Raw genomic sequence first — 280,682 nt, forward strand, 5'->3', positions numbered from 1 at the left:
GACTCACCCAGTAGAGTCACTGGAGAGCAACCAGCACTTCCAGGCTGTGATTCATCCCATCCTGAAGTCAATGTCTAAATTAGGGCCGAGGAACAGTGCCCTCCCAGCATGTTTCTCTCTGTAGGGAACTGGCAGATGCTCCCAGCAGATATTTACAGGGTGCTGAGATAATTCCCACCCTTCAACGGACTTCAAGAGCTGCTTTTGGCCCAGCTGACGGTGGAGGAGTTGGCCCCAGCTACTGAGTCATCAGCTGAAAAAGCTTCACCTGAAAGTTCCTTCAAAAAACTCAGCATTTCGTCTTGCTTCTCTGGAGCTCATCCAGTCCAAACCCCCTGCTCCAGCAGGGGCACCCACAGCAGCTTGCCCAGGATCACAATGGCCAGGTGGGGTTGGAAGCTCTCCAGAGAAGGAGACTCTACAACCTTTCTGCTCCATCGCCCTCAAAATCAAGAAGTTTCTCCTGATGGAATTTCTTGGGTTCCAGTTTGTGCCCCTTGTCCTGTTACTGGGCACCACTGGAAGGAGCCTGGAGATAGAGCAGCCTGAGAAGGGATCTTCTCAGGTAGTGGAAGGTGCCTGGGAAAAACCCTCTGCACCAGTACAGATGGGAGGTGATCTGCTGGAAAGCAGTTCCATGGAGAAGGACCTGGGAGTGCTGGTGGTCAGTGAGGTCACCATGAGCCAGCAATGTGGTCTCATGGCCAAGAAGGCCAAGGGTGTCCTTGGGGGCATGGAAAACAGTGTGGGCAGTGGGTCAGGGGAGGTTCTCCTCCCCCTCTACTCTGCCCTGGTGAGGCCACAGCTGGAGCCCTGGGTCCAGTTCCAGGCTCTCCAGTTCAAGAGAGACTGGGAGCTACTGGAGAGAGTCCAGTGGAGGCTGGGAAGCTGCTGGGGGGCCTGGAGCATCTCTGTGAGGAGGAAAGGCTGAGAGCCCTGGGACTGTTTAGCAAGAGCTAAAGGATCTGTGGGGGGCAAGAGGATGTGGCCAGACTCTTTCCAGGGACAGGTCAAGGAGCAATGGGCAGCAACTGGAACCTCATCTGAACATGAGGAGAAATTTCTTTACTGTGAGGGTGGTGGAGCCCTGGAGCAGGCTGCCCAGAGAGCTTGTGGACTCTCCTTGTCTGGAGAGCTTCCAACCCCACCTGGTCCTTGTGATGCTGGGCAAGCTGCTGTGGGTGCCCCTGCTTTATCAGGTGGGGTTGGACTGGATGCAAGGTATGACCAGGATGGAGCAGTGCATGCTTGGGATGGAGGGATGCATAGCCAGGATGTGATGTGCGGCCAAGACAAAGCGATGCATGGCCAGGATGGACTAACACATAGCCAGGAGCTTTAGCTCTTCTTTCCACCCAGGAGGACAGAAACTTTGAGCCTGTCTCAATCTACAACTCCAAGAATATCTCCAGCTGGGTGGGATCCACAAGATGCATAATGGTTTTGGTTGGAAGAGATGTTCAAGATCAAGTCCAACCATTAGCCCAACACTGCCAGGTCCATCTTCTTCCAAACCATGACTGAAGGACTCAAAGGGAAATTGGGAGCAGCTCAATTTTCCCACCCAGGCTTCCACCAAGTCCTCCCCTCAATGACCAGGCAGCTTCTTAGAGCAAAGATTGGAAGGGGTTACCCCTACCACCAGGACCTACCTCCCTTCCTGAGGTGAAGCTCACCCCTGGCATGGATGGATCTGGACATTGAGGGGTCTACAGGCCACAAGGGAAATGACAGAGTGAGGAGCTATCAATAGCCACCTCATGAAACCAGGGCTCCAGGAGTGGATGCTCTTGCTCAAGCCAAACAGAGTTAGGCTGGTGGCCATTTCAGCCTCTGGCCCCCATTTCAGATTCACAGGATGGGTTTGGGTGGAAAAGGACCTTTAAGATCATGGAGTCCCACCATTAAAATGTCTGGCTGCACTTAGAAGAACATCAGCCAACAATGACCACCATGAGGAGACCTCAGCAGATATTTAAGACTCTCCCTGAGATACCAGCAACTCCACAGGAGAAGGTTAATGGTATGTCCTTCACTTTCTGCCCAGGAAGTTCTCCTTGATGAAAGTATCTCCACACTTAGAGCCTCCTAAATCTAACCCAGAGCTCATTCCTGACCAAGATGATCAGGAGATGATCTCCGTGATACACAAGAGCAGAAGAGGACTTCTCAGTCTTGCTTCTACAGATTTATGGCCTCTTTTTGGATGAGCTGAAGAAACCCTGATCTCCAGGTACCTCATCAAAGCCCTTTCTCCATTTTCTCCAGGTCCAACCAAGTGTCTTGGCTTTTGGAAGTTCTCAACAGACCTCCACAGGCACAGAACGAGGAGGACACATCAGTCATTAACCAGCTTTGCAGCCATAGCTGTGTTTACCTCGTTGTCACATGGCTTGGCCCGTGAAGAAGTTCAGGAGAAGATGACCCTGGGATTTGGATGGGGAAGAGGGAATTTTATCAGCCCATTGGCCAATCGATTGTCCCACCCATGGCTGCAGCTCTGCCAGGTCACGGACGCTGGTGAGGTGTCCAACCTTTGTGAGTGAGCCCCTTGAGAAACAGCTCTGGAAGAAGAGCTGTGAGGGTCTGGAGGAGCACCAACACCAGGAAGGAGCTGGAGAGCAATTAATGTCATGAAAGAGCTGGAGAGCTACAAATGTGATGAAGGAGATGGAGAACAACTAAGACCATGAAGGAGCTGGAGAGCTGCAGAGGTGGTCCAGCATGCAGACCTACAGTGAGGTTATTGGGACAGGAGGGATGGAGAAGCAAGGATGGAGAAACAGGAATGGAGAACCAGGCCACACAAACCTCTCGCAGGAGCAGTGTTAGTGGTGTCTCTGCTCTGAGGGAGGACCATGATGAGATGGGTTGAGGTCTCTCATCCTCAAGGTGAACTATGGGAAGCTCTTTGAGGTGGGACTGCAGCCCTGGTGACATGGGATGGGTGCAGGACGTGGAGCTACATGCAGGAAGTTGAGGAAGCGGGAGTCAAGGCTGGACAAGCAGTGAGGGCACAACTCCAGGACAACCAACCAGGGCCATCAGAAGGATTCTCCGAAGGTCCAACACTGAGGTGGGACAGACCAACCCACACCCTGCCTCAGTTTCCCTCTGCCCACGGGAAGATGATGCCAGGAAGCCCACCATGGAGCCTTCCCAAACTCACTCCTGATTTACCTCAACACTTCCATGCCTGGTCCTGACTCCAGGAGGTGACCTTTTGGGACTCCAGATGAGGTCACAACCTGGTGGTGTCCCCATGGCTGAGCAGAGCCAGGCAATGGGATTGAGCCCTTCCCCTGACACTCGTCTGACAAAAGCTGGACCTGAAGCCAGGTTCTCAGCTCCTCCCGGGGAAACCACATGGATGCGACCAACCCCATCATCAGCATCAGGCTGGATGGAGCCACCAGGAATGGTTGGGCAGCGACTCATCACCTCCTCATGGAGCTAAAAATAGCCTGGAGCTCTGAGAGCACTGCCAGGAGACACAGAGAGGGACAAAATCCCAGAGGAACCAACCAGAACTGACTTGGCAAATCCCTGTGGAGAGAGACACCACCCAATGGAGAAGGACCTGGACAGGGTTGGTCAACAGCCAGCTGGAGAGGAGCCAGCATGTGGCCAAGAAGGCCACCAGCAGCCTGGCTTGCATCAGCAATGGTGTGGCCAGCATGAGCAGGGCAGGGATTGTCCCCCTGGACTGGGCACTGGTGAAGCCACACCTGAAATCCTGGGGTCAGTTTTGGGGCCCTCCAAGTAGGACATTGAGGGGCTGGAGCAGGTCAAGAGAAGGGCAAAGAAGCTGGTGGAGGGTCTGGAAGATAAGGAAGGTCTGGAAGATAAGGAAGGTCTGGAAGATAAGGAAGGTCTGGAAGACAAGGAGGATCTGGAGAATGAGAAGAAGGATTTGGAGAACTTGTGAGGAGCAGCTGAGGGTCCTGGGGGTGTTAAGCCTGGAGAAAAGGAGGCTGAGGGGAAACCTTCTGGCTCTCTACAGCTCGCTGAAAGGAGCTAGGAGCCTGGCAGGGGTTGGTCTCTTCTCCCACGGGATAGGGTAAGAAACCACCTCAAGTTGTCCCAGGGAAGGATTAGGTCGGACACGAGGAACAGTTTCTTCATGGAAAGGGTTGTCAAGCCTGGCCCGGGCTGCCCAGGGCAATGATGGAGTCCCCAACCCTGGAGGGCTTTCAAAGCCATGGAGATGTGGTGCTGAGGAACATGGTTTGGTGGTCACCTAGCTGTGCTGGGCTAAGGATTGGACTCCATGATCCTTAAGGTCTTTTCCAACCCAACCCATCCCATGATTCCAAACAGAAACTGAGACTGTAAGATGTGGAGAAGCAAACAATTCCTTGATTCTGGGAAGAGTGGGGCAGGACGAGGAGCAGAACTCCTGCAGCCGTCTCCTGGTGAATCCCATCCCCTGGTGAATCCCATCCCCTGGTGTCCAGGATTTACTTCGGGGCCGAGCAGCCGGGCTCAGGAGCGGGGGGCACAGGAATGCCCCCAGCTAATCCCCCCCCACCCCGCTCCCATCTATTTAGGGAAGCGCCGGAGCTTCAGGCGCCCCTGGCTGTGCTCAACCCCCTGGCATCTCTCCACGTCCCGACTGGCTCCTCTCCCGACCCTGCACCTACCAGAGCACAAACCCATCCCGGATCATGCCGGGAAGCACCGGGAAGATCCGTGCCCTGCACCCCACAGGCACGGTGCTGGCCTCGATCTCCGTCAGGGGGGGTTGACTACAAGCTTTTGGTGGGCAGCCAAGAGAAGGTTCTTGCCGGTTCTCCGCCCTCCCGTGCCGCGTGTTGATCCGTGACCGGAGCTGGGAGCGCTGGGATGAGCCGAAGGGAAGGAATCTGGTGAGCTAAGGGAGCAGCAATGCGAGGGAGCTGCCAGCCCCCGGGCTGCTGCTCAACGTTTTGTTGGGCTGAACCTTGTCACCATGTCCTTGTCCCTGCACGCCGCTTGGAACCCGGCACCCACAGCTTCTCTTCACCCTCCTCAGAGCCCCAAATCTGCCCCCCACCTCCCCCCCCCCCCCAAAAAAAAGGAAGGGGTTTCCACCCCCCGGAGACGCTGCTGCCAGGTCCTGCTGGCGTTTAGCTCAGCAGACAAACTCCGCCCACTGCTGCTGAAGCAGCTGCAGACCCCACAGCAGGGCAGGGGGCTGCAGAACGATGGTGGTGGCTCCTCAGTACCCAGCAGCCATCTCCAGGGGTGTTTGCTGGCCACCAGGGCTCCAGGAGGACATTGGACATCTCCTCTTCCATCCCTGCAGGAAAGTCTGTTATCAGGGAATGGTCACCAGGACATTCTGGTACCCCACCACAGGGACCTTCTGTAGGTGGAAGTACCCTGAGGACCACCCTGTGCCCCCATCAAGTGACCCCTGAGGGCTCTGTTGACCACATCGTGACCCTGGTGACCTCCTGGACCAAATCCAGGAGGCCAAGCCCTGCTGGTGGCTGCGTGTAGCTCTTCCACCCTCTGGCTGAGGAGTAAGGGCAGAGCTGCTCTGGTCTCCTTCTGGAAAACCTCATCTCTAGCCCTCAGTCACCCACTGCCTGTGGTCACCCAAGCCTGAACACCTCATCTTCTCCTTGGTGGCTTCCAGCTGGTCCTTTCTGCAGCACCAAAGAGGCTGAAGTCCAGGAGCTCAGCCGGCAAACGACTCAGCCCCTCCTGGTGATCCCAGAGGCTGCAAACAAACTGTTCCCTGCCCATAAAAAGCCAAGGGCTCGGGTCTGGAATCCTCCGGGAGCTGACAGCGCATGCAAGCGGTGGGAAGAGCTCGCAGGAGAAGATGACCTCCAAAATGGGGCTTGGACCCAGCCCTGATCCCATCAAAGGTCTTGGAAAACACCCTCAGAGCTTCACTGCCTGAAATTGGGCTCCTCTGGCCTCCTGATTCCTACGGGAATCACTTCAAAATCCCAGCATGCTGGGGTAGGAAGGGACCTCTGGACATCATCCAATCCAACCCCCCTGCTCCAGCAGGGGCACCCACAGCAGCTTGCCCAGGATCACAATGGCCAGGTGGGGTTGGAAGCTCTCCAGCCAAGGAAACTCCACAACTTCTCTGAGCAGCCTGCTCCAGGGCTCCACCACACTCACAGCCAACAAATTGCTCCTGATGGAACCTCCTGGGTTCCAGTTTGTGCCCACTGCCCCTTGTCCTGTTCCTGGGCACCACTGACAGGAGTCTGGCCACATCCTCTTGCTCCCCACAGCTCCTTTAGCTCTTGCTGAGCATTGCTCAGATCCCCTCTCAGGCTGCTCTTCTCCAGGCTCACTAGCCCCAGGGCTCTCAGCCTTTCCTCCTCACAGAGATGCTCCAGGCCCCTCAGCAGCTTCCCAGCCTCTCATGGACTCTCTCCAGTAGCTCCCAGTCTCTTTTGAACTGGGGAGCCCAGAACTGTGGACTCCAGCTGTGGCCTCACCAGAGCAGAGCAGAGAGGAAGAAGAACCTCCCTTGACCTGCTGCCCACACTGTTTTCCATGCCCCCAAGGACACCCTTGGCCTTAAGGCCACATTGCTGGCTCATGGTGACCTCATTGACCACCAGCACTCCCAGGTCCTTCACCATGGAGCTGCTTCTCAGCAGGTGTCCCCTCCCATCTGTACTGGTGCAGGGGGTTGTTCCCAGGCTCCATCTCACTACTTGAGATGGGTCCCAGGTTTCATTCTCAGGACCACACCAGTGGCGGCCTTCATTGATTTCTCAGACACTCCCCAAATCCCTGACACCCCACCCCATAAGCCTTGGAGAGCAGCTCCAGACAAAGCATAGAGACCACACCAAGTGTGCCCAGGAGCTGCTCAGCTCCTGCAGAGAAGCCACCACCTGCTGTCCTGGCCAGGTCACCTCCCAGCAGGGGCTGAGGAACTCCACCTCCCAACAGCAAGCCATCTCCAGAATTGACAGCAGATCCCACCAGAGTTGCTCAGCTGCCCCACTGCCCAAGGAGAAGTCCTTCCTGGTGGAAAGCCTTCCAGGCAGGAGGAGGATCACCACCTCGCTTGGAGACACCATCCATGGTAGAAGCCTTCCCTTTATTGGCTTGGCTTGAGGTTGGTGGTTACCAAAATCCCCCACCCAGACCCAGTCCCACCAGTGCCCACACAGAGAGGTGGCTCCACCTTTCTCCTCACCTTCTTGGTGCCTCCTGGTGCCTGGAGTCACTCAGCTCCTCCTCCATTCCCAGCACTCTCCTCCTCCTCTTCCTCCTTGGCCACCCAAGACCCATCCTCAGCTGCTGCCAAGGTCCCTGAGATCCCTCCTCCTGCCCAGCCCCAGGTTGACCTCCACCAGTCTGACTGCACTCAGCAGCACAGCCAGCTGGGAGCAGACCCCAGCCAGGACCTCGAGCAGAGGCTCCATCAGGTCCCGCAGGCCACACAGGACCTTCCTCAGGAAGAGCAGCAGAGGTTGCAGGAGGCTGTTGAAGGTCACCTGCAGGAGAGGCTTCCAGATGTGCTCACCGATGGCAGTCAGCAAACCAACCACCAGCACCTGGGGGAAGGGGAATTTGGGTCAAAACGTTTGGGTTTGGTCACCATTTGGCAGCAGGTTCCACGCCGAGGCGTGGTGGGACCCTGTGAAGAGCAAGTCACCCCCGAGTCACTCTTGGAGACACCAAAAAGGTGGCCAAGAAGCAAAGGTTTGCCTGTGGGAGGAGAAGTTGGAGGTGGTGGAGCCCAGGAAGATTCTCCTCCCAACACTGCAGTGGAAATAGAGGGGGAAAGGAGAGCAGAAGGCTCCTGCTCAGGGTTGTCACCACACCTCACCACCTCAGCTCTCCTTGTCCCCATCTGGTGACCTCAGGCTGGTGGCAGGAAGGTTCCTGGTGGAGACTTTGGGATGGACCCAGGGATTTTGGGGAGCAGAGCTCCTGGGTAGGGATCCAACCCCCACGTTTCTCCTGCCACCCAACCTCCACCACCCTGGGGCTTGCTTTGCTTTAGGAGAACAAACCCAACCTCCCCCCAAACACATCCACCACTGAGGTGGGCTGAGCTTCACCAAGCCAGAGCTCCTCAAAGCAACTGGAGATGGAAAAGAAGCCACCAGAGATACTCAGATGCTCCCTTAGGGGCTGGAGAACACCAATGGCTTGTGCCACCTCTCCTCTGGGGTGGGAGGGCAGTGAGGTGGCTCACCTGGACCACACTGTCACCCAGGAAGGCAACCAGCTCCACCAGAAAGGTACTGAGACTGTTGAGCAGGAGCTGTAGGGTGACCAAGGATCTTCTCAGCTTCCTCCTGGAGCTGCTGAGGAGAAAAGGAGAAGGTCAGAGACCCAGAGTACAAAGCCATGGAGCTCCTGGATGTCACCAGTGTTGGAGCATCTCCCATGCCAGCTGGGTGTCAGCTGGTCTGGAGCTGCCATGTGGAGGTGCTGCAGGACCTGGCTGATGGTAGGACATTGAGCCATGGAGGAGAACCTCTGGAAGTAGGGTGGCCTTGTGCCTATCAAGCCAGGTCCCACCGGGAGGAGGCCACCAAAGGAAGAGAAGGAGCTGGAGCTCCACCTGCATTACCCCAGGGGCTGTCTTGCACTCCCCAATTAACCAATGACAAATAAATGAGGGGTCTGAGGTGGAGACCTGGAGGTGGGACATGGGAGGTCCCCTCCCTACCACAGTTTTGGGCCAGCTCTGGCTCTACCTGCTCCAGAACCTGGCTGATGGAGCCCAAAACTACACCCATGGAGGTGTCCAGAGCTGGGTGGGAAGGGCAGGCTCTGAGATGGTGTCAGCAGAGCTCCAGGAGATCCAATCCGACCTCATCTCAGGGGCAGCTGCAGCAGAGGGCTCCCTCCAGTAATACTGCTGAGGCCACAGCTTGAGAACTGAGTTCAGTTTTGGGCTCCTCACTCCAAGGACATTGAGGCGCTGGAGCAGGTCCAGAGAAGGGCAACAAAGCTGGGGAAGGGTCTGGAAAACTTGTGAGGAGCAGCTGAGGGATGTGGGGGTGTTTAGCCTGGACAAAAGGAGGCTGAGGGGAGACCTTCTGGCTCTCTACCAACTCCCTAAAAGGAAGCTGGACCCAGGTAGGGGTTGGTCTACTTCTCCCACGAGATGGAAGAAATTGGCCTCAAATTGCTCCAGTGGAGGTTCAGGTTGGACATGAGGAACAATTTCTGTCCTATGAGGGTTGTCAAGGCCTGGTCCAGGCTGCCCAGGGCAGTGATGGAGTCCACATCCCTGGGAAGGGTTTCAAAGCCATGGAGATGTGTTGCTTAGGGCCACGGTTTGGTGGTGACCTAGCAGCGCTGGGCTGAAGGTTCACTGGATGAGCTCAGAGATCTTTTCCACCCCAAACAATTCCACGACTGCAACCAGAAACAGAGAAAATAAAGAGTTGAAGAAGATCTGGGAGGTGGAGATTAGAGGATGGAGCAGAGTCCCAGACAGAGAACCGAGTTTCACTTCCCACCAGAAGTGGCAGGTGGAAAGTCCCCTCCTCCATGACTTCACGCCTGATAACCCCCAAACCCTGATTTCCTTCCCCGTTTCGATCTCGTGATGCCAGGTGGCAGCGGGCAGAGTTGAGGAGGAGGACACTGGTGGTGAAGTCCCCCCATGAGAACAGGGCCTAGGGAATGTGAAGCATCTCCAAGTCGTTGACAGAATGTCTTTACCCTGGTCAGGTGGTCTGTAGCAGACCCCCACCAGCACATCAGCCTCACTGGCCTTCCCCTTTATCCTTATCCACAGACATTCCCCCTTGGTGTGTCTAACACTGAATTTGAGGCAGTCAGGGCACTCCTTAACACACAACACTCCCCCTCCACCTCTCTTTCCTTGCCCTTCCCTTCTAAAGAGCCTGCAGCTGTCCACTGCAGCCCTCCAGCCACACAGAGCCCTCCCAGCACCTTTCCATGACGGCAGTGATGTCATGGTTCCCCTGCTGTGTAAGAGTTTCTAATTCCTCCTGCTTATCCCCCACACTCCCTGCATCAGTACATGAGCGTTTCAGAGAGGGAGTTAAGCCATTAGTTTTCACTCTTGCTATCTGACCATTCCAGGCCACTTCTGTGGTGACCATCCTCTCACAGAATCCCAGAACATTACAGGTTGGAAGGGACCCCCCGAGATCGTCCAGTCCAACCCGCCTGCCAAAGCAGGATCACTTTTGCACAGGAATGCAGCCAGGTGGCTTTTGAAAGCCTCCAGAAAAGGAGACTCCACAACCACATCCTTGTCTCCATCTTCATTCCCCTCTACCTCCAGAGCCTCATACCTAGTCTGTAAACGTGTGTGGGAGGGGGTAGGAAGGGAAGGGGGATGCCTGCAACCCCGAGCAGGAACCCCCCCCATCTTCTTTTTTGCTTTTGCTAGCCTGATGGCAGGAGGGCAGAGGACTCTCTTTTTCTTCATGTGTCTCATGATGTACCTGCCTCAGGGATGATAGAGTACAACTCACAGAATCGCAGGAACAGTCAGGTTGGAAGAGACCCTCAGGATCACCAAGTCCAACTGAGAACCGTTACTCTACAAGGTTCACCCCTAAACCATATCCCCAAGCACCACATCCAAACCACCTTTAAACACATCCAGGCTTGGTGACTCAACCACCTCCCTGGGCAGCACATTCCAATCCCTGACCACTCTTGCTGTGAAAAACCTTTTCCTAATGTCCAGTCTAAACCTACCAGGGTGCAGCTTGAGGTCATTCCCTCTTGTTCTATCACTAATTACCTGTGAGAAGAGACCAGTGCCAGCCTCTCCACAACCTCCTTTCAGGTAGTTGTAGGCAGCAATGAGGTCTCCCTTCAGCCTCCTCTTTTTCACACTAACCATCCCTAGTTGCTCTTCATAAGATTTATTCTCCAGACCCTTCCCCAGCTTCCTTGCCCTCCTCTGCACTTCCTCCAGCACCTTCACATCTCTCTTGTATTGAGGTGCCCAAAGCTGAACACAATACTCGAGATGTGGCCTCACCAGAGCTGAGTACAAGGAGACAATCACCTCCCTACTCCTGCTGGACACAGCATTTCTAATACAAGCCAGGATGCCACTGGCTGTCTTGGCCACCTGGGCACACTGCTGGCTCATATTCAGCAGCTTGTCGGTTAGAACCTCCAGGTCCCTTCTTGCCAGACAGCTTTCCAGCCACGCTGCTCCAAGCTTCCGCCTATCTATCTCCTCCTCAGACTCTCTGATACTTCGTAACCTTTCAACGCCACTATGTAGCTTAGCCACGACGCAGAGGAGGTCATCTCCCTGCTCACAGCTTGCAACCTGTTGTTAATGCTATCACCCAGTGTTGCAGACAGGCTGCGGCATTCCCGGCAGCCAGAGACCCGGACAGCCGCCTGCCTTCTGTGGCAGCCTTGTCTGGGTTGCTGCGTCCCCTCGCCCGAGTGGATACCATCGCTCCCTGTTTGCCAAACAAGGGAAACCGAACAAACCCGAACCTGCCCGCACCGAGGGCCAGGCGCTGCCGGCTGCCTGGCCGCGCCTCTTCCCTCCCGCACCCCGCTCGCTGCGTTCCAACCAGCGGGAAAGTCCAGCTGCCATTTTCACCTTAAACCGCCATTTTGGGCTACCCTTCCGTGGACAGGAGGCGCAGGAAAATTCCGCCCCCCTCCCGGGAAGATCCAGAATTTGGGAATTCCCTTCGCTCAGCAGAAAGCAACCTCCAGGCTCAGCCTTTCCCCCTACGCCTCCCTTAACTAAAAACCACCCTAAAAACCTTTACGTTCCCAAATTCCAGCGATTCTGCCCCAAAGCCAGGCCCTACCCCGCCTCTTCTCCCCTCTCGCCCTCAGTGGGGAAGGGGTGCCGGGCCCGGTACCTCCTCCGCTTCCCGGTGTCCGGGAGCCCGTGGCGGTAACTCCGCATGCCTGGCCCCACCCCTTCGCCAATCGCGCAGCGCCGCTTGAGCCCTTCCCCTCGATCCTAGACCCGCCCCCAAGTTGCCAGGCAACGGCGCGGGGAAGGGCAGAGGGGGTCGCGGGCGTGGTTATTGTGGCGGTGGGCGTGGCTTGAGGGCACGAGGCTCCGCCCCGCGGAAGCGCTGGGTCCTGGCGCCGGGGCGCGGTGAGTGCCCCGGGTGGGCACGGGTGGGTGCGCAAGGGGTGGGTGTCCGTGGGATAAATCCCAGTGGGGTGGGTGCCCATGGGGTGGGTGCCTGTGGGATTAGTCCCAGTGGGGTGGGTGCCCATGGGGTGGGTGCCCGTGGGGAGGGTGCCCAGTGGATTAAGCGTGGCATGGGTGCTCAGTAGGTGTCCCTGAGGTGGGTGCCCAATGGGTTGCTGGGGGTGGCTGCCCATCGGAGTGGGTGCCCTTGAGGTGGGTGCCCCTGGATTAGTCCCCGTGGGGTGGGTGCCTGTTCGGTGGGTGCCTAGTCGGTTTCTGAGCGTGGGTGCCTGTGGGATTAGTCCCAAATGGGGTGGGTGCCCCTTAAGTGGGTGCCTGTGGGATTAGTCCCAGTGGGGTGGGTGCCCATTGGGTGAGCGCCTAGTGGGTTTCTGAGGGTGGGTGCCCGTGAGATTAGTCTCAAATGGGGTGGGTGCCCCTGAAGTGGGTGCCTGTGGGATTAGTCCCAGTGGAGTGGATGCCCGTGGGCTGAGTACCCAGTGGGTTTCTGAGGGTGGGTGACCACGGGATTAGTCCCCGTGGGGGTGGGTGCCCTCTGGGTTCCTGTTCAATTAGTTCCCGTGGGATTACTCTTCGTGGGGTGGGTGCCCGGTGGGTGGGTGCCGTGGGGTGGGAGTCCAGGAGGTGCTCATGGGATTAGTCCTCGTGGGTTGGGTGCTCGCGAAATGGGTGCCCTGTCACCCCCCACCGGGTGCCCCATGGCACCCCCCTCACCCCCGCCCCACTATCACGATCTGTGCCTGAGCCCGGCAGGAAGGGGGCCTCTGGGCGTGTCGCCCATACACGTGTCCGTGTGCCCCCCCCCGTGTCCCCGCCACCGCCACTTCTGCTTTCGGAGGGCGGATGGGGGTGGCCCCAGGGGACCCTGCTCCCTCCTGACGGGACAAGGGGAAGGGCACCCACGGGTGTCCGGGCACAGCTGCGAGCGCCGGGGAGACATGGCCCCTCACACATGTCATGATAGGCACAGTCCTCAGCCCCTCACACATGTCACGATAGGAGCAGTCCTCAGCCCTCTCACATGTGTCACGATAGGAGCAGTGCTCAGCCCTCTCACACGTGTCACGATAGGAGCAGTCCTCAGCCCTCTCACATGTGTCACGATAGGAGCAGTCCTCAGCCCTCTCACACGTGTCACGATAGGAGCAGTGCTCAGCCCCTCACATGTGTCACGATAGGAGCAGTGCTCAGCCCCTCACACATGTCACGATAGGAGCAGTCCTCAGCCCTCTCACATGTGTCACGATAGGAGCAGTGCTCAGCCCCTCACACATGTCACGATAGGAGCAGTCCTCAGCCCTCTCACATGTGTCACGATAGGAGCAGTGCTCAGCCCCTCACACATGTCACAATAGGAGCAGTGCTCAGCCCCTCACACATGTCACGATAGGAGCAGTCCTCAGCCCTCTCACACATGTCACGATAGGAGCAGTCCTCAGCCCTCTCACATGTGTCACGATAGGAGCAGTGCTCAGCCCCTCACACATGTCACGATAGGAGCAGTCCTCAGCCCTCTCACATGTGTCACGATAGGAGCAGTGCTCAGCCCCTCACACATGTCACAATAGGAGCAGTGCTCAGCCCCTCACACATGTCACGATAGGAGCAGTCCTCAGCCCTCTCACACATGTCATGATAGGCACAGTCCTCAGCCCCTCACACATGTCACGATAGGAGCAGTCCTCAGCCCTCTCACATGTGTCACGATACGAGCAGTGCTCAGCCCCTCACACATGTCACAATAGGAGCAGTGCTCAGCCCCTCACACATGTCACGATAGGAGCAGTGCTCAGCCCTCTCACACATGTCATGATAGGAGCAGTGCTCAGCCCCTCACACATGTCATGATAGGAGCAGTCCTCAGCCCCTCACACATGTCACGATAGGAGCAGTCCTCAGCCCTCTCACAGATGTCACGATAGGAGCAGTCCTCAGCCCTCTCACACGTGTCATGATAGGAGCAGTCCTCAGCCCTCTCACACATGTCACGATAGGAGCAGTCCTCAGCCCTCTCACACATGTCATGATAGGAGCAGTCCTCAGCCCTCTCACAGATGTCACGATAGGAGCAGTCCTCAGCCCTCTCACACATGTCACGATAGGAGCAGTGCTCAGCCCCTCACAGATGTCACGATAGGAGCAATCCTCAGCCCCCTCACACATCACGACAGCAGCAGTCCTTAGCCCCCTCACAGATGTCACGATGGGATCAGTCCTCAGCCCCCTCACACATGTCACGATAGGATCAGTCCTCAGCCCCCTCACACATGTCACGATAGGAGCAGTGCTCAGCCCCTCACAGATGTCACGATAGGAGCAGTCCTCAGCCCCCTCACACATCACGACAGCAGCAGTCCTTAGCCCCCTCACAGATGTCACGATGGGATCAGTCCTCAGCCCCCTCACACATGTCACGGTAGGATCAGTCCTCAGTCCCCTCACAGATGTCACGATAGGATCAGTCCTCAGTCCCTCACACACACATGTCACGATAGGATCAGTCCTCAGCCCCCTCACACATGCCACAATAGAAGCAGCGCTCAGCCCCTCACAGATGTCACGACATGCCCTGTCCTCAGCCCCTCACACACGTCACGACATGCCCTGTCCTCAGCCCTTCCCACACGTCACGACATGCCCTGTCCTCAGCCCTTCCCGCACATGTCACGACATGCCCTGTCCTCAGCTCTTCACACACATGTCACGACATGCCCTGTCCTCAGCCCTTCCCGCACATGTCACGACATGCCCTGTCCTCAGCTCTTCACACACGTCACGACATGCCCTGTCCTCAGCCCTTCCCACACATGTCACGACATGCCCTGTCCTCAGCCCCTTCACATGCCATGACATGACCTGTCACACGGCACGAGCCTCCTGTCCTCAGCCCCAACACCTGTCATCAGCTGGCCAGCTCCCACCCCCCGTCACGACATGCCCCTTCACTCATGTCACGATATCTCCAGTGCTCAGCCCCTCACATCTGTCACGACATGACCCATCCCCATCCCCTCACACACACCTCACAATGCCCTCCAGGCTTCAGCGGTTCAGCCATGTCACTACAGGGCCAGGTCTCATCCTCTGTCACGCATGCCTGTCGCGACAGGACCGGTCCTCCTTCCCTCACACATGTCACGATATCTCCAGTTCTCATCCCCTCGCGGACACACGTCCCGACCCGACCACCCCCGCTCCCGTCTCACCTGCTGTCCCCACCCCTATCGCCTCAGGCAGTCCCGCCTGTCGCGACATGTCGGCGCCGCGGCGGGCGCGGCTGAAGCCCTGGCTGGTGGCGCAGGTGAGCAGCGGCCTCTTCCCGGGGCTGCACTGGCTCGACCCCCAGCGTCGCCGCTTCGCCATCCCCTGGCGACATGCGACACGCCACCCGCACCCCGGCGACAGCGACCAGCACAGCATCTTCAGGGTGAGGCGGGATATCGCGACACGGGGACAGAGAGACAAGGAGAACGTGGGGTGGGGGAAAAAAGGAGACATGGGATGGGGACATGGGGTGACAAAAGGGACGGACAGGGGACAATGGGATGACAAAGCGACCATAGGGACGTGGGGTGATGGGGGGACAGAGTGACAATGGGGACATGGGATGAGGTGAGGGGGGGGCAGCAGGGATTCAGGATGGAGGTAGTGAGGGGACAGAGTGACAATAGGGAAGTGAGACAGGGGTGATGGGGTGACAGTGGGGACATGGACAAGGGGGTGATGATGGCGACATGGGAGATGGGCTGACAATGGGGACATGGACAGGGGGGTGATGGGGTGATGCTGGGGCCATGGGGGGACAATGGGGACAGGGGGATGAGCTGATGCTGGGGCCATGGGGTGACAGTGGGGACAGGGGGGATGAGCTGATGGGGTGATGCTGGGGCCATGGGGGGGGGACAATGGGGACATGGGGGATGTGGTGGTGGTGTGCTGGGGTGACAGCAGGTCAGGAGACGTGGCGGTGAGGTGACCAGGAAGAAGCTAGGACGTGGCAGTGGGGTGGAGATGATGGAGATGAGAGATGCCAGCAGTGGCGCTGGGTTGGTGACAGCAGGGGCCGGGACGTCCCAGGCCCGGGTGCTGACGACCCCTCCGTGTGCGCCCCCAGGCGTGGGCGCAGGAGACCGGCAAGTTTCGGGCAGGGGTGGACGAGCCGGACCCGGCCAAGTGGAAGGCCAACCTCCGGTGTGCCCTCAACAAGAGCCGCGAGTTCCGGCTGCTCTTCGACGGCACCAAGGCCACCCCGCTCCAGCCCTACAAGGTCTACGAGATCTGCGAGGGGCCGCCGGAAGGGGCAGGTACGGCCCAGCACCCGGGGCTGCCGCGGGGAGTCAGGGCTGGGGCAGGAGAAGAGGGTTTGGGGCGATGGCAGTTCCTCAGAACCCCTCAAAGATCCAGCACTCGATGGGCTTCTACCAGCCCACACGGTCCGAGCACCACTCAAAGCTCCAGCACCCCACAAGGACCCAGCACCCATGAGCACCCCCACTCCCCTGAGGTCCCAGCACCCCATGAAGAGCCAGCACCCCACAAAACCCCAGCACCCCACAGGGTTCCAGCATCCCACAAGGTTCCAGCACCCTACAAGGACCCAGCACCCATGAGCCCTCCACTCCCCTGAGGTCTCAGCACCCCGTGAAGAGCCAGCACCCCACAAAGTCCTGGCACCCCCATGATGTCCCACCAGCCCATGAGGTCCCAGCACCCCATGAAGCTCCAGCATCCCATGACATCCCAGCACTTCACAAGGTCCCAGCACCCTCCAAAGCTCCACCATCCCATGAGGCCTCAGAACCTCACGAGGGCCCAGCAGCACACAAAGCCCCAGCACTCCATGAGGTCCCAGCACCCCATGAGTCCCTCACACCCCATGAAGCCCAGTTCATGAAGAAGCAGCACCCTATGGAGCTCCAGCACCCCACAAAGCCTCAGCGCCCCGTGAGGTCCCAACACCCCACAAAGCCTCAGCACCCCATGGAGATCTAGCATCCCATGGAGATCCAGCACCCCACAAGGACCCAGCACCCCACGAGGTCCCCATCCCTTCCCTCTTTGCAGATGAGGTGGCTGATGATGACTATGACTGCGGTGAAGAGGAGGACATGAACCAGGTACCTGAGGAAGGGGATCAGGGTAGGAGGTTTTCCAAACTGGGGACACCTCCAGGGAGGTCCATACCCCCCAACCCCATAACCACCTTGTTCTCCTCACTGCAGCTCCAGAAGATGACATCTCTGAGCATCAATGGTGAGCAAGGGACATGGAGTGGGTGAGGGTGGTTAGATGGCATGAGAGGACACAGGGTGTGCCCACCTGATGGGTTTGGGTGGCCGCGGCCACCTTCTGACCTCACATTGTGTTGCAGACACCCATCCTGGGGCAGACCTGCTGCCACCCTACTCTTGGCCCAAGGAGGAGACCCACCTGGGCAGTGGTTGTCCCTTGGGACCCTTCATGCCACCACCCCCAGTGCTGGGGGGTACCCATGGGACCCCTGAGATGTCCTCAGCCACCCTCACTGAGGTGGGACCTCCTCTGGGCACCTTGGGACCACCAGCTGCTTGTCCCATGGCACCCATGGGGAACATCATCCCCAACCTGCTCATCAGCCCCCACATGCTGCCCTGTAAGGACCAGGCTGGGGTGGGGTGGTCATGGGGTGGCTGAACAGAGGTGGCCATGGGTGTTGGGTGGCCATTGGCTGGTTGGATGGTGGTGGCCATGGGTATGGGATGGCCATGGGTATAGGGTGACTGGCAGGAGTGGTCTTGGGTGTGGGGTGACCATGGGGTGGCTGGATCCTGGGTGTGGGATGGCTGGATGGTGGTGGCCATGGGATGGTTGGGTGGTGGTTACCATGGGTAGGAGGTAGCCATGGGGTGGCTGAATGGTGGTGGCCATGGGTAGGAGGTGGCTATGCGATAGCTGAATGGTGGTGGCTGTGGGTATGAGGTGGCCATGGGGTGGTTGGATGGTGGTGGCTGTGGGTATGAGGTGGCCATGGGGTGGTTGGATGGTGGTGACCATGGGTTTGGGTTAGCCGTGAATGGTTGGCTGGTGGTGGCCATGGCACAATCCCTTGATGGTCATCTCCCATCCACGCCCCTTTGGCAGTGACTGACCTGGAGCTGAAGTTCCAGTACCGTGGTCGCCAGGTCTCAGTCCTCACCATCAGCAACCCCCACGGCTGCCGCCTCTTCCACAGCAGCTTGGAGCCCACCCAAGAGCAGGTGGAGCTCTTTGGGCCACTGACCCTGGAGCAGGTCCACTTCCCTTCCACCGACACCATCCCCAACGAGAAGCAGCGTTTCTACACCCACCAGCTGCTGGACGTGCTGGACCGGGGCCTCATCCTGGAGCTCCAAGGTCAGGACATCTACGCCATCCGCCTCTGCCAGTGCAAGGTCTTCTGGACAGGACCTTGTGCCACCCAGGGTAATGGTCCCAACCCCATCGAGAGGGAGAAGAAGACCAAGCTCTTCAGCCTTGAGGGCTTCCTCAACGGTGAGAGGAGAAAGGAGAGGTTGTCCCACGTGTCTCTTGGGGGACACTGGATGGGGTGGAGGGGAAAGTTGGGATGGAGGAACACCAAGTGGCAATGGTATGGGGAAGACTGAGCTGGGATGAGATGTGGTGGCATGGGGGGGCACCACCCACCACTCGGGGACCAGCTGGCATGAGGAAACCAAGCTGGGATGGAGGAACAAGCTCCCATGGGAGGGACACCAGCTGCCATATGGGGACCCAAGGTGGGACAGGGGGACACCAGCACGCCAGGACCTGATGGCATGGGTGGGAACAAGCTGAGATGTGGTGACATGGAGGGACACCCCCAACATATGGGGACTACATGGTATGGAGGGACAAAGGGACCTGATGGCATGGAAGGACCCACAGCTGGGGTGACCTGTGGTGGCATGGGGGTGACACCACCCAGGATAAGCAGATCAACTAAGACAAGGTCCCATGGGAGGCCACAACCTGTTACATGCAGACATGATGGCATTGAGGGACCAAGCTTGGATGGGAGGGACACCAACTAGTAAATGGGGTCCAGTTAGCACTGGGGGGGACACCAGGTAGCCAGCCCATGGGGACCTGGTGGCATGAGGGAATCAAGCTGGGGTGGGGGACAACCAAGGTGGGATGGGGGTACACTAGCCTACCCATGGGGTACCATGGTAGGACCCATCTGGTATGGTGGTGGGATGAGCTCCAGGTCCCATCTTGCCCCTCACCATGGCACTGGGCTCTGCAGGCCTCATCCTCTTCCAGAAGGGCCAGACCACCACCCCACCACCCTTTGAGATCTTCTTCTGCTTTGGTGAGGAGTGGCCTGACCAGAAGCCCAAGGAGAAGAAGCTCATCACAGTGCAGGTGAGGGGACAGAGCCAGCCCAGAGGAGACACAGGTGGGTGTCCTCACCCTGACTGACGTGGTGGCACCTCTTGCAGGTGGTACCGGTGGTGGCACGGCTGCTCCTGGAGATGTTCTCGGGTGAGTTGTCCTGGTCTGCCGACAGCATCCCCCTCCAGATCTCCCACCCTGACCTCAAGGACAAGATGGTGGAACAATTCAAGGAGCTCCACCAGCTTTGGCAGAACCAGCAGCAACTCCCACCTGGGCAACCGGGACCTGGCCCCACCACCATGGGACACTGGGTGTTGCCCCAATGACCAGGAGACACCCAAGTGGAGGTCCACCACCAACCCTCCCATGATTTTTTTTTGGGGGTGGAAACAAGAAGAAAAGAAGGTCCCCAGTGGTGGTGGGGGTTGGTGGGATGGGTTAGGAAGCACCCAAGAAGAACCAAGCTGGGCCAGGAGATTTTTAACTTATTTTTGCAGTTTTTTAGTTGTTTTTATTGTTCTCGAGGTGGCTCCAACACACCCCAGGAGAGAACATCACCCATTCCAGCCCTGCCCCATGCCCAGTCCTGTCTTCTCCTCCTCTTCTTCTTCTCCTCCTCTTCCTCCTCCTCCTCCCCCTTCAAGAAACAAATTAAAACCCAAAATAAAAACTTCCAAAAACCCAAAAAAGGCAAAAAAACCCCAAACCAAACCAAACCAAAAAAAGAACAAAAATTAAAATAGATCTATTTCAACTGTCTGTGTCTTCTCCAAGCTGGTGGCCATCAGGTAGGACATGGAGGGGAGGGTAGAAGCTCAGCCTCTGACTACAGGGAGATGAAGACCTCAAATTCTTTTCAGGGGGTTTGGTTTTTTTTTTTTTTTCCTTCTTTTGTTGCCTTTTTTGTTCTTTTTCCTCTTTTCATAGAAAAATTTCTGCTTCATGATCTGCTGCTGCTGCTGCGAGGACCTGGTTTGCTCCAGTGGTTGGTCTTCTGGTGGGATTTTGGAGGCGTTTGGATGGTTCTGATGGGTTTTGGTGATGGCTTTTGATGGGGTTTGTGATGGTTCTGTTGTTGGGTTTTGGTGGTGGTTTGTGGTGGTTCTGTTGGGTTTGGATTGTTCTGTTGGGATTTTGATGGTTCTGTTGGTGACTTCTGATGGTTCTGGGTTTTTTTTGATGGTTCTGTTAGTGACTGATGGTTCTGGGGGTTTTTTTGGATGATTTTGTCAGTGGCCTTTGAAGGTTCTGTTGGGTTTTGGATGGTTTTGATGGAGTTTTAATGGTTCTGTTGGTGTTTTTTTGATGGTTCTGTTGGGTTTTGGAGAGGTTTTGATAATTCTGTTGGGTTGATGTCTCTGTTGGGTCTCTGATGGTTTTGTTGGTGGCTTTTGATGGTGGTTCTGTTGGGGTTTTGATGTTTTTTGATGGTTCTGTTGGGGTTTTGGATGGTTTTGTTGGTGGTTTTCGATGGTTCCATTGGTGACCTTTGATGGTTGTTGGGTTTTGGATGGTCCTGTTGATGATTTTCGATGGTTCTGTTGGGGGTTTGGATGGTTCTGTTGATGATTTTCGATGGTTCTGTTGGGTTTTTGATGGTTCTGTTGGGGTTTTGATGGTTCTTTTGGGGTTTTGATGGTTCTTTTGGGGTTTTGATGGTTCTTTTGGGGTTTTGGATGGTTTTGTTGGTGGTTTTCGATGGTTCTGCTGAAGACTTTTGATGATTCTTGGGTTTTTAGATGGTTCTGTTGGAGTTTTGGATGGTTCTGTTGGGTTTCGGATGGTTCTGTTGGGTTTCGGATGGTTCTGTTGGGGCTTTTGACAATTCTTTTGGGTTTTGGATGGTTCTGTTGGGCTTTCCCCTCCTCGTTTGTTGACTGGGAAGCAAATCCAGCGGGAATCCTCGCGCAGGCGGCGCCAGCTCTCCGGGCTGGAGCGAGTGAGAGCCCCCTTGGCCGGGAGGAGCCTTGCTGATTGTGGGACACATTCTTGGTTTTGCTTTGTTTTCAGTCTTCTAACAAAAAGACATTCCTGGGAGGTGAGGTGTGGGGACACACAGAGGGGGGTCAGTCCTCTCTGCCACAGCCCCGTGGTCCCACCCATGGGGGAGGGTGATGGTGCCCATGGTGCCACCACTGACTCTTACCTGGGAGATGGGCACCGTGCCAGAGCAGGAGCTATCGGAACAAGCGGGTGAAGTCCCTCAGAGCCCAGCAGACTTGTTTACATTCTTCAGCACTGCAACAACAACAAAAGATGGAGGTGACAGCAGGGAAACATGAATGGTGTCACAGAGTCACAGGACATTAGAGGTTGGAAGGGACCTCCAAAGATCATCCAGTCCAACCCCCCCTGCCAGAGCAGGATCACCTACAGCAGGTCACACAGGAATGCGTCCAGCTGGGTTTTGAATGTCTCCAGAGGAGACTCCACAACCTCTCTGGGCAGCCTGCTCCAGTGTTTTGTCACCCTCACAGGATCACAGGACATGAAGGGTTGGAAGGGACCTCTGGAGATCGTGAAGTCCAACCCTCCTGCCAGAGCAGAACCATAGAATCTAGTGCAGGTCGCACAGGAACGCATCCAGATGGGTCTTGAAAGTCTCCAGAGAAGGAGGCTCCACAACCTCCCCTCTCTGGGGAGCCTGTTCCAGTGTTCTGTGACCCTCACAGTGAAGAAGTTCCTCCTCGTGTTGAGGTGGAACCTCCTGTGTATATCCATATTCATCCTCACAGTGATAGTTTTTCCTTATGTTCACATGGAACCTTCTAGCCAGTATGTGATGGTGAGTGGGGATCAGGAGCCAGGAGGTCGGTTGGGAGATGTTGGGGCAACCAGACAGGTTCAGAAGCCCATGGAGGAGACCCATGTGCCACTACTCCGGAGCTTGCCGGGCTGATCCCAGCCACAGAGGCAGGTCCAGGCAGGATCTGGTGACTCAGAGGAATGAGGAGATGGAGGATGGGTTGGGGGATGGCTTGGGAAAGCTCCACAGGGTTCAGGCAAGAGCAGAAAAACCAGTTCAGTGATAGAAAAGGCAATGTGTGGTCTCCAAAGCTCCACTTCCCACAGTTGTCTGGTGCTGGAAGCACCCCAGATGAGCCACCTGAGAGGATTCAGGGGTGACGTCCCACCAGCACACTTGGCTCTTGGAGAGACATGGACAACCCGTGGCAAGCAGTGGGTAGGACCAAACCTTGGAAGACACCACGGTGCCAATGGCCATGTTCTAGAGCCAGGTTCACCATCCTGGCTCCTGGCATTGTGTCATAGAAATATTAAGGTTGGAAAAGACTTCTAAGGCCATCAAGTCCAACCCTCTACCCATCCTCTCCATGTCCCAAAGTGCCACATCTACATGTTTTTTGAACACCTCCAGGGATGGTGACTCCACCGCCTCCCTGGGCAGCCTGTTCCAATGCTTCACAGCATCCTGGCCCAGCTCAGGGGGTCCAGCACCACTCACCCACCTTGTGACCTGCTTGTGGAAGTCGGTCAGTTGTTTGTGTGTGACTTGGATGGCTCCTCCCGTCGTTTCCTTTGGTAAACCCTTCAGAGAGTTCTCCAGCCAACGACAGAACGTCTGCAGAAGAAAGGAGAAGCTCAAGAGACGGAGCCAAACCCTCCTGACGCTGCCCAGGTTTGGGCTTTGGGATGAAGGTGCTGAGGTCCTCCTCGTCCCTCCTGCTCACCGGCCGGTCGATCTGCATGATCTCCCAGAGCACCTCGGCGACATCGGGCAGGGTGTAGGGCGGCAGGCAGAAGCAGCATGTGTGCAGGAGCTGGTTGACGAGCTGCTGGCCCAGCTGGTTCATCACCTGGCTGATCAGCTCCTTCCGCACCTCAAAGTCTTCTTCATGCTGCACGAGGAGGAAGAAGAATCACAGAATCATTCAGGTTGGAAGAGACCCTCAGGATCACCGAGTCCAACCAGAACCCTGCTCTGTAAGGTTCACCCTGAAACCATATCCCCAAGCACCACATCCAAACCACCTTTAAACACATCCAGGCTTGGTGACTCAACCACCTCCCTGGGCAGCCTGACCTACCCAGTTGTAGCTTGAGGCCATTCCCTCTTGTTCTATCACTAATGACCTGTGAGAAGAGACCAGCACCAGCCTCTCTACAACATCCTTTCAGGGTCTTGTAGAGAGCAATGAGGTCTCCCCTCAGACTCCTCTTTTCCAAACTAAACAGCCCCAGCTCCTTCAGTCACTCTTCAAAAGATTTATTCTCCAGAAGGGCAAAAGCTGAAGGGACAGGGACACATCGTTCTAGGAGGATGTCCCAGTTTTGAGCCAGGAGCTGCCTGGAGCAAAAGGATCGAAAAGACATTTCAGCCCTTCCCAAGGAGTCAAATAAAAATGTTCCATGCTGGATTGGAAGTTTAAAATGGGAATTCTATTTACAAATATATACAAAAGGTATCTCCAGGTAAAAGGAAGACATCCACAAATTAGGCTCAGTTCTTCACCTGGGACTACCAGGCCAAAACCTTCCAGAGCCTTCCAAAAACCTCTGACCCACTCAGCCTCAGCAGGCCCAAGATCAGCCAAGCTGCCCCCACACTTATACCCAGGGCTACTACAGGCTTCAACAGGCCCTGTGGTGCAGCTGGAAGTTTGCTGCCAGCCAGGGCCAGGAGAAAGCCTCTCCCCTGTGAACCATAAAAAGATAACAGCATCCTAAGCAGAGAGGAGAGAGAGCTTTGGCTGTACCCTCCCTGAAACAGAGAGATACAGGAAAATAGAACAGAATAACAGATTACAGTATCTGGAGAGAATCCAACAGGGAGCCACAAGGACGATTAGGGGACTTGAGCACCTCCCCTATGAAGAGAGACTGAGAGCCCTGGGGCTGTTTAGTCCTGAGAAGAGAAGACTGAGAGGGGATCTGATCAATGTCTATAAATATCTGAGGGGTGGGTGTCAAGGGGAGGGGGCCAGGCTCTTTTCAGTGGTGCACACTAATAAGACAAGAAAAAACAGGCACAAGCTTGAACATAGAAGGTTTCACCTCAACAGGAAGAGAAACTTCTTTACAGTGAGGGTGACAGAGCACTGGAACAGGCTCCCCAGGGGGGTTGTGGAGTCTCCTCCTCTGAAGGCTTTCAAAACCCACCTGGATGTATTCCTGTGTGATCCTGCTCTGGCAGGGGGGTTGGACTCAATGATCTCTGGAGGTCCCTTCCAACCTCTAATGTACTGTAATAGTGTAATATCCTGGGACAGGCTGCCCATCCCTCTGGGACTCTCTAGCCTCTGGAGGACTTTTCCTTGATGGTTATACCAATTATCTCTTGATTTCTCTTAACCTACAACAGAGGAGCTCAGAGGTGGAGCAACCTTGATTACAGCTATGGGACAACCTTGAGGTTGACCAATGCTGATGAGGATGGGTTGCTCCTCAACTCTATGGAGGAAGAAGCTACCCAACGAAGTGGAGTCCCTCAGGGGACAGTATTGGGACCGGTGCTGTTCAATATATTCATCAGCGACCTGAATGAGGGAACAGAGAGCACTGTCAGCAAGTTTGGGTGGAGTGGCTGACACACCAGAGGGTTGTGCTGCCATTCAGAGGGACTTGGACAGGCTGGAGAGTTGGGCAGGGAGAAATTGAATGAAATTCAACAAAGGCAAGTACAGAGTCTTGCACCTGGGAAAGAACAACCTCATGTATCAGTACAGGCTGGGGACTGACCTGCTGGAGAGCAGTGTAGGGGAAAAGGAACTGAGGGTCCTAGTGGGTGGGAGGTTGACCATGAGCCAGCAATGTGCTCTTGTGGCCAAGAAGGCCAATGGCATCCTGGGGTGTATTAGAAGGGACGTAATCAGTAGGTCAAGAGAGGTTCTCCTCCCTCTCTACTCTGCCCTGCTGAGGCCACATTTGAATATTGTGTCCAGTTCTGGGCCCCTCAGTCCAAGAAGGACCTCAGGGAACTGCTTGAAAGAGTCCAGTGCAGAGCCACAAAAATGATCAAGGGAGTGGAACATCTTCCTTATGAGGAGAGGCTGAGGGAGCTGAGGCTCTTCAGCTTGGAGCAGAGGAGACTAAGGGGTGACCTCATTCATGTTTTATAAACATGTGAAGGGTGAGTGCCAAGAGGATGGAGTCAGGCTCTGCTTGGAGATGCCCAATGACAGGACAAGGGGCACTGGGTGGAAGCTGAGGCATAGAAAGTTCCATGGAAACAGGAGGAAGAATTATTTCCCTGTGAGGGTGACAGAACACTGGAACAGGCTGCCCAGGGAGGTCGTGGAGTCTCCCTCCCTGGAGATATTCAAGACCTGCCTGGATGAGTTCCTGTGTGAGCTGGTCTGGGTGATCCTGCTCTGGCAGGGGGTTGGACTGGATGATCTCTCCAGGTCCCTTCCAGCCCCTACCGCTCTGTGAAGGAGCCCACTCACGTCATTGGCCACCCCGGTGTGGATCAGGTCGCGCAGGAACTTCATGACGCTGCAGTTGGCGTCCCGGTGATCCAAGGTGGTGGCGGCAATGGCCCACTGGAGGATGGGGATCATCACCTGGCTGCGGAGCAAGGTGACAGGACTGCGCTGGATGAACCTGGCGGGGCAGAGGACAGACAGACGGACGTTAGAGGTGCTTCTGGGGGCTTCCCCCACCGGCCCACGGAGACGGGAGGGGACTCTCGTGGGGATGTCTCTGTGAGAAGGGGTTGAGGCGACCCACGGAGCAGGACGGTGAGAAGGGAGCGTGGCTACCTGGCTGCTAGTCTGAAGAGGTCATCCACAGTGTCTGGGTGGTTCTGGAGACCGTTGGGCTGCTCTAGGAGCTGGAAGGTGGGGATGCACAGGGCCTAGGAGAAGGTCGTGGTTAGGTGTGACTGCAGCTCAAATTGTCCTGCTCTCTGAAGGATTCCCACCAGGGACCAGAGCCCAGTTCCTCACCCTTACATCGCTGGACTTCTTCTCATCTTGATGGGCCCTGAGGCACCAGTCCCTTCCTCAACCACCAGCTCCTCCACTCACCAGTTCTGCTCTAACCAAAGACTCTTTCTTTTCTTTGGTTGTGTTCACCCAGCCACTGATAGAAGTGCTGGCACCAGCCCAGGTCTGTGGGAACTGCTCTGTTTCATGCAAACCCCCTAGGTACCCAAGGAGAACCTAGTCCTGGCTTGGATCAGTAATAGTGTGGCCAGCAGGACCAGGGCAAGGATCATCTCCCTGGACTGGGTGTTGCTGAGGCCACACCTTGAGTGTTCAGTTGGGGGACCCTCACTCCAAGAAGGACATGGAGGGGCTGGACTGTGTCCAGAGAAGGGCAACAAAGCTGGTGAAGGCCTTGGAAAACAAGCAGAAGGGTCTGGAGAAATTGTGAGGAGCAGCTGAGGGACTTGGGGTTGTTGAGCCTGGAGAAAAGGTGCCTGAGGGGAGACCTTCTGGCTCTCTACAACTCCCTGAAAGGAGGCTGGAGCCAGGCCTGGGTTGGTCTCTTCTCCCAAATGATGGAAGAAGAGAAAATGCCCTAAAGCTGCCCCAGGGGACGTTCAGGCTAGACATGAGAAACAATTTCTTTCCCTTGAGGGTTGTCAAAGCTTGGCCCCCGGGCTGCCCAGGGCAGTGGTGGAGTCCCCAGCCCTGGGGGTGTGTAGCTGTAGTGGTGAGGGACACGGTTTGGTGGTGACCTGGCAGTGTTGTGTTAATGGTTGGACTGGATGACCTTGGAGGTCTCTTCCAACCTAATTCATTCTGTGATACCATGATGCGGTGACTCAGACATGAGGAACCCAGCCTGGTGGCCCTCAGGCCCTCACCTGCAGCATGTCGAGCAGTCCCTGCCTGCAGCCCTCCTCCATGCCATACTCATCCACCAAGATGCTGCCCAGGTAGAGGAAGCAGGAGTGCTGGTGTGCCCGGTACACATTCACCATCTGCAGAAAGACAAACACCACCTGCCACCACCAGCACTGGGCTGGTGGAGCATCTCTGTGAGGAGTAAAGGCTGAGAGCCCTGGGGCTGTTGAGCCTGGAGAAGAGCAGCCTGAGAGGGGATCTGAGCAATGCTCAGCAAGAGCTGAAGGACCTGTGGGGGGCAAGAGGATGAGGGCAGACTCTTGTCAGTGGTGCCCAGTGACAGGACAAGGGGCAATGGGCACAAACTGGAACCCAGGAGGTTCCATCAGGAGCAACTTGTGCCTTTGAGGGTGGTGAAGCCTTGGAGCAGGCTGCTGAGAGAGAGAAGTGGAAGAGTCTCCTCCAGAGAGCTTCCAAACCCACACGGCCATTGTGATCCTGGGCACGCTGCTGTAGGTGACTCTGCTGGAGCACTGGAGTTGGACTGGATGAGCTCCAGAGGTTCCTTCCAACCCCTAACTGTGCTGAGATTCTGGGATACCTCCCAAGCCAAATGCTCCAACAACCTACAGCTCTCCTCTGAAGTTCATAGTTTCATAGAATGGTTTGGGTTGGAAGGGACCTTGAAGATCATCTAATTCCAACCCCCCTGCTATTGGCAGGGACACCTCCCACTAGACCAGATTGCTCTCCTCTGAAGTTCCAAGGCTCCTTCCTCCTACCTCCAGAGGTCCCTTCCAACCCCTAACCATGCTGGTGTTCTGGGATACCTTCCCAAACAAACGCTCCACCAACCTACTGCTCTCCTCTGAATTTCCAAGGTTCCTCTAAGGCTCCTCAAAGATTTATGGAGGAACTCTACGCTGGCAGCATTTTCCACCGCCAGTTTCTGCCTACCAGCTGCCCACAAACCACCAAGATGACTTCAGCAAGCCTTTTCCACCACCACCACCTCCATGCAGGTGATGGAGAGCAGGTTTTTCTGCATACCTGGGTGACGAGTGGCTGCAGGAGAGCAGCAGAGCCTTTGCCCACGCAGCGGACGGCGAAGCGCAGGCAGCGGCAGCACCGCTCCACGATGCGGTTGTCGGCGCTGTGCTTGTTCAGGGTCTCCGACAGCACTGGCCAGATCTGAGCAGAGAGAGGCACAGGAAGGGTTAGAGGTGGACCTGAGGACACAGCAGATCCCATCACACTGAAGTCCTCCTCTCCCAAAACCACCCAGGGCCTTCCAATGGCTGGGAAGTGACAGCTGGGGCTCAGCAAGATGAGGTACCCCTGGCAGAGGAGGAGGAAATGAGCTTGGTGGAAGTGGAAATGAACTGGGCTTGGGAGGACATCAGCTTGGTGGTGGAGAAGGTCAGCTTCTGGAGGAGGACACCAGCTCCTGCAGGAGGAGATCAGGGGGTCTGAGGACTAAATCAGGGGTTTGGAGCAAACCAGCTTTTTTTGAGGAGTAAATCAGCTTTTGGAGGAGTAGATCAGCATTTTTTGAGGAATACATCAGTCTCTTGGAGGAGTAAATCAGTTTTTTTGGAGTATATCAGCTTTTTGGAGGTGTAAATCAGCTTTTTTAAAGGTGTAAGTGAGCTTTTTAGAGGCACAAATCACATTTTTAAGTAAATCAGGTTTTCTTGAGGGGTAAATCTGCTATTGAAGGAGTACTTGAGCTCTTTGGAAGAGTAAATCAGCTTTTTGAAGGTGTAAATGAGCTCCTTGGTAGAGCAGCCCAGCTTTTTTTGAGGAGCAAATCAGCTTTTTGGGGGAGTAATTCAGCTTTATGGAGGTTTTGGAGCAGCAGATCAGCTCTTTGGAGGAGTAAATTCAAGCACCTGGGACATTTCCAGAGTCAGGTCCCCCCCTTTCCAAGGTGAGGTTTGAAGCTCCAAATCCTCCCCCCTCCACAGCTCTTCCCAGAGGTTATGTTGGACACAGGGATCTGATGGGCAGCTGGAGATTGTGACCAAAACAAGATTCCCATGAATCTTCCCGCCCCCAAAAAAACCCCCAAAAGTCTCTCTGCAGGTGGCACTTACTTCCTGAATGACTTTTTGGCACGGGTGGACCTGTCCGTTTTCTACGATGGGGTTGGTGTGTCTGTGAAGAGCAAGCAAAGGGTTGATGGTCTTTTGGGGTTCAAGGATGAGGAAACAGGGTTGGGAGCTTCAAGAAGCTTCAAGCACCCTCTGAGGCTATGAGAAGAGGACCCAAAACTGGCTCAGAAGGGCTGAAGAACCTTGGACTTGGTGAAGAAGCAGCTTCCAGCCATCATTAGCTTGCTTTTAAGTCTTTGGCTGAGAAGCTTTGACCCAAGGAGCTCCTTCAGAAGTTGTCCCAACTCCACTTCCCTTACCTAAATATGACAGCAAGTCGATCCAGGGGCACAGTAGGGTCTGAGGAGAGGCCATTGCTTGGCTCCTGAGAGAGCAGCTGGAACAAAAGAAAGGGGAAAGGAAGGGTTTTGGGGAGTGTGAGCAGCCCTGCTGCTGAATAAACTCTGCCTGCAGGAGCCCACCGCATCTCCAAGGACCAAGACACCTCCCAGCCTCAGCCACATGCATGAAGGTTACGTTGAAATCATCTCCTCCACGTTCAGAACCTACTCAAAGAGGTCTCTGAAGGAGAAGGGAGTGGGGTCAGAGGTGGAAGGGAAGCTGCTGAGTGGTGAGCTACCAGCAGCAGGCAATATAGGCAGGAGGAGCTCTCAAGGACTTCTGACACAAGTCATCCTGAAAGAAGATGTGCACATCCCTTCCTTCAGGCTTCCTGTCATCTTCTGAGCTTTCTGCTTCCCATTATCCTGGATCTCCATGGAAGAGCCACTAGGACCACCACGGAGATGCAGAGTGACAAGCTGCTTGCTGCATCTGAGGTGGGTTCTGGAAGGCTCCTGGCACAGAAACTGGTTTCCAGGGACCATTTTCTTCCCATTTAACCCTCAGCCAGGAGAGACTTGGGATGGTCTCAGTCCTGGGCTCTGTGTGTCCTTTGAGGGAGAAGAAGCTGACAGCCCATCAGGCTGTGCTGCCATCCAGTGAGACCTGGCCAGGCTGGAGAGTTCAGGGAGAGGAACCTCATGTGCTCTCGTGGCCAAGAAGGCCAAGGGTGTCCTGAGGGGCATGGAGAAGAGTGTGGCCAGCAGGTGGAGGGAGGTTCTCCTCCACTGCTACTCTGCCCTAGGGAGGCCATATCTGGAGAACTGGGTCTAGTTCTGGACTCCCCAGTGCAATAGGGACTGGGAGCTACTGGAGAGAGACCAACAGAGGCTCCAAAGCTGCTGAGGGGCCAGGAGCATCTCTGTGAGGAGGAAAGGCTGAGAGCCCTGGGGCTGGTGAGCCGGGAGAAGAGCAGCCTGAGAGGGGATCTGAGCAATGCTCAGCAAGAGCTAAGGGAGCTGTGGGGGGCAAGAGGATGTGACCAGACTCTTGTCAGTGGTGCCCAGTGACAGGACAAGGGGCAGTGGGCACAAACTGGAAGCCAGGAGGTTCCATCAGGAGAAGTATCTTGCCTTTGAGTGTGGTGGAGCCCTGGAGCAGGCTGCTCAGAGAGGTTGTGGAGTCTCCTTGTCTGGAGAGCTTCCAACCCCACCTGGCCATTCTGATCCTGGGCAAGCTGCTGTGGGTGACCCTGCTGTACTGGATGATCTCCAGATCTTCCTACCCCCACCATGTTGGGATTTCTGTGATACACCATCACAGCAGCAAAAGCCACCAGGCAAAGACAGAGTGATGGTATTTTGATGGCCACCAATCTGCCCCATCCAAAACCAGGAGAAGGACATTCCCACAGCTCCAACCATGCCATACCTTCTTCAGTGCCATCACCTGGACAGCACAGAGCTCACTGAGGCATTCTGCTATCTTCTCCAAGGGGAGCCTGGCAAGGACCAAGGCTGTTCCTGCAAGGCAAGAGGAGATGGGTTGAGGAGCAAGAATGCAGTGTAGGAGTCCTGTGGGTGAAACCCAAACAGGAGCAAGGTTCCCAAACTGGCTCCAGGGCAAGAGCAGGAACCTGCTTCCCAAGCCTGGGAGATGTTCCTCTGTTGCTTGAAGGCAATTTTTGGGTTAAACCAGACACCAAAACACTTTCTGTGGGGTGGGAAGGAGGAAGGAATGATCTACAGGGACGATCTAAAGGCAGTGGAGGTGTTCAAGGCCAGGCTGGAAGAGCCATTGAGCAATCTGGTCTAGTGGAACGTCCCTGGCCATGGTAGGGAGGTTGGAATGAGATATCTTTGAGGTCCCTTCCCACCCAAACCATTCTATGAATGTATGAATTTGGGCACCCCAGCATGTCCATGTGGTCTCCTCATCCCTATCCCATAGCATCACGAGGTGTGAGGAAGCTTCTTTTGACCCTCACAGCTCAAGGACTTCAGGGTTCCCACCTCAGTGAAAGAGGAAGAGAAGCTGGAGCCACTCCCTGCTGCCACATCAGAGCAAAAGGAGGAACACAACCCACCCCACCACAGAGGTGGGACCACAGGGCTGGGACTGGCAACACCAAGAGGGAAAAAAAGAAAACAACAAAACCCAACTCCTTGGATCATGGATTTCTTCTGAAGGAGAAGAAAACACCTCATGGAGGGAGAGGAGAAGCTCAGAAGCATGGCTGATGCTGCTCACATAGGTGGGAGTGAAAATGAGTGAAAAAAAGAAGAGTTTTGTGTCTTTAGTCCCAGACCCCAGCTGCAAAACCTCCCTTTGCTGCTCCATCTGGAAAGGTTTCAGTAGCACCTGAATCCATCTGGAAAGGTTTCAGCAGCACCTGAATCCATCTAGAATCTCTGAGGCTTGGACACAACAGCAGCCACATTTGTTATGCCCATGATGCCCAACAGCCAAAGGGTTGGTGAAAAGCAACCAGGCTGAAGCAGGCTGCCCAGAGAGGTTCTGGAGCCTCCTTCTCTGGAGAGCTTCCAACCCCACCTGGCCATTGTGATCCTGGGCAAGCTGCTGTGGGTGCCCTGCTGGAGCAGGGGGGGTTGGACTGGATGATCTCCAGGGGTCCCTTCCAACCCCACCGTGCTGGGATTCAGAGATTCTACGACCTGCCTACAAAACAGGACATGGGAACGGAGGTGTGGAACCCACGCGGGGTGTCCTCCGTCCCAAACCGCAGCAGCCAAGGACAATCAGTTCCACACCCACCTTTCAGGAGCCCAACAGCAGCCTCTGGAGAGAGCATGAAGGAGTCGAGGGAGCGGGCGATCTCCAGCAGCCCGGTGAAGTGCTGGGCCATGTGGTCCCGGCACACCGAGCAGATGTTGTGGATGGCCTTGGCTGCCACCGAGGCCAGGCGCCGGTCACACAGACCCTTCATCAGGTAGCCCAGCACAGGATCTGGGGAGGAGGCACTGGGCATGAGGAGTGCGGCCTGGGGTGAAGGGACGGGGTCTTGGGACAAGGAGATGGGGTCCAGAGATGAAGGATGAGGTCCTGGGATTAGGGATGGGGCCTGGGATGAGGGGACAGGGTCTCAGAACGAAGCAGTGGGGTCCAGAGATGAAGGATGAGGTCCTGGGATTAGGGATGGGGCCTGGGATGAGGGGACAGGGTCCTGGGATGAGGGCCATGGTCTTGGGGTGAAGGGAGGGGGTTCTGGGACAAAGGGATGGGGTCCAGAGATGAAGGATGACGTCCTGGAATTAGGGATGGGGCCTGGGATGAGGAACAGGGTGTTGGGATGAGGGACAGGGTCTTGGGGTGAAGGGAGGGGGTTCTGGGACAAAGGGATGGGGTCCAGGGATGAAGGATGAGGTGTCCTGGGATTAGCGATAGGGTCTGGGAAGAGGAACAGGGTCCTAGGATGAGGGACGGGATCCTGGGGTGAGGGAGAAGGTCCCAGGGTGAGGAAGGTGCCATGGCAGGAAGGACTCACCCAGGAACTGTGGGTTCCTGTCCACCACCTCGCTCATCTCCCCCACCAGCTCGATGCTGGTGTAGCGCACGGCGGTGTGGACCGTCTCGGGGAGGTGAACCACCCCCTCCAGCACCTCCACCAGCGTTGGGTTGTTCTCCCTGGGGCAGTAAAAAGCAGCAGAGGTGAGTTCTGACGTGGCTCCCAGAAGGTTTAGACTGGTTTGAGCAGGCCTCATGGATTCCTGTGTCGCTCCAAACCAGCCAGGAAAGCCCTGCAGTTCTGGTGTGCTGGAGAAGGTCACGGAGTCACAGAAGTGTTTGGGGTGGGATAGACCTTTAAGGTCATCCAGTCCAACCCTGAACCCAGCACTGCCAGGGCACCACCAAACCACGGCCCTCAGCACCACATCTACACAGCTTTGAAAGCCTTCCAGGGATGGGGACTCCACCACTGCCCTACACAGCCTGGGCCAGGCGTTGACAACCTTCACAGGGCAGAAATTGTTCCTCATGTCCAAACTGAACCTCTCCTGGGGCAACTTGAGGCTGTTTCCTCTTGTCCTGTTTCCTGGGAGAAGAGACCAAACCCCACTTGGCTCCAGCCTCTTTCAGGGAATTCTAGAGAGCCAGAAGGTCTCCCCTCAGCCTCCTTTTCTCCAGGATGAACCCCAGGCCCCTCAGCTGCTACTCAGAAGTTCTCCAGACCCTTCTCTTGGTTCTCTAGACCCTTCCCCAGCTTTGTTGCCCTTCTCTGGATCTGCTCCAGCTCCCTAAGGTCCTTCCTGGAATGAGAGGCCCAAAATTGAATGCTGGATTCAAGGTGAGGCCTCAGCAGCTCCCAGTCCAGAGGGACAATCCCTTCCCTAGTCCTGCTGGCCACACCATTGCTGACTCAAGCCAGGATGCTGGTGGCCTTTCTTGACCACCTGGGCAGACCCTGACTCATCTTCATCTGCTGCCACCAACCCCCTACGTCCTCCTCCACCAGGCAGTTTCCAGCCACTCTGCTCCAAGGCTGGAGCCTTCATGGGGTTGTTGTGACCCAAGTGAAGGACCCAGCACTTGGCCTTGTTGAACCTCATCCCATTGGCCTCCAGCCTGGCCAAATCCCTCTGTAGATCCTTCTGATCCTCTAGCAGATTGACACTCCCACCCAGCTCGAAGTCATCTGCAAACTCACTGAGATGTGAGCTCGTGGGGGAGCTCAGGGCTGTGAGAGCTGGGATCTAAGTTCCTCCAGGAAGAAGCAGGAGGACAAAGACAACTGACCCTCCAGGGGCTGCAGAAAGCCCAGTTTGGGATGGTGCTCCCAGGCTCCGCACAGCCCACATTGATGATTCCTTGGCACCAGCTGCCCTCTGATGGCAAAAACAGAGCCGAGTTCAGTGGAGCCATGGAATGAGGAAGAGCTTTGTGGGACGTGCTGGTGGGAACAGCCTCCAGTGCTCCAGCAAGGCCATTGACACCAATAACAGGAGCAGGAAGCTAAACATGGTGACACCCCCAGGCTCCTGAGAAGGTTCTCAGCCTGGTGAAGGCCACTCGAGCTGTCCCACCACATTAGCAGGGCTGTCAGCAGGGAGAAGAACTCTCTGTGTTCTCACCACCCTGGATGTCAGCTCTTGATTCTTGCACTGCCAGGAAAAGTGAGTTAACCTTCCCTGAAGGTATCTGGGACAACTCTATCTGGAGGTGGAAGGAGATGGACAAAGAAAGATCTCCAAATAACCAGTTTGGGCAAAAAACTGATCTTGATTTTACTAGGGCTGGACTCAAATGCAGTCAGATTAGAGATAAAGAAGACATTTGGTATGCTGAGGGTGGTGAGACCTTGACCCAAGGCTGCCCAAAGAGGTGGTAGATGCCCCATCCCAGGCTAGGTTGTTTGAGGCTCTGAGGAAGATCATCTACTTGAAAAAGTTCCTGCTGACTGCAGGGTCCAAACTAGATGACCTTGAAAGGTCCCTTCTAACCCAAATCATTCTGTGATTCCATGAAAGTGCCCAGGCAATCAGAGGAGGCCTGAGAAGGTCCAACTGCTTCATGCAGGACCATATTCTTAGTCAGGGAGTGAAGATCTCAACCCTGGAGCTACAAGACCACTCCATCAGTGGTTTTGAAACAATCCTGTCTGGCAAAGCTGGTTCCTAGGAGCATCCTTGAGATACTTATGGTGTCTCTTGCCCTTGGAGACTACATCTGAGCCCACAGCCCTCACAGATATGAGCAGGGTGGTCAACACTCACTGGTCAACGCTCTTGGCTATGGAGGCCATGATGAAGAGAACAGCTTCTGTCACCTCCCAGGGGGGATTCCCATCCTTCAGAGTCGCATAAAGCTGCAAGACAGAGAATCGGTCACCAATGAGGTGACCACAATCCAGCTTGTGTGGTCACCAATCCCACCCTGTGACATCATCACCTGCTCCTCACCTCCTCCCATGGTTCCTGAAGCATCAGGCTCCAGGTGCTGGACCTGCATGAACCTTCATGCCCCAACAGACCACCCTGAAGTTTTGGGACCACAGAACCTTTCCTCATCCAGTACCCCAAATGTGAGACCTCCTGCTTCTCCCATCAGTCCTTCAAGGCATGGTTGCTTCCTTGTGCAGGAGGAGATGATGTGTGTGAACTTCTCCACACCCTGAAGGCCATTAGGGCTTGGTGATCTCTTGCATGGATTCCTCCTGATCCTCCTGCAAACCCACCTGAGCAAAGCACTCCACTGATCCCACCAGGAAGATCAGGTCCTTCACCAGGTCCGAGACCCGCATCCGGAACTCTCCAAAGTCATCTGTCTCCTCTGGGACACCCTCCTAAGAGGGAGGGAGAAGAAAAGGGTGAGAGGAGCTTGGAGAAATCCAGGATCCCTTCACCAACAGTTAGGACAGGACCAAGTGATTCCATTTTAGAGTGGGGATCCATCATTCCTGCCCTCTTCTCCCCAGATCAGGAGAACACCAACAGCCTAGACGTTCCTGCTCTGCCATGGAGATGAAGGGATGGAAATCAAGGAGCTGAGGTAGAGATGGGATAACGGGATGGAAACCAAGGAGGTAAGGAGCTGAGGTGGAGATGGGATGAAGGGATGGAAACCAAGGAGATATGGAGCTGAGGTGGAGATTGGATGAAGGGATGGAAACACAGGAGATAAGGAGCTGAGGTGGAGATGGGATGAAGGGATGGAAACCAAGGAGCTGAGGAGCTGAGGTAGAGATGAGAGAAGGATAAACCATTCCAGACTTCAAGGAAGCAGATGACAGCACTGCTGTTGAGCTGGGTGAGCTTTGTTCCAACTCAATCACCCCTGGGAAGGGGCTGAGGCATCTGCCAACATGAGAATCACTCAGGAGGAGGCAGGAGAAGGTCACCTTCAAGCAACTAGACACCAAAAAAGCTGTTAGGCCTTCACTCAAAGAGCTTCAATTGACATCAGTTGACTTCATCTTTCTGGAATTCAGCCTCAGAGAGCCACCAGCATGTGGCAGCAAGAAGAGACACATGGATTCACAGAATGGTTTGGGTTGTAAAGGACCTGAAAGATCAACTAGTCCAACCTCCTGTTGCCTCTAGAGGAAGCCAAGCAAACCACAGCCTTACGTGGTCCGAGTCGAGCTGGCAGTGCCTGGCCAGAGCGTGGAGAAGGCGCTGGATGTAGGCTTTGAAGATGCTGTGGATGACGGCGTCGTCTGTCTTGTAGAGGTGCTCCCCCAGTCTGTACCAGAAGTTGAAGGAGATTTCTACCACCTGTTTTAGGAAGAGAAATTCCACCTCTTGTTAGCACTGGAGAAGCTGGCTCTCTACGATGCTCGGTGCTACCGTGGGTTCCATCAACACTGTGATGAGGAAATGTGGTTCCTTCAGTGTCTCAGACCTCCTCCGTTCATCGTTGCTTCATAAGGGGTTTGAAAGCCACCCACCAGGTTTTGCCTGAGAAGCTGTCAGCAGCCCTCAGAAGCAAAGTCCCTTCTCTGCAAAATCAACACTGAAGCACAAGAACCATCTCTTGCTTCAGAATGTGGACATCACCTCGTCCCACATCAGCCACATCTGCCAGTGGTAAGCTTTAGAGGCTCTCTGAAGAGCACCTACAGAGCTTCAGGTCCTTCCAAACACCACTGGCATGGGACAAGGATAGACTGAGCTTAATGGACCTGGTGAGGGGACTGAAAGAGGCCCCAAATACCAAGTAAGCGCCACAGGGACCTGATGGAGCACAACTACGCCACCATCTCCATGGCAAAGGAGCCTCCAGAGGGGGCATCACCACAGCTGCTATTCCTGAGCTACCTCACCTTCTGGATCTCAGGTCTGATGGACTTTCAGAGTTCTGAAAGCTTCTGGAAGTCCCAGCCAGAAAGGACTAGCTCAGTCCATGACCACCTCTCATCCATATGCCCCTCAGCTGGACCTTCAACTTGGAGGGAAGGAGGAAAGCATGCCCCAGGAATCCTGCTGGCACTTCCCTGCTCCTCACATCAAGGAATCATTTGGGTTGGAAAAGACCTTTAAGGTCATCAAGCCCAGCCCTTAACCCAGCACTGCCAGGGCACCACCAAACCATGTCCCTCAGCACCACATCTCCAGGGCTTTCAAACCTCTCCAGGGCTGGGAACTCCACCACTGCCCTGGCCAGCCTGGGCCAGGCCTTCACAAGCCTTTTGTGGAAGAAATTGTTCCTCATGCCCAACCTAAACCTCCCCTGGAGCAACTTAAGGTCATTTCTTCTCATCCTTTGCTTGTTCCTTGGGAGAAGGAAGATTCAGACTAGAGATAAGGCAGACATTTGTTATGTTGAGGCTGGTGAGACCCTGGGCCAAAGTTCCCCAGAGAGGTGGTAGATGCCCCATCCCTAGAACCATTCCAGGTCAGGTTGTCTGGGGCTCTAGCTGCAGATGTCCCTGCTGACTGCAGAGGGGTTGGCCTGGATGACTTGGAAAGGTCCCTTCAAACCATTCTGTGATAAGATTTAGCAGGACAACCCCACTGAGAAGGCACCTCCAGCCACTGACCCCACACGTAAGTCAACCAGGGACCAGCTACTGGGATTTAATTTAGTTTGGGGAGAAGAAAAGGTAGTTTCAAAAGAGCCCACATCTTCAATAGGTTTGGGAAGGAACTAAGAGATGCCTTCAGATCTGAGGTGCCTTCATCTGAAGCACCATGACCATAGAGTGGGTGTTTTGAAGTCATCAGCTTAGAGGAACTGAAGCCTCTTGACCATGTGGGCAACATAAGAGAAAGCTGGGGAGGGAAGTTTGTGCTGACTCAACCCTGGGTGGATGAAACTTGGAGATGGAGCTTGAGGAACATGGGGGTCAAACCCTCACTTACCTCATACTGTGGGTGACCTGCACAGATCAGCAGCAGCTCCAAAGTCCTCAGGTCACCCAAGCCTTGACCTGGTGTGCAAACAATTTTATCTAGGAAGGTCTCACACAGCTCGGTGAAAACACGGCAGTAATTGAGCACCCTGGTGGAGGAAAACAAAGACAGCAGGTCAAAAAGATCTTCTGGGCACCAGAAGACCCACTTGGGTCTGGGAAGGTCTTCTCAGAAGACACCAAGTTCTGCTTTAGTTTCCTGTCAACAGTTAGGCAACACTGAAAAAGGAACTTCAGAAGAAGGTGAAAACGTTGAGTTGTGATAAATGAATCTTCAGAAACTGAAGATCTGAGCAAACTTCTCCAAACCCAACAGCGTTGTGCAAGGAGGTGCAGGGTGGTGGCTACAAACCAGCTCAGGTCCAAGCCAGGACCTAGAAGGTGCCACCTTTCAGAAGACAAACAGGCAAACCTCTTTTACAGAATCACAGAATCAACCAGGTTGGAAGAGACCTCCAAGACCATCAAGTCCAACTGATCACCCAACCCTATCTAATCAACTAGACCATGGCACTAAGTGCCTCATTCAGGCTTTTCTTAAACACCCCCAGGGACATCAACCTCACCCCCTCCCTGGGCAGCTCATTCCAGTGGGCAATCTCTCTTTCTGTGAAGAACTTCTTCCTAAGATCAGCCTAAACTTCCCCCTTCACAGCTTGAGACTGTGTCCTCTTGTTCTGGTGCTGGTTGCCTGGGAGGCCAACCCCCCACCTGGCTGCAACCACCCTTCAGGTAGTTGTAGACAGCAATAAGGTCTCCCCTGAGCCTCCTCTTCTCCAGGCTAAACAGCCCCAGGATGTCCCACGGACCAAGGGGCTCCTTCCCTTCTAGGCCCAAGCAGGTCTGAAGATGACTCACTTGTCGAGGTCCTCCCGTGCCACAGCCATGTGATAGGCACTCTCGAGGGTGAGGACACCCTGGAACAGCTGCAAGGCCAAAGGAAGGTTGGTCTCCACGTTCTCGATGGCGTAGAGGGCTGAGCAGACGCAGTCGGAGGCGGCCTCGTGGAGGTTTGATGACGTCTTGTCTTGCTGCTGCAAGAGAGAAGACAAGAAGAGCCTGGAGGACAGCAGATGAGAGTGGGACAACTGAAGTTACAGAATCACAGAATTACTGAGGCTGGGAAAGACCTCAGTAGAGATCATCAAGTCCAGCCTATGACCTAACACCACCACCCCAACTAAACCAGGCCACTGAGTGCCACATCTGATTAAAGACCTCCAGTGATGGTGACTCCACCACCTCCCTGGGCAGTCCATTCCAGGGCCTAATTACCCTTTCCCTGAGGAACTGATTCCTCATATCTAACCTAAACCTCCCCCAGCATAGCTTCATACCATGCCCTCCTGTCCTGTCACAAGTTGCCTGGGGGAAGAGCCTGACCTCCACCTGACCACAACTTCCTTTTAGGTAGTTGTAGAGAGCGATAAGGTCCCCTCTAAGTCTCCTCTTCTCCAGGCTGAGAAGTTTGTTGCTTCTGGAAGAGTTTGGAGAGGTTCTGCATAGCTACAGCCCCTAACATAGGTGGTGCTGCTTCATCAATGTGGACACTCATGGTCAAAATGGATCTTTCCCAGTGGGACCTCATCAAAGGCTTCCTTGGGTGAGGCAAACACCAACAGCAGGTCAGAAGAGGGGAAAAAAAGGGAAGTGGTGGAGTCCCCATCTCTGGAGGGGTTTCAAAGCCATGGAGATGTGGTGCTGAAGGCCATGGTTTGGTGGTGACCTGGCAGTGCTGGGTTAAGGGCTGGACTGGATGATCTTAAAGGTCTTTTTCTATGGTTGAATGAAAACCTTGCGCTGCTCAAACCTTGGCTGGGTCACAGAATCGTGTCTCAGGTTGGAAGGGACCCATAAAGATCCACAGGTCCTGGGTGAGGATGGAGATGAGGTCTCAAACCAGCATGTGTGAAATCTTTATCACTGTGATGGGCTGGGGACAAACAAGTGGATTTTGGGCCCCACCTGGTAGATGTTTGGGTCTAGAGCTCTTGTGAGGAGCAGCTGAAGGACCTGAGGTTGTTCAGCCTGGAGAACAGCGGGCTGAGGGGAGATCTTCTGGCTTTCTACAGCTACCTGGAAAGGAGGAGCTCTCTCTCCCTCTCTGCTCTTGAGTGCTTTGGAACCACCACAGAAAAACAGAATCTGGGTCCTGCTTGAGATGCAGGCTCTGGAAGTGGTGATGAACAGAGTAGGCATGAGGAGGAGAGATAAAAATAGAAGATGAAGGAGTCTTTGAACTCCTTTCTTGATGTAATAATGAGTTTATGGAGATGAAAGGATAACCCATGGTCCTGCAGAAAGGTTGATGTTCACCTCTGAGCACATTCTCTGGGTCAGGATAGAAGGTGGGCAAGAAAGAACAATTCTGATGGAGCTGCAGAGCCTCCTTCCTTCATGCAAGCAAACACACAAAGGCTTTTTTGTTTGCTTCTGAAAGCTCTGCTGATCTCTTCTGTCCATTAGACTTGTGCCAGCACATCACAAATCCTGAGCTAAGGACTAAGGAAACCATCAAGTGGCTTCTGGTTTCCCCCTTGAAGGACTGGCCAAGGTGAGGGGCTATTTATGTGCCATCTTCCAAACTTCAGGGGCAGGGAAGAGATGTGGGAACTTGCAGGGCAGCAGCCAGAAGGACTCTCTGAGTCCTTCAAGGTGGACAGCCAGTAAAAGAGCAACACAATCAGGCAGCAGAGATCTGTCCCTGCACACAGAGAGCAGAGAGTGCCAACCACTCTGTGGAGCTCACCAAAGGAGCAGGAGGGTAGCTACTCAAGACACTCACCTCCCACACCTCCTTGGACTGAAAGGTGACCCCCATCCCATCACCCTGAGGTCCTCCACCACCACCTCAGAGGTTTCCCCAGAGAAACACTCACCAGCACCTCGAAGAGGAGCGACAGCAACGTGCTGTTGGCCATGAAGGTGCTGTCCAGGACACCCAGGTTGAACCAGCTGCCCAGGCACCGGAAGATTTTGATCAGCATCTTCTCATCGTTGCCTGCTTTCTCCACGCACGCCATCTGTGGTAGGACAACAGGATAAATGACTTCTGGAAAGCCACCCAGAGTCTCCAGAATTAGCATCTACATGTCCTCCATCAATCTTTCAGGAAGATATTGGGGTGTTGAGACAGTCAGCAAGTGATGTTCCCCCAAGAGGCAGCAGTGTGGAAGCAGCAGGAGACATCTGAAGATGCCCACACCAGCAGAAAAAACTTCTGCATCCCCCTAGGGTGACCATGGGCCCACACTGGTGTCTTAACCAGGGATGTGATGGTTCTGCAAACGTCTTCTCAAGAGCATGTGGACTTCAAGAAGATGCTCAAAGCCCATCAAGAAGCACACTCAAGAAAGAAGATAGCTTCCACCATCCCCTGGAGCTGGTGAGATAGAATCATAGAATGGTTTGGGTTGGAAGGGACCTCTAGAGGTCATGAAGAGCAAGACCTCTGCTGTCAGCAGGGATATCTTTAATTAGAAAAGGTTGCTCAGAATCCCATCAAGGCTGATGGGGCAAAGCCAAGAAAGCTCTCAGCCAACTTCAGCTGCAGTCACAGAAGCCAGAGGAGCAGTTTGGGTGTTTTGGGTCATTCCCAGCCCAGCAGTCTTCTGGAGGATCCTACCTCAGGCTGGTGAAGCATGGACACGAACCAGTTTCAGATGTGACAGACTCCTAAACTCACCCAAATCTCAAGTCAATTTTCCTTGCCACAAAACAATTGTTACCAAAAACTGGTCCTGAAGGTCCAGGAGATCAGACCTGGAGAAGGATCCCAGACTCCCTTCTCCTCCTCAGACCTGGAGAAGGATCCCAGACTCCCTTCTCCTCCTCAGACCTGGAGAAGGATCCCAGACTCCCTTCTCCTCCTCAGACCTGGAGAAGGATCCCAGACTCCCTTCTCCTCCTCAGACCTGGAGAAGGATCCCAGACTCCCTTCTCCTCCTCAGACCTGGAGAAGGACTCCAGACTCCCTTCTGCCTCCTCTCCTGCATGTGAGAGTTTCTAGAGGACCTCACTCCTCACTTGACACCTTAGTCCTCAAGGCAGAATGTCCTATCTCATCACAGTCCTTCTAGAATGATCTAACCCTGCCTTTTGTCCCTCAAAAAAAAGTGAATTTAGCATCAAAAACTTGCCCAGAAAACTTCGTTTTGCTCCACAGGAAGGTGGTTGAAACATCCATGCTGGGATGTACCAAGAAAGCTCCAGGGAGCTGCAGAGAAGTCTGACCAGGAAGACTTATGACAGGAGAAACAAACCCTCAAGAGGCCCAATGCTGACACCTGGTGTCCTCTCCAGAGGGAGGTGATGTCACCTGTCTCACCAATGTGACAGCCAAGCTTCTCCCAGGCGTTGGATGAAGAATGCTGAAGGCTGGAGATGGTTTGGAGGGATGGAAGGGTGGAGGAAGGTGGAAAGAGCTTCAGAAGTGAGAACTTGCTCCGAGACAGCTAAGACTGTGGAAATAAAGTGGAAGAGGGCTCCTCTTACTGGTCATGGTGGTAATGACAGGGAGATGTCTTCTGCAGCATGGTTTGAGGTGCTACTGAGCAAAGGACTCAGCTCAACTCTGTGTCCTAGGACACAGGATGGGAGGAGATGGCCTCCAGTTGTGCCAGGGGAGGTTCAGGTTGGAGGGGAGGAGAAAAGGAGGCTGAGGGGAGACCTTCTGGCTCTCTACAACTCCCTGACAGGAGGCTGCAGCCAGGTGGGGGTTGGTCTCCCATGTGATGGGATGAGAAGAAATGGCCTCAAGTTGCCCCAGAGGAGGTTCAGGTTGGACATGAAGAACAATTTCTTCTTCTTGAAGGTTGTCAGGGCCTTGCCCAGGCTGCCCAAGGCAGTGGTGGACTCCCCATCCCTGGAAGGGTTTCAAAGCCATGTAGACATGGTGCTGAGGGACATGGATTGGTGACAGCCTGGCAGTGCTGGGTTAAGGGTTGGACTTTGATGATCTTCAAGGTCTTTTCCAACCCAAAATGGTTCTGAGTCCAGGATCATGACACTCCTCCTTTCTTTTGACTGCCCAGAGTAACTCTGGAGAATGACTCCTCCTTCCCAGGCCTCCATGGGAAGAGCCAAAGCCAGACATTGCCCAAACATCTACCAGAAGTTCCTGCCACACTGTTATCTCCATCCTAGGACCTCCCTGTGTCTTTCTTCACCACAAACCCAAAAAAAGCAGTGTGGAAACACAACATGGACCTTCTGTGAAGGTTTTGGACCAGGTGCAAGCTTAACCTGCTCCCTCCTCAGCTCTGTCCCAGCCTCTTCTCCAAATGAAACCAAGAAGAACTGCTGGGGGTTGGGTTTGTGTCAGGTCCCATCAGAGAAGGGGATTCAAGGATGGATGGAGAGATGGGGAAAGGACAGCAGAAAAGAGATGGAGAAGTATCAGAACATGGTCACAAGTAAAACCAAAGGGCCTCCAAGTTTGCTCATCAATGAGAAGGAAACCTCAAAGGTGATCTACCACCATTGGAAAACCAAGATGCTGTCACGTTCAGAGACATGACATCAAAAGGGACCTGTGGGTCCCCTCACATGGATGAAGAACTCCAGAGGTCAAGGTTCCTCCTCACTTCAGCAGCCACAACTCCTTTAACCAAGGAATGGTGACCTACAGGCTCACAGGACAAGATGGAGGTGGCTGGAAGAGAGATGAAGAGACCCAGACCTCATCCAAGCATGGAGAGATGGAGCTGCAGAGCTGAGAAATGAGCCCTGGTGAGACACTGCTATTAAATGTCCCAAAGCTCAGCTCCACCTGGAGCATGGTGACATTAACTAGCTGCCTGGTGGGCCTCCAGACCTGCTCCATCAATGTTCCTTCTCTAGATGAGCAGTGTGAAATGCTGGGCATCAAGAGGAAGCTCCAGAGGACATGGGACATGCTCTGTTTGAGCTCCAACCCCAGACACCTCCTGGACCAAGAACTCAAGCCCAGACACCTCCTGGACCAAGAATTCAACCCTGGACATCTCCTGGACCAAGAACTCAAGCCCAGACACCTCCTGGACCAAGAATTCAACCCCAGACACCTCCTGGACCAAGACTCCAGAAGGCTACAGACCTCCTGAACTTCAGGAAGCAGGAGACAAGGCTCCATTCTCCATCTCACCGCAGCCCTGAGGTGAGGAGCCCAGCTGAGAGGAGGAGGCTGAAGTGCAGTTTCCATACTCAGCTCTGTTTTCAACCCTGCCTGGCTGGGACTTTGACGTCCTCCAAACTTCAAAGCTGTGAAAGCAGCTCCCTTCCAGCTGCACCTTTTCGAAGGCGCCTGGGGCGGCGAGGTGGAGGTGCAGAGGGTGGCTGAAGCTGCCAAGCAGCTACCAAGGGCCTGGGTGGCTCCCCTGGTGCCCTTACCAGCAGAGAGATGACAGTGCTGGAGTAGTAGGCCAGGTCCTCGATGATCTCGGTGCGGCGGTTGGCTCCGATGCGCAGGGAGCGGCTGTGGACCTCCTCGGGGAGCACCGTGAGGATCTCCAGCAGGAAGGGCAGGGAGGTGACATCATTGCTGTACCTGCAGCCAGGACAGGGGGAAGGACAACGGCATCTGCACCTCTGCATGGCACCGGAGGCACCTCGGATGGCAGGGCGGGTCAGGTGGGGGACATCCGACCACAGCTCCATGCTGTGGCACTTGGAGGACACCTGGTAACACTTTGGTGACACCTGATGCCATCTGATGGCACTTGGAGGACACCTGGTAACACTTTGGTGACACCTGATGCCATCAGATGGCACTTGGAGGACACCTGGTAACACTTTAGGATGACCTGAACCTGATGCCATCTGATGGCACTTGGAGGACACCTGGTAACACTTTGGTGACACCTGATGCCATCAGATGGCACTTGGAGGACACCTGGTAACACTTTGGTGACATCTGATGCCATCTGATGGCACTTGGAGGACACCTGGTAACACTTTGGTGACACCTGATGCCATCTGATGGCACTTGGAGGACACCTGGTAACACTTTGGTGACACCTGATGCCATCTGATGGCACTTGGAGGACACCTGGTAACACTTTGGTGACACCTGATGCCATCTGATGGCACTTGGAGGACACCTGGTAACACTTTGGTGACACCTGATGCCATCAGATGGCACTTGGAGGACACCTGGTAACACTTTGGTGACACCTGATGCCATCTGATGGCACTTGGAGGACACCTGGTAACACTTTGGTGACACCTGATGCCATCAGATGGCACTTGGAGGACACCTGGTAACACTTTGGTGACACCTGATGCCATCTGATGGCACTTGGAGGACACCTGGTAACACTTTGGTGACACCTGATGCCATCAGATGGCACTTGGAGGACACCTGGTAACACTTTGGTGACACCTGATGCCATCTGATGGCACTTGGAGGACACCTGGTAACACTTTGGTGACACCTGATGCCATCTGATGGCACTTGGAGGACACCTGGTAACACTTTGGTGACACCTGATGCCATCTGATGGCACTTGGAGGACACCTGGTAACACTTTGGTGACACCTGATGCCATCTGATGGCACTTGGAGGACACCTGGTAACACTTTGGTGACACCTGATGCCATCTGATGGCACTTGGAGGACACCTGGTAACACTTTGGTGACACCTGATGCCATCTGATGGCACTTGGAGGACACCTGGTAACACTTTGGTGACACCTGATGCCATCTGATGGCACTTGGAGGACACCTGGTAACACTTTGATGCCACCTGATGCCATCTGATGGCACTTGGAGGACACCTGGTAACACTTTCAGGATACCTGGTAACACTTTGGTGACACCTGATGCCATCTGATGGCACTTGGAGGACACCTGGTAACACTTTCAGGATACCTGGTAACACTTTGGTGACACCTGATGCCATCTGATGGCACTTTGAGGACACCTGGTAACACTTTGATGCCACCTGATGCCATCAGATGGCACTTGGAGGACACCTGGTAACACTTTGGTGACACCTGATGCCATCTGATGGCACTTGGAGGACACCTGGTGACACTTTGGTGACCCCTGATGCCATCAGATGGCACTTGGAGGACACCTGGTAACACTTTGAGGACATCTGATGCCATCAGATGGCACTTGGAGGACACCTGGTAACACTTTGATGCCACCTGATGCCATCTGATGGCACTTGGAGGACACCTGGTAACACTTTCAGGATACCTGGTAACACTTTGGTGACACCTGATGCCATCTGATGGCACTTGGAGGACACCTGGTAACACTTTGGTGACATCTGATGCCATCTGATGGCACTTGGAGGACATCTGGTAACCCTTTGGTGACATCTGATGCCATCTGATGGTACTTGGAGGACACCTGGTAACACTTTGGTGACATCTGATGCCATCTGATGGCACTTGGAGGACACCTGGTAACACTTTGGTGACACCTGATGCCATCAGATGGCACTTGGAGGACACCTAGTAACACTTTGAGGACACCTAGTAACACTTTGAGGACACCTGATGCCATCTGATGGCACTTGGAGGATACCTGGTAACACTTTGATGCCACCTGATGCCACTTTGATGCAAACTTGATGCCATTTGATGACATTTTGATGCCACCTGATGATATTTTGATACCATTTGATGCCAGTTTGGTGCCATCTGATATGATTTTGATGTGGTTTTGATGCCACTCCACGTCATTTGATGATCATTTGATGCCAATTTGATGCCTCTGATGTCTTTTGATGACAATTTGATGACATCTGATGACTGCTGCTGTAATTTTGATGGCATTCTCTTGTCATTTGAGGACATTCTGATGTCACATCATGGCATTCTGATGCCATCTCACGTCAATTTGATGACAATTTGATTCCATTTCATGTCAAATGGATGTCTTTTGATGGCATTTGGTGCCATTTTGATGCCATTTCATGTCATTTTGATGCCATTTGTTGGCATTGTTGTCACTTGATGACATTCTGATGCCATCTAGTGCCACTTGATATCATTTTGATGACAATTTGATGACATCTGATGACTTCTGATGTAATTTTGATGGCATTTGATACTATCTCATGTCATTTTGATAGCATTCTGATGGCATTTCAGTGACATTTTGATGCCATTTGATGTCATTTTTATGACTTGATGCCATTTGGATGTCATTTGATGCCAATTTGATCCCATCTGGATGCCATTTTCCCCCACAGGACCACAAAGCCATTGTCACACACACAAAAAAAAAAAAAAAAAAAAAAAAAAAAAAAAAAAGAGCACCAAAACCCCAGCTGAGATCTTCAGGACACCCAACAGCAGCAGTGAGGGATGGACCTCACTGCTCAGTCCTCCTAAAGCTGGGAGGGGTTGAGGGCTCAGCAGGGAACAAAGAGAGGGATGAGGAGAACTGCTGAGGTTCAGAGATGCCACATCCAGGGTCTCTCTGTGACACCAAAGCTCCCCCTCTCCCTGCCAGTGATCCAATGCTCATCAGGAGAGAGCTTTCTCCTTATTGGGCCACCTGCTGTGGGGTTTTGGATCCACATCTACTCAGGAATTAATTCACTTACTTTTCAACCAGTGTTTGGACACAGCCTTTCCAAGAAGCCATCTGCAGGGCAAGGTCTGCTATTGCTAAAGCAAGCTGGAAGGAGAAGACACAAAACAACACAGCTAAGCCTGGGAAATGGATGAAACCACCCCAAAGCCACCAGAGAAAAGGGGGTTGTGACCATCAGAGTTGAGCTTGGAACTCCAGTATGGATTCACAGCTCTGATATGGATTCACCAACTGAAAGAGGGAGATTTAGACTGGAGAGGTTCTTCATGATGAGGGTGGTGAGACCCTTATGATGAAGCCTGTGTTGCCCAAGGAGGTGGTTGATGTCCCATCCCTGGAGCCATTCCAGGCCAGGTTGTTTGGGGCTCTGAGCAACCTGCAGATGTTTCAGATGTCCCTGTGCTGACTGAAGGGGGGTTGGCCTACATCCTGGTTTAGAGTGGGAGAAATTGCTCTGTTGCTCCAAAAGGGGCAAAAGAGCAAGGCTCACACAAATGGATTGGATAATCATGGAAAGTTCACAGGGAAAAAGCAATTCACAGGAGCTATAAAACCCACAAAGCACAGCGGTGAGCACAGCAAAGCACCTAAAGCTCAAAGAAATCCCCACCCTAATCTTAACACACAAGTTCCTTTACACCAGACCAAAAAAACCCCAACACTTCCCTTCTCCCCACCTGGGGTTCACCAAAACAATCCCAGGGCTACTTCTTCTCCCCACCCCTGGTGCTTGCTAGGCTGGTTTCAGGCTGGCCAGGCCTGAACTGCCCCCCACACCTTTTTTACCCTGGCATTAGGCTTAAACAGGCCAAGATTGCACAGTGGAAAAAAAAAAAAAATGAGTCAGGCCAAAGAGGCCTGGGATACTCCCCCAGTGTTACCAGATAAGAGAGAGTCTCTCTCCCACGGGAGCAGAGAGGGAAGAAAGAGAACTCTGCAGCCAGATTTATAAGGGTGCAGGATTTCTGGGCAAAAATACAACTAATTCCTTTGTCCACCCCCTGGGCTAGACACTCTAGACACTGGAGGTCTCAGCTCTGTGGCTTCTTTTTTGGAGGCACCCAGCCTAGATGACCTTGAAAGGTTCCTTCAAACCAAACCAGTCTGGCATCTCCTGATTCTCAAGGCTCATTCCTCATTTTAACAAGAGGGAATGGCCTCAAGTTACCATTGGGTAGGTTTAGACAGGGCATGAAGAGAGACTGAGAGCCCTGGGGCTGTTTAGTCTTGAGAAGAGAAGACTGAGAGGGGATCTGATCAATGTCTATAAATATCTGAGGGGTGGGTGTCAAGGGCTCTTTTCAGTGGTTCACAGTGATAAGACAAGGAAAAATGGGTTCAAACTTGAACATAGAAGATTCCACCTCAACATGAAGAGAAACTTCTGTACAGTGAGGGTGACAGAGCACTGGAACAGGCTCCCCAGGGGGGTTGTGGAGTCTCTTTCTCTGGAGGCTTTCCAAACCCACCTGGATGCATTCCTGTGCAGACTACCCTAAGTGATTCTGCTCTGGCAGGGGGGTTGGACCTGAGGATTTCTTGAGGTCCCTTCCAACCTCTGATATACTGTGACAAGGAAAATATTTTTCACAGCAAGAGTGATCAGGGATTGGAATGTGCTGCCCAGGGAGGTGGTTGAGTCACCAAACCTGGATGTGTTTAAATGCAGTTTGGATGTGGTGCTTGGGGCTTATGGTTTAGGGGTGAACCTTGCAGAGCAGGGTTATTGGTTGGACTTGGTGATCCTGAGGGTCTTTTCCAACCTGTGGAGTGGAATCTTTTCTGTGATTTCTGTGATTTTGTACTGGGAGACACAACAAAGCTGGTTGAAGGCATCAGCCAGTGCTGTTCTCCACACTGGTGGAAGAGCAACCAAGGGAGGGGCAAGGGCTTTGTGTCAGGAAAAGCCCCAGGTGTCCACACCTCAGATCCCCTCATTCCAAAAAAGGGCACTGAGGGGCTGGAGCAGGTCCAGAGAAGGGCAGCGAAGCTGGGGAAGGGTCTGAAGAACTTGTGAGGAGCAGCTGAGGCCCCTGGAGTTGTTCAGCTTGGAGAAAATGAAGCTGAGGGGAAACCTGCTGGCTCTCTACAATTCCCTGAAAAGAGGTTGGAGTGAGGTAGGCATAGAGGTCTTCTCCCAAGTGATAGGACAGAGGAAATGGCCTCAAATTGCCCCAGGGGAGGTTTAGATTGAACATGAGGAATAATTTCTTCCCCAGAAGGGTTGTGAAGCCCAGGCTGCCCAGGACAGCAGTGGAGTCCCCATCCCCGGAGGGGTTTGAAAGCCCTGGAGGTGTGGTGCTGATGGATGTGGTTTGGTGGTGCCCTGGCAGTGCTGGGTTAAGGGCTGGAGCGGAGGTTACCAAAGGTCTTCTCCATCCCACCCCGTTGTGTGATTCTATGCCAACCAGCCCGGGCTCCTGTGCGAGGGCAGCTCCAGCCCTCCCCTGCTCCGGCAGGGAGCAGCTGCGTGCAGCCCCTCTTGCTGAGCACCGACCTGGGTGACGATGACCGGCGACAGGTCCTTCAAGTTCTGGATGTGGGAGAGCAGAGAGTCCCGCAGGGAGGCGTGGGAGTCGGTGGGCAGCTCGTAGAAGGAGGTCTGGATCTTCATCTTCATGGTCTGCGCCGCGAAGTAGCAGGACTCCACATCCTGGCGGATCTGCAGCAGCTGGTCCGAGATCTCCCAGGCATGCACCTGCAGGGGCAGCGGGGCATGGTCAGGCAGGGCACCCGGAGCAAAGGGAGGAGCTGCCACTAGCACCCAGAGAAAAACCAAACCCCACCAGATGGAAACACCTCCCACCACACCTGTGGCAGGACAAGAGGTAATGGATAGAAACTCCAGCACCCATGAGGAGGTTCCACCTCAACATGAGAGGAGCTTCGTCACCGTGAGGGTCACAGAGCACTGGCACAGGCTGCCCAGAGAGGTTGTGGAGTCTCCTTCTCTGGAGACTTTCAAGCCCCACCTGGATGCATTCCTGTGTGACCTGTGCTGGATTCTGTGGCCCTGCTCAGGCAGGGGGGTTGGACTCCATGATCTCCAGAGGTCCCTTCCAACCCCTAACATCCTGGGATCTCCTCCAAGACAGCCCCAAACGTTCACCAGGAGTGTCCCTGCCATGTTGCCATCAGAGGCATGATGATTGGCTGATGGAGGTGCCAAGGCCATGACACTCCCCCAGGAGCTTGAAGGAGCAGGTGAGCTTCCAGACCTGGCACTGGTGGAGCTGCTCATGGTCTCAGCCACCACAAACCCTTCAGGAGAGCAGATCAGGAGCGGATCTGAGGTTCAGCCTTGCAGGGAAGAGCAGCAAAAGAAGCTTTTGGGCATCAGCCAGGGACACCTTCCACTAGACCTGGTTACTCATGGCCTCATTCAATCCAGCCCTGATGTTCAAGGAATGACTCTCTCTGGAGCTGTCTCCTTCCAGACAAGCTTCTTTGCTCTCTCACCAGGCTTTGCTCCATCATTTCCATCTCCCATGGTGACCATGAGCTGTAAATTTTCTCCAAGATGGAAGAGCGAGGAAGGCTTGAAACTATTTCTGAGGGACACATCCCTATGGATTTATTTCTACTCACAAAAAGCCTTCAAAGCAGTTAAAGAACCACCAAAAGGTCACACCAGAGCTTCTGTGACTGGTGTTGAAGACCTTCTCAACTCCATTAACGAGGAAAATATCTCCCACAGCTTTGAGAATGGAAGAATTGTGGACACGGTGGTAAAAACTGGACCTGGCAACGAATGGGTGAGGAAATCCCTCCAAAAAAAAAAAATACAAAACCAAAGCCCAAAATATGGAAAAACCCCAAGCTGGAGAACATCAGCTCTGCTCCACCAGCTCTAATACAACTGTCTGGGAGCTGCTGCTTCAACAAAGGCAGCAGAATTATTCATGGTTTGATGCCCACTAATGACTGGTGGGGACTGCAAACCAGCTGTTTGGAAGCTCCAAACAGGACTGCAGCGTGGTCAGGAGTTACAGAGAGCCTTCAAGAGGTGGTTCCTGGGGTCAAAAGATAGCCCCAAGCATGACTTTTTGGGTTGATCAGCAACTTAGAGAAATGAAATGAGATTAAATCAGTGTTTTTAAGGGTCTTTGTGGGACAGGCTGAGGGAGCTGGGGTTGTTCAGCCTGGAGAAGAGGAGGCTCCAGGGAGATTTAATAGCAGCCTGCCAGTACCTGAGGGGAGCCTACAGGAAGGATGGGGAGAGGCTGTTCACAAAGGCCTGCAGTAACAGGATGAGAGGCAAGGGCTTCAAACTAGAGAAGAGCAGATTGAGATTGGGTATCAGGAAGAAGTTCTTCACTGTGAGGGGGGTGGAACACTGGAACATCACACCCAGAGAGGTGGTTGAGGCCCCTGCCCTGGAGACATTCAAGGTGAGGCTCAACGAGGCCCTGGGCAGCCTGATCCAGTGGGGGATGTCCCTGCTGAGTGGATGATCTTTGGAGGTCCCTTCCAGCCTGGACCATTCTGTGATTCTTTACACCCCTTGCCAAGTTCAGTTCCAGCTGCACCTTGGCCTTCCTGACCTTGTCCCTACACAACCAGGCAATGTCTCTGTGCTCTTCCCAGGATGCCTGTCCCTGGGGTAACACCAAGGTTGGTGCACCTCAGCTTCTAAAGGAAGACAAAACCTGAAAGCTCAAGACTCCAGCAGGGACCATTTGCAGTCACCAGCTGGACATTTAACACTGGGGATGAAATCTGAGTTGGGTGTTGGCCTGGTGCTAAGAAGGAGAGATGAAGATGTAAACAAGGTGAGTCCAGGGACCTTTCTCCTCACCCCAAACCCAACGTTGCTTTGAGTTTGAACCAGCAGAAGATGAGGAGTAATTTGTTTAGAGACAACTTGTGGTGTCAGAACCTCCCCATGGTGCAACCTGAGGACATTTCCTCTTGAGCTATCACTTCAGACTCAAGCTTTGGCCAGCCAGAGTCTGAAGACCAACAAAGGGATCCTTCAGAAGTGGTCACTAAGTCCCTTCAGGGCAGAACATGAGGCACCAGAAAACTTGGGATGTGAATTCAATTCGATTCATGGAGTTTGGCCATGGACCAAGGATGTGGAGATGGCTCTGAGGAGCTGTGGAGATGGCTCTGAGGAGCTGTGGAGATGGCTCTGAGGAGCTGTGGAGATCTCAGCTGCTCCTGAAGCTCCAAAACTAGTTTAGAACTAGGTGGCCACTAGAAATAAGCAAGTTCCACCAGCATTTAATCTCCTAGTATGGAGCAGAAAAAGATAAGGGTGAGGGATTCAGTGCTGCACCACGGTGGGTGACAACACTGAGAGGAGTTGATAGCAACTTGGCTTTGCTCATTCCAGCCAGAACCCTCCAGTGACAAAGAAGTCTTTCTGGAGAAATCATCCTGGGAGAAAAGAGCAGCCAGCCCACTCAATCCCAGGTCACTCATGAAGACATTCAGAGAAAGTTTACTGCTCAACAGGACTTTGAAGAGGACTTAACTGTGTCCAGTTCTGGGCAGTGTGGAGCTGCTGGAGTGTTGGGAGGCTCCACAGAGGCACCTGTCCAGCCTGGATTAATGGGCCAAGGCCAATGGGATGAGGTTCAACCAGGCCAAGTGCTGGGTCCTGCACTTTGGTCATATCAACCCCAGCAATGCTCCAGGCTCGGGAGAGTGGCTGGAAACTGTCTGGTGGAAAAGGACCTGGGGGTGTTAGTCAGCAGTGGCTGGAGATGAGCCAGGATGGCCAACAAGGCTACCAGCAGCCTGGCTTGGATCAGCAATGGCATGGCCAGCAGGTGCAGGGCAGGAACTGTCCCCCTGGACTGGGTATTAGCAAGGCCACACCTCGAGTACTGGGTTCAGCTTTGGGGCCCTCACTGCAAGGACGTGGAGGGGCTGGAGCAAGTCCAGAGAAGGGCAACAAAGCTGGGGAAGGGTCTGGAGAACAAGAAGGACCTGGAGAATTTGTGAGGTGCAACTGAGGGACCTGGGGTTGTTTTTCCTGGAGATAAGGAGGCTGAGGGGAGAGCTTCTGGATCTCTACAACTCCCTGAAAGGAGGCTGTAGCCAGGTCTGGGTTGGTCTCTTCAGTCAAGTGATGGAAGAGTAAATGGCCTCAAGTTGCTCCAGGGGAGGCTCAGGTTGGACATGAGGAACAATTTTTGTCCTGTGAGGGTTGTCAAGACCCTGGCCCAGGCTGTCCAGTGCAGTGGTGGAGTCCCCATTCCTGGAGGGGTTTCAAAGCCATGGAGATGTGGTGCTGAGGGACATGGTTTGGTGACCTGGCAGTGCTGGGTTAAGGGCTGGACTGGATGACCTGGGAGGTCTCCTCCAACCCAAACCATTCCATGGCTCTGTGACCGTTCATCTGTCCCTGGTTCTCCACTCTGTCCCAGAGGCTGACCAAGAGCTTCTCTAAGGCCATTGTGACATTTATGTCCTCCAGGAACAGACCCACATTAGCTGCACAACTCCCCTTATGCTCTACCAGAGCACAGAAGTCAACGTCTTCACCCTGCTCTTGGCCAACCAGCCAGGAGACCTCACATAGCAAACATCAAGCACCCACCTCTGGACCAACAGATCTGGGTTGTTTCTGGCACAGGAACCACCTCTGAAATCATCATTTCCACCTTTCAACCAAAATGAGATCTTTGCATGAGCAGAACCATGGCCTGTGAAGCTCAGACCCCCCCAAAGAATCACCATGGGGTCAAAAATGAGCTTCTACATGGGACCAAAGTCCTCCCTCAAGAGCTTTCTGAAGGACAAAGTCACAGCCCAGAAGATAAAGCTGATCAGACTTCTCCAGGGAAGCCACCAAAGAGGGGGGAAGAGTAGAGAAGAAGAGACAAGGGGTGGGGATGGGGGGAAGAGTAGTGAAAAAGAGATGAGGAGGGAGAAAAGGGCTTTGGAGAGGAGGGACAACAGTCACAGCCAGGTTTCCAGCCAAGGACCAAATCTTGTTCCACCATGCCAGAAAACACATCTGCACTGCCAGGTTTAGCCTTCTGGATGAAGTTTGGAAAGAAAGACTTCACTATGTCTTGCTTACACACTTCAGGAAGGAGGAACAGGGCTCTGGCTCCATCACCAAACCCCTCTGATGCCTTTAGCTCCACTACTGAGCTTCTCCAACACCTCCACCACCCAGCCCCTGCAACACCTTTGGCTCCACCACTGAGCTCCTCTGATGTCTCTGGCTTCACCAACATGCCCCTCCACCACCTTTGGCTCCATCATGAAGCCCCCCTGATGCCTTTGGCCTCTCCCACCAACTGGAGGCCAAGAGGGCGATGCCTTCCTGGAGTCAGCTATGGGACTCCCACCACATCCCTCACCTCAAGCAGCAAAAGGTCAGGACAAGCCCCTAAATTCTTCCCTACCATCTTCACGAACCTTTTTTATCCTTCCCCGAGGCAGTGAGTGCTGCACCAACCCCATGGGGCCGTTTTTCCTGACGGGAAAACCCAAACCCTGAGAGGGGGAAAAGCAAAACCTGGGAGGGAAAATTCAAACCCTGGGAGGGAAAAAGGAAACCCTGAAAGTAGAAAAGCAAAACCTGGGAGGGAAAATTCAAACCCTGGGAGGGAAAAAGGAAACCCTGAAAGTAGAAAAGCAAAACCTGGGAGGGAAACTCCAAACTCTGTGAGGGGGGGGGGGGAAAAAAGCAAAACCTGGAGGGGGAAAAAAAGCAAAACCTGGGAGGGGGAAAAAAAGCAAAACCTGGAGGGGGAAAAAAAGCAAAACCTGGAGGGGGAAAAAAAGCAAAACCTGGAGGGGGAAAAAAAGCAAAACCTGGAGGGGGAAAAAAAGCAAAACCTGGAGGGGGAAAAAAAGCAAAACCTGGAGGGGGAAAAAAAGCAAAACCTGGAGGGGGAAAAAAAGCAAAACCTGGAGGGGGAAAAAAAGCAAAACCTGGAGGGGGAAAAAAAGCAAAACCTGGAGGGGGGAAAAAAAGCAAAACCTGGAGGGGGAAAAAAAGCAAAACCTGGAGGGGGAAAAGCAAAACCTGGAGGGGGAAAAGCAAAACCTGGAGGGGAAAAGCAAACAGTCGGAAGGATGAAAAATCAAAGCCAAGCCCTGGAGGCTCCCCAAAACCGCTCTCCAGGCGGCCTGACCCCAACAACCGGCCAAGGGAGAGCGGGGCGGAAGGGAACGCTGCGGGTGGAGCCCCCGGAGAGCGGCCCACGGCGAGGCCAGGCCTCACGGTGTATGTGGGGGAAGGAACCCCTCCGCTCGCATCGCCCCTAAAAGCCCCGCTTGATGCCCATCAGTTCTCACCGATCTCTGGAGCTCGCCCAGCCAGCAGCTCGCCCGTTCCTTGCCGCTGGAGTCGGGGTCGTGGTACAGGGCCTGCACCGCCTGATAAACCACCTGCAGGCTGGGCTTGCCGCTCCCCGGGCCGCCGTTGCCCTCCATGGCCGCTTCCCCCCCTCAGCACCGCCCGCCGCTGCCGCCCGCCGCCATCTCCTGAGAGCACCCCGAGAGCTGCGGGAGCGGGGCCGGGCCGGTGCAACCCAGCACAGCGGCCCCCCCGGAAACACGCCACCGGAAACCCGCGTTCCGCTTCCTGCCGGGCCGGTGTGACCCAGCACAGCGGTCCCCCGGAAACACCCCGCCGGAAACCCGCGTTCCGCTTCCTGCCGGGCCGGTGTGACCCAGCACAGCGCCCCCTCGGAAACAGACCACCGCTGCTGCCCGCGTTCCGCTTCCTGCCGTTCCGCTTCCTTCCCCTTGCCTCTCCCTCCCTGTTCTGCTTTTCTTCCTCCCCTCTTCGTCTCCATCCATTTCCTTCTGCTGCCTTCGTGGCCAGGTGGGCAATGGAGTTAAATCCAGCTGGTGTCTGGTCCTAAGTGATGTTCCTCAGGGACTTGGTCTGCAGAAGGGGAATGAGGCACCCGCAGTCAGTTTGCAGCCAGCACCAAGCTGAGTGGGAGTGCTGACCTGCTGGAAGAACGGGAGGCTCTACAGAAGGCCCTGGCCAGGCTGGATCGATGGGCTGAGGACAATGGGATGAGTCCCAACAAGAGAAAGTGCTGCACGTGGGTCACAACCACCCCAGGAATGCTCCAGGCTGGAGCAGAGTGGTGGAAAAGGACCTGGGGGCAAGGCCACCAGCATCGTGGCTTGGATCAGCAAGAGTGTGGCCAGCAGGACCAGGGCAGGGATTGCCCTGGACTGGGCACTGGTGAAGCCACACCTCAAATCCTGGGTTCAGCTTTGAGCCCTCTCTGCAAGGAGGACATTGAGGAGCTGGATGGGTACAGAGAATAACAAAGCTGTTGAAGGGTCTGGAGAAAAGGGCTGGTGAGGAGCAGCTGAGGGGCCTGGGGTTGTTCTGCCTGGAGAAAAAGAGGCTGAGAGTGGGTGAAGATTGACAAAGAGATGGTTCACAAGATAAAGCCTTAAGGAACAATAATGGGACATTAAAGCTTAAGAGGAGGAAGAGTCTTATGAAAGGAAGGGGATGGAGGCCTTATCACACCTGAGTAAACACCACCTGGGTGGTCCCAAAAGATAGCAGAATCTTTGAGATAAGGGGATGGTAAACTTCTGCTTCCATATGTAGAATTAGGAGTGACAAAATAGTAACCAAGGAGAATCCATTTGGGGGACAACAAAGGGAGACCTTAAGCTGGTGACAGACCTTTGTGCAGGGCCTGTTGTGACAGGACAAGAGGTGATGGCTTGAAAATGAGAGGGGGAGATTCAGAATGGAGAGAAGGAAGAAATTTTTGACAAATGAGGGTGATGAGACCCTGTCTCAGGTTGCCCAGAGAGGTGGTAGCTGTCCCATCTCTGGAACCATTCCAGGTCAGGCTGTCTTGGGCTCTGAGCAACCTGCTCTAGTTGGGGATGTTCCTGCTGAAAAAGGTTGGTCAGAGCGCCACACAACCTGATGGAATTCACCCAAAGCCACCAGAGAAAGGGTGTTGTGACCATCAGAGCTGAGCTTGGCAGGGTTGGAACTCTAGTGTGGATTCATAACTTTTGATCTGGATTCACCAGCTAAGAGGGAGATTTAAACTGGAAGGCTAAGCATGCCACTTTGCATACTGAAGGTGGTGAGCAGATGTCCCGGCTGACTGCAGGGGGCGTTGGACTAGATGTACTTGAAAGGTCCCTTCCAACCCAAGCCTGGCTGGCATGCTATGAAATTAATTCTGTGAGCAATGAACCCAAAAAGCAGCTTAGAAATCTGCAGGTGAATGAAGGAGAACAAGTCTTGTGAAGAGCAGCTGAGGGAGCTGGGGTTGTTGAGCCTGAGAAAAGGAGGCTGAGGGGAGACCTTCTGGCTCTCTGAAACTCCCTGAAAGGAGGCTGGAGCCAGGTGGAGGCTGGTCTCTTAGAATCATAGAATCAGTCAGGGTTGGAAGGGACCACAAGGATCATCTAGTTCCAACCCCCCTGCCAGGGGCAGGGACACCTCACATCTCTTCTTCCAAGAAACAAGTGACAGGACAAGAGAAGAGACCCTCAGGATGCCCCAGGGAGGGCTCAGGTTGGGCACGAGGAACAATTTCTGCCCTGTGAGGGTTGTCGAAGCCTGTCCCAGGCTGCCCAGGGCAGCGGTGGAGGCCCCCTCCCTGGCGGGCTTTCAGAGCCCTGGAGATGCGGTGCTGATGGGGATGGTTTGGTTGTGCCCTGGCAGTGCTGGTTTAAGGGCTGGACTCAACGATCTTCAAGATATTCTCCAGCCCAATGCCGTCCTGCGATTCCCCGCTCCCCGCCCCGGCCCCACGCACTGTTCCCCTCCACCACCGAAAGAGCTCCGCCGCGTCCCGGGGCCGGCGCTCACAGCGCTCCGGGCGCTGCCGGCCCCGCGCGGGAGGGAGGCGGCAGGGAGCCCAGGGTTCACCCCACGTTCCCTCGCCTCCCCGTCCCGCTTCCCTTCACCCGGCTTAGGAGGGGGATGGTCGTAACCCACCTCCAACAGCAACCCTTTCCCTGAAACCCCCTCCTCACCAGCACCCGTGGCTGATGGCTGCTGACCATCCCAGGCTCTTCTCCGGTGCACCCTGTGACAGGACAAGAGGTGATGGATAGAAACTACAGCACAGGAGGGTCCACCTCAACATGAGAGGAACTTCTTCACTGTGAGGGTCACAGAGCACTGGCACAGGCTGCCCAGAGGGGTTGTGGAGTCTCCTTCTCTGGAGACTTTCAAGCCCCACCTGGATGCATTCCTGTGTGACCTGTGCTGGATTCTGTGGTCCTGCTCTGGCAAGGGGATTGGACTCGAAGATCTCCAGAGGTCCCTTCCAACCACTAAAATCCTGTGATCCTGTATCATGGGGGACAACATAACCTTGATGGCATGCTTGCTGCTTTACCATGACCTGTCTTCATTATCCTGTCTGGAAAGGTTTTGGTGGCAACTGGGGTGTAAGCTCAACTTCAGGTGTAAATGATGATCATCAGTTGTCTGGACGAATTGTCCAGGTTAATCCCAGACTTGTTTTGCTTGAAAAAGACCTTTAGGAGCATCAACTCCAACCATTAATGCTCCACAATAAGACTTCTTCTGAATGTCTCTTTGAAGCCTCTTTGAGGTGGATCATGAACTGGCAAAACAACAGAGCTCAGAGGGTTGTGATCAGTGGTGAAGATGAGTGTGGCCAGCAGGTGGAGGGAGGTTTTCCCACCTCTCTACTCTGCTCTACGGAGGCCACATCTGGAGAACTGGGTACAGTTCTGGGCTTCTCAGTTCAAGAGAGATTGGGAGGTGCTGGAGAGAGACCAGTGGAAGCTCCAAAGGTGCTGAGGGGCCTGGAGCATCTCTGTGAAGAGGAAAGGCTGAGGGACCTGGAGAAGAGCAGCCTGAGAGGGGATCTCCTTAATGCTCAGCAAGAGCTAAAGGAGCTGTGGGGGGCAAGAGGATGGGGCCAGACTCTTGTCAGTGGTCCCCAGCAACAGGACAAGGGGCAATGGGCACAAACTGGAACCCAGAAGGTTCTATCTGAAAAGGAGGAGAAACTTGTTGGCTGTGAGGGTCGTGGTGCTCTGGAGCAGGCTGTCCATAGAGGTTGTGGAGGATCCTTCTCTGGAGACTTTCAAGACCCATCTGGATGTATTCCTGTGTGACCTGCCCCAGGTGATCCTGCTTTGGCAGGAGTGTTGGACTCAATGATGTCCGGAGGTCCTTTCCAACCTCCACCATTCTGTGATTCCACGAAGCTCCATATGGAAAGAGGTCAACCATCAGGGAACTGAACATCTTGTTTCTGAGCATCAGACAGCCCAACCACCTGTTACTCAATTTGTCTTCCCTTCATCCTTTATCCAACCTCATTCCTTATTTTGATTCTTCTTTGGCAACTAAACTGGAGACAAACCCAAGGTGTGGGCAGCCAGGACTAGCAGATGAAGAAGGATTTTGCAGGCAAAGTCTTTCCCATTCATGATTAGGTCGCATCTAGCAATGACAAGGACACTTATTCTCCTCTCCCTGGGGTGAGGTGGGAATCATATCATCCACTTTATGGATCTGATTTCTCTGGTGGGCAGTGAATTGGGTGTTGGGTTGATTGACCTCTGCAAGATGCTGAATTTGGGTGGTCAGCATCATGAGACCCCAAGGAGCTATGGTAATGACCTTCTGGCTTGCAGTCACACGCATCCTAAGCTGGACAAATAAACACCAGCTTCTAGCCATCCTCACCTGTACACCTCATGGACCTCTGATAATTAATCCTCAATTACAAATGATGATGTGCCCAGGTGGCCAAAAAGGCCACCAGCATCATGGCTTGTGTCAACAACAGTGTGGCCAGCAGGACCAGGGCAGGGATTGTCCCGCTGGACTGGGCACTGGTGAGGCCACACCTTGAGTACTGGGTTCAGTTTTGGGCCCCTCACTCCAAGAAGGACATTGAGTTGCTGGAGCAGATCCAGAGAATGGCAGCAAAGCTGGTGAAAGGTCTGGAGTAGAAGGAGAAAGGTCTGGAGAACTTGTGAAGTATGGCTGAGGGACCTGGGATTGTTCAGCCTAGAGAAAAGGAGGCTGAGGGGAGACCTTATGGCTTTCTACAACTCCCTGAAAGGAGGTTGGATTGAGATGAGAGTTGGTCTCTTCTCCCAATAAACAAGTGATAGGACAAGAGGACACAGCCTCAAGTTATGCTAGGGGAGGTTTAGGTTGGACACCTTAACATACTGGGGACACCTCAACATGTTGGTAACACCTCAGTGTGGTGGCAACACAAAAGATAGGGCTGAAAACTAAGCCAAAAATGGGATTTGAGGCTCCAGGGTGGTTCAGGAAGGGACCTGCTGCTTCCTGTGTCCTGTAATTAATGTAGTTAATTAATGCAATTAATTATGGTGTGGAGGAAATAGGGTGGAGTGTGATGATGGAGGAAGGGTCCATCCTCATCACCAGCTTTGATGGACACCCACAATAAAGGGAAACACAAAGAAATGGACCAAATCATCTCATTTTTATGCCGATTTCAGCAGCCCAGTGGAAAATTGCTGATTTTTGAGCAGCCACTTCCCCATGTCACCTAGTTCACACAGCGCGGGCATTAGCTGTTTTGGGCTGACTTCCTCAAATTTAGGGTCAGTGACTCAGCCTGGCCCTTTCAGGAAAACCCCGAATCTCCCGAGCTGGAGTCATCGCTGGCCCTTTAAGGCTGACTTGCGCTGGACAGGTGCGCCTTGGAGGGGGAGGCACCGGCGGAGGTTGAATGACGGGAAGAATTACCAATAGGAAGGCAGAATGGACCAGGAGGGCCAGTGAGCGGGCTGGAAAGGGAGGGGGGCGGGTCGTTGCCCTGCTCTGCTGCGCTGTGTTCAGGGGGTGCGAAGCGGGGTCGGTCGTTTCGGTGACTGGTTCGGCCGCGTTCGGGTGAGCTCGGCTGGGCTCCGCTCGGTTCGGGTAAACCCGACTGGGGTCGGCCCGGTTCAGGTGACTTCGGCTCAGGGGGTGCGAAGCGGGGTCGGTGGTTTCGGTGACCTGTTCGACCGCACTCGGGTAAGGTCGGCTGGGCTCGGCTCGGTTCAGGTGAGCTCGGCTGGGGTCGGCTGGGCTGGGCTCGGCTCAGTGATGGCGAGGCGGGCGGCAGGAGGCACCGGGCCCCCCGGGGACGATTTCTCCTTCGTGAGCCCGGCGGTGAAGTACGTGCTGTTCTTCTTCAACATGCTCTTCTGGGTGAGTGCCACCGCCACCGGTGGGCACACCGGGAACCCCCATCACCGGGGATACACCGGAACCCTGGGATTGTCTCTATCCTTTGACCCCACTGGGACACCCCATCCCCGATACCCTCCATTCACGAGGGTTCATTGGGGACCCCTAGATCCTGGTGATCTGCCTCATCCCAGGAGCCCCCCATCACCGGGGGATCACCGGGAAGTCACTGGGGACCCCCGATCTTCTCCAGGATCATTGGACGCCACTGGAACATAGCTCCCATCTCAGAACCCCACTGGGATCCCTGGATCCTGGCACTCCCATCTGCACGGATTCAGCGGGGCCCTCTGGACTCTGGGAACCCACATCCCAGGACTCCCCATCCCCAAAATCCCCGGAAGCCCTGAACCCCCTATCCCCGCATGTTCTCCAGGAGTCCCCATCCCAAGACCTCATCAGGATCCCTGGATCCTGGGACCCCCTATTCCTGGGGATTCAATGGGATGTTCTGGACTCTGGGACCCCCATTCCAGGACTCTCCATCCCTGAACCCCACCATCCCCAGATGTTCCTTAGGATCCCCCAGCCCAAGACCTCTCCAGGATCTCTGCACCCTGGGACCCGTTACCCCAAGACCCCACTGGAATCCCCAGAGCCTGGGACCCTCCCATCCCCATGGATTCAAGGGGATCTTCTGGACTTTGGGATCCTCATCCCAAGACTCTCCATCCCCAGAATGCCTCAGGACCCCTCATCCCTAAATCCCACCATCCCTGGACATTTCCCAGGACACCCCATCTGTGGACAGTCCCCAAGACCCCCTGTCCCAAGACCTCACCAGGATCTCTGAACCCTGGGACCTCTCACACCCCAAGATCCCACTGTGATCCCCAAACCCTCGGACTCCCCATCCCAGGACTCTCCATCCCATCCCCCAAACCACTGCAAGGACCCCTTACCTCCCGTCCCCAGATGTCCCACACAACCTCACATCCCAGGATCTCCAAACCCTCCCTAGACTCCTCATGGGCTTACTGCTGCATTCCCCCATCCCCTGAAGGTTTTTGAGGTGCACCCTTGCTCATGGTGTCATCCATGTGTGTCCCCATCCCAGGGCTACCAGGAGCCACCAGCACACAGGTGACACAGGAGGGACCCACCCTCCAGGTGCCATCACCACCCAAAGCATGGCCTTTGGGCCCAAATTTGACCCCATGCAGGTGGTGACCCCCAAAGTAATGATGAGGGGACACACACACAAAAAGACCTCCCATCTTGTCCCCAACCCAACCCAGGGACACCTCAAGCATGGAAGGCAAAGAATTTTCCACATTTTGGGGTCTTCGGGCATTTTATTTCAGTATTTTAGGGATAATTTGATGACGTTGGAGACTTTTAAGATGTTTTTAGGGGTTTATGTAATATTGTAAGGGATTTTTCTGAATGTTTTGAGGGGTTGGGACATTTTTGGGGACTTTTTTGTGTTGGGATTGGTTCTGGACATTTTTTGTGTTTGGGTTTTTTTGGACATTTTTATCCCTTGGGTTTATTTTTTTTTTTTTTGACCATTTTTATCTTGGCACCTTCTTGGACATTTTTTGTCTTGGTTTTGTGGTGGGCTTTTTTTGGACACTTTGGTTTGGGGATTTTGGGGCATTTTTTGCCTTGGGGTGTTCTTGGACATTTTTTGTCTCAGGGTTTTTTTTGACATTTTTTGTATTTGGATTTTTTTGGACATTTTTTGTAATTGGATTTTTTAAATTTTTTTTCGTCTTGGATCTTTTTTAGCAATTTTTTTGCCTTTTTTTTACTTTTTTATCGTGTGGGTTTTTTTGGTCTTTTTTTGTCTTGGGTTGGGGTTTTTTTGGTCTTTTTTTTTTTTTTTTTTTTTTTTTTTTTACATTTTGGGGATTTTTCTTGACTGCTCTTCCTGAAATCACAGTTTTGAGGAAGTTTCTTGCTTCCAAGAAATCACATTCTCAGAGTCCAGCCACTTAGAGCTGGTGGGGATGGAGGTGACCCCCACAAGGAGGAGGATGTTCACAGTGGGCTCCATCCCACCTGTGATGTGACACCAGGTCCATACTGGGGTGACAAAGGGAAAAGGAGGCAGCAAGTCCATCTCCAGTACCCAGTTTGCATCTTGGACCCTGTGCCATAGATGGTGGTGGCTGGGTGATGGGGTCACAACCTCCATGTCCCCCTCTGCAGATGATCTCAATGGTGATGGTGGCGGTGGGAGTCTACGCCCGGCTGCTGAAACACGCAGGTGAGGTGGTGGGACACACACCGAGGTTCCTTGGTGGTGCCTGGGGGCTCTGGTGCTGGGGTAGGGGACAGGAGGTGACATCTTGCTGCGGCAGAGGCGGCAATGGCGTGCCTGGCAGTGGACCCTGCCATCCTGCTCATTGTGGTGGGCATCCTCACCTTCCTCATCACCTTCTGTGGCTGCGTCGGCTCCTTGAGGGAGAACATCTGCCTGCTGCAGGCGGTGAGTACCCAGGGAATGGTGTCCCCACCCCACTGCTGGACTTCGGTGGCAGTCTTGTCATCCCACCACCACCGCCTTCTTCTTGCCCTCAGTTCTCCATCTGCCTGACCGTCATCTTCCTCCTGCAGCTGGCGGCTGGTGTGTTGGGCTTTGTCTTCTCTGATAAGGTACTTCCAGAGTCGGGGGAGGCTAGATGACCTCAAGCCTGTTCTGTTGGGTGATGACCTTTCTGATGTCCTACCCTTGTTCACCTTACAGGCACGTGGCAAGGTTAGCGAGATCATCAACGGTGCCATCGTGCATTACCGGGATGACTTGGACCTGCAGAACCTTATCGACTTTGGGCAGAAGGAGGTGTGTGGCAGGGGTCTGCCTCCTCCAGAGGACAAGGACATGTTCCCACTCATGGATCAAGTTTGGGGGTCTTGGGTCTTGCCTTAAGTGCATGCCCCAGGGTGAGAGCCCTGCATTGGCTTCTCTTGGCCCAACATTGGCTCTTGTCTGCATGCTGACTTGTCTTGGCCATACATTGGGTCTTCTGGGCCTCATGTTGGCTCTTCTTGGTCATGTGTTCCCTTGTCCCCGTGCTGACTTCTCTTGGCTCCATGTTGGCTCTTCTTGGTCATGTGTTGCCTTGTCCCCGTGCTGACTTGTCTTGGCTCCATGTTGGCTCTTCTTGGTCATGTGTTGCCTTGTCCCCATGCTGACTTGTCTTGGCTCCGTGTTGGCTCTTCTTGGTCATGTGTTGCCTTGTCCCCGTGCTGACTTGTCTTGGCTCCATGTTGGCTCTTCTTGGTCATGTGTTGCCTTGTCCCCATGCTGACTTGTCTTGGCTCCATGTTGGCTCTTCTTGGTCATGTGTTGCCTTGTCCCCGTGCTGACTTGTCTTGGCTCCATGTTGGCTCTTCTTGGTCATGTGTTGCCTTGTCCCCGTGCTGACTTGTCTTGGCTCCGTGTTGGCTCTTCTTGGCTGCGCTTTGTCACATCTTGCCCTGTACAGACCCGTTTCAGCCCCACACTGGCTCTTCTTGGTCCCATGTTGTCTCTTCTTGGCCACATCCACACATTGACTTGTCTTGGCTGTATGTGTGCTCTTGGCCATGTGTTGATTTGTCTTGGCTGCACAATGACTCATCTGGGTCACACATGGACTTGACTGGCCCCACACTGGCTTTTCTTGGACATGTGTTGATTCATCTTTTCCTTGCATCAACACTTGGCCACATGTTGGCTCTACCTGTTTGTGTGTTGACTTGGCCCCATATTGACATGTCTTAGCTCCATGTTGGCTCTTCTTGGCTGAACTTTGTCTCATCTTGCCCCATACTGCCTCATCATGGCCCTGCATTGGCTTGTCTTGGCCATGTGTTGTCTTGGCCATGTGTTGTCTTGGCCTCATGTTGACTTGTCTTGGCCTCATGTTGACTTGTCTTGACCCCATGTTGGCTTGTCTTGGCCCCACATGACTCTTCTTGGCCCCATGTTAACTCTTGTTGGTCCCACGTTGGCTCTACTTGGCTGCACGTTGGCTTTTGGCTCCTCTTGGCCATGCCAGCTCTTCTTGGTCCCAAGGATTTGTTGTCCATGGTTACACCCTGGTTGGGGAGCTCTGGATGAAAAGTGGGTGGAAGAACCCCCTCTGGGTGTCTCTGCTGGAGCCTGTGTTTATGTAGGGCCTACTAAAACTCCCCATGCCCTTCCCTGCAGTTCAGCTGCTGTGGGGGTGTCTCCTACAAGGACTGGTCCCAGAACATGTACTTCAACTGCACTGTCACCAACCCCAGCCGGGAGCGCTGCTCTGTCCCCTTCTCCTGCTGCCTGCAGGACACCAATGAGGTAAGGACAGAATCTTAAGGGAGACCCTGGGTGTCCTTGGGATGACCTCAGGTGTCCTTGTGGGGACCCCAGCTTTGCACCTCTCCTCCCATCCATTTGGGCTGAGCCTGGAGCCTCCTTCCCAGGAGAGGTCTCCCACCATCTTCAGGTTTGGGGACCTTCCAGGTTTGGGGATACCCAGCTGGGATGGGGGTCAATCTCTACTGTGGTGGAGGGAACCCCTCCCAACCCTGCCAGCCCCTGCTGTTGTCCATTTTGGGGGCTGGAGGGTGTTTAGCAATGGGGCTGGGGACACCAAGGGAGGGCTAGGCCTAGAGGGACATCCTGACTGGTGCCAAGGTGAGGGCAGAGGTCTCAACTGCCTCCCAGCTGCCCCTCTAAATGGCAGGGATCATCCCCCCACCAGCCCCTCTGTCTCCTGTCCCCACCTCCCAGGTTGTCATCAACACCATGTGCGGGCAGGGGATGCAGACCATGAGCTACCTGGAGGCCAGTGCCTTCATCTACACCAACGGCTGCATCGACAAACTGGTCAACTGGATCCACAGCAACCTCTTCCTGCTGGGGGGCATCGCCCTGGGGCTGGCCGTCCCCCAGGTACCGCAGGTGTCCCCTTTCTGGGGTCTTAGTTGCAGCCACCAGGGAGCTGGGGCAGTATCTGGGGTGGGGGGAGCAGTGTGAAAGATACGCACATTCTCACCTGGAGGCAGGTGGAACATGCTTGTAGGACAGCAAGGTGATGCTGCCTGGCATCCTTCAGCATCCACCTTTCTTCTCACCTTTCTTCTTTCCTTCCTTCTTGTTGTCTTCTTGCCATATCTTCTTGTCTACGTTCTCATCTTCCTTCTCATATTCCTTCTTCCCTTCTTCCTCCCCTCTTCTTCCTCTTCTTCTTCCCCTTCCTCTGCAGCTGGTGGGCATCCTGCTGGCTCAGATCCTCATCAACCAGATCAGGGACCAGATCAAGCTCCAGCTCTACAACCAGCAGCACCGGGCAGACCCCTGGTACTGAGTCCTGGGCACATCTTGGTGGAGTCAGAGTCCATTCCTGTGCCAAGCCAGAGCTTCCAAGGGGATTTTTCAAACCTGGATCCATAGGAAGAGCTGATGGAGGTTTACCAGAGGAGTTTGTAGGGGACTGTGGACACCTGGATCCATGTGTGGTGGCCACTGTGCCAGAGAGTGATGTGACAGGATGCTGGTGACTCTGCGTGCCAGGTTTGCTGGGACTGTGCCCTGTCTGGGGACTGAACCAGTCCTGGTGAACTGCTGTCTGTCTGTCCTGTCCTGGGTGGCTGCCAGCAGGTCACATGCAAAGCAGGTTTGCACTTCCTATTTTTCATGCTGGAGATGAATGTCTGTCTGTCTGTCTGTCCATCCATGCACCGAGCTGCCTTCTCCTGGGGCAAGGCTGGCTCCAGAACTGGGTGCCACAAACTCTTTTGGCTCCATCTTAGTGCCCTGAGGACATTGCTTGATGCCTGGGAGCAGGAGTGGGTCCATCCTGGAAGAGGAACAAGATGTCCTGCTCTTGGATGACCCGTGTGGGCTCTGCTAGATGAAGGTGGGGATCCCAGCTTGGCCCTGGGGAGCTCAAAAGGGTCCATGAGGTGCTGAGCCCCATGTGTTGCTTTCACAAAGAATAAAGAGAGATGAGGTTGGACCCTGTGATCTCTGCCATGGTGGAGCCTGCTCCTTCACCTGTGTGGGGACACAAATCTGTGGGGACAGTGACAAGGCCAGCCTGATCCCGTGCAGTGCCCTCTTAACAGATTTATGCTGGGTGGGGGTCAGCTGTGGGACCCCCAAAACACAGTGGGAAGAGAAGAGCAGCACAACCAAGTGGTAGAGAGCAGAGAAGTCCCTAGCATGGCCAGGGGGGACTTTGGACAGGGGGGTACCTAAATTCCCACTTTTTCTGCCCCACGGAAGAGCTTACAAAATTTTGGAGGTGCTGCAAGGCACTGCTGTTGCCGCTCCCCCCCACCCCCAGCATCACAGGGTCTGACCTTGGCGCTGCTTTTCGGAGCTGTCGCAAAGCGTGGGTGGAGTTGAAGGTTTTAAGTTGGTTGTTTTGTTTTTTTTTTTTTTTTTTTTTTTTTTCTTCTCGTCGGGCTGGGTGGTCCCTCTGCGCCTCCCCGCCGCGAAGGGAGCCGAGATACGGCCCAGCGCCCGGCTCTTTGTGTGCGGTCGGGAAGCGCCTTGGCTTGGTTCCCCCTGAAAAGCAACTTCTTTTCCCAAAAAGCACTTTCTCTTTCTTCAAAAGGCCACCTCATGCCAACCCTTAAATATGGCTTCTCACTTAAAAGAGGAGTTTCTCCCCCTAAAAATGAGCACTGCTCTGAAAAATGACACCTCCTATCTGAATAGTGACTTCTCCATCTCCCAAAAGTTAGGTTTTGTCCCCCCAAAAACTCTCCTCCAAAGGCCTGCTTGCCTCCAAAAAAGGAAGTTCCCTCTAAAAAGTACCTTCTCTCCAACAGTAGCTTCTCCCACCCTGCTCCAAACTGATTTTTGACCCCAAAAGTAACTTCCCCATCAAAAAAGTAACTTTTCTCTCCCCCATAAGTGACTTTTGTCCCGCAAAGGTAACTTTTCTCACACCATAAGTGACTTTTTCTCCCCTAAAAGTAACTTCCTTCTCAAAAATTGGCAAATTTTCTCACCCCAAAGTAACTGTTCTCCCTAAAAAGTAACTTTTCTCCCCCAGAAGTCACTTCCCCATCGAAAATTGCAACCTTTCTCCCCCCAAAAGTGGCTTTTGTCACCTAAAAGTGATTTTTCTTCCCCTAAAAGTAAATTCTTTCTCAAAAACAAAAGCAACTTTTCTTCTTAATAAGTGGCTTTTCTCTCCCCAAAAGTGGCTTTTGTCTCCCCAAAACGACTTTTCCTCACCCGAAAGTAACCCCTACAAAAAGTACCTTTTCTTCCCACAGAAGTGACTATTGTCCCCAAAATGACTTCCCCTAAAAGTAACTTTCCCCCAAATACTCTTTTATCCCCCAAATGAAACTTTTCTCTCCCACCGAGGTGCCTTTTGTCCCCCCAAACAGACTTTGCTCCCCCTCAGAGTTTCTCTTCCCCAGAAGCAACTTTTCTCCTCCAAAAAGCAACTTTTCCTCCCGCAAAAGTAAACCTCCCTCCCTCCAAGTGACTTTTTTGCCTAAAAAAGAAATCTCTCTCCCAATAAAGTGCCTTTTGTCCCCTCAAAGCAACTTTTGTCCCCCCAAACCGACTCTTTTCCCCTCAAAAGTGGCTTCTCTTTCCATAGGGCAACCTTCCTCCTCCCAAAAGTAACTTTTTCTCCCCCTAAAGCTGCTTCCCCCAGAAAAATTTCCTTTCCCCCCAATCCAACCTTCCTCCCCTAAAAGTGACATATCTCCCTAAAAAAGCAACTTTTCTCTCTCTCAAAAGTGACTTCTCTGCCCCCCCAAAAAACTTCATCCACCAAACGTAACTTTTTGCTCCCCAAAACAACTTTTATCCTCTTCAGACACGACTTTCCCCTCAAAAAGCCACTTTCCACCCTCAAAACCAACCTCCCCCTCCCAAATCTCCTCTCCCCCCTTCCACATCCAGCTCCTCTCTGAAAAACACAAACTTTCGCCTCCCAAACCAGGACTCCTCCCCCTTGCGAAGCAACATTTTTTCCTCCCAAAAGCAACTTCTCCCTCCCTAAATCAAATTTTCCCCTCGCAAACCCCCAAATTACCCCCCAAGCCTAACCTTTATTCCTCACAAAAACATTTTACCCTCAAAAATAGCTTTCCCCTTACTCAGAACCTCCTTTTCTCCTCTCTGAGCGCCATGCCCTCTCCTCAAATCTCCACTTTCCTCCTCAAATCTCCACTTTCCTCCTCAAATCTCCACTTTCCTCCTCAAACTCTCGTCCTGTCCGTCTGCTCCGAAAAAAAAGCGACTTTTCCTTCACAAACCTCACCATTTCCCCACAAAACAAACCCCAGCTTTTCCCTCAGAAACTAACATTTTCCCCAACTTTTTCCTCGCAAAAACTAGAATTCCGCCCCCCCGAACCCAACCTTTTCCTCAAAAAAAAAAAAAAAAATAAAAAATTCCCCCCCCCAAAGCAAACTTTTGTTTCCTCACAAAACTTGAAACTTTCACCGCAAACCCCAACGTTTTCATCACAAAATCTTCACATTTCACCCTCTAAAAGCAACTTTCCCTAACTCGGGCGATCAACGCTCCTCGCTAAGCGCCATTCGCTCTCCTCAACCCCCTCCCGCCCCCCACCTTTTCCTCCTCAAAAATTCGTCCTCTGCCTGGTTTCTGAAAAAAAAAAAAAAAAAAGAAAAGAAAAAAAAGTAACTTTTCCCTCACAGAAAGCCACTTTTCTCCTGCATAGTGAGCTGCCCCCCTCCTCCCGCCGCGCCGCCTCTCCTCAGCCCGCCCCGGCGGGGGGCGCGGGGCCGTGGCGGGCCGGGCCGGGCCGCGCTGAGGGAGGAGGAGGAGGAGGAGGTGGAGGAGGAGCGGCCCCGCTCCGCTCCCGGCGAGCTCAACAAAGGGCGTCGGGGCATGGCGGGGGCCGGGGCCGGGCCGCCCGCTTAGCGCCGGTGCGGGCCCGGGATGGCGGCTCAGGGCGGCGGGTGGCGGTGGGCGCTGGGGTTGGGGATGGCGCTGGCGTTGGGGCTGGGCGGCCGCCGCTGCTGCTGTCCCGCCGCCGCCGCCGCCCTGCCGTTCCTCAACGCTTCGGCCGTTCCCGAGCGCTGCCGCCGCCCCGCGACCTGCGAACGGCTCCGATACGGTGCTTGCCTGGGTTCGGCGCTACCTTACGCCGCTACCTCCACGCTGCTGGCAGCCGACTCCGACTCGCAGGAGGAGGCTCACGGAAAGCTCCTGCTCTGGTCCGGTATGGACGGGGCTGAGGGCTGGGGGGGAGGGGGGTGTGGGGTGGTGGTGCTCGGGCCCTGCGCGGTGCAGCGGGGATGGCAGTGGGGCGGTGGTACGCGAGCGAAGGAGGTGTGGGGGAGGACGTGCACACTCAGGAGTCCGGGAAGGGCCTGAAAAGGGCACTGGGAGGGGGAGTGGTGGTGGGCACTGGGCCTGAGGAGCACTACAGAAGGGCACAGGATGGTAGAGTATAGAGAGGAGCAGTATAGTGAGGGACGGGATGGGTACAGTCTGGAGGGGAGCAGTATAGTGGAGGGCAGGATGGGTACAGTCTGGAGGGGAGCAGTATAGTGGAGGGCAGGATGGGTACAGGATGAAGGGGAGCAGTATAGTGGAGGGCAGGATGGGTACAGGATGAAGGGGAGCAGTATAGTGGAGGGCAGGATGGGTACAGGATGGAGGGGAGCTGTACAGTGAGGGATGGGATGAGCATAGGATGGAGGGGAGCAGTATCGTGGAGGGCAGGATGGGTACAGGATGGAGAGGTGCAGTACAGTGAGGGATGGGATGAGCATAGGATGGAGGGGAGCGGTATCGTGGAGGGCAGGATGGGTACAGGATGGAGAGGTGCAGTATAGTGGAGAGCAGGATGGGTACGGTCTAGATGGGAGCCCTATAGTGGGGGACAGGGAACAAGCGTGGCACTCCAAAGGCTTTATAGAGGGATCTGGGCACCTCGTATGCCAAATTGAGGGGTGGGATGGTGGAGGGTGAGTTCTGCCCCATCCGAACCCTATATACAGTTGCCATGGGGACAGGGGGACATTGTGGGGTGGCAGGGATAGGATAAAACAGGGTGGGGGACACAGCATGACACAGACTGGAAGGGACAGAGTGACATGGGGTGGCAGGGACAGGATAACATGGGGTAGAGGATACAGGGTGACATAGGGTGGCAGGGACAGGGTAACACAGGATGGGGAACACAGAGTGACCTGGGGTTAATGGTGCTGTCCCCACAGGCCTGCGCAATGCCCCGCGCTGCTGGGACGTCATCCAGCCCCTGCTCTGTGCCGTCTACATGCCCAAGTGTGAGGATGGCCAGGTGGAGCTGCCCAGCCAGACCCTCTGCCAGGCCACCCGGGCACCCTGCACCATCGTGGAGCGCGAACGTGGTTGGCCTGACTTCCTCAAGTGCACACCTGACCGCTTCCCCGAGGGATGCCCGGTATGGGGGGGAGATCGGGTGGACACCCTGCAGGACCTGGGGGGTGTCAAGTGGGTGAAAAGCCAGCGATGAACCACCAATGTGTCCTCCCAGCCCAGAGCCAGCTGTGTCCTGGGCTAATCCCCAGCAGTGTGGGCAGCAGGTAGAGGGAGGGGATTCTGCCCCTCTGCTGCTCTCTGCTGGGACCCCACCTGCAGTGCTGGGGCCAGCTTTGGAGTCCTCAGGACAGGAGAGACATGGACCTGTTGGAGTGGGGCCAGAGGAGACCGCAGCAATGATGGGAGGGCTGGAAGCCCTCCACTGTGAAGCCAGGCTGAGAGAGTTGGGGTTGTTCAGGCTGGATAAGAAAAGGCTCCAGGGAGACCTTCTGGTGGCCTTTCAGGACTTAAAGGGGCTGAGAAGAAAGGTGGAGAGGGACTTCTGAGCCGGGCCTGTTGTGGCAGGACAAGAGGTGATGGTCTGAAATTTAGATTGGATGTATGGATGTAAGGAAGATGTTCTTTATGATGAGGGTGGTGAGACCATATCTCAGCTTGCCCAGAGAGGTGTTAGAAGCCCCATCCCTGCAACCACTCCAGGTCAGGTTGTTTGAAGCTCTGAGCAACCTCCTCTAGTTGTTGCTAACTACAGCGGTGTTGGACTAGATGGCCCTTGAAGGTCCCTTCCAGCCCAAACCATTCTATCACTCTATGAAATCCTCGCGGGGCAACAGAAGCATGGAAAGATCTCCAGCCCTCTGCATGGGACCAATGTCTACTCCTTCACCACGGAGGTGCTTCCTCCTCCTTCTCACAGCCTCTTTTCTCCTCTGGCAGAACGAGGTGCAGAACATCAAGTTCAACAGCTCGGGGCAGTGCGAGGCACCACTGGTGAGGACGGACAACCCCAAGAGCTGGTACGAGGACGTGGAGGGCTGTGGCATCCAGTGCCAGAACCCCCTCTTCACCGAGAAGGAGCACCGCGAGATGCACGTCTACATCGCTGCCTTCAGCTCCGTCACCATCTTCTGCACGTTCTTCACCCTGGTGAGAGGAGCTGGGGACACGATGCGGCACCTCCAAAAGGGGGGATCCGACACTAAGCTGTCCCTTTGCTCCCCCTCCGTCAGGCCACGTTCGTTGCCGACTGGAGGAACTCCAACCGCTACCCTGCCGTCATCCTCTTCTACGTCAATGCCTGCTTCTTCGTGGGCAGCATCGGCTGGTTGGCGCAGTTCATGGACGGTGCCCGCGACGAGATCGTCTGCCGAGCTGATGGCACCATGCGGCTGGGAGAACCCACGTATGTGTTGCCTTCATCCCCATCCCACTATGGCCGCCTGGCAAGAGGTGCCCCCCAAGGCCTAAGAGGGCTCTTGGGGTTTCTTGGGTGCATGGAGGATACACTCCACTCTTGGGGTGGGAGAGACCTTCTTCTTCTCTTTGTCCTCTCGTGGAGGTTGGTGACGTTCCTGTCTCACCTTCTCTTGTAGCTCCAATGAGACGCTGTCCTGCGTCATCATCTTTGTCATCGTCTACTACTCACTGATGTCGGGTGTCATCTGGTTTGTCATGCTGACCTACGCCTGGCACACCTCCTTCAAGGCTCTGGGCACCACCTACCAGCCACTCCTGGGCAAGACCTCTTACTTCCACCTCATCACCTGGTCCATCCCCTTTGTCCTCACTGTGGCCATCCTGGCTGTGGCACAGGTAACAGGACCATCATCATCCTGTGTCCTTGTGGCTCACTCCCATGGGGATGTTGTGGATGCCTTTTCCCTCCAGGTGTTCAAGGCCAGCTTGGATGAGGCCTTGAGCAACCTGGTCTAGTGGGAGATGTCCCTGCCAATGGCAGGGTGGTTGGGACTGGACGATCTTTAAGGTCCCTTCCAACCTAAACCATTCTATAAATGAACGTGTGTGGGGAGAGGTGGCCACAGCCAAGTGACCCACACCATGTGCCCTTCTCTGGCAGGTTGATGGTGACTCTGTCAGTGGCATCTGCTTCGTGGGCTACAAGAACTACCGCTACCGGGCTGGCTTTGTCCTGGCACCCATCGGCCTTGTCCTCATCGTTGGGGGCTATTTCCTCATCCGGGGTAGGTGTGGACTCACCTCAGCCTGGGGACAGGGTCATTGTAGGTGTCCCCCCAGCCTTCACCACCTCTTCCTTCCACCACAGGGGTCATGACCCTCTTCTCCATCAAGAGCAACCACCCTGGGCTGCTGAGCGAGAAGGCAGCTAGTAAGATCAACGAGACCATGCTGCGCCTGGGTGAGCATCCAGGCCCAAATCTGGGTGGGACTGGGGTCATTTTGTCCCCTGGACTGGGACAACTCCATCCCACCTTCTTGGGTGTGGCTGCATCAGGGGACAAAGCCGTAGCGATCGTGCTATGGCCTTGGTGAAGCATCTTTCTCCTGGTGTTGTTGAGGTCTGGCTGAACCAGGGATGTCCCACTTCTCCTTCAGGTATCTTTGGCTTTTTGGCCTTTGGCTTTGTCTTCATCACATTTGGCTGCCACTTCTACGACTTCTTCAACCAGGCGGAGTGGGAGCGCAGCTTCCGGGAATACGTCCTGTGAGTGGCACACTGGTGGCATTCCAGAACCTCCCAGCACATTACAGAGTGGAGAACCCCATGTCCCCAAACAGTGCTGCCACCGCAGAGCTGGTGAGTGGTGGTGGGTGTCCCTCTTTTCATGGTCACCATCCTGTGTCTGTCCCCACAGGTGTGAGGCCAATGTGACCATTGCCACGCAGACCAACAAGCCCATCCCAGACTGTGAGATCAAGAACCGTCCAAGCTTGCTGGTGGAGAAGATCAATCTCTTTGCCATGTTTGGCACTGGAGTCTCCATGAGCACCTGGGTCTGGACCAAGGCCACCCTGCTCATTTGGAAGCGCACCTGGTGCAGGTGAGACCTTGAGAATGTTACTTGAGCTCTGTGTGGCCCTTCCCTGCCCCATCCAATGTCCTGAGATGTTGGAGGTAGTCACCAATCTCTTGTCCATAGCATCAATGAGTTGTGGCCTCACAGCAGACAAGAAGGAGGTGGCCTCTTCCACTTTGCAGGTGTCTTATGTCCTGTTTGTGGGACATCCTCCATCCAAGGCCCTTGTCGTCCATGTTCAGAGGAAGAGTGGGAGATGGGGAGGGTCCCTGTGCCCCCTGCTGTGGTACCTGAGGTTGTGAGTCCCTGCTCTGACCCACTGTGTCCCCAGGCTGACGGGGCAGAGCGATGACCAGCCCAAGAGGATCAAGAAGAGCAAGATGATCGCGAAGGCCTTCTCCAAGCGCAAGGAGCTGCTGCGTGACCCAGGCCAGGAGCTGTCCTTCAGCATGCACACTGTCTCGCATGATGGCCCCGTGGGTACGTACCAGTGGGACTTGGGTTGTCCTGGGGCTCCTCACCATCATTGAATCATTTTGATTGGAAGAGACTTCTGTTATCATCAAGTCCAACTCTTAGCCCAGCACTGCCAGGTTGCCACTAATCCGTGTCCCTCAGCATCGCATCTATGCAGCTTTAACACCCCTCCAGGAAAGGGGACTCCACCACTGTCCTGGAAAGCTTGGGTTAGCCCTTGACAATCCTCAAGGGGAAGAAATTGTTCCTCATGTCCATCCTGAACTTCCCCTGGGGCAACTTGAGGCCATTTCTTCTTGTCCTGTCGCTTGTTCCTTTGGTAAAGAGACCATCCCCCACCTGGCTCCGGCCTCCTTTCAGGGAGTTGTAAAGAGCCAGAAGGTCTCCCTTCAGTCTCCTTTTCTCAAGGCTGAGCCCTACCAGGTCCCTCAGCTTCTCCTCAGTTCTCCAGACCCTTCTCCTTCTTCTCCAGAACCATCACCAGCTTCACTGCCCTTCTCTGGACCTGCTCCAGGCCCTCAATGTCCTTGGAGTGAGGGGCCCAAAACTGACCCCAGGGTTTGAGGAGTGGCCTTGCCAGTGCCCAGGCCAGGGGGACAATCACAATCCCTGTTCTGGTACTGTCCATCCACTCCTTCACCTGTGGCTCCCCCACTGTCTTTACAGCTGGTTTAGCGTTTGACATCAATGAGCCATCAGCTGATGTGTCCTCAGCGTGGGCCCAGCATGTCACTAAGATGGTGGCCAGAAGAGGGGCTATCCTGCCCCAGGACATCTCCGTGACACCTGTGGCAACCCCTGGCAAGTCCTTAGGGTCCATCTGGGGCACCTCTGGTGGGACAAGATGGTCTGAGGGGTGTTGGGCATATGGGGGGAGGCAGAGCTGGGGAACTAAGGCTGGTGGGAGGGGAAAAGGGCAGGATGTGGCTGTTCTCACCCACCCCATGTCCCACAGTGCCACCAGAGGAGAGGCCCAACCTCTGGGTGGTGGAGGCTGATGTCTCCCCCGAGCTGCAGAAGCACAGCAGCCGCAAGAAGAAGCGGAGGAAGAAGAAGAAGGAGGAGGTGTACCCAGGTCCTGAGCACTGCCTGGAGGGTTCTGCAGCACACCCAGCCCCCAGTGCTGTCCCTCGCCTGCCCCAGTTGCCCCCCCAGCCCTGTCTGGTTGCCTTTGCCCCTGATACCATCCCAGGACTCCCACCTAAAGCCACCTTCTCAGGAGGACCATGGGAGGGCCACCACAGAGCCAACGTGTTCCACCTCATCAGCAACCCCTTCTGCCCCGAGAATGGGTCCCCTGAGGAGATGAGCCCTGGCACCAGCAGCAGGCACCAGCAGTGCAATGGGGGGCTGTTCTGGCCCCCCAACCATGGCCCCTTGCCCCATGGTGGTGGTGGGTCCAGGACTCAGGGCCGACGAGCTGGCTTAGCCCCCATCCACTCTCGGACCAACCTGATGGACACCGAGCTGCTGGATGCCGATTCGGACTTTTAAGCCCTGATGGGACGATGTGAGGTGATGGGGACAGGTGAGATGAGACCCAAAGCCTCATCCAGCATGAGGAACCTGCAAGGGGACACCAAAACCACCTTGTCCCACTGTGAACGGCCCCAACATCTGATGTCTCCATGCAGTCTCTCCCCTGGGAGGATGGCGTTTCTTGCCGGGCAAGAAGAGCTTTGGAAGTGGCCTCCCGGCAACACCACCAGAAGAGAAACGACCTCACCCAGGTCCTGCAGGGATCTGAGGATAAGGGAGGTGGACAAGGACAGGAGCTGTTTGCCCCCATCCAGGGCTGGAAGGTCCGTAGTGCTTCCAAACACTTGTGCCAATAGTTGTATTTTTTACCTTATTTTCATTTTTGTAAATCTTTTTTGTAACACGTGGTGGCCAGGCTGAAACCCTCCCCCCAAAAACAGAGTGTCTGGGGGGGTCATCCTGGTTATGTGGTCATGGAGGTGTTGGGTAGAAGGTTGGAGTTGGTGATCTTAGAGGTCTTTTCCAACCTTAATGATTCTATGATTCTTACTATGTTTTTTGGGGGGTGCTCCCCTGTTCCTTCAGTGGTCCCAAAGTGCCTTCAGGCTCCTCCAAGAACTGAACCAGACTCAAACTGGGGAGTCGGTGGCATGGCAGTCCCTGGGGAGGAGCTGAACCAGACCCAAACTGGAGGGTTGATGGGATGGCAGCTCCTAAAGATGATCCTCGCCAGACCCAAAGTAGAGAGATAGTGGGATGTCAGCCCCTGGCTAGAGAAGATGGGTCTGGTGGAGCTATGTTGGGGTGCTCCTCAAGCCATGATGAGACAGAACCCCACAATGTAACCCCCTCCATGGGGTTGCCTTTGCTTTCTGAGTGCTCCAACCCCCTGAGCAACGCTGATTATTGCTTTTTAAGGGAAAAAAAGGCAATTTAGAGCACACCTTGAGGCAGGAGAACTTCAGTCCCTGCTGGCATCCCTCTCCATTTTCCCCCTGCACGTCTCCGTTCCATCCTGGGAGTCTCCTGGTTGTCTTCTTTATCCCAGTGACCTCCATGGGTGTTTTTTTTTTGCTGTATAAAGGAAAAGCCCTCCTGTATCAGTATTAAATTTGCCAAGTTTCCATTGCCAACATCTGCCCTGGATTTTTTGGGGAGGTCCCAAGAACAAAGTCTTTTCAAACCTCCTTTAAAAACTTCTTGAAATTGCTTAAATTGCTTTAAATTGCCTTAAAACTAGCTGTAGCCTACCCTGTTCCAGACATTTCACCAGTGGAAGGAGCTGGTGTCTGGGGGCTTTGATAGCAAATTTAGGGGGGAAGGGGGTGTCCTTTGCCAGCAGATGGCACCATGGGATTAAATATCCCCAATCCAGCAGTTGGGGTGGTCCCAGTTTGGGGGTGCTGCTGGTTGCCTTGATGGTTCCATGAGGTGTGCAGATGGTGTTTTGGGGCCAAACACTGCTTTTGGGGTGTCCTTTTTAATTTCATTTTTTAATCTGGGTGCTTGGAAAGACCCTAATCCCTCTAAAATTTGGGTGGAATTTGCCAGGGACTTGCATTTTCCAAATGGATTTTGGGTGAGCAGGGTGGGTTGAACCCATCAAGGGTTCTGCACTGGGGTGGGTGGGCAGCAGGAGACCAAGGTAAAGTTGGGTGCTTCTGGGGTGAAGCAAAATATTTCTCTTTATCCATCTTTAGTTTATTTTCTCTATTTCTCTTTATTTCTCTAAATTCCATTTTTATGAGCTGCTGTTTTTGAAGGAAGAAAGAAAAAAGATTGGAGATACTGCTCCCAAATGAGGTGGATTTGGGCAACAAAAAGCTAAAATACTTCATTTTGGAAGTGACAGGAGACATCCTGACCCCATCAGATACCCACAGGTGTCAAACCCCCCTTGATTTGGCAAAAAGTGGGCAAAAAAAAAGAGAGCTTTTTGGGGAAAATCCCCAACATTTGTCAATTTTTTCCTCACAAGGAGCTCAGGAGATGGAACCATCTCTGCTCTAGCAGAGGAAAATGGGAAGCAACCACCAAAGTCCACCATTTAACCAGGGTGAAGATTAACATATCCTGATTAAAAGGGACGAAAAGCCCAGAATGGAATAAATTCAGACCAATTTGTTACTTCTGGAGCATCCTGCCCTGGCACTGTGCTGGGAACACTGAAAATCCTCACCCAAAAGTGGCTGCTGGGTCCCACCACTGTGGGTCCTCACGGTGTCATATGCTGGTGGGGTCAGGTTCTGCAAGGAAAAAAGAATAACAGTAATTAATTAAGAATGATAATTAAGATTGGGAAGGCAGGGAGGTGCCTTTGCTTTGCCTCTCCCACCATTTTGGCTCCAGGGTATGAGGAGTGCAGCCACCACCCTGGTTTCCCTAACCAAAACCACAGCCAAGAAACCTCTTAACATGGTTGCCTGCAGCAGGACTGGGGACTGGAGAAGGAGGAGAAGATGTCACCTCCAGGGCAGGGACATGGCTAGGGCAGGATCTCCTCCATCTTCTGCACCCTCATGCTGGGGGTTGGGATGTTCCTGCTCCCCACAACTGTGTCCCATGAACCTTTCTCCCTTCAACTCCTTTATTGGGGAAAGTTTTAAGGCATTTGAGGGAACTGAGGGAACCTTCTGGTGACTTTTCAGTGCTTAGAGGGGTTGAAAAGAAAGCTAGAGACAGACTTTTTATCAGGGCCTGTTGTGACAGGACAAGGGGAGATGGTTTGAAACTTTTAGTTTAGGGAGATCTAGACTAGAAAGAATTTTTGATGCTGAGGGTGAGTAAACTCTGTCCCAGCTTGCTCAGAGAGGTGGCCCAAGTCTTATCCCTGGAACCATTCCAGCTCAGGTTGTTTGGGGATCTGAGCAGCCTGCTCTAGTAGCAGGTGTCCCTGCTGACTGCAAGGGACTCGGACTAGATGACCTTGGAAGGTCCCCTCCAACCCAAACTGCTCTGTGATTCCATGAAATCTCCCTTGAGTGACCCAGGTGTCACCTTCTTGGCTCCTTGGCTGGAAAATCCCGTTTAATTTCCCCAATGAAGATTGAGGATCCTCAGGGAAGAGCTCAAATGGCATTTCTGTCCATCAGGCATCCCTCCAGCACAGAATTTTGAGAGGCTGCAGACTTGCAGGTTAAAATTTCAAAGACAGCATGAAAATGGAGCAACATGAGGCCATTTCTTTTTGTCCTATCACTTGTTCCTTGGGACAAGAGACTAACCCCCACCTGGCTCCAATCTACTCTCAGGGACTTGTAGACAGCCTGAAGGTCTCACCTCTACCTTGTTTTCTCCAAAACGAACAACCCCAGGACCCTCAGCTGCTTCTCATAAAATCTCCAGACCCTTCTTCTTGTTCTCCAGGCTCTTCACCAGCTTCACTGCCCTTCTCTGGACACACTCCAGCACCTCAATGTCCTTCTTGGAGTAAGAGGCCCAAAACTAAACCCAGGATTTGAGGTGTGGCCTCAGCAGTGCCCAGGCCCAAGGGACAATCCTTGTCTTGGTCCTGCTGGCCCCACTATTGCTGATCCAAGCCAGGATGCTGGTTGCCTTCTTGGTCAACTGGGCACACACTGGCACATCTTCAGCTGGCTGTTGACCAACACCCCCATGCCCTCATCCACCAGGTCCTTTCCGACCTATGAATATGGCAGTTCATGGGATGAACAATTTGGCCATGTTTGATTTTGCAGCTCTTGTGGTTGAGAAAAACCTGATTTGTTGTTGTGGAAGATCAAAGCACAGGTGGTAGCTTCAGAGCACACTCATGTCTGCCTAGGTTCTCCTCCATCCTCTCCCCTCCATGCAGGGGAAGCAAATGGGACAGAGATGACTACAAAATATCAGATGTCAATGTTTAACTTTGCTCTTCCCTCAAAGACTAAGAAATGCTACATTTGGGGGTTTTGTGTTTTCCTGCCCCCTGCTTCTGCTCCATGGTCTCTTCCAAGTTAGGACACTGGGAAAGAGCTGGATTTGTAGAGCATGTTGTTGAAAAGCTGGAAGCAGGAGTGCCATCTGCAAAGGTTTTTCATAGAATCATAGAATTGTTTTGCTTGGAAAAGACCTCTAAGATCGAGTCCAAATGTCAGCCTAAGACCTCCATGGCCATTTAACCATGCCCCATCTTTCTGTCTTGTGTCCTTGGCTGTTCTGGTGTTCTGAGGTCTGCACAGAAAGCTGCTCTTGGAGATTCTTGGTCACCAGAACAAAATTTCTCACATGCGGACATGGCACTTTGGGACATGGTTTAATAACCATGGCCATCTTTGGTTGACAGTTGGACTCAATGATCCTGGAGGTCTTTTCCAACCCAAACAGTTCTATGATTCTCACCTTTCTGAGGCTCCTTCCTCCAAAAGTGCCCAACATCTGCCTTATTACCCAACTCTCATCTCTCCTAGCGTCCTCCCCACCTCAGCACTGGGAAGAAGCCAGCTCCACCCTCCTCTAGGCACCATCAGTGCTGCTCTCACTGAGCCCTGATTGTTCCCACTGCTCTGTCCTCCCATAACCAACCAGCTTCTCCCTTCCTCTCCTGATACCCCTTCTTTTGCCAGATAAACCCTTGGACTGTGGCATCTGTAGCACCAGGAGATGATAGCGTCTGGCGGATTTCAGCTCTGGGTCAGCACAAGCAGAACCTTGGTGTTGTAGGAGCTTGTGAGGTTTGTGTGGAGCTGCAGTGTCTCTGGAAGGGGAGGGATATTCATGGGCTGCAACTTCAAACTCCTCCCACAGCAGCTTGCCAAGAATTTTGTTTTCCAAGGCTTCAGAGGGGGAATTCTGCCCTCAAACTGAGCTTTCTGATCCTGGGGTGGGGTAGAAACAGACCATCAAACCCAGATGCAGGTCCTGATACCACCTTAGCGAGGAAATTGCTTTGATTCAGTGAAATTGGGACAAAATCTTTCTTTTGCTTTAACTTCAACCTCCCTCACACATTCCTTGTGTCCTCCTCTCTGTGCTTCAGAGCCCAGGAAATGTTTTACAGCCCTTTCTCTCCTCACCCTCATCCCAGGCATTTTTTCCAGTCCAGCTGCCACCCTCCTACATCACAACCCAATTTTCATCCTGCCCCCCATGAATTTTTACCAGTTCAGTGGGTCATCAGCTGCTGACCAGGTTCTTCCTCTCCAACCTCCTTCAGCTTCTCAGGTTTTCCTGCCCCTCTCCCTCTTTTTTTTTTTTGGGGGGGGGGGGGGGAAGGGGGAGGAGGCAGGGGATTCCTGTGGGCTCCACTTCTTGTGCCTCATCTCATAGCCAATTCATCACAAGACAGCTGACCCAGGATTTTGAGTGACTCAAAGGTTCTGGGCTGCAGGTGGTACTTGGGAATCAGTTCCTGAAGAACTGGGTTTGCAGAATGCAACTTACTGTTGGCTTGTATTTTATTTGTAGGCTGACCTGCAAAGGAGCTCTGTGGGCTGCTAGAATTATGGAATCACAGAATGGTTTGGGTTGGAAGAAACCTTTAAGATCAAGTCCAAGAATTAACCCAGCACTGCCAGGTCACCACCAAACCATGGCCCTCAGCACCACATCTCCATGGCTTTGAAACCCCTCCAGGGATGGGGACTCCACCACTACCTTGGAAAGCCTGGGCCAGGGCTTGACAACCCTCAAAGGGGAGAATTGTTCCTCATGTCCAACCTAAACTTCCACTGGGATGACTTGGGGCCATTTCCTCTTCTCTTATCACTTGCTCCCTGGGAGAAGAGACCAACCCCTACCTGGCTCCAGCCTCCTTTCACAGAGTTGTAGAGAGCCAGGTGGTCTCCCCTCAGCTTCCATTTCTCCAGGATAAACAACCCCAGGTCCCTCAGCTACTCCTCACAAGTTCTCCAGACCCTTTTCCTTCTTCTCCAGACCCTTCACCAGCTTTACTGCCCTTTTCTGGACCTGCTCCAGCAACTCAATGTCTTTCTTAGAGTGAGGGGCCCAAAACTGAATCCAGGATTTGAGGCGTGACCTCAGCAGTGTCCAGGGGGACAATTCCTGTCCTGGCCCTGCTGGCCACAGTCTTGCTGATCCAAGCCAGGATGCTGGTGGCCTTCTTGGCCACCTGGGCACACTGCTCAATATCCAACCTCAACATCCCCAGGTATAACTTGAAGCTGGTCCTTCTTGTCTTGCTGGCAGCACAGCCAGTTCTTGGGCTGTCAGACATAACGCTTTCTTTACCCAAACATCTTGGCTCCCCATCTGCTCAGAGGGCTGCAGCCTCTACAAGGACAGGCTGAAAGAGTTGGATTTGCTCAGCCTGCAGAGGAAAAGGCTTCAGGGAGACCTTTTTGCAGCCTTCTAGTACATGAAGGGGGCTACAGAAGAGCTGGAGAGGGACGTTTTATAGGGGCCTGTGGTAATAGGACAAGGGGCAGTGGTTTGAAACTAGAGCAGGGTGGATTTAGATTGGACATGAGGCAGAAGTTCTTCACCATGAGGGCGGTGAGACCCTGGAACAGGCTGCCCAGAGAAGTCGTGGATGCCTCACCTCTGGAAGCGCTTCAGACCAGGCTGGATGAGGCTTTGAGCGACCTGGTCTAGTGGGAGGTGTCCCTGCCCATGGCAGGGGAGGGGTTGGAACTAGATGATGCTGCGGGTCCCTTCCAAACCGTTCTACGACTCTGTCACCCGAGGTGCTATGAGAGGCCGCGCCGCCACCCTCACGCGCCTCTCCCCAGAGGGGCGCAAAGGGCTCGCCCAGGACTACATTTCGGAGCAAGCCCCGCGGCACGGCGCGCCTAGGCGGGTCGCCGAGGGACCGGCGTGGTGCCTGCTGGGAGTTGTAGTTCTGGGCGGGGCGGCAGGAGGGAGGACTGCAGGTCCCAGCATGCCCCGCGGCGGGGCGGGGGCGAGCGGGCGGGCCCTGAGGGAACCGGAGGCGGTGGCGGCGGCAGCGGTGGTGGCGGCGGCGGCGGCGATGTCGGTGCAGGTGGCAGCCCCTGCTGTGGAGCTAAAGGAGCTGAGCGGCCCCATGGATAAAGCGGCGGGGCCACCGTGTGAGCCGGTGACCGCTCACACTCCGGGGCACGCTGTGGCAGCCGCTCAATGCTCGCTGCCGGCCACCGAACGTGAGACGGCCCCGGCGGCGGCGTCCTCCTCCTCCTCCTCCTCCTCTTGTGGTAGTGGCGGCGGCGAGAGGCCTCCGTTGAGTGGCTGCCCCGGGTTGTCTGCCACTGGTTTGCCGCTTGGCGCTGCCAAGGTGCCGCAGGCTTCGGCCATGAAACGGAGTGACCCGCACCACCCCCAGCACCGGCACCGAGACGGCGGCGACAACGGCGGCGGCTGCACGGCCGAGGCGCTCGTCAGCCCTGATGGCACCGTCACCGAGGCGCCGCGCACCGTTAAGAAGGTAACAGGGAGAAACAGGAGGGGGACAAAGGGGGGAGCACCCTCATAAGGGCGTGGGGACACTCACCCCACACCGTGGCTTTGTCACGCTGAGTGGAGCCCCGCAACCCCACCGGGACATGCCCAGGGGACGCACATTCCTCCACCAGGACATCTGGGAGGGACACAAACCTTCCCCACCAACCCAGACGTCCCGCACACACACCGACACACGAAGTCCCACAGGGGCGTTCTTGGTGACCCTACAACCCCCCCAGGAAGGGGGCACCAGTCCCAGTGCTTGCAGACATGCTGCTGTCTCTCTTTGGGCAAGGACTGTGATGGTGTGGGGTCCCTGGTATGCGTGGATGGAGTGTTGGTGTGACCCAAGGTGCTTGTGTGGCCGTGAGGGCATCTCCCATGGCCACGGCGCTTCTGTGGCCCTGGAGCTGGTCCCATGTCCATGGCTGTGTTTTGGGGACACACTTGTCTGCCATTGCAGTGTCCCATCCACTCCTTGCGTCCCGATGGCCAAGCATGAGGTGCAGACACTGGCTGTGGACATGCCCATGGATGTTTGTGACGAGTGTGATCCTGTCCTGTGAATTCTTGTGAGTTGTACGTGTGCCTGGAGTTGTGGTGGCTTCATAGGATGTGTGCTTGTGTTCACCAAGGGGTGTAGGTACACGCAGGGGTGTCTGCTCCCCAGTCCTGCACACCCAGCTGCCTGTGGGTGTTTGCAGGAACCATGGGTGCCAGGTACATGAGCTCTTGGGTGTGTGGAGGTTCACATCAGATCCATGTCCCCCAAGGTTATCTGCTCCTGTGGAAATAGAACTATGTACCTGATAAGAACATAGACATTGATACCATTAGTGCTATTAGCATATCAGGTGTAGCCAGTATGGGTACGGGGTGGGTCTGTGTGAGGTACCCCATCCTCAGGGTGCCCCTCTCTTGCTCTGTGCTCATGGTGGTGGGTGGATGCTCACGAATAAGCATATGTTGGGCCTGTGCTGGTGGCCGTGGTGTGTAGATGCTGTCCTCTGGAGCGATTCCTGTGCTGTGGGAATGTCCCTCAGCCTGTGTCTGCTCCATGGCACTGCCACACAACCTCTAGACATGTAGGTTGTTGGAGTAGATGTAGCTCTGAGGTAGGCATGGACATGGAGGAGAACCTGTAGGTGATTCTATGTTGTGTTTGTGAGCTCTTCTGTACCTAGACTCAAGGCCTTCATCTGTTCATGTAATGGATATAGAAATGTGCCCAGAGGCACCTTGGGAGAAGTGGTGGCCCTTAAGGTGGTTCCATACAGGAACCAGTGCTGTTCAATGTCTCCGTCATTGATATACACAGTGAGGTTGAGTGCAGTCTCAGCAGGTTCGCTGGTGGTGCCAAGCTGGGTGGTGTGGTTGATAATGCTGAAGGATGGGATCCACCCAGAGGGGCAAGGACAGAACAGAGAAGTGGGCTGAGTAGAACCTCGTGAATTTCTATAGGGGAATGTGCAAGATCCTGCACCTGGGTTGGGGAAATTCTTTTATGAGATGAAGAAATCGAGCGCAGCCCTGCAGAAAGGACTTGGGGGTGCTGGTGGATGAGAAGCTGGACATGAGCCAGCAATGGGCACTTGCAGTCCAGAAGGCAAATGGCAGCACAGCCAGCAGGTTGAGAGAGGTGATTCTGTTCCTCTGCTCCGCTTTGGTGAGACCTCGCCTGGAGTACTGTGTCCAGCTTATGGGGCCCCCAACACAAGAAGGAGCAGGTCCAGAGAAGGGTCATGAAGGTGATCAGAGGGCTTGGAGCACCTCTGCTATAACGGCAGGTTGAGAGAGTTGGGGCTGTTCAGTCTGAAAAGGACTCCAGGGTGACATTTTGGTGGCCTTTCAGGACTTAAAGGGGCTGAGAAGAAATCTGGGGACAGAATTTTGAGCAGAGCCTGTTGTGACAGGAAAAGGGATGGTGGTTTGAAACTACAAGAGGGAGAGATGGAAGATTGCTCCCTATTGTGAGGGTGGTGAGACTCTGTCCCAGGTTACCCAGAGAGATGGTAGGTGTCCCATTTGTGGAACCAATCCAGGCCAGGTTGTTTGGGACTGTGAGCAACCTGCTTTAGTTGCAGATGCCCCTGCTGACTGCAAGGGGTTGCAGTAGATGAGCTTTAAGGTCCCTTCCAACCCAACCACTCTGATTCCATGAAAAAGAGGTTTCTCCTCACAACCCCCTCCCAAAGCCCAGCTCTGTCTGACAGAGGAGCTTGGTGTCAGACAACACATTTGCATCACTAAGCCTAGGAGAGAAGGGGCCGATGGATGGTGGGTGATGGGGTCATTATCTGGAACAGCTTGAAGGCATCTGAATCCCTCTCCCTGCAGGGAAGAAGAGGGAAGGATGCCAGGCTTTGGGGAGAAACCTTGCTGCTGGTGAAACCCCAAAGCTCTCCAGCTGGCTCCCTGCACTGATTTTGATGAGGAGATGACAATCTGGTTGCTAAAGGCAGCAAGATGCAGTGATGGAGGAGATCTGGGAGGACAGACTGTTCCTTCTTCTTTCCTCCTCGTGCTGTTGCTTTCCAGTGACTCCAGCACATGTTCCCAAGACGTGACTGGTGTCTTTACTGGATTTACAAACCCCAAGTCCTTTCCCTTCTGCTGATGCTTTGGAAGTCATGGTATTGAAGCAAAACACCAGATTTGGTGGCCATAAAATTGTTCCCAGCCCTGTGAGTGAAAAATTGGGCACATGGAGCCAAAGCATCTGTTGAAAGGAGGCTTAGGACAAAAATATGCCTCAAAGAAGCAGATTTTTTTATTCACATTCAACAGAAATTTGCTTTAGGACCTGGAATGAAGGTAAAGGTGTAGATAAGATCATTTGGATGTTAGTAGGAACTTCTTTGGATGTTAGGAGGATGCTGTTCATGATGAGAGTGGTGGAACACTGCAGCAGGTTGCCCAGGGAGGTGGTAGAGGCTCTATCCCAGGACACATTCAAGGTCAGACTTGATGAGGCCCTGAGGAACCTGATACAGTTGCAGATGTTTCTGCTCACTGCAAGGGGGGGTTGGACAAGATGACCTTCGAGGGTACTTTCCAACCTGATGCATTCTGTGATCATCTGCAGTGCATGAAGAAGACTGGGCAGCTGCTCGAGGGAGGTTGTTCTTCCCCTCTGCTCTGCACCAGTGAAGCCACAGCTGGAGAACTGGGAACAGTTCTGGCCTCTGCAGTCCAAGAGAGACTGGGAGATGCTGGAGAGAGTCCAGTGGAGGCTGGGAAGCTGCTGAGGGGCCTGGACTGTTGCTGTGAGGAAGGAGGAAAGGCTGAGGGACCTGGGGCTATTGAGCCTGGAGAAGAGCAGCTGGAGAAGGGATCTTCTAAATGCTCAGCAAGAGCTAAAGGATGTGTTGTGGGCAAGAGGATGGGGCCAGACTCTTGTCAGTGGTATCCAGTGACAAGACAAGGGGCAATTGGAACCCAGGAGGTTCCATCAGGAGAAACGTGTTGGCTTTGAGGGTGTTGGAGCTCTGAAGCAGGCTGCCCAGAGAGGTTGTGGAGTCTCCTTGTCTGAAGAGATTCCAACCCCACCTGGCCATTGTGATCCTGGGCAAGCTGCTGTGAGTGCCCCTGCTTTATCAGAGGGGTTGAACTGGATAATCTCCAGAGGTCTTTTCCAAACCCACCATGCTGGGATTCTGGGATCACAACAAATGTGTAGGGAAGCAAAACCTGGAGCTCCTAGTGTTTGCCTTTAAGAGCAAAACCTCAGCAGTGTTTCCTTTACTGTTTTTGTATGAAATGTGCTGGGGTTTCTGGTTGTTTTTTTCCTTTCCTTGAGGTTGTAACATGAAACCCTTGTGTTACCAATCACTGATTTCCTAGTGCTGCTGAGTGCTCACAGCTCTCCAAATCCTTGTTTTTATTTATCGAGGTGGTGGCTTCAGGTCGTTGTGATACCACAGCTCATGTACAAATCTCATTCTGCAACCTTGCTGGTAGGAGAATTGATAGTGCTCCTACAAACCCAGAGCTCAAAGCCAGATCTCATCAGATCTGGGTTGAAGATCAATGAAGGTTGGACTGGTTGATCTTTGGGGTCTTTTCCAACCTGGCGTTCTGTGAAGGTTCCTCTATGCAGCTTTTTCTTCTATTTGGATTCTCCCTGTAGATCCCAGGAGATGGCTGGAGGACCTTAGTTCTTATTACCTCAGACTTGGCTTTTGCAGTTAATTCTGACTAACAAATGTGGCCATGACCTTCATGTACATCTACACAGTAGATTTAGCATACTCTTGGTTGTCTTGTGCTGTGCCAGACTTGGATGCCTCTGAGAGGGCTGGTGAACAGGTCTTTGACCCATGACCTGGTGGCCTGTGCTTCAGGGATGCTTCAGATCTTCTCCTGCCTCTTTCCTGACCCTCTCCTCTTCCCCTCCTGCCAGGTTCTGATGTGGCCCCAAGATGAGGTTGCTCAAAGAACACAAACTGCCTAAAATCCTTCACTTTGAGTTAGTTTTCAGTCATTCCCTTCAACATGAGGTGAACAAAGAGCCAGGAATGGTGCATGAGAAGTGTGAAGAGGATGTTGGTGGCAATGGGATGGATGGAAAAGCCCCTTCAGCAGCAGCAGCTGGATAGTGGATCAGCGTGGTTGTGCTGTGAGTCTACATGTTGAGGTGCTGCCAGCATCTGTTGGGTGACTCAGGAGATGTGTGGTTGGTTCTGTTGTCCCTGCACCAAGGTGAACCATGGGGCTGAGGTGTCCTGGGCTAAACTTAACCCATGGATGTGAGTCAAGGCTTTGAGTCATGGAGAATTGTTTATGGTTTGGGGTTTTGAGATGATGGCTTGCTGGCTTTGGAGGGGTGGGTTTGTGTTAATTCTTCATGTGTTCCTAGCTCAAAGCAGCCCAAGGGTGCAGAACTTCTGGAGATGTTGTGGTGAGGGTGGGAACCAGCAATGAGCTGTAATTAAGACTCTCAGACTGAGACATCAGGTGGTGCAATGATGACTCTGCAGGGTCTGGTTGGAGGCCTGTAGCTTGTGTTCTCCAGAGGTCAGTGCTGGGTCCAGTCTTCTTCAGTGTTGTCAACAACTTGGATGAAGGAATAGGGTGTACTCTCAGCCCGTTTGTTGATGGTACCAAACTGGAGGAGTGGCTGACACCCCATCAGGCTGTGCTGCCATTCAGCCAGACCTGGCAAGGCTGCAGAGCTGGAGGAGGGAAACCTCATGAGGTTCAACCAGGGCAAGCGTAGGGTCCTGCACCTGGGGAGGAACAACCCCCTGCAGCAGTGCAGGTGAGGAGTGAGCTGCTGGGAAGAAGCTCTGTGGAGAAGGACCTGGGAGTGCTGGTGGACAGCAAACTCTCTGTGAGCCAGAAATGTGCCCATGTGGCCAAGAAGGCCAAGGGTCTCCTGGGGGGCATCAAGATATGGCCAGAAGGTCGGGGGAGGTTCTCCTCCCCCTCTACTCTGCCTTATGGAGGCCACAGCTGGAGAACTGGGTTCAGTTCTTGGCTCCCCAATTCCAGAAGAACTGGGAACTAGTGAAGAGAGTCCAGTGGAGGCTGGGAAGCTGCTGAGGGGCCAGGAGCATCTCTGTGAGGAGGAAAGGCTGAGAGCCCTGGGGCTGTTGAGCCTGGAGAAGAGCAGCCTGAGAAGGGATCTGAGCAATGCTCAGCAAGAGCTAAAGGGTGGGGAGCAAGAAGATGTGGCCAGACTCTTGTCAGTGATGCCCAGTGACAGGACAATGGGCAGTGGCCACAAACTGGAACCCAGGAGCTTCCCTGAGGAGCAACTTGCTGCCTTTGCTGGTGGAGGAGGCCTGGAGCAGGTTTCCCAGAGGTGTTGTGCATTGTCCTTTTCTGGAGAGATTCCAACCCCACCTGGCCATTGTGATGCTGGGCAAGTTGCTGTGGGTGACTCTGCTTTAGCAGGTGGTTGGACTGGATGATCTCCAGAGATCCCTTCCAACCCCCACCATGGTGAGATTTTGGGATTCTGTGCCCCTCTTTAGCCCAGAGAAGAGCTCACACCTGAACAAACACAATTACTCATTTAATGGTTGTTAACTACTTGGCAAAGGAGTCTCAGAAAATGCTCCTGCAGCATACTGAGAGCTTCAAAGGCCAGCAGTTGCAGTGAAGTTGCACACATGAAGCCCACACCAATTTTCCAGACAAAAGGTTGTCATTTTTTTTTTGTCCCAGCCACTCAGCTCCAAAATCTGCAACTCAATCCTTGGATTTCCAGCTGGCTCCTCAGCATCATTCAAAGGCAGGTTTGAGTGGTGGGAGGGGATTGGTTTGCTGATGGTGTTGGTTTGTTTAGTTGGCTGGACTGGAACACCTCTGCAGTGCCAGTGGCCATGGAGAGCTCTGGATTTTCTCCAGGGTTAGAGTAGGATGGATGCAGAGATTCGTGGTGATGAGCTGTGGTCCTTGTGCGGTGTCACTGTTGGAGCAGAACCCCTAAAACTCCTTGTTGTAACATTTGCTCTCCACAACTCCCTGAAAGGAGGTTTGAGCCAGGTCGGGGGAGCGAGAAGGCTTTCTCTTCCCTACTTCCTCCTTTCTCAAAGCCTCTTCCCACCCCAGAAATCACAAATTGTAGAATCACAGTGGTCCTGTGCTTTGGTGGATCATTGATCCCTACAAGGTCTCCATCGACTCAGTTTGTGTCTCTGGTGAGGCCACACCTTCAGTACTGGGTTGAGTCTTGGGCCCCTCACTCCAAGAAGGACATTGAGGTGCTGGAGCAGGTCCTGAGCAGGATGTTAGCAAAGGGCCTGGAGAACTTGAGAGGAGTGGCTGAGGGACCTAGGGTTGTTCAGGCTGGAGAAAAGGAGGCTGGCAGGAGACCTTCTGGCTCTCTGCAATGCCCTGAGAGGGGATTGGGGGCAGCTGAGGGTTGGTTTCCTCCCCCAAGGGCATGAGGAAACGGCCTCGAGTTGCCCCAGGGGAGGCTTAGGTTGGCCATCAGAACAAACTGCTTCACTGAGAGTTTCCAAACACTGGAATAGGCTGCCCTGGGAGGTGGTTGAGTTCCCATCCCTGGAGGTGCTGCAGAGATGTGGTGCTGAGGGACATGGTTTAGCACCAGGCTTAGCAGAGTTACGGAATGGTTGGACTCGATGATCTTAAAGGTCTTTTCCAGCTGAGACGATCCTGTGATTGGTTGGTGGAGGGATGATGAGGTCAAGCCGAATGCCTGGTGCTCAGCAGCCCGGCACATCGCCTGACTGCTGAGCTGTGCTGGGAGGTTTTGTTCTGCTGTGGCTAGAAATGACTCTCCTGAGGCTTCTCTCCACGCTGGCTCTGACCTTGACCCCCAGCAGCTGCTGTCAAACTGACCCTGACCCGCAGCAGATCCCACCACCTGCTCTCCAAGCTTGGCTCTTCCCTCCTCATCATGCCTCAAGCCCTTCCCACCTTCCCACCTGACTTAGTGGGCAGAAGGATTTGGTTTGCTTCATGATGGATTTCCTGTGTGTCTCTGTGTCTATTTTCTGTGTCTTCCTTCTCCTAACTCCTGGTGATGGCTGGTGCTGGGTAATAAATTTTTCTTCCCCCTAGGCTGAATTCCCAGGCGCTGGCTGTGCTCTGTAAGGAGCAGGGTTTGGATGCTGTGATGGGAAATCTCATCATAGGAAGCCATCTTCTTTTATTTCTGTGTGGTGCTCCTCATCTGTCTCCTTTTGGCTTCATTTTAGAAGGTGCCTGATGTGGAATTTTGTGCAAAGATCAGGATGTCAGCCTCTGGGATGGGGGCTGGGGAGGAGAAAGAGGAACAAAGGGGAAATGATGGTTGTAAAACAGGGCTGATGCGGGAAGGAGGAGCTGGGATGTGGGTCAGGAGGGCTCAAACTTTCTAACTGGGAGTGACAAACTCAGATTTAGCTGGGAGGCTGCTACACAGCGATGTTCTCTTGTGGCCAAGAAGGCCAAGGGTGTCCTGGAGGGCCAGGGCCAGATGATGGGGCCAGACTCTTGTCAGTGGTGCCCAGTGACAGGACAAGAAGCCAGGAGGTTCCAGCTTGTTGGCTTTGAGGGTGGTGGAGCCCTGGACCAGGCTGCCCAGAAAGATTATGGAGTGTCCTTCTCTGGAGAGATTCTAACCCCAGCTGGCCATTGTGGTGCTGGCCAAGCTGCTGTGGGTGCTCCTGCTTTATCAGGGGGGTTGAACTGGATGATCTCTTCCCACCCCACCATGCTGGGATTTCTGTGGGAGTGTGTTAAGGTGGAACCAGTTTCTCTGGGCAGTGCAGAGCCTCTGCCATGTACTTTGCACTGACCCAGCTGGGCTGGACTGATGGAGGAATCATCAATGGGCAATAGGCACAAACACTTCTTTGTGAGGGTGGTGGAGCCCTGTAGCAGGCTGCCCAGAGAAGTTGTGGATGGTCCTTGTCTGGAATGCTTTCAAACTGAGCTAGGCATTGTGATCCTATTGTTGGTGCCCCTGCTTTAGCAGGGGGGTTTGACTGGATGATCTCCAGAGGCTCCTTCCAACCTCTCCTATGCTGGGATCCTGTGATCCAACCTTTCCCTCCAGTCTCCTATTAAAGCACAGCTCCCAGTAATTTCATCTGGAGCTGTGGCTGCTCAGGTCTGGATCAGGAGCCGTGAGAAGATGATGATCTTACAGCTCATGGCCACATTTGAAGACATTCCTGCAGGTGCCTTGCATGCTGTTGCTGAAGACAAGCCCCAACAGACATGGGCAGCCCCATGTCTGGCTCTGCACATGCTACATTGGGCAGATCTGAGTCACTTGACCTCTTGTTCTCTTTGGGATGCATCAGCAGAGCTCCATGCGTGAGCCAGCACTACTGTTGAGCCGCTTCAGGACCAGAGCTGGCTGCTCTCCATCCAACTTCAGCTCCAGTCTGTCTGCCCCTGCCTGTGTAGACTTGCCTGGAGCAACCTTGGCAGGGAAAAATGCAGAATTTAATTAGATGGGGCAGCATTTTGCAGCCTAGCCCATAGCTCTTCTTCTTGAAGTCTCCTGCCTCTTTCTCTGGGCTCTTGGCAGCTTCCCTGTTTTTGAAGGAGCCTGTAGGAGAGCAGGAGAAGGTGACAGTATGAGGGGTGATGGCTTCAAACTGGAAGAAGCTTGATTTAAATTAGACCTTCATAGAAGTATAGAATTTTTTTGCTTGGAAAAGTCCTTCAAGATCATCAAATCCAGCCTTCAACCCAACACCACCTCAGCCACTAAACGGTGTCCCAAAGTGACATGTCCACATATTTCTTGAATACCTTCAGGGAAGGTGACTCCACCACCTCCCTGGCCAACATATTAGGAAGAAGCTCTTCCCCATGAGAGTGGTGAGGCACTGTAACAGGTTGCCAAGAGAAGTTGTGGAGTCTCCAAGCCTGTAAGTGTTCCAAGCCAGGCTGGATGAGGCCTTGAGCAACCTGGTCCAGTGGAAGGTGTGGGGTAGGGGTGTTGGAATTAAATGATCTTTAAGATTCCTTCAACCCAAACCATTCTAGTATTCCCAACGGCAAAGTTCAGTCCTAAAACCATGTTCTGTCAACTGATGGAGAGAGGTTCTTCTGAAATCAAGTTTCTGTGCACTTTTTTCACAGAATGAGAGGGGTTGGAAGGGACCTTTGGAGATCATCATGTCCATTCCCCCTGCTAAAGCAGGGTCACCTAGAGCAGGCCACACAGGAAATCATCTTCAGGTTGAGTGAACAATCCTCATCCTAGGACCCTGCATTTTTGGTCAACTTTCAATATTCCTCAAATAGCATCTTGCTGACTATACTTTAATCACCAGGGTGGCAGTGGTGGAACTCCAGGTGTTTGTTACTCCTGATAGGGCCTTAAATAGGCAGCTGGTTGCATTTTTTTTTATGAGTGTCAGAGAGAAAAGTCAATTGAAAAATGAGTTGGCGACCCAGAAGTGCTGAACAACTTTGAATTTTAGTCCAGAAAGCAAGGGTTTAAAATTAGAAGCTGTCCTTCTTGTTTGCTTCTGCAAGGTGAAGTGAAGAGATCCATGTTTGATCCTGGAGCTGGCTGAGAAAGCCCTGGGAATGGCCTGTTCTTGGAGAAATGACTCAAGACCCAGTTTAGGAGACTAACTTTCTGCTGTTCCTGCTGCTGTCTGTTCCCACCAAGCTCGTCCTCCACTTACCCAGCAGTTTGCTGACTCACAATTGGTGTTTTTCTTCAGGACTTTTGTTTATGGACAGGGGAAGATCTGCTTGGAGCCCTCTCAGTATCGACCAAAGTCAGATTTATTGTTTGCAGGATGCACCATCCTCTGTTTGGTGTGGATTTCATGTTGGGAAATAACAACATTCTGCATGCAAGGAGGTCACCATGAGTCAGCAGTGTGCCCCTGTAGTCAAGAAGGCCAATTGTCTTCTGGAGTGCATGATGTGCCAGCAGGTCAAGGGAGATTCTACTCCCTCTCTACTCTGCCTTAGGGAGGCCACAGCTGGAAAACTGGGTCCAGTTCTGTGGTTGTCAGTCTAGGAGAGACAGGGAACTGCTGGAGAGAGTCCAGTGGAGGCTGGGAAGATGTCATGGGGCCAGGAGCATCTCTGTGAGGAGGAAAGGCTGAGAGCCCTGGGGCTGTTGAGTCTGGAGAAGAGCAGCCTGAGAGGGGATCTGAGCAATGCTCAGCAAGAGCTAAAGGAGCTGTGGGGGGAGCAAGAGGATGTGGCCAGGCTCTTGTCAGTGATGCCCAGTGACAGGACAAGGGGCAACAGACACCAACTGGAACCCAGAAGGTTCCATCAGGAGCAGCTGGTTGGCTGTGAGGGTGGCAAAACCCTGGAGCAGGCTGCCCAGAGATGTGGAGTCTCCTTGGCTGGAGAGCTTCCAACCTCACCTGGCCATTGTGATCCTGGGCAAGCTGCTGTGGGTGCCCCTGCTTTATCAGGGGGGTTGGACTGGATGATCTCCAGAGGTCCCTTCAAACTTCTATCATTTTGTCTCTCTGTGTGTCTCCAAATGAAGGTGTTTTAATCACTGCTGTGAAGAGTTGCTGAAAATATCTGCAGTCTTAACATGGAAAATCTTATTTCAGGCTTAAAGTAGAGGACTCAGGAGGGTGGTTTGTAACAGTCTCAGCTTGCCTGCTGTAATCACTTATTTCCTAACCTAAGCTTCAATTTTAGCTGGTGAGGGCAAATAAAAAAAAAAAAAATCCCAACTCCAGGGAAGAGAACAAGCAAGCAATAAAATAAATAGCAGAAAAAATGCTGATATCCCAAATTCTCCCTAATTTTTTGTTGGCGGACTTTGGAATGTGTTTAAATAATGCAGAGATGAGCATAATTAGAACCAATTAAGCTTCAAGATGAGAAGCTTAGGGAGGGGAGCTGTGTTAAACTACATCTCCTTGCCTTCAAGTCATGTTCTGCCTTGCTGGATGACCTTTCCCAGCGCTGCTGGTGTGCACAATTTCCATCAAATTGGTGGTACTAGGAAGAAACTCTTTACAGTGAGGGTGGTGAGACACTTGAAAGGGTTGCCCAGGGAGGTTGTTGATGCTCCCTCCCTGGAGCTGTTCAAGACCAGGCTGGACAAGGCCTTGACCAACCTGGTCTAGTGGAAAGTGTCCCTGGAGGGGTTTCAGAGCCATGTAGATGTGGTGCTGAGCGACATGGTTTAGTGGTGAGCTGTCAGTACTGGGTTAATGGTTGGACTTGATGATCTTCAAGGTCTCTTCCAGCCAGAACCGTTCCATTATTCAAGTAGTCCTGCCTTCAAGATTCCCAGAGAGGGGATCCAGACTAGCTCTGTTCAGCAGGAGATGCTACATCCTCATGTGTTTGCTAACTGATTTGTCCTCCACAAAGGAATTGCTTTAGGAGTACAGATGGAACAGTATAGAATTTGTCTTCCCTGGACTTGCTAGATTAGAGCCCTTTAAGTTATTTTCTAGGCCTGAAGCCCCAGCAAAACACAAAACCAGCTTTTAGGGAATACCTGTATCTGGACTTAAGGTCAACTTTGGGTATTTCAGGTAAGTTTGGATTACTGGGGACCATCCAGTGAAGGCTGGAAAGATCCTGAGGGGGCTGGAGCATCTGTATGGGGAGGAAAGGCTCAGAGCCCTGGGTTGCTGAGCCTGGAGAAGAGCAGCCTGAGAGGGGATCTGATCAATGCTGAGCAAGAGCTAAAGGAGCTGGGGGGGAGGGGAGGGGGGGGCAAGAGGATGAGGGCAGACTCTTGTCAGTGGTGCCCAGCAACAGGACAAGGGGCAACAGGCACCAGCTGGAACCTAGGAGGTGCCATGTAGGCAACTTGTTGGATTGGAGGGTGTTGGAGCACAGGAGCAGGCTGCCCAGAGAGTTTGTGGAGTCTCCTTGTCTGGAGAGCTTCCAACCCCACCTTGGCATTGTGATGCTGGGCAAGCTGCTGTGGGTGCCCCCACTTGAGCAGGGATATTGGAATTGGTCTCCAGAGGTCCCTTTCAACCCTCACCATGCTGGGATTCTGGGATAAGAGAGACAGACTTCCAGAAACACTTCCCTGAAGAAAACAGGTTTTGATGGCTTTTTTTCATCCTTTTTTCTTCTTCTTTTTGGGTTTGTGTGTTTTTTGGTTTTTTTTTTTTCCCTTTTCTTTGGTGTCAGCATCCCCTGCAATAATCCAGGCTTTTCAGCCAGTGTAAATTGGGTTATTCAGCGCTAATGTTATGCAAGATTCCTGATTAGTGGTGTGGAGTTGTGAGTTGTGAGACTACTTGGAGCTAGGATGGAATTAAAGTCACCCTGGCAACCATTATAATTAAAATAGGGCCTCCTCTGGAAGCTGGGGCTGTGCCTGTCCCCTCTGCACATTGCCTGCATTCATCCCTGCCCTCTGCTCCTCACCCTCTTATGTAAAACCTCAAGTGTCCCAGCACTTGGGATGACCCTACTGGTTTTTGAGTGCATCCTTTGTCACCTCTCACCCTCCCCAGCATGCTCTCCTCTGCTGCTTTTTCACTCAACAGCCAAAGCTGTCAGTTCCTCAGGTTCATTCCTGAGATGTTTCTGAGCTGTTAGTTCTCTGATTTGTTCTTTAGATGTTTCTTTCCCTAATATTTGGCTCTTAATCCAAGAATGACATTGGGAGGTGGGGGATGTCATCGACCCAGCACTGCCAGGTCACCTCTAAACCATGTTCCTCAGCACCACAGCTCCATGGCTTTGAAAGCCCTCCAGGGATGGGGACTCCACCACTGCCCTGGGCAGCCTGTTTCAAGGTTTGACAAACCTTTTGGGGATGAAAACAAGGAGAAGGGCCTGGACAGCTTCTGAGGAGCAGCTAGGGGACCTGGGGTTATTCAAGCTGAAGGGAGACCTTCTGTCTCTCTCCACCTTCCTGAGAGGAGGTGGGAGCCACGCTGGGGGTTAGTCTCTTCTGCCAGGTAATAGGTGATAGGACAAGAGGAAATGGCCTCAAGCTGACCCAAGGGAGGTTTAGCTTGGACATGAAGAATAATTTCTTCATGGAAAGGGTTGCCCAGACTGCCCAGGGCAGTGGTGGAGTCCCCATCCCTGGAGGGATTTCAAAGCCATGTAGCTGTGGCGCTGATGGACAATGGATCAGTGGTGACCTGGCAGTGCTGGGTTAATGGTTGGACTGGATGTCAAGGTCTCTTCCAACTAAAACCAATCTGTGATGTTTATGCTGGCTCTGTCTGTGAATTCAAGGATGGGAGCCCATCATGTTTTTCTGCTGGAAGCTCTGTTCCTGCTGGGTGTGAAGGCACCATAAGGACACGATAACGAAGCCGTCAGCACTGGGAAATGCTCCACTCACAACCTTTAGTTTGTAAACACCTTGCAGACAGCCTGTAACCCATCATGTGTGAGCTGAACATGGTCCAAATCCATCCAGCAGTGGGAGTAAAATGAAAAGGAGAGAAGAAAAATGTCTAAAGGAGCTTCAGATCCTGCTTGAAATTCTTCTGTTGCTCAAAAGGTAGAGAAGTCCCAAAAAGTCATCTGTGTGGTGAATGCTGTTGGAAGAGGGCTTGTGTGAAGGGACAAGGCAATGGACCGGGCAGGGAGGAGGGAGGGGGAAGTTGGATGAGTCTCTGGGGAGCCTTCAGCAAGGAGAATGACGTTGGAGCACGAAGCAATAAAAGGAGGAGTGATGGTGGGTAGATGAATGTCTTTGTGTGGCTGTCACCCAACTCCGGAGCAGCCTGGTGGGTGCCAGAAGAGATTACAGCTGCTGAGATTACAGTAGAGCAGGCTTTTGGTGGTGGTGCTTCTTGGGTGATGTCCTGCAATCATCATTTTTCAGCTTCTGTTTTCTGCCACCTGAGTGACCACTGATAAATTCTGCTGTAAAATGGTGTCCCTAAAGCTGTGGTGTATTCAAGTGGCACTGAACATCTGCAGTAGCTCAGGAAGCCTGCAGAACTGAGCTGGAGAGTTGTCACACAGGAAAACAAGGAGCTGGACTTCTAATAGTTAATCCTCAATTACAAATGCTGATATGTCCAGATGGCTAAGAAGGCCACCAGTGTCCTGGCTTGGATCAGCAATAGTGTGACCAGCAGGAGCAGGGAAGGGATTTTACCCCTGGACTGGGCACTGGTGAGGCCACACCTGGAATCCTGGGGTCAGTTTTGGGCCCTTCACTCCGAGAAGGACATTGAGGTGCTGAGGCAAGGGCCAGAGAAGGGCAATGAAGATGGTGAAGGGTCTGGAGAACAAGAAGGGTCTGGATAACTTCTGAGGAGTGCTTGAGGGACCTGGGGTTATTTAGCCTGGAGAAAATGAAGGTGAAGTGAGACCTTTTGGTTCTCTACACCTCCCTGAAAGGAGATTGGAGCTGTATGGGGGTTGATCTCTTCTCCCTAGTGATGGGACAAGAGGGAACAGCTTCAAGTTACCCCATGAGAGGTTGAGATTGAGCATTAGAAGAAACTTCTTCTCTGAAAGGGTTCTCAAACCCTGGAACAGGCTGCCCAGAGAGGTGGTTGATTCCTGGAGGTGTTTAAAAGCTGTGGAGATGTGGTGCTGAGGGACATGGTTTAACCTCAGGCTTGGTAGAATTAGGTAATGATTGAACTCAACGATCTTGAAGGTCTTTTCCATCAGAAGTGATTCTGTGATTTTCCACCCCCCTGCCCCCTGCTTCCAGCAGCTCTGCCCGGAGAGGTAAAGCCCATCCTTCAACCCTCAGCCTTTACAAAGAGGGGAGCAGATGAGTGGGTGCCAAATGGGTCTTTCTGAAGAGAAACAAAGACCCAGGCTCTGCTCTCTGAAGGTTGTGTGGCTGCTCCTCTCCTTTTTCAAACTGTTTCTGTGGTTACCGAACAAACAAACAGGAGCAGACAAAGGCAGCTCACGTAAGAGAGCCCCGAAGGCTCATTGGTGCTCAGCCTCTGCCTACACAGGCTGGAGAAAAGCTGCCTGGCTGCAGATCAGGGCTTCAAATCAAGTTGGAAAAGATCTTTCAGTTCATCAAGACTGGCTGCAATAGTGGCTTGAGAGTAGCCCTGTAGAAAACGCCTTAGGGGTGTCGATTGATGAGAAGCTCAACATGAGCCAGCAGTGCCCTCTTGCAGCCCAGAAGGCAACTGTGCCCTGGGCTGCATCAGGAGGAGTGTGGCCAGCAGGTCAAAAGAGGTGATTCTGCCCCTGAGGGCTCCAAAACTGAATCCAGTACTCAAAGCATGGCCTCACCAGAGACATAAATCTTTGGGGTGGGAAGAGGCTTTCAGAAAGGGGGAAGTAGGGAAGAGAAAATCTTCACATGACCCTGAACTTTGCAGTCCCATGGTGTTGTGATGACCTTGGGCTAATAGCTCCAGCTATCAGTTCCTTTCTCTTATTGCCAGGAGGAGAAAATCTCTGTTATCTCCCAGGAGCACATCTGAGGGCAAGTCAATGTTTATCTCAAGCTCTGGGCTGGATTTGCACTGAGCTGTTCAAAGACCATTTGCAATTACAAGATAGACAAAGTGATAGTCCACTTGAAGCTCCAGGAGAACTTCTTGTAACTCCTTCTGCTTTTCCATCTCCATCTCCTAGAGCTCTTCTGTGTCTCTGCTGAATTATCCAAGCTCCCCATTGCTTCCTACCCCATCTTTTTGTCACCTAGCCAGCAGCCAGTTCTCACAGCCCTGCTCTTCTACCTCGTTCTATAAACCCTGGCCCAGTGTGGTCTTCGTGACTCATTTCTGGACATCCAAAAAGTTCAAGGGGTGAGTCAACACATCCTGAGTGAGAGGATGGGAAGGAGCATTTGGGTGTGGAGGCACTTTGCTCCCAACTGCATTGTGCTTATGCTTGGAGAGGCATTGGAATAGGTTGCCCAGGGGGATGGTGGAGTCACCATCCTTGGAGGTTTTCAAGAAACCTGTGGACATGGTGCTTTGGGACACGGTTTAGTGGTCATGCTGGTGTTAGGTTGATGGTTGGACTTGATGATCTTAGAGGTCTCTTCCAGTCTAAATAATTCTATGATTCTATGCTGCTCCAGGATGTCTTCTGAGCTTTGAAAAGGGAATGAGAAAGAGTTTAATTAGTTCTAAACTCGTAAACTTTTTATTTAATTGGTGTTGACTCAAATGTCTCAAAGGCTCATAAATTACCAGCTTTGAAGTTTATTAAGACATCAAATTTACCATGAGCCACCAAGGCCCAGTGGTCTCCTGGGGGGCATGAATAAGAGTGTGGCCAGCAGGTCAAGGAAGGTTCTCCTCTTCTTCTACCCTGCCTTAGGGAGGCCATGGCTGGAGTCTTGAGTCCAGTTCTGGGCTCATCAGTTCAAGAGAGACAGGGAACTGCTGGAGAGCGTTCAGTGGAAGCTGGCAAGATGCTAAAGGGCCTGGAGCATCTCTGTGAGGAGGAAAGGCTGAGAGCCTTGGGGCTGTTGAGCCTGGAGAAGAGCAGCCTGAGAGGGGATCTGAGCAATGCTCAGCAAGAGCTGAAGGACCTGTGGGGGGCAAGAGGATGTGGCCAGACTCTTGTCAGTGGTGCCCAGTGACAGGACAAGAAGCCAGGAGTTTTTCAGCTTGTTGGCTTTGAGGGTGGTGGAGCCCTGGACCAGGCTGCCCAGAAAGATTATGGAGTGTCCTTCTCTGGAGAGATTCTAACCCCAGCTGGCCATTGTGATGCTGGCCAAGCTGCTGTGGGTGCTCCTGCTTTATCAGGGGGGTTGAACTGGATGATCTCTTCCCACCCCATCATGCTGGGATTTCTGTGGGAGTGTGTTAAGGTGGAACCAGTTTCTTTGGGCAGTGCAGAGCCTCTGCCATGTACTGTGCAGTGACCCAGCTGGGCTGGACTGATGGAGGAATCATTTTGGATTTCATGTCATTTGATGATTAAAGGAAATTTCTGTCCAGACTACTGTCACAGGGTGTTCAGAAGCTGGTTAGGTGGTCACCACAGCAAAGATTCTGCTGGGTAACTCTCACTGCCAAGAGCTTTCTGTGCTTTGCTTTTCAGTTCCTTTTTTGCCCCTTGACTTTTTAATTTAAAGATCTGAAACGTTTTCTGGTGTCTCTGCAGCAGATGCAGCAGAGTGACCACAAATGAGTCATGGATCTGCCTGAACACGTGAAGTGTTTTCAATCAACCTTCTTGGTGATCCAACTTTATGTTTTCTGTTGTCTCATCTGACTGTTAGAGGGAACTTGGCTGCTACTGCAGTGATTATAACACAGGAAAGAAGCTGCTTCTCTGGTCAGTCACATGAAAAGGTCCAACCAAAGGGCAGTGTAGGAACCTGCATGTGGAAGGAGCAGATGCTGGGACCGCAACGCTCTGCCTGAGTCATCATTTTTGGATGAGATTTTTGGATCTTCTTCTTCAACCCAGTGGCAAAACTGAGTAGGTGTTTATGGACCTGCTAAAGCTTCCTGGCCAAAACCAAGCCCAGACAATGGTCCTTTTATGCCTGAGAGCTTCTAAGCTGCTTTTTCTCATGTTTATTTCTTCTTTGTTTCCTGCTCTTTGTTTTTTGTCTGAAGGGAGCAGTTTGGATTAGTTACTGCTGGTGGCCTTGATGAAATAGACACTTTGGTCCCCTGCTGGGGCAGGCAGCTTTGGGGTGGATTTACACACACAACCAATGTCCTGCATTGAGAAGAATTTAGCTTCTCCCCAAACAAGTTCAGAATATTGAAGGCTGGACAAGATAATCTTAAAGGTCTCTTCCAACCAAAGATATTCTGTGATCTTGAAATTTGTCCCTCGTCTTCATCCAGTGGATGAAGGTTGTTACGGATTGGATCAAGTGATGTTGTCTCTGAGATCAGATGAATTCTGCACTTTTAGTGCAGGAGAGACATGGACCTGTTGGTGTGGGGCCAGAGGAGGCCACAGCAATGATGGGAGAGCTGGAAGCCCTCTGCTGTGAGGCCAGGCTGAGAGAGTTGGGATTGTTCAACCTGGAGAAGAGAAGGCTTCAGGGAGACCTTCTGGTGGCTTTTCAGTGTTGAAAGGGACTGATCAAAAACCTGGGGATGGACTTTTGATCAGGGCCTGTTGTGACAGGACAAGGGATAATGGTTTGAAATTAAAAGAGGGTGCTTCAGATTGGATAGAAGATGTTCTTCAGTGTGTGGGTGGTGTGTGAGACCCTATCCCAGGTTGCCTGGAGAGGTGGTAGATGTCCCATCCCTGGAGGTATTCCTGGTCAGTTTGTTTGGGGCTCTGAGCAACCTGCTCTAATTGCAGATGTCCCTGCTGACTGCAGAGGGATTGGACAGAATGACCTTGAAAGGTTCCTTCAACCCAAACCATTCTGTGATTAATTCAGTGGTTTCTCTGGACTTCTTCAACAGGGTTTGGGAAGAAGGTCTTTTAAGGGTTGGTTTTTTTTTTTTTTTTTTAGTTCTTTTCATTTTGCAGCTTTGGCAAGGTAGGAAGAAAACATTCTGCGCTGCAAGAGTGCTCAGGCACTGGAACAGGCTGCCCAGGGAGGTGGAGTCACCATGCCTGAAGGTGTTCAAAAGACATGCAGATATAGCACTGTGGGACATGGTTTAGTGGGCACAGAAGTGTAGGGCTGATGGTTGGACTTCTTGATCTTAGAGGTTCTTTCCAGCTGTTATGATTCTGTGGATCACAGGATGTCAGGGGTTGGAAGGGACCCAAAGAGATTATTGAATCCAACCCCCTGCCAGAGCAGGACCATACAATCTAGCTCAGGTCACAGAGGAATGCATCCAGATGGGCCTTGAAAGTCTCCAGAGAAGGAGACTCCACAGTCTCTCTGGGGACCCTGTTCCAGTGATCTATGACCCTTATAGTAAAGAAGTTCCCCCTTGTGTTGAGGTGGAACCTCCTGTACTGCAGCTTACATCCATTGCCCCTTGTCCTATCACAGGGTGCAAGTGAATAGAGCCTGTCCCCTCCCTCCTGACACCCAGCCCTCAGATATTTATAAACATTTATTAAATCCCCCTCTAATTCTCTTCTCTTCCAGTCTAAAAAGCCCCAGGTCCCTCAGCCTCTCCTCACAAGGCAGTGCTCCAGTCCCCTAATCATCCTTGTAGCCCTCTGCTAGACCTTCTCCAGCAGATCCCTGTCCCTCTTAAACTGGGGAGCCCAAAACTGGATGTAATATTCCAGGTGTGGCCTCACCAGGGCAGAGTAGAGAGGGAGGAGAACCTCCCTTGATCTGCTGGACACACTCCTCTTAATGCACCCCCGGATCCCATTGGCCTTCTTGGCCACAAGGGCACATTGCTGTCCCATGGAGAACTTCTTATCCACCAGGACTCCCAGCTCCCTCTCTATAGGGCTGCTGGATATTAGACATGATGATAGAATCACAGAATGGTTTGGGTTGGAAGGGACCTACAAGATCATCCAGTTTCAACCCCTCTGCCACCTTCCAGTAGACCAGGTTACTCAAGGCTTCATCTAACCTGGCCTTCAACACCTCCAAGGAGGATCCATCCATGACCTCCCTGAGCTGTGTGTCTCACCACCCTCACTCTAAATGATCATCCACCAGGATCCTTCTAAGAGACGCTCAGCCACGTTTCTCAGAGAAGCTTTGCCTTTTTTTTGTGGAGCATTTAGCCTGTAACTGTCCATCACTCCCCCTTGCTGGAGGTATCATGGTAAGATGGATGTCTCCTAGCTGCTGTGATTCAACCCAGCCCATTAAGTTGGCATCATCTCTATTTTATATGAACTTAATGTGCTGCTGAAGTCTCCTGTGGGAACGGTGACCTCGGGCAGAAATCTCTACATAACAACCACAGTCTTCTGTCAGTCAGAGCCTTCTTCCCTCTTGCAGTTGGGCAAGACTCGTTGAGTCATCTCAACCACTTAGCAGTGCCTGAAGGAGATCTTCCTAGTCCTTGTGTGGTTCCACACCCTTCCTCCTTGCTTTGTCCCTCCTTGATTTTTACTAGGATGCCTTGCTAAAAAAAAAATCCAGCATTGGAGGGTTGGTGGTGGGGCTGGACTGAGTTGAATGTGTTCATAGAAGGATCTGTTTGGTGCATGTTCTGCATGGTCAGGAGAAGAGGAGGAGTAAGGGAGGAAGAGGAATCTTTCCCTTTTGGTGCCATGGAGCTGCTGGGTTAGGTCAAGCAGCCTCAGAACTTCATCATATTGATTTTTGTGGTATCTCTGAAGACATTTGACACCATCTCTGTGGTTTCCCTGCTGGCTGCTTCAGTAACTGGTGGTGAATTAAACCATCTCTCTTCAAGATGATGAAATAGGATGATGGGACTTAGGCAAATGCATGTTTGGGTTGTGTCAGAGTCAGAAAATATTGGAGGTGAATGTCAGTTTTGAAATGCTGAGAATTCTTATGCAGCTTTCTTTGGCCTCTTGTTGAAGTTCAGCCTTGACTCTCTTCTGAGGTGGCTTTTTAATGCCTGTGAAGTTCTCAGGTTGTCAGACTTCACTGTCTTGATTCCATTTCTAGGAAACCTTTGGAATAGAGGAAAAGAAATAAGGTGGAATCTATTTCAGAAACAAGTAACATGGAGAGAACAGGAACAGGAAACTTCTTGAGGCACCTCTGAAGGACATTCAAACACCTCAGAGTGCAACCTCAGTCAGATGCTGTAAAGACTTTGACCCCTTGTTTATCTTGAGGCTTTCACCAATCCTCTTCCTTTTATTTATTTTCTCATGTAAAATGCACTTAATATGTCACAGATCTGCACCTACCAAGAGCACCAGAGGCTTTTGGAATGCCCAGCAGAGACCTGCTGCTGCTTCTGCATGGGTCATCCCCAAGAAGCAGCTTCTTGCTGAAGCATCTTTGTTCATCAGCTGTGAAAGGAAAAACATCATAGAGTCAGAGAATGGTTTTGAAGGTCATCCAACCATTAACCCAGCACTGCCAGGTCACCACTGAACATAGCTCTCAGCACATCTTCACAGCTTTCAAACCCCTCCAGGGATGGGGACTCTACCACTGCTCTGGGCAACCTTGGCCAGGCCTTGACAATCTTCAGTGGGCAGAAATTGTTCCTCGTATCCAACCAAAACCTCCCCTGGGGCAACTTGAGGCCATTTCCTCATTTCCTGTTGCTTGTTCCTTGGGAGAAGTGACCAACCCCCACCTGGCTCCAGCCTCTTCTCAGGGAGTTGTAGAGAGCCAGAAGGTCTTCCCTCAGCCTCTTTTTCTCCAGGCTCAACAATCCCAGGTCCCTCAGCTTCTTCTCAAGACTCTGTTCTTCTCCATTCACCTGTAGATTTCTAAAGGTTCTTGTTGGGTTCATGGGTCATAGAACTGATTTCATAGCAACACAGCCTGGTGTGGGTTGAAAAGGACCTTTCAGGGTCGTCCAGTCCAACCCCCTTGCAGTCAGTATGGACATCTGAAACTAGAGCAGGTTGCTCAGAGCCCTAAACAACCTGACCTGGAATGGTTCCAGGGATGGGGCTTCTATCACCTCTCTGGGCATCTGGGGCCAGTGTCTCACCACCCTCCCTCATTGTCAAATATTGATGATCATGATCCATCAGCGTGGTCACCAGCTGTTAGAAGAAGCTGTGTGCTGAAGGCACACAGAGCAGTTACCCAAGCCAGTCACGTCTTTGCTTTTCCTGGGTGAATTCTTGGGCCATAAATAATTTTCGGGCCATAAATAATTTTCCAATTAGTAAAGGAGGCTGCCCACGTGTCACCTGGGGTTTGGTGGGTGAGAAATGCTCCTGCTTCCTGTCACTTGGCAGACACTGAAGAAAACAAACCATAAAAGTGTGCCTGCCAGAATGTTTTGCCCAGCAGAATCTTCTCAGACTTCCAGAACGTGGCTAGACGACAGCCCTGGTCTTCTGTCATCTTCATTATGAGGAATCCATCTTCTCATGCAGCCTTAACTGCCTTTAGGGCAATTAAAATTTGATTAAAGATGATAGGAGGAGGAAATAGAATCTTTAATTTGGACCTGGGGCAGCACCAAGTCCTCAGAATGCGATGGGAAACGTGAAGCTGGTTGGACGCAGCGTGGTATCACCCAAACTTGATGTCCTCCTTAGTTAATTTCTTCTAATTTGAAGTGTTAAAAACTTGGGAATGTGATTAAAATGAAAAGCAAGCATGTGGGGAATAATCACATTGTGCTGTCCCAAAGGAAAATGTCTTCATTGTGGCTAGATGTCCAGCCCAAGACACCCAAAGATGTCCACCCAAAGAGTGGCGGGGGATGGAAATAAATCCAGTTGGTGGCCAGTCACAAGTGGTGTTCCCCAGGGCTCACTGCTGAGTCCAGTTCTCTTTAATGTCTTTATCAATGATCTGGATGAGGGGGACCTTCAGGCAGTTTGCAAATGACACTAACTTGGCTGGGAGTGTTGGTCTGCTGGAGGGTAGGAAGGTTTTGCAGGGGGGTCTGGCCAGGCTGGATTGATGTCCTTGCCTTTGGAAACGACACTTTGCAGACCCGTTGTCAGAAATAGCTCCTGCTGTGTGGTAAATCTCAGCATTTTTGGCTGCATTTCTCACTGATGTGGCTGATAAGAAACCAAAACCATCATTTTATCTCTTCCTGGTGCCCACTGAAGCTGACAAGCTCTGCTCACTCAAAATAGATGTTCTTCTGGAATGATTGGTTCAAGGGTTGGTTTTAACTTGGTGGCCAGATGACCCTTTGCTACCCCTAAAAGAGGAAAAAAGTCAGCATCTCTGGTGCATTGAGCCAACATCCAGAGTTTGATGGAGCTCATGGTGTTTCACCTGGCAGCTGCTGATAGACCTGAGTACCAAGAGCTTTGTTTCTCCTTGGTCCAGTCTGGATGTCTCTGCTGAGCTTCTTCACCTCTAAAGAGAGTGGAAAACTGTATAGGTAAAGAAGTCCTCTAGGTAGGAAAACTCTTCTGGTTGTCTTTTCTAGAGCAGTTCCCATCTTGTCCGACTGAAGCTTAGAACCCAGCATCAGTCCAGAGCTCTTTTTATTACAAGAAGAAGGTTGTGAGGGATTGGGTTGGAAGAGACCTTAAAGATCATGTAATTCCAATCCACCTGCCATGGGCTCAGACACCTTCTGCTAGACTGGGTTGCTCAAGGCCGTGTCCAGCGTGGCCTTGAACATCTCCAGGGAGGGGACAAAAGCACCTTTATCACCATGCTTCTTGTTTCTGTGTGCAACAAAGAGACCTTTTTAATGGAGTTCTGAGCCAAAGAACATTTCTTCTTGAGACAGACCCACGAAAGTCCAGATCCAGGCCCTGCCCAACCTGCCCTTGAACACCTCCAGGGAGGAGGAATCTACAGCCTCCCTGGGCAACCTGTTCCAATGTCTCACCACCCTCACTCTAAAGAATTTTTTCCTAATCTCCAGTTTAAATCTCCCCTCTTCCAGCTTAAATCTATTATCTGTCATCCTATCTCTACAAGCCCTTATTAAAAGTCCCTCCCCAGCTTTCTTGTAGGTCCCCTTCAGGTACTGAAGGGCCACCAGAAGCTCTCCCTTGGAGCTTTCTCCAAGCTGAACAACCGCAGCTCTTGCAGCCTGTCCCCATAGGTGAGACTTCGATACGCATAGATGTTAAAACTTCCCTCCTTCATGTACTGAACAACATCAGAACTCCAAGAACTGCTTGTTAGAACAAGGATGGTGCCAAAAGCAAGAGTCATCTCTTGGGGAAGAAGATGAAAACAAAGCTGACAGACGTTGGGAGAGGGATTGGAGTGCGGTCGTTGGCACGCACTGTAACTATGGCGATGAACACGCTGAGGGATTCTGTGCAGGGCCTCTTAATTCCTCATTTAAGGCTTGATGGTTGGCAGCTCTTTGCTGCTCAGAGGCTCTGCTTGATTATATTCCCATGTTTCTGGAGATGGAAGATGAGGGTTTGCTGTAGAACAAGCTTTGGAGCTGTCAAGGACATGGGCCTGATGGAGTTGGTCCAGAGGACAGCCACGACAATGACTGGGGGCTGGAGCACCTCTGCTACAGAGACAGGCAGAGAGAGCTGGAGTTGTTCAGCCTGGAGAAGAGGAGGCTTCAGGGAGACCTCCAGTACCTGAGAAGGATACAGGAAGGGTGGAGAGAGACTGTTTACAAAGGCCTGTGGTGATAGGATGAGGGGCAATGGCTTCAAACTAGAGAAGAGCAGATGTAGATTGGATGTCAGGAACAAGCTCTTTACCGTGAGGGTGGTGGAGCACTGGAACAGGTTGCCCAGGGAGGTTGCTGGCTAACTCGTGTTCTTGCTTGGTAGGTGCAGGTTCCTTTACAGAAGGGTTGTCCTGCTAAATCTTACCAGACTGGTTTGGGTGGAAAGGGACCTTTCAAGGTCATGTAGTCCCATCCCACCTGCAACTACAGCAGGTTGCTCAGAGCCCCAAACAATCTGATCTGGAATGATCTGGGATGGGTACCTCTCTGGGCAACCTCAGCCAGAGTCTTGCCACCTTCAGCTTAAAAGATGTCTTCCCTATCTCTAGTATGAATCTCCTTTCTTCTCCCAAGGAACAAGCCTTAGGATGAGAGAAAATGGCCTCAAGTTCCCCCAGGGGAGGTTTAGGTTGGACATGAGGAATAATTTCTTTCCCAAGAGGATTGTGAAGCCCTGTCCCAGGCTGCATAGGCCAATGGTGGAGTCTCCATCCCTGGAGGGGTTGCAAAGCCATGCAGATGTGGTGCTGATGGAGATGGTTTAGTGGTGACCTGGCAGTGCTGGGTTAAGGGTTGGACTCCATGATCTTTTCCAACCAAAACCATTCCATGATTCTGTGATAACTTCAGAAGACTTCACAGATATTATTTGGTAGAAGAAATTTCTTTCAATTTCTTTCTCTGCCACCACTTTTTTGTTAACTTTTGGAGTTAACACCAGTTTTTGACTACTTCAGCTGCAAACTTCTTGAGGCTTTTCTGTTCTAGTTGTTACCTGGCATAGAAGATGCTGGCAGAGGAAATAAATGAGAGTGGAGCAGTAAAGCAGTCATGAGGTGGGGCTGGTAGAACCTCATTAACTGAAATAGTTTCTGCCCTGCTGATGGCTGTCAGGGTCTTAGGAGAAGAGAAATCAAAGGATTTGATAGCTGAGGTGAGATCAGGATGAAAAACCTGCCCTTCACTTCATTTTCTTGTCTTAACCTTTATCTCCTCCCTTAAACTAATTGGAAAGCTGGATGGCAAGCTGGCGTCACAACCTTCTGCCTCATCAGGTGGGTGCTTGGAGAACAAGTTCCAGCTTCCCTTTTTATTCTCAGTGAGGAGTGGCTTGAGAACAGTCTTGAGGAGAAGGACTTGGGGGTGTCAGTTGGTGGAAAAACTCACCATGAGCTGGCAGTGGTTGCTGGCAGCCCAGAAGGCAGCTGTGGGCTGGGCTGCATCAAAAGAAATGTGACCAGCAGGATGAGGGAGGTCATTCTGCCCCTCTGCTCTGATCTTGTGAGACCCCACCTGGAGTACTGCGTCCAGTCCTGGTGCTCCCAACACAAGAAGGACATTGAACTGTTGGAGTGGGTCCAGAGCAGGTCCACAAAGATGATCAGAGGGCTGGAGCACCTCCTCTATGGAGACAGCTGAGAGAGTTGGGGCTGTTCAGCCTGGAGAAGAAAAGGCTCTGGGAAGACCTTACAGTGGCCTTCCAGTACCTGAAGGGGGTCTATGAGAAAGCTGGGGAGGGACTTTTTACAAGGGCTTTGGTGATAGGATGAGGGGGAATGGATTGAAGCTGGAAGGAGGGAGATTTAGACTGGGGATTAGGAAGAAGTTCTTTAGAGTGAGGATGGTGAGACACTGGAACAGGTTGCCCAGGGAGGGAGTGGATGCCCCCTCCCTCGAGGTGGGCAAGGCCAGGCTGGATGACGATTTGAGCAACCTGGTCTAGTGGGAGGTGTCGTTGCCCCTGGCAGGTGGGGGTTGGAACTAGATGATCTTGAAGGTCTCTTCCAACCCAAACCATCTATCAATCTATGAAAATGCAGCTGGGACCTTTTTCCTTTCACAAGGATGACTCAAAGCAAGTCCCTCTTGAGGGAAGTGGGTCGCTTGACCTTATTTAACTCACCCTGTGGATTTCTGCCCAGCTTTAGCAGAATGAAGGGTGTGTATTCATCTAAACTACTCTAATTGGGTCTTGCTGGAATTAGGAAGGTGGTGGATTTCACTTCCTCATCCAAGCACTGGCTCCCTACCCTCAGGTGTGGATATGGTTGCAGACCCTTCTGAGCATCAAGAAGCAGAATCCCTGCAATAAAAGTATCTTCTGGGCACGCTCTTCAGCCTGCCCTAAAGAGTCCTCTGTGTATCCTGATCCCTTAAGCATTAAACTCACCCTCTGCCAGAAAACAAATTAATAGTTTGAAAATCATTTGTGGTTTTAATGTGGCACCAAAGAGAATCTTCAAAAGGTAAACCGAGCTGAAAGCAGCAGGGTGGTGGAATTATCTCCAACCACCACTAGAAGACTTTAAGAAGTCTTTGCTTGGTCATTAACTTGGAAATCTGCTGGTGATGCTTCCGAATTTTCCTTCTGATGGCTGAAGGAAAAGTGTTTGGAGGTGTGGTCTAGGTTGGGACACAGTCCTAGTGGTCATGGGTAGAAGGCTTGGATTTGATCTTAGAGGTCTATTCCGACCTTAATGATTGATTCCATGATTAGCCCACAGTGGACTCAGTGTTCTGCACCTTGTTGTGTGCCCCTAATTCATATATTCATAGATACACAGCTTCATGGAATGGCTTGGGCTGGGAGGGATCTTAAAGATAACCTTGTTCCTACCCCCTGCATGGGCACAGACACCTCCCACTAGACCAGGTTGCTCAAATCCTCATCCACCCTGGCTTTGAACACCTCCAGGAAGGGGGCATCTACAACCTCATTGGGCAACCTGTTCCAGTGTCTCACCACTCGAGGTCTTTTCCATCCAAACCAATTCTCTGATTCTATTCTGTGATTCTATCTGAAGCGTGCACGAGTCGAGCTCCTAAATGTCAGCTGCGTTCTCTTCTGTCAGGAGAATTAGAGACAGAAACTTGCTGAGCTTCCAAACGCTTCAGCTCTTAACCTTCTTCTGCAGAGGCAGCTGATGGAACTCTCAATTACCTCGCTTCCCACGTTCTCCATTAACTTGGGCTTTTTCACTAGGCTTTCCCTTTTGTTTTTTTGTGGCTTTTTTTCCCTTTCTAAGCTCACCCACGTCTGATTCCTCAGACTTTTTTTTTTTCCTTCCATTATCTCAGTAGGTTACATTGAAATGGGTGGACGTTCTTTGGTAGAACCCACGTTGCTTAGAGATGTTGCTCTTTTCAGTCACTCTTTTTGGTTTTGCTTCTGTCCTGTTCCTTAAACCCCATTGCCAAACTCTCAGGAATGCTGCTAAACCTGGTGGCTTTGCTTCAGCTGTGGTGTGATTAGTCACATTGCCTCTGGTGAGCTCTGTAAAACTCCCCCCCAAGAGCTGAGCCTTGGCACGTTCTTGGCATTTATGAAGTTATTTCCACTTTATGGATGAAGAAGCTGAAATGAGGAGAACCAAGTGACTGGGCCACAGTCCTGGAGGAAGCTTCATTGCCCATAAACCTAAGATTGTCAACATAGATTTATTGATATTGCATTGTGGAACCATCACTCATGGGTCTGAAAGATTTTCTTCAAAGAGATGTGAAAAATGTCTCGGGTTGTGTAGAAGGAAATAAGGAGGACCCCAACTGATGGGAAAATTCACTATGAGTATAAAAGGAGAGCTCAAAAACTGCTGGAGAAACAAACCCACAGCCTACCTAAGCCTCAGAGGTCTGATGGAAGATGCCCCTGCCCATGGCACAGAGGTTGGAACTAGCAAATCTTTGATAGTACCAAACTTGGAGGAGTGGCTGACACTCCATCAGGATGTATGACCTGGCCAGGCTGGAGAGCAGCCTGGGGGACAGGAACCTCATGAAGTTCAACCAGGGCAAGTGTAGGGTCCTGCACCTGAGAGGAACAACCCCCTCAGCAGCAGTACAGGTGAGGGGTGACCTGATGGGAAGCAGCTCTGTAGAGAAGGACCTGGAAGTGCTGGTGGACAACAAGGTCACCATGAGCCAGCAATGTGGTCTCATAGCTAAGAAGGCCAAGGGTGCCCTGGGGGTTCTGAAGAAGAGTGTGGCCAGCAAGTTGAGGGAGATTCTCCTGCCCCTCAGAGCTGCCCTAGAGAGGTCACATCTGGAGAACTGGGTCCAGTTCTGGGCTCCTTAGATCAAGAGAGACTGGGAACTACTGGAGAGAGTCCAGAGGAGGGTTCAAAGATGCTGAGGGGCCTGGAGCATCTCTGTAAGGAGGAAAGGCTGAGAGCCCTGGGGGTGTTGAGTCTGCAGAAGAGCAGCCTGAGAGGGGATCTGAGCAATGCTCAGCAAGAGCTGAAGAGTGGGGAAGGAACCTTCTAAGGTCATCTATACCTCTCCCCTGCAGTCAGCAGGGACATCTGCAACTAGAGCAGGTTGCTCAGAGCCCCATACAACCTGACTTAGATGCCCCATCCCTGAAGCCATTCCACCACCTCTCCAGGCAGCCTGGGCTAGGATCTCACCACCCACATTGACAAAAATTTCTTCCTTCTCTGCAGTCTGAATCTCCCTCTTTTAGTTTCAAACCATCACTGTTTGCCCTGTCCTTAAAGGTTCTGCTAAAAAATGTGTCCCCAGCTTTCTTCTTGCCTCCTTCAGTATCATCTGGTTTAGTGGAAGGTGTCCCTGCCCATAGCAGGGGGGTGGGAACTAGATGATCTTCAAGGTCCCATCCAACCCAAGCCATTCTATGAATCTATCAGTGTTGACCTGCCAGCCTGGTGGTGAGGGTTTGGATGGTGGTTGTGGTCTCTGAGCTGTTCACAAAGCTCTTAGCTTTGAGCAGGATATGAATGGCTGATATGGGGAGAAGGCACAGGGAGGGCAGGAGCAGGCTTGCTGCCTTCAGGATCTGATTTGCTTTTTGTTTCTGCTCCTGCTGAGTCACGCTGGGCAGTGAAGTAATCTCTGGAGCTTATTTCCACAAACATAAAGAAAAAGATTACTCTTCCAAAGCAGGCTGTGAAATGGCCTCTGATCTGCAGCAGGATAAGCTTTCCTCAGAGCTTTCTGCTGAGGAACGTCATCTCATCTGCCACTGCAATTTGTTGCTGCACTTGAGTCTCAACAACCTCAGGAATGGTCAAGGCTTGGGGCAGAGTGGCTGGAAACTGCCTGGTGGAAAAGGACCTGGGGGTGCTGGTCAACACCTGGCTTAAGATGAGCCAGCATGTGCCCAGGTGGCCAAGAAGGCCACCAGAATCCTGCCTTGGATCAGCAATACTGTGGCCAGCAGGGCTAGGACAGGGATTGCCGCCCTGTACTGGGTACTGGTGAGTCCACACCTTGAATTCTGGGGTCAGCTTTGGGCCCCTCACTCCAAGAAGGACATTGAGATGCTGGAGTGTGTCTGGAGAATGGCAATAAAGCTGGTGAAGGGTCTGGAGGACTTGAGGAGTAGTTGAAGGAACTGGGGTTGCTCATCCTGGAGAAAAGGAGTCTGAGGGAAGACCTCCTGTTTCTCTACAACTCCCTGAAAAGAGGCTCCAGAGTTCCCTTCCAGCTCCTACCATGCTGGGGTTCTGGGTACTGTGCAATCAAATGTCTGGGTGAGGGTGGTGTTTCAGCACTGCAGGATGTTCCTCTTGTCCTTTGGAACACGAAATCACTGTGCTGATGGTTGCTTCCTTCACACAAATGTGCACCATGGGCTTTCCTTGACCCCAGCATGTGAAATTGTCTCTTGAGTTTTATGATCTGTGGTCTAGTGGAAGATGTCCTGCCAGTGCCAGGAGGTTGGGACTAGATGATCTTCAGGGTCTCTTCCGATGCAAACCATGAATCTATGATAAAAGCTCAGAGCTGAACATGACCATTGGATGCCCTCCACATAGGTGAGTGCTCACCTGGAGAGATTAGTGGTAGTATTAAACCACCAAAGGTTAAATGGCTTTAAAATGTCATCAGAGCTTCCTTAAGCCAATTTTTGCTTCCATGTTCTTCTGCATGGTGCCAAAGAGTGTTGGTGGTGTCTGAACATGGAATGTCCCATTGGGTCATGCAAGATTTATAGTGCTGAGAGCTCATCTTCTGCAGGAGTGTCTCCTTACCTAGTCTAGGAGATACACAGGTCATGGTTTATTCATTTCTGAGCTCTGTGGTCTCATCTTCCATTTCTGGAAGTGAGTCCTTGTTTAAAAGACAGGAGCACCCCCAACGTATGGAGCATCGTGAGGAGATGTTAATGGTTGGACTCAGTGATCTTAAAGGTCCTTTTCCACCTAAATGGTTCTGTGTTTCTATGATTTACAGAATCGTAGCATTGTCTGAGTGGGAAGGGACCTCTGGAGATCATCCAGTTGACCCCCACTGCTCCAGCAGGGGAACTCACAGCAGCTTGCCCAGGGTCACAATGTTCAGGTGGGGTTGGAATCTCTCCAGGCAAGGAGCTTCCACAACCTCTCTGGGCAGCCTGCTCCAGGGTTCAACCATTCTCTCACCAAAGAAGTTTCTCCTGATGGAGCCTGCTGGCTTCCAGTTTGTGGCTCCCACTCTGTCACTGTGTCCAGCCCCATCCTCTTGCCCCCCACCCTTCAGCTCTTGCTGAGCATTGCTCAGATCCCCTCTCAGGCTGCCCTTCCCCAGGCTCAACAGCCCCAGGGCTCTCAGCCTTTCCTCCTGCTAGAGCAGAGTCACCCACAGCAGGTTGCCTGAGATTGCAATGTCCAGGTGGGTTTGGAATCTCTCCATAGATGAGTAAATCAATTTGTTATTGATGGTGAAGGTTTCTTATTGGATTTTGGTGCTTCCCTTGGAGTTCTCCATCCATCCAGAGTGAATTTCCACCCTTCCAGTGCCTGTCACCTCCCTCCACCCCATTCCCAAGTGTGGGAGTGAGCATTGAGCCCACGTAGGAGATGATGAAGCCTTTTGCCTTCTAAGCTGTCAGAGCTTTCTGCTTGGAGAGAGAGGAATCATTAGTAAGCCCTCATTAGGCTAATTTGAAGTCTCTCACATGGATTTCACCGTTCCTGGTGATCTTTTCATGCAGCCGAAGGATGTTTAATTGATTTACTGGTGCTTCTCATTCCTTTTCTGCTCACAGAGCTGGATTTAGTAATCCCATCTGAGCTGGTGTGAATCAGAGGCTCCCATTTGCTCCTCCTGGGATCAGCACTCATGAGGCCCTTCATGGTGAACTTCTTAGAATCAGAATTGGTTTGACTGGAAAGAACCTCTAAGATCATCACACCTTGAAGCCTGGGTTCAGTTTTGGGCCCCTCACTCCAAGGACATTGAGGGGCTGGAGTGGGTCCAGAGGAGGGCAACAAAGCTGGGGAAGGGTCTGGGGAACAAGTCTGGTGAGGAGCAGCTGAGAGAACTGTGGTTGTTTATTCTGGAGAAAAGGAGGCTGAGGGGAGACCTCATTGTCCTCTACAACTCCCTGTAAGGAGGTTGGAGCCAGCTTGGGGTTGTTCTCTTCTCCCAAGGAGCAAGTGGACAGGACAAGAGGAAGTGGCCTTCTTCACTGAAAGGGTTCTCAGGCATTGGACCAGCCTGCCCAGGCAGTGGTGGAATCATCATCCCTGGAGGTATTTAAAAGGTGCATGGATGTGGTGCTGAGGAACATGATTTAGTGGTAGTGGCTTAGTAGTAATAATTGGATTGTGATCTCTAGGTGAGCTGTTGGACTTGATGACCCAAAAGGTCTCTTCCAACCTCAGCAGTTCTAGGATTCTATGGTCAAGTCCAACCATCAGCCCACCACCACCATGACCACTAAACCATGTCCCCAGGTGCCATGTCTACAGAGTTTTTGAACACCTCCAGGGATGGTGACTCCACCACCTCCCTGCATAGCCACTTCCAATGCCTGACCATTCTTCCAGTCGAGACGTTTTCCCACTATCCAACCTAAACCTCTCATGGTGCAACTTCAAGCCATCTCCTCTTGTCCTGTCACCACCTCCCTGGGCACCTGTTCCAATGCCCAAAGAGACCAACACCCACCAACTAATGGCTCCCTAATCATTCAGAGTATGAAGCATACCTTTATTTTCTTGTTTGATTTGGTTGGTGTTGGGTTGACCATTGGACTTGATGATCTTAAAGGTCTTTTCCAACCTTAATGATTCCATGATTCTATGATTCATGTAGATTCTGTTCAAAGGCCTTGCTGGGTGTGGGTTACTCCATGATTTCTCCAGTGATGTGGCAGGAGATGGGATGGGAGGTGAACCTTTGTGGCTTTCCCATCCCAGATCTTGAGAGCTGCAGGTAGGGAAGGAGACACCAGTCACTAGGTGAGTGCCAGAAGCTCTCCATGCACCCCTCTGCCTTCCCAAAGGGAAGTGAAAAGGGAGAAGGGAGAGAGACTGAACAGGTTGGGAAAGGAACTAAACCAGCTGGAATGGAAAGAAGAACAATCCCATGAAATAGAGACCAAGAGACACAAAGCAACGCAGAACCCAACCCCTGATGGCAATGACATCACCATTGTCACCACTGATGCTGGGAGCAGGCACTGGGGAAGTCCCACACTGGACTCAGTGGACTGTGGGAACCAGATTCAGGAGCTGGATTCTGAACTGGATTCAGGAACAGACAAGTTGGGATCTAAGGCTGAAGTGAGAGAGTCCTCCTTGGCTACTGTCCATTGCAGAAGATACTTGACCCTAGTGATCCCTTGGCTTTATCCTGATGATGATGTCCATGGGATGGAATCCCTTGTTGGTCAGTTTGTCCTGTCCACTCCTCCCTGCAGGTGCCATCTCTGACTTACTGCACCCCAACATGGGACACCAGATGTATCAATGACCTTGGTCTGCACAGGAGTGAGTCCACACAAGAGCCTTTTGCAGCCCAGCCCATGGTGGTAACTCTAAAATCACTTCTGGAAGAGGACTGTCTGTGAAATCATGCCCTGAACTTCAGAAAATGAAGCTACTGAGAAGAACCTGAGGTGAAAGTTCACATCACTGACCAGAATTAGTTCTGTTCTAACTCAAACCAGAAGAGAATCATAAAACATATTGGGTTGTGAGGATCATCTAGTTCAATCCCTCTGCAGTCAGCAGGGACATCTGCAACTAGAGCAGGTCTCTCAAAGCCCAAGCAACCTGACCTGCAGTGGTTCTGGGGATGGGAAATCCACCACTGGATTTAGACATTGTGGTATCATGTCTGGACATAGCCAGGCTCACAACTGCTGGGGATGGAGAGGGAAGGAGGCCAAACCAAACATCTCTGACCTTGGGAAGGCTGGAGATCTCAGCCTTGTCAGCCCTTGGAAGCAGGTGGTTGTTAGGAGAAATTAATGTTTAACAGCAGGGTGGAACTCTGTGGTGGCTTTTTGTGGGCTGAGGCACCATGGAACAGAAATATTTGTTACCAGTTATTGTTCTTCAGGGACCAATGGTGGCCAACATGCGTCACCGGCTGATTAAACCCCATCAATTAAGGGGTGTTAATTGTAGTTGTCAAACTTAATTTGGCTGAGGCTTGATTAACCTGGAGAATGCACAAAGAGGTTTGGTGAATTCACTCCTTCCCTCCTTCTTGGAGAACGTTTGGTAGGGTTTGAGTTTCCTCTTCCCACCAAAGAGCTTTAGGTTAATGAAGTGAGTTAATGATTCGCATCCAAGCTCTGCTCAGCTCCTTGCAGCTTCCTTCAGCTTGCTTGAACGTTTGGTCACGAGGTCATGGCATCAGGTTTGTTCTCCAGAAGGGTGAAATACAATTAATGAGTCATGTGGTTGACTCCCCTGATGGACTGATTTGTCCTCAGTGGTAAAAAGACATTCCCAGTCTGAAACACGAGTTCCTAAACTGGATTCCAGTTTCGTTCCAGGGCAAAAAGGTTGAGATCTCTGAATTGGAGAGAGATGGATTTGATGGGTGGGCTGTTTGAAGGGTAATTAATTGGTTGGATAGTTGCATCCAAAGGGTGATGGTGAATGGTTCGATGCTGGGGTGGAGATTGATCACAAGTGGTGTCCTTCGAGGGTCTGTACTGTGACCACTGATGTTTAATATCTTCATCAGTGGGATAGAGAGTTGGGATCAAGTGCACCTTCAGCAAGTTTGCAAGGGACACCAAGCTGAGTGATGCAGTTGACAGACCAGAAGCACAAGATCCATTCAGAGGGACCTGGACAAGCTGGAGAAGTGGGCCCATCTGAACCTCATGGTTCAACAAGTGCAAGTGCAAGGTCATGCACGTGGGTCAGTGCTACCTGCAGTATCAATCCAGGCTGGGGGATGAAGGGCTGGAGAGCAGTCCTCTGGAGAAGGATTTAGGAGTGCTGGTGGATGAAGAGCTGGACATGAGCCAGCACTGTGTGCTCACAGCCCAGAGCCAACCTGTCCTGGGCTGATCCCCAGCAGTGTGGGCAGCAGGGGGAGGAAGGGGATTCTGCCCCTCTGCTGTGCTCTGCTGAGACCCCACCTGCAGTGCTGGGGCCAGCTCTGGAGTCCTCAGCACAGCAGAGACATGGACCTGTTGGAGCAGGGCCAGAAGAGGCCACGGCAATGATGGTAGAGCTGGAAGCCCTCTGCTGTGGGTTCAGGCTTGAGAGAGTTGGGATTATTCAGCCTGGAAAAGAGAAGGCTCCATGGAGACCTTCTGGTGGCCTTTCAGGACTCGAAGGGGTTGAGAAGAAAGCTGGGGACAGACTACTTTTAGCAGAGCCTGTTGTGACAGGACAAGGGGTGATGGTCTTAAAGAGGAAGATTTGGATTAGATGTCTGGAAGATGTTCTTCCTGCTGAGGGTGATGAGATCCTGTCCCAGGTTGCCCAGAGTGGTGGGAGATGCCCTATCCCTGGAACCATTCCAGGTCAGGGCACCCTGCTGTGGTTGCATATGTCCCTGCTGACTTCGAGAGGGTTGGACTGGATGACTTTTGAGGGGCCCTTCCAACCCAATGCAATCTGTGATTTTATGATTGGGCTTTCATTCTGCACCTCTCAAATTGTATCATAAAATCACAGAATGGTTTAGGTTGAAGGAACCTTAAAGGTCATCTAGTCCAACCTCCTTCCCATGAGTAGGGATATCTTGAACTAGACCAGGTTCCTTAAAGCCTTTTTTTGGTGGAAAACCAGGCCACGGTGATGGTTGGACAGAGGACAGGAGAAGTTGTGTTTTGTTATTCAGGGTCACTGAGGGCTAGAAAAGTGACAAAACTCATAAATGCTGTGGCAGAACTTTGAATTAAAGCCCCAAAGCTTGAGTTCAATCCTTAAAACTTTTAAAGCCTTAAAATTTGATCTAAAACCTCAAAGAAGAAGAAATCTGAACAAAGGATGAATGGGGAATCCCTTGTACCAAGAGGATAATGTGGTTGAGGTGATTGAGAAGACTCAGGAGGAGCTTGATGATAGGGGACAAGTAAAGGGAGATGTTCAGACTGGACTAAAGCCAGGGAGAAATAAATGGTTTAAAAGGTAAGATTTTACATGGGATTAACCTTCAGGGTAGATGAGCAGGAGAATTGCCCAAGGAGAACATGCATTAGCTCAACAGAGGTCAGGCTTGGTGGTCTGTTGGTTTGAATATCCAGAAGTGGTCTCTTAGTTTGAATATGCATTAAATATGTCAGATGGTGGTGGGGTGTGGGTTTCTTGAGGCTGAATGGGTCATAGAATCATTTTGATTGGAAGAGACCTTTAAGGTCATCCAGTCCAACCATTAACCCAGCACCATGAAGTCCATCACTAAACCATGTCCCTCAAAACCACATCTGCATGGCTCTGAAACCCCTGCACGGATGGGGACTTCAGCACTGGCCTTGGCAACCCTTCTGGGGAAGAAATTGTTCCTCATGTCCAGCCTAAACCCCCCCTGGGACAACTTAAGGTTGGGATTGTTCAAATTCCATCTGTGTGCTTTGGTCATGGGAAAGTGGAGACCTCACACTCATCAGCTGAGGACTGAGTTCTTGGCTGGCCACCATAATCTCCATGTGACTTTTAACTACTTGTTAATAAGGGTTATAAAAGACTCTTTAACCTGGGGTGAGGTTGGGGTTGAGATGTTCAGTGGAGTAAGGTTCAAGAGCATCTCACCTGGAATGAGTGCCCATGGCTTTGCTCTGAGAAAGCACCAACCTGCAGGGGCTGGGTGAGGACAGAGGGTAAACTCTTGTGGTCTGAGCTAGACCTCAGATAATCCTAGAATTTTTTGGGTTGGAAGGGACCTTAAATATCATCTAGTTCCAACCCTCCCACCATGGGCAGGGACACCTTCCACTAGACCAGGTTGTTCAAGGCTTCATCCAACCTGGCCTTGAACACTTCCAGGGAGGCAACATCCACAACATCCCTGGGCAACCTGTTCCAGCATCTCACCACCCTCACTGGTGGTTTTGTTTGCCACAGACTTCATTTCACCTGGTCCTTAGTCAGTCAAGCTGTCTTTAGGTGAATTCATTCTTACCCCATGTGTATCTGATGATGCTCCTCTTGGATCTCCTGTGGTCTACTTGTTTTCTGCCCTAGGGAGGAGGTGCTGGACCAAACTGGTGCTTTGAGAAAAGCTGTGTCTGCGTGCAGGAGTTGAATCAGAGAGTCACAGAATGGTTTTCATTGGAAAAGACCTCCAAGATCATCAAGTCCAACCATTTTCTAACTACCGAGGCATGGGCTCAACTATGTCCCTCAGCACCACACCTCTGCAGCCCTGAAACACCTCCAGGGATGGGCATTCAACCACCTCCCTGGGGAGCCTGTTCCAGTGTTTGAGAACCCTTTCAGTGAAGAAGTTTCTTCTGATGTCCAGCCTAGATCTCCCCTGGTACAACTTGAGGCCATTTCCTCTTGTGCTGTTGCTTGTTCCTTGGCAGAAGAGACCAGCCCAGACCTGGCTCCAGCTTCCTTTCAGGGAGTTGTAGAGAGCCAGAAGGTTTCCCCTCAGCCTCCTTTTCTCCAGGCTGAACAACTGCAGTTCCCTCAGCTGCTTCTCACAAGACCTGTTCCTTAGACCCTTCACCAGGTTAATTGCCTTTCTCTGCACCCACTCCAGCACCTCAATGCCCTTCTTGCAGTGAGAGGCCCAAAACTGACCCCAGCATTTGAGCTGTGGCCTCAATAGTGCTTAGTCCAGGGGCCACACTGTTTCTGATCCAGCCAGGATGCTGGTGGCCTTCTTGGCCACCTGTGCACACACTGGCTCATCTTAGCTGCTGTCAACCAGCACCTCTGGAAAGGAAAGAAAGGTGGGAAAATGGGATAGTCCTTCTATCCTGGGCAGCTTTGATCTCTGCTTTAAAGGTTTTTTCTTCTGCGTGTAAGATGCCACAAGTTTCTTCCCATGGGAAAAGGGGATGCTGGGGAGAGCTGTCCTGTCCTGACCTCTTCAAGGGGCTCTGCTTCTAATTACACCAAGCTCCACTGATTAAAGCTTTGCTCATTAACTTCATTTTTCTTGTTGGCTGACAGCTGAGTGGCATTTCCAGCCCCCCTCCCCCCCCAACATTTGGCAGCTCCCAGTTGGCCGTGGGAGGGGGCATCACTGGGGAGGTTGGTTCCTGGAAGCTGGAAGGAGAGTCTGCAACCAGAGAACCTTGTCAGGCTGCTGCTGTTATCTCCCTGCTCTCAGGGATGAGTTCCACTGGGTGACATTTCTCTGTGTGTCACATGGAGCCATTGACCTGTTCAGATGGAAATGGATGAGGTGTGTTAACCCAGGAGCTCCTGGTCTACCACCAGGGAAGCTTTTGCATCTCAGAAGACCAGGTTTTGGGTTCAGTGTTGGATCAGGTGATGGGTTTGGGTCTCTCAGCCTTTCCTGCTCACAGAGATGCTCCAGGCTTCTCAACATCTTCCCAACTTTCACTGGACTCTTTCCAGTAGTTCCCCTGTTTCTCTGGAACAGGGGAGTCCAGAACTGGACCCAGGGCTCCAGATATGGCCTTGCTAGGGCAGAGCAGAGAGCACTAGAAGCTAATTCTCAACAGATTCCATCATCTCCTCCCTACACCACACAGACACTTCCTTTGTTGTCCAGTTGTTAGTGGTCCTGTGGGGTTGTCATCTGCAAAGAAGTTTGTCTCTTCAAGTCCTGAAAGGCCACCAGAAGGTCTCTCTGGAGCCTTCTCTTGTTCACGCTGAACAACCCCAACTCTCTCAGCCTGGCTTCACAGCAGAGGGCTTCCAGCCCTCCCATCGTTGCTGTGGCCTCCTCTGGCCCTGCTCCAACAGGTCCATGTCTCTCCTGTGCTGAGGACTGCAGGTGGGGTCTCAGCAGAGGGGCAGAATTCCCTTCCCTCCACCTGCTGCCCATGCTTCTGGGGATCAGCCCAGGAGATGGTTGGCTTCTGACCTTTCTTTTTGCTTGTGATCACAATCCATCATCTGGCCATTTGAAGAGTAATTTGATCAGTGGTTTATTCCAAGGTTCAGGAGCTGTCTCTGCTGTGGTCACCCATCCATCCTTTGTGGATGCCCCTCCCTGTTCAAGGACAGGCTAGATGAGGCCTTGAGCATCCTGATCTAGGGTAAGGTGTCCCTGCTCATGGCAGGGGTTTGGAGCTGGATGGTTCCTTCCAACCCAAACTATTCTATGAAACTGAATGCTCTCCCTGCCACCTCTCCCAGGTGAGCAGACAGTGTCTGTCCTCACACAACATGATGGGCATGGACCTCTTGTGGACCCAGAGCAGGGTGGGGTGGGATGCGTCTACTGCTGGGGCTTTACAGACACACAGGCTCAAATCGTTTGGTGTCTTTGTTTCCTGGTGACTTCATGGCCTTCAGAAATGGCTTTTATCTTTCAGCCTCTTCATTAATCTTCGTTCTGCTCATGCTGGAGCCACAAGAAGCCCTTTGTCATCCATGCATTGGGATGAAACTGCTTGTCAGAGCCCTCACTGATCCAATTGTCCTTTCACAGGGTCACAGAATGCCAGATTGGCAGGGATTCCAAGGATCATCTGGTCCAACCTTTCTAGGGGATAGTGTCCTTCTCTTGGTTTTGCTTGTTTGTGGGTTTGTGATGTTGGCAGCTCTCCAGGCACAGAGCTCCTGTCTTGAGGACAGCTGATTATCCCTGGTTTTTTTGGGATGATTCCCATCCTCCTGGTACACAGCAAATGTTTGTTCAGTGACAGAAGGCTCCGAATTCTTCAGCAAGCAACAGGTATTGCTGGGAAGGTGCTGGTGGAGGAGAACCTTCAAATCTTCTCCTGCAGATGAGGTGTTTTGTACTTGCCTCCCCTGCAGAAATAAAACATGAAATGTGTAATTAATGGCTTGGGGCAGGTGGAATCATGCTTAGCTTCTCTGTGCCAAAACTCATCCTGTCTGCTTGGTGGCAAATACCCTGCAGGAACACAGAGGGAAGGGGACATCCGGAGAAGGAGACTTCACAAGCAGGGTCACCCACAGCAGCTTGCCCAGGATCACAACAGCCAGGTGGGTTTGGAAACTCTCCAGACAAGGAGACTCCACAAACTCTGGGCAGCCTACTCCAGGGCTCCACCAGCCTCAAAGCCAACAAGTTGCTCCTGATGGAACCTCCTGGATTCTAGTTTGTGCCCATTGTCCCTTGTCCTGTCACTGGGCACCACTGACAAGAGTCTGGCCCTGTCCTCTTGACTGTCACAGGTGCTTTAGCTCTTGCTGAGCATTGCTCATATCCCCTCTCAGGCTGCTCTTCTCCAGGCTCAACACCCCAGGTCTCTCAGCCTTTCCTCATTCTTCAGGTCTTTGAAGCCTCCACTGGACTATTTCCAGTAGCTCCCTGTCTCTCTTGGACTGGGGAGCCCAGAACTGGACCCAGTTCTCCAGATGTGGCCCCCTAGTGTGGAGTAGACAGGTATGAGAACCTCTCTTGACCTGCTGGCCCCAGTGTTCTTCATGCCCCCCAGGACATCACTGGCCTTCTTGGCTGTGAGGGCACACTGTTGGCCCATGGTGAATTTGTTGTGCACCAGCATTCCCAGGTCCTTCTCCTCGGAGCTGCTTCCCAGCAGGTCACCCCTCAGCTGTGGTGGTGCAGGGGCTTGTTGCTCCCCAGGGACAGGATCCTGCACTTGCCCTGGTTGAACCTCATGAAGTTCCTCTCCCCCAACTTTCCAGTCTGGCCAGGTCTCACTGGATGGCAGCATGGTCTGACTGGGTGTCAGCCACTCCTCCCAGTTTGGTACCATCAGCAGAATAGCTGAGTGTCTGCTCAGGCATGTTCATAGCTGCCTGTACAGCTGGGTAATCCTCCAACCCACTCCATTTTCATCCATTTTTCTGAAGAGCTAACCTCAGAGATTTTTCCACAGCCTCTCGCTCCCCCTCGTGTCTGCTCAGGGCTTGTGCAGCTTCTCCTCTTCCGTTCATTTCTCTCTACCTTCTTCTTCCAGCAGCCCAGCTCCTTTTGAGGACCATCTTTATGCTTCTTATGCTTCTTCTGCAACAGCTCTCAAGCAGATGATTAAATTGTACCCAGCTTCTTAGCAGCAACTTGAGAACTCCCAACTCAACCCAACTACTTGAGCAAGAAGTGCTCATTTTTCTTCTCCAGGGTGGACTTCAGGCCCTTGTAGCTTTTAGGAACCAGCAGCTGAGTATTCACTGAAGAAACCTTGATTTGGGTCTTAGATTCATGGAATGGTTTGAATTGCAAGGACCCTTAAAGTTCATCTAGTTCCAACCCACCTGACATTGGCAAGGACACATTCCTCTAGACCAGGTTGCTCCATGTTAGAAGCCACAGGTAGCTAAACATTGGGTAGCATCAGGTGGATTTTGTTCCTATGTCTTCACCTCTCAGCTGAGGTGATCATGTTGGAGAAGGAGAATATAAATCCTTTTTGCCCTCATTCTGAGCTAAACCCTCGAGTTATCTATAAAAATAACTCCATTAGTGACAAGCAAGAATATTTACCCACATTGTTAAGGTTTCTTCTGCTAAAATATGTTGTAGGGTCCAGCATGAGAAGTGGTGGGAGCATAACACTTGTTCTCTGCAGGCAAATGTGGTCTTGAACTTCCTGATCCAAGATTTTGTCCCAAAGTTTCCAGTTTTCAAGGAAAAATGCAATTTGGGGTTGATATTTTTTTACTGGTGGTGGTGAGCAAAGTTCAATCAAACTTCACAGGATGATTGAGGTTGGAAGGGATCATCAAGTCCAGCCTAGCATACTCAAGCAAGGGCATCTAAAGCAGGCTGGCCAGGATCCCAATGTCCAGGTGGGTTTGGACTCTTTCCAGAGAAGGAGACTTCACAACCTCTCTGGGCAGGCTTCCCCAGGACTCCAGCACCCTTGAAGTGAAGAACTTCCTTCTTATGTTCAGAAGGAACCTTTTGGGTTCTACCTCATATTTAGATGGAGGAACTTGCTACATTCCAGGTCGTGCCTGGTTGCCCCTTGTCTTGTCACTGGGCACCACTGAGAAGAATCTGGCCCCATCCTCTTGCCCCCCATCTTGTAGCTTTTTGTGGATATTGAGAAGATCCCCGCTCAATCTTCTCTTCTCCAAGCTAAAACATGTAGCCTCCTGCCACCCTGTTTAGCCAAAACTGCCAAACTCCAAAATTTCTGGCATTTAGATGTTTCAGCTGATGAGAAACAGAGCAAAGAAGGGAACCTGAGAACTTCTCCTGTCCACCTAAGTGTGCTGGGACATGTCTGCTGGTTGTGTGCAAGATGGTTCCTCACCATGTTCATAGATTCATAGAATGGTTTGGGTTGGAAGGGGCCTTAAAGATCCTCTAAGTTCCAACTCTCCTGCCCACGGGCAGAGACATTCCACTAGATCAGGTGGCTCAAGGCCTCATTCAACCTTTAACCTCTCCAGGGAAGGAGCAGGATAGGAGGTTGTCAGAACAGGAGAAGAAAGTCCATAAAGGGAGGTTTGAGTCTAAAGTCAAAGGCTTTGTGTGAGGAACAAGCCAACCAAGGAAATGTCCATGTGGGCCCATGACCTGCCAGACCTTCCTGGTGGAGAAGGTGGGGTTTCCATCAGCATCTCCACTGAGATGCTGCCAGCCCCCCTTCACTTTATGGGTGGAAATGTTCTGCTAAAAGACCAAAGTGGGCTCTGGGAGTGCTCCCAGATGTCTCATTAATTTTGGGGATGGAATCCTTCCTTATTTTGAGTGAACCTGAGAAGTTGCAGTGAAGTTGAAACCTCAACTCAAGCCTTCAGTGCTGCAAAGTGGCAAAAATGCTGTTTGTATCCCAGCCTGGGCTGTAGTGAAGCTGCCAGCTGTGGCAATGTGTCTTTGCCAGGAGCAGGAGATCCCTTTGCAATCCTTCTGCCTCCAAAAAGCTTTGTTTCTATCTTCTCCTTCTGCAGAGCAAGGGCTGAAATGCTCAGCAGAGGGAGCTGCAGTCCCACCAGCCTGCTCCATCCCAGCTTCTCCCTGAGGCTGAGCTAAACTCAGATCCTTTCACAATTTTTCTCTCTTCTGTGTGTGGCCACAGGATGATGAAGCTGATTTCTGACTTTATTGAGTTTGAAGCCCAAAGTCCTTCAGAGCTGAGGTGTTCTGTTTGAAGCTACTTGAACTTTTGATGGTGAACTTGCGATAGTCTTTGCTGCAGAAGACCTATAGCTCTGGATATGGGTGCTTCTCTTTGAGCCTGCTGTTGTATCCATCAGGATATCAGTAATTTGGTGACAAGGTGCTAGAGGCACAGAGAGATGAGGGATGGGCATCTCCACACCATAGTGAGGTTGCTTCCAACCCTGGTTGGTGTGGAAACACAGCTGCCAAGATGGGCTGGATCTGAGCGCTTCAGCTGGTGTGGGATTGGGAACAGCAATGAGGAACCGAGCTGCTTGGCTTGTCCCTGAATGCTTGGTTAACAAAGCTGGTTCATGACGAAGACCTCAGCTGGGAGAAGATCTGTCCACTCAAGAGCTTGGTCTGCTGGGTTGGTGCATCTTGCTGCATCCTTCTGCCAAGCAAATGTGAGCGTGGAGGGTTTCACCCATGGAGAAGTGGGACAACAATGCTAACGCCTCTGCTTTCCACATGCCTGAGTGGATGGTGAGTTGCTTCGCTTCTTCTAAATAAGGTTTAGGTTGGACATGAGGAGCAAGTTCTTGCCCTTGAGGGTTGTCAAGCCCTGGAAGAAGCTGCCCAGGGAAGTGGTGGAGAGTCCCCATCCCTGGAGGGGTTCCAAAGCTGTGTAGATGCAGTGCTGAGGGACGCGGTCTAGTGGTGACCTGGCAATGCTGGGTTAATGGTTGGACTTGATGATCTCCAAGGTCTCTTCCAACCCAAATGATTCTCTGATTGTCTTTTAATTAATACTTGGCCAGCTGATTGCTGCTTAATTTTTGGGAGGAGATCAGATCTCACCGCTCCACATGAGGATGCGATGGCGTTTGTTGGGTTGTTGAAGTCCGACACTAACGAGGACAGTCAGACGTCTCCCCCTGCCAGCCCAGCATCATCCTCCAGCCTGAGCTGCCTGATTGATAGTGGTCAAGTGACAAAAGGAATGGTCCTCCTTGGACCACCCCACCTTCCAGGGGTTAAGAACTAATTTTTGTAGCAATTTGGGACCAGTGAAGTGGAGGAGAGGGAGAAACTTGGCTGTGTTCCTGAGGACTTTGGATGGATTCCATCAGGACCAGCCCAGCAGGCTTTTGGGCTGCTTTCACTTTTATCATCAGTTTAGATTCTGTGGTTGGAATAAAACCTCTAAAACTCCAGACATGTTGTAGTGCTCCATTTCATTTTGGTGGTTAAAGAGCTTAGAATAGAGACCAAAATTCCCAAAGCAGCTAAAAATACCATGACCTTGCTCCAAAAACCAGGCAGTGCTTGAAGGTCAAAAGGTTGTTTCTCCTGAGGCTGGCTCTGTGTGTCCCCTGAGGGTCCATGTGGTGTCTTGTGGTCCAAAAATGTTCATGATACTTCAGAAAGTCTGAAATTTTGTGTCAGTATTTGTTCTACCTCCCTAGCTTTTGGCTCATAGCTTCCATTTCTGTTTTTGAAGTCATCCCTCTTGGTAGTTGTTCTAAAAATACTTGGTTGTCTATAAGAAGAAGTTGATATTCTTGTGCTCCTATAAAGGTAGTCTTGATCTTGTTCTACAAATAGAGTCATGGGTGGTGATTTGAGTCCAGCTTCTTTGTTCTCCTTTAATATCCAACCTCATCTACCCCCCACAGTTGAATTCTTAAACTTTAGGGATTTGATTTCTGGAAAATTAGGGCTTAGTATTCTGTTCCTCACCCATTTTTTATGTTCTTCCAGCTTTCACTCAAGTGATGTCCTATTTCTATCAAAGGTGAGGAGATGAATTTCACATCTGAGGGTTAGAAGTGATAAACTGCATCATCCACAACTTTTACTGTTTCAAAGGGAGATTTTTTTGGGGTAGAAATTGGAAAAGTGTGAAGTTGTTCTTGAAAAGAAGCCATGAACCTCTCCCTATGGGTCTGTCCTCCTCCAGAACTTCCTCCTTTATGAATGTGGTGGGGTCAGGAGCAGATGACAGGAGTTGTAGTTGAACACACCTTTCTTTCCTATGGCTGTGGTGATTTCCCTTTGCAGTGTGGACCTACACTCTTATGGTTGCCCAGGAGATTTGGGTTACACCTCTTTGACTTGTCCCAGAATCCCAGCATGGTGGAGCTTGGAAGGGGCCTCTGGGAATCATTCCAGTCCAACCTCCCTTGCTAAAGCAGGGGCACCCACAGCAGCTTGCCCAGGATCACAATGGCCAGATGGGGTTGGAATCTCTCCAGACAAGGAGGCTCCACAAGCTCTCCTGGCAGCCTGCTCCAGGGGTCTACCACCCTCACAGCCAACAAGTTGCTCCTGATGGAACCTCCTGGCTTCCAGTTTGTGCCCACTGCCCCTTGTCCTGTTGCTGGGCACCACAGACAAGACTCTGGCCACATCCTCTTGCTCCCCCACAGCTCCTTCAGCTCTTGCTGAGCATTGCTCAGATCCCCTCTCAGGCTGCTCTTCTCCAGGCTCAACAGCCCCAGGGCTCTCAGCCTTTCCTCCTCACAGAGATGCTCCAGGCCCCTCAGCATCTTTAGAGCCTCCTGTGGACTTGTTCCAGTAGTTCCCTTTCTCTGTTGAACTTGGGACCCAGCTGTGGTCTGACTAGGGCAGAGTAGAGGGGGAGGAGAACCTCCCTCCATCCCTCCATCCCTCCCACCAAGAGTGCCCCCACTCTTCTTCCTGCCCTCCAGGACAACATTGTCCTTCTTGGCCACAAGGGCACCTTGCTGGCTCATGGTTGTCCAGCAGGCCACCCCTCACCTGTAGTGGTGCACCAGATGGTTTAAAATGGTGTTGGTGTCAGACTCTCTACAAAGGGCTCAGGGCTGTGTCCTCCAGCCATGACTTTAATCAGGGCTTTAACCAGACAGATTTGCATTTTATGGGGTTTCTCAGGACAACCTGGAATGAACAGCCACAGTTCAAGGAATAATTAGCCTAAGCTTTAATTTGCTCATTATCTTTAAGGTCATTATTTCAAACAGTCTCTTAGGTCTTAATGTTCTTACCAAGGTCCTACACCGACTGTGGTGAACCTCTGATTAGTCACCAAATAACCAACAGTAGCAGGAAATAACCTGTTACTGAGGAATAAAACCAGGTCCCTTCTGCAATGCTGCCCAGAAGATCAGGTTAAGGTACAATGGGGTGGACACTTCTCTGGGTTGAAAGCTGCCTGGGTGGCTAAGCTTAAAGAGTGGTGGGGAATGGAGATAGCTCCAGCTGACAAGCAGTCACAGGTGGTGTTCCCCAGGGCTTGGTGCTGGGGCCAGTTCTCTTTAATGTCTTTATCTATGGTTTGGATGAGGGGTTCAAGGCATCCTCAGTCGGTTTGCTGATGACACCAAGCTGGGTGGGAGTGTTGATCTGCTAGAGGCTCTACAGAGGGATCTGGACAGGCTTAATGGCTGGGCTGAGACCACTGGGATGAGTTTGAACAAAGCCAAGTGCTGGGTCCTGCACTTGGGTCACAACAACCCCATGAATGCTCCAGGCTTGGGGCAGAGTGGCTGGAAGCTGCCCAGTGGAAAAGGACCTGGGGTGGGGGTGGTGAACAGCAGCTGAAGATGAGCCAGCATGTGTCCACATGGCCAAGAAGATCACCATCATCCTGGCAGGGATCAGCAAGAGTGTGGCCAGCAGGACCAGGGCAGGGATCATGTCCCTGTACTGGGACCTGGTGAGGCCACATCTCGAGTACTGGGTTCAGTTTTGGTTCCCTCAGTCCAAGAAGGTATTGAGGGGCTGGAGAGTGGCCAGAGAAGGGCAATGAAGCTGGTGAAGGGTCTGGAGAACAGCTTTGGTGTTCATTGTGAAGAAAAGGAGGCTGAGGGGAGACCTTCTGGCTTTCTACAACTCCCTGAAAGGAGGCTGGAACCAGTGAGGCTTGGTCTCTTCTCCCAAGTAACAAGCAATAAGAAAGGAGGAAATGGCCTCAGGTTACTCCAGGGGAGGTTTAGGTTGTACATGAGGAACTATTTCTTCACCAGGGAGGTGATGGAGTCCCCACCCCTGGAGGGGTATCAAAGCTGTGTAGATGTGGTGCTGAGGGCTGTGGTTTGGTGGTGACCTGGCAGTGCTGAGTTACGGGTTGGGCTTAAGATCTTCATCATCTCTTCCATCCCATGATGCTATGGTTCTATACTGTGTGACTTGAATGGTTGGGAGATCTGCAGCAGGTTGTTTTTGCAGAGCCATGATGGAGATTTGGGGGTTTGGAGACTGTACCCTGAGCAGTCAGGGAAAACCTTCTGCATGCAATTGTGGGACTGGAATTTCTTCTCCCTATGAGAGGGTGGCCCAGGTGGGAGGGTGAGTAGATGTCCCATCCCTGAAACCATTCCAGGTCAGGTTGTCTGGGGCTCTGAGCAACCTGCTCTAGTTGCAGATGTTCCTGCTGACTGCAGGGGGGTTGGACTGGATGACCTTTGAAGGTCCCTTCAATCCAAACCATTTGGTGATTGTGTTGGAAGAGCTTCTACTAGCTTTGTCTCCAGGTTTTCCACCTGTAGCATTGCTGTTGTGGACTTTGCTCTTGTTGTTAAGAGGTGACCCAAGAGTGAGTATCAGCCAGTAGAAGGAGGTTCAATGACTTAATAGACCCAAACTGGGATTCAGTCTTCATCTTGGAGATCTGAGGACCAAAATTGGTCTCAGTCCTAGTAAAATCTAATAGGTTTGGGCTGATTTAGGGCTGTGGTCTGCTGCTTGCACTCAGCAGAATCTCAGGCCAATGCTGACATGAGTTAGAAACACACTGGGCTTAGAAACTCTTAGAAATGATGGGTCCACCACTGGTGTGAGGTCTTCAGGTCTCAGTGGCTTGATTTTCTAACCAGATGGGTGACTCTTCATTCCCATCCTTTCTGTCCCATATCCTGTTGGCAAAATCAGCCTTAACCTGCAGGTTCTCAAGGTGCTTTCTCAAGAGGAAGATACCAAGGGGTTAAACTTGGGTTAATCCCAGAGTCTGTCTCCATGTGACCTTCTGGCTGGAGAACTGGAATCTTAAATACTTGGAGCTCCAGCTGAAGTTCTGGCTCAGTAAGCAGCATTGTCAGGATTACTCATTAATTTAAGGCAGGTTGGAAGGGACCTTGAAGATCATCTAGTTCCAAGCCCCCCACACCATGGAGAGAATGGAACTAGATGATCTTCAAGATCCCTCCCAACCCAAACCATCTGATTGTGAAACTGTGGAGTCGAGGACTTGGGACAGTCCTTTTCTGCTGGTGGTATCATCTAAGCTCAGGAGGAGGGTTAGGAGAGGAGAAGCTGCCTGGATTGGTGAAGCTGAGGACTGTAGATCACAGAATTGTTTTGGTTGGAAAAGACCTCTGAGATCATCAACCACTGGCATAAGACCACCATGGCCATCAAACCATGTCCCCAAGTGCCATGTCCACATGTTTCTCGAACACCTCCAGGGACAGTGACTCCACCACCTCCTTGGGTTACCTCTTCTCCCTCACTGCAAGCACAGGGAGGTGAAGGCACCGCTGTTACCATGGAAGGGGAGCAGGTCTCTGTTGTGTTTCAGATGGTGTCTCCATTCACATCTCCAGTTTCACAGGAGGAAAGCAGGGCAGGAGATGAAGTGTCTGGCTTGGCAGGGGGAGTGTTGGAAGAAACCAGCTTTTCCTTCATGAATAGGGATGAGAAGGCAGGAGGAGGAGGTTCATCTGGCAGCTGCCAGCCTGGTGGAACACCAGAATAGTCTTTTGGGTCCTCTCTGGCTTAATCACAGCTGCAAAATTATTTCTTTTGTAAATTCATTGGATCACTTGGCATCAGAGATGGACCAGAAGTTTTTCCACTGGGAGAAGACTTCTGTCATGCCAGTAACAGCTTTTGAAGACCACAACCTTGACCTGCTGTTTCATGGATGGCTTTGAAGTTCCTCCATAACTTGCTCTTTATTTCCCAGGTTTGTTGCAGGTGTATTTGTGAACTTGTGTGACCTGATCACACAGAAAATTTTTGGTTTCTCCCTTTTTTACCTTTAAAAAAAATGAAGATTTTTGGCTAAAGATTAATCTGAAGACCAAAATGCGGTGCTGGCAGAGTTGAGAAGTTCAGAGACTTTACAAGGATGGTTCTTCTTCCTTATGGCTCAAGAAGTGTGGGGGTCTTGGAGCTATTTCCAGATTTTAAGGTTCCATTTGACAATTTTTAGAGAGTAGATGATGTTCAAAGCATGGCTTAGCTGACACAGGGAGGGAGGTTGGGCTCCATGGGTTTCATAGAACCATGGAATCATGGAGGGTTTGGGTTGGAAGGGACCTTTCAAAATCATCCAGTCCAACCCACCTGTGGTCAGCAGGGACATCAGCAACTAGAGCAGGTTGTTCAGAGCCCCAGCTGACCTGACCTGCAATGGTTCCAGGGATGGGGCATCTACCACCTCTCTGGGCATTCTGTGATAGGGTCTTACCACCCTCAGCATGAGCAACATCTTCCTTCTCTCCAGTCTAAATCTCTCTCTTTTCGTTTCAAACCATCACCCCTTGTCCTGTCACAAAAGACCCTGATAAAAAGAGTCTATCCTGAGCTTTCTTCTCAACCCCCTTCAAGTGCTGAAGGCCACCAGTAGGTCTCCCTGGAGCCTTCTCTTCTCCAGGCTGAACAACCCCAACTCTTTCAACCTGGCCTCACAGCAGAGGGCTTCCAGCCCTCCCATCATTGTTGTGGCCTCCTCTGGCCCCGTTCCCTGTCCTATGGTGAGGACTCCAGAGCTGACCCTAACACTGCAGGTGGGGTCTCAGCAGAGCACAGCAGAGGGGCAGAATCCCCTCCCTCCCCCTGCTGCCCACACTGCTGGGGATCAGCCCAGGACAGGTTGGCTCTGGGCTGTGAGCACACAGTGCTGGCTCATGTCCAGCTTTTCACCCACCAGCACCCCCCAGCCCTTCTCCACAGGGCTGCTCTCCAGCCCTTCATCTACCAGCCTGGAGCGATACCAGAGGTTGCCTTAGCTGTGTGCAGGACCTTGCAGTTGGCCTTGTTGAACCTCATGAAATTCACATGGGCCCACATGAGGGTCAGCAAGGCCAAGTTGAAGGTACTTCAATCAGATGTGGGTTAGTACATGATAGTGAGAACTTGAATTTTAGTAGAACTGATCATTATTCTCCGGGGTTTCATGTGAAGATTAGGCCAGATGACACACAACTTGCAGAAGACACCCAAGCTGTGGAGTGGAGGGGCAGGAAAGAACTTCATTTTGAGTGTCTTTAGATCATAGAAGCTCTTACTTCAATGCCTCAGACTGAAAAAAAGAGGCTTTTTGTTTGTTTGTTTTCTTGATTTAAGTATCATGATGGGGTAACCTCTTGGAAAAGAGCTTCGTGCTTCAGTGCTACCATCAAGGCAACCTTCATACTCCCCTTAAATGTTTTTATCCACAACTAAAGCAGCATCTCCCATGGGATTTGGCATGGGAAGGGTCATCTATAATGTTAAAAATTCAAAATGTACCTTTTTGGTCATATTTAGGTAGAGTTGGTGTTGAGGTCAGTGAGTGGTGTCCCATCATTCCCCAAACCTTGCTGCTACATGAGCATCCATCAGCTTGTCCATAGCCTCTTTCCTTCTGCAGTAGGTACTTGCAAGGTGGGAAGAGAATAGATAGGAGGAAGAAACTTTTGACACTGAGGGTGATGAGACCCTGGCCCAGGTTGCCCATAGAGGTGGTAGATACCCCATCCCTGGAAACATTCCAGGTCAGGTTGTCTGGGACTCTGAGCAACCTGCTCCAGTTGCAGACGTCCCTGCTGACTGCAAGGGTGTTCAGCTGAATCTTTAAAGGGCTCTTCCAACCCAAATAATTCTGTGATGCCATGATCTGGATCAATGGGGCAAGGTCAATCAGAATTCAGCCAGGCCAAGTGCTGGGTCCTGCACCTTGGTCATGAAAACCCCAGGAGTGCTTCAGGCTGGGGGCAGACTGACTGGAAACTGCCAGGTGGAAAAGGACCTGGGAGGGTTGGTCAATAGTGGGCTGGAGATAAGCGGGTGTGTGCCCAGGTGGCCAAGAAGGCCACTAGCATCCTGGCTTGGATCAGCAAGAGTGTGGCCAGCAGGACCAGGGCAGGGATTGTCCCCTTGGACTTGGCACTGGTGAGGTCACACCTTGAATTTTGGGGTCAGTTTTGTGCCCTTCACACCAAGAAGGACATTGAGGTGCTGGAGTGTGTCCAGAGAAGGGCAACGAAGCTGGGGAAGGGTCTGGAGAGCAGGTCTGGTGAGGAGCAGCTGAGGGAACAGGAGTTGGTTGTTTAGCCTGGAGAAAAGGAGGCTGAGGGGAGACCTTCTGGGTTTTTACTGCTCCGTGAAAGGAGATTGGAGCCAGGTGGGGGTTGGTCTCTTCTCCCAAGAACAAGTGACAGGACAGGAAGAAATGGCCTCAAGTTGCACCAGGGAAGGTTTAGGTTGGACATGAGGAACAATTTCTTTCCCTTGAGGGTTGTCAAGGCCTGGCCCAGGCTACCCAGGAAGGTGATGCAGTACCCATTCCTGGAGGGGTTTCCAAGCCATGGAGATGTGGTTCTGAGGCCCATGGTTTGGTGGTGACCCAGCAGTGCTATGTTAATGGTTGGATGATCTTCAAGGTCTCTTCCACCCAAACCCGTTCTGTGATTCCATGAGGAATGATCTGGTGGGGAAGAGGAGGATGAGTGTTGAAGCCTAGACCTTTCCAAGGACAGAGTTTTGCACTTGCTGCCATGGGGGATGGACCCACCTCATTAAAAACCACTTAAGCATCCAACAAATCACTTGGTTGTTTTAGTTGCTCATTAGTTAATTTTCTTCTAATGAGGCTGGGTGGAGGTAATCATATGCCATTGGGGAAAGGGGAAGTGGGAGGGGGGGAGTGAGGGGGTTTACAAAGAGCCTAATTAGCAAGTTAATTATAGCGAGCAGGGAAATGTTCTGGTTCTCTAAAGTAAGCCATTGTTCTGTGCACGTTAAGAACCATCCTGGGGTCAAGCAAAACCCTGTCAAGCAGCAGAACACAGAAGCAGGACTTGTTTGGTGGGACGCCTCATTAACTCCCGGGGTCCTTCTCTGCCAACAACACACACACACAAAAATAACCAACCCAGGGAATCGGCAAATCCCAACGCTTCCCCTTCCCCTTCCCTCCCTCCTCCTTTCCCTCTCCCTCCCTCCACGCCGAGGCTGAAACCAGAGCAGCTGAGCTGGGAGGTATAAATGGGGGGGCAGCCCTTGTCCTGGTGGGAGTGGGTGCCAAGGAGGTGTTGGTGATGCCATCATGCCCAACAAGAAGAAGTACAATGTCAACGGCGATTCGGGGATTAAAGCCCAGGTGAGGGTGGCCTTTAGTACCCCACTCCCATTTTTCTCTCCACCCCACCTTTTTCTTTCCACTCCTTTCCTTACTGTTCCCCCCCACCCCCTTGCCCCAATCACTTACTTATGGAGCTAGCCATGTCCACCTGCTTGGAGATCATCTCCATCTCTGGAGAACTTGGCTGGACTTGATGGTCTTTTCCTGCCAAAATGATTCTATGGACTTCTCTTCCTGTCCTCTTCGGTGCAGGAGGTTTGAAAGGATGAAGTCTTGAGCCAGACTTGTTGCTCTGGGGTTTTTCTTCAGAACATCATAACAGAGGAGATGCTGGGTTTGAGAGCAGAGAGGCTGCCCAGGATAAAAAACCTGGGCTGATGAGACTTTAATTCTATGAACTTCTCTTCATGTCATCTCTGAAGCAGGAGGTTTGAAAGGATGAAGTCTTGAGCCAGACTTGTTGCTCTGGGGTTGTTCTTCAGAACATCATGATGGAGGAGATGGTGGGCTTGAGAGCAGGGAGGGTGCTCAGGAAAATCCTGGGATGATGAGACCTTTCTTTTTGCTCAGTGAAGTAGTGTAGAGCAGCTCTTTGTGGTGGAAACCATAGGTTGAAGTGAGACTTGGCTCATTTGAAATGTAATGAGCCTTGCACCTGCATTTAGCAGTCATTAACCCTTTGTACGTCTGGAGGTGAGGTTGTGCACCTTGAATTGTTCTTCTCCTGCTGGAAGCTGAAAGCAGTGGCACTTGTGTAGCTGCAGAGCAGGTTGAACTCCTAAATCCATGATGCTGCAGATCTCAAAGGCTTCACAGCTTCTCCTTTGAGCTTCTGCAGGCTTCTTTAAGATTTAGCTGGACAAGGTCCTTTTAAGATGGAATGTTGCTGGGGCATCTCATCTAGACCAGGCTTTTCCCAAGAAAGGTTGGATCAGATGATCCTTGAGGTCCCTTCCAACCTGATTCAGAATAGGTTGTTACCTTCAGAGGTTTCATGGTGTGAGCTGAATGAGTCTAACATGGGAGTAAATTGCTGTTCTTGTACCTGTCTTGAATGTCCTGATCTGTCCAGCCAGGCTGGAAGGTGACATGTCATGCTGTTGGTCACCTTGTTTGGTGAGATTTAAAGTGGAGTTTTGGGTTGGGTGAGCAAGGTCTGGTTTTTCTCCTGGTTGGATCAGGTGCTGAGATACCAACTCAAAAATAAAGATGTATCAGGGATACTGGCTTGGGGATATCTTCCTGATGGACCCTTCACATGTCCATGTGATACAAAACCTAGCACTGAATGAGGGTGGGTACAGGAGATGACTTAAATCAAATCCCAGCATCTTTTCTTGCCTGCTTGAAGGCTAAAGCCAAAAGATGTTGGTGAATCATCACAGAGCAGACCTGAATCTTGACCTGGCCCCTTCCCAATGTTCTCCTTTTCTGGTGCTTTGTGCAGCTAAAGCTGAACCAATCTTATGGCTGCATTTAAAGGGTTCAAACCCTTGAAGGGGCCGAGGGCAGGGTTTATTTTCAAGTCTACTTTAGTTCTACCTAATTTGGTTCATAATTTCTTTCCTTGGTATGTCCTTGGTCATTTTAGATGTGGACTTGGAGAGCTTTGGATGCAGTTATCACTGTTGTGGTGCTGCTTGAGGTGGTGGTGTTGAGTGTCCTGGATGAGATGGAGTCGTTGTGTTGAATGTCCTGGATGAGGTGATGGGGGGAAGGGAAAATGTTGATTATGAGATAAATCATTCCCCCTTGGTTAGGCTTCCAGCCTGCTCCAGGCCCGGAGGTGTTAATCCAGCACAGACTCTCCCCTGTAACATGAGCTGGAGCTGCGTTTGGTTTTTTCCTCCCCTGGGTCTTTCCTGCTCCGGTGTCATTCTGTTGTTTGCTTTAAGATTAGCAGAGCTCCAGGTGCTGCTGCAAATCCTCTCCTGAATCCTTTCCCTCCTGCCCACCAGCCTGTTCTTGGACCAGCTCAGCCTTGGGTTGACTCTAAATGAGCCACCCAAGACCTCCATCACTATTTTTCACCACATATTGTCCCCTAAAAGAAGGTACTAGCTCTGCAGCAGTATCAGCTCATTCAAAGTACAATATCAAGTGCTGCTGCTTAAGCTTGAACTTGAATTCCCAGATGGGGATCAAATTCTTCCTGGTTAGATGAAGTCTAGAAGTTAGAAGAAGTCTTCAGATGGTTGAAACCTCTCCACAGCCCTGGAGGGGTTGGTTAATGTGCACTGTAGATGGTGTTCAGTAGTTTGGAGATGTAGATATTTAACCCTGTTGTACCTGCTTGAGTTGAGTTGTAACAAAGTCCAAGGAAATTTGCACCTAGAAGTTGAGAAGTTGTGCTTCTAATTTCACAGAATCCCAGTGAGGTGGGGGTTGGAAGGGACCTCTGGACATCATCCAGTCCAACCCCCCTGCTAAAGCAGGGTCACCCACAGCAGCTTGCCCAGGATCACAATGGCCAGGTGGGGTTGGAATCTCTCCAGCCAAGGAGACTCCACAAGCTCTCTGGGCAGCCTGCTCCAGGGCTCCACCACTCTCAAAGCCAACAAACTGCTCCTGATGGAACCTCCTGGGTTCCAGTTTGTGCCCACTGCCCCTTGTCCTGTTGTCAGGCACCACTGACAAGAATCTAGCCCTACCTCTTGTTCTTCAGCTCTTGCTGAGCATTGAGCAGATCCCTTCTCAGGCTGCTCTTCTCCAGGCTCAACAGCCCCAGGGCTCTCAGCATTACCTCCTCACAGAGAGGCCCTTCAGCATCTTTAGAGCCTCCTCTGGCCTCTCTCCAGTAGTTTTCTGTCTCTCTTGATCTGGGGAGCCCAGAACTGGACCCAGCTGTGCCTCACGAGGGCAGAGTAGAGGGGGAAGAGAACCTCCCTCAACTTGCTGGCCCCTCCCTCAACTTGCTGGCCCCTCCCTCAACTTGCTGGCCCCACTCTTCTCCATGCCCCCCAGGACACCTTTGTCCTTCTTGGCCACAAGGGCACATTGCTGGCTCATGGTGACCTTGTTGTCCACCAGCACTCTTAGGTCCTTCTCCATGGAGCTGCTTCCTTCTTGGGTGCAGGACACCTGGAGATTCATCCCAAATTGTGTCCATGGCAGTTCCACAATTCTCTCCAACTTGAACAACCTCATTTGGTCAGTCTACACATGACTTCATTTATATACCTCAGCCTTCATTTCTTGAGCTGTATTCCCTCCCTTGAGATGCTGAAGGCCAGGTTGGGTGAGGCCTTGAGCAAACCTAGTCTAGTGGAAGGCGTCCCTGCCCATGGCAGGGTGTTTGGATCTGGATGATCTTTAAGATCTCTTCCAACCCAAACCATTCTGTGAATCTATGGGGTTAAATGCTCTTCCATGCTTCTACTCTCTAAGCTCCCAACAGTTACAAAAACCCCTGGGTGATGCCTCCAGTCTTGTGTTTCTTACCACAGAGTGCAACCTTCCTTGAAGCTGTTTTATTGTTGCCTTTTGCATGTCATACAACCAGTAGGCATTGCCATTAAAACCAGGGTCCGGGATGGTGGGATTGTCCTCCTCAGGCTTTGTTTTCTTGGGATTCATCTTCTGTATCAGACTGTTGGGTTTTGACTCCTGATGGAATGATTCTTTTCCTTCAACAGATCCAATTTGCTGACCAAAAGCAAGAATTCAACAAGCGCCCGACGAAGATTGGTCGCCGCTCGCTGTCCCGCTCCATCTCCCAGTCCTCCACAGATAGCTACAGCTCAGGTGAGGCACATCAGCTGCTGCCACCATCATCGACGACCTCCCTGATCTGCTGGGTAGTTGGGAGTGTTGGAGGGAAGGCATGGAAAGAGGGTTGGCAGGTTTTCCTCTAGTGTTTATGTATAGTGGAGCAGAGTCCCAGAATTCCAGCATGGTGGGGGTTGGAAGGGACCTCTGGAGATCATCCAGTCCAATCCCCCTGATACAGCAGGGGGACCCACAGCAGCTTGCCCAGCATCACAATGGCCAGGTGGGGTGAGAGTCTCTCCAGACAAGGAGACTCCACAACCTCTCTGGGCAGCCTGCTTTGGAGCTCCACCACCCTCAAAGCTAACAAGCTGCTCCTGATGGAACCTTCTGGGTTCCAGTTTGTGCCCATTGTCCCTTGTCCTGTCACTGGGCACCACTGATAAGTGTTTGGCCACATCCTCTTGCACCCCCCCACCTTCTAGCTCTTGCTGAGCATTGCTCAGATCCCCTCTCAGGCTGCTCTTCTCTGGGCTCTACAGGCCCAGGGCTCTCAGCCTTTCCCCTTCACAGAGATGCTCCAGGCCCCTCAGCAGCTTCCCAGCCTCTGCTGGACACTCTTCAGTAGTTCCCTGTCTCTCCTGAACTGGGGAGCCCAGAATTGGACCCAGGACTTTTCCAACCTAAACAATTCTCTGATTTTATGAGACTTCGACCTAGTGGTGGACCTCCTGTTTGGTGTTTCTAACCATACTTATGGGAACTCCCTGGAGAGGGAGGTTGGGTTTACTGGGTGGTTTTGGTTTGGTTTACGTTTCTGGGCTCTCCTGAAGTCCCAGGAATGAGACCAAAGATTGGTTCTGGAAGCTTGATTCATCTGGACTCGTACTGGGTGGTTGTGCAGCTCTATCTAGAAGCCTTCAGGCTTGTGCCTTGGAAAACCTGGACCAGCAAAGTATTGTTTTGTCCCATGGAGGTGCTCAAGTTGTTGTGTTTTCTTGGCACATGCATCGTTTTCAGCATAGACTGTGAGGAGTGAGGCATTGGAACAGGCTGCCCAGGGGGGTGATGGAGTCACCATCCCTGGAGGTGTTCAAAGAAGCAGGTAAATGTGGCACTTCAGGACATGGTCTAGTGGTCATGGAGGTGTTGGGTAGAAGGTTGGACATGATGATCTTAGAGATCTTTTCCAGCCTTTATGATTCTAATGTACCATTGTATGAATCTGTGAACACTTGGAAGACTTAAAGTGCTCATTGTTGGTTGTTGGGCCCCACACACATATTTTGTGGGGGCAGAAATGGAATGAGAACAGCAGTATCTTGGTTTCAAGGTGATTGATTTCATCTTCATGATGTCTTATAACTCTCCAAAGGTTGTGCAGAACAGACATGAGGTCCCCACAGCTGGGCTGTGAGAGAGGAAGGTCACCCCTTTTTGGCCATGAACAATGGCAGTGTGAGTGGATCTTCATCTAAAGTATCAGCAAATCTAAACTTTGCTCAATTTAGGCCTTGCTGGGTCGGGACATGGGCTGCAAGTGTCTCTTTTTACCCCTCAACATTTTCCAGTGGATAAAGATGGCTGAGACCTGCTGCTGCATTCATGTTGTGGAAAACATAGAGTCACTGAATGGTTTGGGTTGGAAGGGACCTTTCAAGTGCTTCACACAAGCCAGAAGAGGAAGTAATCATCTTGCTGGGTGCTGTAGGGATGAGAAACCCATGGGCATGCTTGGGGAGAAGGGTTGGCCTCCTTAGTTTAGTTTTCCTGCTATAAAAATGCTGACAGAGCTGTTGGGATGATGAGTAAAGAGGTGGTTGGCCTTCATTCCAAGTTCTCTGAAGGATATCTTGGAGTTGTTTCTTCATCTGAGGTCTCTGGAAAGCTGCAGCTCTTTGGAAGCACTGGTGGGTGGTGGTAGGACCATGGGTTCAACCTGTGGTTCCTGTGCTCAGCTCTAGAATCATGGAATCACAGAATGGTGTCGGTGGGAAGGGATCTTCCTGGTCTTCTAGTCCAACCTCCCTGCAGTAGGCAGGGACATTTTTGACTAGAGCAGGTTGCTCAGAGCCCCAAAAAACCTGTCCAGGAATGATTATGGGTGTAGGGCATCTACCAGCTCTCTGGGCAACATGGGAGAGGGTCTCACCAACCTCACAGAGAAGGACATCTTCCTTCTCTCTAGTCTGAATCTGCCTCTTTTAGTTTCAGACCATCACCTCTTGTCCTGTCACAACAGGCCCTGCTCAAAAGTCTGCCTTCAGCTTTTTTCTCAACATGTTTAAGTCCTGAAAGGCCACAACTGCTGTTCAAATGGTGTCTAGATTCATAGCAATGTAGAATCCGAAAGGTTGGGAAAGACCTTGGAGATCATCAAGTCTGACCATTCTGTCAAGTTTGGTGCTAAACCATGTCCCTCATCACCACATCTCTGCAGCTTTGAAACCCCTCCAGGGATGGGGATTCAATCACCTCCCTGGGGAGGCTGTTCCAGCATTTGAGAACCCTTTCAGAGATGAAGTTTCATCTGATGTCCAATCTAAGCCTCCCCTGGGGCAACTTGAGGCCAAATCTGCTTGTCCTGTCTCTTGTTCCTTGGGAGAAGAGATCAACCCCCAGCTGGCTCCAACCTCCATTCAAGGGGTTGGGGAGAGCCAGAAGGTTTCCCCTCAGCCTCCTTTTCTCCAGGCTGAACAATCTCTGTGGCTTGAATGCTGCTCCCCAGTTATCAAGCTCTCCTCAATCAAATTCTGGGTGTCTCAAGATGATATTGAGGAATCTTCTCTATCCCAGCACTTCACTGGATATTTCTAGATGACCAGTGGGGAAGTTTAGATTGGCTATGAGGACCAATTTCTTCCCCTTGAGGGTTGTCAATTCCTGGCCCAGGCTGCCCAGGGCAGTGGTGGAGTCCCCATCCCTGGAGGGGTTTCAAAGCCCTGGAGATGTGGTGCTGAGGAACATGGTTTAGAGGTGACCTGGCAGTGCTGGGTTAAGGGTCAGACTTGATGATCTTAAAGGTCTTTTCCAACCCATTCTGTGATGCCATGATTCTAAGAGGAATGGTCTGATGGGGACAGCAGGATGAGTGCTGGAGTCTGGACCCTTTCTAGACTTGTTTTTCATTTTACAGGAAAGCAAGAGCAAAATTTACTCTCTTTTTTTAATGAGAATTCTATTCTTCTATACAACAAATATTAATGTAAACAATGTTAGTTAATCACCATCATGTTTTCTGTGTATAATCACAGAATAATAGGGGTTGGAAGGGATCTCAAGAGATTGAGTCCAATTCCCCCTGCCAAAGCAGGATCACCCCTAGGTGATCCTGGTCACACAGAAAGGCATTCAGATGGGGCTTGAAAGTCTCTAAAGAAGACTCCACAACCTCTCTGGGCAGCCTGTTCCAGGGCTCCAGCACCCTCACAGTAAAGCTTTTCCTCGTTTTTCAGGTAGAACTTTCTGTGTTCCAGTTTGTATCCACTGCCTCTGGTCCTACCACAGGACACCACTGGAGAGAGCCTGGCCCCTTCTTCTTGCTCCCCACCCTTCAGATATTTCTGAACATTAACAAGATCTCCTCTCAATCTTCTCTTTTTCACACTAAACAGCCCCAGGTCTTTCAGCCTTTCCTCATCAGACAGATGTTCCAGTCCCTCCATCATCCTCACAGCCTCCATTGGACACTCCAGTATATCTCTGTCCCTCTTGAACTGGGGAGCCCAGAACTGGACGCAATACTCCAGCTGTGGTCCCACCAGGGCAGATCTCTGCATATGGTGCTGTGTATTGTGTAGCAGTAAAGAACCATAGAACCATTTTGGTTAGAAAAGACCTCTAAGGTCATCAAGTCCAACCATCAAGCCAACACCACCACCATGACTATTAAACCACATCCAGAAGGTCGTGGATGCCCCCTCCCTGAGGGTGTTCAAGACCAGGCTGGATGAGGCCTTGAGCAACCTGGTGTAGTGGAAGGTGTCCCTGCCCATGGCAGGAGGGTGGAACTAGATGATCTTTAAGGTCCCTTCCAACCCAAACCATTCTATGAATCTATAAATCTTTGTGTAGCACTGAAGACTAGAATAACATCATTTTGGTTGGAGAAGACCTCTAAGATCATAGAATCATAGCATCATTTTGACAGAAGAAGATCTCTAAGATCATCAGCCCAACACCCTCATGGCCATTGAGCCACCTCCAGAAGGTGCACCATCTCCATATTAAAACTTGCCTACCATCTAGGTGGCATTTTTGGTTTTAAACAAAATTCTTCTCAGCTCCCAGCCCCAAACCCTGTGGTTTTAAAGCCACCTCTCCACAGATTAGTTGTCTTCCTGCACCTAACTAATCCTTCGTTCTGCAGTCCTTGAGATACAAGAGCTTGCTCTTATGTAAGGTGTTCTTTTGTTCTCCCGGTCCTTGAGGAGCTGCTGTAGGCTTGTGGAAACAGCAGCAGGAATGTTTTGCCCTTTGCAGGGTCAGACTTGTCTTTCCCACCCTGCTGAGGATGGAGACTGTGCAGAGAAATTCCAGCAATGCCTAATTCTCCTAAGAGGATTAAGACCCAAGCGGGTCTTGGGGAGCCTGGCACATGGACAACACCAAGCTTTTTCTCCATGGGTTCATTCAAGTCCTTCACACAAGCCAGAAGGGAAAGTAATCAGCTTGCTGGGTGCTGCAGGGATGAGAACCCCCTGGTCAGGCTTGGGGGGGGAGGGTTGGCCTCCTTAGTTTGGTTTTCTGCTATAAAAATGTGGACAGAGGCATTGAGATGATGGATAAAGGGGTGGTTGGCCTTCATTCCAAGTTCTCTGAAGGATATTTTGGTGTCATCCTTTACTTGAGGTCTGAGGAAAGCTGCAGCTCTTTGGAAGCACTGGTGGGTGGTGGTAGGACCATGGGTTCAACTGTGCCTGTGGTTCTTGTGATACTGTGTGGGAAACACTCACCTGTGGAACTGTGGAATCAGAAAATGGTTTGGGTGGGAAGGGACCTTCATGGTCATCCAGTCCAACCCCCCTGCCATGTGCAACTAGAGCAGGTTGCTTAGAGTCCCAGACAACTTGACCTGGAATGGTTGCAGGCTCTCTGGGCAACCTGGGACAGGGTCTCACCATCACACTGAAGAACATCTTCTCTTTGGTCTAAATCTCCCTCTTTTGGTTTCAGACTATCATCCCTTGTGCTGTCACAACAGGTCCTGCTAAAATGTCTGTCCCCATCACCCTTCCTGCTGCCTAATTCCTTTGGCACACAACTACAGTAGAAAGTTGAGGATCTGGACTGGTTGTTGGGTAGGACACCCTTGGGTGTTTGGTGTAGGTCATCCCCTCTTGGGACGAGGCTGTCTTAGACTGCTGCTTTACAGTGGTGGTCCTCTTGCTTGGAGAGCTGGAGCCCTTCTGCTGTGAGGCCAGGCTGAGAGAGTTGGGGTTGTTCAGCTTGGAGAAGGCTCCAGGGGGACCTTCTGCTGGCCTTTCAGGAGTGAAAAGGGCTGAGAAGAAAGCTGGGGACAGACTGTTCAGCATGGCCTGTTGTGACAGGACAGGGGGTGATGGTTGAAACTAAAGAAGGGAGATTTAGTCTGGAGAGAAGGAGGACATTTGTACAGAGTCACAGAATCAACCAGGTTGGAAAAGACCTCTGAGATCATCAAGTCCAACCTATCACCCAACACCATCTAATCAGCTAAACCATGGCATTAAGTTCCTCATCCAGTCTTATTTTAAACACTTCCAGGGATGATGACTCCACCACCTCTCTGGGCAGCCCATTCCAATGGCCAATCTCTCTTTCTGTGAAGAATTTCTTCCTTTAACATCCAGCCTAAACCCCCCTGACACAGCTTGAGACTGTGTCCTCTTGTTCTGGTGCTGGTTGCCTGGGAGAAGAGACCAACCCCCACCTGGCTACAACCACCCTTCAGGTAGTTGTAGATGGCAATAAGGTCTCCCCTGAGCCTCCTCTTCAGGCTGGTGGAGCCTACACCAGCACCTCTTTAATCTTCAGCCAAGATTATCTGGAGTAGTGCTCACTAACAAAGCCTGCCAGTATATTTTGCTCAATAATGGATTTATCATTAATCAGAGGGTATGACACTGAGGCTGGTGAGACCCTGTCCCAGGTTGCCCAGAGAGGTGGGAGATGCCTCATCCCTGGAACCATTCCAGGTCAGGTTGTCGGGGGGCTCTGAGCAGCCTGCTCTTGTTGAAGATGTCCCTGCTGACTGCAGAGTGATTGGACTAGATGGCCTTGGAAGGTCCTTCCCCACCCAAACCATTCTATGATGATTGAGACCCGTTATATCTCCAGGCAACTAGGAGTGGTGTCCTCCTAGTGACTACTTTCCTTCCTACTATTCCATGGAACCTTCCCAGGCAGCAACTTGTGGCCATGGCCTTGCTTGAGGAATGCTAAAAAACTGAGCAAATCCAAGGACTGGGATCACCAGCAGCACTGAGTAGGGATTCCTGGGCTGCCGTCACCATGCTGGTATTTCAAATGGGCAAGACCTTGAGTCTTGCCTTTCCTGGAGTAAGGAGAGCAGCAGTCTTTGAGTGTCGTAAGTACTCAGAACATCAGTAGACATTTGGGTTGGTTGTCTTCTAGTTGTAGTTTGGGATGAAGGACACCTTGTGTTGGGATCTTGTACTTGATCCTTATCCACGTGCAGAGCTCTGGATAGGTGAGAGAAGTGGTGGCCTAGATGGCAGCTTGGTTCGTGGGCAAACCTGGGTGAGGTCCATGTGCTGTTACTGCATTCACCTCTGGAATCCTTAGCATGGGATAGACATGGACCTGTTGGAGCAGGGCCAGAGGAGGCCACAGCAATAATGGGAGGGCTGGAAGCCCTCTGCTGTGAGGCCAGGCTGAGAGAGTTGGGGTTGTTTAGCCTGGAGAAGGCTCCAGGAAGACTTTCTGGTGGCCCTTCAAGACTTAGAAGAATGCTGAGGACAGACTTTTGACGAGGGCCTGTTGTGGCAGGACAAGGGGTGATGGTTTGAAACTAAAAGAGGGAGAGTTAGACTGGAGGGAAGGAAGATGTTCTTCATGCCGAGAGTGGTGAGACCTTGTCCCAGGTTGCCCAGAGAGGTGGTAGATGTCCCATCCCTGGAAACGTTCCGGGTCAGGTTGTCTGGAACTCTGAACAACCTGCTCTGATTGCAGATGTCCCTGCTGACCACAGGAGGGTTGGGTTGGGCTAGATGACCTTTGAAGGTCCCTTCCAACCCAAACCCTCCATGATTCCATGGGAGATGGGAGAGGATGACAGGCAAAGCATGAGGATATGAGCCCATGGGAGCCATGGCCAGTGTTCAAGCTAATGCTCTCTGGTGTGGTGTTGGAGTAGAGGTAGGTGAGAGTGAATCCCAGAATCCCAGCATCGTGGGGGTTGGAAGGAACCTCTGGACATTATCCAGTCCAACCCCTCCTGCTAAAGAAGGGCCACCCAAAGCAGGTTGCCCAGGATCACAATGGCCAGGCAGATTTGGAGTCTCTCCAGACAAGGAGACTCCACAACCTCTCTGGGCAGCCTGCTCCAGGGCTCCACCACCCTCAAAGGCATCCTGCTGCTCCGGATGGAACTTCCTGGGTTCTAGTTTGTGCCCGTTGCCCCTTGTCCTGTCACTGGACACCACTGAGAAGAATCTGGCTCCATCCTCTTGAGTGGCCTACCCCAGGGCTCCATTTCCTTAAAGAGGTCATTGCAGGCAGAAGCTGCCTGTGGGAAATGGTCGTTGTAAGGAGGGAGGGAGTTGTCGTGCACGTGGAGAAGGACATCTGTGGTCACATTCAGCACATCATCTGCAGGTGGTTTGGCTTTGGGGAATCTTTTGTTGTGTCTCTGACCTGCTTTTCTTCCTCCAGCTGCCTCCTACACAGACAGCTCTGATGATGAGACCTCCCCCCGAGACAAGCAGCAGAAGAACTCCAAAGGCAGCAGCGATTTTTGTGTCAAAAACATCAAACAGGCAGAGTTTGGGCGCCGGGAGATTGAAATCGCTGAGCAAGGTAAATGGGACACGTTCCTCAAGCTCCACCTTGGCCTGGGCTGTCTTCTGGGGTTCTTCCTTCCACCAAATCCTCTTCTTGTGAGATTCAGGACGGTGGTGATGTCTTGACACCAGTGTGGGAGAACATGTGGGGGTTTGAGGGACAGAAAGGGGTTAGAGGGTTATGCTGGGAGCTCCAGCCAACCATCTACTTCACTCTAAAGCCAAATGCATTTGGTTAAAATCAGCAGAAATAGTGAAATCCCTCCAATAAATCAGCCAACCTTGGCTTAGCACAATGGTCTCCAAAAGCCCGTAGCAAAGACAACTCAAGTGTTGAGGTAGTTGGAGAGGTGAAGTCCCAAGTCCTCCTTGGTCTGAAGCAGGTTTTCCTCCAGAATCAGCTGGGAATTCACAGGCAGAAATAGAAAAACCTGGTGGTGCTACATACTAAATAGAAAGGCGAGGACCTCAGAAGGCTTGTTGGGTCCTTCACATCTGTCCCATGTCTTATGTAATCCTTGCTCTCACCCTTTTTTGAAGCTGCTGCAGCTGTCCAAATTCAGAAAGGTGGCAGAGAGCTGGGCATGAAGTGGTGAGAGCTGATGGTTTCTCCTCTTTCCATCAAGTTGATGGACTCCTTTTCCATTTTGCCTTTCAGAAATGCCTGCACTAATGGCTTTGAGGAAGAGAGCTCAGGGAGAGAAGCCACTGGCCGGGGCCAAGATCGTGGGCTGCACGCACATCACAGCTCAGACAGCGGTGAGTCCCCACCCACAAACCCCAGACAGGGATTGTCAGCCTCTAAAATCATGGAACGACACAACTGGCTTGGCTGGAAGAGACCTTTCAGATCATCCAGTCCAAGCCTTAATCCAACACTGCCAAGTCACCACTAAGCTGTGTCCCTCAGCACCACATCTCCATGGCTTTGTGTATCAGTGTGAGAAGCCCTCCAGGGCTGGCGACTCCACTACTGCTCTGGGCAGCCAGGGCCAGGCCTTGACAACCCTTTTGGGGAAGAAATTGTTCCTCATGTCCAACCTAAACCTCCCCTGGAGCAACTTGAGGCCATTTCCTAAAATAGACCTTGGCCTGTTAATATGGCAACGTGGTCTCTGAGTCCAGCACCAAGTGCAAAGAGAATGGAACATTTTGGGATCATTTCTGGATAAACAACAGCCATGCTGCAAGGTGGTGTCACATGTGTCTGTAAAAGGGATCTTCTCAATGCTCAGTAAGAGTTAAAAGGCAGGAGGGACCAGTGACAGGACAAGGGGCAACAGGCACAAACTGGAATCCAGGAAGTCCCATCAGGAGAAACTTGTTGACTTTTGAGGGTGGTGGAGCCCTGGAGCAGGCTGCCCAGAGAGCTTGTGGAGTCTCCTTGTTTGGAGAGCTTCCAACCCCACCTGGCCATTGTGATCCTGGGCAACCTGCTTGGGTGACTCTGCTTTAGCAAGAGGGGTTGGACTGGATGATCTCCAGAGGTCCCTTCCAACCATGCTGGGATTCTGGGATGAGGCATTTGCTCAATCAGTGGTAGCTGAGGAAATGGAATGACCTGTGTCATATGAACAGGAAGAAGAGGTGGCCAGAGATCAGTGCAGTTACTGGAGTAGTTTGGGTGGGAAGGGACTTTTCAGGGTAATCTAGTCCAACCTCCCTGCAGTCAACAATCTATCTGCAACTAGAGCAGGTTGCTCAAAGCCTGACCTGGAATGGGCAACCTATTCCAGTGTCTCACCACTCTCACAGTGAAGAAATCTTCCTTACATCTAATCTAAATCTCCCTCTTTTAGTTTGAAGCCATCTCTCCTAGCCCTTGTAAAAAGTCAAGAACTGTGGTTTCTTCTTCAAACATGCCTCAGGAGGGCTTTCTCCTGACTGGCTTTGCTGAGTGACATCTTTATGGAGATATTTTTATCCACACCTATCCATGCTGCATATCACAGAATCAGAGAATGGTAGGGATTGGAAGGGACCTCCAGAGATCATTGGATCCAACCCTCCTGCCAAAGCAGGATCACCTAGGACAGGTCACACAGGAACACATCCAGGTTAGCTTTGAAAGTCTCCAGAGGAGACTCCACAACCTCTCTGGGCAGCCTCCTCCAGTGCTCTGTCACCCTCAGAGGAAAGAATTTTCTCCTCATGTTGAGGTGGAACTGTGCCCTAGCTTATATCCATTATTCCCTGTCCTATTACCAGGTGCCACCAGGTGACTTCATCATCCATTGAAAACTGGCAAAATAAATTAATTGCTAAACTGGGCAACTCTCCTGCACCCCCAGTGCTCCTTCCAACCAGCTTCAGGTGGTTCAACATCCCCAGAAGCCACAAATCCAACTCTCAGTTGTGTTTTGCTCTTCCCCTTGCTCTTTCTGATGTGTGTGTTTGGCCTTGATTCCAGGTCCTGATGGAGACTTTGGGCGCGTTGGGCGCACAGTGCCGATGGGCTGCCTGCAACATCTACTCCACCCTTAATGAAGTGGCTGCTGCCCTTGCTGAGAGTGGTAGGAAACTTCACCCTCTTTTTTCTTTCTGCTTTTAGAAGGATTTCTTGTTGCTCCATCCCATTTAGCTCATTTGTCAGCTCTTTGGAGGGGTTTTGCTTTCATTTTTATCTATTTAGGATGAACCTGTAGGAGGTAAACAGCCCAAGAGCAGTCCTATCCCTTGGTCTGAAAAACCTTGGAATGATATTTGTCTGGGATATAAAAAGTCCATAGCAGAGCTGATAGTGATGGACATTATCAGGCTTCAAGGCTCCCTCAACCTGAAAGTCCTTTTGCTAAGAGAAACTGAGCTGCATTTGATTTCAGTTCTACAAATAAATGATAACTTTGGCTGAAGGGGGGCAAAGAGAAAATCCGAGGGGACATCATTCACAGAACAGAAGATATCCATCTTGCTGCCCAACTGGAAGATGCCTTAATCCCAACTCTGCTGGGAAATTCCTTAATTCAGACCTTCTTGGGAGGTTCTTTAATCCAAACCTTGTTGGGAGATGCCTTAAGACAAACCTTTTGGAAGATTCCTTAATCCAAGCTCCCCTTGGAGTTGCCTTAATCCAAACCCCTTGGAACATTCCTTAACCCAAACCCTCTTGAGAGAGGCATTAATCCAAAACCTATTGGAACATTCCTTGCTTCAAACCCTGTTGGGAAATTCCTTAATCCAACCCCCCTTGGAAGATTCCTTAATCCAAACCCTATTGGGATGTTCCTTGGGAGACCCAGAAGAAGCCAAAGCCACCACCTTGCCTGTTACTTAGTCTTGCTCACTGAAGCTGAGTAATAGTTGGTCATGAGGCACAGTATCTCTGAATACATTTGTGGTTGATGTGCCTCAGAGGAAGGTAGGACACCCAACTGGCAGTGAAACCTAGGTTCTGCTGACAAATGGTGTCATTGAGAGGCTGTTGCCTTCTCCTCTGGTGGCCTGAGCTTTGTCTTAGAGGAGAGGAAGGAATGAGGCAAAAGCTGACTCCTACCTCTGCGTGTCCTCACTGTTTATCTCTGCAGCTTCTTCTAGAAGCTGGATGTTCTAAAACTCAGCCTACAAGTAAGCTTCCAGTGGTGTGGGGAGCCTGGTTCCACCACACATGGATATAGGGAGAGCTGACCCCTAAGAGCTTGGCTAAAGCTGTGTTAGAACCTCCCTTCCTCCCTCCCTGTGCCAGGCTTCCCTGTCTTCGCCTGGAAGGGGGAGTCTGAAGATGACTTCTGGTGGTGCATCGATCGCTGCGTCAACGTCGAAGGATGGCAGCCCAACATGGTGAGATGGAGCTGGTTGCTGAGTGCTTGGTGTGTGCTGAGGTTTGGGGAGCTCTCACATGAAGAGAGGGAGGAGGAGGAGGAGGGTGTAGTGCTGGTTTGGGTGTTCCTCCTACATTTAGAGCTCGCTTAGCAGTTAAGGCTTGGTCCTACCACAACACTGACCCTCAAACTACTTCTCGATGACCTACACAGTGAAGGACATCAACTTATCTCAGTTGGTTTGAAGCCAGGGAGAAGGTGGGTTAAATGACTTCTGCATGTGGACTTTGGCTACCAAGCCAGGTTTTGGTTAACTGTTTGCTAAGCCAGCATTAGTGCAAAGTTCATCAGGTGCTACCTTTGATTTCAGAGTTACTTGCTGTGTTTGAAACCAAACTCAGTTAACCTAGCCAGTGAAACATGACCCCAAATCAGTCTGTTCTGAGAAGAGGTTGCAGCCATTGAGCAATCTGATCTAGTGGAAGGTATCCCTGCCCATGGCAGGAGGGTTGGAGTTAGATGATCTGCAAGGTCCCTTCCAACCCAACCCATTCTGAGAACCTATTTTACCATATTTGATCAAATTCACACCATTGGTTAAAATCATAGAATGCATTGGGTTGGAGGAGACCAGGAAAGGTCAATGATTGGTGTGATTTTTTTCCTGTCTAGGGGCATCAAGAAGAGTGTGGTCAGCAGGTCAAGAGAAGTTCTCTTCCCCGTCTAGTCTGCCCTAGTCAGGCCACAGCTGGAGTCCAGGGTCCAGTTCTGGGCTTCTCAGTTCAGGAAAGACAGTGAACTACTGGAGAGAGTCCAGGGGATGCTGAGGGGCCTGGAGCATCTCTGTGAGGAGAAAAGACTGAGAGCCCTGGGGCTGTTGAGCCTGGAGAAGAGCAGCCTGAGAGGGGATCTCAGTGCTCAGCAAGAGCTAAGGGATCTGTAGGGAGCAAGAGGGTGGTGCCAGGCTCTTGTCAGTGGTGCCCAGTGACAGGACAAGGGGCAACAGGCACAAACTGGAACCCGGGAGATTCCACAAGGTGGAACTTGTTGGCTTTGAGGGTGGTGGAGCCCTGGAGCAGACTGCCCAGAGAGGTCATGGATTCTTTTCTTCTGCAGATTCCAGCCCCACCTGGCCATTGTAATGCTGGGCAGGCTGCTGTGGGTGCCCCTGCTTTAGTAGGAGGGTTGGACTGGATCATTTCCAGAGGTCCCTTCCAACCCTCAGCCATGCTGGGACTCAGTGCTATCTCACCTAGCTCTCTCACCTAGCTCTTTTTCAGAACAATGATTTCTGCACTTTCAGCCTTCTCTTGCTGTAGGAGGAAAGGACCTCAGCTCCCCTTTTTTTTTTTTTTTTCTGGTTTCTTCTGCCCTTGTTTCTAGGGAAAACAAGAAGAACCCTGAAGTAGGTGAGCAGAATAATTGGTAGGTGTCAGATGTGCTTTTTTCCCTCCTGCTTCTCAACAGCTTTTGAGCCCTGGAGCTTCTGATCTAAATGAGATGTAAAGCAATCAAAGGCAGAAGATTGTTTGTTTGCCATTAGCAGCTTCTTTGAGGTGGGCTTTTTTTGGTCCCTTCCGTTCTCCACCTGTCACCTCTAAAAAGAATCAGGAATGTCAAAAAATCCACCCCCGTGCTAGATTGGTGTCGAGTCTTGAGCCTAGACTCAACAGCAGCTTTCTTCTTCTCTTGGAGGAATAATTTCAAATCATAGAATCATAGAATGGTCTGGGTTGGAAAGGACCTCCAAAGATCATCTGGTCCAACCCCCTCTGCAGTGAGCAGGGACATCCTCAACTAGATCAGGTTTCCCAGAGCCCTGCTCTCAAATCAAGAGGGAGGTTGATGAACTCAAGCCAAGAGCATTGGTTTGGAGGTTGTCCCTCTTGGTGGGCAGGTGGATGGAGGAGAATAAAGCACAAGACTTGCGAGGAGCAGCTGAGGGATCTGGGATTGTTCAGCCTGGAGGAAAGGAGGCTGAGGAGAGACTTTCTGGCTCCACAGCTCCCTGAAGGGAGGCTGGAGCCAGGGGAGATTTGGTCTCTTCTCCCACAGAACAAATGGTAGGATGAGAGTAAATGGCCTCAAGTTGCCCCAGGAGAGGTTTAGGTTGGACTTGAGGAACAATTTCTTCCCTTTGAGGGCTGTCAAGGCCTGGCCCAGGCTGCCCAGGGCAATGGTGGAGTCTCCATCATGGAGGGGTTTCAAAGCTGTGTAGATGTGGTGCTGAGGGACGTGGTTCAGTGGTGATCTGGCAGTGCTGGGTTAAGGGTTGGACTGGATGATCTGTAAGTTCTCTGCTGAGCTCCATTTCAAGCCAGCAAGCAGAGAAGCTTCTGTCCAGGGCTGACATCTGGGGATTGGCAGTCTTGAATGTTGGTGTGGGGAACGTGCAGAAAGGGGAAGGAGAAGGATGAGGAGGCAGTCAAAAGCCTTTGAGGCTGGTGTAGGGAATATGCAGAGAGGATGACGATGGTAATGCTGGCAACGACATTGATGATGATGATGGTGATGCTGTTAAAAGAATTTGGTGTTGGTGTAGGGAACATGCAAAGAGGATGATCCTCCTCATTCTCCATCTTCCTTCTTCTCCATCCTCCTTCTCCATCCTTCATTCTTCATACTTCTTCATCCTTGTTCTTCTCCATCCTCCTCTTTCTCCCTCCTCCTCCATCCTCCTTTATCCTCCTCATTTTCCATCTCCCTCTTGCTTCATCCTCCATCCTTCTCACTCTTCCTTCTCCATTCTCCTCCCTCTCCATCCTCCTCCATAGTCATCGATCTTAATCCTTCTCAATCCTTCTCCACCTTCCTCTATCATCTCCTTCCTCCTCCATCATTCTCCCTCTCCATTCTCCTTAACCCTCCTCTCTCCAACTTCCTTCTCCATCCTCCTTTCTTCATCCTCCTTCCTCTCCATCCTCTTTCACCCTCCTCTCTCTGTCTTCTTTCTCCATTCTCCTCTTCCTTCTCCTTCTGCTCTTTCCTCCTGTCCCTTGTACTCTTTTGGGGTCAGCAGCCCTTGCTGGATCTTCAGAGCAGTGACTTTGTGGTTGGTTTTGTTGCAGATCTTGGATGATGGAGGAGATCTCACTCATTGGATCTACAAGAAATACCCCAACATGTTTAAGAAGATCAAGGGGATTGTAGAGGAGAGTGTGACTGGTGTCCACAGGTAACAGGAGAGGGTGGACTGTGAGCATGTTTGGTCAAAAAAGCATCTTCTGCCTCAAGGCACCAGTAGCAAAAGATCCCCAAGCTGTAAGATGCCACAGAGGGAGCATTGAAACTCCTGATGCTTGCCTCTCCTTCAGTTTGGGATTGGCTCTTCCACAAGAGCTGGTTTAGTGAAGGCAACCTGGAAGTCCTGCTCTGAACTTGAGATGAGGAGTTGAAGCACCTACTGACCATAAAATCATAGAACCATCAAGGCTGGAAAAGACCTCTAAGATCATCCACCATTGCATGGGTGGAAGCAGTACACAAGGACCTTGGGAAATCAGGGCAGTGGTTGTCTCACCTCATCTTGCAGGTGAAAAGAGCACAAGGCTGAAGGCACAAGGGATGGGCTTTGGAGAAGGTAAAAAGTGTAGTTCTGAACTAGGTCTATGAGAAGAAGTGAGATTTGGGAAGAGGGAATGAGTCTTGAGTTGAAGTGGGACTCTGGAAAGGTAGAACCACAGAGATGCAGCCCTGTGGCTGAGGAATGTCCATTGGTCTGCAACAGAAGCAGAATTGTGATAGAACAAGTGGCTCCTGGGGTTACCAGAGGTGCTTCTCCAGGGGGTTAACCCTGTCATAGATGACAGAAGACTGAGGAGAAGAGCAGCAGACCCTGATTTTAGCTTTCTTTTTGCAGGGAGAAGGGCTTGGCTGCAGCTCTTGGAGCTGGCTGAGAGGTGCAGGAAGCCTTTAAAAGAGGGAAGCAAGATGCATGAGATGAGGAAGGATCTGGTTGAGGTTTGCAGCCAAGTGGGGTCAAGAAAAGGACCTGATCTTAGTTGTAGCATGGGAAGTTCAACCAGGGTGAGGGTAGGGTCCTGCACCCATGGAGGAATAACCCCCTGCAGCATCACAGGTGAGAGGTGACCTGCTGGGGAGCAGCTCCACAGAGAAGGACGTGGGAGTGCTGGGGGACAAGGTCATCATCAGCCAGCAATGTGGTCTCATGGCCAAGAAGGCAAATGGTGTCCTGGGGGGCATCAAGAAGAGTGTGGCCAGCAGGTGGAGGGAGGTTCTTCAATTCCTCTACCCTGCACTAGGGAGGCCATAGCTGGAGTCCTCAGTCCAGTTCTGGGCTCCCCAGTTCAAGAGAGACTGGGAACTACTGGAGAGAGTCCATCAGAGGCTGGGAAGCCTGGAGCATCTCTGTGAGGAGGAAAGGCTGAGAGCCCTGGGGCTGTTGAGCCTGGAGAAGAGCAGCCTGAGAGGGGATCTGAGCAATGCTCAGCAAGAGCTGAAGGACCTGTGGGGGGCAAGAGGATGTGGCCAGACTCTTGTCAGTGGTGCCCAGTGATAGGACAAGGGGCAGTGGGCACCAACTGGAACCCAGGAGGTTCCATCAGGAGAAACTTTGATGTGAGGGCATTGGAGCCCTGGAGCAGGCTGCTCAGAGAGGTTGTGGAATCTTCTTGTCTGGAGAGCTTCCAACCCCACCTGGCCATTGTGATCCTGGGCAAGCTGCTGTGGGTGCCCCTGCTTTAGCAGGGAGGTTGGACTGGATGATGTCCAGAGGTCCCTTCCAACCCCACCATGCTGGGATTCTGGTTCTCTCTAAGTTGTTCCCAATCTGGGCAAAACTGATGTGCAAGAATGAATCTGTTCCCCGTGGTCTCGTGCCAGGAGCAAGGCTGTTGTCTGAGGTTGGTGTTATCAGTGCAGACATGCAGGGAACACATCCTCCTCACCTCCTGAAGACAGGCAACGTGGGGACCAAGTCTTCTCTGCTGACAAAGAGAGACTGGGGAGAAACCTGGAGGAGGTCTGTAGAGCCTGCCCAAGAGTACATCTTCTCCTTTCCAAGGTCTGGAGCAAGGAGATGATTTTGAGATGCTCTTCATAGCCCCAGTGAGGCTTTTAGATTCGTTTTTGTTGGGTTTGAGTCTGCCAGAAGTTGAATCTGCTCTCAGAAGTGGGAGGTCAGGTCGATGTCCTCCTCACCCTGGTTGCTTCTTGCACAACACCTCAGTGATTAAACTCAGATAGATATTTTGGCCCAGGTGTTGACCACAGGAGCTTCACCTTGCTGGGAATCTTCCCCAGCTGGGGTCATACCTATTTCCCTTGAGCTGCAGGAGCTTGAGGAATGACAGGAGCTCTCGTCCTACAGTGTCTGAAGCAGGATTGGGGGTGTTGTACTTTTGAGGGCATCAGAGGATGGTCAAAATATCAACAGTTATGGAATCTAGGGCACCTTCTGAACTGATTAGATGTTTCTATGAGATACCTCTTGCTTATTCTTCAGTGGGGATGGGAACAGGTCCAAACATCTGTGGTAGGAAGATTGTGATTTCTCCTCCTGGAATGAGGAGCAACTAGTTAGAGGTTTTGCTCACTCCAGCAAAACAAGGACCTCCAGAGCACCCAGCAGTGGAGAGCACTGAAATACTTTCCCACTGATGGTCTGTGTCTTCTTGTGTTCCCACACCAGGCTGTACCAGCTGTCCAAAGCAGGGAAGCTCTGCGTCCCAGCCATGAATGTCAACGACTCGGTCACAAAGCAGAAGTTTGACAACCTCTACTGCTGCAGAGAGTCCATCCTGGATGGGTATGTACATGGCCACCCCAACTTGTCACAGGATCACACACAATCCCAGCATGGTGGGGGCTGGAAGGGACCTCTGGACATCATCCAGTCCAACCCTCCCTGCTAAAGCAGGGGCACCCACAGCAGCTTGCCCAGCATCACAACGGCCAGGTGGGGTTGGAAGCTCTCCAGACAAGGAGACTCCACAACCTCTCTGGGCAGCCTGCTCCAGGGCTCCAACACTCTTAAAGCCAACAAGTTCCTCCTGATGGAACCTCCTGGGTTCCATTCAGTGCCTGTTACCCCTTGTCCTGTCAACTGAGCACCAGTGACAAGAGCCTGGCCACATCCTCTTGCCCCCCACAGCTCCTTCAGCTCTTGCTGAGCATTGCTCAGATCCCCTCTCAGGCTGCTCTTCTCCAGGCTCAGCAGCCCCAGGGCTCTCAGCCTTTCCTCCTCACAGAGATGCTCCAGGCCCCTCAGCATCTTTAGAGCCTCCTCTGGATTCTCTCCAGTAGTTCCCTGTCTCTCTCTAAAGAGAAACCTTTCAGGTCATGTTGGACCCCACAGGAAACTGAATCCATGAGTGCCTTACCTGCAACTTGAGATCATTTTTAATCAATTGAGGAGAAGAAAGACTCTTTATTACCTCTGGAACCACCCCAGGTTTTCTGGGGCTCTGAGCAACCTGCTTTGGTTGCAGATGTCCCTGCTGACTGCAAGGAGGTTGGACTGGATGACCTTGAAAGGTCCTCTTTAGAACGACATGTGATGGACATATGGGGAAGAAACTGCACATACAGTGCAGAGGGTGACTTTGAAAGGTCTCTTCCAACACAAACCATTCTCTGATGGCATGAAAACATCTTGATGAAGATGTTCCTCTAATGAAGCAGTTCTTTGTTACAGCCATAGCTCCTCGCTGTGGTCACAGAGTTCAAGACCCACAAAGTAGCTTCTGTGGTGGGGTTGGCTGCCCCCAGGTTTGGACTCGAGGGCACAACTTTTAGCTCCACATTCCCTGTGTAGCAAGATGCAGCTCAGAAATGTTCAAACCTCTCAAGTCTTCTTTATCTCGTTGCCTTCAGCTGTGATGGAGGATGGACCTCGTGGGTAGGTAGATCTGGGAGTTAAGTGTGGCCCAAGGCATCTAAAAGTGGGTCAAGGGAGGAGCTGAGCAGAGGTTCTGAGCTAAGTTCTTTGGGCACTGTGAGGGAATTTCACCTTCCCAGCACTGCTGACCTATTTACTGCTGCTAAAAATAGACCCAAATGTAGGACATTCCTAGGGAGGAACCAGAAGGAAACCCAGTGGAGGGGGAGAGCTTGATTTGTGGGAAGCTCTGGGATTCTGTCCATAAACTGACCATAAAGACCCCCCCCTGGCCAAATGAAGAAATAAATAGTTTTGAGATTTTCACTCTTTCTGGAGAACCAAAGCAAAAGGAGCCAACCAAGAAAGGGATCCAGACCCCAAATCCTTCTTTGTTGTGTTGCACTGGTAGAACCCAAGGATAAAGTCAAGTTTTAGGTACACTTTGGGTCCTCTGTGCACCCAGAATTGCTTCATGTCTGCAGGGATGCAACCATGGAGCAAACCATGAAGGATAACAACCAGGGATGCCACACAGGGATGCAACCAGGAGCAAACCATGAAGGATAACAACCAGGGATGCCACACAGGGATGCAACCAGGAGCAAACCATGAAGGATCATTGTCCTTCACCACATCATTTTTAGGTGCCCTTTGGGTCCTCAGGGATGCAGCCATGGTGCTGAGGAGGAGCAAACTGTGAAGGACCGTTGTCCTTCACCACATCATGAGTGGAATGGGTTCTACTGCTGGTCTCTAATTGTTACTTTTCCTTCTTCCTCAGCCTTAAGAGGACCACGGACATGATGTTTGGTGGAAAGCAAGTGGTGGTTTGTGGCTACGGGGAGGTAAGGGCTTCACATGTCACCTGTGGTCACTGCGTGGAACATGGGCTGTCCTCTGCATGGCTTTGACTGCTGGGGCTCCTGTCCTCTGGGGCTTTGCTCTGCAGCTGCTGGGACCTCCAGAGCTGGTGGCTTTGCCAGAAGTGAAGATGTTCTTGATTTGCAGTGTGTTCAGCAGAGAACAAACTGCAGTCTTGAAGGACATGAGTAGCAAGACAAGTTGCCCATGGGCCAGCAATGTGCCCTCATGGCCAAGAAGGCAAATGGTTTCCTGGGGGTCATGAAGAATTTGGCCAGCAGGTCAAGGGAGGTTCTTTGCCCCCTCTACTCTGCCCTAGGGGGGCCACAGAACTGGGTTCAGTTCTGGACTCTGGGTTCAAGACAGACAGGGAACTGCTGAAGAGAGTCCAGCAGAGGCTCCAAAGCTGCTGAGGGGCCTGGAGCATCTCTGTGAGGAGGAAAGGCTGAGAGCCCTGGGGCTGTTGAGCCTGGAGAAGAGCAGCCTGAGAGGGGATCTGAGCAATGCTCAGCAAGAGCTAAAGGAGCTGTGGGGGGAAAGAGGATGGTGCCAGGCTCTTGTCAGTGGTGCCCAGTGACAGGACAAGGGGCAATGGGCACAAACTGGAACCCAGGAGGTCCCATCAAGAGAAACTTCTTGACTTTGAGGGTGTTGGAGCCTGGGAGTCCCCATCCCTGGAGGGATTTCAAAGCTGTGGAGATGTGATGTTCAGGGGCATGGGTTAGTGGTGACCTGGCAGTGCTGGGTTAATTGTTGGACTGGATGATCTCAAAGGTCTCTTCCAGTGGAAGACAATTTTGTGATTCCAAGAGTCACCCTTTATGCTTCCCGTGGCCATAGGGATGCCCAAGTACCTCCTGAGCTCTCAGCCTCTCACACTCCCTCTGTGCTCTTCTCCTCCCCAGGTTGGAAAGGGCTGCTGTGCTGCTCTGAAGGCCATGGGCTCCATAGTGTACGTGACAGAGATTGACCCAATCTGTGCCCTGCAGGCCTGGTAAGCAGTCCCACCAAGCCCAGCTTCTTCTGCAGCCTTTTATTTTCCCAGGAAAACCACAGCCACTGACTCAACAGTGGCCCCTCCTGAAAGGGATTCTGGTGAGGGTCTTGTGGCTTCTCGGCACCCTTGGAGGAACCCAGAACTTTCTTTCAGCCAAAAAATGGTTCTTCTGCTAAAGCATCACCCAGTTTACCTGTATCCCACGTGCCAGCTTGCACTAGCATCACCTCAGTGACCAAGAGTTTGATGATATGGCTTGAAAGAGGTCAATGATGTCTCTTGAAAGGATGTTGGGAGTGAAATGTGACCTTTGGAGAGCAACCCAGGGCCTTGTTATGGTGCACAGACACCTCACCAAGGTATTCCTTGGGGTTTGCCATCACATTTGCTTCACAGCCTCTTCTTGCCAGCACCAGTAGCATGAGAGCACGTGGCTGCCCCCTTGCATGGACACGTTGCAGTCACAGCCCTCCTTGGTTCCTTCAGCTGCAGGCTGGGGTTTGGTGCACAGCTGGGATGTGACCATGAAAGCAGAGTCCCAAAACCACCCTGAGCCACCTTGAACCCACAACCTCCTCCTAACAGCAGGCTTTCAAAGGGCTGTCAGGGTGCCCTGCTTAATTAGCAGAGCTGATCATCTTCTGGTTGGCTCTGTGACCTTCACAGGTGGCACATCCAACACCCACCTCCTTCACTGGGAATTTGGGCATTCCCTGACTCCACACCACATGTGCTTCTCGGAAAGAGTTTGCAGTGAGGAAAAAAATCCAAGAAATGGGACAAGCGGCAGGAAAAGTCCCTTGTTTTTCAATTGTATCCAAGGTGTGAGAGTCAGAAGCAAAATTCTCAAGAGGACTTTCAACAAGTCCCCAAAACACATCCTGCCCTTTTGCCCTGTGTGCTGAGTACACCTGGCTGGGGGAGGTCAGGAAGGACCTGCTGAGAGCTCAGCACTGCTGAAGATCTCAGGGGTGCCTGACTATAGGTTGTGAGGATAATAGTTGACATCTGAACAGTTTGGATGGTTTGGAGTGGCTTTAAGATGTTCCAGCTCTGGAGTCCTCAGCACAGCTGATATGGACCTGTTGGAGTGGGGCCAGAGGAGACCACAGCAGTGATGGGAAGGCTGGAAGCCCTCTGCTGTGAGAACAGGCTGAGAGAGTTGGGGTTGTTCAGGCTGGAGAAGAGAAGGCTCCAGGGAGACTTTCTGGTGGCCTTTCAGGAATTAAATAGGGTCTACAGGAAAGCTCCAGAGGGACTTCTGGTCAGAGCCTGTTGTGGCAGGACAAGAGGTGATGGTTCAAACTAAAAGAGGGGAGGTGCTCTTCATAGTGAGGGTGGTGAGACCCTGTCTCAGGTTGCTCAGAGAGGTGGAACTACTGCAGGTCAGGTTGTCTATGTCTCTGATCAACCTGCTGTAGTTGCAGACATCCCTGCTGCCTGCAGGGGGCTTGGGCTGGATGACCTTGGAGGATCCTTTCAACCCAAACCATGCTGTGATTCCATGATGCTAAATCCCTGTCAGAAAGGATTCTGCAGCAGGAGCTGCAACTTCTGGCTGTGCTTTGCAGGAGCAGCAGCTTGGAAAACCCATCTCAGCTGAGAACTGAGATCTGCAGACGTGGAAGCCTTGACAAAAAGATGGGAAACCCACCCAAAAAATCCCTTTTCACTTCTCCCCACAACAGATTGACTCCAGAAACCCTCCCAATGAGCTGGGGGATGTGGTCCTTCAGCAGCAGCATTGCTGTGTTCCTACTCTGGCATTAGAAAGTTCAAATGAACATCTAAGAATCTTCTGATGTTTTCTTTTATTTTTGTCTGCTTTGGACCTGTTTTTGCTGCTTCTCAAACTACTTTTTGCTTTCCTCTCCTCGTAGCATGGATGGATTCCGGCTCGTGAAGCTCAATGAAGTCATCAGACAAGTTGACATCGTCATCACCTGCACAGGTTGGTGGTCCCCAAGGCAGGAGGTCATCGTGGATGCACACCCCCATAGTCATGTCCCTCTTGTGCCTAAGGAAAAGGCCAGAAGGTGGGGAGAGGGAACGTGGGATCTTGGGGATCGATTGGGGATCTTGGTGTCTGGCAGGCAACAAGAATGTGGTGACCAGGGAACATCTGGATCGGATGAAGAACAGCTGCATTGTCTGCAACATGGGGCACTCCAACACCGAGATTGATGTGGTGAGCACAGGGGCAGGGGTTGGGCACAGGGGGGTGATGGTGGCTTTGGGACCCTTTGGTAACTGTGGCTGACCTGTGACACCTCTCTGAGCACCTGGGAGGAGATAAAATGCCTGGACAAGCTGGAGAAGTGAGCCCATGGGAGCCTCGTGAGGTTCAACAAGGCCAAGAGCAAGGTCATGCACATGGCTTGGGGCAGCCTCCAGAATCAGTCCAGGCTGGGGGATGAAGAGCTGGAGAGCAGCCCTCTGGAGAAGGACTCGGGGGTGCTGGTGGGTGAAAAGCTAATGAGCCACACTGTGTGCTCACAGCCTAGAGCCAACCTGTCCTGGGCTGATCCCCAGCAGTGTGGGCAGCAGGGGGAGGAAGGGGATTCTGCCCCTCTGCTGTGCCCTGCTGAGACCCCAGTGCTGGGGCCAGCTCTGGAGTCCTCAGCACATGACAGACATGGATCTATTGGAGCAGGGCCAGAGGAGGCCACAGCAATGATGGGTGGTCTGGAAGTCCTCTGCTGTGAGGCCAGGCTGAGAGAGTTGGGATTGTTCAGCCTGGAGAGGAAAAGGCTCCAGGGAGACCTTCTGATGGCCTTTCAGGACTTGAAGGGGCCAAGAGAAATCTGGGGACAGACTTTTTTATCTGGGCCTGTTGTGACAGGACAAGAGGTGATGGTTGGAAACTAAAAGAGGGAGATTGAGACTGGAGAGAAGGAAGATTTTGATGATGAGGGTGGTGAGAGCCTGTCCCAGGTTGCCCAGAGAGGTGGTAGATGTCCCATCCCTGGAACCATTCCAGATCAGGTCATTTGTGGCTCTGAGCAACCTGCTCTAGTTGCAGATGTCCCTGCTGACTGCAAGGGGATTGGACTATATGACCTTGGAAGGTCCCACCCAAACCATTCCATAGTTCCATGAAAATCGTCAATTAGATGATCTTTAAGGTCCCTTCCACCCCAACCCATTCTATGAATCGATGAATCCATCCCTCCCCATGTCCAGCAGACACTGGCAGATGTGTCACTGTCCCTCCTGCTATCCCAAAGGAGCCAGCAAGCAAAACTACCCCAGCTGCTAGCACAGGGTTTGGTACCCACCAGCCTCATGCCTTCCCCAAGAGGGTCAGTGAATTCCCCTCTCCAGCCCAGTCCTACCACCTTCACCTGGTGATACCATCAAGGCCCAACCATTGGTCCAATCACAGCTGAACATGCTCAACCCCACCACACTTGACCAAAAGGCACCAAAATCTGCTTCTCTGTGCCTCGAGATGAGTAGAAAACCAAGAGAGTCTTGTCTGAAGGTAAGAACCATGGCCTTGAAGAGCTTTTTTGTGCTGGAAAGCAGTGACAGCAGCAGCCCTGCAGGATGCAGTTGGTGACTGTGAGTCCTCCTCAGCCAGAATAGCTTTGAACAAGAGTTGTGCTGGAGCTTTGATCTATTGTCATGGTAAAAATAGCTCCAGCTTGTGATCCATGATGGTTTCACTGCTCTGGCACCACAACTGGACCCCCAGGAGACTGCAAAGCCAGGACAATGTCAGCAAGCTGCCTGCTCTGTAGCTTCTGGGATGTAGCTGTGGGGGCTGGATCTTCTGGCAGGGCTTTAACTGGGTTTATCCTAACCCTGTGTTCCAGGCAAGCCTGCGTACACCCGAGCTGACCTGGGAGAGGGTGAGGTCCCAGGTGGACCATGTCATCTGGCCTGATGGGAAGAGAATAGTCCTTCTGGCAGAGGTGAGTTGTGGGCAAAGGAGCAGGACTGTCACCTGTTTGCTGCTTGAGGAGGAAGAAAACAAGGGCTGGAGGAGTGGTGGTGCAGCTGAAGGTGTTGGAGGTCGGGTTGGGTGAGGCCTTGAGCAACCTGGTCTAGTGGGAGGTGTCCCTGCCCATGGCAGGGGCTTGGAACTGGGTGATCTTTAAGGTCCCTTCCAGCTCACATCATTCTATGAATCTGTGAAGTATGTCCAGAAACCACCTCCTGGGTCTCAGCAGCTTGATGGTCCCTCTGGTCATAGCTTGGTGTAACCCTGGTTTGGTCCATGAGTTACTGGGTCATGGTGAAGCTCCTGGGTTTTCCTTTATCCCACTCCAAGGCACCTCCCACAGGAGACCTTTTACTGAGTTGTTTGAGCAACCAACGTCTTGGAATTCAAAATGTGATAGTTGATAAATGATGTTAAGGTGCTAAATGATGTCTTCCCCAAGAAGGGGCACGTTCCACCAGTGGTTCTTGTCCCTCCTGTAAGGTCCTTCCCTGGTCTTGGTGCCCTGGTTGAGATAAGAGCAGGGTTTTTTTACTTCCCAGGGTCGTCTGCTCAACCTGAGCTGCTCTACCGTCCCCACCTTCGTCTTGTCCATCACTGCCACCACACAGGCAAGTAGGGCTTGGGTTGAGCCAAAGCCACGTCTCACTTCAAAGCTGGCAGCTTTCTGCCTTCTCCTGAAGTGTTTTCTTACCCTGAGTGTCTTCTGCACCCAGGCTTTGGCATTGATAGAGCTGTACAACGCTCCCGAAGGCCGCTACAAGCAAGATGTCTACTTGCTGCCGAAGAAAATGGGTAAAGCTCAGCTTGTTGCCTTCTGCTTTGCTTCTGAGGCGGAGCAGATGGGAGGTTGTGCTAGACCAGGATAAGGACAGCAGGACAGCCCAGTGTTCCGGGTTCTCCTTATCAAGCTCAGGGTCTTCCAGAAGGTTCTACCCACTGGATTTGGGCTCTTCACTACATTGGAGGCGTTGTTTCTCCACCCCACCTGGGGACAGCAGGCTGAGCACTTGGCTGGCCAAAGGAGTCCATCTGTGCTGATGCCAAGGGTGTTCTGCCAGCAGAGCTGCTGTCCTTGGCTGTGGACACACGTAGTCCCTGACCAACAGATCTTGTGAGGAGCAGCTGAGGGAACAGGGGTTGTCATGCCTGAATAAGAGGAGGCTGAGGTGAGACCTTCTGACTCTCTACAGCTCCCTGAAAGGAGGTTGGGGGTTGGTCTCTTCTCCCAAGGAAGAAATGATAGGACAAGAAGAAATGGCCTCAAGTTGCCCTAGAGGAGGTTTAAGTTGGATATGAGGAACAATTTCTTCCCTTTGAGGGTTGTCAAGGCCTGGCCGAGGCTGCCCAGGGCAATGGTGGAGTCCCCATCCCTGAAGGGGTTTCAAAGTCATGTAGATGTGGTGCTGAGGGACATGGTTTGGTGGTGACCTGGGTTAATGCTTGGACTTGATGATTTTGAAGTCTTTTCCAGCCAGAAGGGTTCTGTGATTCCCTGATTCTCCTCCCCCACTGACAAGGTCTGGTCCCCTTTCAGACGAGTACGTGGCCAGCCTTCACCTCCCAACCTTCGATGCCCACCTGACAGAGCTAACAGATGAGCAAGCAAAGTACCTGGGACTGAACAAGAATGGACCTTTCAAACCAAACTACTACAGGTGCTGCTCCTCAACCTCCCTCTTTCTTCTGCCACCTTGGTGGGGTACAGGTGTGGGGAGGGCAGAGGGGATGGGGTTAAATCCCACTGCTCCCTTGAGAAGACATCACCAGCTCCCTGATCGTTCCCATATTCGTGCAGATAGTGGGATGGGGACGGTGTGGTTGGAGCTGTGACCCTTGGCAGGACACCAGCCCTTTGTATCTGGCAGCAGCTGTCAGCCAGACGTGGCACATGGCAGGGTGGTGCCACCATCTGATGCCAACTCGGATGACAGCTTTATTTTTAACCTTTGACGAAGGGTGAGGTGGTGGCCAACGCTGCAGCCACAGAGATGAAAAGGTTCCACACAAACACAGATCACCTTGGGGAGGTCTTCACTTCTTCTCCACATCCTCTTTCCTGCAGAAGGACTTTCCTTGGTGTTGAGGTCTTCAGGCTCTCACACACCACACCAAAATGTTCCAGTTTGTGGAGGTTTAGTGGGTCCCAGCCAGGGTGAGCCAAGCTTTGGGGTTTAAGGTGTTGAGTCAACTCTTGTTCAGCATCTTCATCCATGACCTGGATGAAGGAGCACAGTAGACCCTCAGCCAGTTTGTTGATGGTACCAAACTGGGAGGACATTGTGATGCTGGGCAAGCTGTTGTGGGTGCCCCTGCTTTATCAGGGGTGTTGGACTGGATGATCTCCAGAGGCTCCTTCCAGCCCTCACCATGCTGGGATTCTGGGATTTGCTTTTGCACCTTCCATGCACCCTCCTGATTTCTCCACTGATGTTGCCCTCAAGTCCCTGAAACAGTTAGGTGCTGTTGTCTCTTTTGCTTCCCACACTCCAAGTGAGGTTTGATGTTCACACCACATGGTGGGTGGGTAAAACCTGGGATTTATGGGGGAGGAGATGAGGACCAAACCCTTTCCACAACCATTTCTTCTCCTCAGCCTCAAGAAAAACTTCCCTACTGTGAGGGTGCTGGAGTCCTGGAGCAGGCTTCCCAGTGTGGTTGTGGAGTCTCCTTCTCTGGAGACTTTCAAGACCTATCTGGATGCCTTCCTGTGTGACCTGCCCTGGGTGATGCTGATTTGGCAGGGGGGTTGGCCTGGATGATCTCTAGAGGTCACCTTCTAACCCCTACCCATTCTGTGATTCCCTTGGTATCTCCTCATCCCTAAACCCTCTACACTGTCACAGGGAGGAGCCTCTTCCGTCTGCCACTTTTCACCAAACTGGTTTTTTCTTTTTTTCACCCTTGTTTCTTTATTTTTTCCCCTCAGATATTAAAAAAGTTCCTTCAGCTGCAATCCTGGAAGATCCTGAGGAACAAGAACCCAAATCTCTTCTCAACTCGTGTACAGGTTGCAACCTTGCAAGCTTCCTAAGCTGCAGCCCAGGCTTGCTCTCGTAGTCAACAGTGTGGTTAGGTTATTTATTTATTAAACTAGAGTTACCCAACACGCCGCCTCTGCCCCCGGTGTCCCTGCTGCCACCGGGGTGCTGCTGCCACGGGGCCGGCACCTGGGGCATTCCTCAGTCCTGTCCCATTTCCTTTCATTTATGCTCTCTGGGTTTGGGTTTTCTCTTTATTTTCGGGAGGGGGGAAAAGGGGACTTGAGAGGATGGGAGAAGGTGTGGAGAAGAACCTCGTGGAACGGAGTGGCTGCCGCGGTGATGGGAGCCCACCTCCTTCACAGCCCAGTGGGATCTCAACAGCTTGCCTCTGGCCAGGTTTGAGCTTCTCCCACCATCTCACAATGTTGGTTCAAAAGCTGCTTCGTTCCAGGTGCTCCCAACCCACCAGGAAAATCCTGCTGGAGAAACCTCTGGGAATTCTGCTTGAAATGCCCAAGGGATGGTTCCACCAGCAAGTTGGTGAACTTGGCCTTAGCACCACTGAAAGCTGTCATGAAGGGGCTGGTTGCTTAATGGGAGCTTGGAGGACAAGAGAGTGTCCCCTCAGAGGCAAGACATGGTGGTGGTGATGGTGGGGTAGGACCCACCACCGCTCCCTTCATCACAGCTTGATGGTGTTCTCCTGCTGCTTACATTACGAGTGCCAACCTCCTATGGTTCAACCAAAGTCATGGTGGGGCTCTGGGGCAGCCCTGGTGGGAGGGCCTTGAAACCTCACCAAGAAATGCTGCTGATGTGTTGGGGAGCTCTTCCCAACCCAAGTGGAGCTTATTGGCCAGCCCAGCTGGGAAGACCATGTGAGGTCTTTCCCCAGCCTCATTGGAAATCTTTGGAGCTTTATTTTCTGGGTGATAAAATTGGAAGTCCCCTTGGAGTGGGTGAGGTGGACACTGGAGTCATCCCCACCCCAATCCTGCAGGTGGGGAGGAGTTCAGCACCACTGAACCCCTTCTGCCACCTCAGAGCTTGATGCACCAGAGCTGATGGAGAACAAATTGGCCACAATTCCTCTTTTTTAACCCAGAATGTCCCACCTGAATGCTGCAGACAGCATGCAGGTGACTTTCCAAGTCTCCATGTGCCATCAGTTAGATGGTTCACATGGGGAACGTGGTCCTTCTAAAACAAAACTGTCCGACCCCTGTGCGCACAAAAACCTTTGTCCTGTGGTTGCTGCTTTGGTACTTGAGTCCCTCATCAGCTACAGGTTCTTCTTTGGTCCTTGTGGACTTTTTGCCATCATGGAAAAACGCACAAGAAAGGAGAAAGTGTGGAATTACGGTCTTGGTGGTCAAGTCCTTCTCATGGCTCTTGATGCTAAGTTCTGAAGTCTGCATGACCACAAGTCTCACAGGTTTGCTTATTCCAAGGTTCACTTTGAAATGTCTCAAAGCCTAGAAGATCTTGAGAAGACCTTTGAGGAGACCTTAGAGCTCTGAGGAGACTTTGAGAAGACCTTAAGGCTGTAAGAAGGCTTTGTGGAGACCTGGAGGAGACTTTAAGGATGGATAAGTCTCTGAGGAGACCATAGGACTTTGCAAAGGCTTCAAGAAGACATTGAGGAGACCTTAGGGCCTTGAGAAGGCTTTCAGAAGACATTAGTGCTTTGACAAGGCATTAAGAAGACTTTAAAAAGACTTCAAGAAGACATTAGGGCTTTAAGAAGCCTTTGAAGAGACTTTAAAGCTTTGAGAAATCTGAGACCGTAGGACTTTGAGAAGGTTTTGGAGAGACCTTAGAGCTTTGAGAAGACCTTGAGAAGACCTCAAGGCTTTGAGAAGGTTTCACCATAGACCTCTTAGATCTCTTAACTATGAACTTGACATAATCTCTCCTCACTCATTAATTTATCCAGGTCCTGAAGATTTTTGGGTGGAATCCCCCAAGCTGTTGGAAATGTCCCATTGGGGTCTTTCCCCACCCAGGCCATGGACCCTGGAGGTCCCACTCTTCTCTAGAGGCACAGCCCCAAATCCCGCTTAAGGGACAACATGGTTATGGGGTCAACTGAAGATCCCTCTCCATTGCTTGACCCTTTGGTAGAGCTCACGTGGCTGCTTCCTTGTCCTGTGCCCATCGCCAGTGCTCTCCTCACCCCTGGAATTTCTTCTCCTCACCCCTGGAATTTCTTCTCCTCACCCCTGGAATTTCTTCTCCTCACCCCTGGAATTCCTTCTCCTCACCCCTGGAATTCCTTCTCCTCACTCCTGGAATTCCTTCATGCCCATTTTGAAGCTCATTTTATCAAGACGATGAGAGAAAAAGGAGAGCATTGATGACAAAACCCCACCTGCCTTGTCCCACCTCCATCTTCAGAGCTCTTCTCCACAGCAGATTAAAGAAAGGGGAGAACATTGGTGACAAAACCCCACCTGCCTTGACCCACCTTCATCTTCAGAGCTCTTCTCCATCTCGTTTCACTTCTCCTCCAAGCTTCTTGTGGCTTGCTTGGCTTTGTTCCATAATCAATCCAGAATCATCTTCTGCGATCATCTCATGTAGCTGGGGAGGGGTTGGATTGGGTTGGTTAGGTTTGGGTTTGCTTTGGCTGATTCTTTTTTTTTTTTTTCTTTTTTTCTTTTTTTTAACATAATTAATTTTTAACCAATTAGGGGAAAAACCAACACCAAAACCAGGTGATTTTTAGGTACCACCAGCAAAATCGCACGAGGCAACAGATTCTCTTCTCAACTCCAACCACGCCATCAGCCTGCAGTGAGGAAAAAGAGTTCCCCAAACAAGGCTTTTTTTAACTCTTAATGTCTGAGTGGTTGTATTAGAGCAGCAATAAAGACTCTGTAATCTCCAAACACAAATAAAAGGTGGAAAAACTCAACTTCTCCAGAGCTTCTCTAGAACCTGGAAGGAGCAGATGGAGGGTTTGGAGGGTTAGGGGTGGGTGTAACGGAGGGAGAAATGGTGGTGGTGATGGCTTGGGGTGCAACATCTGTGGAGGTGTTGCATCCTCCTCGAAGGTGTTGTCTCCTATCTCAAGGTGTTGCCCCCTCCCTGGAGGTGTTCAAGGAGGGCTTGGATGAGGCCTTGAGCAACCTGGACTAGTGGACAGTGTCCCTGCCCATGGCTGGGGTTTGGAGGTGGATGATCTGTAAGGTTTCTTCCACACCGTTCTGTGATTCTGTGTTGTCCCTATATCTCCTTGTGGTTTGGATGAGTAGATGCTTCAATGGCTTAAAAACTTTCAGGATGGTCAAACCCAAATATTGGTGGTGGATGGGGTTAAGTCCAGCTGGTGGCCAGTCACAAGTGGTGTTCCCCAGGGCTCAGTGCTGGAGCCTGATCTCTTTAATGTCTCTGTCAATGATTTGAGTAAGGGAATCAAGGTATGCTCAGTTTGCAGATGACACCAAGGTGGGTGGGAGCATTGATCTGAACTGCTGGAGGGTTGGAGGCTTTACATAGAGGTCTGGCCAGGCTGCATCAATGAGCTGAGGCCAATGGGATGAGGCTCAACAAGGCCAAGTGCTGGGTCCTGCCCTTGGGTCACAACCACCCCAGGAATGCTCCAGACTGGGGCCAGAGTAGCTGGAAACTGTCTGGTGAAAAAGGACCTGGGGGTGCCGGTTGACAGCAGCTGAACATGAGCCAGAGTGTGCCCAGGTGGCCAAGAAGCCACCTGGCTTGGATCAGCAAGAGTGTGGCCAGCAGGACCAGGGCAGGGATTGTCCTCCTGGACACAGGCACTGGTGAGGGCACACCTCAAATCCTGGGTTCAGTTTTGGGCCTCTCACTGCAAGAAGGCCTTCGAGGGGCTAGAGCAGGTACAGAGAAGGGTAATGAAGTTGGTGAAGGGTCTGGAGAACTTAGGAGGAGCAGCTGAGGGATCTGGCATTGTTTATCCTGAAGAAAAGGAGACTGAGGGAAGACCTTCTGGCACCACAGCTCCCTGAAAGGAGGTTGGAGCCAGGTGGGGTTTGGTCTCCTCTCCCATGGAACGAGTGATAGGACAAGAGGAAATGACCTCAAGTTGCACCAGGGGAGGCTTAGGCTGGACATTACAATAAACTTCCTCTCTGAAAGGGTTCTCAAACACTGGATGAGGCTCCCCAGGGAACTGGTTGAATCCCCATCCCTGGAGATGTTTCAGAGCTGCAGAGATGTGGTATTGAGGGCATCGTGGTTCAGTGGTTTAGCACCAACCTTGGTAGAGTTTGAGTCCAGACAGTATCTATGACCTTGAAGGTCCTTTCCAACCACAACCATTCTGTGACTCCATAGATCCAGCTCTGCGCTGAGCTCCCTCTGCTGCCATATCAGCACTCTGGTGGCCATGTCCTTGGAGCAGCCAGAGCTGTTTGGGCTCTGGGGTATTGTTATGGGTCCTGTCCTTTGGGAAGTTGGGTTGATCCATGCTGGAAAAATCCCCTTATTTGCTCTGTTCCTGACCCATCAGCTCCCTGCTGCAGAGCTGGGACAGAGGACTCCAGAGCCTGAGGGATGGCGTTGGTCATGAGCAGTACCAAGAATCTCCCTTCATTGTCACCTCTGAAAACCACCCCATGTCCCCTCCTACCAACTGAGTAGAAAGGGAGTGGAGCAGGGAGAGGATCCTGATCTCCCCTACCCTGATTTCCAGCCCCCCCACAAGCTGCTTTTAACCAAAGCTGTGGTACCAAAGGTTGGACAATGCAACTCCGTAGGTCATGCTGGGGTGGAGGGCTTGCCTTGGGGACCTCTGTTCCCTGTCTGCAGTGGGACAGCTGCAGCCCTCCCCCTCGAACCCCAGTTCCCCATTTGTCCCATGGACACCCCCCAGTTAGCCTCATGGGCACCTGATGTAGCCACCAGCTCCCCCCACCCAGCACCTCTGGGGACAACCCATAACACCCCCCTACCTCCAGCACCCACAGGAACATGACACTTGCCAGTACCCCTGGGGACACTCCCTGCCATGGGTGCCTCATCACCTCACGGGCAACCCTCCCAGCCCCTATCACCTCCAGATAGCCCCAAGTCCTCCCCATGGTCACCTCATCACCTCTGGGTCCCCTGAAAACCTGTCACCTCCAGACAACCCCCAACCCCATTTGAGCCCCCACTATAGGCACCTCCTCACTTCTGGGTTCCCTCCATTCCTTGTCGTCCCCAGACACCCCCATGTTCCCCCTCAGCCCTACCATATTCACCTCATCCCCTCCGGGTTCCTCCCATTCCCAGACACCCCTCCACGTCAGGGCAGTCCCCCCCAGCCGCTGCCACCCCCAGGTCCCACCCCTTCTCCCCCCCGGACACCTCACGGTCCTCCCCAGCACCTGTCACTCCCAGCCCCCACCATGTCCCTCCAGTTCCACCCCTCCTCCCCATCCCCACTCTCCAGGGTCCCTCCCTACCCTTCCCGGGACGCCCCTCCCCACCCTGGGGATCACCAATCAGGGTGTATCCTCTGAGCCCGCCCCGTGGCTCACCTAACCAATGGTCGCTGAGGGGGCGTGCCCTGGGCCCGGCCCCCACGTGCTCGCCGGCGCTGCAGAAGCGGCGCAGCGGATGGAGGCGGTGGCGGCAGCGTCTCCGGCCCCGGTTCCGACCCAGGTGTCGGCTCCGGGAAGGGCTCGATCGGTTCAACCCCAGCCCCCAGCGCAACCTCCAGCCCAGCCCAAGAACCGGGAGCTCTTCAGGAGCCAGCGGAAAGAGTCTGAGGTAAGGTCAGGGAGGGTGGAAATGGTCACCCCGCCCTCTCCACCACCCTTCTGTTCGCTCCTCAATGGGGACACCTCAATGGGGTTTGGGGGGTCATGGCCCCGAGGTCTGGAGGCTTTGCCCCTACACCCAAGGGTCTGGGGTTTCTGCCCAGGGGATTGGGATTCCTATATCCCTACCCCGGGGCTGGGGTTTTGGAGTTTCTGCCCAGGGGTTTGGGGTTTCTGTGTCCCTGTCCCGGGGGGTCTTGGGGTTTCGGCCCTGGGGTTTGGGGTTTCTGTGTCCCTACCGTGGAGTTTGGGATTCCTGCAGGAGCCCAGGGAGTTTGTGGGGTTCTGTGGGGATGGGAGGTGCCCACCTTGGAGTTGGGGTCACCAGGGAGGCTGCTGCCAGCACTGGCACCTTCCTGCCTCACTCCCAGAGCAGGCAGATGGGTTTTGGGGTTCCAGGTGGTGGAATCTCCCACATCCTTCTTAACACACAACTCCACCTTGCTAGGGTCTGGGGTCTGCAGTCCTCTTCACCCTCCTTCCCATCCCTCACCCCCTCAAATAATGTAACCACTAAACCCCTCCTGTGCTGTGTCACCCAAGCTGCATCCATGGGTGCCAGGTCTGGACTCAGGTCCCCAAGATCCATCCTAGGACTGATTTCCCCAGATGCTATAAAGCCACTGCAGGACCCCTGTGAGCAAAGGATGGGGTTGGGAAGACCTCCCTGCTTCCCTGCCAAGGAGCTGTGGCTTGAAGACCTCCCTGGGGCTGTCTAGCCCAAAAACTGTCCCTCCACCCTGGAGGCTGGGTGAACAAGTTGTGGTCTCCTGAGTCTTTCTCAGGAATGTGTGAGTCTGCATTTCCCCTCTGGCTCTCCCAGAGCAGCAGCTTGGCCTCACCAGGCAGATTAGTGCTGCACATGCTTCACCAGATTCCTCATGGGCTTTAGCTCCACAAAACTACCCTGCTGGCTTGGCTGCAAAAACTGGGAGAGAAACCAGCAGTTTGGAGCAAATCTGGTACCTGAAGGTTGCTACACAAAAGCTGGAAAGGGCTTGTGGTGACAGGACAAAGGGCAATGATTTGAAACTGAAGCAGGGTAGATTTAGGTTAAACGTAAGGAGGAAGTTCTTCATGAGCATGGTGAGACACTGGAATGGGTTGCACAGGGAGCTTCATCCCTCTCTGGGCCCAGGGACAGTTCATCCCTCCAATACCAGGCTGGATGAAGCTTTGAGCAACCTGATGTAGTGGGAGGTGTTCCTGTCCATGGCAGGGGGGCTAGAATGGGATGATCTTTAAGGTCCCTTCCAACCAAACCATTCTATGAAATCAGGCTCATCCTGGAGCCATGTGTCCTCCAGGGTCATCAATATTAATGATGATGACGATGATGATGTGCATCAGTTCCAGCCTGGCTGCTGAGGAGGGATGCTGGGATTCCAGCATCAGGAATTATGTTAATTAGGTTGATTATCCATTCATGTGTTTCCTTCCTGATGGGTGGGCACGATGCCAACATAGGGTTGTCTGGCTGCGGTAGCACAGAATCCTCTGGCGGAGTTTCATGCTCCAGTTCCTCATCCACAGGGAAGGAGAAGGAGGAGGGGGGAAGATCCACAACCCTTCAAAAAGGGCAAATCCCAGCCCTGAACTGTCTGGGATTTGGGATGCTGAGGACAGAAGATGGTGGGGGTTGCACCTTCTTGAGCACCTTTGCTTCAAACCAGCTTCAGCTGGAAGAGGGTGGATTTAGACTGGGTATTAGGAAGGCATTCTTTACAGTGAGGGTGGTGAGACACTGGATCAGGTTGCCTGAGGAAGTTCTGGATGTCTCTTCCCTGGAGGTGTTCAAGGATAGGACATAGAGGAACCCGGTCTAGATGAAGGTCCCAGCCCAGCCATGGCAGGGCGGTTGGAACTAGATGCTCTTTAAGGTCCCTTCCAACACAAACCATTCTAGGATTTTGGTTTCAAGCAACCACTGTGGTGGCTGGAGAAGCTTGAACACAAAGGCTGTGAAGGCTGGCAGCCATCCTACTTCCCAAAATATCCATAGGGATGTGCCAGCACCTCCCCCCAACACTAACCTCCAACTGCTCTCTGCAGGGCTCAGTGGACTGTCCCAACCTGGAGTTTGAATACAGGGACACTGATGGGCATGGAGCTGAGCTAGCAGGTGAGGTGGTGTTTGGGGGCTGTTGGGCTAGAATAGGTTAAAGAGAACTTTAAATCCTTTGGGAAATCAGGATGGGGGAAGGACCTCGGGTGGTGTCATCCATCCCTATTTATTGGTTGGTGTTATCCATCCCTGTTTATTAATAGAAAGCCACTCCTCACTCCCTGGGGATGCCACAGGGGACACATCAGGGCGTGGGGATTGCCCCACACAAAGGTGTACAGGGGGTAGGAGGAATGGCGGCACTTCCAGGCTGGGAATTGTCATCCTTTATCATGGTTGTCACACCATGGATTGAGTCCTTAGCCCATATTTTCCTGCTCTGTAGTGATTCTGGCTGCTGCTGCTGCTCTGCAAGCCTCAGGGTTCCCAGCAACATCTCCACCAGCAAAGGGACTATTTTTAGCTGCCTGTGTCTGGCTCGAGGAGCAAGCACAACAGCCCAGATTCCCAGCGTGATGGGGGCTGGGAACATCCAGTCCAACCCCCCGACAAAGCAGGGGCACTCACAGCAGCTTGCCCAGGATCACAGTGGCCAGGTGGGGTTGGAATCTCTCCAGACAAGGAGCCTCCACAACCTCTCTGGGCAGCCTGCTCCAGGGCTCCACCACCCTCAAAGTCAAGAACTTTCTCCTCATGGAACATTCTGGGTTCCAGTTTGTGCCTCTTACTCCTTGTCCTGTCACTGGGAACCACTAAGAAGAGTCTGTCTCCATCCTCTTGCCACCCACAGGTCCTTAAGCTCTTGCTGAGCACTGAGCAGATCCCCTCTCAGGCTGCTCTTCTCCAGGCCCAACAGTCCCAGGGCTCTCAGCCTTCGCTGCTCACAGAGATGCTCCACGCCCCTCAGCAGCTTCCCAGCCTCCACTGGACTCTGTCTAGTAGTTCCCAGTCTCTCTTGAACTGGGGAGCCCAGAACTGGACCCTGGACTCCAGATGTGGCCTCCCTAGGACAGAGTGGAGGGAGAGGCGAACCTCCCTCTACCTGCTGTCCACACTCCATGCACCCTAGGAGACCATTTGCCTTCTTGGCCATGAGGCCACATTGCTGGCTCTGGGCATCTTGTTGCCCACCAGCACTCCCACACCAGCCCTGTTCCTTTATCAAGCTACCTTCCAGCAGATCAGCTGTATTGTTGCACCATGTCCCTCCATGTCCAGCTCCTATTTGCATGTCCCAAAATGTCCACAGTGTGGCATCAGTGGCAGGTCTCACCCAGGTGCTCCTGTGATCAATCCCTTTGCAAACTGGTTTAACTGGGACAGAAAATTAGCCCCCAAGAAAGTCCCTGTGAAATTTCAAGTGCAGGTGGAGCACCATTGCTGTGGGCACCAGCCTGGACATCAGGATCAAAATGATGACTTTGATAGCACTGGGTGGCTCCATGATGATAGTACTGGGTGGCTCCATGATGATAGCACTGGGTGGCTCCATGATGATAGCACTGGGTGGCTCCATGATGATAGCACTGGGTGGCTCCATGATGACCCTTGGAGCTACAGAAAGGCTGACAGACAGGTTCAGGTCTCTGCCCCATATCTCCGTGGGTGCCTAGGGATGTCTAGGTATTTGGTGGTGAAGAGGAGGGTGAAACCCCTCCAGGCCCCTGCTGACCCCTCTCTCCATCAGAGCTCTACAGCTACACTGAGGAGCCTGAGCTCAGCACCAACAGGAGATGCTTCGAGGAGGATTTTCACACTCAAGGTACCTCAAGCTTTGGGCTCAGCACCCTGGAGCTCAGTGAAGGAGTGAGATCACCAGGAAGGCACTCAGCTGGTTGTCCTGTCCCCTCTCCAGTGCAGGGCAAGAGGTGGCTGGAGCTGGATGGGGGTCAGCAAAAGGCCTATGTCATGCACCTGCTGGATGGGCTGGAGGTGGTCAACAGGGACAAGCGGCTCAAAGTAGCACGAGCCATCCTCTACCTGGCACAAGGTAAGGACCACGTCCCCATATATCTGCTGCTGCTTCAGCATGGGGGACTTGGGTGAAGCCTTCTCTTGGGGTTGTGCCAGGTTGGTGCAGTGAAGCTCCTTCTTGGGATGGTCCCATGTCCTCCAGGGTTTCAAAGGCAGCTCTCACCTAGCCAGCATCTCCCTTTGGGTCTCTCCAGGTGTCTTTGGAGACTGTGATAATGAAGGTGATGTCCTGCACTGGTCTCGGCACAACAGCTTCCTCCTGTACCAGCTGGGAACGTTTACTGCCTTCCTGGAGCTGCTCAACATGGAGATTGAGTGAGAGGACCCACACTGCCCTCACCCTCCTCACCACCATTTCCTCTTCTTCATCTTAGTCTTTTTCCTTATTCTCCTCACCCTCCTCTTCATCTTCTTTCTCCCCCTCCTCCTCATCCTCTTCCATCTTCTTCACACTCTTCTTTCATCCTCCTTCTCTTCATATTCTCTCTTCCCACCCTTCTCACACTCCATCTTCCTTCTCTCCATCCATCACACCTTCCTTCTCTTCATTTTCTTCACCCTTCTTATCTTCCTCACCCTCCTCTTCTTCATCCTTCTTGCCCTCTTCTTTCTCGTCCCTCCTCTTCCTCTTGGAGGACTGTGGAGGTGCCCCAGCCATGGCATGTTTCCCTAGCATGGCATTTCTACCACTCAGCCACAGGCTGGGGGTCAGGATGAGGTGCTTGGTGGCTGGTGCTGAGCTTATCCCCTTACCCACAGCAACAGTCAGGCCTGCAGCAGTGCCCTACGGAAGCCAGCCATCTCACTAGCCGACAGCATGGAGCTCAGGTACCTCCTCAGACTCCACCTGAATGTGGCTGTGGGACATCCTTTGGGGACAACACGACCTCTGGCTGGCAGTGTCACCAACCTGCTGTGCTGTCCTGGCAGGGTGCTGCTCAGTGTCATGTACCTGATGGTGGAGAACATCCGTGTGGAGCAGGAGGAGGAACCCCCTGAATGGAAAACCTGCCGGGAGACCTTCAGGATGGAGCTGGGTGAGATACAAAGCTCATTGTGCCCTAACGAGGTCCCTTAGTTGAGCTCAACCAGTGGGGAGATCTCAGGGATGAGAGGGATCTGCTCTGAACGTGCTCTTGGTCCCTCTCTCCATCAGGTTTTCCTGTGCACAGTGATGAGCCATTTGCTCTTATGCTCTTCACGATGGTGACCAAGTTCTGCAGTGGCCATGCTCCACACTTCCCCATGAAGAAAGTTTTGCTCTTGCTCTGGAAGGTGCTTCTGGTGGGTGTCAACCCTTCTCTTGTTCCTAAAATGACCACTTTCTGGAAAAGTGGTGCAGCTATAGATAAGGGCGGGCTGGGCCATGCAGAGGAAGTGGAGTGGGGGAGAAGTTCGGAGAACATACCAGTGCTGTGGTGTCCTCATCCTCAACTCTCTAGTTGAAAGGCCAGAAGAGGCATGCAATCTAGGTGGGATGTCTTCTCCCTACATTCTCACCTCTCTTGTCGGTTCCTAGTTCACGTTAGGTGGATTTGAAGCCCTGCAAGCAATGAAGGTGAGGAAGAGGGAGGAGCTGGGGCTGCCACCCTTGCCAGAGGACAGCATCCAGGTGATGCGCAGCATGCGGGCAGCTTCGCCTCCCACATACTCCATCGAGCTCATGGAGCAGCAGCAGCAGAAGCGTGGTCACCGTAGCCGGAGGGTAAGACTGGACTCATCTTCTTGGAGGACAGTCCAAGAGCCTTTTCTAATGGGGACCATCATCTGCTCAAGGCATCAGCCTGAGCAGCCTTCCCTCTCAGGTGCTTCTGACTTTCCAGTTCCATGGAATGACAGAAAGGTTTGGGTTGGAAGGGACCTTTCCGAGTCATCTAATTCAACCACCTTCAGTCAGCAGGGACATCTGCAACTACAGCAGGATGCTCAGAGCCCCACAAAACCTGACCTGGAATGGTTCTAGGAATGGGGCATTTACCAGTGTTCTGGGCAACCTAGGACAGGCTCTCACCACCCTCAGTGGAAGAAAAATTCTTCCTTCTCACTAATCTGAGTTGCCCTCTTTTAGTTTCAAACCATCTCCCCTTGTCCTGTCACAACAGGCCAGGCTCAAAAACGGGCCCAGCTTTCTTCTCACCCCCTTTAAGTCCTGAAAGGCCACCAGTAGGTCTCCCTGGAGCCTTCTCTTCCCCAGGCTGAACAACCACAACTCCTTCAGCCTGGCCTCACAGCAGAGGGCTTCCAGCCCTCCCATCATTCTTGTGGCCTGTTCTGGCCCTGCTCCAACAGGTCCATGTCTCTGCTGTGCTGAGGACTCCAGAGCTGGCCCCAGCACTGCAGGTGGGGTCTTAGCAGGGCACAGCAGAGGAGCAGAATCCCCTCCCTCCACCTGATGCCTATGCTGCTGGGCATCAGCTCAGGACAGGTTGGCTCTGGGCTGGTAGCGCACAGTGATGGCTCATGTCCAGCTTTTCATCCACCAGTTTCAGCTGTGGCAGATCAGCCCCATGATGCACTTGATCCAGAGGAAGTGAGAGGACATGCAGACCCTGTGGCAAAGGGCTGATAAGCACCTAGGAGCAAACTGCTTACTGCCACTCTTAAAGTCAAGATGTTCCTTCTCATGTTTAGATGGAGCTTCCTAGGTTTAAGTTTATGCCTCTTACCGCTTGTGATGTCACTGGGGACCACTGAGAAGAGTCTAGCTCCATCTTCCTGACACCCACGCCCTTCTCCTTCCTCTTCTGATGCAGCCCCTGGTGAAACAAGACAGTTTGGACATCTACAACGAGAGAGACCCCTTCAAGAATGATGAAGCAGGAGTTGATGAAGAGGAAAATGATGACGTGGACAGTGGGATAGAGGGGGAACTGGACCTGATGGAGCGGGACACAATTATTTCTGCGATGCCTGCTCATCGCCCGTCTATTGAGAGGGTGTCATTCCCCAAAGGGCTCCCTTGGGCCCCCAAAGTCAGGTAAAACCATCTGGTGTCATGGCCACCTTCCCTAGTCCCACCTCTGCTGGAGTTCACTGCAGGCTGAATACGTCTGGGGCAAGTTTGGAGTGACTCCACTTCTTTCTTTGTTCTGGTTGGTCCTTTCTGGGCTAGATTCAGCTGAGCTCTTCCTCAGGTGTTCCAAACCAAGCTTGGTCAGTAAGTGGCAATCCCATTTTGGACATCTCAGGTTGTACTGTGAAGGAGCCTTCTGCTGGAAGGCTGTGGGAGCAAGGTCACCTTCCCCAGCCAGCACCAATGGATTTTGGTAGGGCAAGGTCCTACACTAATCGTCTTGGGAGCTGGTCAATGACATTACATCTTGGTGAGTAGTTGCAAGATGAAGCCTTCTGGAATGGCCTTGCTCTAAGGTGAGAAATTGGAGACAAACATCTGAGGATGAAGAAGCTGGGGTCTTCCCTTCCTCAGGACAGGCATTGAAATAGGTTGATCAGGGAGGTGGTGGAGTCATCATCCCTGACAGTGTTCAAGAAATGTGTGGACATGGCACTTGGAGCCATGGTGGGCTTAAGTTGACAGTTGAACTCAATGATCTTAGAGTTTTTTTCCAATCAAAACAATTCTATGGCTCTACAAACAGTTCTCCTACAAGTGATAAAGGAGAAGGATTAGGAAAAGAGGGTGAAAGCCTTTGATCCCTTCCCTCTAATCCATGTGAGATGTTTTGCTGTTGATTCAACATCTTTATTTCATCCAGAAGCAAGTACATCTGTGTGGTGTGAGAGCAAAGACAGGGTTAAGTGTCTCTATTCAGAGCTCTCCTCACAGGCACATGGCAAGAGCTGGTTTCTCATGTGGGTCTTCACACACCTGGTGCCAAGGTTCTCCACCTAACTTAATGCTCTCAGCTTTGGAATCAAATGAGCTTTGTTTTTCTTGGCTGGTGCCTGGGAAATACAGCTGGGAGAGCTTTGGCTCATGGCTCATGTCCTACCTGTCGCTCTGAGACCCTGACCAGCTTCTCATGAAAGTTGGCCAAGGTGAACAAGATTCATAGAATGGTTTGGGTTTGAAGGGACCTTGAAGATAATCTAGTTCCAGCCCCCCTGCCATGAGCCAGAATGCCTCCCCTAGACCAGGCTACTCAAGGCCTCATCCAACCTGGCCTTGAACACCTCCAGGGAGAGGGCATTCACAGCCTCCCTGGGCAACCTATTCCAGTGTCTCACCACCCTCACTGTGCAGATTCATAGAATGGTTTGAGTTGGAAGGGACCTTGAAGATCATCTTGCTGTCACCATGATGTCAGCTTGCTCTCTCAGAACAGCACATGCTCTGCCAGACTGTGGAGACAACATTTGTTTGCTCGGAGCAAGCAGATGCTACTTGAAGATACATGTGGTAGGAGGACAGAAGGTGGATAAAAGGTGGCAGTGGTAGAGAACTCTTCTCCGTTTTTGCACAGCAAATCCAAATGGATTTGGTTCATGTTGCTCCATCCAACAAGAGTCATAATGGCTGTATTAAGACCTCTAGAAATCAATCCTAGAAAGCTCAGAGGTTCTTGGTGGTCTTATGACCTTTCTGAGCAGTGTAGGCTGGGATCTGGTCTATGGCTACGTTCCAACCTTCTCCTTGGTTTTGTGTCTCCATCAGACAGAAAGACATCGAGCATTTCCTGGAAGCCAGCAGGAACAAATTCATTGGATTCACGTTGGGACAGTGAGTGTTACGTGTGTAGGTCCAGCAAAGTCTGTCCCTTAGCTCCCCAATCAGTGGAGTTTTACTGGTGGGAGGTGTCCACATTGCTGAGGCCTTCTCAACTCAATCAGGCTGACATGTTTGGGACTATGTGGCACAATGATGGGTTTTATTGGGGCTGCAACAGTGCACTTGCTGTTATCAAAACATCTTCTTGGAGATGCAGGTCTCCAAGGACCTCTTTCTATTAAAAAACAGACCCAGCCCAGAATAACTGACCCCTGACCCAAGCCTGAGACCAATTTGATGCTAGAGGGAGTTGGGACAACCTGGCATCCACAGCAAATCAACCAGTTTGCAGAAATCTAACTGTGGGAGCACAGTCGTCTTGGATGGTTCCAGCAGGGTACATCTATTATGAGGTGCAGTGCTGGGTTCAAGCTGGCTCCATGCAGAGACCTGACGTCACCCCAATCCTTCAGCCTGGTGTCACCCCTCTTTTTTGCAGGCTTTGCTGGAGCGCAGATGGGTGGGTGGGCAGGTCACTTCAATGCTTCTCCCAGTTCCTGACCCATCTGAGATGAGTTCAGTAGACTACAGGCTCCCTTTTTTATCTTGTATGACATGGAAGTGTGGAGATGTTCAAAAAAGATGTTTTGATTTTTTGACCTGAATGATTTTACACACAGATCTGCTTCCTACCCTCTTACTTACCTTCTTTCATTCTCCACAGAGACACTGAGACCCTGATAGGGCTACCACGACCCATCCATGAGAGCGTGAAGACACTGAAGCAGGTGAGATGGAGGTTCCATGCACACTGCTTGGGTGAAGCAGCCCAGGAAGCCTCGCTGATCAGCGCTCAGCTTGTCTGGCCTCATCCCTTGCTATTTTTGCTCCCTTGGCATTCAGCAGATGTTCTGAGGTGGGACTGGACCCATGGGGATCTCTTTGGGAGGTGGAAATCATTGGTCAAGATCCCTAAGGCCATAGGAGGGTTGCAGAACATCAAGTCTCCCACACAAACTTTCTGGCACAGCACTTACAATGAGTCTCAGGTTCCTCAGATGTATGTCCTCAGCCCACAGTAGATGTTTAATTTAAATTTAGTCTTCTGCTCCTCTTCTGCTGATGTTCAGCAACACCTTTGGTCTGAGCTCTTACTCTTTTCTGCCGTGGGATGTCAACTTGATGAATCCAGTCAAGGTCTGAATAGCTCAAAAGGGCCTGGGTACCCACTACAATGCAATGTGGGATCCTTGTGTCTAAGCTTCTGGAGCTTCTTGCAGAAATTGGGACAAATAATGGAAAACCGACTCCTCACATAGGTTGTCCAGCACCTGGACTTTCCCTTTATCCAAGGTGTAACATTGCTGTGTCCTTGTGAGCATTTGCCACCTTGTGCTTTGAAGGTAACAGGCTTCCAGTGTTAGGTTTGGACATGCCCAGACCTGTGCTATTCCCAGGGTGAAACATGACCAACTTTGGCTCCTGCAATGCTCTACATGGAGTGAGACATCTCCAGAGGCCAACTGGAGGTGTCTGGATTGCCTTTTGGAGGCCACTGTCCCTGTTCTCTGTTTTCCTAGATCCTAGAAGGAATAGGTGGAAGTAAGCAAAGGCAGGATGTGTGAGGGGCTTCAGGGACAGAGGGATGTCCCACACAAAGATGATGGTATCTGCTGTGACCTACACACCTAACTGGGACATTCCTCCAATGACCAACTGTTGTCATCACTGTGTTTCACCCTTCAGTTGTGATGTTGCTCTGCCTCTCTCTGTCTGTTCTACCAGCACAAGTATGTTTCCATCTCAGATGTCCAGATCAAGAATGAAGAGGAGCTGGAGAAGTGCCCCATGTCTCTGGTAGGAAGTTGCCACACCCCATCACCTAAGGTGTTGCAGAAATTCAGATGTTCTCCATGATTCCTAAGACACACTTCATATGTGCCCTTTCCTAAAAGTCCATGTCTTGATCAAATGTATCAATGAAGAAAGGCCTGAGGGTTCCTGCAGTCAGAACCAAATCATAAAAGTTGGAAAAGACCTCTAAGATCATCAAGTCCAACATTCAACCCAACACTACCATGCCCACTAAACCGTGTCCCAAAGTGCCATGTCTACACCTGAACATATCCAGGGATGGTGATTCCTCCACCTCCCTGGGCTGCCTATTCCAACCCTTGACCAGCTAGGATGCATGCAGCTAGGTCCATCATTAAGTCCTCAAGCTGTGTTTTTGCTTTATGGAGATGACTGATGAACCTCACATGTATGGACTGGCAATCCCTAAATTTTCCTTTGTTTCTCATGTTTCTTCATGCTAGGGGGAAGAGGAAGTCCAAGAAACCCCTTGTGAGATCTTGTATCGAGCAATGTTGTACAACCTCCCCCAGTACATGGTGAGCTCAGATTTTTTAGAAGTGAAGAAGAGGTTCTGAGTGGGGAATGGAACCAGCCTGAGAGCTGCAGAGCTCAGCATGGGGCTGCTGGAGTGTGTTCCGGACCTTACTGGCAAGATTTTGGTGGGAATCCAGAGTAGAGTTGGATGGAAGGTACAGTCCCAGAGAAGGGGTTCAGAGAGGGGTGTAGATACCCAGGGATATAGTCAAATGGTTGGAGACAGGTCAGTGGTTGGTCAATAAGATGCGTCTGCAGAACAGGAAACAGGGAACAAAGTCTTCCATGTTGGTAGGAACTGAAAACTGGCTCCTGTCCTCTAGACACCAAGGGGGACCATTTGTGGTTGACTTGATGTCATCTCTTGAGCTGTGTGAGTTGTAGTGTTAACCAACAAGTCCTTACACAATGGGGCAGGTACCTTTGCTTCTGACCTCAAGAAGCAACCTACAGACTTCACTGCTCCCTTGAACATCTCCTTCTCTTGAGGTCTCTTCAGAATCTTTTTCTAGCTGAGATTACCTTTCTGTTATGATACCAGGCTGATCTCCAGGCATGGGGCCAGGATCTCCATGGCTTGTTGGGCCAGGAACCAAGCTCAACCATCATTGTGGTTTATGTGGCTCAGCAGACAAAGGAACACCACCTTCAGATCTCTGCCAACCTGGCTGTGCTCTCAAGAACTATTCAAACTGTGGAGACTCTAAGTTATGACCTTCCTTTGAGGGACATCCCTTGAAAACTTCCCATGGCCCCAAGAGCTTCCCAGAGTGTCCTGAAATGCAGCTCTGTTGCCAGGTTGGGTGAGGCTATGAACAATCTGATCTAGTGGCAGGTGCCTGTGTCCATGGCAGTGGGGGTGGAACTAAATCATAGAGTCACAGAATTGTTTGGGTTGGAAAAGACTTATAAGATCATAAGAGTCCAACCCTTAATCCAACACTGCCAGGTCACCACTAAACTGTGCCCCTCAGCACCACATCTACAAGGCTTTTAAACACCTCCAAGAATGGGAACTCCACCACTGCCCTGGGCAGCCTGGGCCAGGCCTTGACAACCCTCAAGGGGAAGAAATTGTTCCTCATGTCCAACCTAAACCTCCCCTGGTGCAATTTCAGGCCATTTCATCTTGTCCTCTCACTTCTCTCACTTCTTCCTTGGGAGAAGCAACCAACCCCCACCTGGCTCCAACCTCCTTTCAGGGAGTTGTAGAGGGCCAGAAGGTCTCCCCTCAGCCTTCTTTTCTCCAGACTGAGCCCACCTCAGGTCACTCATTTGCTCTGCAGAAGCTCTCCAGACCCTTTTTTTTTCCCCTCCAGACTCTTCACCAACTTCATTGCCCTTCTCTGGATATGCTTCAGCCCCTCAATGTCCTTCTTGGACTGAAGGGTCCAAAACTGAGCCCAGGCTTTGAGGTGTGGCCTCACCAGTGCTGAGCCCAGGGGCATGATACCTGCCCTGGTCCTGCTGGCCACGCTATTGCTGATCCAAGCCAGGATTCTGGTGGTGTGCTTGGCTACCTGGGCACAGAGTTGCCATTGGCTCACCACAATTGGCCTGTTTGCCCAGGGTATAAAAGGAGAGGTTCAGCCTTGGCACCATCACAGTGAGGGGAGCTTGAAACCCTGTAGAGCTGACTTGAGCAGTTTCATCAAGTGAGGGAGAGGGAAGGAATGCCCCTTCTGGAAGCATCCCTCCACATCTGTCCTCTCCTGCAGATAGCTTTGCTGAAGATCCTCCTTGCTGCAGCGCCCACCTCCAAAGCCAAGACCGACTCCATCAACATCCTGGCAGACGTGTTGCCTGAAGAGATGCCGTAAGTTCTTGAAGAGGTGGCCACCAGCCATCTCAGCTTTGCAATGAAGTCTTGGACCAAGCAGGAGAATTGGGGGTTGATGATAGGTTCATGGGGCTCCAGATTTGGGGACAACTCTTTGGATAGGTGCAAGCTACTGTTGCCAGCAGGGCAGAGGGTTGAAAGCCAAGAGGTGATGCTGGTTTCTCAGGAGCATAACGATTCAAGCACAGCTGGCAGCTACAGATCACAAAATCATGCTGATTGACACAGATCATAGAGATAAGTAAACATCTGGTAGATGTCCTTCATCCTGCTCCTCCAGGATTGCTGGTGGAAGGCAATCAGTTTTTTTCACCCCTGTTTTTGGTGTCACCAAAGAGGAGGGGATGGAAATGGGAGTCCCAAAGGGAAGCGAAGGTCTCTGTTTCTGCAGAACATTTCCAGGTAGTGTAAGAACTCAACAGTCCTTAGTGCTCCTTGCTCCCATACCCATGGTGCTGTTGCCACCTTCTTCTCCAACCCAGCATCACCGTTCTTCAGAGCATGAAACTGGGGATTGACGTCAACAGGCACAAAGAGATCATCGTGAAGAGCATCTCAGCTGTCCTGCTGCTGCTCCTCAAGCACTTCAAGCTGAACCACATCTACCAGGTGAGCGGAGAGAAGGAGTTGGCAATCACCAAGCTGGTCTTGAAGCTGATGTGTTCTATTAGACTGTGTTCTAAAAGACCTCTCCAGGAAGGGTTTCCATGAGGAGTTGCAGATAGCTTTTCATAGATCCATAGAATCATTTGGGTTGGAAGGCACCTTGAATATTATCTAGTTCCAGTCCCCCCCCCCTGCTGGCATTGGCAGGGACACCTTCCACTAGACCAGATTGCTCATCCAACCTGGCTCAATGCCTCATCCAACATTTCCATAGTGGGAAACCCTACCCTCAGGCCAGGATTTGGGCAGGGATAACCTGGTCCAAATATATCTCAGAGTGGTTTGACAGGAATGTTTCCACTCACGTGGAAGGAGCTTCCAGGCTTTTAGAAAACTTCATGCTGTGGCTGCTCAGGGTAAAATTTAGGAGGTAGCATGAGCTTCCCCTGGCAGAAAGGTGAAGGTGATGGGGTTAAACAAACCCCTCTTCAGCACTGACTCCTCTACAGTGACCAAAAATAGTGCTGGGTAAGATCTCATTAGGTCAACTAAGCTTCTGTCCATCAGCAGGATCACGCTCTTGGAGCTCCAGTTTCAACAGAGGCTGGAGGTAGGGTCCTAGATGAAATCTAATTTTTGTGTCATCTGCATGACACCAATTGAACTGGACTCACATGAGGGCTTCCCTTGGTCAAAAACTGATCAAGGTCTGATTGGGGTTGTGGCCTGGGCTCAATTCTTCACCCAAGTCAATCAAGTTCTCCACGTCATACAATCTAGGGCTTTTTCTTGTAAAGGTTTCATCATGGTACAAATCCAGCTGTGTTATGAAGCCCACTGAGGAGAAATAGAGATCCACAGATTGGATCAGATAAAATTAAACAAATCTCCAGATTCTGACAAACCTTTCGTTTGTGATGGGTCCCACCATGTCCCTTAATTTTTTCTCTTCACTCCCCAAAATTACTTTACTCATTTCTTCTTCCATGACAGAAGGAGCTTTGCATTCTGGTGCTAAGTCTGGAGAAAGCTGCTTCTCCCCCTGCTTCTACTTTTGTGTCTGATTTTTGGTGAGCCATCATAATTTCTTTTGGTGCCAAAACTGGACTTAAGGAGCATCCCAAAAAACACTCTTGGGGCTAAAATGATGCTTCCAGACTGCAGCAGAAGGTAAAGGAGAACATGGTTTGTTCAGGCTCTGCAGGTGGTCACCCTGTGCTCACTAGTTGCCATGTGAGTGTGGCAGTAACCGCACAAGCCCTCACACCAACAGAAGCGGTGAGCTTTTGTCTTGGTTCTGTCAAGATTTAGTGTTTCTTTTGCCAACAGAGAAGGCCAACGAAGCTGGTGAAGGACCTGGAGAACAAGTCCTCTGAGGAGCAGCTGAGGGACCTGGGCTTTTTGAGCCTGGAGAAAAGGAAGCTGAGGGGAGACCTTCTGGCCCTCTACAACTCCTTGAAAGGAGGTTGGAGTCAGGTGTGGGTTGGTTACTTCTCCCAAGGAAGAAGTGAGAGGACAAGAGGAAATGGCCTCAAGTTGCACCAGAGGAGGTTTAGGTTGGAGAAGAGGAACAATTCCTTTCCCTTGAGGGCTGTCAAGGCCTGGCCCAGGCTGCCCAGGGCAGTGGTGGTGTTCCTACCCCTGGAGGGGTTTCACAGCCCCAGAGATGTGGTGCTGAGGAACATGGTTTAGTGGTTACCTGACAGTGCTGAGTTAACACAGTTGGACTTGGTGATCTTGAAGGTCTCTTCCAACCAGGATGGTTCTATGATTCTCAGACCCTTCTGCAGCTCAGGACTATCTTTGGTCAGAACAGACACAACAGATTAGTCACTGGAAGCTGCATTTCAAAGCAATGAGACCATCTCCAATCCTGTCTAGCAGGGACTGCCCATTGCTCATGCCCAAAGAATGGTGGTGGGTGTCATTGGTGGTGTGCCAAGTGTCAACAGCTTGTACCAGGCTGAAATGAGATGTTGAATCCCCATCCCTGGAGGTGTTTGAAAGTTGCAGAGATGTGGTACTGAGGGACTTTGTTTAATACAAGACTTGGTAGAGTTGGAAAATGGTTGGACTGGATGATCTTCAAGGTCTTTTTCAACCAAAATGATTCTATGGGGAGGATCAAACTGTTTCCTCACTCTCAAACTTGGGGTGTTGATTGTAGGGTAGTGAGAGGCATGGGGAGGATGGAATGGGATGGGCTGGGATGTTGTTCCTATTTGTGTCTTGTCTCTTTAGATGACAGTAGAGATTGGTTGTATCATGCAGCTCTACACACCCAGAGCATTTAATATTCAGAGAAGGAGAGAAATTAAAAGCATGCATGAAGGTACATCTCTCTATAGAGTTCAGTGAGGCTCCCTCCAAAGATGCTGAGGGGCCTGCAGCATCTCTGTGAGGAGGAACGGCTGAGACACCTGGGGGTGTTGAGCGAGGAGAAGAGCAGCCTGAGAGGGAATTTTCTCAATGCTCAGCAAGAGCTAAACAACCTGTGAGGCACAAGAGGATGTGGCCAGACTCTTTCCAGTGGTGCCTAGTGACAGGACAAGGGGTAATAGTCACAAACCAGAACACAGTATGTTCCGTCAGGAGAAACATCTTGACTCTGAGGGTGTAGAGCCCTGGAGCAGGCTGCCCAGAGAGGTTGTGGAGTCCCCTTGTCTGAAGAGATTCCAAATCCCCCTGGACATTGTGAACCTGGGCAGCCTGCTTTAGCAGTGGGGTTAGACTGCATGATCTTCAGAAGTCACTTCCAATTCCCACCATGCTGGAATTCTGGGATTCTCTAAGGGTGGGTTTTTTTCAGTTAAAGTTGGAAAGAATCACAGAATGGTAGGAGTCGGAAGGGACCTCCAGAGATCACTGTGCCCAGCCTCTCTGCCAAGACAGGTTCTCCAAAAGGACACAGGAACATATTCAGGTAGGTTTGGAATGTCTTCAGAGATGAAGCGTCCAATACCTGTCTGGGCAGCCTGTTCCAGCATTCCATCACTCTTAAATTACAGAATTTCTGCCTCATGTTTGGGTGGAACTTCTCCCAGGGTCTAAGATTATCATGTGGCAGCAACAAGAGCTGGATTTTCTCACATCTACATCTTCTTCTTCTCTCTTCCCCATTTACTGTTTTGCCACAGATTTTTACCTTGAGAAGTCATTATTAGGTCTAACTATTCCTAAACTACTTCCATAAAGGCATCCATCAACTTTTCCAGCTGGTGGGAGATGCTGTATGCTGCTTTGCTTTCAGCTGGAGATGGGGGTTCCATTCCCAGCTGATGCTCTCAGCTAACGTTGACCCATTTCTTGTCTCTTCCTCAGTTTGAGTATGTGTCCCAACATTTGGTGTTTGCCAACTGCATCCCACTGATCCTGAAGTTCTTCAACCAGAATATCATGTCTTACATCACTGCCAAAAACAGGTACAGCCACTCCTGGGGAAGAGAGAGGTGACAGAGCAGGGAGGCTTTGGGCATGAAGAAACCTGACACATGAATATGTGGTGGGACAAGGTCACTTCTGGACCCCTGCATGGTTTTGGGGCAAGTACCTTTTCCACTACAGGAATATGCTGGAGGGGATCAAATCCATTCTGCTTAATGAGGAGGACAAGAAGGAGGAGTTCCAAATTTCTCACTGGACTACTAAAAGTCTTGTAGTCCCATCTCATCTCAAGGTATCAGATTGCCTTGAGCAACCTGGTTAAGTGGGAGATGTCTCTGCCCATGGCAGTGGGTTGGAATTAGATGATCTTTAAGGTCCCTTGCAACTCAAACCATTCTATGAATCTATGAATCTCCCTGACCAACAGAAGACTTGTTTTCATCTTTATATGGACACCTGGAAGACATCTGTGGGCCACAGCTTCAAGAAGGCTAGATGGGGGTAGTGTCTTCTAGGTCTTTTCCACTTTTAATAGCTATAATTCAGCTTGCCTGACTTCTTCAAGTTCTGCAGAGTTGTCACTACCTTTTTCTTCTGATCTGAGAAGGACACTAGCCCCACTTGGAGTCCATGCAAGAATTGGTTGGACAACCACAAGTCAAAGTGAAAAATGAAAGAGCACAAGTCCTTCACCTCTCAGGAGGACTGGGTGAGATTTCCCCACTTGGAGGGGAGTGCCACAGGAGATGCTGCTGTTAGAACGAAGAAAACATCCCTTTTCTTGCCTTTTGATGGATATTTTTAGTTGTTCTTCAGTTGCATGTGTAGGCTGGCCTACCTCTAGCATGGTAGAGGTAGAGGACATGTCTGTGTGAGAAGGCCCATGTGGAAAAATAGAAAGTAATTCTCTTCCAGATAAACATTTCCACTGTTGTCCTCAGATGGCTCTGTGGAAAAGGATCTGGGAATACTGGTGGACAAGAAGTTCACTATGAGCCAACAATATGGCCTTGGTTTCCTGGGATGCATGAAGGCAGAGTGTGGCCAGCAGGTCAAGAGAGGTTCCCCTCCCTCTCTACTCTAGCCTAGTGAGGCCACATCTGGAGTCCTGGGTCCAATTCTGGGCTCTCCAGTTCAAGAGAGACAGGGAACTACTGGAGAGTATTTCCCAAAAGGGTTGTTGAGGCCTGGCTCAGGCTGCCCAGGGCAATGATGGAGTCCCCACCCCTGGAGGGCTTTCAAAGCCATGGAGATGTGGTGCTGAGGAACATGGTTTAGTGGTGACCTGGCAGTGCTGGGTTAAGGGTTGGACTTCATGATGTTCAAGGTCTCTTCCAGCCAAAACAATTCTGTGATTTTATGATTCTAAGATTTGCTTTGCTTGTTTGTTTTTGGTTTTGTTTTTTTCTCCCCCTTTTTAAATATCATATGGTTTGGGTTGGAAGAGACCTTAAAGATCATCCAGTTCCAATCCCCTGCCACAGGCAGGTACACCTTCCATTAGACCAGGATATTCAAGGATGTGCTTCAGAGCCAAGAGGACTTGATGTGCTCTGTTAGGCTGAGTCATGAGGCTGTGGAGAAGCTGGGAGCCTATTTGGAACCATTTGTGCAGCTGGAAACGCAGGAATGATCCACATCCACATGGCACCATCTGCCACCTATTTCACAGATTCATCCAATGGTATAGCTTGGAAGGGACCTTGACCATCATCAAGTTCCAAACCCCTAGCACTGGCAGGGACAGCTTCCACTTGACCAGATTTACATACCCAGCATGGAGATGGGATTGTTCCCACCCAAAAGCAGCTCTGCCATTTGCGATTCAACCCCAAGAGCAGGGAAGGCATAACAGCTTGTTGGGCATCATCACTTAGATTATCCTAAAATTTGCTTTTGTATTTCCCTGGTTCTTAACAAATCCCTCCCTTCCTGTCCTCCACAGCATCTCTGTCCTGGATTATCCACACTGCACAGTCTGTGATTTGCCTGAGCTCACAGCAGAAAGCCTGGTAAGCAACCAAAAGGGGTCCTTCAAACCAGTACTGCTGCAGGTGAGAAGGTGAGGAAGGACTTTGATCAAGACAGACTGGACAGATGGGCTGAGTCCTTAGCTGGAGAAAGTTCAAAGTCATTAAACCACAGATTTTCCCCTGGTTTCTATGAATCAAAGCTGCTTACCAGTCCCTCCAACGCTGTGGTCACCCAGGACAGGCAAACTGGTTCTATTGCATCTGTAGCAAGGACATTTCTGATGTGTCACTGGCATGTAAGTTCCTGTCATGAGCTGATGGTGCCAGATCAGATGGATGTAAAAAACCTGCTATGAGGCACAGTGTGGGATCATCACATGTGGCCAGCAAGCTGGCTTGGTCCTCTACCACTGTCCCATGTGACAGTGCCTTGATCCCTTCATCCAGGGAATAGATTGAAGCAGGAAAAGAGGAGAGTTATACTGTCTATTAGGAAGAAATTCTTTGCAGCAAGGATGGTGAGACACTGGAACAGGTTGCCCAGGGAGGTTGCAGATGCCCCCTCCCTGGAAGTGTTCAAGGGCAGGTTGGATGGGGCCTTGAGCAACCTGGTCTATTTGTGGGTGTTCTTGCCCATGGCAGGGGTTTGGAATTAGATGATCTTTGAGGTCCCTTCCAAGCCAAACCATTCTATGAATCTATGAGTGTGCTTTTCCACCAAGCTGTTTGTCTCTTTTTTGGGTGCCTGCTTGGAGTGAGAGCTCCTGGGCATCACCTCCCTCTTTATTAACCGGATCATTGCCTCCTTTGTGCTGGATCATGGGTTACTGGAGGTAACTAGGTGTCCTGGCCAGCCTCCCACTGACTGTATCCTGGCCCAACGGGGACATCTAGTGACACATCTCTGAAAGCAGTCTGAGAGCTCCTGCTAATCCTCATGGCTCAGTCTTTATAGCTGTAGAAGACTGAGGTTTTGAGGGAAAATATTCCCAGTTTCCCTTTCCTAGTACGGTCTAGCATGCAGTTTGGGAGCTGTCACATTAAATGACAGTCCCTCCATCGTTCTGCTCCATCAGACATCACAGAATCACAGAATGCATCAGGTTGAAGGGGACCCACGAAGGTCATCTTGTCCAATCCCCCTGTAGTCAGCAGGGACATCTCCAACTAGATCAGGTTGCTCAGGGCTCCACCAAGTTTGACCTTGAATGTCTCCAGGGATGGGGTCTCAACCACATCTCTGGGTAACCTGTTCCAGTGTGTACCACCCTCATTGTGAAGAACATGGTTGTTAGCTTCAGAGGGCACTAAGTTAATCAAAATACGAAGAAAGCATCTTGAATTTCACCAAGTGTGGTGGTTTTGGGGAGGACACCCATGAAAGTGAGGATTTAATAGGAATTAAACATGAATTAGTCATGTTTGTCTCTTCAGCCAGCATGGAATCACCATCCTTCCAGTGTGTTTACTCAGGAAGAAGCTGTTTACCATGCGGGTGGTGAGACACTGGAACAGGTTGCACAGAGAAGTCGTGGATGCCTCATCCCTTGAAGTGTTTAAGACCAGGCTGGATGGGGCCTTGAGCAACTTGGTCTAGCAGGAGGTGTCCCTTCCCATGGTAGAGGGGGTTGGAACTAGATCATGTTTAAGGTGCCTTCCAACACAATCCATTCTACAAACCCAAGTGGGGAGGTAGCTCCACTGCTCACCCTCCATCACAAATAAGACTTTGGCAGAGAGGAAGAGCAAAGCTTTTGAGCAGAAGGATATCTTTGTGGTGCTGCTGGTGAAGAGTTAAGTTTATGCTTCTCCTTTCCTGCTTTGTAGGAGGCTGGAGACAACAACCAGTTCTGCTGGAGAAATTTGTTCTCCTGCATTAACTTGCTGAGGATCCTCAACAAGCTGACCAAGTGGAAACACTCAAGGACGATGGTAAGGTGATGTCCCACCTCCCAGACACTTGTCATTAGCAGCCAGGGTTGCACCTCAAGTGTGTCCCTGCACCTGCACTGCAGGCTTCAGCCCTGCAGAGAGTTTCTTCAGGTGGTACTGGGGCACCAGGGGAGGTTTAGGTAGATAAGGAACAATTTCTTCTCCAAAAGGGTTGTCAAGCTGTGGCCCAGGCTGCCCAAGGCAGTGGTGGAGGTCCCATCGCTGGAGGGCTTTTAAACCTGTGGAGATGTGGTGCTGAGGGACATGATTTAGTGGTGACCTGGCAGTGCTGGATTAATGGTGGGACTTTGACGATCTTAAAGGTCTCTTCCAACAAAAATGGTTCTGATTCTATGGGGCAATGGTTTGAAACTAGAGCAGGGTAGATTTAGATTGGATGTTAGGAAGAAGTTCTTCACAATGAGGGTGGTGGAACACTACCCCTGGAAGTGTTTAAGACCAGGTTGGATGAGGCTTTGAGCAACCTGGCTTAGTGGGAGGTGTCCTTGCCTATGGCAGGAGCACTGGAATGAAACTAGGTGATCTTTGATGTCCCTTCCAACTCAAGCCATTCTATGTTCTGCCCACATGGGATTTGTACCATACACCCAGGTTTTGGTGCCCAAAGCTTCACAGACATGGACTCGTGTGACTTTCTTGAACATGTTGTGTAAATTTGTGTCGCTCTCCTGGCAGATGCTGGTAGTCTTTAAGTCAGCCCCAATACTGAAGCGAGCTCTGAAGGTGAAGCAGGCCATGATGCAGCTCTATGTCCTCAAGCTATTGAAGATCCAGACCAAATACCTGGGGCGCCAGTGGAGAAAGAGCAACATGAAAACCATGTCTGCCATTTACCAGAAGGTGCGGCACCGCATGAACGACGACTGGGCGTACGGCAACGGTGAGTGGTGCCAGGGAAGCAGCCTCTCCACGTCTGGAGCGGAAATCAGCTCATGGTGGGGTTGGTATCATTTGGCCTATGTCATGTGAGGAACCCATCTTGTTTGGGTCAGGAGTGGGCATATTTAATTCCACCTGTAAAAAATATAATATATTTTTTGAAGACTTACATAGTTTTGGTAGTCAAGGTACCACCATGGCACTGATTCAGAAGAATCAAATGTAATTTAAATTAAAATAATTTCAGTCTTGGACTGGTGGAGTTCCCTAGATGATCAAAGTGTGGGAAGACCAGGGACTTCCCTTATGTTAGGGGACTTTATAGCCTGCCACTGCCTTTGTGTGTGACTGGCCCCTAGGGGATTGAGTATGTCAGCTGGGCTTCTGGATGTCACTAAAAGGATACAGCTACAGGACACGGTCTACCTTGGGTAGCTTAAATAGCTTGAACACTACATGCAGAAGAAGGCTCCCTAGGTCACCTGCTGTGGAGCAAGGGTTTGCTGTAACAAGTGAGTTTACGTGGCAATAGTGACAATAATGTGATTTTAGAATCATGGAATCACAGACTGGTTCGGGCTGAAGGAACCTTTCAAAGCTATCTAATCAAACCCTGCTGCAGTCAGCAGGGACACCAGCAAATAGAGCAGGTTGCTCAGAGCCCCACATGGCCTGGTCTGGAACAGTTCCAGGGATGGGGCATCTACCAGCTCTCTGGGCAGCCTGGGAGAGGGTCTCACCACCCTCACAGAGAAGAATATCTTCCTTCTCTCCAGTCTAAGTCTCCTTCTTCCAGTTTGAAACTATCAGCCCTTGTCCTGTCATGACAGACCCTGCCAAGAAGATTGTCTCCAGCTTTCTTCTAGATGCCTTTCAAGTCTTGAAAGTCCACCAGGTCTCTACAGAGCCTTGTCTTTTTCCAGGCTGAACAACCTCAACTCTCTCAGCCTGGTCTCACAGCAGAAGCCTTCCAGCCTTCCCATCACTGCTGTGGCTTCCTCTGGTCCTGCTCCAACAGGTCCATGTCTCTCTGGGCTGAGATTTATTTTTATCAATATCTAAAGGGCAGGGGGCAAGAGGATGGGGCCAGACTCATATCAGTGGTGCCCAGTGACAGGACAAAGGGGAATGGCCACAAACTGGAACCCAGGAGATTCCATCAAAAGCATTGTGTGGACTTGGAGGGTGCCGGAGCCCTGAAGCAGGCTGCCCAGAGAGGCTGTGGAATCTCCTTCTCTGGAGAGATTTCAAACCAACCTGGCCACTGTGATCCTGGGCAAGCTGCTGTGGGTGACCCTGCTTTAGCAAGGGGTTGGACTGGATGATCTCCAGAGGTCTCTTCCAAACCCCACCATGCTGGGATTGTGGGATTTTAAGGCAGATGCAGAGAAGAAATTGTTGTGTGTCCCACTTCCCCTGAAGGGTTAACTAGCACTCAGTTGCACAAGTCACCATTAGCAGAGGCTGCATCTTGATTTGGCCAGTTTGCCAGGGCAGCTCTTGGCTTTCAGAGGCAGGATCTGGAAGGGTTTTTCCTGGAGTGTTTATTTTTATCTTTGTCTATCTGGATGGATTCTCAGCTCAGATCTTTCCCTCCCTTGAGCTCTGCTGAGATTTGATGGTTAATTTACTAACCCTCGATGGAGCAAATGATGATTTTATAGAGATTTGAAGCTCATCAAGACCAAATTTCAGGAGATTATTCTGGAGTTTATGGTTCAATGTTTATGTGGTAGCTGTAAAATCTTCATCATTTCCTTTGCTCAAACCTTCTCAGAGTTATTTGTGACATAATAATAGAATGGTTTAGGTTGGAAGGGACCTTAAAGATCATCTAGTTTGAATTCTTCTTCACTGTAGATATCGATGCCAGACCATGGGATTTCCAGTCTGAAGAATGCACCCTGAGAGCCAACATTGAAGCCTTCAACAGCCGGAGATATGACAAACCTCAAGACTCAGAGTTTGCACCAGTGGACAACTGCCTGCAGAGCGTGTTGGGACAGAGGCTGGAGCTCCCTGAGGACTTCCACTACTCCTATGAGCTCTGGCTGGAGCGGGAGGTGTTTTCCCAGCCCATTCGCTGGGAAGAGCTGCTGCACTACCAGTGAGAGCAACATCTTCACCTCCTCTCCATCCCACCTCAATATGGACCCAAGGCTGAGGAAAGGAAGACTATGTTGTACCTAGGTGTTCTACAGCCTTTCCAAAGAGACCAAGCCTCTTTATATCTACCAAAACACCCTCAAGTATGCAATTGACATCTGCTTGGAGGCCATCCCTTTCCTGTGACTCCTTGGACCTGCAGAGGCCACAGAGCGGTTTCCAGTGTCAAAAGGGAGCTTGTCTGGTCTTTACTGGAGATTGACACCAGTGTCTGAGAGCTCTGAGATCAGGTGTGTTCCTAGCTTGGTTCCACATCTGTGTTCTCAGAGTCTCTCAGGTGTGGAAGGTTCTCATCAGTCCCAACACCCCACACCATGCTTGATGTGTTGTTTATTCAGTGATGGCTTCTGATGTGCTTCAAACACCCTTTGTCATGACCAAGCTGCCCTGATGCTTCCCTCACAAAGCTGCAAACAATGTTGGCTCTGCCTGTGATGGTCTCAATAACAGGTGACCAGCTGACTTGGCCAAAGATGTCATCACCTCTTGTCCCTGACGTGATTAGATAACCTGATTTACCAAGGCTTGCATCCTTCACCAGGAGCAGTAATCCCAATGGAGTTTCCCTGCCCCACTTCCCTCCACCATTCCATTTCCTGACATGTTAGAGTAAAAGGATTGTGAGCCATGCAGCATTGAGAGCTGGAGAGGTGGTTGAACACCATTTTGCTCTCCATATGATTGGTTTTGATGGATAATTACTGCAATATTAGGTTTCCTGGTAGTTTCTTTCATTGCTCTTTAGCTCTTCTAACTCTGGAGAAGACACTAAACGCCACATTAAATAACCTCATTGCCAGGAATGTTTGTGCTAGCTCTTGAAGCAGGGACGAAAAAAGCTTTGGTTAACATTTTGTTGTCATCATATGAGGAAAAGCAGACACTATGGTCCATAACTTTCACGACAAAGAATGTATCAAGCTGTAAACATTCTGTAAGATCCATGCAGATACTGCTCTTGAGGACAGGATGGCAGCTGAAGGCAAGCTGGAAACCTTCACCAGGTGAGCTGCTGGATTGAATTCCAGCCCTTGGGACCATGCAGCCTGAGGTTTCACTGCATAGGCAGGTTGGGCATCAAAGAAATTTCATAGAATCATAGGATGGTTTGCCCCCTGCCTAGAAGTGTTCAAAGACAGGCTGGATGGAGCCTTAGTCAGCTTCATCTAGTGGGAGCTGTCCCTGTCCAGGGGAGGGGGCTTGGATGATCTTTAAGGTCCCTTCCAACTGAAACCATTCTATGATTTGGGTTCGAAGGGACCTTAAAAAAACTACCTAATTCTAACCCCCCCTGCCACAGGCAAGGACACTTCCCACTCGACCAGGTTGTTCAAGGCCCCATACAACCTGTCCCTGAAGACCTCCAGGGAGAGGGCATCCATAATCTCCTGGGGCAACCTGTTCAAGTGTCTCACCAAACTCACTGTAAATAACTTCTTCCCAATATCCAGTCTAAATTTCGCCTCTTCCAGCTTAAAGCCACGATTTCTTCTACCTTAAAGCCAATTTTTTTTCAGTATTATTTCACAGTCTGCAAGCTATCATCTTTCTCTCCAAAATTTTATCAGGGCATCCTGGATTTTACCTCCCTCTAACAATAAACCCAGGAGCTCTGGCTTAATCTAGTGTAGGCAAACACCTTGGCTATGCTGTTATCAATATACTGAGCGCACAAGTGATAAACCCATGAGTAGTTGTGACAGGATTTGTGTTGGTTGCTGTGGAATTAAAGTCAGAGTGTTTCCTTGGTGGGGTCTCTAAAAGGTGATATTCCTAGACAGAGATCAGTGACCCCCCTCACCTTTGATATGATTTTGTTCCAAATAAATCAGAGCCACTTTTAAAGCACAAACATTGAGTTTCTCCTTCTTGCACCTTAATTTAATGCTTCCCTTGTTGCCTGTTTTAGTTTCTAAAGGACAAAAATATCCCCCACAAACTAGCCCATAAACTCACCTCTGGTCCCTGCCCACATCCACTCTATGTCTGCTGGGGAAAAGCCTTCTGCCTGGGAGACTTGAGATGTTCTGTTCTGATGTATCCACAGTACTCTAAAAAGGAAAACCAAAATTCCAGCACATTGAGATTTGGAAGAGACCCTGAATGCCAACAAGTTTCTCCTGAGGGAACCCTCTGGGTTCCAGATTGTGTTCATTGTGAGGGCATTGGAGCCCTGGAGTGGACTGCCCAGAGAAATTGTAGATTCTCCTTGTCTGGAGAGATTCCGGCCCCACCTGGCCCTTGTGATCCTGGGCAAGCTGCTGTGGGTGCCCCTGCTTTAGCAGGGAGGTTGGACTGGATGATTTCCAGAGGTCCCTTCCAACCTCCACCATGCTGGGATTCTAGTACTTCAGGCAGTTCCAGGTGCTGCTTCTCTTGCACTGCTTGAAAAAGACTCTACAATACTATCACATCTCTCAAACATCAAGCAGGTAGCAGTTTGCTTCATGGTGGGGATTTTCTTCTCAAAACAATCTCAAAAGAGACAGGAGACAGCAATTATGGAATAGTCATTTTGATGTATAAGCAAGTTTCAGAAGGAACTTAGAATCGTAGAATGGTAGGGCCTGGAATGGACCTCCTGACATTATCAAATCCAACCCTCCTGCCAGAGCAGGGTCACCTAGAGCATCTAGATCACACAGGAAAACATCCAGATGGGTCTTCAAAGTCTCTAGGGAAGAAGACTCCACAGCCTCTCTGGGCAGCCTGCTCCAGGGCTCCAGCACCCCTACAGTAAAAAAGTTTCTCCTCATGTTGAGGTGGAACTTTCTGTGTTCCAGTTTGTGTTCATTGCCCCTTATCCTATCACAGGTTAACTTTCAGAAGTGCCATCACCTGTTATCTTACCCAAGCACGACTGTTAATTCCAGGAATGCTCAAGCATTCTCACTTTCTAGGGTAAGTGGTCTATGAAGAGCTATTTTTTGTTTCAGCCCCCAGGTGGATGTGGAATGTTTTGCTGTCAGTAAGTTCTTCAGGACCTCAAACAGTTTCTTCTATTTTTAGCCTTTTTTTCTACGGATATAAGACACATGTGAGTTTCTCAGTCCTCTGTAAGCAACCTGTGAACTGTTTGGTTAATTTCATGCATCTTTCATCCTTAGTCCTTTCAGTGAAGGATAAAAGGGCTCAGAGATACAAAGCTCATTTTAGAGGGACTCTGTTCTCCAGGACATGGGGACAAAGGTGGAAAAGGACAAGAAGGAGAAGGCTGAGATGGAGTACTGCAGGGAAAGTACAGAAATCTCTGTGACACTGGCCTTCATTAATTCCACAATTAAGGATCAACTTGTTAAAAAATAGATATCAACTTGTTGGAGTACAGTAGCATAAGATGCAATGTTTCACACAGACACTTTCCAGCAGACATTTAATTCTCTGTTTATATGCTGACCCTGCCTGTGCATCCCCAATTTATTGTCTCTCTGTGAAAGTGACCGCAACCAAAGACCCCTCATTATTCTACCTGGCACTGGTAAGGCCACACTTCAAATCCTGGGGTCACTTTTGGGCCCCTCACTCTAAGAAGGACATTGAGAGCCTGGAGCATGTCCACAGTAGGGCAATAAAGCTTGTAAAGGGGCTGGAGAACAGGTCTGGTGAGAAGCAGTTGAGAGGTCTGGGGTTGTTGAGCCTGGAGAAAAGGAGGCTGAGGGGAGACCTTCTGGCTCTCTACAAATTACTGAAATGAGGTTAAACCCAGATGGGGTTGGTCTCTTCTCCTGAGGAACCTACCTCAAGTTGTGTCAGGAGAGGTTTAGGTTGGATGTGAGGAACAATTTCTTCCCCAACAAGGGTTGTCAAGCCCTTGCCCAGGCTGCCCAGGGCAATGGTGGAATGCCTCTCTCAGGAGGGGTTTAAAAACTGTGGATATGTGCTGTTGAGGGACATGGTTTAGCAACGACTCTGTTATAATGTGCTCCACAGGGCAAAGGTGCTTTGCTCTGTTGAGTTTTTCCACTGTGCAGCTTTCCAACAGGAAGCTTTTTAGCCCACAAATAGAATCATATGAGGTTTGGGATTGTAAGGGAGCTTAAAGATCCTTTAGTTCCAAGCCCCTTGCCATGGGCAGGGACACCTCCCACTAGAACGGGTTGCTTTAAGCCCTGTCCAACCTGACCTTCGACATCTCCAGGGAGGGAGCATCCACAACCTCCCTGGGCAACCTGTTCCAGTGTCTCACCACCCTCACTGCAAAGATTTTCTTCCTAATATCCAGGCTAAATCCACCCTAATTAACACTAATACTCCTTTCATACCAGTCTAAATAACACCCACGCTCCTTTAACACCCTCGCAACCTCTAATCTTTCCCCCAAGTTTGAACAGCTCAGTTTCATTTCCTTGTTTCAGCTGTAGGTCGTTTTGGTGTTTATTATTCCCCTCCCTTTGAGCTTCAGCTGGTACCGAGGCAAGACCTCATTGCTCTTCACAACCACCTGAAAGGACGCTGGAGTGAGGTGGGTGCTGGTCTCTTCTGTCAGGTGACAGAATGTGAGGAAATGTGAGAAGAATGTGAGAAGGTAGAAGGGCTCTGCAGAGGGACCTTGACAGGCTGGACAGATGGGCAGAGTCCAACAGGATGGCATTCAACAAATCCAAGTGCCAGGTGCTGCACTTCGGCCGCAACAACCCCATGCAGAGCTACAGGCTGGGGTCAGAGTGGCTGGAGAGCAGCCAGGTGGAAAGGGACCTGGGGGTACTGGTTGACAGCCGCCTGAACATGAGCCAGCAGTGTGCCCAGGTGGCCAAGAGAGCCAATGGCATCCTGGCCTGCATCAGGAATAGTGTGGCCAGCAGGAGCAGGGAGGTCATTGTACCCCTGTACACAGCACTGGTTAGGCCACACCTTGAGTACTGTGTCCAGTTCTGGGCCCCTCAGTTTAGGAAAGATGTTGAATTGCTGGAGCATGTCCAGAGAAGGGCAACGAGGCTGGGGAGAGGCCTTGAGCACAAGCCCTATGAGGAGAGGCTGAGGGAGCTGGGACTGTTTAGCCTGGAGAAGAGGAGGCTCAGGGGAGACCTCATTGCTGTCTACAACTACCTGAAGGGAGGTTGTAGCCAGGAGGGGTTTGGTCTCTTCTCCCAGGCAACCAGCACCAGAACAAGAGGACACAGTCTCAAGCTGCGCCAGCGGAGGTTTAGGCTAGAGGTGAGGAGAAAGTACTTCACAGAGAGAGTGGTTGGCCATTGGAATGGGCTGCCCAGAGAGGTGGTGGAGTCACCATCCCTGGAGGTGTTCAAGAGGGGATTGGACGTGGCACTTGGTGCCATGGTTTAGATAGGCATGAGGTGTAGGGTGACAGGTTGGACTCGATGATCTTTGAGGTCTCTTCCCGCCTTCTTGATTCTATGATTCTACGATTCTATGAAATTGCCTGAAATTGAACCAGGAAGCTGAGGGAAGACCTTCCGGCTCTCTACAACTCCCTGGAAGGAGACTGGAGCCTGGAAGGGTTGGTCTCTTCTCCCAGTATCAGGTGATTGAACAGGAGGAAACGGCCTGAAGTTGTGCCAGGGGAGGTTTACGTTGGATATTAGGAAAAATTTCTTTGCTGCAAGAGTGGTCAGGCATTGGAACAGGCTGCCCAGGGATGTGGTGGAGTCACCATCCCTGGAGGTGTTCAATGAAACGTGTGGACTTGACACTCTCAGAGATCGCTTAATGGCCATGCTGCTGTTAGATTCCTGGATGGACTCCATGACCTTAGAGGTCTTTTCCTCCGGAGTAATTCTATGGTTTAGGCGGTGGGTGGGGTTAGGGCCGCATTGGGCTTGGTTTATTCCCCGCCTTGGTGAAGGGAGGGGAAAGGAAAAGGGAGTGGGGAAGGAGGAGCGGGGAGGGACCTGGTCGGCGGCAGCTCCTCAGTCCCGCAAAGCCTTTTCCCGCCCTTTTCCTGAGGCGACCGCTGCGGTTTCTAACGGTCGCAGCGCGAGCCGCCCGCTGCCGGCGGCCGCCTGGACGAGGAGGGGCGGGGGAGAGGCAGTGTGTGCGTCGTGAAAAGGCCCAGCCCCGAGGCCTCCCTTTCCCATTGTCGTCTGGGCATGCGTTAGGTGCGTAGCGACGGCGGTTGCCATGCCAACGGCCATTGAAGGGAGGCCTCGGCCCTGAGGGAAAGCCTCGGTCGGGATCACGCCCGGGACCAGTACCAATGTCCAGGTTCGTGCCCGCCACAGGCAGCGCCAAGGTTCTGGTGGGCCCCGCTTAAGGGCTGTCTTTGTATTACTCTGTGGGCTGGGTGCCTCCCAATCAGCTGAGTGTCAGAGTGAAGGGCTGTGGAGAACTCCGTTGTTTTTTTCAGGTGAGGGGTGTGAGGGAAGTTCTCAGCTTCGGTTCTTATACCTGTGGTGTGCAGAGAAGGAGGTAAGGTTCTGCCTGTGCTTTACACAGGATGAGATGGGCTGGGAGCAGCCCAACACTGTTGCTGTGACTTCAGAGCTCTGTGGGTGCCTTTTGCTGGTTGCTGAAACCAAGTTTATGTTCAGGTTTTCCGTTTTGCCTTGTCTAGTCATGTGCTGTTAGACAAACCCACACAAGGGCAAGAGCTGGGTCCTGCACCTCACAGAATCACAGTGTTAGGGGTTGGAAGGGACCTTGAAAGACCATCCAGTCCAATATCTCTATTGGTGCAGGATCACCTAGAGCAGGTCACACAGGAATGCATCCAGGCAGGTTTTGAATGTCTCCGGAGAAGGAGAATGCAGGAGAGACTTTGCAGACAGCCTGTTCCAGTGTTTTGTCACCCTCACAGTGAAAAAGTTTTTCCTTATGATTACGTGGAACCTCCTGTTCTCCAGCTTCCACCCTTTGCCCCTTGTCCTATCATTGCATGTCACTGAGAAGAGCCTGACACTCACCCTTCACATATTTATAAACATTAATGAGGTCACCCCTCAGTATCCTCCAAGTTGAAGAGACCCAGCTCCCTCAGCCTTTTCTCACAAGGGAGATGTTCCACTCCCTGTGTCATCTTTGTGGCTCTGCATTGGACTCTCTCAAGCAGTTCCCTGTCTTTGAACTGAGGGGTCCAGAACTGGACACAATATTCCAGATGTGGCCTCACCTGGGCAGAGTGGAGGGGGAGTAGAACCTCTCTCAACCTACTAACCACACACCTAATACACCCCAGGATGCCATTGGCCTTCTTGGCCACAAGGGCACATTGCTGACTCATGGTCATCCTTCTGTCCACCAGGACCCCTGGGTCCCTCTCCTCTGCACTGCTCTACAACAGGTCGGTTCCCAATCTATACTGATATGTGGGGTTGTTCTTTCCCAGATGCAAGGCTCTGTATTTGCCCTTGTTGTATTTCACTAAATTTCTCCCTTCCCAACTCTCCAGCCTGTCCAGGTCTCTCTGAATGGCAACATAGTCTGAAGGGATGTCATCAGCACAATTGCTGACAGTGCACTCTCTTCCCTCAGCCAAGTGGTTGATGAGTGTATTGAATAGTACTGATCCCAGTACCAACCCATGAGGGACTCCACTAGATTCAGGCCTTCAACTAAACTCTGTCCCATGGACCACAACTTGGGTCACAACAACTCCAGGAATGCTCTAGGCTTTGGGACAGAGTAGCTGTAAACTGCCTGGTGGAAAAGGACCTGGGGGAGTTTGGTCAACAGCCAGCTGAAGATGAGCCAGTATGTGCTCAACCCCCCACAGGTGTCCAAGAAGGCCACCAGCATCCTGGCTTAGATCAACAATAGTGTGTCCAGCAGGAAGAGGGCAGGTAGTGTCCCTGCTGGACTGGGCCACACCTTGAATCCTGGATTCAGTTTTGGGCCCCTCACTCCAAGAAGGAGATTGAGGTGCTGTGACGTGCCTAGAGAAAGGCAATAAAGCTGGTGAAGGGTCTGAAGTATCCTTGTGAGGAGCAGCTGAGGGTCCTGGGCTTGTTTAGCCTAGAGAAAAGGAGGCTGAGAGGAGACCTTCTGGCTTTTAACAGCTCCCTGAAGGGAGGCTGGAGGCAGGTGAGGGTTGATCTCTTTTCCCAAGGAACAAGGCTGAGAGGAAATGGCTTCAAGTTGCACCAGAGTAGACTTAGGTTGGACATGTGGAACAATTTCTTCTCCTTGAGGGTTGTCAAGGCCTGGAAGGGGCTGCCCAGTGCAGTGGTGGAGTCTCCATCCCTGGAGGTGTTTCAAAGCCATGTAGATGTGGTGTTGAGGGATATGGTTTAGTGGTGACCTGGCAGTACTGGATTAAGGGTTGGACTGATTATATTAAAGGTCTCTTCCAACCAAAACAGTTCTGTATTTGTACGAATTAGCAATGTGCTGCTGCTGTAAAGAAAGCCAACAGGATGCTGAATGCATCAACAAGGGCATCACCAGCAGAAATAAAGAAGTCATTATCCCAGTCTACTCAGTGCTGGTCAGGCGACACCTAGAATACTGGGTTCAGTTTTAGTCCCTGCTGTGCAAAAATTATATGGACAGGCTGGAGAGGGTTTGGAGAAAGGCCACAAAGATGATCCAAAGACTGGGAAGCTGGCAGATGAGGACAAGCTGAGAGAACTGCTTTTGTTTGGCCTGGAGAAAAAAAGGCTTGAGGGAGACCTTCTCACCATGCTCAAGTATTTAAAGGGTGGCTACAGAGAAGATGAAGACTCCCTCTTTAAAAGGAGTCACAGGAAAAATGAGAAGTGATGGGTACATCACTTCTGGGGAGTAATGAGAAACAAAAATTCACAATGAAATCAATCAGCCATTGGACTGATCTCCCCAGAGAAGTGTTGGATTACCCACCATTGGACAGTTTGAAGATTCAGCTGGACAGGATGCTGGGTCATCTTGTCTGGAGCAAGCTTTTGCCAAGAAAGGTTGGACCAGAAGATCTTTGAGGTCCCTTCCAACCTTGTATACTATGATTAAACCTCAAGGGCTTTGCTGAAAACCCTAGTCCTTAAATCTAGCAGATGGTTGACCTCACAGGTGATTCTGATTGTGACATAACTCAACCTGGTTTTGCAAGAGAACTTAACTTTTTCCCCTTTAAACTTTAGAGGGGAATGATAGCAGTGCTTTGCCCAGTACCTAACCTGCTGCATGATTGCGTTGCAGGGTCCATCTTCAAGGCTGGATGTGGAGTCCCACCACCAAGTGAAAAGACTCAGCCATGGTAACACAGGTTTAGTTCTTCTCATGAGTAGTGTTGCCTCTTTTTAAGGAAAAAGTTAATATCCAAAAGCTTCCTTTCCAGGGCTGCAGTACCTTATGGATTGGACTTGATGATCTTAAGGGTCTTTTTAAACTAAATGATTCTATCAACTGACCTGCCCAAGTTCACTTTGTGGGCAGCTCAGCACCTGATTCTCATTTTCACCTTTTATTGTTCTTGGCTATGGGCTGTGAAATTTTTCACACATCCCAGAAAGGCTCAAATCTCATTACTTGTGGGTGAATAAAAATGCTGCTTGTGAAGAGTGGTCAGATATTAAAGAATCCCAGAATGATAGGGGTTGGAAGGGACCTCTGGAGATCATCCAATCCATCCTCCCTCCTAAAGCAGGGTCACCCACAGCAGGTTACCCAGGATCACAGTATCCAAGGGGGTTTGGAATCTTTCCATAAAAGGAGACTCTACAAACTCTCTGGGCAGTCTGCTCCAGGATTCCACCATTCTCAAAGCCAGGTTCCTCCTGATGGAACCACCTGGGTTTCAGTTTGTGCTCACTGTCCCTTGTTCTGTGGCTGGCACCACTGAGAGGAGTCCAGCCCCATCCTCTTGCCTCCCACGCTTTAGCACTTGCTGGGAGTGTGTAACCAGGGAGCTTAGCTCAGGTGACTGCATGAAAACCTGATCTAACCATCTCCTCCATGAAGTGTGCACATTCCAGCATGTGAAGTAGCCAATGAATTCCATCTAAATCGGCTTGTCACCAGCTCTAATCTATGTCTGACTTCACTTGCACAACCTGCTATCAGCTGCAGCTTGCACTCTATTTTCTTTCTTTTTTCCTTCTCTGGGTGGTGGTTCTGAGTGATTTATACCCAGATTTAACTTTTTTGTCTTTTATCTGTATGTTTGGCCATCAGTTGGAGAGAGGTGATTCTGTCTCTACTCTGCTGTAGTGAGGCCTCACCTCACTGTGTCCCTCTGGGGCCCTCAAAACAGGAAGGACATGGATCTGCTGGAGTGGGTCCAGAGGAGGGCCATGAAAATGATCCAAGGGCTGGAGTACCTCTCCTTTCTTTTTCGCTGAAAGGGTTCTCAAACATTGGAACAGGCTGCCCAGGGAGGTGGTTGAATCCCCTTCTCCAGAGATGTTTCAGAGCTGTGTAGATGTGGTGCTGAGGGACATGGTTTAGCACCAGACTTGGCAGAGTTAGAAAATGGTTGGATTTGATGATCTTGAAGGTCTTTTCCAACTAGAGCAATTCCATGATTCTATGTAATACACTAATTAACGATGATTAACTATGATTTCCATTGTGCACAAACCCTTAACAGCCTGAGAGAAGCATGGGGAATGCTAATGGGCTCTGGTTGATGACTTTAATGATTGTTACAGCATAGAGAGCAAACATGGATATGGTGGAAGGCCTCTTAATGTTTGTGAGCCACTACAGAGTACAGGAATCTGTGGTGAGGGGCTCTGAGCCAGGACTAAGAGGCTGTTCTGGGATGTCTTGGGATCTTCTACCCAGAAGCAGGACAACTGAGTGGGTTTTGTGATCATTTGATTCTGCAGGCAGGTAAAAGCAGCCAACCCAAGGGTGGCAAAGGCAAAAAGGCCAAGAAGAAAGGCAAGAAAGAGGTGAAGGAGGTGAAGGAGGTGGATATCCTCGGCCCAGCTGCCATGCTCAATGCCTACTACCTCTGTCAAAATGCTCCTGCCTGCCTGGAGCTCCGGGGCTTTTCATGGCCTGGCTCCTCCAAAAAGAAGGGGAAGAAAAAAAAATCAGGGGCCAGAAAGTGAAGGACTTGGTGAAAATCAAGCTCTCTGGGAGAGAAGAGCCTTTTCTGTGGCTTAGACTCATGGTGACCTCTCCAATTTTTCTGTAGTGACTGTTGTGTCCCTACAAAGCCTCTCCTTGTTAGAGCTCAAGCACAGAGTGACAAATGGTAAGTGACACTATGCCATTGTCATTTCAGCTGTGGCCTCTTGTCCTCCAGTTGTGTGTGGAATAAAACACTGCAGACTGAAGGGCTTCTGCTGGGCTTTGCTTTACACATACCACTGCCATTCTTTTACCGGTGGTTTCTGCTTCCCAGCAGCATTGCTGAACCTTCAGCTGGTGGAAACCTGAGCTCAGACAGTGGACACAAGGGTATGGCTGACAGTGTTAAGTAGGATTTCTAAAACATCAGCTTACCCCAGAATCCCAGCATGGTGGGTTTGGAAGAGACCTCTGGAGATCATCCAGTTCAACTCCCCTGATAAAGCAGGGTCATCCACAGCAGCTTCACCAGGCCAGGTGGGATTTGAGTATCTCCAGATGAGACTCCACAACCTCTCTGAGCAGCCTGCTCCAGGGCTCCACCACCATCACAGCAAAGAACTTCCATCTCATGGAACCTCCTGGTTTGTGCCCATTGTCCCTTGTCCTGTCACTGGCTACCAACCATAAGTGTCTGGCCTTATGCTCTTACTCCCCACCCTTTAGCTCTTGCTAAGCATTGATCAAATCCTCTCTTAGTCTGCTCTTCTCCATGCTCAACAACCCCAAGTCTCTCAGCCTTTCCTCTTCACAGAGATGCTTGGGTCCCCTCAGCATCTTCATACCCTCTGCTGGCCTCTCTCCAGTAGTTCCTTGTGTCGCTACTTGCTCTGGCATTCAGGAAACTGCAGTGTCCAAACATGTCCAGTTAGAGAAACAAAAATGCTCCGTCCATGGAGCACTGGCTTGGGCAGGCATCTGAACCTGTTCTCCATCTCATGGTAACCTCAGTTCAGTATCCTGTTTCATTAGGCTTCATGCTCATGTCCCTACAGAAGTGGTACAACCTCAGCCTGGCCAGAGCTGAGCAGGGCCTAAAGGAGAGCAGAGAAGAGCAAAATACCATGAAAGTCTATTTTCCTCCAGTGCAAAGATGGGTCCTATCATGGCTGATCAGGTTGGATAGGGCTCTGAGCAACCTGATCCAGTTGGATAGGGCTCTGATCCAGTCAAAGACATCTCTTCTTACCACAAGGACTAGACCAGACAACCTCCAAAGTTCCCTTCCAACCCAAAAAATTCTCTGATTCTCTAGTAGTTGTGCCTCCAAAGAGAGGTTCAGAACAGACCCCACTGCAGGTGAAGGGCTGAAGCATCTGGAGTATTGTGTCCACTTCTGGGCTCCCCAATTCAAGAAGGACAGGGGTATACTGGAGCATGTTCAGTGGAGGCTACGAGGATGAGGAAGGGACTCGTACATCTGTCTGATGAGGAAAGGCTGAGAACCTGTTGTGCTGTTGAGCCTGGAGAAGAGCAGCCTGAGAGGGGATCTTCTCAATGCTCAGCAAGAGCTAAAGGACCTGTGGGGAGCAAGGGGATGGGGCCAGACTCTTGTCAGTGGTGCCCAGTGATAGGACAAGGGGCAATAGGCACAAACTTGAACACAGAAAATTCCATCTCAACATGAGGAAAAACTTCTTTACTGTCATGATGCCAGAGCCCTGGAACCAACTGTGCAGAGAAGTTGTAGTCTCCTTCTCTGGAGACTTTCAAGACCCATCTAGATGCGTTTCTAGGTGACTCTGCTTTAGCAGGGGTGTTGGACCCAATAATCTCCAGAGGTCCTTTCCAACCCCTACCATTCTATGATTCTAAGTAGTGTGTCCTTGCATTAGTAGAGTATCTGGACATGTGACAAGTGCCATTTTGTAAGACAATCTGTGTGTCACTTTCAGATTTCACATCTTGTCCTGTCTGCAAGTCACCCAACGCTCCCTCTGTGGGTTATCAGTGAGCCACAGGGTGATCCACCTTGTTCTAAGGGAAATGGTGAAGTACATCTGTGTTGGGTCAGATAAGTGGTACTTGAATATCCGGTGAGTTACCACCAGCTCTCCTGTGGTTGTTAAAATCTGGAGGTCTAGCTTAGATGTTGTCAGTGATGGTGTCACATTTAGAGGTGATGATGAACCTCCTTAGTTTTAGTCTTAGTCCAGACATCCTGGCTGGAGGCCACAAGTTTTGTGTTATGGTTCAGACACATTTTGCTTCATTTCCTTCGCGTGTCTTAAGGCAGCTCTTGGTAGATTGTGAAGCAGCACATCAAGAGAAGCTGCACATTCTTACCTCAACTGATGTGGTGGGACTGGGAGGAGTGAAGATGTGTCCTGAACTGACTCTGGCTATGGAGGGAGGAGAGGGAAGACAAAAGGGGTGGAATTTTGGAGAAAGAGCTGGAAAAAGAGACTCTGCAGTGGGCTAGAGGTACTGTAAGGGGGAGATGTCCCTGTTCTCTAGGTTGCCCAAGGGACTGTGACAAGAGCTCCCTCTGTGCCAGCAGCACTGTGACTGCACAGGAAGTAGCTGTGATAGCCCAGTTCTTTCTTGTCTCAAAACAATACAGGGGCAGGGCAGGGCTAGCAGCCCATAATGACTCTATTGTCTCAAACAAGGTTTGACATTACCTGGTCTGAATAGACTGGGTGGTGGTTTGATGGCCTTTAACAGCCCCCACAGAATGCTGCTATCCAGGCACTAGGTTTAACAGCGAAGAGAGATAATTTCTGCAACAAAACCACTGCAACAGTGCTGGGGATAGACCAAGGGCAGACCTTGCACCTGAGTGCTCGCCCCTCTGTGCACACCTCACTCATGCACACCTTCCTTTGTAATTTGGAGAGACCACCCCCCACCTGCCAAAAGGGTATAAAAGGACCACGCTTCTGGGGTTCGCCTGTTTAGCCTACCACAGAACACCCTGCTGGGATGTACGTCTGCCACTGAAGGACTTGGACTCCAGATCCAAGGAGTGGTGATATTTTTCTTTTTCTCTGACTTCTTAACTCTCTCTCTCCCTCTCTTTTCCCCTCTCCTTTTTCTTCCCATTTTCCCTCTGCTCTGGGCCATTACCAAGAGTTTCCATTGTTTCTAATAAACCTGACTCATCAGCCATTTGGCATTGGTTTGCTTGGTGCCAGTAGCCTTGGCCACCTGGGCAAACAGCTGTCAATCAACACCCCTCATATAATGTGACTGACAGGGAACTGCTTGGAAGAGTCCAGAACAGAGTGACAAAGATGCTGAAGGGAGTGGAACATCTCCCTTCTGAGGAAAGGCTGAAGGAGTTGGGTCTCTTTAGCTTGGAGAAGAGGAGATGGAGGGGTGACCTCACTAATGTTTATCAATACATGAAGGGTGAGTGTCAGGAAGATGGAGCCAGTCTCTTCTCAGTGATGTCCAGTGACAGGCCAAGGGACAATGGGTGCAAACTGGAGCACAGGAGGTTCCACATGAACATAAGGAAAAACCTTTTCACTGTGATGGAACAGGCTGCCCAGAGAGGTTGTGGAGTCTCCTTCTCTGGAGAGATTCCAAACCTGCTTGGACGCATTCCTGTGTGACCTACTCTAGGTGATCCTGCTCTGATAGGGGGGTTGAACTAGATAGTCTTTTGAGGTCCCTTCCGACCCCTAACATTCTGTGATTTTGTGATTGTGTGACCCAAACTGATTAAGGCTTGCAAAAGTTTATGCAGTTTCTCTAGCTTAAAATGTTCCCACCAAGTAAAATCACAGAATCATAGAATGGCAGGGGTTGAAAGGGACCTCTGGAGATCATCTAGTCCAATCTCCTTGCCAAGAAGGATCACCTCGGGCAGGTGACACAGGAATACATCCAATTTTGGGGCATTACTAGGACGCCAATTCCTGTCCTCATGCAGGATACTGCATTGCTCCTCTGAGTTTGTGGAGTAATTTCATCTCCATGTTGAGAAAATCATGGTGGGCATCCCATTTCATTGCTAATAAGTCTGCAGTTGACATGTTCTGCTGAATCAGAGGTGGGGTTTGAGCACCAGTTTGGTTTATGTTGTGCATTGATATGTCTTCGTCAGCATCTACTCATGTTCTTCCTTACCCTTCACCCACCAGGAAGTCCCTGGTTACAGCAAATACTTGCAACTGCTTCCTACAAGTCTCAGAGCTGTAAAGCAAAGGGTCTCTTGTGATCTCTGCATTTAGCATCCCAAGCTAAATGTTTAAAAAAATGAATTAAAAAATAAATAATTCTCTTTTTGTCTGACCATATTTACTACACAAGGTTCGAAGGGACAGGTGGAATTGGGCACTGAGGTAGGACCTGCCCTGCCCAACATCATGGGCTGGTTGCATCTTGGGAGTCATTCCCAGCAGTGTGGACTGCACATGGAAGGAGGGGATTCTGCCCCTCTGATCTGCTTTGCTGAGACCTCACCTGCAGTGCTGGGGCCAGCTCTGGAATCCTCAGGACAGGAGAGACATGGACCTATTGGAGTGGGGCCAGAGGAGGGCACAACAATGATGGGAGAGCTGGAAGCCATCTGCTGGGAGGCCAGGCTGAGAGAGTTGGGTTTGTTCAGCCTGGAGAAGAGAAGGTGACCCTTCAGGACTTAGAAGAAGGATGGGAACAGACTTTTGAGCAGTGTCTGTTGTGACAGGACAAGGGGTGATGGTTTGAAACTATAAGAGGGAGATTCAGATTAGAGAGAAGGAAGAAATTCTTTACACTGAGGGTGGTGAGACCTTGTCCCAGGTTGCCCAGAGAGGTGGTAGAAGCCCCATCCCTGGAACCATTCCAGGTTAGGTTGTTTAGGGCTCTGAGCAACCTGCTCCAGTTGCAGATGTCCCTGCAGACTGCAGGGAGGTTGGACTAGATGGCTTTCAAAGGCCCCTTCCAAGCCAAACCATTCTGTGATTCTATGAAAGCCTTCTATGAAAGAATTTTTGAGAGCACACCATGAGCTGGAGAGGTCCTTTGCTGTCTGGACTTGCTCCAAGGGACCTTCTCAGCATTATGTGTGTCAGCTCTTGCAGGCAGTACCATTTCTCTGCTCTTGGGGCTTCCTTTGCTTTGCTGTCTGCGAGCAGCCGCTCAGTGTCAGGCTTTGGGTACGCGAGGTTCACATTTCCTGCAGGAAGTTGGACGCCAAAGCCCTGCTGCTAAAAATACTCTGGCTGTTGATGTGTGTGTTTGTGGGTGGGACACAGTGGTGAGGAGAGTCACAGGACTGTTCTGTGATGTGAGGGATGGCTAAATATATATTAAAAGTTTAAAAATATATATTATTCACCACATTTGGCATTACAATACTTAAAGCTGTCACTGAGAAGCTTCCCTTCTTTAACTGTTCCTTCAGCCAGCGTTTCTGTGTTGCTTGGTGTCTCCTAGAACATTCCTATCACTTGGTAGGTGATTTTCAAAGCTTGATGCTCTTTGTCTTACTCTGATGGTAACTGCTGCATTTGCCATGGCGTGCAACTCAACTCAAATGATATGGCCTGGAATGGTGTCCTTGAAAGTAAGAGTCCTTCTTCAGTCACCTGTTGTTTTGGCTTCTGAGATACTTTACCCAAGAAGCCTGGGACCTTCTGAAAATAGAGATAGTATTTTTGGAGTACCTGATAATTATAGCTTGCCCCTTGGGACCGGTCTGAGGAGTATCTCTGTCTTCCTAGAAATGTCCACGCTGCTATTGGTTCCTAACCCTTTTTCCATTGTCTTACAACATTTGGCTGCTTGATTTCTGTTGTCATCACCACAAAGCAGAAGAGGAAGTGTTTCAAGCTTTTACACTGGCAGTTGGTACTTTGCTTTTCTCACCTAGAACCACAGTTAGGGTCTACCACAATGCTTTGGCAGGTCCTGGAAGAGAAGCTCAAAGTAGTTTTAATAGTTTGTGAGACTTCAGAGTAGTGTCCTCCTGGGGGTGTCTCTGGTGAGCTTCTTGGTGTCTTTTGAAACATCCCAGAGTTGTTCCCAGAATCATAGAGTTGTTTTGGTTGGAAAAGACCTCTAAGATCATCAGGTAGCTCCATGACTGTTCCAATGCCTACATGTATGTGTCAGACCTGGGCTATCCTTATGCTTACCAGTAGTTAGAACCTGCAGCAGCAATGATCTTCCATGAAATGAGGGGTTTTATGTCTGCTTTCTCTTCAAATTCATAGAATCACAGAATTGTTTTGGTTGGAAAAGACCTCCAAGATCATCAACTCCATCCATTGACCTAACACCACTATGGCCATCAATTGCTTCCTTTCAAGTCATTAGGGTAAGGAAATGCTCTACTTTCAGCCCAGCACTCCTATTAAACCTGTTACTCTTCTTGCTTTCCACCATGTTCTATGACGCTCCTGCTTCATGAGTCCAAGCTGACAATTAACACCTCCCACATCTAGCTGTTCTTCTCAGCATCAGAAAAAAAGGGACTCATGAGATTAATATTCCCTGAACCACAGAATCATAGAATGCACTGGGTTTGAATGGATTTCTAGAGGTCATCCAGTCCAACACTCCTGTAGTCAGCAGGAACATCTGCAACGAAAGCAGGTTGCTCAGAGCCCCATCAAATCTGACCTGGAGGGGTTCCAGGGATGGGGTATTTGCCACCTCTCTGGGCAACATGAGTCAGGGTCTCACCACCCTCAGAGAAGAATTTTTTTTCCTTCTCTCTAGTTTAAATCTCCACCTTTTAGTTTCAGACCATCACCCCTTGTCCTGTCACAACAGATCCTGCTCAAAAGTCTGTTCCCAGCTTTCTTCTCAGCCTCTTTAAGGCCTGAAAGGCCTCCAGAACATCTCCATGGAGCTTTCTCTTCTCCAGGCTGAACAACCCCAACTCCTTCAGCCTGGCCTCACAGCAGAGGGCTTCCAGCCCTCCCATCATTGCTGTGGCCTCCTCTCGCCCCACTCCAACAGGTCCATGTCACTGCTGTGCTGAGGACTCCAGAGCTGGCTCCAGCACTGCAGGTGAGGTCTCAGCAGAGTGCAGCAGAGGGACAGAATCCACTCCCTCCCCCTGCTGCCCACACTGCTTGGTGATCAGCCCAGGCCCATGACGGCTCTGGGCTGTGAGCACACAGTGCTGGTTCATGTCCAGCTTTTCACCCATCGGCACCCCCAAGTCCTTCTCCACAGGGCTGCACTCCAGCCCTTCTCCCCTGCAAGCCTGGACTGATACTAGGGATTGCCCTGACCCAGCTGTGGGATGTTGCACTTGGCCTTATTGAACCTCATGGTGAGAAAAATTGAAAGCTTCTGAACTTCAGTGTCCTGGGTGATGAGGGTAAACCCATGCAAGATATTCTTTCTATTTAGTCTTCTGTTAAAAGGAAACCACCTGGCCTGTGCCTTTTGGGCATCCCTGAGACAAAAATACCTCCTGATTTCATCACAATGTTGTCTCAGATGTGGAGGAGTGACACAGCCAGACAGTTCCTTGGAGAGGAAGTATGGTTGCCTTGAGCTTATCAGCCGTGCACAGCTGTCAGCTCGGCCCTGCTCCCGCTCGCTAAGAACAGCTGAGGGTAGCTGTACTCAGCCCAGCAAAGGTGAAACCTTCTTGCTTCTTGTGCGGGTTAGAGTTGGCCTTGAATAATGAAGAAAAGCAGATCATAAACGTCCAACTTTAGAAGAGCAACCAAGCAGGTGAAGGGCCTGCAGCACAGGTTTTATGAGGAGCAGCTGAGGAACCTGGGTTGTTTAGTCTAGAGAAGAGGAGACTCAGGGGAGACCTTCTGGCTACAACTTCCTGGCTCTTCTATAACTTCTTCTCTACAACTAGTTGGAGCCAGATGGGGGTTGGTCCTTTTTCCAAAGGAACAAGTGATAGGACAAGAGAAAATGGCCTCAAGTTGCACCAAGGGAGGTTCAGGTTGGACATTCAGAAAAATTTCTTTGCAGAAAGGGTTATCAGGCATTTGAAGAGGCTGCCCATGGTACTGGTGGAGTCACCATCCCTAGAGGTGTTTAAAAGATGCATGGCTGTGGTGCTGAGGGATGTGGTTTAGTGGTAGTAGCTTAGCAGAAGTGGTGGGATTGCAAGGTCTGGGTGCACCGTTGGACTTGATGAACAAAAAGGTCACTTTGACCTCTAAGATCATGGAGTCCAACTGTCAATCTAACACCATCACGGCCATTAAACCATGACCCAAAGTGCCATGTCCACATGTTTCTTGAACACCTCCAGGGATAGTGGCTCCACCACCTCCTGGGCAGCCTGTTCCAATGCCTGACAACCCTTTTAGGAAAGAAAGTTTTCCTAATATCCAACCTAAACTTCCCCTGGTGCAACTTCAAGCCACTTCCTCTTGTCCTATCACTTGTTGCTCAGGAGAAGAGAACAACCCCCATCTGGCTCCAATTTCCTTTCAGAGAGAGGAGAGAGAGCCAGAAGATCTCAGCCCCTCCTTTCCTCCAGGCTCAAAAACCCCATTTCCCTCAGCTGCTCCTCACACGACCTGTGCTCCAGACCCTTCACAAGCTTTGTTGCCCTTCTTTTGGTAACTACAGAGACTCTGATGTTGGTGTCTACAGAGCTTTTCATCACAGGGATGATGAAACTCAGACTCAGCTTTGGTCTAATCTGGCTCCAGAGAAGCTGTGGCAGCCTAAGGCCAACCAAAGCTGCTTAGAACAAACTCACTGCACTATCAAAGTTCTCCCTGGAGGAATGAAATCCAGCATAAGTCTTTCTAAGCCATGTAAATCTGGCTTATTGCACATTACTGAACAATTCTGGTTGCAGAAACTCATGTGAAAGGAAAGCAATGGATGGGGTTTATTTAACCTTAAAAAGGAGAGAAGAAAAAGGCCAAGCAGCTGTGGCTGTGTTCTTCTCCCCTTCAGTCTACACCATTAAGGTTTGAAACTCCTTAGTGAGTTCTGCTAAATCATCAGTGTTTTGTTCACAGCATAGTTGGTGATTAGTTGCTTGTCTCTTCTGTGGGCTTAAGATGAACTTGAAAGCTCCATGTGAAGGAAAAAAGATCTATCCATTTTTTCTCCAATTATACAAGATCAATGATAAAGGTTGGGTGAGAGCGTTGATCTGCTGAAGGGTCAGGAGGGTCTATGGAGAGATCTGGCCAGGCTGAATCGATGGACAATGGAATGAGGTTCAATAAAGCCAAGTGCTGGGTCCTGCACTTGGGTCACAACAACGCAAGGAATCTCCAGGATCATGGGGTAGAGTGACTGAAAAATGCCAGGTAGAAAAGGACCTGGCGGGGCTGGTCAACAGCAGCTGAAGATGAGCCAGGGTGTGCCCAGGTGGCCAAGAAAGCCACCAGCATCCTGGCTTGTAGCATCAAGTGTGTGGCCAGCAGGAGCAGGGCAGGGATTATTCCCATGGACTGGGCACTTGTGAGGCTGCACCTTGAATCCTGGGTTCAGTTTTGGGCCCTTCCTCCAAGAAGGGCATTGAGGGGCTGGAGTGTGTCCAGAGAAGGGCAACAAAGCTGGTGAAGGGTCTGGAGCACAGGACTAGTGAGGAACAGTTGAGGGATCTGGGATTGTTCTGCCTGGAGAAAAGGAGGCTAAGGGGAAACCTTCTGGCTCTCTACAACTTCCTGAAAGAAGGCTGGAGTCAGGTGAGAGTTGGTCTCTTCTCCCATGGAACAAGTGACAGAAGAAGAGGAAACGGGCTCAAGTTGCACCAAGGGAGGTTAGGCTGGACATGAGGAACAATTTTGTCACTGTCAGGGTTTTCAAGCTCTTGCCCAGCCTGCCCAAGGAAGTGGTGGAGTCCCCTTCCCTGGAGGGGTTTCAAAGCTGTGTAGATGTGGTGCTGAGGGATGTGGTTTAGGCACAGTGCTGGGTTAAGGGTTGGACTGGATGATATTGGAGGTCTTTTCTAGCCTAAACAATTCTGTGATTCTGAGATGCCAGTTGGCTGGGACTCCATCTTTTCCATCACTTGCAAGCAAAGGCAGCCAAGAAGTGCCAACAGGAGGCAGATGTTTTATCTCTGAGGCAGCAAAGACATTTCATGGCAAGCAGACCCTGAAAGGAATTGCTGCCAGGAACATGTCTTCTGCTGTACAACCACGTGCACATCCTTCATCTCCAGCATGTCCCACATAGACCCAGAAGGTAACAGATCCTTCTTTGTTGCAATGTCTGTTGTAAAAAAAATAAGCAAGAGTTGATATGTTCAGGAAGTCTTGAAGCCACACTGATGTCTACAAAAATTTTTTCAAGAACCATCCTTCCTGGATTAGCTGAGAGGAGGAGTCTGTTGGATTGACCCAGTCTGTGAGATGTCCAACAAGGGCAAGTGTCTCATCCCCTTACAAAATGTCATCTCTGTTTGTGGTCCTTGATGATACCTTTTCACACTTCCAAACCTTCTGGTTTAATGGCCATGGTAGTGTTAGGTTGATGAACTTAAAGGTGTCTTCCAACCAAAACAGTTCTATGATTCTATGGTTCTAATACAGCCATGCTCCCACAGAAAAGTTTTTGCTGGACCTACAGCTCTTCACCTAGGAATCTTTGTGCATGGATTCTACAGGTGGCACATAAAGCCATACAAAATCTGTGACCCAAGGCTGGTGGCACTTTCAGGCCAGACCTGTCTGAGGCTGTTGGCCAAAGCTCAAAAGCTGCTGGTAACACTCAGTGTTACAAAGCAGCAGCAGCTAATTGATCCAAGCATTCCCATTCCCTTCATGCTTTGGTGTCTATCTTTGCCTCAGCAATCCTTCCTTGTTGCTCATCTGTTTTCTTCTTTTCCAGAACTCACCAACCAAAGACAAGATGATCTGCTACACCCATCTGTACATAGTCACAGAATCATGGAATCATAGAATTGTTTTTGTGCTGATGCTCAGTTTATCAAAGAGAAATTTCTGAGTTAGTTTGTGCCTTTCTGGTCCTTTAGGACCTTTCTGGTACTTCCCAAATGAATGTCCATGCTGTTTCTGTCAAGAGCTTGTGGTCCTGTGTGTGCATGTTTTTCTTCATATAGAATGGTTTGGGTTGGAAGAGACCTTTCAGGATCATCAAGTCCAATCTCTTTGTAACCAGCAGGGACATCTGCAACTACAGCAGGCTGCTCAGAGCTCCAAACAACCTGACCTGAAATGGTTCCAGGAATGGGGCATCTACCACCTCTCTGGGCAACCCGGGACAGGGTCTTACCACCCTTAGCATAAACAATTTATTCCTTAGATCTTTTATGAATCCTCTCTTCTTTTAGTTTCAAACCATCACCCCTTGTCCTGTCACAACAGGTCCTGCTAAAAAGATTGTCTCCATCTTTCTTACAGACCCCAGATGTAACTAAGAGCACCTTGAGATGGGTGGAAGAAAATGAGCACATGCCAGCCACAGTCCCAGCAGCCAGTGACTCCAATGTGCACTTTCACAAGCCCGTGGTTGGATCTGTTCATTCCAAACCTATTAGCAATATGTGGCCTTCCAAATATGCACCTGGATGGGGTCATGTCATTCATCCTTCTCCCTGAGGCAGGAGAAACTCTACCTACAGCATTCCTCAGCAGTATTTTGTCTAACCTGTTCTTAACACCTCCAACAGGGAGACTCCAGAGTGTCCCAAAGCTCTTTACATCCTACCATTAGGACTTTTTCTTGGTAGCTCACCTAAATCTACCCTCTTGTGATGTATCAGGAAGCAACTTTCCTCCTGTGGAGATTCTAGGTGACTGTGGGTTACACCAGGCCTGTTGTGAGGCACAGTCCCAGATCCTGGTGCTTGTGGTCCTGCTCCAAACCCACTGATGAGCAGAAAGGAATTCCTCAGTTACTACAGTCCACATCAGCTGCCTCCAGAAGTCTCTCCCCCTTGTCTACAAGGAACAGCAGCCAAAATACCTACAAGGCTCTTCAGAGGAAGTTGTTCATGTCAGCAACTGGTGTAAGTCATGATTTGACCTAGATCCATATTTCATACCTAGGGGAGGCCAGAAACAGAACTCCAGAGCATCCAAAACTCAGTGATGGAGTTTAGAGGCTAAGATGACACTCATGTGGAAAGCAGGGCTGTTGTCTTCCCTGCATGTGCTGTGAGAACATGCACATGGTTCCAAAGATCCCCTCAAAACCCACTGTAAAAATGACAACTGGAGTGTGACTCTGCAGAGTGGACAGTTGATCCCTGCTCCAGTCCCTCAATGTCCTTCTCAGAGTGAAGGCACAAAGCTGAACCCAGGATTCCAGGTGTGGCCTCACCAGTACCCAGTCCATGGGGACAATCCCTCCATGGTCCTGGTGGCCACTCTTGCTGATGCTGGTGGCCTTCTTGCCCACCTGGGCACACGCTGGCTTATCTTCAGCCACTGTCAACCAACACCCCCAGGTCCTTTTCCACTGGACAGTTTTCAGCACATTGCACTGAGCCTGGAGCATTCCTGAGGTTGTTGTGACCCAAGTGCAGAATGCAGCACTTGGCCTTGTTGAACATCATCCCTTTGTCCTCAGTCCATCGATCCAGCCTGGCCTCATCTCTCTGTGGAGCCTCCTGACCAGCTGATAGGTCACCACTCCCACCCAGATCAGTGCTGGCTGTTGGCTGCAAATTTGCTGCGCATGCCGTTGATCCTTTCAGCCAGATCATTGATAAAGACGTTGAAGACAGCTGGCTCCAAAACTGAGCCCTGAGGAGCACCATTCACCAACTGTATTTTACTCTGTTCACTACCACTCTCTGGGCTTGGCCACTCTGTATTTTGACACGTGAGTGTCAGTAAATTTGTAGACTGCCTTTTGCTGCCAGGCATGTAGGACACATCTCCTTTTACAGGGATGGTACTGCAAGCTTCCAGAGAACTTGTAAAATCCCAGTGTAGCAACAACAAAAGTTATCATTTTGAGTACAGTGACATACCCATGGAAGAGGTTTCTACCAGACACAGAAAAAAGCCTGGTGTCCTGATCCTCAGGGACATGGCTTAGTGTTGACCTTGCAGTGCTGGGTCAAAGGCTGGATTTTGAAAGTCTCTTCCAATCAAATATATTCTGTGATTCTGTGAAACCAATTGCAGAAATTTTACACCAATGAAAATAAAATTATGATTACTTTATTCCAGACGTCTATTGAATTTTCAGTCCACCAGATCTTTAGCACAGAAGTAATGAAGGAATATCACGGAAAGTATTTTGTTTTCCAGTATGCTTTTAATCATCTTCTCTTAGCTTTTCTCCTATTACCCGTTCATGTCCTATTTTCCACATCATTCTTTAGGTGTAGAGAAAGCGTCTTAAATTGGACAGCTTCAGACATCAAGTCCTATCTTAAGACTGCCTACTACAAAACACAGCTTTAGGTCCGTTTTTATGATTTCCCTCATTTTTTCCCCCGTGTTTTAAATACTTTTCTTCTTTATTTCTTGTTGCTAATAAAACCCCAGGTTGCTTGGGGACAGTGACAGCCTTCAAACATGAATGCTTTCTCCCAGAACAAGGCTAGGATTCTAAAGGATGTCTTTAAGTCCTGATGCAAGAAATCATTTAGATTGGATATTAGGAAAATTTTCTTTCCTGCAAGAGTGGTCAGGCATTGGAACCGGCTGCCCAGGGAGGGGGTGGAGGTGTTAAGAAAAATATGTAGACATAAGTCTTGGGGACATAGTTTAGTGGCCATGCTGGTGTTAGGTTGGTGGTTGGACTTGATGATTACTTAGAGTTCTTTTTCAAACAAAATGATTCTATGATCATTTAGAGAAGGCTGAGGGGAGACTGTATTGCTCTATGTGAAAGGAGCTGGGTGTTGGACTCAAGAAACTAGTGATAAGACAAGAGGAAATGGCCCCAAGTTGCTACAAGGTTTAGTTTGAATATCAAGAAAGATTTCTTTCCTGCAAGAGTGGTCAGGCATTGGAACAGGGTGTGCAGGGAGGTGGTGGACTTTCAGCCCCTGGAGGTATTCAAAACCACGTAGATGTGGCACTTTGAGACATAGTCCAGTATTGGGTTGATGATTGGATCTGATGATCTTAGAGGTCTTTTCCAACTGTAACGATTCTGTGGTGTAATTGCCATGGCGGTGTTAGGCTGATGGTTGGACTCAATGATCTTAAAGGTGCTTTCCAACCAAAACGATTCTATGAATAGTCTGCATAGAGCAAGGAGGGCAATTAGTGGAGCTAGAGCTAAATTCAGTTCAATATCCCCTGGGCAGCAGCAGAAATGAGAGGCTTTGTGGAGCCCATCCATGTTCAGGGCAGAAACAGTCACATCTCCATTTCCTCATGTGCAGACATAAGGAGACCTCCATCCTCTTGGCTTGAGCCCAAAGTGCCTTTCAGAATTGCTCCAGCCCAGGAGCCACAGCTGCTTCAAGCTGCTGGCCCTCACTGGGAGAGGGCAAAGATTTACAGCCGCAAACAGATGGCCTCTCACACACCCCACTGGCCTCCCGATGTGTTTATTTTGATCTGTTTTTATTTATTTAAACCCCGATCAGCCCAGCAATAGTTTCTCCCACCCTAAAACCACCAGAGCAGTGTGCAGGCAGAAAAAAACAAGGCCCAGCAGCAGGCTGGGATAGTTTTAAACGGGATTTTTCCACAAACAAACAAGAAACAAACAAACAAAAAAATAGGACTGGGATCGCAGCCTGCTCAGCTGAGACACCAGGTCCAGCTGTTCCCGGCCCAGCGTTTCCTTCAGGGCTGCCCCCCAAGTCCTTTAGCACCTCCCCGCTGAGGGGGCAAATGGGCGCGACCTCCCCAAGATGGCGCCGACACCTCCACGCCCCTCACTCCCCACAGGGATCTGTAGGGTGGTGTGGGCAGAGGTGCCGCGACCTCCCCAACATGGCACCGCTGGGTGGGTGGGTAGCCGGCGGCCACCGCCTCCTCTTTCTTCACCACTTCCACCCCTACCCCGACCTCCTACAAATGGCGTCTTTCCCTAGCCCGGCGCGACCCTCGCCCTCCTCATGATGGCGGCGTCGCCAGGCTATGACGCCATACGTCCTCCTCCTCCTCCTCCTCCCCCCTCTTCTCTCCCTCTCCCCCCCCGGCCTCCTCCTGCCGCCGCCGCTGCCGGTCCCCGCCTCTCCCGCTCGCCATTGCGGCGGCTCAGGGCGAGCCGCTCCTCGTCCCCTCTCGGCTCCCTCCCCGGCCGCCGCCCGGCAAGAGGCTCCACGGCGCAGGCCCGCCGCAGCGCAGCCGCTCTGAGGTGAGTGTCCTACCGCGCAATCTCCCAGCTCCTCCAGCCCGGCGCAGCCGCAGCAACGCGGGGGCCCCCGCCGGCCGCCCAGGCACCCCCGGCTCACGGCTCCCGCGCCTCCCCTCAGCGCCGCCGCGGGGCCGTTTAGGCCGCGCTCGGCCCCGCTGCCGAGGCGGGGAGCGAGGCCCCGTGGCGGGCCTTTGGGCCGCTCTCGCCTGGCTGCCGGTGTGGGGGGGTGGTGGTTGGCGGCGGGGCGGCGGCCACGGGGCCTGCGGAGCGCCGGGAGGGGGGAGCCTCTCCCGGCCATGGCCTGGGGGAGCTCCTGGGGGCACCGAGTGCGTTTCTCCCAGGAGGGGAGCAGCGGGAACGGGGGCGGTGGCGGGAGGAAAGGAGAGAGGGAGGGAAGGGGAAGGCAAGGCGGGTGCGGGCCGGGCCCACGCGTCTGGCTGAGGCGGGTGTTGCAGGCTGCGGGAGCAGGTTGCTCCGGCCCCGCTTTCAGCCCGTCCTGCTCCGGGGAGAGAAGTTGGGTCGCCGCTGCAGCCATTTGTGGGGCATTTATTCTCCTCCCCTTTTCTCGTTTCTTTCTTCCTTTCCTTTTCATTATTTTCCTTTTCCTGACTGCAAATGGATGCCTTGTGGCAGCGTCCTGGGCCGGCGATGCCCCTTTGCTCATGAGTTGTGGAGCCGAGTTGAAATACTGTTAATCACACAACCATATTTTCTTCTTTTTCTTCCCCCCCTCCCCCGTCTAATATAACCAAAAGGCTGTAAAAGCCCTTTCTCTTTGTTCTTGGGTTATACAACATTTGGTTCAGCAGAGACCGGGTCCATGACTGAGCTGCTCGGGACCTTGTTAGTGTAAATAATAATTACAGGACAGAAGTATTCACCTCAGAAGTCTTCATGTTTGTGTGGGGTTAGTAGGTGTCAGCTTTCTGGCAGCTACAGATAATTTTCATAGCTGGGGAGATGCTTTCACTTGCACGTCTTCAAGATTTGGATGTCTGCTTTATGTTCTTTTTGTCTTCCATCTTCATTATTTCCAGAATTGAGGATTTTTACCTCAGAAGGGCATTGTTGCTATTTTTTTTCCCATCTGTCATGCTGCTGTCCAGCCAGGGTTTTAGCCCCTTTTGCTATGTCCTGGAAGGTGGTAAGAGTATTTTCAGCCCTGTGGTGATGTGTGTGGTTGTTATTTTTCATAGTTTTGTTGGTGACATCATGGCAACTTGTGTTCATCCTTTCTTTAGCAGTAGCCTTACCTTCTGGTTGATCTCCCATCATTTTTAAAACTTGTTAGATTGAACCTATTACATTACTGCCCTGATGCTGGAGGAATAGGTGAGAATTTGTTAATCTTCTTTCAATTTTTATGTCCATGGTAAAACCAGGAGCAACAGTTTTTTTTCACTGAGGTTGAAAGAGGAAGTATATAATAATGGCAACTTTGGAAAGGTCAGGATAATATTAACTCTTCAGAGTTTTAATCTTTACCATCTTGGAGAAGTGTTTTACAGTTTAGTGTTTCCTTAAATTGTCTCATCTACTCATGTAACTTGCTCTGTGTGTTCACTATTTTATAGACTGTTGTAGTTGGTTTTTTTATTGTATTTACTTGGTGGAAACACGCATAGGGGTGTTGGTTGACAAAGATGAGCCGCTCTGTGCCCAGGTGGCCAAGAAGGTCACCAACAGCCTGACTTGTATCAGCAAGAGAGTAGCCAGCAGGACCAGAGCAGGGATTGTCCCCCTGGACTGGACACTGGTGAGGCCACACCTGGAATCCTGGGGTCTGTTTTGGGCCCCTCTGTGCAAGGACATAGAGGGGCAGGAATGGGTCCAGAAGAGGGCAACAAAGCTGGTGAAGGGTCTGGTGAGGTGCAGCTGAGGGACCTGGAGAAAAGGAGGCTGAGGAAAAACCTTGCTGCTCTCTACAACCCCTGAAAGGAGGTTGGAGCCAGGTGGCCGTTATTGTCTTCTCCCAAGGAACAAGTGACAGGACAAGAGGAAATGGCCTCAAGCTAAAGCATGGATGATTTAGGTTGGGCATGAGGAACAATGTCTTCACTGAAAAAGTGATTAAGCCCTGGCCCAGGCTGCCCATGGCAGGGGTAGACTCCCCATTCAAAGGAGGGTTTCAAAGCTGTGGAGATGTGGTGCTGAGGGACGTGTTTTGGTGGCGATCTGGCAGCGTTGGATTGCTGGTTGGACTAGCTGATCTTGGAGGTCTTTTCCAACCTTTATGATTCTGTTATTTTATTGTATCACACTTGTTTCTCAGCAGCCTCACAGCATTTAGGAACAGACTTTACAATCAACAAGGCATGGGCCATAAATACAGCAAGCTGGGAAACCCTCTGCCTCCTCCTACGTTTTTTTTGGTGCAGTTTACATATCTTGACGGCATCTGCTCTTCACAAAGTGTGTGGCCTGATGGATGTTCACATGATATAGGTAGAATGAAACAGAGGTCTTGTAAAATGAGTCTGTCCTTGGTAGCCTGCGTTGGTGTCTGGGTAGGCAATAGGATTTTTGGTGTGGAGCAGTGAAAGCCTTTCTGTCAAATTAAGATCAGTTAACTTGTGACATTTGACATCATATCTGCAGTGCTTCAGAGATGTTCCTTTGGAGGTAAGGTGGCCTGGCCATGTGTAATGAGTGTGTCAGTTGTCCTGACGCAGATTTGTGGTGCGGATGTGGAATGTGCCATCCAAACCGTGCTGCCCAATGTGCCACGACAACAAATGCCTTGATCTTAGAAGTAAATAAACCAGCAGGATGAGTGAGGTGATTCTGCCCCTCTGCTCTTGTGAAACCCCACCTGGAGTACTGCATCCAGTTCTGCGCCCCCCAACACAGGAAGAACCTGGAACTGTTGGAGTGAGTCCAGAGGAGGGCCTGGAAGATGATCAAAGGGCTGGAGTGCCTCCTCTATGGAGACAGGCTGAGGGAGTTGGGGCTGTTCAGTCTGGAGAAGAGAAGGCTCTAGGGAGACTTTATTGTAGCCTTCCAGTACCTGAAGGGGGCTACAGGAAATCTGGGGAGGGACTTTTTACAAGGGCTTGTGATAGAAAGAGGGGCAATGGATTGAAGCTGGAAGAGGGGAGATTTGGATTGGAGATTAGGAAGAAATTCTTTAGAGTGAGGGTGGTGAGCCACTGGAAGAGGTTGCCCAGAGAGGTTGTGGATGCCCCCTCCCTGCAGGTGTTGAAGGGCAGGGTGGATGGAACCGTGACCAACCTGGTCTAGTGGGAGGTCTCCCTGCCCATGGCAGGGGGGTTGGAATGAGATGCTCTTTAAGGTCCCTTCCAACCCAAACCATTCTATGATTCTGTGAAACCACCCTTGATAAAAACAAGCTTTGTCTGTGAGAGTCCCTAGTGTGTGCAGTGTTTAGACGTTGCCCTTCTCTAGCTCTGTCAGGAACATCTGTGGTACAATCTCATTCACAGAGGACTAAGCCACAGTGAGCAAAGTCCACCTTGCTTCTGGATAAGGTTGGTCATGCAGGGGCTTTACACACTGTAATTTTGCACCTTGGTGAATTGTTTCAAGTTCCCTTGACAAAGTCACATGTTACTGGTGGGCTGCACAGATGTCATTTTACAGATTGCAGGTATTTTGGTGTGAGGACTACTTCAAGTGTTGGAATTTTTGTCATTTTTCTGTCACTCGGCAGCCTGAATTATCTTTTCTTAGACTTTAAGCAGCCAGTTTCACTTCTGGCAAGCTCAAGGCTGGAAGATTTGAGCTGTAAGTAAAAAAAAAAAAAAAAAAAAAAAAAAAAAAAAAAAAACCAAAACAAATGACTGGCTGAGAGCAGGAACCTAGACTGGGAGCACTGGGGCCACCTTTGTTGTAAATCTTGCTTGTAAGCTACATCATGTCAGACATCTGTTGCTATGTTCATGCTCTGGGAATATTTCCATTGCTGCTGCTGCTTGATTTTTACCAACTGAGGGAGATTTTCATGGCAGCTTCTCAATCTCTTGAAGGCTTTGGAGTTGTTATTTTGTTTCCTTACTCTTCTCTGATCTGTAAGAAGGTCCTCTAAGAAAGAAGCAGAGTGCAGTGACTCTGCTGTGCCTCTGTGTTCTTTTATCCACAAAAATTTAACATAGATTTTTATATGTCAAAAGGTTGCATGGTGTCAGGAGAAATCAGCTTGTGGTGATGATTTTTTTTTTTTTTTTCAGTGCAAGAGGTGCTATAAAATTTAGCCTTGGACTTTATCTTTCTTCTGCTGCTTCTCAACTAGATCCATTGGAAAACAATGTGGTTAAGACTTTGTGTGTTACTGATTGCCCAGTGCTTGAGTTGTGAAATAAAAGAGCTTTCAAACTCACCTCTTGGTCTTTTTTCAATAACTTAAACAGCCTAACAGGGTGCATTTATTTTGGAAAGAACAAATAAGAGTGTGGCCAGCAGGTAAAAGAAAGGTTCTGCTCCCCTTTTACTCTGCCCTAGTGAGACCACAGCTAGAGTCCTAGGTTCAGTTCTGGTTTCCCCAGTTCCAAAGAGACTGGAAACAAAGGGAGAGAGTCCAGAGAAGGCTCCAGAGATGCTGAGGAGCATCTCTGTGAGGGGGAAAGGCTGAGAGCCCTGGGGCTGTTGAGCCTGGAGAAGAGCAGCCTGAGAGGGGATCTGAGCAATGCTCAGCAAGAGCTGAAGGACCTGTGGGGGCCAAGAGGATGGGGCCAGGCACTTGTCAGTGGTGCCCAGTGACAGGACAAGGAGCAGTGGGCACAAACTGGAACCCAGGAGGTTCCATCAGGAGAAGCTTGTTGGCTCTGAGGGTGTTGAGGCTGCCCAGAGTGGTCATGGAGTCTTTCTCTGGAGAGGTTCCAAACCCACCTGGATGTTGCAGTCCTGGACATCCTGCTGTGGGTGACCCTGCTTTAGCAGTGGGGTGGGGTGGACTGGATGATATAGAAAGGAGCCCTGTGGAGAAAGACCTTGTGGACAGCAAGTGATCCCTGGGACAGCAATGTGCCCTTGTGGCTCACGGGGCAAATGTCATCCTGGGTTGCATCAAGACAAGTGTCTGTATCAGGTCTAGGGAGGTGGTTCTCCTGTACCCTGGTGAGACCACACCTGGAGTACTGTGTCTAGCTTTAGGATCCCCAGATCAAGAGAGGCAGGGATCTACTGGAAAGAGTCCAAAAGAGAGCTACTAGGATGATTGGGGGACTTGAACATCTCTCCTATGAAGAAAGACTGAGAGACCTGGGGCTGTTTAGTCTTGAGAAGGCTGACAGGGGACTTTATTAACATCTGTAGTATCTGAGGGGTGGCTTTCAGGGTGAAGGTGATGGTCTCATTTCAGTGGTGCCCAGTGACAGGACAAGGAATCATGTGTACAAGCTGGAACACAGAAGGTTCCACCTCAACATGAGGAGAAACTACTGTAAGGGTGACACAGCACTGGAACAGACTGCTCTGAGAGGTGGTGGAGTCTCCTCTGGAGAGTCAAAACCTGTCCAGATGTGTTCCCTATGTGACCTGGGCTAGGTTACCCTGCTTTGGCAGGGGGATTGGACTTGATGATCTCTGGAGGTCCCTTCCAAACCTGACATTCTGTGATTAACTTTTCCTAGGAAGTAGTAGAAAGATAACAAATGGTGCTGAGGTGGCCCTTGAAGCAGATATTTGTGACTCATGCAGCTGTAACGAACGTCATTAACTCTTTGGTACCAAGCCATCTGTGAAGTGTGCGTGTCTAAAACTAGGACTGGCTACAGCCAATTTAAATCAAAGTGGAGGAGAAAAGTTTGCACTTACTCCAGTTTAGTTTTCACACCCAGTTCAGAGCTCCATTGCTTGTTATGCTCTTTTGGACCTTCAGGAAAGCTCATGCTCGGAAGTCTCTTTCTCAAAGTTGATCTCACAAACTTACTGAAGGTCCTCTGTGAGAAGAGAGTCAAGTTGCAGCAAGTCTCTAGCATGGTCTCAGCTCTGGGACTGTATTTATGTGAGGCAATGTATATTTGGTGAGTCCATCCTCTTACGGGTTTGAGTGCAGCTGGTAGAAGATCAGCTTAATGGTTTCTTTCATCCCCACTCTTGAATGGAGATAGACACCCATGCCCCAACATGTCACTTGCTTCAGTGAGTGAATTCTTTTGTCAGTTACTGCAGATCAATTCATTTTGTGTGTGAATTTAAGCCAGGTAGATATATCATAGCAAACCTCTGTTCTTCAAGTACTGCAGACCATAAAGTGCTGACCATTGCCAGCATCTTTTCTTTTCCTCTACCTGAAACTTGAGCTTCCACCAGAAGTTCACCTCTTTACAATGTCAAAGCTCTACCATTAGCAGTGGAGTGTGGGGGAAGGTTTGAAGGTTTAGAGTCATGCAGTGCTTTCTATGATAGTGGCCTAAACCTGTCAGCTGTCCAAGCTAAACCTGGACCATCTGGGCACCATCCTGCTTTGGGGACACTTCAGGTCTACGCCTAGAATCATAGAATGGTTTGGGTTGGGAGACCTTAAATATCATCCAGTTCCAACCCAGCTGCTATGGACAGGGACACCTTCCACTAGACCAGGTTGCTCAAGACCTTGAACGCCTCCAGGGAGGAGGCATCCATGACCTCCCTGGGCAACCTGTTCTAGGGTCTCTAGGCTGCCCAAGGAGGTGGTGGAGTCACCATCCCTGGAGGTGATCAAGAAATGTGTGGACATAGCACTTTGGGACATGGTTTAATGGCTGTGGTGGTGTTAGGTTGATGGTTGGACTCAAGGATCTTAGAGATTCTGTGATCTAGTCCAAGGCTCCTGCTAAAGCAGGGTCACCCACAGCAGAATGCCCAGAGTCACAATGGCCAGGTGGATTTGGAATCTCTCCAGACAAGGAAATTCCACAACATGTCTGGGCAGCCTACTCCAGGGCTCCACCACCCTCCCAGCAAAAAAGCTTGCCTTTGTGTTCAGGTGGAACCTCCTGTGTTTCCAGTTTGTGCCCATTGCCTCTTGTGCTGTTACTGGGCACTGCTGACAGGAGGCTGGCCACATCCGCTTGCACTCCACCCTTTAGCTCTTGCTGAGCATTGCTCAGATCCCCTCTCAGGCTGCTCTTCTCCAGGCTCACACCCCAGGGCTCTCAGCCTTTCCTCTTCACTGAGATGCTCCAGACCCCTCGGCATCTTTGGAGCCTCCTCTGAACTCTCTCCAGTAGTTCCCTGTCTCTTAAACTGGATGGCCCAGAACTGAACAAAACACCATGTATCAATTTCTTCCTTCTCTCTAGTGTAAATATTCTTTTCTTGTCACACCAGGCCCTGCTCAAAAGTCTGTCCCCAGATTTCTTCTCAGCCTCTTTAAGCACTGAAAGACCACCAGAAGGTCTCCATGGAGCCTTCTCTTCTCCAGGCTGAACAATCCCATCTCTCTCAGCCTGGCCTCACAGCAGAGGCTTCCAGCCCTCCCATCATTGCTGTGGCCTCCTTTGGCCCTGCTCTAACACATCTATGTCTCTGCTGTGCTGAGGACTCCAGAGCTGACCCTAACACTGCAGGTGGGGTCTCAGCAGAGCACAGCAGAGGGGCAGAATCCCCTCCCTCCACCTCCTGCCCATGGTGCTGGGGATCAGCCCAGGACAGGTTGGCTCTGGGCTGTGAGCACACAGTGCTGGCTCATGTGCAGCTTTTCACCCACCAGCACCCCCGGGTCCTTCTCCACAGGGCTGCTCTCCAGCCCTTCATCCACCAGTCAGGCTGTATTGATACTGGTGTTTTCCCTGGCCCATGTGTATGACCTTGCTCTTGGCCTTGTTGAACCATGAGAGTTTCACATGGACCCACTTCTCCAGCTTGTCCAGGTCATTCTGGGTAGATCTCATCCCTTTAGTGTGTCATCTTCACCTCTGCTTGGTGGCATCTGCAAACTTGCTGAAGGTGCACTTGATCTCACTGTGTTGCTTATGAAGATGTTTGTAACAGTGTTATTAACCTCTTGGCTTCCTTCTTGAAAGAGAAAGGACTTCAGTTAGCTGTTCTCTCTTCTCCCGACAACTTCGTGATTTAAAGCTCTTCTCATGGTTGCTTTGGGTTGTGGAGAGGCTTGTTCCAGATTTACTCTTTCTGTGTCATGAGTTTTCATGACAGTGAGAAGGTAAATCCATAAATGGTCCTTCTTGAGCAAGAGACCCATGGTGGTCTGTGTTCCTATGACAGCTGTACTACTGAAACCCTGATAATGTGAAGCATATGTAAATGGAGGTGGTGGTGAAGAGATATGAAAGACATCTAAATGTAGCAACAAATAACTCCTGGACCATTTTCAGTGCATCAGACACACAGTTGTGTGTTGCAGCAGCTCTAAAAACCGAATTCCTGCAGGGTTCGTGTACCATGCTGTGTGGTCAAAGCAGGAAAAGCTCCATCTGAGCCCTGTCCTAAGGTGGGTGAGGGCTGACAAACCATGGTGGACAAAAAGTTGGTGGACAGTAATGTATCCATAGGACAGCAACATGTTGTTGTGGCCAAGGTTAGTGGTCTCCTGGGGTGCATGAAGAGTGTGACCAGCAGGTCAAAGGAGGTTCTCCTCCCTCTCTACTGTTCCCTGCTGAAGCCACAACTGGAGTATTGTGTGTAGTGCTAGGTTCCCCAGTTCAAGAAGGATAGGGAGATACTGGAGAGTGTCCAACAGAGACTATGAGGATGGTCAAGGGCCTGGAACATCTGTCTGATGAGGAAAGGCTGAGAGACCTGGGGATGTTTGGCCTGGAGAAGAGAAGACTGAGGGGTGATCTTGTTAATGTTTCTAAATAGCTGAAGGGTGGGTGTCAAGAAGGTGCCAGTCTCTTTTCAGTGGTGTCCTGTGATAGGACCAGGGGCAATGGATGCAAACTGGAACACAGAAGTTCCACCTGAACATGAGGAGAAAATTCTTTACTGTAAGGGTGCTGGACCCTGAATCAGGCAGCCCAGAGAGGTTGTGGAGTCTCCTCTGGATGCTTTTCTGTGTGACCTGCCCTAGGTGATCTTGCTTTGGCAGGGATGGGGTTGGACTTGATCTCCAGAGGCCACTTCCAAGCCCTACCATTCTTTGATTCCATGATCTTGGATGTTCTCCATGCATATGGGAAGTAGGAGATTGTGGTAGTGTTCCTGTGAGCCATACTCTGACCCATGCCTCTTCCCAGACCAAGACACAAGGAAGTAACTGCCTAGAAAGGACAACATGAACCATGTCCTGCTGTGTGTGGATGATGCTGCTTCATTTAGTAAATGGCTTGGGTTTTGAGTGGTCAGTTTTGCTGATGTGGGGGACAGCAGCAAGCCACAAGAAGAGCACAGTGGCTGCTTAATAGGCCCTCGGTCAACACTAGAGAGAAAAACATTTGAACTGTCATTTAAATCCAGCGTGCAGGCCCTAAAGACTTAAATAACTTGCAGACAAATCCCTTTGATCTAGCTGATCTATAGATGCACTTGTTTTTTCCCAAAACCCACAGAATTCCAGCATAGTGGGGTTGGAAGGGACCTCTGGACATCATCCAGTCCAACCCCCCCTGCCCTGATAAAGCAGGGGCACCCACAGCACCTGGCCCAGGATCACTGTGGTCAGGTGGGTTTGGAATCTCTCCAGACAAGGAGACTCCACAACCTCTCTGGGCAGCCTGCTCCAGGGCTGCACCACCCTCACAGTAAAGTAGTTTCTCTTTATTGTTTAGGTAGAACCTCCTGGATTCCAGTTTGTGCCCATTGCCTTTTGTCCTGTTGCTGGGCACCAGTGACAAGTGCCTGGCCCCATCCTCTTGGCCCCCACAGGTCCATTTTATCTTGCTGAGCATTGCTCAGATCCCCTCTCAGGCTGCTCTTCTCCAGGCTCAACAGCCCCAGGGCTCTCAGCCTTTGCTCCTCACAGAGATGCCCCAGGCCCCTCAGCATCTCTTAATCCTGCACAACACACAGCTGCAATAGTAACCTACTGAGCTTTCCCCCGTAGCTGGTGCTTCATTTACAGAGGTGACACTTTCTCTTTTCAGGGTCTCATTAGTTACCAGAGGGGTTCCTCCTCATCTGCAGTATTTTTTGGGGCCACTAAGCAGACAAGCTCTTGAAACGCAGGCCAGCATGGGGAGGGAGCCTGTGCTTTCCCTTTTCCCAGTTCTAGGTGCTAAAAGAAGGAGCTATCCCATTTTATACTGGCACTGAACCAAGCCTTGGTGTACTCTGTCACCTCAGATGCCCTGAAGGGCACTGCAGGGTAACTGGAGATGTCTGTTTTCCTGAGTCTGCAGAAGAATCCCTAAATTCTTCCCCATGTGGATGCAGATTCGTAGAATGGTTTGGGTTGGAAAGGGCCTCAGATACAGCGGTTGATGCCAAAGGATGTCTGCATCCATCAGCAAGGTCTGGGCTGGACTCACCATTTTAGACTGGAAGTTGAGTAATTGTCAGTGGTTAGGGCTGGAGGTGTTCAAGGCCAGGCTGGTCTAGTGAGTGTCCCCTGCCCATGGCAGGGGGATTTGAACTAGATGATCTTTAAGGTTCCTTCCAACCCAAACCATTCTATGAATCTATGATTCTATAAGGACTAGCATATGGTAATGTGAGCACCAAGTCCTAAAGGTGGTCCTTCAAGCAAGGTCGATAACAGCAAACCTCAGCCATGCTGGCTTCATGGTTAATGTGATATTCCCACCTCCACATCTCAGTCTAGGCAAGGCTATGGCCACTTCACAACCATCTCACTCGAATCCCTGGGTGAAACTTGCTCCCATTCTGTTTTCTGTGGTAGTCCAGCAGAACCACTAATCCTCTCTCTCCGTAAAAGAGGATTAAAACTGGGAACATTTGCACCTTAATGCAGCCAGCTCAGGCTGCACTCTATCTTTTGGCTCTGATCCTCTTGGGGTGAGTGCCAGGGACACTGGTGGTGGTCAGCAGACCACAGCTCTGTCAGCAGCTACAGCTGTTCTTAAAAGATTGTTCTTAACTAGCACTTCGTGTGTTAAGTTAGTAAGTAAAGTAAGTAAGCACTTTGTGTGTTAAGTAAGTAAAAAAGTTATATCCACATCTGGAGCCCTGGGGCCAGTTCTGAGCTCCACAGTCCAAGAAAGACAGGGAACTACTGGAGAGAGTCCAGTGGAGCTTGGGAATCTGCTGAGGGGCCTGGAGAATCTCTATGAGGAGGAAAAGCTGAGAGAACTGAGGCTGACCTGGAATGGTTCCAGACCTACTAAAGGGTCTTTGTTCTCCTCTAACACATGAACTGATGTAAAATAACCTCAAGCAGCAGGCATGACACTCATGGTCCCAGTGCCTTGTAGGGCCAAGATGATCTGCAGGGTTTCTCTTTAGAGAGACCAGGAACTACTGGAGGGAGTCCAGCAGAGGCTATGAAGATGCTGAAGGGCCTGGAGTATCTCTATTAGGAGGAAAGGCTGAGAGCCTGGAGAAGAGCAGCCTGAAGGGGATCTGATCAATACCCAGCAAAAGCTACAGGGTGGGGGCCAAGAGGATGGGCCAGCCTCCTGTCAGTGGTGCCCAGTGACAGCACAAGAGGCAGTGGGCACAAACCAGAACCCAGGAGGTCCCACCTGAACAGAAAGAGAGACTTCTCTGCTTTGTGAAGTTTTTTCTGCAGTGTGATGTTTACATGCTCGAGGACATGGTGCTTAGAGACATGGTTCAGTGGTGACCTTGCAGTGCTGGGTTGAAGGTTGGACTAGATGTTTTTGAAGGTCTCTTACAACCAAAGATACTTTCTGATTCTGTTTGCTCTTTTCTGTGAGATGCTGAGGAAAAGTGCACATTAGTAAGAAAGAGTTCTGTGTTTGGTTTCTAGAGTGATAGAATTGTTTTGGATGGAAGAGACCTTTAAGATCATTGAGTTCAACCTAAGACCACTGTGGCCATCAAGCTTCTCCTCCTCTTTCTCCTTTCAGGAGAAGGTTTAGGTAATGATCAGGTGGATCAATACCTAAACCTACAGAGGTCTAGGCTGGTGTCCACATAGGCCCAGCTCTCCACAGCACAGACAGGTTGTTTAAACAGGCATGAACCAGCCTGTTGCTTGTGCTGGACCCACTGAAATACAGGCAGCAGTCAAAGCAGTTGGACTCAATGATCATAGAATCATAGAAGTGTTTCAGTTGGAAGAGACCTCTAAAATCATTGAGTCCAACCATCAATCTAACACCATCATGGCCATCAAATCATGTCCCAAAATGCCATGTCCACATGGTTTTGAAACATCTCCAGGGGTGGTGACTCCACCACCTCCCTAAGCAGCCTGTTCCAATGCCTGAATCAATTTTACTTTAGATCTTTCCATGCTGAGACTGGTAGCATGGGGTTTATATTTCTCCCCTCATTAAATGGTTCATTATACTAATGCTATGCCACAGGAGGACGCTGTGGAACCAGAGCTGGTTTCTACAGTTCCTCTTGGTGCTTAAGTTACCACATCTCTGCTGACCTGCAGCGGCCATCTCTGAAAATAAGATATTCCCCTCAGTCTTGATAGCAGAGGTGCAAACCAGCTCAGCTTATCTTGCCTTTGTGCAGGGTATCAGTTGTTGCTGCTGACAGGAGGCCGTGGAAAGTCAGTCCTATAAAGCCTTGCACTGCTTCCATGCCAGGCTGGAAAAAAGCTGGGTTTTGTTGGACTGAATTGTGGGCCTACAAATTCTCTTCATGAGCAAGGGAAGACTTTTCCCACAGCTATGGACAAGTAGGACTTGGGGATTTCAGTTGGTTGTGGTAATAATTAAGATACGAGTATTGGAGGCTCTGCAGAGGGATCTGGCCAGGCTGGATCCATGGGTGAAGGTTAGTTGTATGAGGTTTAGCAAAGCTGAGTGCTGGGTCCTGCACTTGGGTCACAACAACCCCAAGAATGCTCCAGGCTTGGGGCAGAGTGGCTGGAAATTGCCTGGTGCAAAAGCACCTGGGTGTGTTGGTCAACAGAGACTGAAGATGAGCCAGAATGTGGCCAAGAAGGCCACCAGCATCCTGGCTTGGATCACAGAGTGTAGCCAGCAGGATCAGGGCAGGGATTGTCCCCCTGTATTGGGCACTCGAGAGGCCACACCTCAAATCCTGTTCAAGAAACATGTGGGCATGGCACTTTGGGACATGGTTTAATGGCCATGGTGGTGCTGGTTGATGGTTGGACTCCATGATCAGTTACAAAGAGGAGTTTGAAAAAGGGTCTACTAGTCTCTGCTGCCTGAGGGTGGACCACTCTGCTCTTGGTGATTTCCTAATTCCTGCATTTTGGTTGGGAAATGTCATAGACTTAGAATGAATTGGGTTGCAAGGGGACCCTCAAAGGTCATCTTGTCCAACTCCCTCATTTTGATGTGGATGCTGTTGGAGAATACAGGAGAACTCTTCCTTTGTTGTCTTCTACCCGTAGTAATTCTAGATAAGAAAATGTGAAGCTTGAATTCTGACAACCAGGATTTTTTTTGTCAAGAAGATAGAGAACTCTTGAGTTGATGAAAGAGAAGAGGATATGACCTCAAGGTGCCCCAGAGGAGGCTTAGATTGGACATGAGGAAGAATTTCTTCACCTTGAGAATTGTCCAGGTGTGGCCCAGGCTGTCCAGGGCAGTGGTGGAGTGACAGGATGTTTGGGGTTGGAAGAGAACTCTGTAGATCGAGTCCAACCCCCTCTGCCAGAGCAGGACCATAGAATCTAGTGCAGGTCACACAGGAATGCATCCAGTTTGTTCTTGAAAGGCTTCAGAGAAGGAGACTCAACAATCTGTCTGGGGAGCCTCTTCCAGTGCTCTGTGACCCTTACAGTAAAGAAGTTCCTCCTCATGTTGAGGTGGAACCTCCTGTGCTGTCGTTTGCATCCATTGCACAAGTGAGAAGAGACTGTCCCTTCCTTCCTGACCTCCAGCCCTCAGATTTTATATACATTTATTAGATCCCCTCTCAGACTTCTTGTCTCCAGACTAAAAAGCTCCAGGACTCTCAGCTTCCTCTCACAGGGCAGTGCTCCAGTCCCTTCATCATCCTGGTGGCCCTCTGTTGGACTCTCTCAAGTAGATATCTGTCGCTCTTGAACTGGGGAGCCCAGAACTGGATGCAATATTCCAGGTGGTCTCACCAGGGCAGAATAGAGGGGGAGGAGAACCTCCTTTGATCTGCTGGACACACTGCTCTTAATGCACCCCAGGATCCCATTGGCCTTCATGGCCACCAGGGCACATTGCTGTCCCATGGAGAACTTGTCCACCAGGACTCTCAGGTCCTTCTTCATGGGGCTGCTCTCCAGCAGATCACCTCCTACCCTGTGCTGGTGCCGTTTATTATTCCTTTCCAGGTGCCCTTATCCTTGTTGAACCTCATTAGGTTCCTCTTTGCCCAGCTTTCCAGTCTGTCCAAGTCTCTCTGAATGGCCTCACAGTCTTCAGGTTTATCAGCCAAGCCTCCCAGTTTTGTATCATCCCCATCCCTGGAGGAGTTTCAAAGCCTTATAGATGTAGTGCTGAAAAACATGGTGTAGTGGTGACCTGGCAGCACTGGGGTAACGGTTGGCCTTGCTGATCTTCAAAGTCTCTTCCAACCAAAATGATTTGGTGCTGAGGGATGTGGTTAAGTAGCTGACTTGGTAGTGTTGGGTGTGATGATCTTAAAGGTCTTTTCTGACCTAAGCAATTGTATGATTCTGTTGTCAATCTGAACAGGGTTTCAAGCAATGTGTTGGATGAGATGTTGGTGAAAATGGTCTCATGATTCAAAATACCAGCAGATAAATCATGGAAACATAGAATTGTTGTGGTTGGAAACAATCTCCAAGGTCATCAGGTCCAACCATCTGCCTAAGACCACTGTGACCATTAAACCATGTCTCTAACTTAAGACTGTCTCAGGGGAGAGCATCTTGGGATTCTACAAAATTTGAGGTAAAACCACTTCATTATTCTACAGGCTAAAAATAAGTCCAGGCCCTGTCTGTGGGCAGGTTTTTCCAGTCATGCTGGTATAACTCCTCACGCTTTTTTGGTATGGACATTTTATTTTTGGCTCTGTTTAAAGCATCCACAAGGCAACATCAAATTAGGCAGTGGCAGAAGACAGTTTCTGCAGTGGGGTTTGTGTAGGTCTAGTTCTACCTCTTTTCATTGACACCACAGAGTACACTGAGCAGACCAGACCTTCACTTTCATCCATGTGGTTTGGGATTTAATCATTGAATTGTCTTGGCTGGAAAAGACCTCTAAGATCACTGAGTCCAACTGTCAACCCAACACCACCATGACCATTAAACCATGTCCCAAAGTGCCATGACCACACATTTCTTGAAGACCTCCATAGGTGGTGACTCCACCACCTCCCTGGGCATCCTGTTCCAATGCCTGACCACTCTTGCAGCAAAGAAATTTTTCCTTAGATCCAACCTAAGCCTCCCCTGGCACAATTTCATGCCATTTCACCTTGTTCTGTCACCTGATTTGAGGGAGAAAAGACCAACCCCACCTCAATGTAACCTTCTTTCAGGGAGTTGTAGAGAGCAGCAAGGTCTCCTCTCGGCCTCTTCTTCAGACTAAAACAATCCCATTCCCCTCAGTTGCTTCTCACCAGACCTGTTCTCCAGACCCTTCACCAGCTTTGTTGCCCTTCTCCGGACATGCTCCAGCACCTCAGTGTCCTTCTTGGAGTGAGGGGCCCAAAACTGAACCCAGGCTTTGAGGTGTGGTCTCACCAAGTGCCCATTTCAGGGTCCCAATCACACTATTGCTGATCCAAGCTAGGATTCTGATGGCCTTCTTGGCTTCCTGGGCACACACTGGCTCATCTTTAGCCACTGTTGACCAATTCCCCCTGGTTCCTTTTCCACCAGACAGTTTCTAGCTGCTGCACCCCAAGCCTGGCCATTCATTTGGTTGTCCTGACCCAGCACTTGGTCGTGTTAAACCTCATACAATTGACCTCAGCCCATCAATCCATCCTGGCCAGGTCCCTCTGCAGAGCCTTCCTACTCTCCAGCAGATCAACACTCCCAGCCAATTTAGTGTCATCTGCAGACTTACTGAGGGCACTTCAATCCCCTCATCCAGATCATTGATAAAGACATTAAAGAGAACTGGCCCCAGCACCGAGCCCCAGAGAACACCTCTAGTGACTGGAGTTAAATCCAGTTGGTGACCATTCCCCACCATTTTAACTTGCTCCACCACTTCTGCATCTGACATTCTTCTACTGATGGTGTTAACAGCCATTGATCGTAGTTGACAGGACATCAAAGGAACCTTTGACCCAGCCATGAAGAAACTGCAGTGTGTGATGAGGGGGATTTTATCCTCATATTATTTTAAAGCACTTCAAATGGCTTTAAAAGTATTTCTGGCTGTCATCCAAAGTTTTTGGACTAAGCTCCAGCTACCAGGAAATGTCTTTGTAGGCATCATCATATCATTAGAGATTCCAACCTATTGGCTTTCTATGATGGTGTAACTACCTCAGTGGACAATGGAAGACCAACAATTGTTACCTGTCAGGACTTTTGTAAAGCTTTTGACGCAGTTCCCCACCACATCCTTATCTGTAAGCTGGAGATATATGGATTTGATAGGTGGACTGTCCAGGGGATAAGGAATTGGTTGGATGATTTTATACAAAGGGTAATGGTCAATGGCTCAATGTCCAGATGGAGATGGGTGTTCCATGGTTTGGTCATCAGGATGTGGGGTTTTTATGGTTGGTAGAAGGCTGATGATCATTTTGCCAGGACAATGTTTTTTGTCACGTTGCTCATTTGTGAAGAGTCTTGAAGGCTGGACATTAGGCAGCAGTTCTATACTATGAGGGTGATGGAACAATACAACATGTTGCCCAGGGAGGTGGTGGAGGTCCCATCCCTAGACATTCAAGGTCAAGCTTGGTGGGACTGTGAGCAACATGATTCAGTTAGGGATGTCCCTGTTCACTGCAGGGGGGTTGGAGTAGATGACCTTTAGAGGTCCCTTCCAACCCAGTGCATTCTATGATATGGATGGTAGAAGCTTTTGAAAGCTGTTGAAGGACAAAGCCTTGTGTGGTGGCACTGCTTGTCTGAGTTCACAGAGCAGTTACTCAGCCAGGTATCTGAAACCACTCTGAGGTCTGTGTCCGTGCTCCTGCCTCTCTCCTCCTGATGAGCTGAGCAGGTTTCCATGAAGGTGTCAACAAGAGCTTTACATTCAATGCCTACACCTACAGGCTCAGAATTTGTTGGGTGTATTTTATTGTTCCCTACAGCTACTCATCTCTTTCCTTCTGATGCTTGCCCTGAATGTTGATGACCCCTCCTTGGACATCATAGAACGGCCTGGGTTGGAAGGGACCTCCAAAGGTCATCTAGTCCAACCTCCTTGTCTGTAAGCAGAGATGTTCAAGGCCGGGTTGAATGGGGCCTTGAGCAACCTGGTCTAGCAAAAGGTGTCCCTGCCCGTGGCGGGGGGTGCGGGGTGGAACTAGGCAATCTTTAAGGTCTCTTCCAACCCAAACCCTTTTATGATTCTATGAATCTGTTTCTTGATCTCCTAATTCTTCTAATGGAGTTGGAAAATACCTTAAGGATGAGCTGTTCCTTTCCACAAGTGCAGAGACAGACTGAAAATATCTAGGTACCTCCTATCTTGTTCCTTCCCCATAGATTTATCTTGACATGTGGTCCGGTGCCCTGTTGACTTTGTAAGCTGCTGCTTTGCTCCATGGTGTAGCACTAGATGCAGTCAATAAACATGTATTAGGTAATATTAGTGGTTTGATAGTAATGATTTTGTCTGCTTCTGGACTCCAAACAAGGAATGCAACAGAAATGGTCTGTAGGACACAACTTGCTGCCAGCAACCTTCTGTACTGGCCTCCTACTTAAGATGTTGAGGTTGGAGGAGAGAGACAGAGTCTTGTCCTTCAGCATCTACCCTGAAAGCTGGATCTTGATGTGGCAAAAATAAGTGCCAGGTTCGATCAAGCCTATTAAGAGGGACATGGTTTAGTGTTAACCTTGCAGTGCTGGGTCAAAAGTTGGACTGGATGATTTTGAAGGTCTCTTCCACCAAAGATATTCTGTGACTGTGAATGTGTGGTGCATAGTCTCAGGGCTACAAGACCCTTAAAGCCCTTTCCTCCAGCAAAGGTGGCTGTCTGAGTGCTGTGATTGAAGGTATGGATTCTTGAGAACTCTTAAACTTCAAGTTGCTCTTCTGCTTCCTGATATTAGTTCCCTTTTGCAGAAGACCACTGCCTCTGGAGGCAGTAATTCCTTGTTCCTTCTGGAAGAGGTAATCTCTTGCTCCCTCTTGGTCATGACCTGCTCACCTTGCCAGCTTGAAAATTTTGGTTGTCCTCCCTCATGGTACATCAGTGTCAGCTAACCCCATCCTGTGGTTTTTGTCTGCCCTGACAGTAGTTATTAATGGAAGAACACGGGGTGACCCAGTCCGAGCATATGGCCACCATTGAGGCCCACGCAGTGGCCCAGCAGGTGCAGCAGGTCCATGTGGCCACCTACACAGAGCATGGCATGCTGAGTGCGGATGAAGACTCACCATCCTCACCAGAAGACACCTCCTACGATGACTCTGACATCCTCAACTCCACAGCTGCTGATGAGGTCACTGCCCACCTAGCTGCTGCAGGTAAAGTCAAGATGCTTGTGTTGCTCACCTAAGTTAGCATTCATGAAGGGGTCACAAAGAGGGCTTGAGGGTGGTGGGTGTTCTTGTTGTCCCATGGGATGCTCTGAGTGCTTCCTTATCACCATAGCTTTAATAGTGCTTCTTCATCACTCTCATAGAATCATATGACGAGAGGAAACTGCCTCAAATTGCAGGAGAGGTTTAGGTTGGACATGAGGAATGATTTTTGCCCCAGAGGGGTTTGTCAAAGCCTGGAACAGGCTGCCCAGGGGTTAAATTGCAGGTCTACTCATCTTTGATGTGGTGTTACTTCATGTGGTGGAGCATGTTCAGAGAAGGGCCACAAAGCTAGTGAAGGGTCTAGAGCATAAGTCTCATGAGGAGCAGCTGAGGGAGCTGAAGAAAGGGAGGATGAGGGAAGACCTTCTGGATCTCTACAACTCCCTGAAAGGAGGCTGGAGCCAGGTGGTGGTTGATCTCTTCTCCCAAGAAACACAAGATAGGACAAGAGGAAATGTCCTCATTGTACCAGGGGAGGTTTAGGTTGGACATAAGGAACAATTTCTTTCCCAAAAGGGTTGCGAAGGCCTGACCCAGCTGCCCAGGGCAGTGATGGAGTCCCCATCCCTGGAGGGCTTTCAAAGCTGTGCAGATGTGGTGTTGAGGGACATAGTTTAGTGGTGGGTTAGTTGAGTTGGACTCAATTTTAAAGGTCTCTTCGAACCAAAAGGATATTTGCAAAGTCTGCTGACCTGTTCAAACTTTCATTACTTTGTGTGTGTGATATGGAGCTGCTGGGAACGAGAGACTGGTTGGTACAGGAAAATAGGTCCCTGGTACATGGTGGCCTCAAAAAACCTGAAGCTAAAATACCAAATATGTCAAAGATCAGGCTCATGGAAATAAATAAATGTTATAAACAAGAGCAAAAATAACTCAGGAGCATGACACTGCCCCGCTCAGCCAAGGAGCTTGTGTGCAAGGCCTCTCCCAACGAGGTGCCACAAAGGGTCCCAGCGTATCTGCACTGGGAAAGCATTTCAGAATCAGAGACTCCCTGGGTTAAGAACTGTCTGGAGGACTGGGCCTGAAACGTGGTGGAGAATGGAGTTAAATCCAATTGGTAGCCAGTCACAAGTGGTGTTCCCCAGAGCTCAGTACTGGGACCAGTTCTCTAATATCTTTATCAATGACCTGCATGAGGGGATTGAGGGCACCCTTAGTAAGCTGCAGATGACACTAAATTGTCTGGGAGTGTTGATCTGCTGGAAGGTAGGAAGGCTCTGCAGAGGGACCTGGCCAGGCTGCATCAATGGGCCGAGGCCAATGGGATGAGGTTCAACAAGGCCACGTTCTGGGTGCTGCACTTGGGTCACAACAACCCAATGAATGGGTCCAGGCTCAGGGCAGAATGGCTGGGGAGTTGCCTGGCAGAAAAGGACCTGCAGAGTGTTGGTCAACAATACCTGAAGATGAGCCAGTGTGTGCCCAGGTGGCCAAGAAAGCCACCAGCATCCTGGCTCAGATCAGCAAGAATATGGCCAGCAGAAAAAGGGCAGGGATTGTCACCTTGGACTGGGCACTGGTGAGGCTGCACCTTGAATCCTGGGGTCAGTTTTGGGCTCCTCACTCCATGAAGGACATGGAGGTGCTGGAGCATGCCCAGAGAAGGACAACAAAGCTGGTTGAAGGGTCTGGAGAACAAGTCTGGTGAGGAGCAGCTGGGAGACCTGGGGTTGTTTCGTCTGAAGAAAAGGGGAGACATTGATGCTCTCCCTAACTCCCTGAAAGGAGGTTGCAGTGAGGTGGGGTTGGTCTCTCCTCCCTGGTATCAGGTGATAGAATGAGAGGAAGTGGCCTGAAATAGTGTCAAGGGATGTTTAGGTATTAGGAAAAATTTCTTCACTGCGAGAGTGGTCAGGCATTGGAACAGGCTGCCCAGGGAGGTGGTGGAGCCACAGACCCTGGAGATATTCAAGAAATGTGTGGACATGGCACGCTGGGACACGGTTTTGATGGCCATGGTAGTCTTAGGTTGATGGTTGGACTCGATGTTAGAGATCTTTTCCAACCCAAACAATTCCATGATTCTGTCATCTGCCTCCCTAGCAGAAAAAATGCAGAAATAAATAAGCACTCCCAGACCTGTCTGACCCCTTATCAGACCTTATCTGAAGAGTAAAGCTCTTGATGTTCTTGAGTAAACCTCTTAAGTTCCGCCACCACCCCACTGAGCATCCCACACCGTTTGCTTATTGATTTTCTTCCCTCAGCTCCTGCAGGATTTTTCTGTCCCCCTTTCTCTTCTTGCACAAAAGCTTCTAAATCCTTAGTGGTGGTTGCAGGAGGAGATCTGGTGTCTCTCACCTGCAGGTCCTCCCAGTGCAGTGGCTTCCCAGGTGGGCACCTGAAACCAGGAGCTTCCCTGCGGCACGCAGTTGCAGTTGATTCATAGAATCCTAGAATGGATTGGGTTGGAAGGGACCTTGAAGATCATCTAGTTCTAACTCCCCTGCAATTGTCAGTATCACCTTCCACTAGACCAGGTTGCTCAAGGTCTCATCCGGCCTGGCCTTGAACACCTCCAGGGAGGGAGCATCTACAGCTTTCCTGGGCAACCTGTTCCAGTGTCTCACTACCTTCACTATAAAGAATTTACTGTTTGGGCACTTCCAGCCCAAAGCTTACCCAAGTGCCCAAAATGGTTCTTGCTTTGCTTCTCCAGAGCAAATATTTTTGCAGTCCTCCAAAAGGCAACGTTTTTATTCTTCTTTTCTTGAGCACCTGGTCATTGGAGCAGTGCTGCTGTGCCTGCTGTGGCAGGGTGGCACTCAAGGAGTTTGTTACTGATTAACAAATCCTGGCTCTGTAGTGCCACCCAGAGCTCTGTCTGTTGCCATGTCCCATCTGCCAGAGCAGATGCCTGGAGAAAACAGATCATCAGACACTACATCCATTATCAGCTTCCACTGGTCAGTATCACAGAATGGTAGGAGTTGGAAGGGACCTCTGAAAACTGAGTCCTGAGTAGTTTAGAACTTCCTGGTCTAGAAGCTAAATCTTTGTTAAACACAAAACCAGGGTGGTTTTAGGACCCCTGATATGATCCTTCACCTCTTGACATACGGAGAGACTACACACACAGCAACTGAGATGTGCTCAGGACTCAAAGACAAGTTGTTGAGTCTGTGTCAGACCATCAGGGCTCTTTGACCCTGCACTCACATCCAGAGATCAGATGGAAGCATGATCCATGATGTGCCGCTTGGTTTACTTCCAATTATGGAACCATAGAGTGGCTTGGGTTAGAAGAGACCCTAAAGGTCATCTAGTTCCTACTAAACCAGGTTGCTCAAGGCCCCTTCCAACCTGCCTTTGAATACTTCCAGGCATGGAGCCTCCACAACTTCTTTGGGCAACCTGTTCCAGTGCCTCACCACCCTCCTGGGGAAGAATTTCTTCTCAATGTTTCACCTAATTAACGAGCTCTGGATTTTCAATTTCTTTCCTATCAGAGCTGATCTTTAATCCCTGGGGAAAGCCTTGGACTCCTGGTGCTCTAGCTGAGGAGTCCAAGCAGGTTTCATGACGTTCTACCTAGTCTCTTCTCCCCTGGCACCAGGATCTCCTCAGCTGCAGTCATTTTTTTGAAGTCCTGGCATACTTGAGGGTTTTTCAGCATGTTTGGAAGATAAAATACATCATGATGTGATTGTGAGGAAAAATCTGGACTGAAATCCAGATTGGGTTGGAAGGGACACCTCCAAAGGTCATCTAGTCCAACCCCCTCGGAAGTAAGCAGGGACATCCTGAACTAGATCAGGCTGCCCACAGCCCTGTTGAGCCTCACTTTGAGTATCTCCAGTGATGGGGCCCCAAACACCCACCCAGGCAACCTGTTCCAGTGTTCCACCACCCTCATGGTAAAGAACTTGTTCCTAACATCCAGCTAGATCTGCTTGTCTCTGGATTGAAGCCATTGCCCCTCGTCCTGTCCCTACAGGCCTTTGTAAACAGTCTCTCATACGTGACTTCCACCTGAGACTGAGCTGGGATTTACCAGACTGGGCAGTGGAGTCTTTGGATACCCCTCTGTGATGCTGGAGAGGAGGAATCCCAGCTGTGGAGAAGCTCAGCAGGGAATTTAGGTTACTTTGATCTGCTGAGGAGGAGGCCCTTGGGACCCATCCCTGAGTGGGAGGGGGGCAATGGTGATGTCCTCCTTGTCCAGCTCCTGAGCTCCACGCACTGGTTCCACCTTTTGTGGTTTGATTTTTCAGGTCCTGTGGGGATGGCAGCAGCTGCTGCAGTGGCGACAGGTAAAAAACGGAAGCGACCACACGTCTTTGAGTCCAACCCATCCATCCGCAAGAGGCAGCAGACGCGTTTGCTACGGTAAGCACTCCCACCAGCACTCTGACACCTCCATCTGCAGCCTCCAAATGTCTCCAGTGCCCTGTCTGGTGGGACTGTGTGCTGCCCAGAAGTTGCCCAGCTTGGGGATTTTTTTTTTTTTTAACTCAACAGCTGTGGTTTTAGTTTAAAGAAATGAGTTAAACTGCAGCTCGACTCATCTTCAGTGTGGTGGTGTTTCGTGTGGTGGAGTATGTCCAGAGAAAGGCAACAAAGCTGGTTGAAGGGTCTGGAGAACTTGTGGGGAACAGCTGAGGTACCTGGGGTTGTTTAGCCTGGAGAGAAAAAAAGGCTGAGGGGAGACCTTCTGGCTCTCTACAACTCCCTGAAAGGAGCTTGGAGCCAGGTGAGGGTTGGTCGCTTTTCCCAAGAAACAAGTGAGAGGACAAGAGGAAATGGCCTCAAGTTGCCCCAGGGGAGGTTTAAATTGGATATGAGGAACAATTTCTTCCCCTTGGGTGCTGGCAAGGCCTAGAGCAGGCTGTCGAGTGCAGTGGTTGAGTCCCCATCCTGGAGAAGTTTCAAAGCCATGAAGATGTGGTGCTGAGGGGCATGGTTTAGTGGTGACCTGGCAGTGCTGGATTAAGGGATGGACTCCATGATTTTAAATATCTTTTCCAACCAAAACAATTCTTTGCTCACCAGGACTGATATGGTGGGATCCACCCTAACTGTTCACCAGTTCAATCTCTCATGGCCTTGCAAGAGATTCCTATTGACTTTAAACAACAGTTGACCTGAGAATCTGGAGCCATAGCCCCATCCCAGATCCTCAGTGGCACAAAAAACTTTTCTACCTCACAAAAAAAAAAAAAAATCTATAAATTTCTGCTTTATGAAATGATTCTGTGAATAAATCCAGTCTGTGTGCATCTGAATTTCCTTTGCCACCAAGAGCCCCTCGTGTGAGCTCCACACTAAAGACTGACCCAACCTGGAGTGCACAGGGGGAGAAGACTCAAGAGAAGGTTCCTTCCAGAGCTGAAACACCTTCTTTGGTTTTAGAAACTTGCCCTGCAGCCACCAAATATCCTCAGCCCTTCAGGTGTTGCATTACAGGTGCTTTGAGGCTGTCTGCCCACCTGGTGGCCACCGAGGAGCACTGGTGCTGCAGAGGCTTTGCACAGGCCTGCAGAGATCACCCACACCTCCACCTGCAGGAAACCTTTGTCAGTGTTGGGTGATTTTATTCTCAAGGTTTTGGAACAAAGTGATTTGTGCTTTCTTAAACTGATTTGGATTTAATTTGGATGCTGAGGGGACTAAACTGTCTCTCGTCTGAGGGAAGACTGAGAGAATTGGAGCTTGTTAGTCTGGAGAAGAGATGACTTGGGGGGGTGGAAATCTCATCGACACTGATCAGTGTTTAAAGGGTGGGAGTCAGCAGGATGGGACCAGTCTTTGTTCAGTGGTGCCCAGTGACAGAACAAGGGGCAGACTTGAAGAAGTTACATCTAACCATGAGGAGGAACTTCTATCATTTAGAGATGACAGAGCACTGGAACAGCCTGCTCAGAGATGTGGTAGAGTCTCCATCTCTGGAGAGGTTCCAAATCCACCTGGACATGTTCCTAGGGACCCTCTCTAGCTGACCCTGGCTTGGCAGGGGGGTTGGACTGGATGATCTCTGGAGGTCTCTTCCAACCCCTACCATTCTGTTAGTCTGCAAGTGGGTATGTCAGAGGAACTGAGGTATTTGTCACCTCATTTCTTGTTGGCTTCCTCCTGCTTGCACATTGCATAGAATGGAACAGCAGTGGCCAGAGTTTCACCTTTTTCTCCTTCTCCACTGTTCAAACTCTTTTAATTTTGATGAGAAATTGTCCTGCCAAATCCCACAACACTCTTTGACCATCATCAAACTGGAATTAACAGAAGCAGGATCAGTATTATAAATAATTCCCTAGGAGTGAACTCCATCCTGTTTTTACAGCTCCATCCTTTTGTTCCTCTCTTTCCCCAACTCTGCTAACCCAGCCATGTTTATTGCAATGATTTTGAGGAGCAAATTCTTTTCTCTCTTGAAATGATAGCAATATTTTAAGAAATACCATTTTCAACACCTATTTTCAAGGCCAGGTTGGATGGAGGGGCCTTGAACAACCTGGTCTAGTGGAAGGTGTCCCTGACCATGGCAGAGGGGGTGGCACTAGATGATCTCTAAGGTCCCTTCCAACCCAAATCATTGTCTAGAATTCTGTGGTAGGAGTTATTTCTTCTCCCTTCATGTAACTACTTCATTTTACTCTATGTAAGATACTGATAAAATGTATCATTTTTTTTCTGAACTTTGATCAGTTTGACAGCTTTTTCCTTCATTTTTATACCACTGTGAAGTAACAACTTCAGATTCTGGGATCTCTGCATAGCTGTTTTTGGTGTTGGTGCTTTTTGGTGACCTGTCTGCTGCTGCAGGTTCAGAAATCATACAATCCCAGAATGGTTTGAGTTGGAAGGGACCTCAAAGATTGTCTCATTCTAAACCCCTGCCATGGGCAGGGACACCTTCCACTAGACCAGGTTGCTCAATGCCTCATCCACCCTGCCCTTCAACACCTGCAGGGAGTGGGCATCCACAACCTCCCTGGGCAACCTGTTCAAGTGTCTCACCACCCTCACTCTAAAGATTTCTTCCTAATCTCCAGTCTCAGTCTCCCTTCTTTCAGCTCAAAGCTGTTGCCCCTTGTCCTATCACAAATCACCAGAACAGGTACTAAACTGTCACCTTGTGGCAGTGCTCAGGTTACCTGGTGCTAAACGCTACTTTTCTCTTGCTTTGTGAGTCTCTGCCAACATATTCATCCAGCTGAAGATGAGCCAGCATGTGCCTAGGTGGCCAAGAAGGCCACCAGCGTCCTGGCTTGGATCAGCAAGAGTGACCAGCAGGACCAGGGCAGGGCTTGTTCCACAGGACTGGGCACTGGTGAGGCCACACCTCAAATCCTGGGTTCAGTTTGGGGCCCTTTGCTCCAAGAAGGACATTGAGGGGCTGGAGTGTGTCCAGAGAAGGGCAAAGCAGCTAGTGAAGGGTCTGTTAGCCTTTTGAGGAGCAGCTGAGGGACCTGGGGTTGTTCAGCCTGCATAAAAGAGGTTGAGGGGAGATGTTCTGGCTCTCTACAACTCCCTGAAAGGAGCTTGTAGTCAGGTGAGGAATATTCTCCCAAGGAACAAGTGTGAGGACAAGAGGAAATGGCCTCGAGTTGCATCAGGGGAGGTTTAGGTTGGACCTTAGGAAAAACTTCTTCACTGAAAGGGTTGTCAAGCCCTGGCTCACGCTGCTCATGGCAGGGGTGGAGTCCCTGTCCCTGAGGGGTTTCAAGGCTGTGGAGATGTGGTGCTCAGGGACATGATTTGGCAGCAGACTTGGTGAAGTGAGAGAATCGTTGGACTTGATGATCTCAAAGGTCTTTTACACCCAGAATGACTCTGTGATTTCTGATACATCCTTTCATCCCGGGAAACATTCAAGGTCTGGCTTGATGGGGCTGTAAGCAACCTGATTTAGTTGGAAATATCCCTGCTGACTGCAAGGATGGTTTAGACAAAATGACCTTCCCTGATGGAACATTTTCTGCCCCCAGAGAGATCACTCCAAAGGGCCTTGCTGATGTGGCAGTTGTCTGGATACCTGAGTTTGCTCTGCTGAGCTGTTGCAATATTTCTTCTTCTTGCCTGTCCTGCAGTTGTAGGGTGAATTCTTCTAGTTTTGGGTTGAGCAGGACTTTGATCCTAGAGAGCTGGAGTGCACCATTGTGAGACTGGATGTAATCCAACCCGTGTGTGATGAATTATTCAAGTTCTTTGAAGGTTTTGTGTTGCTAATAGAAGACAGAGTGGACATACAGACTCTAGCTGTCTGGTGATTTCTCTCTTTTCATCAATGGAATAAAAGAAAAGGAGAGAAGGGAGAAGAATGGACATTTGAGCTGTTGGGTGAGTCAGGGAGCACAGCAGGCTTGCAGGAGCAGAGGAAGAAGTGATAGATGTGCCTAATCTGAGCAGCTGGTCTCCATTTCTCACCTGGCTTGTGAGTGGGTCACAATAAGAAAGGGAATTGACAATGCAAAAGGTTATGTTTCTCCAGGGCTCTCAGTGAGACCTACTCACTGTGTCATGCCTCTGTTGCAGGAAGCTCCGAGCCACGCTGGATGAGTACACCACCAGGGTGGGCCAGCAGGCCATCGTCCTCTGCATCTCCCCCTCCAAACCCAATCCTGTCTTCAAAGTGTTTGGTGCTGCCCCCTTGGAGAACGTGGTAGGTGTCACTAGGGAAAGCTATCCTAAATTGTTCACCAGCCCTGCAGCTTCCATCTGCTCAAGGCAGCCTTGAAAGCTTGGTAGTGATCTGAAGGTCGTGTTTAAAACCCTAGAGGGAGGAGTTTGACCTGGGCAGGCTGGAGAAGTAGGGGAGAGGAACCTCACAAAGTTAAGCAAGGACAAGGGTAGGGTCCTACACCTGGGGAGGAGCAACCCCCTGCACCAGTTCAGATGAAGGAGTGACCTGCTGGAAAGCAGCTCGGTGGGGAAGGAACTGGGAGAGCTGATGGACAAAAGTTGCCTTGAGTCAGCAATGTGCCTTAGTGGCCAAGAAGGCAAATGAACTCTTGGGGTGCATGGAGAAGAGTGTGGTCAGCAGGTTGAGAGAGGTTCTCCTCCCCTTCTGTGCTGCCCTAGTGAGGTCACATCCTGGGTCCAGATCTGGGCTCCCCAGTTCAAGAGATACAGTGGAGGCTGGAGCATCTCAGTGAGGAGCAAAGGCTGAGAGCCCTGGGGCTGTTGAGCCTGGAGAAGAGCAGCCTGAGAGGGGATCTTAATGCTCAGGAAGAGCTAAACCGTGGGGGGCAAGAGAATGGTGCCAGACTCTTGTCAGTGGTGCCCAGTGATAGGACAAGGGGCAATGGGCACAAACTGGAACGCACAAGGTTCCAGTAGGAGCAGCTTGTTGGCTGTGAGTGTGTTGGAGCCCTGGAGCAGGCTACTGAGAGAGGTTGTGGAGTCTCCTTGTCTGGAGAGCTTCCAACCCCACCTGGCCATTATGATCCTGGTCAAGCTGCTGTGGGTGCCCCTGTTTTAGCAGGGGGTTGGACTGGGTGGTCTCCAGAGCTCCCTCCAACCCCCACCATGCTGGGATTCCATTAATCTGTGAGCTCAGGTTTTATGGACATGAGGGCAGCACTGAGGTCCTGTCTTCTGCCTGCTACATCTCAGCAGGGTTGAATCTCCTGGATTAAAGATCAGAGGGACCAGGTAGTGATGAGGTGTCTGAACTCACCTTGACTGTCAGTGCTTTTTGCAGACCAGATATTACATAGAGCAGATCCTGACCATGTTAAGTCTTGCTTCAGAACTTTTAATCCCATAAATACTTCCACTTGCCAGTGTTGCTTGATGTTTCATCATCAGCTCTTGGATACAGCCACGTCTTCAGGGCCAGTGGGTATTTTTTTGCTCCTTCTGTTCTGGAACACCTTGGGGATGGTGGCTGGCCCTGCCTTTCCTTACCCTCCCTTCTCCTGGTGCTCCTTACCTTGTTTACCTGAGCTTAATGACTCCCCACAGGTACGCAAGTGCAAGAGCATGATTCTGGAAGACCTGGAGTCTGCGCTGGCAGAGCACGCTCCTGCCCCTCAGGAGGTTAACTCAGAGCTGCCACCCCTCACCATTGATGGCATTCCTGTCTCTGTGGACAAGATGACCCAGGTAAGCAGCCAGAGAGAAAAAAAAAAAAAAAAAAAAAGAGAGATTTGACATCTTGCAGTCACGTTTTGCAGCCAAGCTTATGTCTACATCTCCAGGGGATGCATTTGATCTCCTCTATCCTGTGGGATGAGCAGCTCAGATAAGAGTTGGATGTGAAGCTTTGCTGGTGCTTGTTTTCAACATGAGGCAGTAGAGATGCTGGTAAGGACAAGAACTCAGGCTGCTGGACCATCCATAGAATCATAGAATTGTTTCAGTTGGAAAAGACCTCTAAAATCAGTAAGACCAACTGTCAACCTAAGACTACCATGACCATTAAACCATGTCCCTTTGAGCTGTTTTTGTCACCTCCCATATCTATGAACAGGGATGATCCCTGTTCCCCACTTCACAGTGACTTTTAGGCACTGAGCTCACAGTATCACAGTATGGTAGGGGTTGGAAGGGACCTCTGGAGATCGAGTCCAACTTCCCTGCCAAGGCAGGGGATCACTGTGGAGGAACAAGTCCAGGCAGATTTGGAATGTCTCCAGAAATGGAGACTCCACCACCTCTCTGGGAAGCCTGTTCCAGGGCTCCAGCACCCTTAAATTAAAGAAGTTCCTCCTTGTGTTTAGATGGAACCTCCTGGCTTCCAGTTTGTTCCCATTGCCCCTTGTCCTGTCACTGGGCACCACTGAACAAAGACTGGTCCCATCCTGCTGACATCCACCCTTTAAGTATTGATCAGCATTGCTAAGCTCTCACTCATCCTTCTCTTTTCCAGACTAAAAAGCCCCCAGTTCTCTGTCTTTCCTCATAAAAGAGATGCTCCAGTCCCCTCAGCATCTTTGTTGCTTTTTGCTGTTCCTTGTCCTTCTTGAACCAGGGAGCCCAGAACTGGACCCAGTACTCCAGATGTCTTCAGATCAGGAAGATCACTTGTGGAGCACTATTGTGGCTTATCCTTCTTGGACCTGTCTTTTGTGCTCTGTTTCATTCTCCATGCTGTTTTCTGCTGTGGATTGGAGCTAGCCAATGATTGATGTCCAGATCGCACCCTGAGAGTGAGCACTCTGGTGGAGGCAGGCAGTGATCTGCCCTAGGCATATGGGAAACTCTACAAGTCCAGCCCTTTGCTGACCTCCTTATTGCTAGGAGAAAGTGAAAGGAACCCCCCCAAGTGACCTTTACTAATCATAGAATTGTTTGGATTGGAAAAGACCTCTAAGATCATCGAGTCCAACCATCAACCTAAGACCACCATGGCCATTAAACCATGTCCCAAAGTGCCGTGATGTGGGAGGGATCATCCATAGGGAAATGTCCTTCCCCTGGGGTGCAGAACCTGAATGCAGGTGGATGTGTTTTGCAGGAGGCTCTTGATGCACTCAGTGTGATGCACCACAACAAGTTTTAAGTGCTGAAAGAGACAGGTTGAGAGAGCTGGGATTGTTCAGCCTGGAGAAGAGAAGGCTCCAGGGAAACCTTATTGCAGCCTTCCAGTATTTGAAGTGGGCTACAGGAGAGATTGGGAGGGACTTTGACAAAGGCATTGAGTGACAGGACAAGGGTTAATGGATTCAAACTTGAAGAAGCTGGATTTAGATTTGACATTAGGAGAAATTCATCCCTGTGAGGGTGGTGAGGTACTGGAACAGGTCACTTAGAGAAGTTGTGGAGGCTCTAGTCTAGAAGTGTTCAAGGCCAGGGGGGTTGGAACTAGGTGATCTTTAAGGTCCCTTCCAACCCAAACCATTCTGTGATTCTATGAAAGGCTTTTTTATTTTATTATTATTTTGGGGGGGGGGAGTATCAAGATGGAAAGCTCAGAGGCTTTGGGCAACACAAAAGGAGGTGTTGTAGTAGAGCAAAGATGTGCAGATTTCCTCTGTGCTCTGAATGCAGTACAGCCTGATGGGGAGTGTCAGCCATTCCTCTTGGTTTGGAATCATCAGCAAACTGGCTGAGGATCCATTCTCTCCCTTCATCCAGGTCATTGATGAAGATATTGAGGAAGGCTGGAATCTGAGTGGATTTTCCCAACCCAGCAGCTCTTTCTTCTTGTAAAATTTTCAGGGAGGAAGATGGGACATGTAGTGCTTAGGAGATGATTTTGTTGCTGAAAGCATTCTGCTGCACAACCAGAAGTGCCTCATTTCTTTGTAGGAACCTTGAGTCCCAGAGCTGCCAATGTGGTTCTTTGGGTTGACTAGCAAGAACTGAGCTTTTTCAAGGGAGATGCACAAAACCCTGTAGAAACCCAAAATATTTAGAACCATAAATTGGAAAGCACAATGAAGAGGAGTGGAAAATGGGCACCTCTGCTTTCAGCAGGTGTCAGCAGGCTGGTGGGAGAGGTGTTAGTTCCTCAGCCAGGAGATGAAAATAACTCTCATTTTAATTGCTCTGCTTCCCTGCTGGTCTTCAGGGAAATAAAAACCTTTGCTAGCCTGAGCAAAGATGCTTCTGTCAACTTGTGAATGGAGAACATCACCCACCTTGGCTGTGCAGTTTTAAAAAAAAGGGTTGCAGTGATGCTGCAGCCATGACATGGAGAAGCCTCATTGCTGTGTGGACTTTGGCTACGTCAGAGCTGAGTTTGCCCTTAAACTTGCTCTCCATTGCTGGCTGATATGATGGAGTCAGGTTGAGTAATGTTGAGGTCAAGGCTTCGCTCAGTTCTCAGTGAGGTCACTAGAATTTGTTTATGCTTTTCTGGGTGGGTGATCAGGCCTTTCATCTGATGGGATTCCATCTAAACATGAGGAGGAACTCCTTTCATTTAAGGGTGGCAGATCACTGGGGCAGGCTGCCAAGAGAAGTGGTGGAGTCTCTGTCTCTGGAGACTTTCAAAACCTGCCTGGCTGTGTGGCCTGCTCTTGGTGATCCTGCTTTGGCAGGGAGGTTGGCCTGGATGATCTCCAGGGGTCCCTTCCAACCCCTACCATTCTGAGATTCTGTGGGTGTGAAACTCAAAATGTCCTTGTGCTTTGCTCATACAAGCCCTGATAGAGGCAGGGTCTTTTTGTGTGTCAGAGCCTGGGTGAGGTCTCATTATGACACTAATTAGAGAAGGCCTGGTGCTGGAGCAGGTTGGAACCTCGCTGCTGATTGTCTCCCATGTGGATTGAAGACAAACCTTCCTTAACAAGTGCCTTGAGTAGCTTGAGCTGCTGAGCTCCCCAGCACCAGTAATTAGTCCAGCTGGTAACAAGCAGCAGGACTTGCAGGTAGCAGTTCTGGGAAGGAGCTTTAACTGTTTTGGCACCAGGCAACCCAATGCCTTTAGCAGGTTTCTTTGAATAAATGAGACCTCAACCAGAGAACCTGAAACACGTCAGACATGCTGAGGATGGTGAATCATGGACAAGGCTTGGCCTAGGCTGGGAAAAAAAGGCACCAAAGTGGGGCTTTTGTGCTACCATTTATAATTCAGGGCTTTGCTGCAGCTTCTCAGATGTCTCAGGATCACAGAATCACTGGTGGGGGTTGGAAGGGATCTCTGAAGATCATCTAGTCCAACCTCCTGCTAAAGCAGGGTCGCCCAAGAACACATCCAGGTGGGTTTGGAATTTCTCCAGAGAAGAACTCCACAACCTCTCTGGGCAGCCTGCTCCAGTGCTTTGGCACCCTCAAACTGAAGATTTTTTTTCCTTATGCTTAAGTGGAACCTCCTGGGTTCCAGTTTGTGCCTGTTGCCCCAGGACATCCATGGGGTGGACCCAGCTTTAGCAAGGGATGTGTGTTAGACTGGATGATCTCCAGATCACCTTCCGACTCCTACTATGCTGGGATTCTGTGATACAATATGGAGACAAGAACCAGAATATCATTCAGGCAGGGTCATGGCTGGGAGGAAGGAACGCTTAAGACAGAAGATGATGTCCCCTCCCTGAAGATGTTCAAAGCCAGGCTGGAAGAGGCCTTGAGCAGCCTAGTCTAGTGAAGGTGTCCCTGGCCCTTGCAGGGAGGGTTGGAACTAGATGACCTTTAAGTCTTCTTCCAACACAAACAATTCTATGATGATTCTATGAAGGATGGGTGAGAAATTCTCCATGAGCTCATTATGTCTCTGCTAGCTGGGACCACATCATGACTGTGGCAGGAACCAGTGCTGGCTCAAACATGCCTTTCCATGGCTTTTCCATACAGCTTGGGTTTGTAAGGTGGCCCAAGGACTGCCAGTGGCACTGGCACAAGCCCAAATGACTTCCAGTTAAAGCTATGAAGGGATGCAGGGAGCTGTTCTTAACACCTCTTTGTGAGTTTTGTTTTCTCTTTGATAGCACTAAGGATTTCCCTTGCTCCTGTGACACATCTTGCTTTGCAGGTGTCATCTCCTGATGGTAAAGGTGATTGCTGCTTGACCAGTTTTTCTGGGTGCTGAGGAGAAGCAAAATCAGGTGGAAAAGTGGCCCCACTCTGACACAAGTTTAAAGATTCAGAAAGTTATTCCAGCATGTGGTGTGGAGAAGTGGTGGAGAAGTTGTGTGAGATGGTGGAGTTTATATTCAAGTGGCTCTCTAAACTCTGTCCTCGTTGCAGCATCTCTAAAATGCTCATCAGCTCATGTCACGAGTTCCTGTCACTATGAGGACCCTGAGTGAGGCATTTTCTGCCTTATTCTGATGGCTTATGTCATGTTTTTCTCCTTCAGATTGAGTAGCTCCCTTCATGGCAGTGTCTGAACCATGGAGTGTGCTTCTGCAGTGTTTGTGACTTCTCCTTGTAACTGGCTGACAATTTTCTCTCTGCTCTTCCACATGCTACTAAACTGTCCTCAGATGAGCTTTGGGATAAGGTGGTGAAGTGTTTCTCCATCTCCCTCAGGCATTCAGGCCTCTTCCAGTTGATGGATTCAAGAAGATGGAAGTTAAATATAATAACTCGGCACTGTGCACCTCAAACCTCTCAGGCACAGGAATTCCTACTCAAACTCTCAACCTTCTCATCTGCTTTGTTGCAGGCACAGCTGCGAGCCTTCATCCCCGAGATGCTGAAGTATTCCACAGGGCGTGGCAAACCAGGCTGGGGCAAGGAAAGCTGCAAGCCCATCTGGTGGCCTGAGGACATTCCATGGGCCAACGTTCGCAGTGATGTCCGCACAGAGGAGCAGAAGCAGCGGGTGTGTATCTGCCACGGCTGCCTGCAGGCTGAGCACGGCGGCTTGAGGCCAGTATTTGTGGGAATAGTTTTACCCTCAAGGGATGGAGGAAACCATGACATCAGCCTGTCCTTGGCTTCATGTCAGACAACTCTTCTGAGACCCCACCTGCAGTGCTGGGGTCAGCTCTGGAGTCCTCAGCAAAGCAGAGGCATGGATGTGTTGGAGCAGGGCCAGAGGAGGCCACAGCAATGATGGGAGGGCTGGAAGCCTCTGCTGTGAGGTCAAGTTGAGGGAGTTGTGGTTGTTCAGCCTGGAGAGGACAAGGCTCCAAGGAGACCTAGTGGCCTTTCAGGACTTAAAGGGGGTGGGAAGAAAGCTGTGGACAGACTTTTGAGCAGGGCCTGTTGTGATAGGACAAGGGGAGATGGTTTGAAACTAAAAGAAGGCAACTCAGATTAGTGAGAAGGAAGAATTTTTTTCCACTGAGGGTGGTGAGAGCCTGTCCTAGGTTGCCCAGAACACTGGTAAATGCCCCATCCCTAGAACCATTCCAGGTCAGGATTTCTGGGGCCCTGAGCATCTTGCTGTAGTTGCAGATGTCCCTGCTGACTGAAAGGGGTTTAGACTAGATGATCTTAACAGGTCCCATCCTACCATAACCATTCTGTGGAGCTGTGATGTTATGATGGTTGATGTTCTTAGAGGTCTCTTGCAAGCAAAACAATTCTGTGCTTCCATGACTCGCCCGTTTTCACTCTGCTGGCAGGTGTCATGGACCCAAGCGCTGCGCACCATCGTGAAGAACTGCTACAAGCAGCACGGCCGCGAGGACCTGCTCTACGCGTTCGAGGATCAGCAGACACAGCAGCAGACCACCACCACGCACAGTATAGCTCACCTCGTGCCCTCACAGACAGTGGTACAAACCTTCAGTAACCCTGATGGCACCGTGTCCCTCATCCAGGTGAGTGGAACCCATCTGGCTTCTCCTTTTCCGGCATCGCACGCCTGGGGATGGAGTAGCCTTGGAGCAGGGAGGTGGTGCGGAGCAGATTCCTGTTGGTAGCTGAATTTGTTCTTCATGTGTTGCGTCTTCATCTTAGCCCACAGGCTTGTTAACCCAGTGCTCCCAGCAGAAGAATCATAGAATCACAGAATTCTGACCTTTAAGATCGTCAAGTCCAACCTTTAAACCAGCACTGCCAGGTCACCACTAAACCATGTCCCTCAGCACCACATCTCCATGTGGTGGAGCTTTGAAACCCTTCCAGCAATGGGGATTCCACCACTGCCCTGGGCAGCTTTTTCTGGGCCTTGACAACCCTCAAGGGGAAGAAATTGTTACTTACATCCAACCTAAACCTCCCCTGGTGCAACTTAAGGTTGTTTCCTCTTATCCTATCATTTCTTCTGTGGGAGAAGAGACCAACCCCAAGCTGGCTCTAGCCTCCTTTCAGGGAGTTGGAAAGAGCCAGAACGTTTCCTTTTCTCCAGGCTGAACAATCCCAGTTCCCTCAGCTGCTCCTCAGAAGCTCTCTAGACCATTCCACTTTTTCTCTTGACCCTTCTTATTCTCTTCATTAGCTTTGTTGCCCTTCTGGACACACTCCTGCTCCTCAAGGTCTTGGAGTGTGGGGCCTAAAACTGAGCCTAGGCTTTGAGGTGTGGCCTCATCTGTGCCCAGTCCAGGGGGATAATCCTTGCCCTGGTCCTGCTGGCCACACTCTTGCTGATCCAAGCCAGGATGCTGAAGGCCACCTGAGCATGTTCTGGCTCATTACTGTTATTCTCTATGGGTGTGATGCCTTTCAATCTGAGATCATTTTAGTGTCCCTTTGCCTGATTTTGTGGACGTATTTGGACCATAACCAACATGTTCAGCAGCATTTTGTTGACTTCCTTAGGTTGGTACTGGTGCCACAGTTGCCACGTTGGCTGATGCCTCCGAGCTGCCCACCACAGTTACCGTCGCACAAGTCAATTATTCTGCTGTCACCGATGGCGAGGTAAGAACCTGGGTCGTGTTTGTGGTGCACAAACCAGAACTGTCCTTGTCTGAGCTTCAGGAAAGTTAATGTTAGACCACTTAATAGACAAGCTCTTAATAGAATTAAGTGGTCACAGGAAACAGCAAGCCTTGCTTCAGGGGTTAACATTGCATCATTGTATGGTTTGGGTTGAAAGGGACCTTCAAGATCATCTAGTTCCAACCCCGCCTTACATGGGCAGAGACACCTGCTAGACCAGGGTGCTCAAGGCCTCATCCAGTGTGGTCTTAAACACTTGCAGGGATGAGGTGTCCACAACTTCTTTGGTCAACCCTTTCCAGTGTTACACCACCCTCGTTGTGAAGAACTTCTTCATAATGTCCAACTTAACTCTGCCCTGCTCTAGTTTCAAACTATTGCTCTTCGTCCTATCACTACAAGCCCTTGTTAAAAGTCTCTTCCCAGCTTTCTTGTAGGCCTCCTTCAGGTACTGGAAGACCTCAGGTTTGGAAGTGATGACTGTGGCTAGCAAAGGCTGAAGGCACATCCTGTGGTCTTTTTGGACACCAATCTCTGGTGAAATGAAATGGGTCTGTCCCTTGGCTGCAGCTTTGAGGGAGATTTGCAGATCCCAGAGAGCTGTGTAAGTGCCCAGTAGTGTAGAGAGGACAGGAGATACTATGGAGTTACTGGTCCTTTTGGTGTCAAAGTTTCTTCCACTGCTTTACAACTTGGTGAAGTTCTTTCTGTTGAGGACATGATCAAAACCATTTCAGTCCCAAAATCTCAACACTCATATTTACAGACATTTATTTTTCCACTTTTTTGTTGTTGTTGAGTTATAAAGGTTTTTTTATTTGTAGATTCATGGAATGGTTTGGGTTGGAAGGGACCTTGAAAATCATCTAGTTCCAACCCCCCTGCCATGGGCAGGAACACCTTCCACTAGACCAGCCTGCTCAAGGCCTCTTTATGCATGTTTAAAAACCACTCATTTAAGATTATGAGGATTAATTTTTAATTATTTAATTTTTTTAACCCTCTTTGCTCGTAACCCCACCTTTAAACCAGGCTGCAGGTCCCTTTCTGCCCCTTTTCATGCCAGAATTCCTGGTGGTGAGGTCTGGTCCTCTTTGCTCTGCATGGACAGGTCTTCCATTAGCGACAGGTGGCAGCACAGAACAGCTTTGCTCCACCAGACCCTACTTCCACTCTCAGACCCAGCCTTGAAACAGCCTGGCTCTGGGGCCATCGCCTTGAAGAACTTTGGGGCTGTTTTGGGGGTTTTCAAGATCTAGTTCTGGCTTTTGAGATCAGAAAGATACTTTTCAGAGGCACAGATAGAAAGCAGGGGAAGACAGATGTCTGATTCCTGAAACCCAAGTGCTATCTTGGACAAAATAAGGAAATGAAAGTAAACTTTCTTTGGGATCTGGGTGCTGTTTCTCTGCACAGATCCACAGCCCAATGGCAGCTTCTCTAGGAGCCTTTTTGTCCTGCCATCTCTTGTTCTGTGAGGATGAATGAAGCTATGAATGAATATGTGAAAGATCTGAGTTAGTTCAGATGTGTTTGTAGAACCACAGAAGAGAGGTTGGAAGAGAGCTTCAAGATCATCAAGAGAGCTGGCAAAGAGCTTCAACCTAAAACCCCTGCCATGGCCATTAAACCATGTCCATGTTTAGGGATGGTGGCTAGGATCTCAGCAGCACAACCTTTGTGGCAGTGTGGAGAAGAGCCTGGACAGTCCCCCCTTCTTTTCTAGGCCTTACTCCATCCCTGCTCTGAAAGAGGTTAGGCATCTTGGCAGCACCATGGGTCAAACAGAGACCTGCCTTATCACAGAATTATAGAGCAGTGGGGATTTGAAGGGACCTTCAGAGGACACCAAGTCCAACCCTGCCCTGCCAAAGCAGGATCACCTAGGGCAGGTCACACAGGAAGGCATCCAGATAGTTCTTGAAAGTCTCCAGAGAAGGAGACTCCACAGCCTCTCTGGGCAGCCTGCTCCAGGGCTCCAGCACCCTTAAAATAAGGAAGTTTTTCCTTATGTCGAGGTGGAGCTTCCTGTGTTCCAGTTTGTATCCATTGCCCCTTGTGCTATCACAGGACACCACTGAAAAGAGCCTTGCACTTTCTTCTTGACATCCACCCTTCAGATATATCTAAACCACACACTCCAGTGTATGCCATGTGTTTGTAAAACTGTCTGTTCCTGCTCTGTGTGGTGGTGGGCAGGGTGCCTTTCCCAGTTGGAGCTTGCTTCATTTTGCCTAACAAAGTCCCATCGACTCAATCTGACTTTCTCAAGATCTCTACCATCTGCAGCTTCCTTCCTTTCTGGTGCCACTCAAACTTTGGTTGCCTCTTTCCCTAAATAAAGCCCGAAAGCCAAGTTAACCTCCTCTAAACTCTACCTTCCTTTCTCCTGTTGGCAATGCACTCTCTCACTGCTCCCTCCCTGCTTTGGATCCTTCCGCCCAGGGTCAGCTCTGGGCACAGGAAAATGAAGCAGTGGCCTTGAACGTCAGACGGCTGGGGATGGGTAAAGAGCTGCGACGAGAGCCAGCTTTGCTTGTGCCCAAGTACTGGAAAACCACACTGGCACCTGCTGAGGAGTGTGTGATAGCAGATGTGAGTGAGAGCACACAGGTTCTCTCTCCTTCTCCATCCTTTGATGGGACTAACCCTTTCTTGCCCAAGAGAAGCCAAATCAACTTGATCTTTTGTGGGGAGCTTTGTGCCAACTGCTTCTCTGGACTTTTTTCTCCATCTTAACAAATTTAGGCCTCTTTTCTTCATCACCTTCCTTGGCATTCTTATTTGTGAGTCTGAGCAAGTTGGGGAGTGGCCTGACAGGTTTATGGGGATGAAAACAGTAATGGGAGGATGGGGGGCAAGATCTTCATCTTGGATTTGTCAGCTGATGGACCTTCATTCTCACTTCTTTAAGTTGTTTTTGGTCCATTGCATATTGCTAGTTGACATCCTGGTGGGTTTTGTGACCCTGCGCTCATCTCGTGGGTTGTGAAGTCCCAAATGGAGAAACATGGAAAATCATAGAATGCCAGGTTGGAAGGGACCCCAAGGATCGTCTGGTCCAACCTTTCTAGGTGATAGGGTAGTTGGCCCAGCACCCTGTCCAGCTGAATCTTTAAACTGACCAATGTAGGGGAATCTACTGCTTCTCTTGGGAGATGGTTCCAGTGTCTTAGCAACTGAAACTGGGTGAACTTTAAATAATATGGAAACTACCTGCAGAGAGGAGAGGGGTTAGTAAAACTGCCACCTCGAACTTCTGGAGGGCAAACTTTGGCCTGGTCAGGAGACTGATTGATAAAGTCCCTTGGGAGGCCACCTTGAAGGATATAGGAGTCTAGGAAGGCTGGAGATACCTCAAGAGGGAAGTCTTAAAGGCACAGGTGCAGGCTGTCCCTGTGTGCCCAAAAATGAGTTGGTGGGGAAGGCATCTGGCCTGGCTGAATAGGAACCTTTGGCTGGAGAGTCTATGACCTTTGTAAGATGGGTCAGGTCTCTCATGAGGACTATTAAGATGTAGTGAAGCTATGCAGGGAGAAAATTAGGAGAGCCAAAGCACAGCTACAGCTCAACCTAGCTACAGCTGTTAAGGATAATAAAAAATGTTTCTATAAATTTGTTAACAACAGAAGGAAGACTGGGGAGAATCTCCATCCTTTATTGGATGCAGAGGGAAACATAATGACTAAAGATGAGAAGAAGGCTGAGATGGTCAATACCTACTTTGTCTCAGTCTTTACCACTGGAGCCAGCAGCTCCCTGGACACCCAGCCTCGTGAACTAGGAGTCAGGGAGGGGAATCAGAATGAGGTCATCACAATAAATGAGGAAGTGGTCAGTGACCTGCTATGCCACTTAGACACACACAAATCTATGGGGCTGGGTGGGCTACACCCAAGGGTGCTGAGGGAGTTGGCAAATGTGCTCACCAAGCCACTTTCCATTATTTTACCTGGGTAACTGGAGAGGTCCCAGAGGACTGGAAGGTAGCAAATGTAACATCCATCTATAAGAAAGGAAGAAAGGAGGTTCTGGGAAACTATAGACCTATCAGTCTGACCTTAGTACCAGGGAAGGTCATGGAGCAGATCATCTCAAGCACCATTACATGCCATATAGAGGACAACCAGGGGATCAGGCCCAGTCAACATGGGTTTATGAAGGACAGGTCCTGCCTCACCAACCTGATCTCCTTCTATGACAAGATGACCCAACTACTGGATGAGGGAAAGGCTGTGGATATTGTCTACCTAGACTTCCAAAAAGCCTTTGACACCATTTCCCACAGAATTCTCGTGGACAAACTGGCTGCTCATGGCTTGGATGAGCACAGGCTCTGCTGGATAAAGCACTGGCTGGACTGACAGGCCCAAAGTGTTAAATCTAGCTGTCAGCCAGTCACCAGTGGTGTTCCTCAGGGCTCAGTGTTGGGACCACTTCTGTTTAACATCTTTATTGATGATCTTTATGAAGACACAGAGTGTCATCAGTAAGTTTGCAGATGACACCAAGTTGGGTGGGAGTGTTGATCTGCACGAGGGTAGGGAGGCTCTAAAGAGCGACTTGGATAGATTGGATCCATGGCCAACATTAAAGGGATGAGCTTCAACAAGGCCAAATGCCAGGTCCTGCACTTGGGTCACAACAACCCCAAGCAATGCTACAGGCTTGGGGAAATGTGGCTGGAAAGCTGTCTGGCAGAAAGGGACCTGGGGGTCCTAATCAAGGGGCAACTGAACATGAGCAAGCAGTGTGCCCAGGTGGCCAAGAAAGCCAATGGTGTCCTGGCTTGGATTAGAAATGTGTCCAGCAGGAGTAGGGAGATGATTGTCCCTTTGTACTCAGCTCTGGTGAGGCCACACCTCAACTATTGTGTCTAGTTTTGGGCACCTCAATACAAGAGAGATATGAAGGTGCTGGAGCAAGGGGGGCAAGGAAGCTGGGGAAGGGCCTGGAGAATAAGTCTTTTGAAGAGCAACTGAAGGAGCTGGGGATGGTTAGTGTGGAAAAAGAGGAGGCTGAGGGGAGACCTCATTGCTGTCGACAACTACCTTGAGGGTGTGTTGCTGAGAGACTGGTGCTGGTCTCTTCTCACATGTAATTAGTGATAGAACAAGAGGGAACAGCCTCAAAATGAGACTGGGTAGGTTTAGACTGGACATTAGGAAACATTTTTTCACTACAAGAGTGGTCAGGGATTGGAATATGCTGCCCAGGGAGGTGGTTGAGTCACCAAGCCTGCATGTGTTTAAAGGTAGTTTGGATGTAGTGCTTGGGGATATGATTTAAGGGTGAACCTTGTAGAGTAGGTTATTGGTTGGACTTGATGGTCCTGAGGGTCTTTTACAACCTGAATGTTTCTGTGATTCAGTGAAAGGTCTGAAATAAGGGAGTTGAAGGTAGCTGAAATAAATGAACACAGCACTTGCCCTCTGCTATCTTCTTTTATTAAGTGTTACGTAATAAGGAAACTCCAGTTGGCTCAAACCCATCCAAGCTCACAAGTGCTGTACAGAGAAGTCCTGAGTGGACTGTTCCCCAAAGACAATGGATGGGTGCAGTGAGACCAGCACAACCCATGTCTTCTGGGGGACATGATCCTTTAGAACCTTTAGCACCTTTAGATCCTTTAGCACCTTTAGAAATGCAGCTGCTTTTAATAAGCTGGCCAGGCTGGCAGGCAGTGATCCGAGCACAGCAACAATTGGCACTGGCCTGTTTTGTTGTGGACATGGCTGGACAAGAGGTGTTTGTGGGAGGTTGAGGAGCTTTGCAGTTGTTTGTGGAGTGCACCTTCCATGAAGAAACTCTTTGACCTGGAGAACAGCAACTGAAACCGTGGGCTGACTAGAGAAACCCACTCGTGGCTGGCAGAGGATTGCAGAGCGCAGCAACCTTTTCAGGTGGATCTCAGGCTTCATCCCTTTTCCCTCCTGTCTCTCGAAGTCAGAGTGTGTACAGGTCTTCTGCAAAGGCCTCTTGAAACTCTGTGGCTCTTTCGTTTGAGGAAGTAATTGTTCATCCATGGGCTGACAGCCAATCCTAGGACCTCCCTTTTTGTTTCTCCCCACAGGTGGAGCAGAACTGGGCAACGCTACAAGGAGGTGAGATGACTATCCAGACGACACAGGCATCAGAGGCCACGCAGGCAGTGGCATCGTTAGCAGAAGCAGCAGTGGCAGCATCTCAGGAGATGCAACAAGGAGCAACTGTTACCATGGCACTCAACAGGTATGGCTGAGAGATGTGAAGGCTTTTGAAGCATTTCCTTCTAGGTTTTCACTCTTAATGGTGCAAAGACTGCTGCCTACAGACCCAGCAGAGGCTTTCCCGTAGCAAATTCCTGTGTCAACCCATGTCCAGGTGTCTGCAGGATAGTTCCTGATGTCCACTTCAACCACAGAAGAAATCTGACAGAACTGAGCTTTAGAACTTTAGAAAAGCAACCAACCTGGTGAAGGGCCTTGAGAAGAACAGCTGAGGGAACTGAGGTTGTTCAGGCTTTGGAAGAGGAGGCTGAGGGGAGACCTCCTCAGCCTTTACAACCCCCTGAAAGGAGGTTGGGGTGAGGTGGGGACTGGTCTCTTCTCATGTGCAGCACATGACAGGACAAGAGGAAAGGGCCTCAAGTTGCACCAGGAGAGGCTGAGTTTGGACAATAGGATGAATTTTTTCACTGAAAGGGTTGTCAAGCCCTGAAACAGGAGGTGGTGGAGCCCCTGTCCCTGAAAGGTTTTAAAAGATATGTGGCTGTGCTGCTGAGGGATGTGGTTTAGTGGTAGTGGCTTAGCAGTACTGGTGGGATTGTGAGCTCTAGGCGAGCAGTTTGACTTGATGATCTCTAAGGTGCCTTCCAACCTCAACAATTTCCCAGGATTCTGTGATTCTAAGACTCATGATGTGTTAAGAGCACTTTATAAGTGTGCTGGTCTGGTTCTCCTTCACTATTATTAATGATCAGAGAATCATTAAGGTTGGAAAAGAATTCAAGATCACTGAGCCCAACCCCTAACCCAGCACTGCCAAGTCACCACTAAACCATGCCCCTCAGCACCACATCTACATTGCGTCAAAATTCCTCCAGGGATGAGGACTCCACCACTGACCTGGGCAGCCTGAGCCAGAAGTTGTTGTTCCTCATGTCCAACCTATACCTCCCCTGGGGCAGCTTGAGGCCATTACTTCTCGTCCTGTCACTTGTGCCTTAGGAGAGGAGCCCAACCCCACCTGGCTCCCTCAGCCTTATGTTCTCTAGGATGCACAATCCCAGATCCTTCAGCTGCTCCTCACAAGAGGACCCTTCACCAGCTTTGCCCTTCTCTGGATCCATTCCAGCACCTCAGTGTCCTTTTTGGAGTGGCCCAAAACTGAACTTGGATTGAACTCTGTTAGATTTTTTGTTGTACTCAGGTTACCAAGCTCTGCAGTGTGGTTCTCTACAAGGCCATGCAGCAGGCAGCAGCATCCTTACCCACCTCTGGTGAGTTGCTTAAACGTTCCCTGCTGTTCTGAAATGGCTGCAGCACACCCCAGCTGCACCCTCAGAGAGCAGAAGTGTAGGAAACACAGCCCCAGCAGCACAGGAGGTTTCACTCTGCTCAGGTGTAGACAAAATATTTTCCTCATCCATATCATGATTCTGGTGTTGAGGCTGTTGACTGAGCAGCCATGGGTTGGGACAATGCCAAGTCCACACTGCTGATGTTCAGAGTTTTGCCCTGGTGAGGGCACAGCTGGAGTCCTGGGTCCAGTTCTGGGCTCCCCAGTGCAAGAGAGACAAGAAACTACTGGAGAGAGTCCAGTGGAGGCTCCAGAGATGCTGAGGGGCCTGGAACATCTCTGTGAGGAGTAAAGGCCCTGGGGCTGTTGAGCCTGGAGAAGAGCAGCTTGAGAGGAGATCTACTCAATGCTCAGCAAGAGCTAAAGGATGGGGAGCACAAAGATGGGACCAGACTCTCTTCAGTGGTGCCCAGTGACAGGACAAGGGGCAGTGTGCACAAAGTGGAATCCAGGAGGCTCCATCTGAACATGAGGAGAAACTAGAGGAGGTTGGAGCCAGGTGTGGGTTGGTCTTTTCTTCCTAGTAACAGTGATAGAACAACAAGAAAAAATGGCCTCAAGTTGCACCAGGGGAGGTTTAGGTTGGAAGAAACTTCTTCACTAAAAAGGTTCTCAACCACAGGAACAGGCTTCCCAGGGAAGTGCTTGAATCCCCATTGCTGGAAGTGTTTAGAAGATGCAGAGACGTGGTGCTTGGGGACATGGTTTAGCACCAGGCTTGGTAGAGTTAGACAGTGCTGGACTGGATGATCTTAAAGGTGTTCTCCAAGCAAAACCATTCTGTGACTCTGATCTCTGAATCTCCTTCCAATGGCTGCTGACAGAGCTCAGAGCCTTTTGCAGCCCTGCACAGAGCAGTACCTCTGCCAACAGCAGAACATCATGGGTGATGCAGCCTCTCAGGTTTGAGGATGGGAAATGCTAGGCCTTCTAGTAAAAGAGGACCAAGTGGAGGTGGGTAATTAATTGATTGATTTGAGCTAATTAATGTCTGTGGAGCACGCTGTAACTGGGAAAAGCTTTTTAAGCTGCAGCTTCTTGTTATTTTCGGGGATGGAACCGTAACAGGTCATTAAAATGCTCAGCTGCCCTTGAAAGTGGATTCAGCTAAGTGCTGGGTGAGGTCTGGGAAGCAGGGTCACACCAGTAATTGTGTGCTCAACCCAGGTTTGCTGGGGTGGAGTTGGCCTTCCTGCAGTGTAGTTGCTTTCATGTAGCTGTAAGTTCAGAAGAGATGAGCCAAAGGGAGTTAAAAAGCAGAAGGAGGAGATACTCTAGTTCACTAAGATCTGCTCTGAGATATGGAGGGGCTGTTGAGAAGTGAATACTGGTGAGACACTGGAACAGGTTGCCCAGGGATACTCCATCTCTGGAGATGTTGGACAAGGCCTTGAGCAATTTGATCTAGTGGAAGGTGTCCCTGCCCATGGCAGGGGGTCAGAACTAGATGAACTTTAAGGTCCCTTCCGACTCAAACCAGTCTATAATTCATAGAATCACAGAATATCTTTGGTTGGAAGAAACCTTCAAGATCATCTAGTCCAACCTTGAAGGAAAATACACCCTGAGTGGATACAACTGGAAAACGTTCAGCACCTGAGCAGGAAATAGGGAAACAGAAAGAATGACTTGGAAGTTCTTGGAAAACATTTGACTCAATTGGTCTACCAGAGAATAAGCATGAAGAACATCCTAGGGCCAGCTGAAGAAAATACCTATTTTTGAGTTCATTAAGGTGAGATTTGGTAGGAATCTTAGAGAATCCTGTAGGCTGGACAAGACCTTTAAAGTCAAGTCCAACCTTTAACCTAACACTACCAAGTCTACTGCTAAACCATGTCCTTAGGCATCCTGTCTACATGTCTTTTAAATATCTCCAGAGAGATTCAGCTGGAAGAAGGAGGTGGTTTTGGAATAATTTTGTGGCTAGCAGTAGGTCACCAGAAACGTCAGTGGGTTGCCAGCAGTAGGTCACCAGTCATCCAGAAGATCTGAAGGGATCAGGACAGCTGCAGAAGGATGCTCACAGCACTCTTGAGTGTGCAAATCAAAATATGACTCAATAAATGCCAAGTGACACCCATACAAAGACACCTCTCCTGTATATATATCCAATGTGGAGCTTTGTGGTTCCAGTTACCATTCAGGAGACTATCATAGAATGACAGAACAGTTTGGGTTGGGAGGGACCTTGAAGATCATCCAGTTCCAACCCCCCCCGCCATGAACAGGGGCACCTTCCACTACAGCAGGTTGCCTAAGGCCTCATCCAACCTGGCTTTGTGCACCTCCAGGGAGGGGGCATCCACAGCCTCCAAGGGCAACCTGTTCCAGTGTCTCACCACCCTCACTGTAAAGAATTTCTTCCTAATCTCCAGTTTCAATCTTCCCTCTTCCAGCTCAAAGCCATTGCACCTTGCCCTATCACAACAAGTCCTTTTAAAAGGTTTCTCTGCAGCTTTCTTGTAGGCACAAGAGATTCTCAGGAATATTTCATCACTCCTGAGCAGACAGGAAAAGGAACAGGACAAGAAGTCAGAAACAGGCCCTTGAACTAACTCAGGTGTGTCTGCATCTTGAATGGTGTGAGAAATGGTCACCTCTTTAAAGAGGTGTCTTAGGGTAGGAAAAGTCTGGAAAGCACAGAAGTGATCCAAAGCCATTAAGAGTCCTTGCACATTAAGTGCTCTTCATCTTCATGCATCCTGGGCTGATCCCCAGCAGCGTGGGCAGCAGGTGGAGGGAGGGAATTCTGCCCCTCTGCTATGCCCTGCTGAGACCCCACCTGCAGTGCTGGGACCAGCTCTGGAGTCCTCAGCACAGCAGAGACATGGACTTGTTTGAGCAGGGCCGGAGGAGGCCACAGCAATGATGGGAGGGCTGGAAACCCTCTGCTGTGAGGCCAGGCTGAGAGAGTTGTGGTTGTTCAGCCTGGAGAGGAGAAGGCTCCAGAGACACCTTCTGGTGGCCTTTCAGGACTTAAAGGTAATGAGAAGAAAGCTGTGGACAGACTGGATCAGGGCCTGTTGTGACAGGAGAGGAGGTAATGGTTTGAACTAAAAGATGGAGATTTGGACTTGAGAGAAGGAAAAGATTTTTTTTTTTTTTTTTTTCCACCAAGGGTGGTAAGAGCCTGTCCCAGGTTGTCCAGAGAGGTGCTAGATGCCTCATCCCTGGAGCCATTCCAGATCAAGTTGTCTGGGGCTGTGAGCAACCTGCTGTAGTTGCAGATGTCCCTGCTGACTGCAGGGGGGTTGGATGAGATGACCTTTCAAGGTCCCTTCCAACTCAAACTGTTCTGTGATCTTGGAAGAGAGGCTACTGTTTGGGTGTTGTTGTTGGTTTGTTTTTTTTTTTTTACTCTAAAATCATGAGGAAAAGGAAAAGGCAAGTCTTAATTTTTGTTTCTCACAATTACCAGACTTCAGGGCTGCCCAGCTAGACCTGGGTGGTACTTTTTGGAGTACCCCAATGCCGTTTTTCTTCAGACGGCATCTAATGAAATGTGGAATTTGTTGCTACAGGGTGTTGTGGAAGCAGAAAGTCTAAATGGGTTCCGAAGGGGAATAGAGAAATCAAACCTGATGGTCCAGCTGCAGCCTCTGATGGAGGAGATCAATATGCTGCCGACCATTGGAAGCTGAGAGGATGTAGGAAGGGGAGGGTCAGACACACTCCTTCCTAAAGAAGGCATCAGCAAAGGTGTGGCCAGCAGGACCAGGGCAGGGATTGTGCCTCTGGACTGGGCACTGGTGAGGCTACACCTCGAATCCTGAGTTCAGTTTTGGGCCCCTCAGCCCAAGAAGGATGTTGAGGGGCTGGAGCATACCCAGAGTACAATGAAGTCTGGAGAACAGGTCTTATGAGGAGTGGCTGAGGGAACTGGGGTCGTGAGGCTGTAGAAAAGAAGGCTGAGGGGAGACCTGGCTCACTACAACTCCTTGAAAGAGGCTGCAGCCGGGTGGGAGTTGGTCTCTACCAAGTAGCAAGTGACACGATGAGAAGAAATGGCCTCAAGATGCCCCGTGGGAGGTTTAGGTTGGACATGAGGAACAATTTCTTCCCCTTGAGGGTTGGCAAGCCCTGGAACAGGCTGCCCAGGGCAGTGGTAGAATCCCCAGCCTTGGAGGGATTTCAAAGCCATGTAGATGTGGTGTTGAGGGACATGGTTCAATAGTCACCTGGCAGTGCTGGGTTAATGGTTGGACTTGATGGTCTTAATTGTCTCTTCCAATCCAAACAATTCTGTGATTCTGAATAGCTGACAGTGGCTGTTCTCACAGCAGGCTTGCTTCATGAGAAGGGTCTTCGGTCTGACCTCATTTGTGTGAAGAAATGCAGGAATACTGAGCTAAGCTACTGATCACTCATTAAAAAGAATTATTAAGCCACTTCACTGGGGAGAAATTCTCCATCTTGGCTAAATACGGAGCTGTTGGTGTGATCCTGGGAATGGTAACCCTCTGGGGCTTGTTTCAATGCAAGGTGAATTTGTGGAATCAGTAATGAAGGGCAGAGCTCTAAAATCTGTAGAGACGTGGAATGGGGCAGTCCCCACAGAATGATTTTTGTACCAGAAACTTACTTTGGTTGTCCAAAAGCTGTTGGGAAAGTCCTAGGCAAAAGATGGAAAGGTAAGAGGGTGGTGAGACACTGGAACAGGTTGCCCAGGGAGGTTGTGGATGCCCCCTGTGGATGGAGGTGTTCAAGGGGAGGTGGGATGAGGCCTTGAGCAACCTGATCTACTGAAAGGTGTCCCTACCTATGGCAGGGGAGTTGGAACTAGATGATCTGTAAGGTCCCTTCCAACCCAAACCATTCTATGATTCTAAAAGGGCAGGCATGTTCTGACAGGAGGCCTTCAAGCTGAGCAAAGCCAGAACCAGCTTCTTCCCATGTATCTCCTCCACTGTAGCTTTTCTTCTTTGGATAACTTCATCTGGGCCCAGTAAGAATCCCTCCATTCTGAATTTGTTCTCCTGGCATGCTGGTTATAATGGATACCACTGGAATGGTGTTTTTTGATCTTCTTAACTCTTCTTTCTCCTCTCCTGTGCCCACAGTGAAGCAGCTGCCCATGCAGTAGCCACTCTTGCCGAAGCCACTCTGCAAGGTGGAGGACAAATTGTCCTATCTGGTGAAACTGCAGCAGCAGTAGGAGCGCTTACTGGAGTTCAAGATGCCAATGGTAAGGTTTGGTTTTGCTCTTTGCTAGAGATTCTGCCTCTCTTTTACTTGAAATGTGAATTTTTTGCTCCTTAAAATAGTTGTGGCTCACTGCAGGTGGTCTTTAAGTAGGTTGTGACTTCAGAGCTCAGAACAAAACCGTAGCCTCTTGTCATAGTGCTGGTGGCTCTGCTCTTCTCCTCCTTCTGCCAGCTTGCTACTTAGTCTTTATTTTAAGGGTAGAAAACTCCTCCCCTCTTTACCTGCACAAGGAGGACCAGACCTGGTCAACTAATACAACCACAATAAACTCATCTCCTCAATAAGCTCATCTCCAAACTGCTTGGCTGTGAAGTGGCAGAGTGCGACCAATGTTTCCTCACCTGCCCATTTCCTTCTTTCCTTACAACTCTTCATCTGCTTGGTGGCTGCTCCTCTGCAGCTGTCACCTTCCTGTTTGGGTGGCACCTTCCAGCCACCTCTTGGCAATTGATGTAGGCTTGTTTGCCTCCTGCTTTTTCTTCCATGCTGCCACCGCAGTCAAACTCTCAGTTTTAGGGGTTCTCTGCAGCATTTCTCACCTACAATCTGGACGTTTATTTGGCCAGATCTGGTGGCTTTTGCAGTTATTCCAACTAAACTGATAGTGAATAAACCAGTAAGTTCATATAAACTGGTTCAGGTAGCTATACTGGAACATACGAACTTGTGTAGTTGGTGCTCATCTACTTCCTCTAGTTGTGCTGGATTTCTGGGTGATGTTCTTACCATGCTTTCCCAGTTTGGAGGTGAAACTCAGTGGTTATTTTGATTTAATGTGTCAAAATAAGCTCAAAAATGATGTAAAATGGTGAAATCTGGAGAAGACTCTAGGGGGACCTTACAGCTTCCCTACAATACCTGAAGGGAAGGCTGGAGTGGGACTTTCATAAGGGTGTCTAGCAGTAGGACAAAAGGGAGTGGTCTGAAGCTGGGGGAGAGCAAGTTTAGACTGGATCTTAAAAAGAAGTTCTTCAGTACAAGGGTGGTAAGACTCTGGAATAAGCTGCCCAGGGAGGGTGTGGATGCCCTGTCCCTGGAGGTGTTCAAGGCCAAGTTGGATAAGTCTTGGAGCAACCAAGTCTAGTTGAGAGGTGTCCCTGCCCAAGGCAGAGGGGGTTGGAGTAGATGATCTCTGAGGTCCCTTCCAACCTAAGCCATTCTATGATAAGCCATAAAGAAACATTTTCCTGAGGATGAGACTTTTTGAATTCTAATCATTCAAGGGAAACTTTGTATTCAGGTTACACAGGGAGTTCGTGGATGTCCCCTCCCTGGCAGTGTTCAAAGCCAGGTTGGGTGGAGCCTTGAGCAACCTGCTCTAGTGGAAGGTATCCCTGCCCATGGCAGGGGACTTGGAACTAGATGATCTTTAAGGTCCCTTTCAACCCAAACCATTGTATGAATCTATGAACCAGTTGGGTCGCAGAGTGATGACTTCCTGCCTTGTTGCTTAGCTTGTAAAGCAGAAATCTGGTGAGGTGAGAGACCTCAGGTTTGGTGTCCATCAAAATCCTCATCTCGTGGGGAACACACTCAGTTTGGAACGTGTCTGCAGCAAAAATGGGGCAGTGGAGGGAAGAGTGATTTTTTTTTTTTTTTTTTTTTTTTTAACTTGGGCTGTGCAACTTGGTGTGTCTTGCTGTGGAGTCAACCAGCCTGAAGAGGGAGCAGAGATGAAGTGAAATCCCTGTTCTGGGAGCTGGGAACACATCTGATACCGAGAGGGAAGAGTAGGGTTGTGTCGTACTCCACAGTGGGGGACAAGTGATGGATGGTTATGGAAGGATCTGCCCTTGGATGCTCAAAACCAGCAACTAATCAGATTTGTAAAAGCATGTGAGTGTCCTTTAGCAGCTCTGCACCCCCTGACTCCTTTTGGTCTGCTTCCATGGTCTGGATTCCTTTGGATGCTCTCCTCCTCCACACCCTTCCTGAGTCACTCAACCTCACTCACCCTACATTAATATGAATTTAATGCATGCTGAGCTTTGGGGGTTGGGGTTTGTTGGGGGTTTTTTCGTGTTCCCTTTTTTTTTTTTCCCTTTTTTTTTTTTTTTTTCAGGGGCAGAGTTGGAAATCAGCTGGGATTTAAAGTGCATTAAGAGGAGAGAGGCTGCAGCATTTCCCTCACCCCCCAGCCCCTCTCCTGGTTTCCACTCTTCTTCGATCTGCTCTAATCTCCGGTGGTATTAAGGGGAAGGGCTTTGGCGGCCCTTGGAAGCGCCACGCTGCTAGTTTGATTACGTAACCAGCTAATATATCTCCCTCAGGGATGGAGGAGATGGTGGTATCCATTCCCACTGTCTGGGGATGGAGAGCAGATGGATGGGTTTTCAGCCTTGCAGCTCTGCTGGAGGATTTATCATAGAATTGTGGAATTGTTTTGGTTGGAAAAGACCTTTAAGATCATTAAGACCAACCTTCAGCTTAACACCACCATGGCCATTAAACTGTGTCCCGTTCTGCCATGTCCACACGTTTCTTGAGCACCTCCAGGGATGGTGACTCCAGCCTGTTCCAATGCCTGACCACTCTTGCAGGAAAGAAATTTTTCCTAATACCAAAGCTAAACCTTCCCTTGCACAAATTCAGGCCATTTCCTCTTGTCTTGTCACTTGTTCCCTGGGAGAAGAGACCAACCCCCACCTGGCTCCAGCCTCCTTTCAGGGAGTTGTAGAGAGCCAGGTCTCCCCTCAGCCTCCTTTTGTCCCAGCTTAGCAACCCCAGTTTCCTCAGCTGCTCCTCACAAGACCTGTTCCCCAGACCCTTCACCCTGCCTTGGTCCTTGCACCCTTCATCCTGCCACACTCTTGCTGGTCCAGGCCAAGATGCTGGTGGTGTTCTTGGCCACCTGAGCACACATTGGCTCATGTTCATACAGCAGGCTGTGAGTGTGGGTATCTTCCTGGACACCACTGCTCACTGGGGACATGCTGCTCCTTCCATAGGGAGGAGCTGAAATGGGGAGCAATTTGGTGCAGGAAGGAGAGGGGGGAAATGAGCCAGAGCCATGATAGCTTTAACCAGCAAATTTCCTCTGCTTGATATTCCAAGGGTTTAATGTGCTGATGTTTCCATTAAACACTTCTTTCTAGGAATCATAGAATAAGAGGGGTTCAAAGAGGCCTCTGGAGATCATGAAGTCCAACCCCCCTGCTATCCTAGGGCAGGATACACAGGAAGACATCCAGATAGGTCTTGAAAGTCTCTAGAGAAGGGGACTCCACAACTTCTCTGGGCAGCCTGCTCCAGGACTCCAGCACCCTTTGAGTAAAAAAGATTTCCTGATGTTGAGGTGGAGCCTCCTGTGTTCCAGTTTGTATCCATTGCTCCCTGTCCTACCACAGGATGCCACTGAAGAGAGCCTGGCCCCTTCTTGACACCCACGCTTCAGATACTTGCAAATGTTAGCAAGATCACCCCTCAGTCTTCTCCAGACTAAACATCTCCAGGTCTTTCAGCCTTTCCTCATCAGACAGATGTTCCAGTCCCTCCATCATCCTCATAGCCTCCATTGGACACCCTCCAGTATATCTCTATCCTTCTTGAACCAGGGAGGCCAGAACTGGATGCAATAGACTCATAGAATGGTTTGGGTTGGAAGGGACCTCAAAGATCATCTAGTTCCAGCCCCCTGCCATGGGCAGGGACACCTTCCATTACACCAGGTTGCTCAAGGCCTTATCCAACCTGGCCTTGAACACCTCCAGGCAGGGGACATCCACAGCCTTCAGACGTGGTCTCACTAGGGCAGAGGAATTCTCTTATGCTTCTGCAGGTCCTTTTTGAGGGATTCCAATCCCTTTCCCATGCTGCTTTCCCTGGAAGAGGCATAAAGTATCCTCTTCTTATTGATACGAAAACAGAGACCGCAATTTAACAAATTTCTCTGGCATCTGAATAATAATTAAATGATCCAAGAGCCCCAAGACTGCTAAAAAGAGGCAACGTCTGTGTGTTATGGATATCTTGGAAACCAGGGCTGGATTTGGTCTTGCAGGGAGCTGAGTCCAGGAACGTGCTGTGGATAATCTGGTGATTGGTTACATTTTCTAGCTGAGGGAAATAAGATCTCCTGCTCCCATGCAGTGTCAAACTAAGCTAAGTGCATTATGGTTTTCTTACCACTCTGGAGCATCTGCTTTGCCTTGGGATGCTTGGAACTGCTGACCCCCATGGTTTTGAGGCTCAGATGGTTTTGTTCTTAAGTGGCTGGCATTAAAGCAAAGTCATATTCAAAGCAAGCAAAAAGGGGTTGGAGCAAACACCAATTTCATTTGGCTGGGAACTGCAGATGCTCCTGTCAGAGGGAATTCTGCCACTGTGGGGCTGCTTTGGGCAGCTCCGTGTTGAGCTGGTGCTGGAGCCATCGCAGTGTGCTGAGGCCAGGGGAGAGAAACCTGATCAGCATCGGGAGGGAGGAGGTGACAGTGCCAGCCTGCAGCCTGGGCCTCTCTCACTGGAGCATCCTCATACTGCAGCCTTTTGTTTGACATTGATCTGATCAGGGCTTTGAAAGCTGCTTGGGCTGGGAGCTTCCTGGCTTCATCTTGAAATATTGATGAAGCTTCTGCCTCAGCAGGGCTGTAGCAGTGTGCTGCTGCCTGTGAAGGACAGGGCAGGCTCTCTGCACAAGGAAGGTTGGGGTAACGGCCTTGGTGTCATCACAAGGCTGAGGTTCATCGTATCACAGAGTGGCTTAGGTTGGAAAGGAGCTTTCATGGTCATCTAGTCCAACTCCCCTGCAGTCAGCAGGGACATCTGAAACTCGAGCAGGTTGCTCAAAGCCCCAAACAACCTGATCTGGAATGGTTTCAGGGATGGGACATCTACTACCTCTCTGGGCAGCCTGGGACAGGGTCTCACCACCCTCAGTGGAAGAAAAATTTTTCCTTCTCACCAGTCTGTCTCCCTCTTTCAGTTTCAAACCATCCCCCCTCCTTGTCCTGTAACAGCAGCTCCTGATAAAAAGATTGTCCCCATCTTTTTTTGTAGATGGCCACCAGAAGGTCTCCCTGGAGCCTTCTCCTCTCCAGGCTGAACAACCACAACTCTCTTCAGCCTGGCCTCACAGCAAAGGGCTTCCAGCCCTCCCATCATTGCTATGGCCTCCTCTGGCCCTGCTCCAACAAGTCCATGTCTTTGCTTTGCTGAGGACTCCAGAGCTGGCCCTAGCACTGCAAGTGGGATCTCAGCAGGGCACAGCAGAGGGACAGAATCCCCTCCCTTCCCCTGCTGCCCACACTGCTGGGAATAAGTCCAGGACAGGTTGGCTTTGGGCTGTGTGAGCACATGGTGCTGGCTCATCTCCAGATTTTCACCCACCAGCACCTGCAAGTCTTTCTCCACAGGGCTGCTGTCCAGCCCTCCTTCCCCCAGCTGGGTTGGTTATGGCAGTTTTGTGCAGTGTGTGACAGTCTGAAGGGCCATTTGGAAGGTGAGAGGGGATGGGTGCTCAAAGCCCCATCTGAAGTTCAAAATTAGTGCATGGAAAGAGACCATGGTGGTAAGAGCTGGAGTTTGTAAGAGGAGAAGTGACAGTAGAAGATGTGAAATCAAGCTGTGACCAGGGAACTGACTGAACAGACCTGAGCTAGGCACAAGCAGATACCAGTGGGTCCTCACTTGTGCACCTTGGTTCTCACATGTGCCAGCTGCTGCACATTTTTGTTGATGTTCTCCTCCCTGTGCTTCTGGAAGCTATGATGTCCCTGCTAGTGGTTCAGTAGCTGTAAAGGTGGGCACTAAGAGGAGCCTACCGTGGGTCTTGCCCTTGTGATAGGACAAGATTGAAGCTGGAAGAGGGTAGACTTAGCCTGGATATTAGGAAGAAATTATTTACAGTGAGGGTGGTGAGACACTGGAACAGGTTGCCCAGGGAGGTTGTGGATGCTCCCTTCCTGGAGGTGTTCAAGGCCGGGATGGATAATGCCTTGAGCAACCTGGGCTAGTGGAAGTGGGACAAGGGCCTAAGGAAAGGTGCCTGTGGCAGGGGGACTGGAACTAGATGATCTTTAAAGTCCATTCCAACCCCAGCTGTTCCATGATTGTCCATCCCCTCAGTCATCAAAAACCTCAAACCCAATTGTCCACACAACCAAAAGTAGCCAGGTTGGGAGTAGCTGTCCCAGTTGCCAACTTCCATGTCAGATATGGTTTAAAGGCTGAAAAACCTTCAGCAAGGGGTGAAGCTGCCCAGCTTCCACCACAAAATCAACCAGGTGCCAGGTGGAAACCTGTCTCCACCCTCAGCTGCGCAGATGGGAAACCCTCCCCTGGCACTGGGGAGATCGCCAGGCCTGGAGGTTGCCAGTCCCATCCAGCTCTGTGGAAGCTGTTTATGGTTGTAAGCACGTCCAGGAGGTGAGATCTTGTTCTCTGAGCTGTGCACATCTAGAGAGAGGGAAAGCAGAGGGAGGTCCATCAGGAAAACCCAGCTTTAGGGAACTGTTCTTGCCTTTGGATGCCTCGGGACAGGGAGGTGTTGATGTGCTGGTAACTGGTGGCTTGTCTACATGAGGGGGGAAGCAAAAAAAAAAGAGGTAGGGGGGGAGGTTTGGAGGCTGATCTGCTGCAAATATCGATCTTTAAAAGACATTTTTTTTCCTGTTGGATCTCCTTTTTAGGGAAGATGAACCGAGATGAGTCGCTAGCAACTTGGCAAAGTGCAGATGAGCTTGCTTGCGCCCAGGAGGACAGGAAGGAAAGAGTCGAGCTTTTTGTAGGGTCTTCCCAGAGGGAACAGATTTTATTATTGAAGCATTGCCCTGAAACAGGTATGATTTCATCCCAGTCTGGAGGAGAAGTGAGGAAAATCATTTTTGCAGATGTGTTTCAGATGACAGGAGAGGAAAGAGGCCGGTGGCAGCCAGCAAGGAGAGCTGAAGAGGATGAGTGTGAGTTCCTGGGTCCAGGAACAGGGAGAGGTGTCTCCTAGAGGACAAATGACTGCACAGGAATGAATTGCTGTCAACATCGAGGCTGTGATGCTCTCTGAGAGAAAAGTTGACATGAGCTCAGTTCAAGGAGCTTCTTCTGTGTCAAGTACATGCAGTTCCTATGTGTGCCCTGCAAAGAGAGTGTGGTCAACTGCAGCTCAACCTTCTCTGAGTCTGCACCCTTGCCACAGCAGCATCTGGCTGTCCAGGGAAGCCCCAGTGTAGGTGATGAAGAAACTCCAAGCTAGGCAGGACTGTTGATCTGCTTGGGGTAAGGAGGCTCTACAGAAGGATCTGGCCAGGCTGGACCAATGGGTCATGGCCAGTGGGATGAGGTTCAACAAGATCAAGTGCTGTGTCCTGCACATGCTGTGTCACAGTAACCCCAAGAATGCTCCAGGCCTGTGGCAGAGTGGCTGAAAACTGCCCAGCAGAAAAGGACCTAGGGGGAGCTGGTTGACAGCAGCTGAAGATGAGCCAGTGGCCAAGAAGGCCACCAGCATCCTGGCTTGGATCAGGAAGTGTGGCCATCAGGTACAGGGCAGGGAGGGATTGTCTCCCAGCCTGGGCACTGGTGAGGTCACACCTCAAATCCTGGGTTCAGTTTTGGGCCCCTCACTCCAAGTAGGGCGTTGTGCTAGAGTGGGTCCAGAGAAGGGCAACAAAACTGGTGAAGAGTCTGGAGAACAGCTCTTGTGAGGAGCAGCTGAGGGATCTGGGATTGTGCATTCTGGAGAAAAGGAGGCTGAGGAGAGATGTTCCAGTGCTCTCCAACTCCCTGCAAGGAGGCCAGAGCCAGGTGGGGTTGGTTTCTTCTCCTAAGGAACAAGTGACAGGACAAGAGGAAATGGCCTCAAGTTGCCCCAGGGAAGTTTAGGTTGGACATGACGAACAGTTTCTTCTGGCTCAGGCTGCCCAGGGCAGTGGTGGAGTCCCCATCCCTGGAGGAATTTCCAAGCAACATAGATGTGGTGCTGAGGGCCATGGTTTAGTGGTGACCTGGCAGTGCTGGGTTAAGGGTTGGACTCAGCACTCTTAGAGGTCTCCTCCAACCCAATCAATTCACAGAATCACAAAACGTTAGGGGTTGGAAGGGACCTGCAGAGACCACTGAATTCCAGGCTTCAGCCCAGCTTGCCCTACCACTTTAAACGCTGGGTGCTGGATCCTGCTGGGTTTCACTGCTGCCCTGCGTTGCTCCTGGACACTAATCTGGGGCGGTGCAGCCGGCTCAGGCTGTCCTGAGGCCGGGGCTGGCACAGGCGCTGCGCGGCTTTGCTGTGACATCTCGGGGCCGGTGACGCGGCGGCTGCCGCTGCCGAGCAGGATTTGTCTGCCCACCAGCTGCCACTAAAAATAGTGC

At 50.9% G+C, this 280,682-nt stretch overlaps 7 protein-coding genes across 8 annotated transcripts in view; 6 read left to right on the forward strand and 1 right to left on the reverse strand.

The window, feature by feature from the left end:
• The first annotated feature begins 15,371 nt into the window (after window positions 1–15,371).
• Window positions 15,372–19,800, forward strand: IRF5 (interferon regulatory factor 5). The gene is made up of 8 exons (XM_054399755.1): window positions 15,372–15,545; window positions 16,233–16,422; window positions 17,183–17,235; window positions 17,341–17,371; window positions 17,490–17,750; window positions 18,239–18,628; window positions 19,383–19,501; window positions 19,579–19,800. The coding sequence occupies exons 1-8, from the start codon at window positions 15,372–15,374 to the stop codon at window positions 19,798–19,800; spliced, it is 1,440 nt and encodes a 479-aa protein (XP_054255730.1).
• A 1,309-nt stretch (window positions 19,801–21,109) lies between these two features.
• Window positions 21,110–56,467, reverse strand: TNPO3 (transportin 3). Its single transcript, XM_054399756.1, has 23 exons — window positions 56,330–56,467; window positions 50,562–50,762; window positions 48,075–48,148; window positions 44,902–45,058; window positions 41,412–41,555; window positions 39,391–39,566; window positions 38,483–38,621; window positions 36,749–36,895; window positions 35,857–35,964; window positions 35,396–35,487; window positions 33,169–33,308; window positions 32,439–32,630; window positions 31,095–31,186; window positions 29,642–29,718; window positions 29,325–29,385; window positions 28,279–28,419; window positions 27,249–27,365; window positions 26,197–26,291; window positions 25,882–26,038; window positions 23,167–23,334; window positions 22,945–23,057; window positions 21,621–21,712; window positions 21,110–21,505 (listed from the first exon to the last, which is right to left on the reverse strand). The coding sequence occupies exons 1-22, from the start codon at window positions 56,465–56,467 to the stop codon at window positions 21,652–21,654; spliced, it is 2,790 nt and encodes a 929-aa protein (XP_054255731.1). The 3' UTR covers window positions 21,110–21,505; window positions 21,621–21,651.
• Window positions 56,468–62,096: 5,629 nt separating this feature from the next.
• On the forward strand, window positions 62,097–67,534 carry TSPAN33 (tetraspanin 33). The gene is made up of 8 exons (XM_054399853.1): window positions 62,097–62,201; window positions 64,395–64,452; window positions 64,547–64,674; window positions 64,767–64,841; window positions 64,933–65,028; window positions 66,382–66,510; window positions 66,946–67,107; window positions 67,421–67,534. Exons 1-8 carry the CDS (start codon window positions 62,097–62,099, stop codon window positions 67,520–67,522), a joined length of 855 nt encoding a protein of 284 aa, XP_054255828.1. The 3' UTR covers window positions 67,523–67,534.
• A 3,563-nt stretch (window positions 67,535–71,097) lies between these two features.
• Window positions 71,098–77,514, forward strand: SMO (smoothened, frizzled class receptor). The gene is made up of 12 exons (XM_054399757.1): window positions 71,098–71,380; window positions 72,384–72,589; window positions 73,405–73,614; window positions 73,698–73,870; window positions 74,061–74,280; window positions 74,546–74,669; window positions 74,753–74,845; window positions 75,043–75,151; window positions 75,303–75,488; window positions 75,796–75,944; window positions 76,608–76,742; window positions 76,897–77,514. Exons 1-12 carry the CDS (start codon window positions 71,098–71,100, stop codon window positions 77,433–77,435), a joined length of 2,427 nt encoding a protein of 808 aa, XP_054255732.1. The 3' UTR covers window positions 77,436–77,514.
• A 6,834-nt stretch (window positions 77,515–84,348) lies between these two features.
• AHCYL2 (adenosylhomocysteinase like 2) lies at window positions 84,349–167,010 on the forward strand. The gene is made up of 17 exons (XM_054399758.1): window positions 84,349–84,780; window positions 140,579–140,687; window positions 148,527–148,670; window positions 149,313–149,413; window positions 151,065–151,167; window positions 152,337–152,431; window positions 155,481–155,587; window positions 158,063–158,179; window positions 160,035–160,098; window positions 161,020–161,108; window positions 162,992–163,062; window positions 163,205–163,299; window positions 164,930–165,028; window positions 165,600–165,668; window positions 165,774–165,852; window positions 166,595–166,715; window positions 166,926–167,010. The coding sequence occupies exons 1-17, from the start codon at window positions 84,349–84,351 to the stop codon at window positions 167,008–167,010; spliced, it is 1,980 nt and encodes a 659-aa protein (XP_054255733.1).
• A 6,542-nt stretch (window positions 167,011–173,552) lies between these two features.
• Window positions 173,553–197,672, forward strand: STRIP2 (striatin interacting protein 2). The gene is made up of 21 exons (XM_054399761.1): window positions 173,553–173,777; window positions 175,880–175,949; window positions 177,580–177,654; window positions 177,748–177,882; window positions 178,061–178,181; window positions 178,626–178,694; window positions 178,797–178,903; window positions 179,023–179,150; window positions 179,386–179,571; window positions 180,620–180,843; window positions 182,482–182,547; window positions 183,260–183,323; window positions 184,321–184,392; window positions 184,854–184,928; window positions 186,645–186,742; window positions 187,249–187,375; window positions 190,694–190,794; window positions 192,702–192,768; window positions 194,557–194,661; window positions 195,358–195,562; window positions 197,422–197,672. Exons 1-21 carry the CDS (start codon window positions 173,553–173,555, stop codon window positions 197,670–197,672), a joined length of 2,571 nt encoding a protein of 856 aa, XP_054255736.1.
• A 44,489-nt stretch (window positions 197,673–242,161) lies between these two features.
• NRF1 (nuclear respiratory factor 1) overlaps window positions 242,162–280,682 on the forward strand; it is a 49,605-nt gene continuing 11,084 nt past the window's right edge. Inside the window, exons 1-10 of one of the 2 annotated variants that reach the window (XM_054399617.1) lie at window positions 242,162–242,384; window positions 246,665–246,779; window positions 250,926–251,052; window positions 252,357–252,497; window positions 257,446–257,604; window positions 258,353–258,550; window positions 259,491–259,592; window positions 265,687–265,844; window positions 272,237–272,361; window positions 279,008–279,157. In XM_054399617.1, coding sequence (XP_054255592.1) covers window positions 242,162–242,384; window positions 246,665–246,779; window positions 250,926–251,052; window positions 252,357–252,497; window positions 257,446–257,604; window positions 258,353–258,550; window positions 259,491–259,592; window positions 265,687–265,844; window positions 272,237–272,361; window positions 279,008–279,157 — 1,498 coding nt within the window. The remainder of the gene's footprint in view (window positions 242,385–246,664; window positions 246,780–250,925; window positions 251,053–252,356; window positions 252,498–257,445; window positions 257,605–258,352; window positions 258,551–259,490; window positions 259,593–265,686; window positions 265,845–272,236; window positions 272,362–279,007; window positions 279,158–280,682) is intronic. The other variant, XM_054399618.1, reaches the window with a different exon arrangement.

This window comes from Indicator indicator, chromosome 3 (genome assembly GCF_027791375.1).
Source record: "Indicator indicator isolate 239-I01 chromosome 3, UM_Iind_1.1, whole genome shotgun sequence".
NCBI classification, from domain to species: domain Eukaryota; kingdom Metazoa; phylum Chordata; class Aves; order Piciformes; family Indicatoridae; genus Indicator; species Indicator indicator.

Excerpts from the sequence above, each read along its gene's own strand:
- IRF5 (XM_054399755.1), top strand. The coding sequence starts at position 15,372 with ATGTCGGCGCCGCGGCGGGCGCGGCTGAAGCCCTGGCTGGTGGCGCAG. Across the intron at positions 15,546-16,232 it reads ACCAGCACAGCATCTTCAGG|GCGTGGGCGCAGGAGACCGG; the intron begins GTGAGGCGGGAT and ends GTGCGCCCCCAG. Across the intron at positions 18,629-19,382 it reads CCTTGAGGGCTTCCTCAACG|GCCTCATCCTCTTCCAGAAG; the intron begins GTGAGAGGAGAA and ends TGGGCTCTGCAG.
- TNPO3 (XM_054399756.1), bottom strand. The coding sequence starts at position 56,467 with ATGGAGGGCAACGGCGGCCCGGGGAGCGGCAAGCCCAGCCTGCAGGTG. Across the intron at positions 35,488-35,856 it reads CAGTGGAGTGCTTTGCTCAG|CTTTATGCGACTCTGAAGGA; the intron begins GTGGGTTTGCAG and ends TCTGTCTTGCAG. Across the intron at positions 32,631-33,168 it reads CAGGAACCCACAGTTCCTGG|ATCCTGTGCTGGGCTACCTG; the intron begins GTGAGTCCTTCC and ends CCTCCTCCCCAG.
- TSPAN33 (XM_054399853.1), top strand. The coding sequence starts at position 62,097 with ATGGCGAGGCGGGCGGCAGGAGGCACCGGGCCCCCCGGGGACGATTTC. Across the intron at positions 64,453-64,546 it reads CCGGCTGCTGAAACACGCAG|AGGCGGCAATGGCGTGCCTG; the intron begins GTGAGGTGGTGG and ends TTGCTGCGGCAG. Across the intron at positions 67,108-67,420 it reads TGGGGCTGGCCGTCCCCCAG|CTGGTGGGCATCCTGCTGGC; the intron begins GTACCGCAGGTG and ends CTTCCTCTGCAG.
- SMO (XM_054399757.1), top strand. The coding sequence starts at position 71,098 with ATGGCGGCTCAGGGCGGCGGGTGGCGGTGGGCGCTGGGGTTGGGGATG. Across the intron at positions 73,871-74,060 it reads ATGCGGCTGGGAGAACCCAC|CTCCAATGAGACGCTGTCCT; the intron begins GTATGTGTTGCC and ends CTTCTCTTGTAG. Across the intron at positions 76,743-76,896 it reads GACACCTGTGGCAACCCCTG|TGCCACCAGAGGAGAGGCCC; the intron begins GCAAGTCCTTAG and ends CATGTCCCACAG.
- AHCYL2 (XM_054399758.1), top strand. The coding sequence starts at position 84,349 with ATGTCGGTGCAGGTGGCAGCCCCTGCTGTGGAGCTAAAGGAGCTGAGC. Across the intron at positions 155,588-158,062 it reads AGTGTGACTGGTGTCCACAG|GCTGTACCAGCTGTCCAAAG; the intron begins GTAACAGGAGAG and ends TTCCCACACCAG. Across the intron at positions 165,029-165,599 it reads GAATAGTCCTTCTGGCAGAG|GGTCGTCTGCTCAACCTGAG; the intron begins GTGAGTTGTGGG and ends TTTACTTCCCAG.
- STRIP2 (XM_054399761.1), top strand. The coding sequence starts at position 173,553 with ATGGTCGCTGAGGGGGCGTGCCCTGGGCCCGGCCCCCACGTGCTCGCC. Across the intron at positions 184,393-184,853 it reads AGAAGTGCCCCATGTCTCTG|GGGGAAGAGGAAGTCCAAGA; the intron begins GTAGGAAGTTGC and ends TCTTCATGCTAG. Across the intron at positions 186,743-187,248 it reads GTGTTGCCTGAAGAGATGCC|CATCACCGTTCTTCAGAGCA; the intron begins GTAAGTTCTTGA and ends TCTCCAACCCAG.